The following is a 288358-nucleotide window of genomic DNA, read 5'->3' on the forward strand; positions in this document are numbered from 1 at the left end:
TCAAAAAGAAATTCATAGAAAATGAACACTTTATGTTTGAAACCATATAATTACAAACTTTTAAAAAATTCAACTAAATACCTTTGATATTAACCTTCTTCCTCTTAGCTACCAATGGATTCTCTTTCATATAACTTACATAACTATTCCTATTAGACACAGACACATCTATTCTATCAAAGATGTCATATGACAGTTCCCAGTAGTGGCCAAGCTTATTTGCCTGATATCCATGAAGCCGAAAGGCATCTAATCCCCTCTTGAAACCAGTAACCGACTCACTAGCTTTCACAAGTGGTGGTAGACTGTTCCAATAGTGTAAGACCCTTTGGGCAAAGAAATCAGTCTCATTTGTGGTGAATCTATGAGTCTTTGATCTAGCAGCAATGGTCCTACCAGAACGACCAAATAAATCGGAACCATAACCCACAAAGCCTTCCTGGATCTTGAACATCTCAATGAGATCTCCACGAACCCTTCGTTCAAGCAGGGTTGTGAGGTTCAGCTTATCCAGTCTCTCTCTGTAAGTCATGCTATTAGAGGGGATGTACGGATAAAGGGGATGTACGGATAAAGTACCAAACCTTATTGTGTATATTTGGTTGCAATTCCGGTAAATGATGAAACATGTCTCTTCTGAGAGTGATACCGTGAGTTGCTTCCTTTTTTTTCTCTGTAAGTCATGTGTCCCAATCCATCAATCATACAGGTGAACGATCTTTGAACACCTTCCAATTCAAGAATCAGTGACCAGTTTCCATGCCTAGCCCATGCCTGTGAACAATACTCTATATGAGGCTTTACTAAAGACTTATACAAGCACAGCATAACGCTTGTTTCCCTCAATATAATATTTCTTGTAAGCCAGGCAATGGTACCATTAGCTTTAGCAATGCACTTTCTCACTCTAGGTAAACTATAGGTAAAAATATAATATTAATCATAAGCTAAAATGTACTAATCTTTGTATTCTAAATGGGGAAAAAGAAGAAACATTGTCAGTCAGTCGAGAAAATTGTCAGTCAGGCTATATGGCAGCTTTGTAGATGAATTGTGACTATGCTAGTAGTGGTCCCAGGCTTGCGACTGGAATTGCGGTGTTAAATCGATTTAATGGTATACCAACGATCCACCTCCCACTTGTTGTTTGGTACTTAGCATTAATAGTGTTAGCTGTAGCCATTTATAGCAAGAATCTTAAAACTAAAGGGGATGACAAGGAAAAGAGGAAGGAAAAATAATAACGGAACAAACAATTAATTAAAGTATTTATAGGAGCATTTATAGGAGCAACACATGATCCTCAAAGTTGAAACTGGTGTTAAAGACCACTCCAAGGTCCTTCTCGCTTTCAACACATCTCAAAGGCACACCACCAAACAAGTACTGATTCTTAGGATTACAAGAACCAATTTGCATGACCATAGCATACAATTAAACAAATAATCAATTAAACAAAGCAACAAAAAAAAAGCAAAGCTGTTAGATTAATAAAAGGATTAACAATCATTTTAACATCATCAGCAAAAAGTTTGATGATAGCTTTGATCCCTTCTGCTTGAGGTTCTCACTTTGCAACTTCTGCAAAATTACTTCTTTTCCCACTAACTTAAAATCAATTAACCTGCAATTTGTGCAATAAATGTGAATTCTCACAGCTCATATCGCATTTAGTGTTGATTTTAATATATGCCATATGGCGTAACAAAAGTTTTGGAAAAACTTAACTATAGTACATGCAAAACTGTGCATTTTAGAGATTTTTCAAGCGTTTTTTTTTCTCTAAAATCATCTAATTTGTTCAATTTTAGGGAAAGGCACCAAAAGGGGAGCTGAGGGGGCGCCAACAGGGGGTGCTTTTTCAGCTTTTTTGCAGTAGCGTAACGTTGCCTGTTACGCCACTGCAATAAGTGCATACAAGGCTTTATGATTAACTGAACATTTTGATATTACTGGTTCATTACGCCACTGCAACTGGCTCAAAGACATGCTAGTGTCTATCCATAAATTTTAAAGCAAAAAAGGAGGCTACCAGAATACAAAAAGATATTTAAAGCTAGAGACACTGGTAATTCTTCAGTTCAAATCCTGTCTCAAGTTAAATTTTGCAGGGTTTGCAGGATTTACCAAATGTGAAGTCAGACTCATGTAGCTCTTAAAAAGAACACACTGTATGCTGTAGCATTCAGTCGCTTAACTTCAAACCATTGTTGTAAATCTGACGCAATGACCAAAAGCTACAAGTGAATCGTGAGATTTTCAAGGGCGTGCGCAGGAGTTCTGAAAGGGATAGGCAAGAAGAAAGTTGCGAAGGAAGCAAGTTGCAGCAAATATCTGGGACTTACTGGGCGGCGCTCATCCTGCCATCCCGCCGAATCTTTGTAGGTTTACAACCTACCAGGACGCGCGCCGAGAACTCAATATATGGAACAGATATTTTACGAGTATCACCTGTTAACCGAATCTCTATTCGGCGAATCTCTAAGATTATAAACATAAATATAATAGCCTGGGGTCGCCGGGTAAATTTGGGACCATAGCCTTTGAAGATTTTAAAATTGAATTACGCAATTAACCAATAAAATGTCATATATCAATACAATTTAAGATCAATTGACGATATTAATCATTTACATAACAGCTAAGCAGGATCCAGTGGTGCCTCCTTCATCCTTGTCACTTGTAAATTCAATTATGCATAATGGCAGGCAAAATGCAGCAATTTCATTGAACGAAAGTAACTGTTGGCGACGTTTGACTACAAATTGTAGCGTTTGATCGAAAACCTGGTTTTAGCTCCCCCTGTGCGTGAAGTAACTACATCCTGCTTATTTAGTGAAGTGGTTGCGAGGAACATTATTTGATGATTAATTTAGACGCGCGGCGTGGAGTAACGATGCATCGCGCCAATGCATAATGCATAAGTTTTAATTTTAAAAAGATTGAACAAATTTTAACGGGTGATACTCGTAAAATATTTGTTTCAAATATTAGGACCGTCTTGATACATGTTTCGTATCCGGCTTCGCGCGCGAAAATGGCATGCAACGTATGTCAAGGACCGTCGACGATTCCAACTCGGCGCGCGGCCTGGTAGGTTATAAACCTACAAAACAAATTAAGATAGCATGAATTTTAAATATTTCTTACTTAGTTTGTTTTTGTCATACGTTGTATGACCCGCCGCGCACTCGAGTGCGCGGCTCCCCTGTATCGTAGAAACTTTGTAGTGAAACGACCGAGAAGGTCACGACGTGATACAAGTTTATTTAACTATTTTTCTTGTAGCGCGATGCACTACTGGGTCGCGCGCGCATCAAATAATGCGCGCATCAAATAATGCGCGCATCAAATAATGCGCATCAAATAATGCGTCTCGGTAGATCGGCGAGATGCACCACTGTGCCTCACCGAGCTGCGAAGGATTGACATCGTGAATCAACTATTTTTCCTTTTTAAATTTTGAAGAAACTTTAAAAGCTGAAAAAAATCATGATTACGATGTTGACGGATGTTACTCGTCTAAATTTCTTCGAAGTAGCGCGTTCCGCTTTTTTCTTGATGGTAAGTGCTACGAAGTAGCGCGCGCCGGGCCTGATCATTAACAATGGTCAAATACGATGTTGTTACATTAAAACGTAAAACATTTTTTTGTCCATTGCCATGTCGCAGCAAACGGAATTATTACAAATTTTCCCCAAAAACATTGAACATGTTGATTGACGATGTCAACCCTTCCAGATTGTTGCTCTGCAACCATTTCGTCATCTTCGATGCGAAGCAAGAATGCCAGTTTGCGCGGCGCGTCGAAGTGGCGAAGTCCTCCAACCAGGAACACTATACAAATTTGATTCTAATTCTAATTCTAATTCTATACAATCGAATGAAAGTAAAAAATACGCCAGGAGCTCGAGTCAACACCACTGGCAAAGTTGATGTTCCAACTAGCTGCTGAGAAAGGGGCAAGTGCTTGGTTAACAGCACTACCTTTAAAAGAGTATGGATATCTGATGAACAAACAACAGTTCTCAGACGCATTAGCTCTCAGGTACAACCTGAACTTAAAGGACAGCCCTAAGACATGTACGTGTGGCCAAAAGTACTCAGCAAACCATGCGCTCATCTGCAAACTCGGTGGATATGTGTCACTGCGGCACAACTCGCTGAGAGACACCTTTGCTGAACTAATGAGAACTGTGAAATGCAAGGATGTGCAGACTGAGCCAGTTCTTCTTCCAGTTGATGGTCTGAAGTTGCCTAAGGGAACAGTACTTGGAGACCAAGCTAGGCTGGACATTTCTGCAAGATCGATTTGGAATGCTTCAGAGAGGGCATATTTTGATGTAAGGGTATTTCATGCCCCAGCCCCCTCCAATGCAAGCAAATCGATCCCAGCAATGTACCAGTCCCATGAAAATGAGAAAAAGCGATGTTACAACGCAAGGGTTCTTGAAGTGGAGAAAGGAAGCTTCACACCTTTAGTGTTCTCGACTTCTGGTGGAATGGGTAGTGAGGCTGAAAGACTGGTAAAAAAGCTGGCCAGTAAGATGGAGTACCACACTGGCCAGAGGTACTCGGATGCTGTAGGTTACATCAGAAAGCGCCTTCGCTTTGAAATCCTAAGAACAACAGTGATTTCTCTCCGTGGAGACAGAGGTGTGAGAAAAAACATTGTTAATATAAACAGTCTAGATCTTAACTTGGAGCCACAAGGCCAAGGGTAATTTTTGAGTGTTTAGGGAATTTTTTATATTCTTAAAGGTTTGTTTTTATATAGGGTAATTGCTATATTATGTGTATATTGTTTGAATAATTTTATTTTAAAAAAATATAGCACGCGGTTCGGTCCAGTAGATAGTGCATCACATTATAAATATTAATTTAAAATGAACTGTTTTATCTTTTCTTTAGTTTTCAGATAAATTATTTGCAATGAGATTATGGTCCATTAACCATTTCATTCAATATTGTTGAACATGGAACATTTACACCAATAGTTTTATCAACAACAAGTGGAATGGGAAGAAAAGCAAATACTTTCTTCAAAAAGTTAGCTGATAAAATGTATAGAAAATTAGGTCAAAGATACAGTTAGGCGATGACATTTATCAGGAAAAGAACTAGATTTGACTTATTGAAAACAACAATAATTGCTTTTAAAAGAGAAAGAGGGATGAAAAGTGGTAGTGCAGTTAAAATAGCAGATTAAGATATAAGTTTAGAGCCAGTACATTGAATTGGCTACTTTTACTACTTAGAGGGTTTTTATAAAAGATACTCAGATTTTTATTGAATTTTTATCGCGAGCGTGCTAAATCACTTTACAGTCGATCTTCGAGATTGTTCTAAAAGGGCCCCCGATAGTTCTAGTTGTAACCAACTTATCATTTATCACTGATTTGTTCAATACTTTTATTCAACTGCTTCAAATAACCTAATCATCCAAATAGAAAATGTCAAACAGTATATATTTACAATAAATTAAATCAAGTGATGCAATTGGCAGAGCACAATCGTAAATCCTGAGCAATAGATATCATCTATCCCTCGTAGCTCTTCTCCTCAGGTATCAGGTTGAAGGAGACATTTTGTCTTTCTTACTAGCACACTCCTCATTATATCCATGCTCAGGCGTTTCCTGATGTTACACATCACCTGGCTGTAGTCCTCCTTGGTGTTGGTGGCTATCAACACAGCAAGTCTCCTTATGAAACGCTTGGTCTCAGGTGCCACTCCTCCTGTAGTTGTAAATACAAGTGGGACGAATGACCCTTTCTCCAATTGTAGCACTCGGTTCATGTACTGGTTCTTTTTCTCATTCTCGTGCAGAGCGTAGAGCCTAGCCGTGACAACTCTTCTACATCCTTCACCCATTTCTCTACTTTCTTTTTTACATACGTCTCTCTAGCCTCCTCTCCACCTATCATTGCTCCCAGATGACGCTCCCCATCACATGTGATCTCTATACCAGTATCTCCAAATACTATCAGTAATGTACAATCATACAAATTTGCCATTTTAAGGATCAATGGCTGATGCTGCTGTAAATTTGCAATTCTTTGAGCATGGAACATTTTCCATCTTGTTTAGCCCATACCCTAAGGGGAAGCCAATAAATAAATTGGTTATCAATCCTTTAATATATTGCTAAAAATATAGAAATATTGATAGAAATATTAAAACCTTGTAAAATAATTTTTTATCAGACTGGAAATCCTTAATTTGACAACGCTGGCAGAGCGGCGAATACGTGGGGACCTTATTGAAGCTTTTAAGGTTATTAATGGTTTGACTGATTATGGTTCAGACTTGTTCAGACCAAGCAGATCAGGTCTTAATCTGTTTTCATCCAATAGATAGAGTGTGACAAAAGTCAAGAATCTTCAGTGTTCTTTTCTTCCAGAGCGGGTTGTTCCTTATTGGAACAAACTCCCTTCGGAGGTAAAGAACTGCTTGACAGTTTTGAGTTTTAAATTTTGATTGGAAAGTTTTAAAAAGGATATGATTAAATAAGTTAATGACTTTAATTTTTGGAATGTTTCGAAAGAAGTTTTAACAAGAATTGAAGGTACCAATTATGTCAGTAATAAGGAAAAACACAATGATTATCTTTGGTTTCATCCTTATGTAGCAAAGAAACGTTTTATAAATCTTTACTCCACTGGGAAGTATGAATAAATTACAAATTTTTTAATGATGTTGTTATTTATGATTAATATTTGATAAATTATTACTTTTAAATTTGATGGAGAAATAGTTACTGTATATTTTTCCATGTAGTGCGATGACACTTTGTAGACATTAGTGATGATATGATTATGATGTTATATCATAATTTTTACTTTACTATACTTAACTTTATCAGAGCATGGTATCAGCTATTGGAATAATAATAATCTTAAACAATAATCTCAGAATGTGTGTGTGTGTGTGTGTTTGTCTGTGCGTGTGTAATTTCCGGTCGGTTATATTTAAAAACAGTAAGAGTTACGGGACTGGTTTTTTCGGTATAGTGCCGACAAAAAAAAACAAACTCGGCCGCTGATAAGTGGTTTAATTGCTGGTTTTGTACCACAAATGTTACATAAAATGGCTTGAGCAGAATAATCAAGAAAACGGTAAGAGTTACGGGGCTCGCTCTCTCTCTCTCTCTCTCTCTCTCTCTCTCTCTCTCTCTCTCTCTCTCTCTCTCATTACTGCATAATATTATGTAGCGTTGGTATATATTACACTGTCATGTTATACTATAAACTTATTAGGGGAGGGAGAGCTCATAGCGGTCTGTTTGGACTGTAGAGAGAGTTCATACTTTCATACGACAATGTAATGCATGTTCACAAATATGATAGGCGGGTGTGGTGTTAAGGGTTAATTTCTATTGATAATTGTTTAAGATACTATTGTTTAAGATACCATTGGATACGTGAGGGCACTCCGAATAGAATTGCTCACCTAATGCAGGTTTTGACTCAACAGGTAAATACTCCTACCCTTTTTAACTGCGGCAGTGAAATCCCAGTTACATAATTGAAACAATTATGGCCCCTTATTGTGGGCAGAGTATGTGTCTTTGTTAAAGAGTCCTGATGTAAACTTATCTGAGTGACTGCATTAAAATAATTTAAGGAGAGTTCTCTTAAAACTTTAAGACAATAGGAATAAATACTAGGACCTAATAAAATCAAAACAAAATGCAGCCACCTAATTTGTTGTTAAGCTTTCTCTTCCCCTACGATTGGCAAGTATTAGGGACTTAGACCATTAAAAGTACCGTGCTGTAAACTACAACTTTTGCAAGGCATGTGGACTAAGTAGGTCAAGAGTACTCGACTTGAAAGTGGGTGTTGAGAATCCTCAACTAAACTAAAGATAATGACGTCCAGAAGATGAGGCAGTAAAGTGAGTAGTAGAGGCTGAAGGAGAAAAAATGTCACAAAGAGATGGTGGAGAGAGCACTGTAATAACCATCTTTATGATAGTTCACCAATGGCAATTTGTGCTTTTGGAATAAATTGCCATCTTTTGTTAGAAATTCAGTGTCTGTTATTGACTTAAAATTAATCTAGAGGAATTTAAAAAGACTAATAATATAGTAGACACAGGCAACTTTTGGGAAGTGTCAAATACAGTTTTAGAGAAGATCGAGGGTTTAAATTATATCGAGAAGAAGAAGCAACAAGTGCAATATTTACATAAAAATCTGTGTGTTGCTAAGAGAAAGGGAATAAATATCTCTTGAATTTTTAAAATGAACAGTTTTTTAACTTGTTTACTCATTAATTTCATTTCTACTATACTGTAAATAAGTTATGACAGTTATGTTAGATTTTGTTTGTTTTTTTGATGTCGAAGGCTGTGAAATGTTCACAGTTCTGATAATGAAGAAATCAGAAAGAATGTTTAAAACTAGTGATGATGTTTTTGTCATTATTCTTAATATAATCTAATCTTTAATCCTTTTGTAGTTGTGGCAGGTGGCCTATGATGTTAATATGTAAAATTTATGTTCTCATACACTACAATGCAAATGATATATGATGCTCAAAGCCCTTATTAAATCACCAGACCATCTATAATATGTACTCTAATATTTAAAGCTAGCATCAATCAAGAACAAGACGTTAATGGTGAAAAAGCTAAGTCTTGCCACATCAACTCAAGAGCTAGAAGAGAAGGCAGAAAATGTGCGGATTGACGAGAAGTCTGATGAGGCAACGTAAGTTCTAATTGTGTTGTTTGTTATTACTTTCAAGTGCTTTAGTTGTACTTTATCTCTTTATATTATATCATACTAGAAAACCCGTGGTCACAGGGAGGAAGCTAATAGTATTTTTTGTCAGTAAGTTTAAATCGCGTCAAAAAACATCCTACACAACCGAAGATACACCTGATATAGCCAATTAAAATGGTGCTCGCACTGCACTAAACACAACGTAATATCAACAAAAACGATAAAAAATGCCGTTTTAACAATCTTTGCACGTGCACGTGCGTGTAACAACCCTCGTTACCATGGTTACTACGCAAGTTCATATTTTTCGTTTGTTTTGCACGTGGGCGGTCGTACAGACAGACAGCAGAAAGAATTTTCTGAATTATAGTAGAGATATTATGTACTAGAAACCCGCTAGTCGAAAGTTTTGTTCGAAGAAATTAAGAAAATCATTTATGTTTAAATTTCTTTAATCTCTTCACCATCTAGAGATCTAGCTCTAAGCTCTGCACTGTAGAAAATATGGATTTTATTTGACGATGACAACAACGTTATAAAGTTATAAACATTTGGATTCCCTAATCGATACCTTTAAGCGCATCAAAAATATCAATCACAACCATTGAAGTTATGAATAGTTATAGCGTGAGCGTTAATGTGAGCTAGTCATGACGTAGCATAAAGCATAACTAAGTGCGTTGCTAATCTGTTCTTGCTTGCGCACGCGCAATCTCTTGCTGTTGCTACGCAACAATGCAGTTAACCTTAAAATAACGCCATTATTCTAACGTTTATTTTACCTCACTTCTCAATTATCTCGAAATTGATTTTATTGTTGTTTCTGATAGAGGGGAGTGATATCTATCAGCTGCTTTTAATCCTATGGAAAAATATTGTTCCTAGCCGAAATTATCGCTGGTTAAAGGTCAGCGCTTGTGTGTAATTGTATTGATAATTTTTATGAAGACCCCCGGCCCCTTTAAGTTTACACACAATTCTTTGTTCTTGTAAGTGTAACCTCGGTTTGATAATTATACTTAAAGACTCCTTCTAATTGCAGGTTACTTCGTTACATAAAATCAGCAAACGCGGTTTACACAAATGCTGAATCTGTCTACAAGAAGGGAGATGAGGAGCAAGCATACATCTACTTTGTCAAATTCTTCCATGTGTACTCACAACTTCGCAGCACTATTGCCTATATCAATAAAAACAAGGCAGTTTTGGTTAGTAATTTGTACGCAACCAGTTTCCCCAAAATTATCAACTCTGGATGTCACCATAATTATTGTTTTAATACCTAGCTGCCTGCATCATACTGCCTTACGTTTAAGGCAAATCTTAGGTTGAGTTTTGATTGCATGTAAAAGTATTGTAATTACATATGTACATTGTATATTGTATGTACATATCATTGTCATATTGAACAGTGTTAATGCATTGCAGAAAGAAGCAAGTAGGCTGCTCCCTATAACCAAGTGTAAGACTGCATTGGATAGAGCTGAAAAGCTGAAGAAATCTCTCACAAAGAGATATGATGAGCGAGATGCAATAAAGCTAAGAGGTTTGAACGATAAAGAATATTGTTAGATTCCAAATTTGGAGGCCCACGTATCTCAAACAATATAAATATGTATAGATACAAGACAGAATTGATTGAAGTTGGTAAACATTTTAGAATCTAATCTAAAATCAAATCAAATCAAGAAATTAAAAATGTATGTCACAATTCTCAGAGAAGTTGGATAAGGAAGAAATGAAGAAGTTAGAGGAGCAGAGAGACAGGGAGTTGGCAGAGTTGGAGAGGTTAAAGCTGGAGGCAGCACAGCCTGCTGTCGACGCAGCTACCCTTTTTAACAGCGTTAGTGTTATCATAACACTGTTATGATTTACACTTCATAGCATTGAAATTATCAATTTATTTTTTTACATTCATCTGAATCCAGAGAAAATAAGATGTTGCAGTGGAGCACGGCTCCATTTTAGTGCTGTACTAATTGCACTGAGTTCTTAGCTGCTACAATAGGAACATGTGGTCCAAAGTCGAAAAAATATTTTTTGCCAGTGGTTTTTCTCTGCACCACCCCTTGCCCACCAGAGCGCCTAGTGACTAGTCTATCGTAAAATTGAGGTTAACATATTTTATCAATAATCAGTCTTTTGAACTGAAACTACCTTCTCCTAGAGCTTTTATACGTTCCATCTCAAATTTGCAACATAATGTTTTGCTTCTAACTCTTTTTATGAGGTTAACTGTTGAAAATTCCGTGACGCGCACTCATATCTTTGCTTTGGAGCAAAAAAAATCAAAAGTCGCTACATATTGCTATTAGACATGACCTTGAAAAACACTGCCAAGTTACAAGGTCTCATGTCGTAAACTGTAAAAGAAGATAGATTTCGTTTTAAGTTTTTGATGCACAATATATCCAGATCAGAAATTTTCATTTTGGTGAGGACAAAAGCATTTAAAGCATTAAAAAATTAACCCCCCCCCCCCCCTTAATTGTGGCCTTAACAATGAGACTGATGAGTTTGGCACATGTAAGAGCATTCACATTTTACTCCATAATGTACATGATACGTATGAGTTGTTTTCTTTGTTTGCATACATAACATGTATGTATTATCACGGTTTATATAATATGACGTGTAATGTACTTATCACATATTATGTACTGTGATTAAACTGTTAGTGTAACATGTAGAAAACTCGATCTTACTTCTATTATCATAGAAGACACCTGTATACTGTTATATTCTTGTAATTTTGTATGAAAAGTTTTCAAAACAAATACAAACTCACTTTATAATTATAAACAATGCTAAAATTAACTTGTTCCATTGAGTGTCCATAATAAAATTAACACTAGGTATTATTTCAGACTGCCTTCTCAACGCCGTTAGTTCCCCTTGGTCAATCCGCTAAAGGTTAAGTTATTGTGTTTTTTAATCATGTTAAATGATCGTAAAGTTCAAAATTTGCTAAAATATTTGAAATATGAAGATTAGGACTAACATATTTTAGGAAACTTACTTTGATGTTTTACAGATATCATCCCTAAAGAACCATACATCAGTGCCATAGAATTAATGCACATCATTGAGGCGAAAATGAAGGTTAGTTAGTTGTGACTAAATGAGTTTTAACTTCTTCAATTTCTACCGTATTTTCCCCATGGTTTCAGGGAAGAAGATGTTTCTTAAACATTTGTAATCGAGACAATATGGAGATATCTATTTATCACTTGCTAAATTGCTCCTTGATCTACCGTAAACAAACATCTCCAACATTATCAAACTACTTTTACAGGTTTTACTGATAGACATACGTACACTGGAGGAGTTCAAGAACAGCCACATTATCCATGAAACTGTTATTTTCCTTTCCAAGGATTACCTCGACATCAACACAAAGTAAGTGTGTTGGAAACATTGAGCCCTCATCAGAGTAAACTCCAAGTTAGCAAAGATATTTATTTCACTAGATTAGTCAGATACATAAAATAGATTAAAATATGACGTGCTGTTTCAGACTGACCAGCAGTGAAATAAGGGAGCTGATTTTGATGAAGGAGCACAAGTTACTGTGGGACAAGAGAAGTTCACATGACGTCATAGTTATATTCGACTCAGACAGTCAATATAACTCAGTAGCTGAATTGTCCAATGCTCCTATAAACATTGTCCGAGAGTGTTGTACTGACTGTCTAGACCCTAACTTTATCAACTCTGATCTACCTAAGGTAATTAATTTAAGGTTAACGTGCTCAACTTAATGTGTAACAGTGTGTGACAGTGTGTAATAGTGTGTAACAGTGTGTGACGGTATGTAACAGTGAGGATACTTTTGAGTGTAAACTCATTAATATTGAATTTCAGGTTCTGGATGGAGGATACGCATCTTGGGTATATCATTTCCCAAAACACTGCACCAACCCAGATAGAGCTAGGAAAGTAAAGCCAGCTAAAGCGAAGGTGCGACATTCAGCACCAGCATCCTTGCTACCTCTTACTACTGTCAAAGCGGCTGCTATCTACCCTGAATTGAACAAAGACACAGAACCTAAACCTTTACCTCCTGTCCTCGCAGTGGAGGATCTAACACCTACTATTGATACAAATGCAACAGCGGCAGCCTTGGCAGCGGCAGCAGCAGCCTCAGCAGCTAGTCAACAGTCAGTGGTAACATGTGGCAATGTTCAGATCAGTATGCCTCAGTCGCCCCAAACTATCCAAATCAATCAGTGGAACCAGGAAAAACACGTGATGCCAACCAGTAGTATGGTACCTGGACACCAGGAGCTCAGACACAATATACCTCCTACCTCCCAGTCAGCACTATCTTCATATCAGACTCCCAGTCCCCCTCCGGTAGAGTTGAGAACCCATGTTAAACCTAGTAGAAGTGATGGCAGTCTCAAGATAACAGATATTTACGAAGGTACTCCACCTCCTCCTGTGCCCCAGTTTGTATCTCCTACTCCTCCTTTGTCTGCTGCTGTAGAGGTTCCCGGCGGTGTGTCACAGAGCACATCTCAGCCTAATATGGTTTGTTATATTTCTCATGATCACTTGATCAGCTAATTTTAGCCTTATCTTAAATCACATTTCAATATTATGATATTTAATAAAACCTAAGATTTGCAAGTTTGAGCTCCCGTCAAGATTGTAATTCAATACCTGCTGTAATTATATTAACCCCAAACTTGGCAGATTCGTGAGGAAACTGTTACGACGTTTCCAGCGAAAGTTCCTCAAACCAAACCTCCTGATCCGATATACGCTCAAGTTGAGGTCAGGAGAAAGGTCCCGAGCAACATTGTCGCTCCTACCAACACTAGTAAACCTTCTGTTGAATACGCTGATATCAGGTCAATTCAGCCTGCTGCAGATAAACCTGCTGTAGATAGATCCAACAAACCAAAAGAGTAAGTTGTTGTCAGTTACCTTTTCAGCTGATCTACAGTAGTACTGAAATGCTTTAATGGCCAACGTTGAATTTTAAGTGAATAAGTTAAATCTAGAATATTTTCTGCGTATTTGCCTAATAAATCAATTACATCTTTTTCAGAGCTCTTATCCAGTCAGTTCAGCCTGCAGCTAGACCTAACAGAGCACCAGTGGACCTTACAAAACCTCCAGCTTACATAACTCAACCTCAAACCAATACTAACCAACCCCAACCAGTACATCTCTCACAACCACAGAATCCATCTCAGCAACCACAACAACCACAACAACCACAACCACCGCTTTTTACACCCAAACATCAAGCTCAGCAACCAAGACCTTCACCACAACCTCAACCACCACAACCACGCCCTTCACAACCTCAACCACAACAACCAAGACCTTCACAACCCCAGCAACCACGCCCTTCACAACCACAACAACCACGCCCACAATCCACTCAATCCCCACGACCAGCACCACAATCACCACCAGCTCGCCCTCAAAACAGTCAGCCATCTGCTCCAGTAAAGAATCCCACTGTGAACAGAGTGGTAAAACCGCTATCAGCCAGAGCTCTTGAAGAGAAGAACATGAGAATGATGCCCGCCTTTGGCTCTGTTCAAATGGGAACATGTGGTTTAAAGAATATTGGTAACACGTGTTTTATGAACGCAGTCCTACAATGTTTATCTTCCATTGCTCCTCTTACGCAGTACTTTGTATCTGGAAGATACAAGCACGAAATCAATCCAGACAATCCGCTGGGAACAAAGGGGCTGGTAGCTGAGGAGTATGCGTTTCTGGTTAAAGCCATGTGGTCGGATAGGTTCAGACATCTTGCACCAAAGGACTGGAAGGAGGCTATTGGACGGTTCAGACCGCAGTTTCTAGATTATAGCCAGAAGGATAGTCAGGAGTTTACTAGTTTTATGTTGGATGCTTTACACGAGGATCTCAACAGGGTTAGTTATTTATGTAATTAGTTAATTAATTATTCAGCTGATTAACTAATCATTTTGAGATGCATCGCCTTAGCACGAGAAGGATTTCAACATTTATCTAAAATCAGCATTTATTCGATAATTATTATATGCACGGGAAAAAAAACAGTTCTTATCATATATCCTGAATCTTGATGTGTCTTCAGGTCTTGCCAGCGGAACGAAAGAGGCAGCCAGAGATAGACTTCTCAAAGATGACTTACAAAGAGGGTGGAAATGCAGCATGGGAATGCTACACAGCACGGAATAACAGCGTCATTGTGGACCTGTTTCAGGGACAATTCAGGAACATTACACGGTGTCTGCGGTGTGGCTACGAGTCTGTTACATTTGATACCTTCATGTACCTCACAGTGCCAGTAGGTAAATCTCGCACCAATCTGGCGAGCTGTATTGAGAACTTTTGTCAGACAGAGAAGATAGAATGGCGGTGTGACAAATGTCACGTGATGGGAGACGCAACTAAGGACATCACTATCTGGAGGCTACCTACCATTCTGGTGGTCATTCTTAAGAGATTCAGCTACACGGGCATGTGGCGGGACAAGATCACCACTTTTGTGGACTTCCCAATAACCAACTTTAGAGCAGTGGTAGGGGAAGTTAACTGGGTCTCTAACAAGGAGGAAGGTAGGATCTACAGACTGTTTGGAGTGACAAATCACACAGGAACTCTGGAAGGGTGGCCACTATATCGGGTGTGCTCGGAATCCACTGTCAGGTGATTGGTTTACATATGATGATCACGTCATAAGACCAATGAAAGCAGATCAGACGAGGAAGAAGGAAGCTTATCTTCTATTTTACACGAGTGTCAATGAAAGAGATGATATCAGGCAACTCAACTTTAAAGGATAATCAGCTAAAAGCTCAGCTCTTGTGAGAACAAACTATTTGATTTGCTTTGTTACCTCTAGCGGGAAAAATAATTTGATATGCCATGCCGGTTGCCGAATCTAGTGAACAGTGACCTGCGTGAAGATGATGGTATCACTTCGCCCAAATGTACACTCTGCTACTAGAGTAGCTAGTCTCGGAAATAATTGCGCTGCTGAAATTACCATCAGATATTCAGCTTTAAATGAACTTATGATTCTTGCGAATTCATGATAAACTTATACGGGTGGACTTGTTTCTATTTGATGTGGCTTCAATGAGAGTTTGATTCATATATTTCAATTTTCTTTCGTGACTGTTTACTTTTATACGGTTTTCCCCCCGATTTTTTGTGTAGGAGTAGGTTAGGTTATATAAACATTAAACATTTTATTGCTCGTTACTAACAGCACAGAGTTTATTTAAAAAAGAATTTAATAATTAATGTTCAATCTTGGTCGGGACACATTCTGATTGTGAACCCACTTTTGAGTATACTAAAGTGTACCTGACCAACTTTGTTATGTATCACAAGCAACGATTTATCATCATTTAGATTTTTGCACCAATAAAATAAATACAGTGTGTTTTTCAATGTGAATACTTTGTTTTTTGATTTCTGTAAATTGTATATTTGATCTGATTTGACTAAAAAAGTGTACTTTTAATTCTACCCGTACCTCTCAGATAACGTTTGTAATAATATTAAAGTTGTTTTATTACACTTTTGTTACCGTACAAAAAAACACGGTATTTTAATTTTCAGGTCTCCCTCTTTGAGTGGTACACCAAATAACTAATTAATGATATTTTCACCATTTTAAAAGTTTAACCACTCTCACTAAAACTTCAACATTGCTAGGATGTTTATAGTGTGGGTAACTTGTCTGTTAGTGCAGCTCCTGCCTGCATACTCTTACTTCATCAGTATTGAACCTAAGAAAGAGATATGTTTCTATGATACAGCCGTTAGTGGCACTAAAATGAGCCTCACTTTTGAAGTGGCTGAGGGTGGCTTCCTCGACATCGACGTAAGGGTATGTCGCTTACATTTTACGCTAATTTGCATGACAATTACGTATTTGCATGAGCATTAAATCTGCTTACACTGACACAGGTATTGGCAAGGGACCAATTGAATTACCAGTTGTACAACTGAAGAGTAACACGTGTTTGTCATTACCACTCCTCTTCACGGTTATTGCTCTGAATATTTATATAAATATTTGTATAAACTCTATTACAGATATCTGGTCCTGAAGGTAAAACTGTTTACAAAGGCTCACGGGAGAGCAGTGGCAAGTACGCTTTCAGCGCCTACATGGACGGAGATTATAAGTACTGTTTTGGTAATGCTATGAGTAAGATGACTAGTAAAGTTGTAAAGTTTAGTATGGATATTGGGGAAAAGCCGAAACACGATAATGGCGACACAGTCGATCAAGGTTTGATTATCTTAGAATATGCAATACTCAACTTCCGGTTAATTCCTTAGCCAAGATTAAAGATTTTTATCTCCACGCTGTGCAAATTTTACTTTTTACAGGAAATGGTTACTTTATTGTGGAACACAGTAAAATGTTCCAGTGAATATAACTGTAAACAGTGAAGTGTTATTCTAGTTTTGTACGTGTCATATTTCAGACCATGATAAATTAGCAGAACAACTTGAACAGCTGAGTGGACAACTAGTGGCTGTTAAACATGACCAAGAATACATGGAAGTCAGGGATAGAACCCATTCTATGAGTATGTATTTCACTATTTGTGTCAACAATCGACACGTGTTTGATTGATTTAATTATTTAGGTCACCTTATCAATTATGGCACGCAGTAACTGTCACAAATTGTTTGTTAGTTAGCGTACGCCGCGATGCAAAAAAGAAAGACTAAAGTGTTTTCTAAGCATAGCTGAACGTACTCCCGCCGCGCGCCTACAACAAATATAAACAGAAACTGGACACGTCTCTCACAGAAATGTACTAAAAATGCTCTAGCTGGTGAATTTTCTTCGTTTTACTTAAACCTTTGTCCGCTGATCTCACACACAATCTTTCAGTAAACGGATCTACTAATCAGAGGGTGGTATGGTGGGCTTTCTTCGAAGCTTTAGTACTACTGGCAATGTCTCTAGGACAAGTTTACTATTTGAAACGATTCTTCGAAGTGCGGCGAGTTGTCTAAGACAATTATGTCGTAGGTTGCACTTAATAATGATTAAATGCCATTTGTAACTAAGTTTATTTTCAGTAGCATGTATATTGGGCCGTTTTAATTATGTCAATGGGTTTATAGTTGTTTTCCTTTATTAGATTGTGTTTTGGTGAGGGGGAAGGTTTACTTTTTTTATATAGAATACAGCCGAATCTGGTTAGTGATTTCAAATCTTTAGCTTAGCATTTTATTAGAAAATGTTACCTTTTAGTAAATTACGGAATAAATTGTTATCATTCACTCGATTATGTTTATTCTGCATGCCTTTCTGAAGTGCATGGTTTATAGCAAGCATGGTTTCGGATTATTAATTTTTGATTAACGGCTCAATGGTACTGATTGCATTTATATTTATAGAGGTAATTCATAATCCCGATTTCAACTTTTAGAACTCTTAAGAGAGGAAGCACATTGAAATATATTTATTTAAACCATTTAATCTTAACCTTGTTTTTATACCGGAAATAAAACCATGTTTCAATTTGATGGAAATGTCAAGAATCTCTACAATTAACAATAGCATACCAAACCAGACCGCATTCTTTCTTTGAGCAACCTAATTGAACCAAATTTCGCAACCACATCGACTGTGCATCCTAATAATTTCACACTTAATCATATGACGAATAAAAATCGACGTTAAATTAGAGTACATACTAAAAGTAAAACAGCTGGATCAGTAGATAAGAGTTACAGGGTATTATGCGAAAGTCTGTAACTACAAACACGACTGAACTTACTTTAACTAACATCCTCCAAACTTACTTTCAAGTTATAGAAATTAATAACTGCCCAAACAAGTTATAAAACCCATTAAAACATTTTCACGTTCTGATCACAAAAAGAAAGAGTTGGGATGTACGATAGTATTAGAGAAAAATGTCCCAAGCAAACCACTACAACACCTTTCCGTCGCCGCGAGTCATAGAAAAATCCTACAAAAGTCTGGAGGCGTGACCTTGGTAAAACCCCGTGCAGATCTCGTGTTCGAAATAGCGGTTCTCATGGCTACAATCGCCGTGGAAACGTATTGGTAATATTCAAAATCAACGACATTCCCAAACTTTACAGAGTTGATCGACACTTCCGGTGATGACGTACGGAGCCGACTTGTGGAAATCTGAAACAGAGAGTCGTTAAAATAGTTCCCAGTTTACAATGTACAAATGCAATGTGTAGATAAACTATGATTAAATTAAGTGAAAATTAGCAAGGGGACAATGCTATCTAAGTTAACTATACCCAAGCATGTGACGAAGTGTTCGTGAGCGTGGATAGTCTTCGTGCTCCTCCTGTTCTTGAAGTCCCACACTCTGATGGTCTTGTCATCGGCACAGCTCACTATCATCTTGCCATTCGGGTGGAAGATCGCTTGTCTCACCCAATTATCGTGACCGATCTGAAGCAAGATGGGTTACAATGAAAAAAGAATTGGTAATTATATGTTGATAATAAGATACTGACGGGAAAATCAGAGCACTTCTGATTCTCTAGTCATCTGCTTTTAATAAACAATATAGAGGAGGGAATCAGTAGATTTCAGTAAGAGGAGCACTTACTAGAGATATAATGCAGCTGCCAGTGCTAACATCGTATACTTTTATCGTCTTGTCACGTGACCCAGAAACTAGGAACGGCCCGTCCGATTTGGCGGCTCGAGGATTCTGGGATGAAATTCTGTTAATTTAAAATTTCTGGTATAAGATTTATTTAGCAGCTCATCTGACTTTCACTTTGTATTCTCCGATTGAAATTTCAAACTTCAACCTAGACAACTCGTTTCAGTTCAGCGATTATCGACTTTATTGAGTTGACATGAGCTTACTTCGGATTGTATTGCTTCGTTGATGTGAGCTGTGCAGTTATCAGGGGCCCAATCTACACACTCGACTACGTGATCATGGTCTCGCAACTCGGCTTTACATTCTTTCGTTGCAATCTCCCAGATTCTTATAGTCTGCAAAGAATTGTGATGATGAGATCAAGTGCACTTCATTAGACGGTTAAAAGGCTTTAAACAAATGCTTACAACGACGGATTTGTGTCCAGCGTTATACGACATAATACTTGGTTCAGTCGTCTGATTCGGCTGTGAACTTTTTAAAGGCTCCTGAAATGACACTTCAGGTGAACAATTTCAACGATTTTACACGATTAACACGATCAATTTAAATGTCTGATCACTGATCAGACTCGAGTAAGGCCAATCTTGCACGATCCAGAGTGACGAGATACTTTTAGTATAAAAATGCTGAAAAGATGGAATACTTTCAACATTACTTATACTATATTAACATACGTTTAGAATGTGCAGTGCTAATAGGGATATGACGTTATATTTTGGAACAGAGAATTTCAGTTCAGGAAAGATCGTTCTTACTCCAATCTGACCAAGAAATCAAAGAACTAACGTGATCATTAGAACCAGATGCGATGAGTTTGCCATCAGGAGACACCACAGCAACCCGGGCCCACTCCCTGTGACCCAGGAGAGTTTTAGTACAGTACCCAGTGGATACCTCCCAAACCTTGATACTCTTGTCACGGCTAGCACTCACCAGGAAGTCTCCGGTGGGGACAAACCGCACGGAGGACACTGTGTGGTCATGTCCTGGAGGAAGGAGAGTTTAGTACACTTCTCTACTTTCATACCATATGGAGTATGGAAAATGGCAGAATTTAAAATGAAATGCTTTAAAAATGTCATCGGATATTTCCACTTACCGTGCATGGTTTTAATACACTCGAACCCCACAAAGTCCCAAAGTCGGATAGTGAGATCTGAGGAACACGATGCCAGTATCTTGCCAGAACTCTCAAATGAGATGTCGTTCACAGCATCAGTGTGGCCCTTGAGGGTACGCTCAAAATCACCGCTCTCGTAATCCCACACCTACAAACACGCGTGTTAATCAACGTGTCAGATCAATACGCCATGTACGTTACATTCTTGTATAGGATCCAGGTTTTTATAAATGGTATAATCACGGCATATCGTAGAATATGTCGAACTTAATGTCTATGGAAACACAGGACGGTGATGGAGTGTGCGGCTGCATACAGAGACCTTAACAGTCGGCACACACCAGTCTTTAAAATATGTGAGTTAATATGCGGTATGTAGGTCTGAAGAAGGCGTGACGTTGCTGCCAATCGCGCGTCGCGTCTAGCTAGCTTATCAACACCATTATGAGTAGCTGTAAGAAACAATTTACGGACAGTTCAATAACTAAAGTATACCTTAATTGATCCGTCCTCAGATGCGGAGACCATCACGTTGTAAACTGGATGGAAAATAACTCTTGATATTGGCATTCTGTGACCAGTAAGACAGTATCTCTCGGGAGGTCGAGGTATCCAGTTATCAGCCGATCTTTCTCTCTTTGTGGGCCCTCCTTCGTACTCCTTAACAGTTTCTGTCACTTTGGACTCGAGGTCCATGACCTTTTTCTGTAGCCGTAACACGGAAGTCCATTTCTTTTCGAGGAGACCATTAAATTTCTTGTCGTTAGCTTTATCTGACGGCTGGAAAGGAGATTTATGTTAGTATACTGAGTAGCCACTTAAAGTAGAGCAGTGCAGTAGTGTACGTGGTGTTAAAGGAATGTATTATGTCATGTGGGAGTTGCACACAGGATATAGTGCTATGAAACATGAACCAGAGTCCGCTCATGGAATTCGGATGTCGATGCAAAAATTTGATATTTGCGCGCGTATAATGCGCGTTTAATTTGCGCGGACGTGATACAAAATGAACGTCCAATTTTAAACGGGTATTCGCTTTTTGGAGATTTGTGACTGAGGGGCACTATGGAGCCAGAAATAGCCTTACTCGAATATCCGTAAATTATAATCAAAGCTGTCAAACAATTAATAATAACCCAAATAGTTATACTAACCAAGTCAGCTTCTTGGACAAAATGATTGTAAGCTTCAATGTAACCAGAGGATTTCAGATAATCTGCGATAGCACAATTCCTGAAAATAATTTGTTAGTACCGAATCTAATAAACACGGAGTTAAGATAATCAAAGGAAGGCATGAGTTCTGTATAAGGCTGGACCAGCTGGTGTACAATATCTTAGTATGGGCAATTCATTATAACAATACCCATTGTTTGGGAAGCATAGTACAATATGTGAATTGTATTACATATTATGCAGTCGAATACATTAGCATGTACATATGAATTATGTTTCGGCATATTTTAGCGTTTTATTTCATCACAAAATTGTAACGCCAGTTAAAAATTACAAATCACATGTGTGTGTGAATGAAAACAGCGATTTGGTGGCCTTCTTTTTGATGTATCACAAGCACACGTTGGCAATTAGTTTTAGGTCAATTAAAATTAACACGATGGGTCATGTCATGACGACTGACGAGCTTTGCGTGTTTCTGGTAATGTAGATCATATCTTTGATGTGACTGATGACACGTACTTGGTAATTACTAGCTGTAAATAATTATCTGATATCGTGTCCATTTCGGAAACTGTTTACAGTAAACCGAGGTGTGGTGGTATATAATTACACAAGGTATGAGAAAAGTGTGCTGCAATGTAATTTACACGGATAGTAATCAGTTACATTAGTTACACGGATAATATTTTGTTATATTAGTTACATGTATGATAATCAGTTACGTGATAATGATAAGTTACACTCACACAAATTCAGGAGGAGGAAAGTCTATACCATCATTGCTACCTCCCGCTATCATACTGTTTACTATATTCTCCAATTATAAAATAAGATTGCGATCTTATAAACTATAAAGGTACTGTTAAAAGATAGGCGAGAATTTATCAAACTTATCTGCTAACTGGAGTGTCGTATTTAAGAAATCTGGTGTACAAAATGTTTTCAGAACACCACTAATCTAGTCGGTTGCCATAAAGGGGCCAAGTCTAAATAACAAGCAAAGATAATTTTTGTTTATTGTGATGTTATCGCTCTTAAAGCTTCTGGAGAGGACTCAAAACATCATATTTTGTAACATCACGTGAACGTCAAATATCACGTGTAATACCACGTGGAATATCACGTGTAATATCACGTGTAATACCACGTGCAATATCAAGTGCAATACCACGTGCAATATCACGTGCATACTGCTGCCCTCTCTGGAACCGGTTAAAATCACCGGCTATAAAGATTTCCATTATGTATGTCTGAATACCGGTAGCAAGCTGACAGGTGAACCATATTAGTTTTGACACATAACAATTATTTTGAGTTTTGATTGGCCAATCACCTAAAAACTAGTTGCATTGGGGTATGTTCAGTTTCCCTTTAACGAAGACAAGAGTGGAACCATGAACGTGTGAAGGTTACACGAATGAGAACTTCCTAACAAGAAACAGTATCCCAATAGCACTTTACTGAGAAATGGCTTCTGAGAAAAGTACAGAATTCTATTTTCGAGTTTATCACTACACCAAGTTTACTTTGCAACTAGGCCAAACTAAGAGAAAGACTGGTCGTGTTTTATCAAACATATCACAAGCATCGCGATAAATCGAGTAGCAAGATAAACAGAACGACAGTAGTCATATGAAATGATTCTAAGTTACTCTGTTTTTATCGTCAATTTAAAACATCTAAATAGCATGAATTCCACGTTGTATCATCTGACAAGCATAATTACCACAATATGTTTCTAAGAAACAAAGATAACTTTGCGGAGGGTAAATACACACATACTCCAGCTCCCTCTTTCTGAACTTCTAAACAACTAGGTAAATCACCCAGTGTGTTTTGGTTTGCAGCTAGTATCCCATGTGGTTTGTACGAATATCCCGAGTAGGGAATACAATAAACCTACTGTGAAATAGTTTCTTACTCCTCACTTGGTCTTAGTAAATGTGTAGGGAATACCAAGGTTTTATATATTACATTTCAACTCCAATTCAATCATCCAATACTTCAACATTGGAGATCATAACATTGCTGTTTTTAACTCATCTCGAAGGCAGTTACTGTGAAACTGTGTCACACCAAGGTCACATCACAAGATATGTTCGATGTAGCATTATTATGTAACATAACAACATAAAAAGTATTGCAAGATACACAGAGATCTATAAAAAGATGGAGCACGAGTATAAAATCAGCTACACAATTCAACTACCTCTCTTAGAGTGACAGGGTATCTTACACACGGTCCCCCTACAAAGTACCACTCTCATGTTAACCAGTCTTTATATACACTAATACACTGTATCTTATCCATTATACATGATGGAGTTATATTGTACACATTGTACAGCACTCTCACATTCTTCTCAAGTGCATGTTCATTCCTTACTATTAATTATTATACACTTAAACACGAAACAGCATATAGGGGGGGGGGGGCACGTATTTTTAGAATAAGCCTTACATCTTGCCCCCCCCCTGGTTTTGCCGGGTGCGAGAGAGTGAAACAGTAGATCATCTGCTGTTTCCTGCCAAATATAGTCTAGCACTTGCCACTGTATCATATTACACAGAGAGTAGCATATTACACAGTGCAGTGCTCCTACAACACTAAACCACTATACAGGATTGTGTATACTACATATTGTAGTACATGGTGATAACACTTTGTCAAACTATGTTGAGTTTTAACCGGTTTCAATGTGATAAGTAACACAGCGTCTTTCTGTATATACATGCTGCACAGTTTGAAATATTATGGTGCATATTTTATCTTATGTTTAACGTAACAGAATTGAATGTCAAACAAATTAACTAAAGCTGTCAAAACATTCCTAGACTGCTGTTATACGTGTTTTGAAATGTTAATTGGTCGCGAAAATCTATTTTGGTATTTTGTCACCGGAAAGTTGTAGGCATTATGATTTAACGATGATAATAATATGAACATAAAATGAATGGATCAAAAGTTAACGAAATGACCTAACAGATTGAAACTAATTAAATTCGAAAAAAATTCGAAAATTGGAACAAAATTAAAAGCAAAACTGAAAACCACAGGAACAGGTCCAATGTGACATTTCAAAATTAGCAACAATGAAACACGGCGAGTTACGTGTTACTGAGTTACGTGTTACCAGGTGTATAGAGAATGCTGAGCGAAGCACAAACTTGGTTATCCAATAATGAAGAGTTTGTTAAGGCTCAACATGTTGGTGCACTAATTCGACCAATCAAGGTGGGTGATTTGGGGCACGTGGTAGGAGAAGCCAGTGAATTAAAGTACAGATGTAATTGATAATTAATATTAATTAGGAGGAGACTCCAATTTTCCTGGGTGTTTTGAATAAAAAGTGGCTTGTGGTTGCAAAACTGGGTGTCATGCTAACATGAATGGCACATTTAATTGAAACTCTGTACACACTGGACAGCCAATGTAACAGAATCTCATGTGAAACAGCTCCATATTGTGGGACTATGCCCTATAATTATATAACAATCCACATCTCCTTATATGGGCACCACGTGGTGATAGGAGATTATGTAATATAACGATTTGATAGCTAAAATATTTGACGTTACTTAATTGTTATAACAATTAAGTAATAATAACACGTTTACACGATTTGAAAACTGGCATAAAGGTACAACAACTCATGATTGAGATTTAGTCTTAATAATACTGAATCAGTTTTAAACATCGTCCGATGGAAACTTCACTAGTCCACTATTGCCAACAAAAATCTCAGTTTTCGTTATCATAATCTGGGACGATCTACTCATTAATCTAACTCCGGTGGTGAGGGGTAGCACTGATAAATCAAATAATATTTTCTACATTACGAAATTTTACTGCTCTTAAATATCCAACTTGGTACACTAAAATAATGAAGGAATAAACTCCGGGGCTGAAATTTACTAGGTGAATTAAGTATTTCACAGAAATATCGTAACATTATTACACTCTAAGTGTCCAGGGCCTTTGTGCACATTTATAAGAGTGATAAATAATTACAACTAGAAAATTAATAAAGAAAAATGTGTCGACTGCTCTAAGCAGGAAGTTTAACTGATACTTAACTTTATACTGAAAAGCTATTGCAGAACGAGAAGTGATAGCCTTCGAAACAAGTCTCACTAAATCTGAAGAGTAGCACAACGACAGGAGACACATTTACAGACACAGTACCACAGTACCACTGCTACATCAGCCTCACAGAGAATAAGCGAGAAATATAACAGCCATACTCAGAGAGAAGTATAAATTAAGCAGCTAACGAAATTAGTGCAGGTCTTAATGAAGGAGAAGAATCAAGAAGGGAGAAAACCGCAATAAGCCGCATAGACTAGCAAGTTATAACCAAATCACATAGAATAGCTGATGTTGTAAGTGTCTGAAGTAAAAAGTTCCACTTATAAAAGAACTCTTTTTAATTATTATTATTATTCGAACAGAGCTGTTGCTTAAATGCACGACAATTTTTAGTAAAATTCTGAGCATAACATTTGGTTAGCTAGTCGTTATACTTTTGCTCAGTACCAGACATCGAACACATTAAGAAATAAGACATGACTTTAAATAAACACCTCCAAGAAACCGTAACTCTACTATAAACTCAGTAAATGAAATATTGCCAAACAAAAATCGATCGTTGCGAAATGAGATCACGCTCCGTGAACTATAAATATACAATCGATATGATCAAAACTACCTTCATAAAGTTTTCAAAGAGACTTATATAGCATGGTATTAATATAGCATTTACACTATTATATAAGTATATGGGAATTTGGTAATCTAGCTAGGCACACTTGGGACACACTTGGGACAAAAAGTTACTTGGGGCACAGTTGAGGCCTAAAGAAGCAAATCGACAAAGGTAAACAATAAATATACTATAAGTATATAAATATACTTATATAGTGTAAGTGTTTTAAAGTACAACGCACCAAGTTGCCTGAATAAGGGACAACACAATGGGAACGAAACAAATAAAGCTGAAAACAGAAATTCCCTGCATAGTTACTATAGACCACATGCACAATATTCCGCTCAAATTCCGCCAGACAGTGTTTCTTGGCAGTTTACTACGGTATTCAAAGTTTGAAGTGGCAAGCTCATTAAGCTTGGTTTTTGTTAGCAAACAAAATCCTTGAATGCATTTCCTTATATCTTCGTTAAGAAGATCCAATCCAATCAATCATCTCTCTTCAGAGAGAGCAAACAACAAAACCACTTAGCGCAGAAAGCAATCAAGTAAGATGGCGAAAGGAGCAATACTACTAGGTCAGGCGGAATACTACTAGGTCAGTAGCAATAATACTAGGTCAGGAGCAATACTACTAGGTCAGTAGCAATACTACTAGTTCAGGAGCAATACTACTAGAGTACTAGGTCAGGAGCAATACTACTAGATCAGGAGCAATACCACTTGGTCAGGAGCAATATTACTACGTCAGTAGCAATACTACTAGGTCAGGAGCAATACTACTAGGTCAGGAGCAATACTACTAGGTCAGTAGCAATATTACTAAGTCAGGAGCAATACTACTACGTCAGTAGCAATACTACTAGGTCAGTAGCAATATTACTACGTCAGTAGCAATACTACTAGGTCAGGAGCAATACTACTAGGTCAGTAGCAATATTACTAGGTCAGGAGCGATACTACTAGATCAGTAGCAATACTACTAGGTCAGGAGCAATACTACTAGGTCAGTAGCAATATTACTAAGTCAGGAGCAATACTACTAAGTCAGGAGCAATACTACTAAGTCAGGAGCAATACTACTAGATCAGTAGCAATACTACTAGGTCAGGAGCAATACTACTAGGTCAGTAGCAATATTACTAAGTCAGGAGCAATACTACTACGTCAGTAGCAATACTACTAGGTCAGGAGCGATACTACTAGGTCAGTAGCAATAATACTACGTCAGTAGCAATACTACTAGGTCAGGAGCAATACTACTAGGTCAGGAGCAATACTACTAGGTCAGTAGCAATATTACTAAGTCAGGAGCAATACTACTAGGTCAGTAGCAATACTACTAGGTCAGTAGCAATATTACTACGTCAGTAGCAATACTACTAGGTCAGGAGCAATACTACTAGGTCAGTAGCAATATTACTAGGTCAGGAGCGATACTACTAAGTCAGGAGCGATACTACTACGTCAGTAGCAATACTACTACGTCAGTAGCAATACTTCTAGGTCCCCTCCGGCTTCATTCCGCCACTTATTTTATCAAAAAAACGGTGCTGAGTGCAACATTATCTGTATGAATGTTCTGAAACGATAAAAGAGGAATATTACCAAAACTCTGCAAATGGATCAATTCATTCACAATATATACTGTTATGCCTATGGCTAACTTAGGGCCAGGGGGTTTGGTTAAACTTACAAATACAATAGAATTATTTCCACACAATAGCTATGAGTTAAGTGGTTTAGAGGGTGTCTAAATCGACAAAAGCTGGCTTAAGTAATATATGAAGGATCCCAAAGATGATAGAACTGATTGACTATCCGCCTACCCAACATGAACATATCAAGTTCTCTATACTAACATAATATCACTCTTTATAAAAGTAATTAGGTATACTAACTACTGGGTACAGCCCGTACAAGAATTATAAGTATCCAATCTCACTATTTCCATTTCACCGGAGGAAACTCAGATTTTGAAACTTGAAGTTTAATCCCCTCACATATTGTTAACAAAATAAGATCTCTAGATAATGCTCAGAAGTTAGAACGAAAGTAACCGAAGTAACTGTGATGTGAAGATATAAGCATTGCGAGAATAACAATATTGTAAACAAAGATACAACCTCCACTTAGTCTCTGAAAGTCTTATTATTGTAAGTTTAGGACGTTCTCGTCAAGTTAAGGATCACAGCTACTGATATCGTAAGGCAAACATCAGCTATACAGTAGTAAGAAAACGTGGTAATACTGCGATAGTACAAAGAGAAACGACTGGTACATAACGTACGGAATCTCGGTTTGATGTGGCTCAAAGGTCTGTTAATTAATACAATACGATACACTATATATTATATAATACACAATATAATACACAATACAATACACTCTAATATAATAGTACACAATGTTATTGCTGTAACTTTTATTTCAAGTCTACGAGTAATGGTAATAGGGGAGGTTACACAAACTGTTAACCTATATTACAGGGTATATTATAAGGGTTGTAATGCATGAAACATGTTATGGATGAAACATGAAATATAAATGTAGCGGGATATCTACAGATAAGCAGGCTAGTAAGTCAGTAACAGTAGACAGATAAATGAAACGAAAGTCAACTAATTACAAAACATATAGTATCCAGCTAGTGTAACAAATTGTATGATAACAGTGTCGTTATTGTCTTGAGCACCTCAAGGATTCATCACCATCTTACACGTGTAAAACACTGTGATATTTAATATGTACGAGGTATTGTACGCAGTATATTGTACACAGATATATTGTTATCATGGTTCAAGTACATGGTTAACCTATACAGGGTATATTAAAGTCACTATTGTGACGGTACATTAGAACTAGATAAGGGTTGCTATGCTGTGTAACTATGCCAAAACGAATAACAATTCATCTGTTAAAGTCGTGAACCTAAGTCGTAAATGAAATATGAAAGTTGTGTTTGAAGATCACATTATCACATTTATAGCGATATATGTACTATGAAACTATAAATGCTATGAAACTATACACATTTTTTAACGATAAAAATTGCGATGCATTTATTTAATTTCCTATAATAGCATATTTTACTGAACACAATATGTGGTAATTTAACTAATGTTTTTGACTTGATTGTGTATTTAATATCAACCTTTAATCTACACGAATTTTTAATCAACACAGCAGTCCTCAATAACTCCTCATATGACAAATAATGTGAAGAAATAATGTTAAAAAATTGACACTTCACACTTAATCACTATACTGAACACATAGTACAGAGTACTCGTTAATACGAATTTACAGTGATCAAGTGATCAGAATGAGATAGAAATAGAAGTTAAACATAAAATAATTGAATGAATTAATGTACTTACAGTTCATCCTTATGTTTTGCGCTTAACACCATATTCAAGTTTTTTTGTATTTGAGGCTAATCTCGTCTTAATAGCCGCTGCTCTTTCACCATTCTGGGCTATAATATAAGATTAAATGTCAGTTAGAATAAAGTTTAGTTCGTCATTAAAGATTTAAATGAAGATTCGTGACATTAAAAAATGAGCTATAAACTAGTATTACAGTCATCAACATGATATCAAGAAAACAACAAATTTTTCAAGAAAACAACAAATTTTTATTTAAATCAATTATAGCAACAATTTGAAAAACTTTAAAGCTCTTCTCTCTCTCTCTCTGTTCTGGTCAACGGTTTCTGGCCTCTTACGTTAAGATGGAGGCCTTCTCACCGTGCCCACAGAATGCAACTCCTGCTAGCTGCACGCCAGGACTCCCAAAGTATATACGAAATCATAAAATAATAAATATCAATGCAACAGACCCCTGGAGTCTTGAAGCTGTCACTACCTGTCTCAGAGCAAACCCACTTCCGTTGTAGTACTTCTGCGGGTAGACAAGGGACTTCCGAGCAAGGTCAAAGCCTGGGAGATATGTCTCTATGCGGAGATGGGCCTAGGTTGAGTTCCTAGTATGGGATTTAGCGAAAGTTCCTGGTGAAGAATCCAAGGAGGTTACCCAAAAGGGTTTTCCCTATCCAGTCTTGTCGACTGTTCCACAAATTTGAAGATATGATGTAGTTTACTGTTGTTAAGGTAGAGTTTACCAATTATCCTCATTCTGAACGTCATGATCTGGATGCACTTGTAGAGGAGGTGCTGGGATGTTGCTGCTTCTCCTGAAAAGTGTTCGCAATCTTGCGTCTTGAAGTTGACGTTGTTTGCCACGTTCTGAAAATAAACTAGTGGGCTGTGACCTATTCTGAAAGCGACCATGTTAGCCATCTGATGTGAGTTCCAGAAAAATAAAAGTTTCTGTATTTAATTTGTGGAGGAACATCATAAGTGGAATGTTCCTTTGTCACTGAGTGTGGCCTATTTGGGAGTAAGGGTTCTGGTCCTATGGGGATGTTGTTGGATTGGTCGTCCCTTGCGAATTCTTCCGCTAGTTCTTTACCGTATACTCCTTAATGTCCTGGAACGAAGTCCTACTCGATGTGAATACCTAGTGAGTTGGTCTGAGATGTTCAGAACGAACCTGGAGTTAAAACTGGTGCTGTTAAGCGCTATAAATGCAGCCTGGGAATCTGAGAGGAATTTATGATTGATGGAGATCCTAAGTTATCATAAGTCCAGATACTTGCCATGTATAACGCAAATAGCGGGTATGATTTCCTCAATTAACCTGAAGGAGGAATGTCAGTCCTGAAATGTTACCATGTAACGTCGAGCTAAAAAAATGAATCAAAAGATTGAGTAATGCATTCGATAAACATTGTATGTTCTATTTGCATCCCCTAAGCATTGCATTGATGTTTATTCCTGATCCGGTTAGCTTTGCGTCTCAGAACTAAAGAGGTCCACTATGCTTTAGTGAGCTATGCTCGCCACCAGGGTACTGTAGATCTAAGGGTTCCCCGTGTAATGGGGCAGGCTGTGAAAAAGCAGCTCTGCAGGATGTCCGAGATGAACTGTTTTCGAGTGTTGAGATCTTCTGCTGTAGAAACTGAATAGAACCAGTAAGGGTGTCAGTCAAACTCTGCTGCTACTAGATGATTGTAGAGCGTCCAGTCACACTTCAATGAAGAGTGTGGCCAAGCTAACCCGGTCCCCTGAAAAGTGGTTACTGGAGGAAGAAGTGCCAGGAATTCTCGCTATCAGTGTGTCCTCGTAGTCAGAGTTTAAATCCCTAATTCTGTCTTATCACGAGCCTGTGTCTAGCGTGTGTCAGCCCTTACGCATTAGCTGTCTTAACTGAAAAGACCTGAAAAGTGGTTACTGGAGGGAGAAGTGCCAGGACTACTCATTATCAGTGTGTCCTTGTAGTCAGGATGAGCGAATTGGAATCCCTAGCTCTGTGGTGGGTGACTTCGATGGGACCTGAAAGCTGAAAGAGAATTTCCTGGTGATTTAGTAGCTCTTAGAGCTAGGTATCTGTGTCTAATGTATCGTCATTTGTGTGTGTACTATCTTGTAACCTGATATCTGAAAGAGAAATTTCCTGGTGCTTGGTAGCTGTTAGTGTTGACTTCCTGATTCCTATGGGAACTTTGAGTTGGCAAGGCCCAACCTTTGTGCTCAACAAGAGAGCACACCACCCGTTAGTGCCAACCAGGCCACACCACGTGGAGGTTCGGAGAGGATTTCGTGACCCTTAAAGCTCTTCTATTACCATGGAATATACTACGGGTATGGTGACTTGGGCTATTGAGTTGTTAAGTAGATTAAGATTAGTAAACCTGCACTTGCATTGTATATTTTATAAAAACTAGAAATTAGGCTTCACGGTAAAATGGAGAAGCAGGCTGATCTTGGAGAGAGCAGACCGTAAAGTTTACGCACCCACCAGGGCTACCTACCTACCCCAGTTGTTCTTTTTGGTTTATCAGCTTGTATTGTTATATTTATGGACCCCAAGTCACCACACTAAGAAGGAGTATGTAATAAAAAAATTTTAAAAAATAATAAATTAAGTTAATATCATCATATCTGTTTAAAACAGTAAAAGTCAAGTTGAGGATTGACTTTCCTAGTTAATTTAAAGGTTCAAACGTTTGGTAATATAATAATGTTGGTATTTGTATCTGCTGCAGCAATAATATCGAAATATCATTTGTCTAGAAAATTTTCGCCACTTCAATAGATATTGGGTCGGCAGTTTGGTGAGTGAGTGATGAAATGGTTTGGTCTGTGATTGAGTGAGGGGCGATGTGAAAGTTGTGGTAAGTCCAGGTGTTATTATTGTTGATGGATTGAGATCCCAGGATGATACTTTTACAGCGTAATTTAACCAAAGATACAGAAGTAGTGAGGATTTCCCCATTCTCATTTAGAATCCGTTTATGTATGCTATTCCACAGTTTGGAGGCTATATAAAGAAAAGTGTTGGTCTATCTGATCATGGATAGAAATTAGTTTGATGTAATTCAATATCAGTGAATATTGAATTTATATGAATTTTTCCCTTGAGCTTGGACAGTGTGTTGATAGAAATAGGATCTTCTTGCAATTTTTGTCGAGGAAACACAAACTATGAGCTTGGTTTCTCAATCACAAACTCTAACAGGATATGAGAAATTTTATAGAATATGAGAAATTTTCAAGTGAAAAGTCAGGTTAAAGTTTATTACACTTTGTTTCATATAAATGAGACTTGTTGCTTTGCAGATGACAAACTGTACCTACTCATTCAAGGATTCATCAATAGAGGCCACACCCAATCAACATTGAATTGTTTATAAACATGTTTGTGAACATGCTAGGAACTCCGTTTTAACATACTATTGGAATATATAACATACTAAATTTGCAATATTCATTAAATGAGGAATATGACCTGAAAAGATTATGCCAAACGGAATAAAAATTGACGAAGTTAAATAAATAAATAAATAAATTCTAACATTTATTACACGCTTCGACATTAAAATATACCCAACAAAGATGTACATTTAAGTCATTCAAGCGAGACTTAGTGTTGAAATACCAAGATTATGGACTTTTATCAGTTCAGATTTTATGAACAAATATTTGCATGAAGTTCCCAAAATTATGCACCTTCATATCAGTTCAGACTTTATGGACAAATATTAGAAATATTATCAAAAGCTAGGTGGAAATAAAACGTCTTTAGAGCATTTTTAAAACATTCTACAGATGATAATGATCTCACTGAGTAGGGTAGTTCATTCCAAATTTTTGGTCCGCAAAACATAAATGCAGCATCCGTTCGTCTGAAATGAGGAGCAGGAGGAACTTTTAACAAATAAAAGTCATCATCTAGTCTGGAACTTTGTCTTCGTACTTCCCTTAGATTGATGTGTCCTTGTAAGTACTGAGGGGCTATGTTATTAAGACACTTGAAGACCAGAAGTGATATTTTGAACTTGATTCTGAACCGAACAGGTAAAAAGTGGAGCTTTTTGAGGTAAGGCATGATAGGTTCACGTATATTTTTTCCGTAAAGACCAAAAATAAATCTAGCAGCATTGTTCTGTATCTTTTGTAGCTTATGGAGATTCTTTTCTGTTATACCATAATAGACTGAGTTGCAGTAGTCTATGAAACAGAGAATATTGGAGTGAACTAACTGAACTTTTAGTTCATGGGAAAGCTTTGAACCGATTCTTGATAAGTCCCTTTGATTCAAATAACATACTTTGGACACAGCATTTATTTGAGAGTCCAGATTCATTTGGTGATCGAAAAGGAATCCCAGGTTCTTGGCCTTGCTAACAGGACAGATTGAGAGGTCTCCTAAATCCATTGTCTGGATTGGGCTGACATATGGTCCTATATCAATGAACTCTGTTTTTTCATCATTCAGTTTTAGGAAGTTAACTGTCATCCATTGCTTTATCTCCAGAAAGCAATTTTTCACAGCTGTTAAATCAGGATTAGAACTGTGAACATCGAAAGCAAAGTACACCTGTGTGTTAAACGTAATGGTAAATTTTTCTCAAAATCCTTGAATAAATGGGTAACCCCTAGTAATGTCTTTTCTAGCACTTTTAGATGTTGCAATGGTAGAGGTTGTCTCACTTGCAACAGTTTTAATCCTGTTAATACATTTAGGAGCAGTACTTTTAATAATGATTTTATCTTTGGACATACAAATTTTATATTTAATTGTAAAACTAATAATGTTATTTATGTTATTACCTGTTCTACCTGTAAAAAACAATATGTTGGAGAAACAACTCAACCACTTCATAAAAGAGTCAATAGCCACAGAAATTGTGTCAAAGCCAAATCATCCACATTTTTATATGAACATTTTAATATTCCTGGTCACGTCTTCTCAGATGCTTCCATACAGATTGTAGATTATGTTGATTCTGACATGTCCACCGATGTCAAAAATGATTTACTTCTCCTGGAGGATTACTGGATAGAGAAGCTTGGGACAGCATTCCCTCTTGGTCTTAATGACAAGAAGAAAGGAACGGGCAACATCTCCCAAGATCGGGTTATGAATTATTTTAGTGGACAGATTGCTCGATACAAACGTGGCAGAGGGAATGGAAAGAAGAAAGTTCAGCCTAAGAAGTCTCTGGATACCATAGAGTCTGATATTAACAGGCTGAAAGATAACATCTTTTCAGAACATTCCATATACAAAACATTAAAATGTTATAGCTTATCAGATTTAGACACTCTCTACTCTTTGAGTCAAAATAATTCAGGATTGATTTACAACGTATGTTCCTCTTTCTGTTCAACATTTTCCCCCAAATACCATCAGAACAAATCTGAATCCAGTAATAGAGAATTTATAATTGTTCCATTTAATTGCAAATTCATTGATAATCTTAACCTAAAATCTATTTTCTCTGACACTTCAGTCATTGATTTGCTTCCCATTTTGATTCAGTCTTTTACACCATTACAGATTTATTATGAGTATAATGATCCTATAAGTCTTTCTATTTGTAACTATGCTTCATTCTTAAAGAAACTTTCTATTTCTGATATTAAATCTATTTTAGGTAGTCCATGCGATTGTCACTCCTCCCCTTTCAATTATCCTCCTCATGGACATGTAGTTACTGGTAATTTAGATATTGTTGATAATGTTGAACTTAGGGAAGTACTTTCCTACGGTTGTAAATACAGAATTCCCACATTTAAATCTCCAGATGAGATATATATGTCAGTTACCGAAGCTGTCGATAAATTTATAAAATCAAAAAGTAGAAAATACTGTCAAAAAGAAGTAAAGTTCAGCGATTGGAAGGAAAAAGTGTTATCAATAGTTTCCAATCGTATTGAATATTACAAGAAAAACTTTCCTGAAACATTTAAAATAAATGAAAACACACTGGAAAAAGATGATGTTAAAAGAAGTCTTAAATTGCTGAAAAGTAAATACATTATTTGTAGTATCGACAAAGCTTCTGGTAATTTTTCATTTATTTGTAAAAAGTTTTATGTAAAAACTCTTGTCAATGAAATGGGTTTTGATCCTAATACTCTAGAATGTATAGGTAATGATACATATAAACCCTGTAGCGAAGACGAGACTCATTATGTCAATAAAATATCTGAGAGTCTAAAGGAGAGATTTAATGTACAAGTTGAAGATAAAAACTTGCGACTAGCACGCATCTTCTGGAACCCTAAGCTTCATAAGAACCCTTACAAGGCGAGGTTCATTGCAGGTGCCCGTTTTTGCGTTACGAAACAACTTAACGTCCAAGTTAACTGTTGTCTGAAACTTTTGAGGAAATACTTCAAGAAATACTGCGAGGCAATCTACAACAACAGCGGTATAAACATGTTTTGGAGCATAGATTCCTCAAGTGAATTCCTTGAAGCTATCAAAAATAGCGATGTTTATAATATACAAGTATATGATTTTACTACTCTTTATACCAGATTAGACTTGATTGAAGTAGAGAATATGATTAATGAAGTTGTTGATTTAATATTTTCAGACCGTAATAGATATATTTGTATTTCTAAAAGAGACAGTAATACATGTTTCTTTTCCAATAAAACCTATGATTGTCATGCCTGCTTTAGTCAAGATGACCTAAAAGAGGCTGTTAAATTTATTATTTATAACACTTATGTCGTCTTCGGTGGGATTGTATTCATACAAACCAAGGGTATTCCTATGGGTGGAAATTCAAGTTCCCCTATAGCTGATCTCACTGTTGGCAAAAAGGAATTTAATTATATGAAACGTTTACTTCAGGAAAAGAAAATGGGATTAGCAAAGATATTATCCAATAACAAACGATATGTTGACGATTTATCTATTATTAACTACCTTTACTTTCATAAATTGATTAAAGATATTTATCCTAATTCATTGGAGATGGAGCGAGCTGGTTCCAATAATAAAATCATTAACTACCTTGATTTAAATATTAATATTTCCACAGAAGGACTAGAAATATCAGTGTATAACAAAACTGATGATTTTAATTTTCATGTTGTATCCCTTACATTTCCTCACAGTAACATCCCAACCGAGGTTGGCTACAACGTTTTTTCTTGTCAAGTTCTTAGATATGGTAATGTTTGCACTAGATTGGATATCTTTACCTCCCATCTTCACAAAATATTCAAAATTCTAATTGATAGAGGATATAGCCGTGATAGACTGATTAAAGGCATTAAACGTTGTCTGAGGAAATATGATAACGTTTTCAGGAAGTTCGGTATTCTAGATGACCGTAACATTATTAAAGAACTCCCCTGATACCTTTTGATTTATTGAAACACGGGTACTAACTCTGCTAAACTGAACAAATTCTGAAACTTAGGTGAATAAGTGTACAACGTGCTAAACCGAAGTTCAGACTGACCAGTGAAAATGGGCGAGCGTACCAAGTGTCATTTTAATTAGAAGTTTTAGTCAGTGATTTATTATTGAAGCTTGTAATTACAATATCTAATGCTCCTATGAATACTTTAATTAATTGTTTGTCCCGTTATTCTTTTTCCTTCCTCTTTTCCTTGTCATCCCCTTTAGTTTTAAGATTCTTGCTATAAATGGCTACAGCTAACACTACTAATGCTAAGTACCAAACAACAAGTGGGAGGTGGATCGTTGGTACCATTAAATCGATTTAACACCGCAATTCCAGTCGCAAGCCTGGGACCACTACTAGCATAGTCACAACATCTACAAAGCTGCCATATAGCCTGACTGACAATTTTCTCGGCTGACTGACAATGTTTCTTCTTTTTCCCCATTTAGAATACAAAGATTAGTACATTTTAGCTTATGATTAATATTATATTTTTACCTATAGTTTACCTAGACTGCATACAAATGTATCGAGAAACCATATTTTGTGACAATTTCCTCAAGATCTCTGGTATACAATATGAGTTATCAAGCAATTAAAGTTTATCTTGTTAGCAAAATTGATTAGGTAATTAAGTTATACCGTAATTGGGCTTAAGCTTACTCTGTACAAAATTTGTTATGGACACTGACTGTGCCGATGATATGGCAGTGATGGATAATACTGAAAACAGGTTGCAAGAATCCACTGACCTCGTCGCTCACTACAGCTCTTATGCTGGGTTGAAGATCAACATCAACAAAAGTAAAACTTCTTGTCTGAATGAACTATTAGAACCTCAAGAAGCTGATCCGCATGTCTCTGCTACTAAAATGTTTAATGAGCCCAATCACTCATCACTTATCGTAGTTTAATCTTCAAAGTGAGTTGTACAATCTAGGTTGTTTTAAGTAGCTGTTGATAGTGTAAAACAGGAGTGACCTGATCGTTTTCATAACTTCGCTTTACAATTTGTACCATAATAAAACTAGCACTGCCATGGGGTTCAAAAAGGGTCATTGTAAGCCTCCAGCATTTAAATGGTCCTAAGTCTCTGCCCCATGCGGTGCCTGTCAGCATCAGCTAACAGAATAGCCCTAACATATCGATCAAGTCACAAATTAGGTCCCTATAATGATTTATTATTGTTGAATAAATAGATTTGAATATAATATTTGTTTTATTCTGAATATTTGTTTTATTCTGAACACTGAAAAGACACAGTGTATGGTCACTTGCCAGTAAATGTGCGTCCAAGCAACCCTACACCGAAAGAGACACACCATCGAGCTGGCAGTGGAGGGGGAACCTGTTGAGCAGGTCAGTAACTTTGTTTTTCAGGTGCCAACATCTTACTATATATATAAAGCGAGACGATATATATCAGCAATAGCAGCAAATCTGGGGAAACTTGGTGGACATTGATCTTTTTCACACAATTTGAGTATGTTGACTTCAACATTATGTTGCAGCTCATTGTGGTTAATCTCAATGTTGGAGTGATGTTTTTCTGGTGCACAAAACACTACAGTACGGTTATGTTGAATAATTGTGGTTAATGGGTCATCTATGTGGCCACTATGGTGGTTAAAATACCAGTTTTAGGGTTAACCACCATTTTGAGATATGATATTATGAACTGAGTAGTCATTATATTGAGATCATATCATGGTGCAACTATCACAAAAGTTTTCAAACCTCATGGGGGGCATTTTGTGGTCCTAATGGTGGTTAAATTGAAGATGAACGGTGAGCTATAAATATTGCTCTGATTATAGATGTATAGTGGTGGTTGTTCATTTGTGCATGGATGATAATTTTTTATCACAAATGTGCAATTTAATAGTATGGTTGATTTGAGGTGGTTAATATTCGTAAAAAGTGCTAAAAAGATGGTTAAAATGTCAAAATTTGCTGTTAACCACCAATCAAAACATTATTAATGATTTTAGTCAACATTTTATGGTCAACAAAGGACATTTGAAGGGTCTTGATAAAAGTTATCAAGAAATGTTGTCATAAAAGTGGTTAAAAGGGCTATATTACTTGCTAGGCTGTTGAACAAGGCATCTATTAAAGTGAAAATTAACCACAATATGAACTTCAGATAATGGTTTGCTATCCAAATGAGTGTATAATTGTTTGCAAATCCATAATTGACCCCAAGTTCATGCATTATGATCAATGTGCAGCTATGGTGGTTAAAATGTCTCGAAAATACCCTATATTTGCACTAATTAACCATTTTTAGAGCACATATTAGCTTTGTAAAGCTATAGCTGGCCATGCTACATTATCTAGATATAACTACCTGCTCATTTATATGACCAGAAACATTGCTGAGTCCTATGTTGCGTCCATCATGGTTAATAAAGGTCTAAAATTGACCAAAATCAGTGTTTTTGGTCGTTTTAAAACCACCATACGGCCACACATTTTGTTGCATTATCTTTAAAATCACTTATTATCCTCCAGCTATCTCTCATAATCAAATATCAAAACAAAATAAGGCACAAAAAGTTCGGAGGTTGCTGAATAATGGTTAATTTGTGATGGCTTCTGTTGACCGAAAGTCCAAAATAAACATGTTTTAAACCACATTGAGGCCACATCTAAGGTTTTATGGTATTGGGACCATAGTCAAAAGTTTTGGGCACCTGAATGGTGACCTCTGCTTTTGAAATTATGGTGATATTTCAATGCTGTGCCATACCAGGTGGTTAAGTACGCGCTAGCGCGCGCGCACGCGTACAAACATGGTTTTTTTTTGATATACCACAGTTGGTGGTTAACTGTTCTACATCAAACCTTCACTAAAAGTATTGGGCACCATAGTGGTGACATAATATATAAAGAATTTAAGCCTAGACTAAATATGTTGGCCTACAGATGGTTAAGTACGCGCTAGCGCGCACACGCGTACACTATAACATAAACAAATAAACCACTCCACAGACCACATTTATTAATTTTTTTAATTTCCTTCTTCAACTATGTGTCAATGAACCATTTTTGTTCAATAATGACCATCAATATTAACTGTAGTACTTATATCTTCACTGTAGTAAGGGTTTGGGTGTTAGAGGTATAAAAAATGTCCACTAACAAATCAGTCATTTTTCGACTACTTAACCACCTAACTCAGCACCAAAATGTTCTGAGATTTTTTTCGTTGCACTATCATGAAGCTATGACATTTTTGGACCTATGTAAATAATCAGATTACTAAAATTCATAATCTTTGATTTTTAAGGGGGGGTTAAATGCTTCAAATTGGTGTATTCCAAAGTTTCCCCAGATTTGCTGCTATTGCTGATATATATATAGGTATATGGTTCCGTGCCATTTTACTGACAACATGGCATCAACTTTAACACGATTTTCCGCAAAAACCGTAAAAGATATACAACTGAAACTTTTTTGACTGGGTCAAATGCTTTAATGGCCTTCAAATCAGCATGAAAAAATAAAAAATTGGCCAAGAAATAGGAGTTTTAGAGCCCAAAATTTGGACCCCCAAGTGGTGTCAAAAACGCGAATTAAATAGGTAATATTTCTCTTGAGTCTTGACACCACTTTAGGGTTAGACGGGTTCCTGCTAGTTAAGGGAATGGTACCATCAACCGACATCAGGATCCAGCGTGCCAATTTAATGGCACGTTCCACCAGCTTTGGAAGAAATGGAATAGCAACAACAACAACAACACTTTATATCCCGAGTGAATATTTAAATGTAAACTTTTAGCTTTGTAATTTTAATTTTAGTTCCTACCTCAGTTGCCACTGATGATATCATGGTTTTGTATCATGATTGAAACATTTGTCTGACTCAACCGGTCGTTTAAATTTGTATATATATATATTGATTGAAATAAATTTTCGTGCACATACAGAATGAATGGTTAATAATTTAATATATATGTAGACCAAGCTCTGTGCACGGGATGCTTCCTGGAAGAATCCAGTTCTTTTAGCGGGGCACCCCTACCTAAAGCCAAATTGAGATATAATAATCATATTCCTAGGGAAATAATCAGAAATCGAATACCAATCAAGTAATATGATATATAGGAGTAGTAACCATATTTACTATGCAAAATGCCCCAACCACATAGTGTAAATTTGTATAAAATTCAAATTCCATATTCATCATTAAACCTCAATAGTCAATATAATAGCCCAAGCAAAATTAAATAACTTCTTATATACCTTACTGTCATACTACAAATTAATTAAACATTTGAAATCTGTTAACCAGAGAATAAATTTCTAAACCTAATGCAAGTGAAATAATTTAGATGCAATAATGAATGCCTAATGTGAGTATCATCTGTCAATGTCCTTGTAAAACAGTCTGTACAAGAGATATGAGTAACTAATATAGAAGAAAAAAACAGGAAGTTGTCGTCTGTTGAAAAATAAATAAAATATCTAGAATATAGATTAGAATATAAAATAAGATTCAGTCAATGTGTCGTCAATAAACTGTACAATTATCAAATGTTAAAACTGGGTGATACAGTCACCAAAAATAAATACTAAGTATAATAATTTAATAAATTAAATGTGGTCTATAAAACTACCACTAGGTATAATAGGTCAATAAATTAAAAGTGGTTTATAAAACTACCACTGTGCGAACCCCTTCTCCAGTTAAAACATGTCAGTCATGTGAAAAATCAATCAGAATGGTAAGGTGGTAAAAAAGGGAATATCCTTTCGATACATCAATTACATATGCCTCAGATTTAAATAGAATTAGAAGATACTTAGTTATCGTCGACTATGATTGCAGTGTAAAATTTGTCATATGAATTGTCGACGGTATAATTAGGGTCTGTTGTTATAGATGAGAGTAGCTGTTTCTTATACGAATCACTAAAGCTTTTAACATCGGGCAGATTTCGTATATCTGTTGGAACATTATTCCAACATTTTTCAAAAATCCTAAGTACAGACTGAGTAGTGAGTTACCGAGTTATCAAAATTGATATGGGACCTCAAGGAGAAGATCATTGAATATAGCATAGACTGGAAGATTATTACTAAATCAAACAAATATAAGGCAGGAGCGGGGCATCGGGCCTCTACCTAGACGAAAAGCTACACATCCTTAAGAACCCAGATTCAATAAATAAAAGATCTGAGATTATCTCTAAATGTAGACATTCTAGGAAATTCTTAGTTTAAAGACATATTTAGTTAAAACAATTTATTAACATAACATAACATTATAAATAATGCCTCTCTGGGCATCTTAACAAGACATTCACAGAAAATGAACAATCTCTGTTTAAAACCATATAATTAGTAAAACAAATTTTAGTAAAAAAAATTTAATTTTATACCCACATACCCACAATCAATTCATATTAGTTCAAATATTTAAAGTCAAAATAACCATTTCACATATAAGTGTTTTTATTATAATAAAATAATTTGTGATAAATTAATAAATTAATTTACACTCAAAAATGTACAAAATATACACAATGTTTACCTAGTGCAACACTGGTTCGGCGCGCGGCTGGTCGAGAAAGTTTGGTTTGCATTTACTAACTACAGTGTACAGCGTACATGAAAAGATAACTTACTGAATCTTTTAATACTAAATACATATTAATTCAGATGTTGTTCAATGAGTTAACCACAAAAATGTTCAAATTATGTAGGAGGGTAAAGGACACAATTGCTAGTAATGCTTCTTTGTGCCCGTTGACTACAATGAACATTTTGCAGAGTTTCTCCAGACGGCTTTTATCAGAGTGCCTGTTATTAACTAGGTTAAGCACAAGCCAGGCCAACATTTTGTTTTTGTGTCAGCCGCGCTACCAAGTTGCAGAGTATGATAAACACAAAAAAATTATACATTATACAAATTTGCTTATACATAATATCAGAGTCCAATCTAGCTGCCACAGTTCAGCCGCCAATAACAAACTATACAAAATTCAACTTAATACCTTTGATATTAACCTTCTTCCTCTTAGCTATCATTGGATTCTCTTTCATATAACTTATATATCTATTCCTATTTAAAGACACAGACTCATCTATACTATCAAAGATGTCATATGACAGTTCCCAGTAGTAGCCAAGCTTATTAGCCTGATATCCATCAAGCCGAAAGGCATCTAATCCACTTTTGAATCCAGTAACCTACTCACTAGCTTTCACAAGTGGTGGTAGACTGTTCCAGTAGCGCAAGACCCTTTATAAGCATTAAGAATTGTGGTTATTTATGGGTTTTAGGAGTATTGAGTAATTGTTAATTGTTAATTATAATAGTTTGATAAAGGAGCACTGTGCTGTATAATGTTCGCCATTTTAATTGTAATCATGTCACTGAAACTTTTAGTTTGACGATAACATCGTTTACTTTGTTACGCTTATATAATATATATATTTCATGGCTGAACTTCTACACAATGAAAATAAGCGGTTTTGATTAGATCCTCGTAATTCTTTGCATCATTTATTCACATCAAAATTATGTTAGAAATTCAGTTTTTTTAAATTTTTTGTGGCTGCCCCACGCCACGGGCACTGTTTGGCGGTTCAGGTCCGGGACCCCCTCAAAAGTTCGGTCACTGGTCCTAGTTTGTTGGTCAACTGCTAAAAGAACTGGATTCTTCCAGGAAGCATCCCGTGCACAGAGCTTGGTCCACATATATATTAAATTATTAACCATTCATTCTGTATGTGCACGAAAATTTATTTCAATCAAAAAGCTATCTCGAAATCAAGTTTCACAAAATAATACCCATTGGCCCCCCCCCCCCCCCCCCCCCCCCTTAATTTCATAAAGTTATTGTTTCATATAGTTATTGTTTCGCCCTTTTAATTATTTCATATAGTTTTCATGAGTTCACATGCCTTTCAAAGAGAAGAGCTACGAGGGATAGATGATATTTATTGCTCATGATTGCAATTGTTCTGTGCCAACTGCATCACTTGATCTGCAGAGCTGCAGCGTGAAGTATGCAGAGATGTAGTGACTGAGCCAGCATTAATACCCCTTGATAATGAAGAAATTGTTGGTACCAATGCTGATAGAGCTGCACCTGATGTATCCTCACGAGGTCTCTGGAGCACATTTGAACGAACATTCTTTGATGTCTGTGTTACCCACCCCAACTCACCCACATATGACAAAAAAGATATGGAACAGATCTATAAAGCTCATGAAATGAGGAAAATGAAAAAGTACAACAACAGAATCATCCAGCCTCCAGGTGGAAAAAGGCACCTTTACCCCACTTATATACTCAACAAATGGCGGATGGGGTCCACAAGCCACAAGATACCACAAGAGACTCGCTGAAAAACTATCCCAGAAGAGAGGAGAAGACTATGCGTAGGGCCTGTCGTGATATCATGGATCGCTTAGGTTCCACCAGGATCTGGTAGTCCTCATAATTCTGCGGCCTCTATGTTTCGTCATCTCGCACAACTCTTTAAGAATCTTGTGGATTTGGCATGTGAAAATTTGCAGCCTTCCAGACATTGATTGGGTTAACGAGGTGTCGTACGTCACCTCAAGATCGGGTGATAGGGGGCTGTCCAGGCCAGAACCCAATTGATTGGGTCTGAGGTCACGTGATTATGAGCCTGAGGTCACGTGACTATGACGTCACCAGACCTTCCTCTCCGTTTCCCGCTCATTGGACCAGGTGAGCTTGCATGCATGTGAATGTGGGTGTAAGTATAGCTGTACTGTAGTTGATACCTAATTAAACCCCTATAGAAACCGAAAATTTATTTTCTGGCAGAAAGCTAGAAATTGACCAAAATATCGTCATTGTTTTAAATTTATTTTGATGACCATTCCTGACCTAAAATCGCACGAGAAATCGATTAAACTTGGTTTCAGAACTCAACAATGCTTCCTTATGCCTCAAAATCCATGTTTTATAGATACAATCAACATCTCGATCCTGTAGTTAAACTTATTACTTAAAGGGTTCAAGTACAGTTACGCGGTAGACAAACTAAAACAAAATTGTATGTTTATAACCTACCAGGACGTGCGCCGAGTTAAACTCGTCGAAGGTAATATTTGGAACAAATATTTTACGAGTATCACCCGTTAAATAAACTTATATGTATAAAAACCTTGTGTTATGTGGCAGTTGTATTGCAATTTGTGCAATTTCAGTTGGGCAGCTTTTTTAAGTGTCTGTTATTTCAATTTTCGTAAACCTACTACCTGCCACCTGGGAATGTTATGAATTAAAAAGGTGCCCATCTTTGGTTATAACTAGGACTTTGCAAATCCAGCAGATCTACTTACGTAAAATATTTTGTTAACAATTTCTAATAAAATTCAAGTTGCGCTGGTGATGCTAAATGTTAAAAGTGAGTCGGCGATTGGTACAGTATAAATGGAAAAGACAACTACTTTTTATATTAATATAATGATTTATTTTATAAGGTTACTTATGAATTTATTCGAGAAATAATCTGGAAGTATTATCGGCATCTTTTCACACATATATGACTACGAGCACATACACAGTGGCCAATAAGCTGTACACAGCAGAGTTTTAGCGTAATAATCGATCTTTAAGAATGTTCTAGTATGAGTGTAGAATAGCCATAAGAGCTGAGTGTAAGATTAGGTAGGATTATTGTATAGCTTTTGGATGGTTTTGCGGAGTAAGACACGCGTTAGTAGGGTGCATTAGTTAACAATGTGTGGCCAATTGCAACAGCTTATTCTACTGATAGATTATATCGACCAATGGCAGCAGTTTTAATCAAGATTACGCTAAAAAATTTTAACCTGTCGACAATATTTCAGAAAAGCTTCCCGCAAGCAAGCAGGTTCCTTCGTTCTGCTCTGATCTCTACTATGATACTAACTGATGATGGACTTTGATACGATTCGTTGATATGATTATTTGACGTATTGTATACAGCTTACACTTAACCATATGGTTCAGACAAAAGGACAATTAAACTGGTGTTTTGTTTTTAACGGGTGATACTCTTAAAATATTTGTTCCAAATATTACCTTCGACGAGTTTAACTCGGCGCACGTCCTGGTAGGTTATAAACATACAATTTTGTTTTAGTTTGTCTACCGCGTAACTGTACTTGAACCCTTTAAGTAATAAGTTTAACTACAGGATCGAGATGTTGATTGTATCTATAAAACATGGATTTTGAGGCATAAGGAAGCATTGTTGAGTTCTGAAACCAAGTTTAATCGATTTCTCGTGCGATTTTAGGTCAGGAATGGTCATCAAAATAAATTTAAAACAATGACGATATTTTGGTCAATTTCTAGCTTTCTGCCAGAAAATAAATTTTCGGTTTCTATAGGGGTTTAATTAGGTATCAACTACAGTACAGCTATACTTACACCCACATTCACATGCATGCAAGCTCACCTGGTCCAATGAGCGGGAAACGGAGAGGAAGGTCTACGTCTGGTGACGTCATAGTCACGTGACCTCAGGCTCATAATCACGTGACCTCAGACCCAATCAATTGGGTTCTGGCCTGGTCAGCCCCCTATCACCCGATCTTGAGGTGACGTACGACACCTCGTTAACCCAATCAATGTCTGGAAGGCTGCAAATTTTCACATGCCAAATCCACAAGATTCTTAAAGAGTTGTGCGAGATGACGAAACATAGAGGCCGCAGAATTATGAGGACTACCAGATCCTGGTGGAACCTAAGCGATCCATGATATCACGACAGGCCCTAGACTATGCGGCTATTATGTGTTACATGCGCACCAGGATTAGATTCTCAATCATCAGGAGCACCCTGATAGCGGTCAGGGGTGAGAGAGGGAGACGGCAATCGTATACATTGCCAGTCAGTGTAACTTCGTTTAAGGCCACAGGGGGGGGTCCGAGGTCGATTTTGAGATTTTGAGATATGTTGTAGAGCTCGATCTAAATTTTCAAATGCTTTTGTCCTTACCGAAAACAAAGTTTCCTATTTGAAGATATCGCGCGTTGAATTTTGAGGTTTACCTGTAATTCTATTGTAAATGAAAATTTTAAATGAAATCGTGTTCAAAATCTATCTTCTTTTTCAGTTTATGACTTAGAACCTTGTAGTAAAACAAATTTTTTAGTAAAACAAATTTTATTTTATACCCACAATCAATTCATATTTAGTTCAAATATTTAAAGTCAAAATAACCATTTCACATAAGTGGTCATATTATAATAAAATAATTTGTGATAAATTAATAAATTAATTTACACTCAAAAATGAACAAAATATACACAATTTTTACCTATAGTGCAACACTGGTTCAGTACAGCGGCTGATCGAAAAAGTTTGATTTGATTTACTAACTACAGTGTACAGCGTACATGAAAAAATTACTTGCTGAATCTTTTAATACTAGACACATTTTAATTCAGATGTTGTTCAATGAGTTAGCCACAAAAATGTTCAAATTATGTAGGAGGGTAAAGGACACAATTGCTAGTAGTGCTTCTTTGTGCCCGTTGACTACAATGAACATTTTGCAGAGTTTCTCCAGACGGCTTTTATCGGAGTGCGTGTTATTTACTTGGTTATGCACAAGCCAGGCCAACATTTTGTTTTTGTGTCAGCCGTGCTACCAGGTTGCAGAGTATTATAAACACTAAACAATTATACACTATACAAATTTGCTAATACAATATCATGCAGAGTCCGATCTAGCTGCAAACGTCAGACACCACAGTTCAGCCGCCAAGTACCGTTTAAGTGAACACCGAAACACGAGGTTTAGGTGTCATTTTGTAAATCACTTTATGGATGGATAATTCAGTAATTGTTGAAGAAAATTACAGTCACTGCCACCTATAGCGTTATGTCATGGGTCTGATTAACGGCCAAGAATAAACGTACGTGCGCGCTTAAGAAACCCGCGCAAATGTTGAGGTAGGGAGTAGCTGCGGCGCGCTTTTAACATATATTACGTATAGCGCCGTACGGAAACGGCAATATTTAAGTAATTAAGTATTTGTTTACATAAATTCCACGTTTTTATCAATAATCTAGCATGGTCCAAAACTGTTAAAGTTGTCACTATGCCACTCATTATCGAACCTGCTTTGGGCATCTAGAAGAGATCGGTTTAGCCTTGATTTGATTGAGTTACAGGATGTGTTCACAAAGTCAGGTTTATTCTGTGGATTGGAGTCCTTGAATTGATTCCAAAGCCAAGAAGATTTATAAATAAAGTTATGGCTTGGCTTTGGTGGTATTAGACGGTCATCCCTCAGTTCAGACATGTTAAGTAAAGAGTAGAGAGATATGGGTACCCTATATTTCACTATTTTAAAAAGTTCAGTTATAGTACGAAGTTTGTAAAGATTATGAACAGTAAGGAGTTTATGACTGTTAAATAATGGTTTGGTTGATTCCTTGGAATAGAATTCAGCTCCTAGTTTTTGACAACATAAGGGTCTAACAAGTTTATTATGAACTACCGATTTAGAGCGGACACACTTTGCACAGAGTTATTAACATTAGACTCATATTTACCCAGTATTTTACATTGAATAGGTCTAGAACAAGCACATGTTTTGAATTTGTTTTGGTATGAGTTTGCATCTCCAAAAATTATTCTAATACATCTCTTCTGTGTTAAGAATACAGGGTTGATAACTTGGTTAGAGACACCACCCCATACTGAGATGGCGAACGTAAAGACATAGAAACCTTGACGAAATCACTATCAACAATTGATGTTGATAAAATGAAAGAGTCAATCCAGGTGATTCAAAACCTCGACCTTCACTTGCAACACCTGCTAACCAATGAACATGGTTTGAAAGACCATCAAAACAGGGTCAAAAGCATAGAAGACCACTGTAAAGGAGAACTAAGTGAAGATGTGAATGGTGTCAAAACGGCTATTGAGGACCTTCAGAAACAAATCACAGATCTTTCCACCAAAGGTCTTGTCTCATCTACTGCTCCCAAGCTTGACACTGAGAAACTGATACATGATATCATTGACCAGCTTGATGAACATGCTCGGCAGGAACCGCACATTTCTCTTGAACTGAAGGAAATCAAGCAGTCTCTAGACCAACTGTCTACCCAACAGACTACAATTCCTCGCGATAAGCCAACACCACCACCATCATCTGGCTCTGCATTAAATGATAAGCACCTTCTATCAAAGACCATATTTAAAAATGAAGAAAAACCTGTGGCAGACACAGTGGAAGAATTCATAGACACTGATGCTGAATCAGATCTTCTCCAGTACTGCGAATCTCTTCAGTTCAGCAAGGAGAATGGGCACTCAGTGTGTTCTTTTGGAGAGAAATACAAATACAGTGGATCCAGGGATGAGAACAAGAAAAATGCAGAAATACCGGAGAAACTGGCTGCGCTCGTCCTGAAAATTAATGAGAAGTTCTGTGCAGAAGAAAATCCTGTAATGAATAGCGTGTTGATCAACCGCTACGAAGAAGGCGAGGGTTACCTGCCAGAACATTCTGACAACGAACCAGTGATACATCCAGAATCTAGCATATTGACTCTTTCCATTGGAGGTGAATGCGAAGTCCTCTTCACTGAAATGAACAACTCAGTTCACACACACAAGTGTACCCCCAGGTCAGTTTACAGGATGACCAGAAGGAGTCAGGCTCACTACAAGCACTCTATCCAGAAGGGGTCAGTCACTGGTGCAGTACGATATAGTTTCACTTTCAGATCAATAGACGGAAAGAATCGTGCTAGTACTTGTATCTTCTCTGATTCAAACGGATCAGGTATGAAATTTGGAGAGGATCACAAGAGGAGCTTTGGTAAATGGCTGCCTGGTCGGAATGTTTGGACTCCGACAATAGATGACATTAACCCATATCTTGCATGTGGATACAAGAACGTTGTTATTATGTGTGGTATTAATGATGTTAGAAGACCATCTGTTAAATCTCAACGTGAAATTTTTGCTATATTTAGTCTTTTAGAATTCAAGATTGAGCAAATCCAAGAGGCCAATCCAACTGCTCAAGTATTTCTTTGTCCACTTTTACCAACTCGAAATACTGACTTAAATAGGAAAGTTCTATACTTTATAGAGCTTATTCGTCGTGAGCTACTTCCCAAAAACTTTGGTGTCCAGTTCGTTGATGGCTTTGATGACTTCCTGGATAATAACACTGGCTTACTTTGCCTAACCTTGTCCAGGGAGTTTGACAAATATGGCCGGACGGATTACCTGCACCTTAATTGGAAGGGAGTGGCCAAACTTGCTACTTTAATCCGTAATACTGTCCTCGTTAGGATGCATGGAGGGACTGATAGGAGGAAGAGGGGGAGGAGGGACGGTAAGGTTGGTTCAACACTTTATTCTCATGCCGCCGGAGGACAGCCTCATGTTGAAGGCTATCAGCCTCCAGTATGAATGTTCTTAAAAAAGAGGTCTGTGCCCACTGTTTAAAAAGTATCTATTTAGGTCAATCTATATTTGAATGCTACAACTGTAACTGTCCCATTCACTCTAGATGCTATAACACCAGTGACAAACAAAATCAAAAAGCTGACTTGTACTGCAATAATTGTCTCCACCTAGCAGTAATCCGTTATAACCCATTCAAGCTTCTGAATGATGACAATGATGATAACACTGATGCAGATGATGTTACACGTAAAATCTCTGAGGTACTTGAAAGCTGTGACTCATATTCTGTAAAAGGCATAAACCACACCTTTGCTCACGAATTACAAGTGCAAAATTCACTAATATTTCAAAATCTTGATGGCAACAAATCAAACTTTGACTCGCTGGCAATTGAAATAGCTAGATTTACTAACAAATTCTCTGTAATTGGTCTTGCTGAAACAAATGTAGGCCCTGAATTGAAAAACTTGTACGAACTCACAGGCTATGAGAGCTTCTATCAAGATACCTTTGACTCGAAAGTAAAAGGCTCAGGAGTAGCTCTACAGGGTGTTTCGAGACTCGTGTCCAAATTTAAAATTTTAATTTTTAATTTTATGAAGGAGCAAAATTAGATGCAATCGGTTTTAAAATGCTGGTTATACCTTACATTTCAGTTATCTCTCACAAATTCGTTTCAAAACTCATCTTTTCGCAAATTTGTATCCTTTCGAAATTTTCTTCGAAAAAATGTCAAAATCTGGCATATCAGACGAAATGAGAGTAGACATGGTCAAGCTTTTCTATGTCAACGGAAGTAGTTGGACTGCTGCTAGGAGGGCACTTTCAAAGAAATACGGTAATGCAGGCAGGAAAATTCATCTTAGGACTATTCAGCGACAAGTGACGAAATTTGAGAGAGAATTGACTCTCAGAAGGAAACCAACAGGTGGGGGTGCAAAAAAGGCAGTTAATGAGAAAAACATCAAAAAAGTCGACCAAATCCTTGACAAAAGCCCTCGACGTTATGTAAGGAACATCGCTAAGAGAACTAAGCTATATACCACAACCGTTTGGAGGATCTTGAGAAAGGAGTTAGGCAAATACCCATACAAAATTCAGATGTTGCAAGAACAGACGGCAGCCAACAAGCAGCAAAGAGTGGACTTTGCCAAGCAATTTGCTAGCAAAATTGAGTCTGATCAAATGCCCGAATGCCCGAATCTGGTCAGATAAGCAACCCTATGCCACCGTGGAAGGTCCAAAAACCAGAGAAAAGGTGACTGTTTGGATGGGCCTCAGTTACCATGGTGTCTTCGGACCCCACTTTTTCGAGAATGAAGAAGAGAAGGCAGAGACGATAAGGACAGCAAATTACATTGCTATGTTGCGTGGAAAAGTAATCCCAGTACTTAAAAGGAAAAAAATACTTGATTCCTGTATATTCCAACAAGACGGGGCCCCTCCACACTGTTCGCACGAAAGTTTGGCTTGGCTGAAGGAGCATTTTGGGGAAAGACTGATATCGAGGAAAGCTGAGTTCAGCTGGCCTCCCTACATCCCTGACCTGAATCCGGCTGATTTCTTTTTGTGGGACTATCTGAAAGAACGTGTCTATTCAGACCCAGTCCCACAAACAGTAGATGAGCTAAAAAACAATATCAGAAAGGAGGCTAAAAAGTTAAAAATTGACATGGTAAAACGTGCAATAGACAATATGCTTCCGAGGGTTCAAAACCTTCTATGCAGAAAGGGGGCGTGGTTCGAAAAATTGTTAAAATATTAGATTTATTTTTGTTATGTATTTTAAAATGTAATAATTTGTCTAGAATTTAAAACAAAAATTATACCGTTTGTCTCATTTTTTAGATTTTGAGAGCCATTCAAAATTTGGACACGAGTCTCGAAACACCCTGTATATGTCCTTAACTCCTTTAATGCTGTTAAAAATAACAACCTGTCACAAGTAACAGAAAATCTAGAAACCCTCTTTGTAACCATAGGAAGTATAGGAAATTCTACTTCTATAGGAGTAATATACCGCCCTCCAAGTGGCAATGCTGAGCAAGCTCTCCAAGAATTGTCGTCAATCCTTGATAAAGCACCAAAACATACACACATTGCAGGTGATTTTAACATTAATCTCCATGGTAAACACAGTAACATTATTGCACAGTATGAAGACGTCCTATTCAGTAGAGGCTTCTTCCCATTGATATCATTAGCAACTCATGAAAAGCCTGGATGTAATGCCTCGTGCATCGACAACATCATTACAAATGACCTAGACTCTGTTACTGCCTCTGGAGTCATAACTGACCACATATCTCACCACCTCCCTATATTTAATATATCTGACTGGAAAATTAGCAAGACCAAAAATATTCATAAGCACACTCAATATTATGACTATTGTAAGTCAAACACTGATAAATTTGCTGAAGTCTTGGGTAATAAACTAGATAATGAACCAATTATAGATTTTACCAACTTTCATGATATCTTTAAAAACAGCATTGACGAAACCTGCAAACTAGCTGTACCCAAAACCACTAAGCGCACTATGCAGAACAACCCCTGGATTACTGGCGGGATTATAGCCTCAGTAAACCACTGCCATGGACTGTATGATGCCTGGGCGAAAGTCAGGAAAGTTAAGTGTAAACATGGCGAAACTGACACAAAAGGGGGCACATGCCTGTGTTCTATCTGCTGTAATAAAAGAAACCGTTATGATGACTACAAAGAATATAGAAAGGCTCTAAAAAAGGTTCGTAAAAAGGCTGTATCTGAATATTATTCTGACAAGTTTCTTGAAACTCAGGGAAACTCCAAGAAAACCTGGGAACTTATAAATAAAATTCGTGGCAAACAGAAACGTGATATCAGACCTATATTTACCATAGACAATGAAAAGATAACTAATCGCAGAGTTATAGCGAATGAATTCAATAAGTATTTTGTATCCCTAGCATCTAACCTTAATGCAGCCTACACAGAACTAGGAGAAATACAAATTAATCAGCTTCCAAGTTTCTGTGACCTCTTACCTAAAACGAATACAGCTAATATATATCTACATGACTGCTCACCTGAAGAGGTGGCTAAGATCATATCGGAACTTAAGAATGGCAAGGCTAGTGATATACCAGTACATATAGTAAAGGCAGTATCAGGTATAATTAGTCCACTACTATCGGTATTGTATAACGAATGTATGCAACAGGGAGTTTTTCCAGACGACCTAAAAGTAGGTAAAATAAGTCCAATATATAAGAAAGAAAATGCTGAGCTTCTTGAAAATTACAGGCCTATCTCAACCTTAGCGATATTTGGTAAAATACTTGAGAAGATCATATTCTCCAGGCTTTACAGTTTCTTTCAGTCGCAAGGATTATTATATGAAAATCAATATGGCTTCAGAAAAAATCATTCCACAAGCCATGCACTTAACTTCTCTGTCGACTACATTGAAAAATCACTAAGAGATAAAAATCATGTACTGGGCATCTTCATTGATTTAAGTAAAGCTTTTGATACAATCTGTCATGATAAACTGCTTAAAAAACTGAATGATTATGGAATTCGAGGGACTGCAAATAAATTAATAGCCAGTTACCTCTCTAATAGACAGCAATATGTTTCAGTACTTGGAGAAGAATCCGAAAAACTGTCTGTAATATTTGGTGTGCCTCAGGGGTCAGTATTAGGTCCCTTGCTTTTCATTATCTACATCAATGAAATATATAGAGTATCAGATCTAGGTAAGTTTATACTTTTTGCCGATGACACCAACATATTTGTTGTAGATAAATGTATAAAAACACTTTACTGCAAAGCTAACAAAATTCTTAAACTTGTTCATCAGTATATGAAGAGTAACTTGCTGCATATCAACACAAAGAAATGTTGTTATATCCACTTTAAGCCGAACTGTAGAAATGAACCAGATTCAAACACCAATGAATTAGAACTGACACTGAATAATATAATAATTAAAAAGGTAGAGGAAACTAAGTTTCTTGGAGTCATTATTGACCAAAAACTGAACTGGGATGCTCACTTAAGAGCGTTAAATAGTAAATTGAAATGTGAGATTGGTAGACTATGTGGAATTAGACGCTGTGTACCTAAAAAACTATATAAGGACCTGTACCACACCCTTTTTGAATCACACCTATGTTATGGAATATCTGTTTGGGGAGGTGTATCAAATAATAAACTAGAGGCCATATTTAAAACACAAAAGAAATGCATAAGAATTCTCTTTGGTGATAATGATGCGTACTTCAATAAGTTCAAAACATGTGCCAGAGTAAGGCCTATCACTAGGGATAAGACCGGTAAAGTTATCAAGCAGATGTTAGGCAAAGATTTCTTTGAACTAGAACACAGTAAACCAATCTGTAACGAGTATAACTTCCTGACTGTCCACAATCTTCATAAGTTGCACTGTTTACTGGAAATGTTTAAAATTAATAAGTTCCAATCACCAGTCTCAATGTTCTCTTTATTCAACAGGTCACCAAGACGAGACAACTACTTCATCCCACCCACTCCGTCCTCACTATTCATCTACCAATCAACCAGTATTTGGAATCACTGCCGTAAGTCAACAAGTGAAATAGACTTCTCCACTCCTATCAGTATATTCAAGAATAATCTTAAGAAAGCTTTGTTAGAACTACAATCTAAATATGACAGACAACTATGGTGCAGTTACAACTTTGATGCAAATGAATTATCATTGAAATAGGTTAATTAACTAAACTTAATCATATGAGTAAACCACGGTGTTATTGCAAAGAACCATGACAAGGGTATCAGACCTATATTAATCTAAGAGACGAAACAAAACGAATCATCATACAACAAATTTTAAAATCCTGCGGCACAGGATCCTGTTGTTTTCCTACTCTGCCTCTCCCAAACCCCTCTCTCCTTCTCCTTCTTCAGGTTTATTCTACAATTTTTTAAATTAGATAGCAGATATATTTTCTTTCGAATGTAGTAATGGCATTATACATTATTTGGTATCGTATGTATGTTGTGTTTAGTGTTTGCTAACTAGGTATGTGCTATATATTTTGAAGAATTTTGAGGCTCACGACGTCTCGTCCCATGGGTTGAGTTGCAAGCTGAGTATATGTTCAAATCGCCTTACTTCGTATGGTGAAACATCGACAGGTTTGCCTTGACCTTTCGGACGAGTGTTTGCCCACCGGGGATCCAAAAATATGATCACCATGAACATTACTTTGACACGTGAACTTATCAAACGACTGTAATGATTCCATTAAATTTTCTTAGTACATTTAGCTAGTTTATAGTAGATACACACGGTCACAGAATAGAGGAGCACAATTGGGCTCTTTGTTCTGCGACCGTGTTTCCTCGGTGGGCCGACAGGTTTTTGTTGTGTAGTAGTGCTGGGGAAAAAACACGCTTTAAATATCAATGAATGTAAATATTGTTAATTGACATTAGTGCCACAGTTTATGTGGTAAAAACAAATTTATGGTCAAACATTATATATCGTAGAAGGGCATGATTTACCCACATCACTAAGCGATGACGAGAAATACTTGCTGACTCCGAAATAGCCACAATTTCAATAGGAGAAGTAAGAAAGATAAGCTTTGTACCTGTCCATGAAGGCCATTCACCTACAAAAATGACTGAAATGTCCCTGGAATCCAACTCGGCCTATATTATGACTCGTTCCTCACAAGCTTGGTTCAAGCATGGAATCAAGGCCACCCAAAAAACTGAAGTCAACCCGGCCATACACGGACGATTTTCCATTACCCTTAGAGCCATTAACAACAAATTCAAAAGAAGCACGCTCATTATGGGAGATTCGAACACCAAAACAATCAAGTTTGGGTGTGGTGCTGGTACTATGGGCCAGTCTTTCCCTGGTGAAAGAGTCAAGGCAGGTAAAGTCAGTTTGATTGACCCTTGTCGCTGCATTGGGTACAGCAACGTTGTTATCGTTTGTGGTACCAATGACCTCCGGGTAGAAAACCTTAGAGGAGAGAATGAAATCCATCAGCTGGTTGACGTTCTCCACTTGAAGATTCAACAGATAAGAAAGCTCTGCCCAAGTATCAAAATATTCGTCGCAGCAGTCCTCCCATCAAGATTGCCTCAAATGAACAAAAACATTATGACCTTCAATCGGCTTGTTGGAGAAATGTTAAGTGCCAACTTCAACCAGAGTGTGTGGCACCTTGGAGTTGGCCACTTCTTAGATAGTAGGGGACTCCTTGCCACCAACCTGACCAGAGGTGGTGATGATATTCATTTAGGAGTTTATGGTATTACCAAATTTGTGAGATGTGTGAAGCATTGGGTGTATGTGAGAGAGAGGCAAGAGCGGACAAGACGTGGAAAACACAACCAGTCAGTGGGGTCTAACAACCCCACTTAGTAAAAATGATTATGAAAATGATTAAAGATGTGTGTGAGCCATGTAGTAGATCTATTAACATCGGACAACCTTTACTAGAGTGTGAAAACTGTAATAATGCCATCCATACTAAGTGTTTCAAATCAGCTAAATACTCATGCAAAAATGGACTATGGATGTGCTGCGAGTGTGCCAGTTCTGCAGAGGAACGGTACTGCCCATTTCCATCTGATGAGGAATCTATAGATTCTGATAGATTTTATGATAATAGAAACCAGGAAGATGCCTTAATTGCATCATATGCCCTTGTACTTGAACGTTGCCGTCGCTACTCTAAACTCGAGTTCTTAAATGCAATCAAGCAGCTCAATTCCTCAAAAAAATCTATGTTATCAACTTTATTCTACAATATAGATGGAAACGCATCTAACTTTGATAGCTTCCTAATTGAACTCAAAAGTATAGGGCACTCGTTTGATATGATTGGTCTTGCTGAAACCAATACTGATCCTGCACAGCAGGGCCTGTACCAAATTCCATCATACACAGGATTCTATCAAGAAACATTGGCAGGTAAGAAAAAAGGCACAGGTGTTGCACTCTATGTATCTGACCATTTAAATACTGTGGTCTTAGAAAACGTATCACACTGTACTACAAATATTGAGAGCCTCTTTGTTGAAACCACAGATAGCGCAGGCAGCAAAATTGTTCATGGAGTCATTTACCGACCCCCTAATGGCTGCTTTGATAGCTTTTGTGAAACCCTGGAACTACTTGCAAAGCAGCTAAATGGGAAAACTGTCAATTTGTTGGGAGACTTTAACTCAAACATACTTAATATTTCTACCAGTTCCCAGCTCTTTGAGGATACTTTATACAGAAACGGCTTTTACCCGACTATCTCCATTGCAACACATTTTCGTCAAAACTGTAAAAGTTCCTGCATCGATAACATTTTAACAAATAAAATTGAGAATATAGTCTTATCAGGTGTTATTGAAGAACGGCTTGGTGAGCATGCCCCTATATTTACCTTCACTTCAGTAGAGACCCCTCGCAGTACAGAGCCTCAGAAACATGTCCGCTATTATGATTACTCAAGTTCCAAATTGAAAAGCTTTGTAACTGAACTTGAGGTAAAGGTAAACCAGCTCACTCCTTCAACAAAATTTGATGAGTTTACGGCATGTTTTGACCAGACACTTGACAAACACTGCAAACTGGAGGTACCGAAAGTGACAAAAAGAACTCCCAAACTTAACCCATGGATTACAGACAGTATCATCCAGTCTGTAGAAAGAAAGCATGAACTACGTAAGGAGTGGTCTGACACCGTTACCAATAAGAACCCTGGTGGTAATATCTTGCTATACCAAGTATTTAGTGATTATCGTAGGATGCTCAAAGCTATCATTAAAGCTGCCAAACGTTGGCATTACTGTAACGAAATTCTAAACAACTGTGAAAACAGCAAGAAAACCTGGCAAATTATTAACGAACTCAGAGGCAAAAAGAAGAGGCAAACCAAGCCCCCATTTATCATTGATAACCAAAGAATAGTTGATAGAAGAGCAATTGCTAATGGATTCAATGCTTGGTTTGTCTCTATTGCACCAAAGCTGAATGAGACACTGAATAATCTATCTAATGGCCTGCCTATATTACCCATGAAAACTTTCTATGACTTCCTGAACCCAAGAAATGAAAAAAATATTAGGTTAGAAGATTGCTCCTCGAACGAAATATTGAAAATCATAAGAGAGTTCGAAAATGGTAAAGCCAGTGACATTCCCATAAGTGTAATAAAAAAGTCATCTCATGTAATTGCACCTGTATTATCGAATTACTTCAATATCCTTATGACCCAAGGTATATTTCCTGATGTCCTGAAAACTGGTAAAATAACACCTGTATATAAGAAAGGTAACCCAGAAGAAATCGAGAACTACCGTCCTATCTCCACACTGTCCGTCTTCGGTAAGATCTTTGAAAAGCTCATATATTCTAGAATATACGGATTTGTTAGCTCCCAGGGAGTTATATCGAAGACACAGTTTGGATTTAGGAAATCTCACTCTACATCGCATGCAGTCAATTACTCTGTAGATTTAATTACGAAATCTCTTAAACTTAAGAATCATGTTTTAGGAATATTCATTGACCTTAGCAAAGCTTTTGACACCATCGATCATTCAACACTTCTTATAAAATTAGAGGGATGTGGAGTGAGAGGAGTTGCAAATAACCTCATAAAAAGCTACTTAACAAACAGGCAACAATACACTGAAGTTGTAGGAGAAAAATCAGATACCCTATCTATTCAATTTGGTGTCCCACAGGGTTCAATTCTTGGACCTCTCCTATTTCTTCTTTATATGAACGACATCACAAACAGTTCTAAACTAGGATCATTTGTTACCTTTGCTGATGATACTAATATATTTGTTGTCGGCAAAACAAAACGTGAGGCATATGAACGAGGAAATGAGCTTTTGTCATCATTACAGTCTTATATGAGAGCGAATAAGTTACAATATATAAACATGTCCAAGTGCTGCTACATACACTTCAAACCCAACATGGCAGGTTCTAAGTCAGAGATTTTATCACACCCTGAACCTGTACTAACTATAGACAACTATCCAATCAAAAAGGTTTCATCCGCAAAGTTTCTGGGTGTTATAATTGACGAGAACCTATCATGGGAAGATCACATTAAAGCTCTTAAGCGAACCCTAAATCATTCCACATCCACTTTATGTAGACTTCGCTGCTCCCTTCCAGAATTTCTACATCAACAATTATATTATACTCTGTTCGAATCACATCTTTCCTACTGTATATCTGTATGGGGTGGGGCAGCTAAGCAACGTATAAGCTCAATATTTACTGCTCAGAAGTACTGTCTCAGAGTACTATTTGGTGATAGGCTGGCGTACCTTGATAAGTTTAAGACTTGTGCACGTACTAGGCCTATAGGACACCAGAAACTTGACCAAAAATTTTTCATAAAAGAACACACCAAACCGATATTCAAGCATAATAATATTCTAGCTATACAAAATCTCTATACATACCACAGTTACCTCGAGCTCTACAAGATAATGAAATTCCGTGCTCCAATATCCCTATATGAGGGTTACACATGTTCGTCGAGGAAACCCTGCCTTCTTATCTGTCAGGTAGACCCACCTGACAACCACAACACTAGGTCAACCAAAATTTTTAACATTTTAACCCCAAAGTTCAGAATGACTGACTTTACTACTAGTGTAATGTGCTTGCGAGGAAAACTTAAAAGTGCGCTATTAGCCAATCAGCATAACCACGCCCTGCTTGATTGGACCGTAAAAGATTTTGACTGCACAAATATTATTTTCCAAACATTATAACTGGCTGTTCACACACATCTCAATTAAATTCCTCTAGGCTACTGTTTTCCAAGTCTTGTCCTGTGAGTAAAGAATGTGTGAGAAGGTATTAATAAAATAAATGTATATTTTTTGAATTTTCAAATCTAATCTGAGAATGAAGTATAAAGAAATTTTTAATTAGCACTGTATAGTTTAAGATATTTATAGCTTATTATAACCATTGATACAAAGGCCATAATCTTTCGCAAGCTCTTTAATATCCACCTTGAAGCCACATTTTATATCCTTGAACCACACAATATAAACTAAAGCATGTTTTAGTGTAGACTTTTTGTCACAACAAGACTGCAACCTATAGTAACAACTATAAACAGAACCCCTAATGTCTACTAACAAATTTCTTCTAGTCCTAAAATGAGCCCTGTCTCTAAAAACCTAACTGAACTAGCGTTTCGGTGTGTGCAAAAGCTTTCAGGCACGCGCATTCCTTGCCCCGTTAGTTACCTGTCCTTCCAAAACCAAACTAGCAGTCAAGGACAAAAAGTCATACACCAAATGGGCATTATATTTTATGAATTGTTTTACATCTTTTTATTCTGTAAAATGTGCTAAAATTAAATTTCTTGTTTCATTGAAATTTCTTGTTTCATTGACTAAGCATCTGGATGGATAATTAGCACACAAGGATAAACTGAGCTTTAAACATGACCACCATCAATAGCATATAACCATAGCTCCAAAATAAATAAATTGCTCTACATAGAAACATCTGGCCTGATCTTATCACATTGTGGTCCCCTGGGGTTCGGTAAAGCCCTTACAGGCAACTGGGTCCTTTTACCAGCCACAATAAAACTAGTCATGCCAGTACTGTCATAAACTGTAACCAACTATTTAAAAATAAGATATCTTTTGCTAGAATTTTAAATTTTAAGCCATAGAGCAATCTTCTCAATTTTTAAATTTAAAAATAACATTTTACCCTAACTATGATGTGGTGGCATTTCATACTTAACTAAAATTCAACTTTGAAAGTCAATAGATTATTAGTCACAACAAAATTATAGTTTAAGACATCCATTTTGCATTGTGTTTCCATTATTAGAATTTATGATATGTATTGATTGAATAATTGGTAATAAATTTAACTTTTGTTTTATTAACTTTTGTTTTATTGTGATTCAAATAGTGTGTGGTATATCTGCTTGTGCAGTTTTATAGGTAGACAGATTTTTATGCGGTAAATACGTCCACAAGCACTTCTTAGTTTCTTATTTAGTGATTCGATGTGAGGTTTCCAGTTCAGTTTATCATCAATCAGCACACCTAGAAACTTAGTTGTTTTAACACGTATTATTATGGAGCCGTCTATGGAGAGATTTAAATCATCGGGTGTACTGCATGTAGACGATTCATTTACACGTTTGTTTGGGGAGAAATACATATAACAGCTCTTCTTAGCGTTAATATGTAGTAGATTACATTTCATGTATCTAGAAATAGACGAAAGAATATCGTTAGCTACATTATAAACGTCTTTTTTCGAGTCTGCAGAAACGAATAGGTTAGTGTCGTCAGCAAATAAGATAAACTTGCCTTTATTAGATACGTTGCATAGGTCATTTATATACAGGAGGAATAGTAAGGGACCAAGAACAGAGCCTTGGGGAACTCCCCACTCAACAGGAAGTTTATCGGAGTTTTCATTTAAGACGTGAACATATTGGCTCCGGTTTGACAGGTAACTTTTTATCAAATTCAGTGCGTTGCCCCTAATTCCGTAATTATTTAATTTGAATAAAAGCTTCTCGTGAGATATCGTGTCGAAAGCCTTACTTAAATCAATGAAAATGCCAAGAACGTGTTTCCTGTCTTTTAAGTGTGATTCGATATGGCTAACAGATAAGTTCAGTGCGTGGCTTGTTGAGTGACCCTTTCTAAATCCAAATTGGTTCTCATAAATGATTCTTTTAGCAATTAGGAAGCTGTACATACGTTTATAAATAAGTTTCTCTAAAATTTTTCCAAATACTGGTAAGGTTGATATTGGCCTATAGTTTTCAAATAGTTCCTGATTATCTTTTTTATAGATGGGACTTATCTTTCCTAATTTAAGTTCATCTGGGAATATCCCCTGTTGCATGCAATGGTTAAAGTGCTTGGCTAAAAAGGGAGATATTATTCTAGCAGACTTTTTTATAACGTGAATTGGAATGTCACTAGATTTACCATTTGTGAACTCATTAATAATATCTATAATTTCATACTGTGTACAATCACTTAGATATATACTTGACTCACAGGTTTTGTAACTTGGCAACAATGTTCTTAAAGGTATTTTGAGTTTTTGTTATGTAACGATTTATGATATCTTGCTCCAAAGCTGAGATATGAGGTTAACCATGAGTGCGGGTTACAAAATTTAAAATGGTTAACCTCATAAAAAGAGTTAGGAGCAAAATTACAACAATCGTTGCATAACAAACTTTTAAATTTATGTCAGGAACATAAGTTCCAAATTTGAGGTGAAATGGATAAAAACTCTAGGAGAAGATAGATTTTGAAGTAAAAAATTCGAGGTTTTCAGGAGAGCTGCTGGCTGAAGGTGGCTGTGCTGATATATTATACTTTGATTTCTCTAAGGCCTTTGATAGCGTACCACACCACCGTTTATTAGTTAAATTAAGAAATGTTGGTGTTCCTGAGGAGATAATTGGTATTTTAGAAAACTTTTTAGTAGGGAGGTCTATGAAAGTTAAAGTAGGAGATGAATTTTCTGAGATTAAGTATATACTTTCAGGAGTGCCCCAAGGCAGTGTTTTGGGACCATTGCTCTTTCTTTTATTTGTAAATGATCTTCCAGAAGGAATCAAAGCTATCATCAAACTTTTTGCTGATGATGTTAAAATGATTGTTAATCCTTTTATTAATCTAACAGCTGATTTGAAGTTGCTAGAACTTTGGGAGTCTCGTTGGTGTTTAAATTTTAATGTAGATAAGTGTATGGTCATGCAAATTGGTTCTTGTAATCCTAAGAATCAGTACTTGTTTGGTGGTGTGCCTTTGAGATGTGTTGAAAGCGAGAAGGACCTTGGAGTTGTCTTTAACACCAGCTTCAACTTTGAGGGTCATGTGAGAAAGTGCATTGCTAAAGCTAATAGTACCATTGCCTGGCTTACAAGAAATATTATATCGAGGGAGAAAAGCGTTATGCTGGGCTTGTATAAGTCTTTAGTAAAGCCTCATATAGAGTATTGTTCACAGGCATGGGCTCCAATGGCTAGGCATGGAAACTGGTCACTGATTCTTGAATTGGAAGGTGTTCAAAGATCGTTCACCCGTATGATTGATGGATTGGGACTCATGACGTACAGAGAGAGACTGGATAAGCTGAACCTCACAACCCTGCTTGAACGCAGGGTTCGTGGAGATCTCATTGAGATGTTCAAGATCCAGGAAGGCTTTGTGGGTTATGGTTCCGATTTATTTGGTCGTTCTGGTAGGACCGTTGCTGCTAGATCAAAGACTCATAGATTCACCACAAATGAGACTGATTTCTTTGCCCAAAGGGTCTTGCGCTATTGGAACAGTCTACCACCACTTGTGAAAGCTAGTGAGTCAGTTACTGGTTTCAAGAGGGGATTAGATGCCTTTCGGCTTCATGGATATCGAGCTAATAAGCTTGGTCATCACTGGGAACTTTCATATGACATCTTTGATAGGATAGATGTGTCTGTGTCTAATAGGAATAGTTATGTAAGTTATATGAAAGAGAATCCATTGGTAGCTAAGAGGAAGAAGGTTAATATCAAAGGTATTTAATTAAATTTTTTAAAAAGTTTGTAATTATATGGTTTCAAATGTAAAGTGTTCATTTTCTATGAATTTCTTTTTGAGATGCCCAGAGAGGCATTATTTATAATGTTAATGTTAGGCAAAAAACTGTTTTTTATGTTATGTGATTTTTTGAGTATTTTGCCTTTATTTGTATATTTTTCAAAGTTTAACTGCTGATATAACACAAAAACAATAAAAACAAAGCTTATCGTAGTTTTCAGTTGTAATGGCATCAATATTTCTGCCCTCCATTATCGATTTATCAAAAAAATGAGGTTAAATGAGAATTGGTTAACCTCATTTATAAAAAAAAGTAAAATAGCTACAGACAAATGAGAGGTGGCAAAGTATCCACCACAAAAATATATATTGATTCAAGGCATAATGTTTTTTTGCATTTTTTGAAGCCTCGACCCCCCCCCCCCCTGTGGCCTTAACTTGATACCTGCCACCATGGACTATGAATGTTTCTAGACACTATCCTTTTGATATTGGTATCTCAGATCACGTGTGCATCGTTCCTTTTTTATGACACAGTAATTTATTGACACTCACAGCTATAATTTTAATCATTGAATCAGTATTTTTATCTGTGCTCTGCGTAATGCATCACATGAATCAGTTTTTAATCTATTAACTTATTACACATTTGTGCTCTGCTTTAGCATCACTTGACTATTTAAAAAAATTGTTTGTTCAGGCCATGACCTTATAGTCAGCCAATTTGCCATTGCTGAAATTGAATGTAATTTAAAGATAATTTTCAGATTTTTATATTATATTTGTATTCGTACAAAAAAAAAATTATTGTATATATAATACTGTTTGAAAAATTAAAAGTTGCAGTGTAAGGTTGTCAGCCAGTTTCACGAGAATTGTATTTTAATTTGGCTTAGAATCTTGCAAATTTACAGCACCACATTTGTAATGGTCTGATTTCCTAGTTCTCGCCAAAATAGAACCATTCAAGTCAATCATTTGATCTTTGTATCCACGTAATTATATATATACACATAATTTCACAATGACCCTATGTATATTTAAACCTTCAAAAACACAGTATATTCCCCATTTAAAATATTGGCATCTGCATTTGAAAATCACCCTTGGCCTTGTGGCCCCAAGTTCAAATCTAGACTCTCTATATTTAACAAGAATTTCGCCGCGGTAACATCACTTAATGCGAGAAGCTCAAAAAGTGCGCAGCGCATTGGAATTAGCGTGCCAGGAAATTGAGCGAATACAATTTTAAATTGGTTCAGCTATCGGCTAAACATGTATAATTATTTGTATACAAAATGAAACGACCGGTTGAGTCAGACAAATGTTTCAATCATGATACAAAACCATGATATCATCAGTGACAACTGAGGTATAGGAACTAAAATCAAAATTACAATTGTAATTTTGATTTTAGTTCCTATACCTCAGTTGTCACTGATGATATCATGGTTTTGTATCATGATTGAAACATTTGTCTGACTCAACCGGTCGTTTCATTTTGTATCTAGCTCTCGGCTTGCCGATTGAGCACTGTAAGCAGACGACGCCACCCACAATTAATTATTTGTATAGGAAGCTTAACGGGTGATACTCGTAAAATATCTGTTCCATATATTGGACTGTCGACGAGTCCAACTCGGCGCGCGTCCTGGTAGGTTGTAAACCTACAAATAGGAAGCGTATGTTATGCTTCGCGCGACGCTAGCCATGTGTTAATTAGTTACAGTGAAATTCCTCCTTCGCAAAGTTATTTTCCGCAATTTTCTGGATCCATTTATTGTTGATGCGCGGCGCTACATTGGTCAAACAAATCGTCAATTTTTACCATGCACGAATCCCACTCATTTATAAATAACATAGCATGTAAATATGTTCCACTTTTTTTCGGCCAGTCACACCTTTCACTCAAAATAATTAAAGGTATACATTATACAAATACATCGTAGGGAAAATTGATCGTGCGTGGTTTAACCACGGCGAAATTTTTGTTATTGTACGGCTTTAGCTTTGCTACATGTTCAATATCAAATATTGTAGGTTTATAACCTACCAGGACGCGCGCCGAGTTTATGAGTATTACCTTGCTCTAACCAGAGCCGCGACACATGGCTATGTGAAATTATTACCTGTTAAGTTCTTGACATACGTTGTATGACCCGCCGCGCACAAGTGCGCGGCTCCCCTGTATCGCCAGGACGATTAAGTGAAACGACCGTGGGGTTCGTAACGTGATACAATTAAGTTTAATATTGCTTCATTTTCCGATGAGATTATAAGTCGAGAAGTGCTTGCAGTTTGATAAAATTTTATTGCTTTTTCATTATTTATTTGCGCGCAGTACTTTTTGTTTTATTTCTGGTATGACTGGCCGGCACATGCAACATGGCTTAATAAATGTTACTCGTTTAAATTTCTTCGAAGTAGCGCGCGCCAAGTTAGTTTGTTAACATGGCCTAACATGGACAACACATGGCAGGCAAATAAATTTTTATAATGTGCCATAATTGTTGATTTGTGTGTAATGTTTCAGTATCAAACTCTAAAAGTTTGCTACTGAAACATTACACACAAATCAAGGACGGTGTGCTTCTACCTCTGCAAGGTCGGGTGAGACCAGGATGACGGCAACTGGGCAAAGCCTCAGGGACCCCAGTGGCCTGATGAGAAGAGTGGTTGCTCGTCATAACAACAGAGTAATTAGTCAACAGATCGCTCATGTTGACACTGACTTCAGCAAGTCCAATCCTATCAACTACAGCAAACACTCAATGTACTTTGGAACCTGGAATGTTTTATCTTTAGTCAGCTCATCTTCACAGCTTTATCAACTCAGTCAGAACATTGATCACTACAGTCTTGATATTTTGGGTATTACTGAAACTCATATGCCAGGATCTGGAAGTACACTTTTGGACAATGGTAGTCTACTTATTCATTCTGGTAGGGGAGATGGTATCAAAAGGCAAGGGGTTGGCCTATGTCTTTCCAAAAAGGTCAGGAACTCCCTGATCTCTTATGTACCTACATCAGAGCGGGTCTTAACAGCTAGGTTACACGGCAAACACCTCAACATATCTGTTGTTGTAGCCTACGCTCCGACTGACGGTGCTGATGACGGAGAGAAAGATCGTTTTTACAACGTTTTATCAGACACGTTTGGTGAACTGCCCCGACATGATCTGAAACTGCTACTGGGTGACTTCAATGGAAAAGTTACTTCAAACAGATATGGATTCGAGGGAGTTATTGGTGGAGAATCTCTCCATAGTTCATCAAGCGACAATGGGACCAGGCTCATGGATTTCTGTGCAGCCAATCAACTTGTTATTGGTGGAACTCTGTTCCAGCATAGAGACATCCACAAGGGTACATGGCGGTCTCCTAACGGGTTAACTGTGAATCAAATAGATCATATTTGTATTAGTGGACGATTCCAACACTCGCTACTCGATGTTAAGGTATGTCGTGGGGCTGACATTGGTTCAGATCACTATCTTGTTCGTGGACGGCTGCAAATCAAACTGCAGTCGGTAGCTAAGATCACTGCTAAAAGGCACGATGTGCCTGCTATCGAACATTTGCGAAACTCGTCTAAGGTTCAAGAGTACAATGTGGCTCTTCAGAACCGTTTTGATTGTCTGGCTAATGAGGTCAACCTTGAGGACATGTGGGATAATTTCAAGCAGACAGTCACTGATGTCTCGATGGAAGTGCTTGGAAAGCGTCCCCGGAAGGTTAAAGAACAACACCTTTCGCAAACCTCTAAGAACTTGATAGAGCAACGGGGAATGTTCAAACGGAGGGATCCCACTTCAAACGTCAATAGATCAGCCTACTATAAACTTAATAAATTAGTTAAGAAAAGTTGTAAAATTGACGACAACAACTGGGCTACTAAAATAGCGACTGATCTAGAGGAGGCTTCTAAGAAAGGCCAGCAAAGGGAAGTTTGGGATAAGATAAAGAAGATTTCTGGGAAAAAGAAGAAGAAAGTGGGTATGTCAGTTAGGGATAAGGATGGTCATTTTATTACAGACCCGGACAGTCAGAAGGAAAGGTGGAAGGAGCACTTTACTGAGCTCTTAAATCCTCCACTATCGGATGCCAATCTTGATGACCTCGATGGTGTGCCCTCACAACCGAGTTCTGACTACCTTTCTTGTTCTGATGGACCTCTTTCTAGAGATGAGATTAGTTATGCTCTAAAGAAACTGAAGAACTGCAAAAGTGCAGGGGTTGATGAGATAACTAATGAACAACTTAAGTATGGTGGAAGTGCTCTTGTTGACCAACTAGAGCTACTGTTTAAAAAGGTATGGGAGGAAGAGGTGATCCCTGAGGATTGGCTTAAAGGTGTTATAGTGGTTATCGGAAAGAAGGGAGACACCTCATACTGCTGCAATAATAGGGGTATAACTCTTAGGGCAACGTCTTCTAAGGTTCTTCAAATGGTTCTTCTTAAGAGGCTGGATGTTGGAATGGAGTGTCTTCTTAGGGAAAATCAGTGTGGGTTCAGACGGAACCGCTCATGTATTGATCAGATTTATTCCATCCGCACCATTATTCACAACTGCATTGAGTTTAACATTCCACTTTATGTTAATTTCATTGATTTTAAGGCAGAGTTTGATTCCATCAGAAGAGAGTTTATTTGGTCAAGCATGAGACACTATGGACTTCCTGAGAAATATGTTAGAATCTTTCAGGCATTCTTCAACGGAACCACGAGTGCTGTCAGGGTTAATGGTGAAATGTCTGATTGGTTCTCTGTTAATTCGGGCACTGGACAGGGTGATATCCAGGGCCCCCCTGTATTTAATTTTTGTCTGAACTTTGGAATCTTTTTGGCCGAGGTTCACAAGGCAATCAGTCATGGTGCTGTACTGCAAAAGGAACTAAAGGGTGCAGATGAAAAAGTTATCATGGACAGTGACTACGCTGATGATCTGGCAGTGATGGACAATACTGAAGAAGGGCTGCAAGAGTCCACTGATCTTATAGCTTATTACACCTCTTATGCTGGGTTGAAGATCAACGCTAAAAAGACACAATGCATGGCGATCAGCAAGTGTGCGTCCCAGCGACCTTACACCGAAAGAGACAGTATAAAGCTAACAGTGGAGGGAGAACCTGTTGAACAGGTCAGCAACTTTGTTTATCTTGGTGCCAACATCAGTGGGGATGGTACCATTGACCGAGATCTTGACATCAGGATCCAGCGTGCTAATGGTGCGTTCCATCAGCTTTGGAAGATATGGAACAGTCGAACTATAAGAACGCCCACCAAGATCCGTATCTACAAGGCTGCTGTTATTACTATTCTGTTATATGGAGCCGAAGTGTGGAACACAACAAAGAAGCAGATGAAACGGTTTGAGGTCTTCCATCTGACCTCCCTGAGAAGAATCTTGAAGATAAAGTGGTTCTTCCATGTCTCCAATGAAGAAGTTCTCAGGCGTGCTGGAATTAAGTCTATCGAAACTTTCATCGGTGCGGCTAGACTAAGGCGGTACGGACATGTTGTCAGAATGCCAGAGACGCGGTTTCCCAATTTCTTACTGGATTGGAAACCAAACTATGGAAAGAGACTGAGAGGACGACCCCGCAAAGGCTGGATGGCCTGTGTACTCGAGGATGCGGCTGAATTTACAGGTGTCGATAACATCAGCAGAGATGCAGTAAAACAGTTGGCTCTAAAGCGAGTGGAATGGAGGAACATGTTACGCCGTAGAAGAGATGTGTGTGATGCAGGCCACTCCAACGACTAGGAGGAGACCTCTTCATGTAGCATGTATGTATTGTTCGAACATTCACATAGCCATGTGTATATTGCTCTATCCAGAGCCCTTGCGCTTGCAGTGGCACGAAAGCACATGGTTACTGGTTAGGTGAAATGTGTATACTTGTACTGCGTGACGCGCATGTTTCAGTGGTCGTGCGCTGCTGCAAGCGAGAGGGCTCTGATCAACAAACACCATAGCTGCCGGTAAATTTCTCTCTCTAGCCCCCTCTAGAATCCTTCTGAGTGCCAAGATATGACTAGTAGTGGACCGTCCTTCCCGAAAACCATGTTGAGTGTCCCTAAGTACCCCCTCTATAGGCGGCTGGATCCTATTAAGCACCATTCTATTAAGAACGACGGTAATTTCTTTCCGGGGAGACAGAGGGGCGAGAAAGAACTTTGTCAATATAGACAGTTTAGATTTGAACTTGGAGCCGCAAGGCCAAGGGTGATTTTCAAAATATTGAATGTTTGAAGGGTTATTTTTATATAGGGTCATTGTGACATTATGTGTATACTGTTTGAAACAATTTATATTTAAAAAAAATTAAGAGTCTTAGCTACAAGTGAAGTCAAAGATATTCTCCTCCAGTTTCCAGGGTTTTTCAAGTCTTCCTTTTTGGGGACCGGGATGATGTTGCTTATCCTCCACTGATCTGGCGCAATACCATCTGTCCTTCCTCTCTTCGGCTCCGTTGCCCCTTATTTGAGTTGCCTTCTTGGCCTTCCTGCCAGTTATCTCATTTATGACATTCCAACTTTCTTTGTTTTTGCATCTGTCTGCAATGTATACATTCAATTAAATCAAGTGATGCAATTGGCAGAGCACAATCACATTTTTAGTGTTGCAATTGGCAGAGCACAATACATTGCTACCAAAATTTTTAAAAACAAAACACATAATCTACTCCATTATAGGGGCAGGGATGAGGTTGTATGAGACTTCTGATAGATGAATCTCACGTTTGGTGTCCACCTTCTTTCCTTGGTACCCTCGTAGAGCAATAAGATTTGTTCTCAACATTGCAAATCTTATCCTTGTTCTCACATGTTTTACTACATCGTAGTATCTCTCCTTCCTTGCTATGAGGTATGCTACTCTGTTGACGAAGAATCTTTTGCTTTTAATTTAATAAGCTCTCACATCTGAAGGAGCAATTTTGATTATCTTGATTCAAGCACGCTCCAGAATTCCCATTAGGGGGATGGAACCTTAAGCTTAAGTCTAATCAACTTCCTTTTTAAGAATTACTCAGCAATCAACTGCTCGCTGAATTACCCGTCTAACCCTAAAGTGGTTTCAAGACTCAAGAGACTCAAATAATTATTACCTATTTAATTCGCATTTTTGACACCACTTGGGGGTCCAAATTTTGGGCACCAAAATTGCTATTCCTTGGCCAATTTTTTATTGTTTTATGCTGATTTGAAAGACCCCGTTACAAACAGGCTGCCGAAATGCGTGACTCAATCATGAGTGAATATAGAAAACCTGTACTTCGCACATTTGCATGCACTGCAGCTGTTCAATGAAAGGATAAGTACAATTCAAGTCTAAATGAATGTAACCCTGCACTAATAAGGGTGATGATGTTTGTGTTCATTATTATTTGATTGGATTTGATTTGATTAAATAAGTTGCTTTCAAAAACATGTGAGTTTAAAGAAGAGTGTGATAGCCGGTTAAATGATAACATGATAGCCATTCATTTTGCCAATATTGTCTAAGGACTAAGTAATCCTCACAGAATGAGTTACAAGAACCCAGTCCTCATCAGTTATCACTTCATCATCAACAAATCGCAACTGGCAGTTTTCATGAACATGAGCCATGATTCCATTGAAGATGATGAGGATGTAGTGGTCCCAAGCTATTGTATTCCTCTTGTTATAATATAATTGATTGAACAGTAGTTGTCCATGGAGATAAGACAATTGTTTTTGAGAAAAGACATTCATTCCTGTTACAAATTTTGTATAACCCGAAATTTGTATTTTACAGGACTCATGAAGCTACTGTTTACTGGATTACTTTATGTTTATTTGTGTGTTGCAGTCAATGGAAATCTTGAGAATTATCTTCGTGACTTTAAGGCTTTAAAAAAGGAGCATATCTATCTTGAAAAAGTATCCAAGTCGACTGTCACATCCGCAGCTCAATTCTACTTTAAGATAGATATCGATGGAAAGGAATTTCATTGCTCGCTCCAACCTCATTTCGATCTATTTCATCCTGATCTGGTGGTTAAACAACGCAAAAATATGGAATTAAAAACAAGTGCTTTGGATATCTTTGAATTTATGGAAGGAACACTGATAAACGAACCTCAGAGTCGTGTTATAATTCACATTAGAAATGACATAGTCACTGGATCCATTCAAACATCAGGAGGTGAAAAATATTATATTGAACCATCTGTCCGCCACATTTCAAAACCTCATGATTTTCATATGATTGCATACAAGCAGTCTGACATTAAGTTCAATATAACAAGTATAGATGATGGACATTATTGTGGTCACGAGTCTCATCAGCACAAGAATGAACATTATGCCAACGAATTTCAGTCCATGTTTCCCAAAGACAGTGGGAGTCATGATAAAGGATTTGAGTACTCACGAAAACGCAGGTCAACATCATCTAAAAATCGCTGCTCACTTGCACTAGTAGCTGATTACCTATTCTACTCTAACATATGTGAAAAGGATGAGAGTAATGCAATGAGCTACATGGTTAGTCTTGTTCAACAGGTGGATGCCCTGTATCAAGCTCAGTCCCTTGATCCTGATGGTAGTGACGCTTATAAAGGTTATGGTTTTCAGATTAAATATGTCGAGGTTGTCACCTCACCACTGACAGCTTCTGCAGATTCAGACTCCTACAAGTATTATGCTGAAAATGACACTCCTGGAGTATCAGATCTCCTGACAAACTTTGCTTACGGGAATTGGGGAGACTATTGTCTTGCTCATCTGTTCTCTAACCATGATTTTGATTCTGGAGTTTTGGGCCTTGCCTTTATTGCATCCAGCTCCACATCAAGTGTAGGGGGGGTTTGTACAAAATCTTACACAGACGGAACTGGACAGAGGAAGTATACTAACGTTGGTCTTACTACTACGGTGAACTATGGTAGAACTCTTCTAACATCAGAAGTTGTATTTGTGACTGGTAAGTTACTTTTCATAATTTGCTGAGACTTTTGTATATGTTGGATAATGCATTTCTCAAATGTTCGTTTTACCACCTTTTCGATTGATACAGTCGATTGACAGGTCACGAATTTGGACACAACTGGGGTAGTTCCCATGATTCAGACAGCTCAGAAGAGTGCGCACCAAACAACAACAGGTACATGATGTATCCAGCTGCAGTGGACGGTGCTCAATCCAACAATTACCTCTTCTCTAACTGCAGCAAGAAAGCTATCAACGATGTGAGTGTTTTGCTGCATTTTGTATCATGATATTTTTTAAATTCAGGTTAATCGTGTCTAACCGTTCATGTATAATAAAGGGGAGGGGGGCCAAAAGTAACGTTACATACGTTGGGTCTTCTACCACCGCCGTATTTCATAGTTTTATATTGTGATGATTTTCCGTTTATCAAAGCTTTCTTTAGGAATAGAACTTTGAGTACCTCAATCGTGTCTTGTGCGGTGTGCCATCCTCAGTGACCTTGTAAGATGGTCATTCAAGAAAATTTTAGTCAAAACAGTGAAATTTGCTCAAGGGGACGGCAGAAAAACTCCTCTTCAAAAATCTCTTTCATCTTTTCTTATCTGAGACCTGTAACTTTGCAGATGACATGCTATAACTACTCATTCGAGGATTCCGTCGAAAAAATTCGAAAGTTCGATTATTTCAGACCACGCCCATATAATATTAAATCACCTATATTTTTCTTTCCGAACATACTAGACGCCCAATGTTTTCAGATTACTGTAGATAATTAATTGTTGCATCTGATCTAGAAAAAATGAGGCAAAACGGATTTGGAATGGCGAAGTTATTTAAAGCATGTTTGTGTATCTCGTTAGCAAAATTGATTGGGTGATTATGTGACACGACACATAAATTGTGCTGCCTTTGAAATTTAACGGGGTCAGCTAATCACGTCATCAAATAAGCCAATCACATAATCACACATAATGAATAAAATCGTTTAAATGCTTCGTATCTCTGTCATCTAAGAGGATAAAACTCTCATTTTTTCAGTATGAGCGTAATTTGAATAGCCAAACACAATTCAATAAAATTTGGCTGCCAAAAAGAATTACCTCAATCGGGCAATCAGTGACTGAGCTATAAAGGCCAACGTATGGGTACTGACTTTTGGACCACCCTGTATATTTTAAAATAGCTCTGAGCACCCAAGTAAACACCCCAATTACAGGTGCTGGCAGCGAAGTCAAGTCTGTGTTTCGAGGAAGTAACCACACAATTATGTGGTAACGGAGTGGTGGAAGAGGCGGAGGAGTGTGACTCTGGTGCTAACTCCTCGGCTTGCTGCTTCGGCTGCAAACTAACCACCGGTTCAACATGTGAGGTTTGTTTTGGAGTCGTTCTAGTTTCAGCTCATGATACGGGAATAAAAGATAAATATTGTTTCGAGTTAAAGTTCTAGATAAGTCACGTTAGTAACCATTGAGAAGGGGCCTGATTATTAGCGTTTAAGTAACATTTGATTGGACAGGACTCTAATAGCGAGTGCTGTGCTGGCTGCAAGTTGAAATCAGTTGGTTCAGTCTGTTTGTCAACTGATTGGAAGGAAGTTGATAGCAAGCATTGTGTGTCTGATTACTCTTGTAACAGTCAGGGGTAAGGATCCAGCCTCGAATAAAACTAAACACTATATCCAACGAACTATGGTATCTGCTTCAGTTATAGCAATTCGTTAGTACCTTATTAGCATTATAATCTCGAGAAGCTGCAGCCGGTGCAAAACACAAGAAAGCAGAAAGCTATAATAAACGAGATGCAACATTTAGTCGCTTATAGCTATGACAATATAGCTATGACAATATAAAATGTAGTCACGTGGTTTCTCATGTTTTACACACTCATTCGCTTTAAAGTATTCTTCACTAATAGATACTAATCTTGTCTCATAACAAACTCCTAATTTTCCAGCAGTAGAGCTTACCACTTTAGGAGACTGTATATTCGAAGTGGTCGATGATAAAATTACATTGTTCTGGAATGTAATTATTGATTTAGTTCTCGACTGTTCTTAAGTCCTGTTTAGTTCTCGACATTGACTGTTCTAATATCCTGTTTCCCAGGAAATGTGCGGCAGGTTCACATGTTCCGGATGGAACGGATTGTTTTGACAGTGGTTCATGCAAAAGTGGACAGTGTTTACAGTTCTGTGAGTACAGAGGGAAAGTGTCCTGTTCGTGTACTCAGGAGGATGATATGGTTAGTTTTATTTTACAGTTATAGTTTTATTTTAGGACATGGTAAAAGGTGTTGCAACAAGTTCTGTCGGGCACCAGATGCTATGCAAACACAGTGTTTACTGTTTGTGTGTACAGTTATAGTTTCGAGCCATTTATTTTAGGTTTTACTTAAATTGCACCGTGAAACTTTGTAAGATTGGTATTTGTCAAAGAATTTACCATGGTTACCATGAATACACCATAGGATTAGAATGTCCCTTAGCTGCACACTGTATGTACCATAATTAATAGTAAGTATTTACCAATGAAATCGTAACACGACCTGTCACAGATTGGTAGTTTTATCAAACAATAGAAAAGTAAGAAAACCGTCTATTTTACTTTAATTCACCTCTTACAGCGTAAGGGTTTAACACTTACACCCACTTGTAACGTATCAACGAAACTAACCAATGAGCCCACCTTGATTGCTTGTAAAAGAATAATCTGATCCAAGATTGTATTTCATTCTTGAATATATATTTAACTGAATATAATGCTTTAATGGGCGGGCTGGGCCTCAAAGCCGAAAATCGAAGTTTCAGGTGCGCGTGTAGACTGTAGGGGTTAAATGGTAGTAGGAGTTGAGAGTTTTAGGCGCGGTCAGAGGTGTCTTTAGCTTTTCTTTACTTTCGAGATAGAGGGGGGACAAAAACATAGGCAGAACTGAATTTTTAACGGCGATTCACACGATATTATTACTTTAAAGATTCTAAAATAAGCGCACGTGAAAGTCTGATTCAAATTCCTGCAGGCTAATTGGATCATTCTAATGCTTTGTTAATTATCACTTTATCATGAAAATTGGAGATGGGCCAAATGGCTCAATCAAAATGCCAGTCAAGACCATTCAAAACTAATCACTTGGAATGCTCGAAATATCAAGAACTTAAATCTAAACAGCTTAAAATAAGGGTACAGAATCCGTGGGGGGTTCCGTACTTCCGTAGTAATTGGGCTGTAAGTTTCACTGTTTTTACAATAATTTACGACCATATCAAAATGTTAGTTATTTGGACTTAAAGAAATGCTCGAATCAGGACGGATATAAAACCGCGTACACAGGTTTAAATTTTACTTCAGTATAATTCGAGCTTCAATTTGTAAGTCCTCACGCGTCATTGTTAGATAAAATATGTAATTATCATTCCATGTTATCATTTTATATTTTCATAAAAACTCGTATACTGCATATTTTCGTCAATCGTCATGTCAGTTGGAGCTTTGTTGGGTCTCTTTGTGTTATTTCACTACTCAGAAGCTGACAGTAACACCGATGTTAACCTTGGTAATTTGCCTCCGGATAGTGATCTTAGGAAACTCTTGAGTTTGTCCTATGATATGCAAATTGAAGCAAAAGCCCAAAGGTCAGAAGCAGCTATAGAAAGGTCGGAAGCACAGTCGATGAGATCTGAAGCACAGTCGATACGATTTGAAGCACAGTCGATTCGATCAGAAGCACTGGCGACAAAGATTGAAGCGAAGAATTTAAGAAACGAAGCTCAAGTAGTTAGGGACGAAGCAGAGGAGATGCAGAAGAAGGCACAGAATATGATAGAGGAGGGAAGTGATATAGTAAAGCAAGCTTTTGACGTGCTGGTACGAGTATTTGCATTTATTGACAGAGAGAGTTCTTCAGAGGATTGTTCTGATATAGAGAAAAAGGTCGATTCTATCAAGGAGGATACTGCTGCCAGTTCAACGGTACTGAACGTAATTGCTGAACGCTTGAATGAAGCTGGTACGGAAAATCCTAAGACTGGCGAAATGTTGAAAAACATTACTATTTTCCAGGGCATGATCCGTGATCGACTGGACCAAATTGAGTCTGTCATCGCAACTTTAGATAAGGAAGTAGTTGATTTGGATGAAAAGGTTCTACTTAAACTATCCGAAGTGCAAACTTCCTCTGAAAACTTGACCGTAATTCCAGCTCAGCTTGTTCAGGTCGAAACCGCGCTCGGGTTAATCGGTAAAAAAGTCACCGACTCTAACACAAAAGCAGTTTCGTTGGAGCAAAAGTTAGAAGATAAGACCGCTTTCTTGATAAGACAAATCGAAACCAGCACCAACTTGATGGAAACAATGAAGGTTCGCCAACAAGCTTGGATGTCCGAGATAAGACTCATCTCACTCTACAAAATGACGCATGAATCAAACCGACACGGCGAGTATGAGACTGGTGTTATAACGGACGGGTTAGTTGGTTTCAGTGAATATCTCAATTATGTGAGAGTGTATTCGGCTAAAGCAAGCGCTTCCACAAACGAGAAGATTTGGATAACTCTTGGAGGACTATTTAGAGTGGTAAAGATACAGGTATGGAATGCCCGCAACCCAAACGAGAAGGTTCGTTTTCAAGGAACACGTATCCTAGTCGACGACACCTATATCGGGACTGCTGTTGGTGTCTCGTTCTTTTACGATTTCGAAGTTTCTGGTGACGTGTACGGCTCAACTGTGACACTACATCAACCAAGATATACGGATATGAACGTTGTGGAGGTTCAAGTTTGGGGATGTGGCCCATTTAATGGAACGGACAAATTTGCGTAATTACGGATTCCAATCATGGCTATTATATTTACTGAAAACAGCTTTTATTGATCTTTTGGAGCATTTAAATAGATTTTGTAATTAAATTTGTAAAATAATTTCGGATAATGTGTGAAAATATAAGCAACAGTCCACTACGTCAATATTTTTTTACTGATTTTGTAAAAGATTGTGATAATAAAATTGTTGTCATTAAGTTGCATCTCATTTGTTATAATTTATTTAATCTTCTATGAAAACGAAACACAAAAAAAATCGTTTTTAAAAGACAGTCGATATTCAGGGATATAACCGAGGACATTTACTAAAAATAAGTACAATCGTAAAACTAGACTTAAATAATTAAGAACTACTGATTGTAAGATTGGAGGAATAAGAGGGAGGAATATCTCGTGGATCATTGACCAAGATTTGAAGATTTCACAACGGGCTACATTATCTCCAACCTGGAGGGAATTGTGCAGGTTTTATTACAATCGTTTCTAAAAACACGTTGCTACATGACACTGTATTCTCACCTGTATCCTCCCACGACAGTGCAAGTTATGCTGCAAAGATACGGACGACAGCAGCTGTGAAGTCTACTACAATTCCTCCAGCAAGTCTAGCCTGCTGTCTGATGGCAAGATTTGTGGCAACGGCATCTGTGTAAAGGGAGTTTGTGAGGTAAGACTGAGGTTTTGTATCCAGCCGATTGTGTTTGTGTTTGAAAACGTTCACTGAATGGTTGTTTTAAACACAACATTTCTTTGGACCCTGTTAGCCTTCTTTGCATGTTACGCAATGCGTCATAAATTTTGTTAGTTACCTATGTAGTTTTGATTAATAAAGTGAATCGAATTTATTTCTCCATACCCTCGATTGTTTTCGGTCAACGTCAAAAGTCTTGAAATTAAAGCTAGCCAGGAACAAATATCACAATTAGGTCATTTATTAACCCCATGTGTACACTCCACGTACCACTGTTATACATTATAAATTATACCTTTTTGCAGGTGAGTGCTCAAGATATTCAGGAGAAGTTTTGGGAGATAATAGATGAGATAAGCGTGAATATGGTGGTCAAGTGGTTTACAAATAACATCGTCTTTACCATCATACTGTTCACTAGGTGGGTCTTATTCAACATCATACTGTTCACTAGATAGGTCTTATTCACCATCATACTGTTCACTAGGTAGGTCTTATTCAACATCATACTGTTCACTAGGTGGGTCTTATTCACCATCATACTGTTCACTAGGTGGGTCTTATTCACCATCATACTGTTCACTAGGTGGGTCTTATTCACCATCATACTGTTCACTAGGTGGGTCTTATTCACCATCATACTGTTCACTAGGTGGGTCTTATTCACCATCATACTGTTCACTAGGTGGGTCTTATTCACCATCATACTGTTCACTAGGTGGGTCGTATTCACCATCATACTGTTCACTAGGTGGGTCTTATTCACATCATACTGTTCACTAGGTGGGTCTTATTCACCATCATACTGTTCACTAGGTGGGTCTTATTCACCATCATACTGTTCACTAGGTGGGTCTTATTCTCACCATCATACTGTTCACTAGGTGGGTCTTATTCACCATCATACTGTTCACTAGGTGGGTCATAATTCACCATCATACTGTTCACTAGGTGGGTCTTATTCACCATCATACTGTTCACTAGGTGGGTCGTATTCACCATCATACTGTTCACTAGGTGGGTCTTATTCAACTACATACTGTTCACTAGGTAGGTCTTCTTCAACATCATACTGTTCACTAGGTGGGTCTTATTTCACTGGAGGGAACAATTTCAAAACACCTCCCACTCATATCAGGAACGGGATTACCTTCCTTAGTCAGTTAGTTAAAAACTGTTAATTTTACTGACCAAATTCTAACGAAATTTACAGTACATTTTAGTGTTCTTCCATTTTTTAAAGCATACTCCAGGCATCTGACTTTCAATAGCTCGATTCTGTCATGTGACATCCACAATCCACATTCAAGTTACTGGACGGAAATTATATCAAACTGTAAAATTTTAGTCTAGGAATTATAAACTCTATATTAAGGAACTATTATAAATGTTATATTATTATATTATACATTGTTTTCTATGATAGGCTTTATGAAAACAAACGATACCTTGCAGTATATTCTGGATTCCTATATCGATCTTTGTGAATTGGTTGGATGATAAGTACGACTTAGGATACCTTGATGAGATTCTGGGAGGGGACGATTCTGAGGAACAAAATAAACCGGTTAGTTATTCAGTTACTCAGTGACCTTGTCGCTAAGTAACCGGTTAGTTACTCAGTTACTCAGTGACCTTGTCGCTAAGTAACCCGGTTACTCAGTAACCGATTAGTTACTCAGTTACTTGTCGCTTATTAACATGTATTGCTAGTTATCAGAAAAAGCTGATACGGTTGAAATTATTTAAATTAAATTGCTTAAACATTTCCCATATTTGTATTAATATGAACCAATGTTTTTAAACTGTACAGTAAGCTCAGTGAACCGCGTGTTCTACAAGCAGTGTAGCGTGTACCGGTTACACTTGAGCTACCCACGCAATACATACCTCATTACACTTTCTTACATGGTCACTTGTACATTTTATTATCATTTTGAATGGTATAAAATATAACAAAGCAATAATCGTTATATGAAACGTTCGTCGTCTCCAAAATATTAGGTCACGGAAGTAGGTTACCTGCTCATTATATTATGTACTTTAATTATTAGGTAAGTAATAACTTATTATTATTACTATTAAGTAATACACGAGAGTCAACAGCAAGTTTATTCATGCTATAATATTTTATATTAAGGTGATATTACAGATAAGAGTAACGAAATCACTGATTAAGTACCGAGATCACGTATCCGCAAGATATTAAAAGGGTCATAACTCGGTTAAATTGTGAACTACCAACTTGAAATTTTGGGAAAGCACTTCTTAGCTGAAAGCGTTCTCACTTTATGGTGACAATAGCGAAAAAGAGAGAGTGGCGTGCCACACCCACTGTAATTAATTAAATTTGACGAAATTTTAAGGAAATCTAAGTTTGACCCATATCTATATTCTCTGAAATTTTTGAGCAATTCTTATACGAATTACGTGAGTTATTAAAGGGTTGCGTGTGGGTAGTTACTTCTTGGCCACCCTGTAATCTGTATAGTGTATATCTGAACTACCATTTTACTGACATCACGTCATCAACTTTAACGCGACTTCCCGCGAAAACCGTGAGAGATATAATACCATTCAAACTTTTTTGACTGGGTAAAATGCTTTTATGGCCTTTTGATCAGTATGAAGAAATTAAAAATTTGCCAAGGAATAAGAATTTTAGGTCCCGAAATTTGGACCCCAGGCCCCAAGTGGTGTCAAAATCACTTAATAAATAAATATTGTTGTCTCTTGATACCACTTTAGGGTTAGACGGGTTCCTGTTAGTCACTAATGATGCGTTATCGTTGTGTTATGACGTAAAATAAATGGAATTAAATCTTTAATTTGGGCTGATTAATGAGATAAAATGAGTTTTTTCCTCATGTCGCCCCATGCATGACCACGCTAGGTCACGTTCTAACTAGGTCACGTAATAAATATATATTATATACTTTAGCCCGAAAATTTAACACATAATTATTGTCCCGAGCCGGGTAAGACCGTTCCATTAGGCTGCAAAGCCGTAAAGATCCAAGTCACGTGATAGTACGCTGGCGGGTGAATTAGTAAAATAAATGGATCCTAATCTCCAACAACCAACTCCCTACCAAATAGGGGTCACCCCAGCCTTAATTAATTAATTATTTTAAAAAGCGATAGAAGAATAGAAGATATTGTGGGGACAGGGGCCGTCCAGTGAGAAGAAAACCACTTAACCCAGGTCACATGGCATGTCACATGGCATGTCATATGGCATGATGGCATGTCACATGACAATTAATAAAACAATTATTATTTAATAAAACAATTGCTTAAGAGTAATTTGTATTATCACTAGATAACAATGTGGGCGAAGAGGAAGGTGAAGTTATTGTTAGAAAGTTTAAAAGATAAAAGTTCGACTGAGTGAAGTCATTATCATTGTTTTCATTAAAGCTCTATTTACGAAAAGGATTAAGTTATTGTTTAAAAGATTACAAGGTCGGTCACTGAGCTTTAAATTCATGTCTTCCCAGTTTACATTGTCAAGGAAAGCTATAAATGGGTGAAGCTGTCTGTCAGCCGTTAGATAGTTGCAGATCTCTCTGAATCCCCAACTTTTGTAACAGTTATTCCATTTTAGCTCCACTTTATGAACCTTAAGATGAAGTCCATTCTCTTCATGATGGTCCTATCTAGTGCACTGGCTCACGAAGTAGACACGTGCCCTGCTAGAGCCAACTCTGACGAACCCGTGGCTACTGGACCGGAAGCTATAGGATTGCTGGAGAGATGTCAAGACCGTTCTGGAACTTGTGACAAATGTCCCGATAAGTGCGGAGATAAGACTTTCTCTCGCTGGATCGAGAAGAATTGTGCTAAAACTTGCGGAATTTGCGTGGTTCAACCTGAAGTACCCCTACAAAGAAATATGCTGAAGAGTGATAATGTTCTTTGCTGGCAGCAGCACGGAGGATACGATTACAAGGACATCTACCATTCTGTCCCCTTCACCTCGATGAACGATTGCCGGGACCTGTGTTTTGCTGATGAGGAATGTGTGGGTGTACACACCACACACTTTGACAGAGTACCTAGAAACTGCCAACTTGCCAACGGTGGAGATTTTGCTGTTTCCAAGAGGAACGCTTACTATTTTGGAGCGACACGACAGTGTTTGGAGGAGAACCCCACCCCTGATTGCACTGACCACTGGAATCAGCAATCCTGCAGAGGCTACAGTGGAGTCTGTAATAGCGACTGTCCAACTTGGAAACGGCTCATGCCCAGTGTGTGCAGAAAAACATGCAAATTTTGCTCTGAAGACGACGAAGAGAATGAGGAAGATGAAGAGGAAAACGGAGAGGAAGACGATGAAGACGAGAATATCACGTGGCAGAAGTTTGAAGGGAAGAGAATAGTGACGAATAAAAACAACATCTTGAAGTCAGACTTGTCCCTGGAAGAAGCAAAGGCAGAATGTGTTACGTTTGGAGAAGAGTGTGCGGGTTTGTCATCCAAGAGAAAGAGGAGAAACGGGAAATGTGAAGTCTTGAGAAACATCGACAACCAAAGGGGGCATAAAAAATACGTTGTGTACATTAAGTTTTGATTCACATATTATATGACACTGCGACCTTGATAATCTGTAATGATTTAATTTTCGGTTAATATTTTTCCAGAGAAATTCATGAACTTTGGCACATATAATTTCAATCTAATATGTATTAATTTACTCATATTCTTTGTTCAAAATCACTCACAAATGCGTGAATTCTTTGTTGTATTTAAGTAAATTTAGTTATGAAAGTGTTTGCCAAAATTGTAGCGTCCAGGTGATTTCAGTTTGGGTTGAGATAATTCAAAATAGCAGGATGTAAGCATCGGGGCAATGAAAAATTTATCAATTGAAAGTACGTTATAAATTATAAATACCCGGACAGTATTATTAGAAAACCCCAAACAGTCCAAAAATTAAATCTTTAATTAGAAACGAACATCAAAATAAATTACAACGCAAAATATTAGAAATATCACTGTGTGTTTAACCCTTGTGTGTTTATCGAGCCTCGATCGTGTGGTAATATTATAGCCAATAAAAATATTATCTTTATATGTCCGCTCATGTGATGGGAGCTAATAAGAGTCCTGAGTTTAATCAATGCTAAACTTCCTTCACTTCACCAGGGTCCTGACGTTCTCATTTCCTTGTTAGTGCTCGATTCCTCTCTCACTTTCCTGCTTTATCTTCTTTATTCCTGGAATAAGTCCCTGTAGTACAGTCAAATCCGTCCTAATTTAAGCCTTTGTCGGACAAAATTCGCAACAAAGCGATTTTAACGGGATATGTTCGGGACAGGTCCCAGGAATCATTCCAGAGAGTTCCCAAAAAAAAAGACTTCAGGAAAATCCACAATTACCACTTTTCTACCACCTTTTTACCACTTTGGTTTTCCGCAAATAAGTCACGTTCTGAATATCCTAGAAGATTCTAGTTTAAAGCAGTGTGTTAAGAAAACAAAGAAGAACAACTTTTTCTTTAACAACTTTTTCAAAAATTAATTATTTAATTAATTAATTAAATAATTAAAAAATTTTCAAATATTTCAAAAATATATTTTGATAAAAATGTTCACAATTACATTCCACGTATAATGAACTAATTTTTATAAAACTTTTGAAAATTTTCACTTTCAATATTTTGGACTTGTAAAATTTTCGAAATTTGTAAAGAATAACCACTATTTACCACTTTTTACCACATTGAATCTCCGCTAATAAAACGACTTCTGAATGTCGTAGAAGGTTCTAGATTGAACCAATGTGTTCAAAACATAAAAGAGAACAACTTTTTATCTGACAACCTTTGGATTAGATAATTAATTGATTAATTAATAAAATAATAATTACATTTTTAAAAATTTCAAAATATAATTTTTTTCAAAAATATTTGCCGTGACGTGAAACGTAAAATGAATTTACTTGAATAACAGAACATACATCGTCACATAGATTAGATAACAGATAAAAAGAGATCCAGATTAATTAATAAATGGAATAAACAGATTAAATGGCTTAACTAGATTGTTAAACTGGTTATTTAAACAAGACTTAGCAATTTTTCAATCGCTAACTAGAGATCTTATCTCTGATTGTCAGTTTATCGTTTGGAAGTGTAAGCTTCAGCTTTTACTTTATGTTGACTTCTCTTCGTAAAAAATCGAGGACTGAAATCACTCCAAATAGTTGACATTTTGAAAACAGAAGAACACATCGTGTGCCTGATACTGTACGCGTGCAGATTCTATGTAAGTAGCTGTCAACTAATATACAATAACAGTAATATGTTTTTACCGTTTTACTTTTAAGTTCGATGTCAACCGAGACACGAGAGCGCAACTAGAGGCATTCTTAACCAATACTATGTTTTAATTTACCAGGCAAATGAGGAGTTAATTCCGGTGAATAGCTTTAATTAAGAGGGCGAATGATCGACAAAGTAAATTTGTATGGAATAAAGTCTGGAAAGGGTTGCTGTCCCCAGGTACTATTTTAACTATTTATCTTTTAAGTAAGTGCACTAACTTTTAAACTATGCCCAGCAAGTTTGAAACGGATGGTTACAGTCCTATTCATTATCCTGAGGCCTCTCATACTCTGTATAAATAAACAAACCATCGTAACACAGGTTGGATCAACAACCCCTGGTGACTGAACGAAATTAAACGGAAGTACAACGGCCTGACCGATTACGCTCAGAGTGACGTCTATTGTGTGTTATTGCAAACAGTGACCATAGACCAGTTCCAACGATTCATATCGGCCAATGAAGATGAGTCCGTTGTAACTGAGTCAGAACCATCTTTAGTCCACAAACACGGTTTAAACAAATGTCCATTCTGTAACGTAGAGATCGCACCAAATGATAAATCCTCAAATCGGATTACAGACAGGGTATGTTATTGTGTGGGGGAGGTGGTATAGTACACATACGTTAGGCTCTTACTAATTCGCTCGCCCAAAAATTTCAAGTGACTTTCTCCGTAGCTTAGTGCACTTGATTCCCACTATCGGAATCGTTCTGAATAGCCGAACCTTACCAACTCCGTGGATCCGACTGGTGGTGTCTGATCCAGTGAATGAGTGGCACAGAAATCGTGCAGAAGGCCCAATTACGGTATCCTAACACCCTGTCACGTGATTAGCGATTGGGTAATCATTGATAACCCAATCAGTTTCGCTAACGAGATAAACAAATTGCTTGATAACTTCGTCATTTTCAATCCGTTTCGCGCCATCTTTTCAGATCATATTCCGAATGTAATGGCCTATTGCAATATGTTATAGTGCAGTTTACAGCATGTTCGCAAACACCAGTACATGTTGATTACAAGACTCGTGTACATGTGTATTGACTCATGGCACCCCCACTCCCCCTAAACTTGGAGGATATTTTGATTTCTAAGTGTTATTTATCGACCACGTTGCTGCTATAATACCGATTTGAAACATTACTTATACAGGGGGCAGCTGAACATTCTTATCGTGTTTACCATCAGCTGCAGGCGTGAGATGAGAATGACCTTATAGATCCGATAAGCTGGGGATGGAAGATGAACAATGGGGCGCATGTACCAGTGACCACTCTTATGAGTACAGCTCCGAAAAAGCTCATTCAAAACATCAGTTGCAACTGTTTAAAGTCAGGTTGTGGCAATGCTTGTTCATGCAGAAAAGCAGGAATACATTGTGGATCAACCTGCCTCAAATGTCAGCACAATTGCACCAATGTGCCAGCTGAGGACTCATAAGTAAGACTCTTATCTAGTATATATATGGTTATATAAAGTGCTGCTTCGATTTTCCGATTAGTTTAATGGAAAGTTGTCAATTATTCGTGTTATGTAATTTTAAAATATTTTGATCGAAAATAATTATTACAATTTTTGAATATTTGTTTAATAATCGATTAACTAATTAATTAATTATTTAATCCAAAGGTTGTCAGATAAAAAGTTGTTCTCTTTTATGTTTTGAACACATTGGTTCAATCTAGAACCTTCTACGACATTCAGAAGTCGTTTTATGAGCGGAGATTCAATGTGATAAAAAGTGGTAAATAGTGGTTATTCTTTACAAATTTAGAAAATTTTGCAAGTCCAAAATATTGAAAGTGAAAATTTTCAAAAGTTTTATAAAAATTAGTTCATTATACGTGGAATGTAATTGTGAACATTTTTATCAAAATATATTTTTGAAATATTTGAAAATTTTTTAATTATTTAATTAATTAATTAAATAATTAATTTTTGAAAAAGTTGTTAAAGAAAAAGTTGTTCTTCTTTGTTTTCTTAACACACTGCTTTAAACTAGAATCTTCTAGGATATTCAGAACGTGACTTATTTGCGGAAAACCAAAGTGGTAAAGAGGTGGTAGAAAAGTGGTAATTGTGGATTTTCCTGAAGTCTTTTTTTTGGGAACTCTCTGGAATGATTCCTGGGACCTGTCCCGAACATATCCCGTTAAAATCGCTTTGTTGCGAATTTTGTCCGACAAAAAGACGTATTTGACTGTACTACTGTTATTTAAGTTAATCTGTTTAATGCTTATTACAACTGACTCTTTGAACTTGTAAATTAATCTCATTTGCTAAAGTTTAAAGTTTCGAAGAATAAAATAAGTTTTTAAGAACCATACACAGCTAATTTCTACACATCTTATTGAAATTTACTAAATACAAATATCTCTCAAAAGGAACAGAAAGTAGTTACCTTAAGATTCGATATCCATCTCAGAATACCCACAGTTCTTTTACATCTTCATGGGCTGATCACAAGTCGCTAACACAAATTTACAAATATGCGCTGAGAAAAGAGAGAAAAGCAAACCCTTAAACCCTACTTAAGTAGTTTGCTTTTTTCAATTAAATAGTCAGTTAGGGCTAGATTGAACTTATGTAGAATATGATAACAATAATTAGTACTTTTTGATGATGAATCGACAAATATTCTTATTGTTAAAAGATTTTTACCGCATTTTCTACACTGTGGTAGTTGGGACCAGGTACCATTATGCTGACACGTGATGCTTGTTTCGCCCATCAGAACATAGCGTTTAGGTCTCACACACGTTACTTTGACAACTGTGGTCTCCTCTGTTATATCATTCAGAGCAGGAGAAACTTCAAACTTCTCGTCTGCTTCTTCCTTATCACAGAGCCCCACACACTTGGTTTTCCCTTCTCTTGCTTCTTGTCTCTCACCGCACTGCTCACATTGACTAGCTGCCTCAAAGCTTATAGTGTGACCCTCGCACGGCTCACAAACTGTCTGGCCAGCTGACCTGTAGGTTCCCGCTGAGCACGGTGAGCAGTCAGTCTTATCTGCATTCGCTTCTTTTCCAGTTTCACAAGATGAGCAGGAACCAGCTGCCACTGAACTGATGGTATTTCCAGCACACTCTTCACAGGTGGTCATGTTATCTGATCGGTAGGTCCCTGCTGGGCAAGGCTCACACTGAGGCGCTGCAGACCAGGATTTATCTGACTGACAGGTGACCACTCCTGGACCGTCCAGACTGTAACCTTCTGAGCACGTGACAGTAGCCTCTGTGTTTACCTTCACATTCTCAATGGGAGCTGCATTCTGTACTGCGAGGACCTCACATTCTGAGCACATGGGTATGTTTGTCACATTCCCAGACGTCTCCTGTGAAAGTATTGTCTCCCATCTTAGTTTTCTGTCAGTGTTGAGCCTCACCTCCTCAGTTGAACATATGTCAGATGACATTTCCTGGATCTCAGAGATATTCAGTACTTTGTTGAACATGTTCAGCTTGTAGAGGACTCCTCCGAATATGTAATTTGAACCTTTAGAATGTGCACTGTTCCCCAGACACAGCCTCCCTCCAGTCCCCACTTCTCTGTGAAGAGTACCTGTACTCCCAATAACATTTCCATTAAGATACACTGTGGTAGTGTAGCTGCCCCAGCTCCAGCACACATGGAACCAGGCTCCATTAGGTACTGTAAACTTGTACTGCAGGTCGAGATTAGTACCTACCACGAAGTTAAAGTGCCCGTTATCTCCTAGTATTATTTTATGACCAGGTTTGAAATAATACAACACCATGGCCTCTCTTGCATGGTACCTACTTTTAACCCAGGCACAAATACTGAATCGTGTTGTGAAGGGGGTCATGTCCGGGGTCCACTCTATGAAGTCTGCTGCAGTCTGGCCGAAACTCAATGCTCTTTCCTCTCCCACTGTAGTGACTGTGTACACTGGAAAGTGAATCAGGAGCAAAACAAAGGAGATGAGATGCAACATACTTGCTAACAATTTTAAGGGTAAGAAACATTATTTAACAGATACTTCAGTCTACATTATTTTATAAAAAATGTATTTTTGAACTTTACGTGACTGTAATTCGTACTATGAATTCTGAATACTTTGAGTTTAGTAGTGCAACCCTCTCCCTCTCCCTCTCCCTCTCCCTCTCCCTCTCCCTCTCCCTCTCCCTCTCCCTCTCCCTCTCCCTCTCCCTCTCCCTCTCCCTCTCCCTCTCCCTCTCCCTCTCCCTCTCCCTCTCCCTCTCCCTCTCCCTCTCCCTCTCCCTCTCCCTCTCCCTCTCCCTCTCCCTCTCCCTCTCCCTCTCCCTCTCCCTCTCCCTCTCCCTCTCCCTCTCCCTCTCCCTCTCCCTCTCCCTCTCCCTCTCCCTCTCCCTCTCCCTCTCCCTCTCCCTCTCCCTCTCCCTCTCCCTCTCCCTCTCCCTCTCCCTCTCCCTCTCCCTCTCCCTCTCCCTCTCCCTCTCCCTCTCCCTCTCCCTCTCCCTCTCCCTCTCCCTCTCCCTCTCCCTCTCCCTCTCCCTCTCCCTCTCCCTCTCCCTCTCCCTCTCCCTCTCCTTCTCCCTCTCCCTCTCCCTCTCCCTCTCTCTCTCCCTCTCTCTCTCTCTCTCTCCCGCGCAGTAAATCGGGGTTTTACTGCATCTCCAATGAAGAGACAATCTCGTCTCTCTCCTCGAAACACTAGAACCAGGTTTTGTTCCTGGACATGCTGCACTTTACAACAATCGAAATATTGAGTGGCTCAACTGAACGGAGCTGCTGAGAAATGAGGTCAGGCACTGTGCTATCCGATCATCACAAGACCCTTACTGCGTGGTTTTATGGGTAGCCAATCACAACACCGTATTTCTGATTATGCCTCCAGGTAGCCAATAAGAATTCGAAGAATATCACGCTTAGACCCTCATCTGGCTTCCGTAACGGAAATTTGAATACTCAGCGACATATTTTAAAATAACAATAGCTCACACTTTAGAACAGCTCCAGTTTTCTTGCCTCATTAGCATTTAGATAATTATCATTAATTAGTCAGAGGGTGGATAAAAGAGCTTAGTTATCTTTTGTATCACTACTAAGACCCTAGCTAAAGACCTAATAATTATTCACAAGACCCAGGGAACCTTTTCTGATTTCACATATTCTCCCGAAGCTGTAACATTGAGTGGGGCTCCGTAGCTACGCTTAAATATTTGCATGATCTGCTATTACCTGGCCGAAAAAGTAACTTATAATGAGATGTCCCTGTGCTATTATAGGCTCCACTAGGCTACCTTTTTAATTAATATGGTAGTTTGAGCGCCATATCATGTAGGGTTCCTTGTAAATGTGGGGTATAAGTTGTAAGTATTGAGTGTAACCAGTATCCAGAGTATGGATACTTGTATTGTGTGTTTGTGCAATATCTCGTACCTCTATATCTAGAAAACAATAGCCATGATATCGTAAGTACCAAATCATCGTCCTTTCTTACGAAGTTCGTGAATATTGATATGCCGACGATTTCATGGTACTAAAACAGATCTAGGGTTTGGGCTGCTGGACAGGTAACGGCCATACAGCAAAAACGTTTTTCGAGAAGGAATGTCCGAACGTCCAGAAAAGTTAATATGTGGCCATTTTTGAACCTCTATAAGTATTCATTGTTGAACGAAAAGCTAATAATTTGTTTGATTTCACAAGAACATGGTACGAGCACCTGCTAATATACCGGTAATCTGCTAATAGACCTCGAGATCTTTAAGGGGGCCGGGGGGGGTCTTCATCAAAATTCTCTCGAAATTGACTTTGTAGTTGTTTCTGATGGAGGGGAGTGATATCTATCAGCTGTTTTTGGTCCCATGGAAAAATATTGTTCCTAGCCGAAAATATTGCCGGTCAAAGGTCAGCGCTTATGTGTAATTGTATTGCGCGAGCGATTTTCAATCGCGCGCCCTGAAAATCGAGTCTAAAAATCTATCTTCTCCTACATTTTTTGAGCAATCACCCTGAAACTTTCAAGATATGTTCTAAGGACCATTTAGAAGAGATTGTCGGGCCAGAATTTTGAGATAGGCCTTAGAAAATTTTTTATTCGATTTTGAAAATCTTGGACCTGAAAAAATCGTCAAAATACGAGGTCCAAGATTTTCAAAATCGAATAAAAATTTTTCTAAGGCCTATCTCAAAATTCTGGCCCGACAATCTCTTCTAAATGGTCCTTAGAACATATCCTGAAAGTTTCAGGGTGATTGCTCAAAAAATGTAGGAGAAGATAGATTTTTAGACTCGATTTTCAGGGCGCGCGATTGAAAATCGCTCGCGCAATACAATTACACATGAGCGCTGCCCTTTGACCGGCAATATTTTCGGCTAGGAACAATATTTTTCCATGGGACCAAAAACAGCTGGTAGATATCACTCCCCTCCATCAGAAACAACTACAAAGTCAATTTCGAGAGAATTTTGATGAAGACCCCCCCCGGCCCCCTTAAGGACCTCGCATGTTGCTTAAATCATATGACGAACAAATTATATTGTTATATTATGCATATGTTGATTGTTTTTTTATACATAACACATATTATTATATTATGTATTTATTTTCAAATTAGTGGAATACGAGTAATTGTTCACTTACACATCAAAGAGATTGAGTAATTTTTTGTGATAAAATTTAAGGCTCACAATGTATTTAATCATGATTATAATAAAAGTATAAAGTTGTTAAATAACCATAGTATGTGTAAAAATTCATTCGATGCATCGTATCAGTGATACTAAACTACTAAACAGGTCAAATACAAATCTATAATAGCTAATCTTTGAGTCCTCTTGTTAGACTGATATTCACCACAAATTGAACATAACCAGATAGCCACCAGATAACCACTCTGCAGCACCGAGTAGAAACTAGAAAGGTTGAGGAGGGAGTAGGGACCTAACGAAGGGCTGTGTGGGGGGGGGGGGGAAGGGAGGAGGGGAGGGGGCCATGGTTATCTATAACTACTTCCAATCATTTTACAGGGAATAGTGTTATTCAGTGAATTGGGAATGATTGCTGAATCAGGTGGTCAAATATAATATTATAATTGCTTATTTTTCTCAAAATTTGTCCCCACAAACTCCATTCCCCTGTCATTCTCAACACCATCTCCAGTGAGTACACGAGACTCTGGTTACTAGTAATTAGTCACTAATTACTGAGTTACTTGTTACCATGGTTACATGACAACACAGTCCCTCCGTTTCCTCCTACTGAACCTCAAATTAATCTCACTCAGTGCTGGACTTGACAACCTTACTGTCTGATCTATCAAATCGTCCACATTCCTGAGGTTAATCCCGGATGTTTCTATAAAATACCTCATCCGGAGTTTCTCGGAGAGTTTGTTGCCTTCCTCCACGGTTACCAGAGGTAACTGCTGAGGGTTCCTGATACGAAGGTCCAGTTTATTAGCGACCATAACGCACTTTACAGTGGGCAGGGCGTGTCTCACCTGCCTGTACCTGTCCTCTACTGAGCTGTAACTCTCAATATTACTGATATCGTACATTAGGATCACTGCTTCAGGGCGCTCACTTTGTAAGAGAAGAGATAACTCCTCCTGCTCGATGTCTGATTCAGGATCGTAGAACTGCAGGCTGTAGGGACACCCTTCTACCACTACATTAATGTGGTAGTTGGAGGTGTCGCACTGCATGAAGGAGCGTGGGCGCGCGCTGGCTGGTGCTGCGGTGCTCATTCCCATAACGTAGGACTCTATAAGTGTGGTGCGGCCTACTCCAGGGTCTCCTAATACCACGAACTTTAACTTCCTCATCAGAGAGGGGTGTTGGAGCCTGGTTACTGGAGTGGTGATATGTTGAGTACTAATAGAGACTGGTTGTTCAGGAACTGATGATATTGGAACTAGTCAACTGTAATCGTAGTGAGGATTGTTCAGGATCTAGTTGGAGTGTTGGTTGTTGTAGTGATCTGGGCATTCTTTCGTTTTTACATCTTCGAGCTCCATCATTGCCTTTGGATAATAATGTAGAATCAAAGTTTAAAACCAAAAGTGACAAATTGTCTTCTTCAAATTAATCAAAAAGCAAATGCGTAATGTTAACCTAGGTAAATTTAATAATACTATTGGACTATTAAACGATAAAATGTAATAAAAGTGATTGGAAACAATCAAGTACGAAATCTTCTAATAGACAATTCTGACTCAATTGTCTACATTCAATATCAACACACTAGACATGCTGCAAACAAGATCGACATTGTACCACACCCAATTTGAGATAACGAGATAATCGCCACAACAAAACCACATCAACCATCGCCACGAGTGAACACCACGCACATCAAATCCCTAGTGCAACAATCCTATGTCATATTTTCTAATGTTATCGAGTGGTTGTTTTGCCGGTCAATCTAATCATATAAGTCTTGCCAGAATTAAACAATATTTCGCATCTGTGCTGGTACCCGTGATCTGTAATGTGGTTATGGTAGAAGATCATGTCATAAAATTTAAAACCAATTGTTCGTGGTCACGATGCGTATCAATAATACACTGACATTCATAATGATCGACATGTATCCAATTTATGTGTAACACTATTAGCATCTAGTATCCTAACAAACAAACCACATCTTTAAAATATCGATAAACTCGATCTACTATCAACATCAGAACACATTTTAAGTTTATAGGAGCTAAAGCATACCACAATCTTGATCTTAGTTGCTTCTTGAATGTAAATGTAAAGTAACATCTTTTCTCAACTATATGTTTTCGCTTTTTACCATTAAGTGTCAATCAACTGTTAGATAATCAGCCACGAGTTTATCAGCTGATATCATACTTATTCCCTACGATCTTTTTGCCTTCGGCAAGAGCAGGGAAAAAAATACGATAAAAGCTACGATATACCTGATCAACTTCAGAAACAAAATATTTTAAAGTTATAGGAGCTAAAATATGCTTTTCGAAACACAATTATGTCGATCACAACTTAATCCAATGTAAATAACGTTGGGAACGGTTACTAAACGAATCGCAGGATTAAACGTGGTAAGTATAACACTTTGCAACACACTAGCTAATATACTCTAGCTAACTTGGTGCGTGTCTACATACAGAACGGAAGTAAACTCGCTGACTACTCTCTTTCTCACACGAGTAATAATAATAACATGGCTGTGTACATTCTATATATGTAATGTCTCACGTCTGACGAGAGAGTGCATCGAATATTGCTGACAAGTAAAATTATAACCGGAACAAAGGTGAGAGTAGAGACACAAGGACACGAGATTACTGAACAGCTGGCCAGCCCAGGAATGCGAGTGTGAGTGTTTGGGATGTTGTGAGTGCGGGAAATGAAACCTTAAATCCTCCTGAAACATGATGATATCGTGCAAAATAGAAGGCTATTTGATCCTATAATTGTATTGATCACTGGACGGTGTAATGTAATCAATGATTTACTGTCACGGTGTTTGTATCGGAATGCTGCCTAAAAAGGGCGGCAGGTTTACATTCCTGGGTGAAATTATGGACACAGCGGGGAGTGAGTGCACAGTGGGGAGTGAGTGCACAGCGGGGAGTGAGTGCACAGTGGGGAGTGAGTACACAGTTGGGAGTCAGTGCACAGTTGGGAGTCAGTGCACAGTTGGGAGTCAGTGCACAGTGGGGAGTCAGTGCACAGTGGGGAGTCAGTGCACAGTGGGGAGTGAGTGCACAGTTGGGAGTGAGTGCACAGTTGGGAGTGAGTGCACAGTTGGGAGTCAGTGCACAGTTGGGAGTCAGTGCACAGTGGGGAGTCAGTGCACAGTGGGGAGTGAGTGCACAGTTGGGAGTGAGTGCACAGTTGGGAGTGACTGCACAGTTGGGAGTGAGTGCACAGTGGGGAGTACCTAAGTGCACAGTGGGGAGTGAGTGCACATGATAATAGGCCGATTATAAGTCGGGTGCTGCTTTACAATATACATTATCCGTCAAAAAGAAGTAGCAAGTTGGCGTGTGCCACATAATGAAATGTTAATGAGGCACAGTGAATTCCAGAGAAGTTAATGAGTGTGTAGACAGTTAACTATTTAGTAAACTATGTAGTTAGTTCTTTCTAACACACGTCACCTGGTGGCATGAATACCTAACTTAGGACTCCTTCACCGACTGTTGCTATTACACAGAAATGCTAGTTACAATAGTAGCTGTATTAAAACCAGAGTGTAGAGGGATAACAGATCCACACGAAACTAAAGAGATATAAAGACAACTGAGTGCTGACGTAACAAAACAACTGGCTACTAGTTATTAAGTTACAAGAGATGTAGTTTCAAATAGCTCAAGTCTACCCCAGCTATACTAGCTTGTTGTAAACTGGAACGATTAGCTAGTTACACAGTACATTGGTTTCCAGCTAATCTGGGAAAGAGAATGCACTGGAAACATTCTTCGTATGTTTAATAACAGATTTCTATTGTCTAGCTAGAGCAATCAGCGGCATAATGTAATGTTGTGATATGCCTGACTTTCTCTTATTGGAACAAACAGATGGTAAAAACCACACAATGAAGCCATTGAACAATTGAATAATGCGGTACTCCTTTATAATACACAATGTCGCTTAAAATCTCAGATGGACGTTTTAAAACCGTGTACTTCGTAATAAAATTAGAAAAAATAATTGATTATCTCCGTACCTGCATCTCTGAAACATACGGAGTAATATATCGCTGTTCAATGTCCAAGATCCGGTCTTCAATATTCCACTAAACTTTCAACTGATTAGCAAACATTTAGATTGTGATTTCTCTTGGAGAATTTCTCTTTAGACTCTTAACTTGCGAACAAATTGAAGCAGCAAACTTTAGGCTAGAAACTTTATTGAATTGAAATAATCATTCCACGTAACAACGTCTTCTTCAGTTCTCAAATTATTTGTTATATAATAGTGTTGAAAGTATTTTAATACTTTCAACACTATTATATAACAAATAATTTGAGAACTGAAGAAGACGTTGTTACGTGGAATGATTATTTCAATTCAATAAAGTTTCTAGCCTAAAGTTTGCTGCTTCAATTTGTTCGCAAGTTAAGAGTCTAAAGAGAAATTCTCCAAGAGAAATTCTCCAAGAGAAATCAAGTTCAAATGCGACTCATAAATATAGCCCCCTTGAACTATTTAGATTGTGAGTACTTGATAAACTAATATTGTGTTAATATTAGTTGTTATTTCAGAACACGAGGGGAGTGCTGCTTGGATCCACTAAAATGGCGGACAGTGCAAACAATGTTTACCCAAAACTGAGTAGTGCGTTAGCGGGAACTTCGCTTTAGGTGGTCATGACTCGTGGGAGAGCAGCAATTTAGTGACTCCATTTATTTTGATTCCCAAGCCCTTGTTATTACAATTTATCGGCTTACAAATGATATTGACAGTTGACCTGTTTTGAATAATGTTTATTTTATGATGTTCATTGTAGCGACATGGTAGTTTCTAAAATACCTACCAATTTTTGTGAGTTTTTGACTGATACAAATATTTTGTTTTATTTTGTCTTTTCCCTTTAAAGTTCGCTGCTGAATAAAACAACAAGGTTAAATTCAAACTATTAGTAAAGTGAATAGTTAAATCATAGTTACCCCGATGAAAAATGTCAGAACTATGTTATTTTGAATATAGAAGCCAGACCCAGTCCGTGGACCACCAAGCAAGGTTTACATCACTATGCTGAGCCTTCATATTAAACTCAACATTAAACCGAACATCCCACAGTATGCTCAAATAATGCCAGTCGTGACTTATTCATACTATCACCTTATCACATATCATGTCATATTATGAATTAGTCACTTAAAGTGATCCGCGGACTGGTTCCCTTGTCAAACGCTGTCTGAACCATCAATATTATCTCATTGATGAAATAGCCTCGTAGCCGGGCCAGCGAAAGGGGGTGCATGGAAGCCGTACAATGCTTCACGGACTAGTCCACGGACCGGCTTTTTGGATTCCGCCCAGGGATGGACACACACGTGCGACTGCGAGTCTGTCCAACCGCATGCAGTACGTATGGCGCGGAAGCGTTTTTTGTATACTGTTCAGCGCGCACGCATGCTGTTTTAATTATTATATATATACTTAGCTTTCAAAACTACTATAAAACAAATAATTTGAGGAGAAAAGTGAGGGAAAGATGATAGTTTGGCCAGTAATACTTGTATAAGTCGCCAATGCACAATCTATCTAAAGTTTGTGGACCTCAGTTAAGCCTTTTACTTGTTAATATCTACATATATTATACGTACAGGGTGCAGTGCGGTGGCCGCGCCAAGATCAGGCGCTCCTACATTCTATATTATGTCCTACTATATAATATATAATATATACTATATATAATAGTATAGGACATAGTTAACAATATATAACAAATCGCGATCGCTCGCCCAAATTTTAAAAAAAATCTTGTGAAAAGACCCTTTGCACTTTGGTTGTTAAATTGATCAGGATCAGTGTATTTTTGGACGCTAATTCCAAATCACCCTCTACTCCATGACGTACGGTTAAAATGCTTCCCTGTGAGAGTTATGAGCGAAAAACCGTTTTGGTCACGTGACAGGCTAGTAAAACACGAATTCGATTGTTTAGGGCTCGGGTTAGGGTTAGGGTTGTAGTAAAGGTTATGGATAGCTTCGGGGTTATGGTTAGGGTTGGGATTTGGGTGTTGTAAAACCGTTTTGTACGGCTGCAAAACCATAAAAACCGAAACCACGTGAAATTTTTGGGCGAGCGAATTAGTAAAACTAAGAACCCAGATCTAATATATAATCAGAAGTTCAAGTAACTGCCCACGCGCAACCCTTTAATAACTCACGTAATTCTTTTTAAAATTGCACAGAAATTTCATGGAGATTATAGTCATAGGTGTGGGTCAAACTTAGATTTCCTAAAAGTTTCGTCAAATTCGGCGCGAAAAGTGGCATGCAACGCATGTCAACGATTAATTACGGTGGTTTTTACAAAACATTATGATCACAATAGGACTTGGTGCTGGGTGCATGTCATTATTCATGCTTTACGATGACAAGAATCTACCGATCGCTGTATCATAAACACTTAAGTTTGCAAAAATTGACACATCTACAATCTATCATCCTCTCAAATAGTCACCCGTTACTGTTACTATAGTCATAGATCCTCTTCCATTTATGGTGTTATCACTTATCACACACGCCGGCATTACTAGCGCAAGCTTCATATAAGGATTAACATTGACAAATTAATTGGTAATACTCATGATAATCAATGATGTTATCATGATTCACTCATACAGAGAACTGGATTTATCTGACAAACTGTCATAGTGACTATACTATACACATTATTGTATATCATTCATCATCTGAACGTTCCATTTAATTTGTTTCACGCCCAATTGGAAACCTGGCAGTTATTATATCAAAACGTAGAACCATTCCAACAGCAAACCTCGCCTTGTTTGACAATTCATTTGCAGTTCAGGGACTTAAATTGTGGAATGCAATCCACTACCAACTGAATGTCACTCAACATCTCGGGCTCACAAAGTTCATGTTGTCTCTCACTGATAAGCCGCCGACCAGGGGATATGATTAATGATTATGCTCCTCCAAATACGAACACTTTGGCCTCTTCAGTCTTCTGTACTAGCGCCTCTTCGTTCGTGGTTCGGTTGTGGGGTGGTCAGAAAATGTGATGGCCCCGTCAAGTCTTGATGAAACTCAACATATGTCACATAGTATTAGTATTATATAGGTCACATTCCATGATATGAATGAATGAATTAGTGGAGTCCCAGTTCAGGCTTTAACAAATGTGCAAAGGTCTATCTTAGTATTTATGATTTACATGTATACCTCGCTAAACAGCGCTGAAACGCATAGCTTATAAGTTTAAAGAAACATACTGCTGTAACTATAAGTTTTGCGCGATGCATTCTGGCTCTGCATAATTCGCATGGGCCTCATTTATTATCTATCGAAGTTAAATTTTGGTCACAGTGATCGTTAACAAGATATAAATATAAATAATTAACTCACGTTAATTACTTATATTAATCTATCGTCGAATATTATTTTCCGCACGAATATTGTTTTTTTCAGGGGATTACTAGTAGTAGTACATACTGCAGCTAATCGATTTTCAGTCAAATTGAACATCACATTAATAATATAACGACGTTCCATAAGAGGCTGTATAAGGCATAATTGTGATGAGATCGATGCAACCAGACTGCCAATCTTTTAGTGATGGTACAACAGGTACAGTTATGTGATATAATGAAGGCTCAACGAAAATTTGTAACATGTATAGCTTAAAATGAGACGGTCTGACAGCAGTGACGTAACCAATTGGTCACCCTTTTTGGCGCCCCCGCTTCAAACGTTTTCTTATGTCCTAATAAATAAATCATGTCTTTTGTTTGTCGCTACCTATAACAAGTGCAGTTTTTTTTGAGTTTTCAAAAACTTTTGGAAAAGTCAAAAATGAGTTATCCAAGGAAAATTATCTTGACAAAATTTCGATAGTCATCGTATCGCCATACCAGATCACGCATCGCCATCAGTGCACATCGGAAATAGAAATTGAGCTCGACAGGAGACAAAACACCTCGGACAGAAAGATTACTTTACTTGTGCTTGGTGCGAATCTTAAACAACCGTGGAAATGGAGCAAGAAAAGAGCTCTACCTCCTTAATAAATGTGATATCAGCGCAAACATGATTTCCACATGAAATTCAATAGCACATTTAACGATAATGTCCATGTTGACCCAACCAATGCTCCCATGTGGAACCCAGACACTTCGTTTCCGGACATTAAGTTCGACATTTGCTAATTTTGCAGTGGCTCTGTCCCAGTTGACTGTTGAGGCGAGGAAAATACCGCTCTGCAGGAATGCCATCGTCCGCTGTGATTGATCGACCATGTGCTCTCTGTTATGTCACAAATGTCCCTCAAGTCGTGAGTATGTGACTGGCTTATCTACGTGTGATGTGCGTGACTCAAGGTAATAATAGCAATTATAAGTTAGTGCTCAATAAAAAGTCTTACACCTACGTTCGTATGTACGTGACCAGGGTGCACTTTTTACGTCACCGGCCACAGATTTCGCTTCGCGCGTTACATAAATGAGGCTAGCTTTTTTAGTATTTTAGAACTGGGCACGTCGAGAATGTTATGTACAAGCAAACGGTGGAAGAAGTTTAAGGAAAACACCACGTATTTAGATTTTAGAGGTCGCGTATTTTTGAAGACGTGGCCAATAAGAAAGGAAATTCGTAAGTTTTTGCCCCCTTCCCCAGGTCTGCAATTGCCCGATATCGCTAACTGCCCCTCTTGTTCCGGCTTAAGTCAATCAAATCTCACAAAAAATCAGGACTGAACCTGGAATGCCGGAAGCTGAAGTTATGTTTTTTGTTGCTTTAAATATGCAAGGCAAACACTGTCCTGGTCAGGGTCACCAACGCAAACAGTGTAGTATTGCTACTACTAAAATAACAGAGAGCTCCCTAAGGCCTAATTAGGCCAGTATCTGTCTATCACGGTGAACAGCAATAAAAAGCAAGGAAACGTTACGTTTTAAGTCCACTTAACTCACAAACCCATCTAAGATAAATCCAAAAGTGGATCACTTTTGGATTCCTTCCTTACACATTATACATGTCCTTTATCGGGTGCCTCTAATTGAATATTCTCCACATTGAGGACTATTTCTTTAGCTATTTTTATATTACATCTCACTAGTAGTAGTTTACACCAATTTCAGTAATTCAGACTAAAAACTGTCCCACTGTTTATTTCATTTCTAATTTTAACCGTGTTCCTTACCAAGTTTACAGTGACCACTCACCACTCACCAAAAGTGACCACTCTCCACTCTCCACTCTCCACTCTCCACTCTCCACTCTCCACTCTCCACTCTCCACTCTCCACTCTCCACTCTCCACTCTCCACTCTCCACTCTCCACTCTCCACACTCCACTCTCCACTCTCCACTCTCCACTCTCCACTCACCACTCACCACTCACCACTCACCACTCATCACTCACCACTCTCCACTCACTAAGTGTACAGTGACCACTCTCCACTCACCAAGTGTACAGTGACCACTCTCCACTCACCAAGTTTACAATGACCACTATCCACTCACTCAGTGTACAGTGACCACTCTCCACTCACCAAGTGTACAATGACCACTCTCCACTCACCAAGTGTACAGTGACCACTCTCCACTCACCAAGTGTACAGTGACCACTCTCCACTCACCAAGTGTACAGTGACCACTCTCCACTCACCAAGTGTACAGTAACCACTATCCACTCACTCAGTGTACAGTGACCACTCTCCACTCACAAGTGTACAGTGACCACTCTCCACTCACCAAGTGTACAGTGACCACTCTCCACTCACCAAGTGTACAGTAACCACTATCCACTCACTCAGTGTACAGTGACCACTCTCCACTCACCAAGTGTACAGTGACCACTCTCCACTCACCAAGTGTACAGTGACCACTCTCCACTCACCAAGTGTACAGTGACCACTCTCCACTCACCAAGTGTACAGTGACCACTATCCACTCACTCAGTGTACAATGACCACTCTCCACTCACCAAGTGTACAGTGACCACTCTCCACTCACCAAGTGTACAGTGACCACTCTCCACTCACCAAGTGTACAGTGACCACTCTCCACTCACCAAGTGTACAGTGACCACTCTCCACTCACCAAGTGTACAGTGACCACTCTCCACTCACCAAGTGTACAGTGACCACTCTCCACTCACCAAGTGTACAGTGACCACTCTCCACTCACCAAGTGTACAGTAACCACTATCCACTCACTCAGTGTACAGTGACCACTCTCCACTCACCAAGTGTACAGTGACCACTCTCCACTCACCAAGTGTACAGTGACCACTCTCCACTCACCAAGTGTACAGTGACCACTCTCCACTCACTCAGTGTACAATGACCACTCTCCACTCACCAAGTGTACAGTGACCACTCTTCACTCACCAAGTGTACAGTGACCACTCTCCACTCACCAAGTGTACAGTGACCACTCTCCACTCACCAAGTGTACAGTGACCACTCTCCACTCACCAAGTGTACAGTGACCACTCTCCACTCACCAAGTGTACAGTGACCACTCACCACTCACCAAGTTTACATATGTTTCACTCGACAGGAGCTACATAATTAAATGTAAGAAATGTCTTCATGTACGTGATCATCAGTGGTATGGGGGGAGTGTGCAGCTAGAGGCCCAGAAAAGGAAGGCAAACTGTTATCCGGAACCTGGGAGGAACGCAGCTTACACAGATATATCCGATGTAATTAGATCAGATCAGGTTACACATTATACCTGCACAGGATTGACCAGAGAACAGGAGGGTGGGGAGGAGAACGAGTTGGAAAAACATATATTATGTACTCTTAATTTTACATTGTATAATCAAATACATCGTATAATTAAATACAATGAATATGAGGATTTCAAATTAGAAGTTTCGTATTACAATAATTTATTGTAAGATTGCTAGTAGCCATGTAGACATGAAAACGACGTATGTTGAGGAGTCTTGTGACTCCTGTCGAGTGATCACTGTACACTTGGTGAGTGGAAAGTGGTTACTGCACACTTGGTGAGTGGAAAGTGGTTACTGCACACTTGGTGAGTGGAAAGTGGTTATTGCACACTTGGTGAGTGGAAAGTGGTTACTGCACACTTGGTGAGTGGTGAGTGGTCACTGTACACTTGGTGAGTGGAAAGTGGTTACTGCACACTTGGTGAGTGGTGAGTGGTCACTGTACAAAATCCAAACCGAAGGACCCGGAATGTTAGTCGATTATCCGAGATAAACTGTTCATTAGATATAAATTTTTCGGAAACGTTTTGAAGTTTCCGACCTTTGATTAAATATCAGAGAACATAATATTTTTCCTACAAGTTTTGAAGTTTCCAATCTCAAGCGACAATCCTTCACGAACAGAAAGTCTATTCGTTCGCTTGTTTTTCATTTATCTCATGCTATGTTAATGTAATCTTAATGGGAGCTGATCGAGACAATTGATCGCTAAAAGTTGGTGTTTAGCTGACCTAAGAATTCATTTTTAGTTAGCACAATTAGGGACTGTGCGGAGAAACAAGAGGCCGCACCATGGCGCCCCGGTAACTCGTAGTCTGTTTTAGATTTACAGATAGTGTAGAGTATTGACCACATAAGTCGTGTCCAACTGCAGAGTGTGTCGAACTAGAGTCCAGGTGGATATCAATCTATTTTCCTGTTTGCCAGACCGGGACCGAGTGGCAAACAGGATCAGGAGAATTAAAATGTTACTGAAAAGTTTTAAAACTTCCGACCGCTGGTTGAGAAATCTTCCTTATTTGGATTTGATAAAATGTTTTTTAAGGTAGTTTCGAATGAAGAGTTTGGGTTACTTTTGTTTGGAATGTGCTGTTGTGTAGTGACATCATCAACATTCAACACACATGACCGGCTCCACACACCTGCAATAGTCGGGATTCCGCTCCTTCTGTTCTACGAATGCTAATCTCTATAAGGAGTTGTCATTTTTAAAGTCGACTGATATATTTCATGGTTAAGTTGAAACATTCATAAATAAGGGGATATCTCTCAGTGCCCCCCCATACTCCACAGTTGGTAGATTTACGATTAACCCCGAAAGCCCATTTAAGGAAGGTGCACCTTTTCACAGTTAAAAACGCTTAGTTTTTTAAAGAGTGATGTGAAAGGAATTGCTATGCAGGTGAAATTTGTTTAAGTGTTGACATGTTCGGAGTAACGATGGGGGCTCCGTATAGTATATTAGTAGTATAGTATAGTATATTAGTTCTTATTAGGATCAAAAAGAGTGATTAAGGATCTGAAAGATACTTTCAGTTTATTTTCCTTGATTTTGAGACTATATAGGGCACGCACTGCCTTTTTCCAGGGGCAATATGTCATGTAAGTGCGATTTCGCACCTGCCCAGTATTTCATGTGCGGCAAATTTGGAGACAAAAAACATCACAATCAAGCTAAAAAGTTCGCCAAACGTGCACTCTCAGGTTGGATTATTCAAAAGCGTAGTATATAACGTGGCCTTACCCGCTTGTTAAGTTTAACACAACATACCCTCATAGAAGTTTTGATACATGTAATCTAGTTCGACACGTTTTGTAGTTCGACCAACCCTTAAGTTCGACTCTGCCCCAGGTGTGCCCCAAGTGTGTCTAGCTAGATTACCAAATTGCCCAGTTTTTTATTAAAACATTTTGAGTCACGTATGAAATTTGATAACTTTTATATATATATCTCTACTATAATTCAGAAAATTCTTTTTGTTGTCTGTACGACCGCCCACGTGCAAATTAGATGAAAAACAAGAATTTAGGTAACAACCAAAAGGTTCCATAGCAACGGTGTTTTAATGCACACATGCACGTGCAAAGATTGTTTTAACGTCATTTTGATCGGTTTTGTGGTAATTACGTTGTGTTTAAAGTGTTTTATATTTAAATCGGCTGTATCTTCGGTTGAGATAGATATTTTTTGATGCGATTAAAACTTTCTTTCAAAGAATACTACTAGCTTCGTCCCTGTTACCACGGGCTTTCTAGTTGTATATAATAATTAATAAACACTAAATTCACCCAATTGATCCAATAGCGTGCTGCAACAGTTATATAAAAAACGCCTATACTACAGAGTTATATTTTACGGATCTTGGCCCTTCATGATGATAACAATCCAGAGTTGAAGAGATGTATTACGGCTGTTCTGATAATTTCTAGGGAAGAAAATAATGGCAAGATGAATGAACTTGATTAAATTCTAAGTCAATGATTTCAGATTACATAAAAAAAGATGGACGATTTAATATCGTTAATGTGAATAGGGCGTATTATAGTATAACAGTTGATAAGAACTCAAGTTGCCACTGCTCAATCCAGATATACAGATATACAGATATACAGGAAATTCCTATACACCTTATCGCATATACTGATGATATGATAAGGACTATTATGTGATGCTGTAATCAACACTAAGACGGATGCTTTATACATATGAATGAAAATATAACTCATGTAGTAAACTTACACGATAATTACCTCGTACCGAGCAATATGCGGGATACAATTGATTTGAAGGTGTGTACCGCACTGTTCTTTCAGTGGTTCAATGCTCTGAAAACAGTGCGATTAGTTTATAATTTCACTGTTTTGAGATCAAAGTTATAACAACATAGTCGGTGCCATTATAAACTAAACGCACTTATTATAAGCGAATCTAACTGCATGTATAATACGATTACACCATGTTGGCTGCAACTTGCAGCCAACACGGATCGGATCGAAGGATCTTGCAGTGCAAGACAACTAAGCAGTAAGCATGTAATATTACATAATATTACATAGTACTTAATTCCACACGCGACATAATACTTAATTCCACACGCGATTTAACACATCTTATTGAAGTTGCTTAAATTACATCTTTTGAAATCACAATTCGAAAACCGGGAGGTATAAAAATAATTGCTAGTACACCACCTTTTTAGATAATTGTCCAAGAAACCTTTGTATCAAACCTCAAAATCAGGAAGTGACTGGTTTTCTCAACAAAAATCAAAAGAGCTAGTTCCAGTTTTACTAGTAATTACAAGTAAACCTCAAACTTTGGCGCACACCATTTCAAAAAAGGCAAGATCAGATTTTGATCTGGTTTTTCTACTTGTTCGTCTTCAGCAGCTTTATTACATATTATGTTATTTAAATGTAATGTAGGCCTTAATGCAGGTTCCTAAAATGCGAAAATCTCAATTTCATTTAGAATCAAAACAAGTTCTACACCTAGTTAAAGCACTTCCATCCCATATTAGGGGCCATCTACTTAGGACGTCCGCCAAAATCGCAGATTTCAGACCACCCCCTCAGCCTGTCCGGTGTTTCCGAATTTTCAAAACCACCCCCTCCCCCGGACGTCCGGATTTCCAGCTACTTTTAAGAGTACAAATAAAACCAACTGAAATTCATTGTTAATAAAGTGTGTAGTTACTTAAAAGCTTAAAATAGACAATAAAAATTTACTATTTAGTGTCGAACAAGTTTAGCACAGTTACATTTAAGTACGTTTAAGTACTCGTTCAAAATTACAGGGATCTAAACTTACAGGGTAATTAGTGTCAAAGTCAAAGAATTGAAATAAATGGGACTTTTTCGTTAATTCTGCCAAAATTTCCGGACGTCCGGATTTTCAGAAACCACCCCACCGGATTTGTCCAAAATTCCAAAACTACCCCCTTCCTATTTGCCAGACGTCCTAAGTAGATGGCCCCTTACTCAATAAATGTTATGAATCTCATAGTGTTGCAGTTTAATAGTTAAATATTATTAAACACGTAAGCTATTACATAATATTATTTAATAGTTAATTCCACGTACGCGTACGTAATTAATACTCGTTATATTAGCACATAGGGGGGGGGCCAACCATATTAAAGTATATTAAAATGTAGGATTTTTTCCAATTTTGACCCGGGGATATACTTTAATATACTTTAATATACTTTAATATACTTTAATATACTTTAATATACTTTAATATACTTTAATGTACTTTAATATACTTTAATATACCTACATTTTCTCCATTAAAATTTTGAATCCATGTCACTTACCATATACTTGACCAATTTATGAGCCAAAATATATGAATTATGAGTTCAGAGGACTAGCAACTGGCTTATCTTCTAATCTACTAATTGTAGGTATATTAAAGTATATTAAAATGTAGGTTTTTTTTCCAATTTCGACCCGGGATATACTTTAATATACTTTAATATACTTTAATATACCTACATTATAAAAAATTATGTGAAAAATTTTGTTTTATTTAATGTATAGATTAGATTTACCTTTCATGTAAGGTTAGTCTTGTTCAAAGATATTGATACTTGACTAATTTATGAGCCAAAATATATGAAGTATGAGTTCAGGGGACCAGTAATTGGCTTATCTTCTAATCTACTAATTGTAGGTATATTAAAGTATATTAAAATGTAGGATTTTTTCCGATTTTGACCCGGGGATATACTTTAATATACTTTAATATGGTTGGCCCCCCCCCCCACATAGTATTCTCTAGATTTGGTGGTTAGTCTAGAGATTACAACTACATACCTAATCACATTCCAAACATCATGAAAATACTAAATATGACGTGTAGTTACATATTATGTAACCTACGATCATCGTTTGCATGATTCGTTCAATACAATTAAGCGCGCATTTAAATATATGATGATATTACGATTGAGCTCTTTTCGGGAGGACACTTTGGTATTTAGTGCTAACGTTTAATTAAGAATTTATTAAAATAATATGTATTGAATATGAGTTTATAAACATAATATATTGAGTTACAAATTGAATTGTAAAATTAATATCAAGAATTTATTAACCTAATAATATATTGAATATGATTTTATTTACGTTATATACTGAATATGAATGGATAAATATAAAGATCAAACCCCGTACGAAAAAGTAATGCAGTGTTTATCATTGAAAGGTAATCCACATTTATAATTGAAAACTTACTGGAAACTAAGCCCTAGGTAAAAGTAAGATTAAAAATGAATCGTGTTCCTGTATAGTGTACGTGCGTACCGTCTCATATATAATTGAGGATGTGCTGGTTCCTTGTTCCTGTGTCGCTCAACAATGTACGTGATACGCGGTGCGTGGTAAGTGGTAACTGGTTAGTGAGCATAATTATGAATTAGTCTACATCTACATATTTATGCGTATTGCGTAGCTCATCTAGTCACATTTAAACTGTTGGATATCTCTTATCACCACAAAGCACGTACCTTAAAGAACGTGACAACCGCGTGTGAGACAAGTGTACCTTGTCATTTTCCTTGTGACCAACGACATGATTTCTTTGTTGTTAAGCTTTATGTAAGTTCGTTATGTGAGCAGTGTAATTATGTGTTAAGTTACAGTCAAAACACCATTTTCACCAAGATAGTACATTCACTGAGCTTCATCTATTTAACGCAATATCATAAGTACCTTACACCTATTGTACATACTAGCAGGAACCCGTCTAACTCTAAAGTGGTGTCAAGAGACAACGCTATTTATATATTTTGTGATTTTTACACCACCTGGAGGTCCAATTTTCAAGGCTTAAATTGTTCATTCCTTAGCCTATTTTTTATTTCTTCGTGCTGGTCAAAAGTCCATAAAAGCATTCAACCAGCTAGAACCGTTTCAATAGTATGTATTAATGCTTATCATAATATAGCAAATAATTTGAGTATTATCATTTAATGGGATGGGAGTGCTTTAACCAAATGCAGCCGCACCCTGGCTCCATAATAATGGGCAGTATCGAGATAGCCCGACCACTGGTCCGCGGACCACTGTCTGCGGACCACTGTCTGCGGACCACTGTCTACCAGATCATATTACTGTATAATAACAGTATCCCCTGAATCAAGCAACAGGTGTTTGTGAATAGTTGATTGGTTACCAGATCACTGTCTGCGGACCACTGTCTGCGGACCACTGTCTACCAGATCATATTACTGTATAATAACAGCATCATGCAATATATAAAGAATAACTATTATCAGACTGCATCAATCATTTCTATCATCAACTCCTTCTTGAACAACTACAACTATAGTCTCAGAGAAAATATCTTCCAGTCAGACACCGCGTTTTCAGAAAGTCCAGTCATCTGTGATACCGCAATGCCAGCTAGTCCTTTTATACTCAAACAGAACAGCAGTTGTATGAAGGTCTTGAGAGCGAGCTTCTGTCCAGAGAGGATGCTGTCTGTTCTAATATTCTTGTACTTCTTGCAGGGGGAGCAGCGCCATATCAGTCCATCTGGAGACTTCGAGGACGAGCAGGGAACCAGGGACATAGATGCATTACACCCAGGACAGGACATGGAGCTCTCCAGTAATTTACTACGCTACAATTAATTATGCTAGTCGTAACTAATTGCATCCAAGATACCATACATATGATCTGGTAACCAATCAACTATTCACAAACACCTGTTGCTTGATTCAGGGGATACTGTTATTATACAGTAATATGATCTGGTAGACAGTGGTCCGCAGACAGTGGTCCGCGGACAGTGGTCCGCGGACCAGTGGTCGGGCTATCTCGATACTGCCTAATAATGAAATGAAGGACATGTCTTAATTCTAAACGTAAAGCTCGAATATCATTGCACCTACCTATATCTCTATATAATAATATATAGTATAAGGTGCCACATTTTTAAAACAGGCCATGGACAGAGAGAAAGGGTAGCTCGCATATTTGCGGTGACTAATGAGATTGCAGTCGTGTGGGTGTAGGGCAGCTGCTCACTGCTCAGAGAAAGAGAGAGAGAGAGACTTGTCACGCACACATATTATTATTAATATCACGTATATAACTATATAATATGTAATTAATACCGCGCACACACGTTATTAATATCACGTACATGATGTATGAATGATGCTACATAACATTAATGCATAAACAATAGCGTCTACTATAACATTATGATTGAATAATAGCATCATATTCTTAGACATATCTAGAACAAATGAGCCTCTTAGGAGCTGGAGCCTCCTAATGTGTTTATTGTCCAATAATTACTTATCTGGTCACCTAAAACACGTGCTTAACCTAAATGCACGTTGAACAATACTTTACGTGCTACACACACTGCACGTATATTATCACGTACTGTACTTACTCCACGTAATACATGTACTAGACATTAGACAACACAGTAGTTATTGTTGTGCAGGTATTTGCTGAGATACCTCCCATATCGAGAGCACCCGATTCCAAGCTCGTGTGGCAAAGGGGAGGCCGTGTGGCAAAGGGGAGGCCTGCCTTTCGAGATCGCATTACCAGGGGGAAGCCTCGGGTCCAAAATTGTGTATCGACGGGTAGGTGCGGACTGCGATAATCGAAGGATATGACTGGGACCGAAAATTTTCTAAGTCAACATTTTTTCAAAGTTTTTCTGAAAACCACTTTTCTCCACGTTTCATGCTACCCTGTTCATTATTAGCCAAAAACATTTTTTCGGTTTTTCGAAGTCCACACCTACCCCTCGATACACAATTTTGGACTCGAGGCTTCCCCCTGGCAATGCGATCTCGGAAGGCAGGCCTACCCTTTGCAACACGAGCTCGGAATCGGGAGCTCTCGATACGAAAGGTACGTATCGAGAATGGCTCGGACCGATAATTTTCTATAGAGTGAAATTGTGTGGAATTTGAATTAAAATATTGTCAAACTGTTGTTATGCTAGAGGGTAAGAAATACAAGTTTGATATGAAATCAACGTCCAACCCCCCCCCCCCCCCCCCCGGAATCAACTGTAAGCATTTCGAAACGCCTCCCCCCTCGGCTGATAATATGTGAAGGATCCCTTACAAAGGGGAATCCTCGAGTCCAAAATCGTATATCGAAGAGTAGGTGCGGACTTCGAAAACCGACAAAATATTGACTTACAAAATCTTCGGTCCGAGTTTTTTCCCCTAAATTTTTAGAAACCGAAATGAAAAAGTTGGCCCTTTGAAAGACTACCAGAAGCTCCTTACTGCTTCAAAAAAGGTTGATCCTAACCGGAGTTGTAGTCTATTACATGATTAATATCCTATGAACAAAGTCTAGACTCTAGAGGCACTTCCACAGCCCAATAAAAAACTTCAAAGGAACATAAAAGTTTCCTCATGTCCAATCTCTCTGCTTTCCATCATAATAATAATATGTCGTAGATACATAGTTCAAATGTTACACCTGACCATGTTTGTTTGTTGGCATTCTTCCAATTTATTTGGACTTTATTCCATACCTGATGTGAATGTTCATATCCTTCAACTTGATATATTTTGTATTATTCTTTTTACCCTACGAATTTTACAGTCAGTTGGGGGTCGTTCACATATTACGTAATCACTTTTTATAAAAATTTAACCCCCCCCTCCTCCGTAATCAGTTTTACACATAGCTATTGTGTCAGAATTACACTAGCGTAATCATTTGGAAACCCCCCGGCTGATTACGTAATATGTGAACGACCCCTTATAAATATTGATAATGATTCTTGGAAAAGTTTGTACAGTTGAGTATGTATAATAAAATAATATAATATAACGCTTATATTAGTGTCGAATTTATTAAAGTAGGAGACACACAGGTTATAACTTTATAATGGCTAAATCCTATTATAGTGATGACGAATGACAAGCCTCATAGAGCTGTTATAATAAATCCAGCTTGTCCTAGTAATAATATAACTTCGTGACGCTAACTAGTAATATGTTAGTAACAGATATCTAATAACATTAACAGCTATTATATAATAAATCATATATAAATATATCTTATATAACTGGAGGTTATATACCACTGAATATATCTGAGAAAGTAGTGTAGCTCTGTCGCAAGCAAATATATAAAAACCACTATTCTCAGAAATGTCATCATTTCCAAGAAATGGCGCATGCGTGAGAGCAATTATAAATAGGTATATAGTTCGCAATGCAGTGCGTAACCTAAGTTACTTTAGCTAAATAATATAAATAGTGCTGCCCTACCCTCTGGATAGATCAACCTGATGGTGAACACACATAATGTGATTAAACGTTCTTGTCAGATAGTAGAATTCTATGTTATAGTGGTAGGTAGTGTAGAGTTTAGTAAACATAGTGTTGAGTTCATAGCCGTTTAATTAAGTCACTTGTAAGTGACGGCTTGTCTACCAGGGAGCCGGAAACCATTAGTCACTACTTACAGTACATAAAGTACAATAGTACATACTACACAGTTCATAGTCCATAGACGGTAGACCATCTCATGGAAATTTTGTCTCCTTACTCAACTGTAATTCCTCAAAATCACCAGAGCCTCCATATTCACTGCCACCGCTCACTTAATATTCAACCAAACACCCCAAAGTATATTCAATTTCAAGAAACGCGCTCCTATGCTGTCAATTGTGTGTGCACCTACTTCCTTCGCTGCTCCGAAGAGCGAAATAGCTTCACCGAAGATATGCGTCAACGTAATTCAATCGCACGAAACTTTAATAATTTTACTATCAATTTGGTGAGAACCTAGCGAATTAGTCATAATTAAGATTTAAGGATTTAACCCTAGCCCTGACTTCAAACAAAGATGAATGTTTTCAATCATTTATTCTGTCATTTATTCTGTCATCTTCGTTCCAAAACTTTTTATGTCCTATGCATACACTCCTTGATAGTTATCTTGATCTAGTATCTTTGTTTCACACAATAGAGCATAAGTTTTGTGGTTTATCCACTGGGCTTAGAGTTTGTGTTTAAGCTACCAAATTTTATTATTATTATTTATTAAACAGTTATGACGGTCCACGATAGTGGACCTATAATTTAATTTTAATCCTGTGTAAATCCTGTGTAATCCTGTGTAATCCTGTGTAATCCTGTGTAGTCAGACTACAAAGTAAGTATATCATTAATCATTACAGTAGCTACATACACATTACACAGTAGTTCAAGACTTGCTTGTATTTTTGTATACTGGTAGGAGGGAAAAGTAACGGGGAGGATATTTACATATTTCTCTGAGTACTGAGTAGTATACTTCATTCCCTAATACAGGCCCGGAAAATTAAATACTGATTTACCAAAAAAATCCATTCATGATCATTTAAGGTTAATCACAGAACTCCTGACCCAACGAGTGCCGAAGGTTTTGTAAGGAGTTCTGTAAATAGCTTATGCAATTTATGATACAGCACAAGACAACATTATTGGGAACATTTTCTGACCTATAGTGGACTATATTACATTTTAACAGTGTGCCGCTGATACTCTTGTGGTTGCTACAAGACAGCTTACCTAACTGCTAATGGATACCACGCATTTGTCACGTGCCCATAAGCTTGAATCATAGGTTATTTTAGTCCTGTATTTCAGAAGACCTATCCATGACAAAGACATTTCCTAACCCTTGCAAGAGTTACAAGAGTTACTAGAGTTACTAGAGTTACAAGAGTTACAAGAGTTACTAGAGTTACTAGAGTTACAAGAGTTACAAGAGTTACTAGAGTTACTAGAGTTACTAGAGTTACAAGAGTTACTAGTGTTACTAGAGTTACTAGAGTTACAAGAGTTACTAGAGTTACTAGAGTTACAAGAGTTACTAGAGTAACTAGAGTTACTAGAGTTACTAGAGTTACTAACTTACTCTACACTCAATCTACATGCAAGTAAACCTAATTTTTGTCAAATCCAATCCTTCTGCTAACTAAAATTGGTCACGTTTACCTATAGACTAACTGTATCACGTGAACACGTGCCATACTACTACTACTACTACTACTACTATGTCGGAGCTAAGTCCGATCTACGCCAGATAGCCCCTCCATATATCCCTGTCCCGCATCAGGGTTCGCATCAGGTTGTAAGTTCCGTACGTGACGTCGACTAAGTGTAACTTTGGAATTTACAATAAAGACCCACCCACCCCCTTCGCGGTACTAATTGTTTTTTAGGATAATATTTCGGACACCCACCCCTTTTGCGGTACTAACTGTTGAGAAATCACGGTACTAACTGTGTCTTGGTATATAAAATAAGATACCCACCCATAAACTGCTTTAAAAAGCTCATTAGACATTGGGAAATGGGCAAATTATACCCAATATTTAGTAGGGGTTTTGTTTTCAATGTAGTCGAATTCGATAAAAAGTTACAAAAACAGGAAAACATTTCAAAAAAACCTCAAAACCCATTCCCAAAATTGAAATTTGAGGTAAAATGGATTTTGTTGGGGTTGGACACCCCCCTTAATACCATGTACTAACTGTTTTTCTGGGAAATGTACCATGTACTAACTGTGTTTTGGAAGAAAATAACGACCCAACCCCCAACGTCACGTACGATTCTGACCTCATGACCCCCCCCCCCCCCCGGTAGGCTACCATACAAAGTTATATTGCTGACCTTGTCCTTCCATGAGATACCAAGCTGCCATACGTGCTACACCAGAATATGAAATCACATACGTGGTCGCCATGTCATTGAATAGAGAGTGTGACTTATGTTATATATAACTTATGTTATATATTATAACACTAAGCTATAATATAGCTTAGTACACATATTTAATATTTATGCATCATAAAACTCGTACGAATTTTGCTCATTAGTATACATTTCACTTTCTTAAGGGTTCTTAACCTAAAGAAATAAGAAAAACAATAATATGGGGACGATTCTCGCGGGCATCTAAACTATGTCAGTATCACATTCTAAGTTCAATCTAACTGCTGTGGAGAAGTAGTTAGAGATTGGGCCATATGATGTGATACCTGTGGGAGCCCAGAATGAGAGGTTCTTAGTTGTCGGTCACCAAGTTAGAGTGGAGGAATTCTACAGTCGGTAATTTGCAAGCCTCCCATTAAAAAAGCACCGTCATGTCTGGTTCAATTCCGAGAATTATTGAGCTTAAAAGCTTCGGTTTCTGTGATTCTGAGTAAGACCAGTTCCAATACCATTTTTAGAGCAACAGTCGGGTAGTAGCCATTATTTCTAATTTCGCAGAAACGAACAGTCACGAAATTTGAGACTTTGAGAGGCCGGCATCTACTTTATAGATTGGCGACTCCTGTCCGACAGTGACTCCTGTCCGACTCCAAAGTTAGGTTTTTCGGACAATAGTTTGTGTCGGATCCTACCATACGATTTTCTTGAAACCTTCCATAAAGTATGATGGTTATAGAACGGATAATCTGTATAAGTATGGGCGAATTTCTATGTGCCAACTTTGAGATGTCACCTTAAACACAAAAAATATCTCCAAATCCGTAGTTTGCAGTGATACCCAGGAATATATCTGGTGATCCAACTATACGATTTTCTTGAAACTTTCCAGATAGTAAGATAGCTTTAAGGCGAATAATCTGTGCAAGTTTGGGTGAATTTTGAGATATCACTTCAAACACAAGAAAAAAGTGCTGTCGGAGAGGAGTCGTGTTACCACTTTGTAGTATCGACTATGTTACTATGGTAGTAACATATTATGTACTAAAAGATACGGTTGAAGCTGCTTGTGAAGCGAAATTCTAAAAATATACTCAGGGATGTTGTGTAACAATATTGTCATGATGTTCAGATCTGCTGATATTGGCCAGTTCCCGGCTCAAGTGATAAGTTTTTAAGTTGACGATTGATTACAATACAACTCTGTCGTAGCAGAATTTTCACCTCATGACATTAAAAACGCTGGGTGAACATTCTAACATTAGGTTGGAACATTATTAGAGCAGGAGATCAGATAGCCTGATATAGCTGGATTTAACTAGAATTTGCTGGTGGTACTGGAATATAGCAGGAGATAGTCTGATATAGCTGGATAGAGCTGGAATTGGTGGGTGCTGGTGGAAGTTGGAAAGGGAATGAGGTAGTATTCAGAGGTTGCTGGGATGAGCAGATTCCCTCTTTCCAAATAAGCTGGAAGATGTTGGATACAGCCGGAAAGAGCAATAGTGAAAGGATGCTGGTTGTTACTAGAAAGGGCAGAAGTTGGAAGACCCTGGTATATTGGTACGGTGGTAGCTAATTAGAAGTAGAGTTTACTACATGAGGTTCAAATATTGGAGTTGGTTGGTCACAATAGCCAAAGAGTACTTGAGAGAGTCCAGCTTGTGGTATAAGTAGATGCTTAGGTGTATAAAGTTTGAAAATGAAGTAGTCTGAGGTAACTAGAGGGAGCTGAAGGCAGCCTGAGAGACTGAGGTAACTAGAGGGAGCTGAAGGCAGCCTGAGAGACTGAGGTAACTAGAGGGAGCTGAAGGCAGCCTGAGAGACTGAGGTAACTAGAGGGAGCTGAAGGCAGCCTGAGAGACTGAGGTAACTAGAGGGAGCTGAAGGCAGCCTGAGAGACTGAGGTAACTAGAGGGAGCTGAAGGCAGCCTGAGAGACTGAGGTAACTAGAGGGAGCTGAAGGCAGCCTGAGAGACTGAGGTAACTAGAGGGAGCTGAAGGCAGCCTGAGAGACTGAGGTAACTAGAGGGAGCTGAAGGCAGCCTGAGAGACTGAGGTAACTAGAGGGAGCTGAAGGCAGCCTGAGAGACTGAGGTAACTAGAGGGAGCTGAAGGCAGCCTGAGAGACTGAGGTAACTAGAGGGAGCTGAAGGCAGCCTGAGAGACTGAGGTAACTAGAGGGAGCTGAAGGCAGCCTGAGAGACTGAGGTACATGGAAGGAGCTTCTGAAGCTGAGTGGTGCTTTTCGTTTTAAATGGTATGCGATGCTCCATAAATGTTATCTAAATGTGGTCATGCTGAACGTTTTGCTGTGCTGCAAATGTTTTTAAGACACGTTTAGCCCGAGATTAAGTACATGACATACTATTTCATGAAGTACGAAGGTTAAAACAGTTTTTAAAGAATAACTCCGAAACTAAGCACTATATGGCTAAGCTGCTTTATGGCTACAACGTTCGTAGCTAAGTGATTTGAGTTACCAATAACTCAATAACCTATTTAACTCGATTCAGTAGCAACAAAACTCTGTACAGCAACGTTTTCACATATATTTCATTGCTGAATGATCATGTTCTCTAATAATGTTATAAAATATAATAATTTATAAATGTAAAGTTTGGCGGGCATCATTCATCATTTATTCCGCATTACATAACCTGCATTATTCCCTTTTCTTGTCCGTTCAAAAGAATAATCATTAAACCACCTCATTTTTTGGAAGTGCGGCTTTTCGATAAATTGTTCATCAAAGACCTCTAATCACAAAACTGCTTCATTCGTAAATAACTTCTCCTCCCACTTAAGTCCTGTAAATAAAGGCTCTTACTAAGTTACTAATTCGCTCGCCCAAAAATTTCACGTGACTTTGGTTTTTATGGTTTTGCAGCCGAACAAAACGGTTCACATAAACCCTAATCCCAACCCTAACCCTAACCATAACCCCGAAGCTATCCATAACCCTTACCACGACCCTAACCCTAACCCGAGCCCTAAACAATCGAATTAAAGTTTTACTAGCCTGTCACGTGACCAAAACGGTTTTTTGCCCATAACTCTCCAGGAAAGCATTTTTATGGGGGTGATTCGGAATCAGCGTCCAAAAATACACCGATTTAGATCAATACAATTTCATACCCAAAGGGCCTTTTCACAAGAATTTTCTTAAAATTTGGGCGAGCGATTTAGTAGGAGTGGTAAATGAAATAGGCACAGGTCAGCCGGTACTTTAACTACCGCACCGGTACTTTAACTACCGCACCGGTCCACCGGTATTTTAACTACCGGTCCACAATCGTGACCTTCCCACGTGGCTCTCCCACGTGGCTCTCCCACGTGGGAGGGTCACGATCTTGACCATCCCACGTGACAGCGCTATTGTACTCATAGTGAATGATCTAGAACATTCTAGAGTCTAGGGTAAGCCGCCAATCAGGTGATAAATTCCTCTAAATACGACCTCTCTGCAGCAGTCTGCTGGTGAGGAGAGGGGGGGGGGGAGCCGGGAGGGGGGGGGGGGGGGTATCACTGCAGTAGAGTGCGGGGTGGTCAGATGATCTGTCAAGTCTTGATTGTATGTAAAATGTCGGAAGTTTTGATCGCTAAATCAAATCAACAGGTTTAACTTTGAATGTACATGTATTTGATATGTGATTATATTAAAGTTGCTGAGTGCTACTACACCCGGATACAGTAACATTTGTGCTGTCCACTGTCCACACACTAGTAGTGGTGAAGTTAAAGCCTCTGCAGTGTGTAATGATACGCGGTAGTGTGTATGTATTAATTTGTAACCACGGTAAAAAGTGTTGTTGTAAGCATGGTGAGCTAATTTAGTGATTTAATTAAACTATTACACACATGTACATACACACACACACACACACACACTCAGTGTAATAAATACACACATCCGAAAATAATATTTAAGCTAACCACATTAATATAATATATATATAAATATTAATGTGGTTAGCTTATATATTAATTCATATAATATATTAGTAACTAGTTGTTGCTTGGTTTCCCAAAGGGTTTGACCAAAATCTTGCTGACGTCATAAGTGAACGCAACCTTATGAAACATTTTCAAAATTTTCAAAACTCCCAAAAACTTCTATTTAAAAGTTTATTGTGTCGGTCCAAATTTTAGAATTAGAATTGTCTATCAAGTATAGTAAGATATCTTCGACTTTAAAGGTTGTAAACTGCGGTGACCATCGCGTAGTTGTAGAGGAAAATTCTTTATTGAGTTCCGTGAAGCTGGTAGAGTTAGGATCCATATTCGAGAGTGAATTGTTCAGTGGGGAACTTCTAACGAATATTATTATGTGGTATTGAGAATTAGTATTGTTTTCTACGTATCATGAAACGGATCGTTTGCCCGCCAATCTGCGTGTTTCTCTTTGTTTGAAATATTATTATACATATTATGTTAATTTACCACATTAATAATAACAGCAGGTTACACACTGTGCACGCGCTAACCACACCTTCACCACCAACGAGTAACTGACACGTAACACATACACGTGTCTACACCGTACAGCGTGAGTTATTGTAATTATTGAAACTATCAGCTCAGGTGGAATAGAGTCACATTGGAGACACAATATTTAATAGATTAGCCACCATGGTTACCCGTTACAGTTGCAGTCACCATGGTTACAGGGTAATAGTCACCATGGTCACAAATAGTCACCATGGTCACAGGGTAATAGTCACAATGTTTACCCTGGGGAAGTGACGTAAACTATCTTCCAAGAAATGGAGCTAGAAAGGAATGATATCATATCATGTTTATATTATATTAAATATAATAACTCTAATTAGAGTTAATAATAATAATAATAAATTGAATTTACTCCCAGATTTGTGTAAAGATTATTTTCGTCTGGACTTTGTGATATACAATTGTTACAGTTATTTCTCTTGTTTTTCTTCCCTTGCTCTGCAAGCCCTGTTTCTTGTATAAAAATTGTGTTTAGTATTTCGTATATTCTTGTAATTATTGTGATAATTTGTGATTCAGTTTTCAGTATTAGTAATAGGTGTTTGCTGAATTATTGTATTATACACTCTGTGGCCAGCTCTTATGTGTCCCATCTCTTGCCCTGCAAGCCGTGTTTCTTGTTTATACAACATATTATAATTATGTAATAAACATTTATTGTAGTGTAGGATTGTTTGAATTTCTAAGTCATTTAATATGCATTTTGTGTTTGTTTCTCCCGTTTTTCTTCCCTTGCGTTGCAAGCCCTGTCAAATTTAATAAGTTTACCACTTTTAAGATAAAACTTATACTCAGCAGTGTTTAAATTAGTCATCCCAGAAAATATCATGAATACTGAGTTAAGAAGGTAACTTATGCTTGAAAATATATCGTCAATACTGAAGCCAGAAAATAGTACTTAAATATATTATGCAAAGATCGAACACCAAATATGACAAAAATTGTTATCGATAAAGTTTTTCAAGTTCATCTAGGGACAGTTTAAAAAGGTACGTTTTTAGAAGAGCTTTAAACTATTCCAGGGATTGAGCTGAGGAGATGGTAATAGGCAGACGATTGTAGATCTTTGGAGCCACCAGAAGAAGCTACGCTCACCAAACGTTTAATTAAGGAACAATAAGCTTCAATGAGTTATCATGGTAAGAATACTTGAACATGTCTTGCAGATAAGTTGGTGCCAATCCTAACAGTGACTTGTGAGATAGCAGTAAGATTTTGAAGTCAATCCTTTGTATAATATATAATTATAATATAATATATATGACTATAATATAATATATATAACTACAATATATAGTGCAGTTAAATGTTCACAGCTGCAAAATATCTTATGTGCACGAATTTAGAGGCAACTCTAAAATGCTTGATTAAATAACTGCTTGGAAGTGATCCCTCAAACACAGTACCCATTATAATAATAGGTGAAACACCTAAATGCCTCAATATCGTTTTCTCTGTGTGTAGATGTGTAGGACGTGTATACCTAATGCAAATGATCTACTTATTTTTACTGGGGAGTGTTGCGAGGGAATCAATTACCTTGTTCGAAACAGCACAAAAAATAAGAGTCTCTCACGGCACATGGTGCTCTCTGCCCGAATATGTGTTGACGCCCTGCAACAGTACACTGTAGAGTTTTACGCAATGTGACACCTGATATCAGGTACGTAGGGAGAAGTAGAAGTAGGTGGTTGGTCATGGTCATGGTGGTTTTTCAGGGCAACTTTTAGCTCACTCTCTTATAACTTGCTCTTATAATATATAATTACCACAAACGTTTGCAGAAAGCGATGAAAGTGAGCTCACAGCGCATGCCTTTTAAGTTATAATGCTAGCCTCTCTTTACATTCCTCCGTGACGAAGTTATTCGACAAAATTCATATTTGCCCACACGAATCATAGTGGCCTACAGATTACATGCGTGCAATACAAGGTTACGTCTTTTAATTCGCATTTAAAACGCCTGCCAATAGTTAAATTAAACTCGATAGTTCCTCTTATATTATGTTTATCATAAGTTTTAAACTAATTACAACACTGAACATCTATTACATTTATTGAGGACGTTACAGAAGGAATAAATCTTATGTAGTTTGAGGAGTTCTCACTCTCCTCACGTCCAACGATGGGGTTTCTCTTGTCGATAATATAACCAACATATATATGAAAACAAGTAAATTAAATATGATCGATAATAGTCCAAGTTTATCACATCACTGACTGACCGTGAAAATGTAACATATTTTAGGTTGATTATACGATCAGGTTTGAAAGTTATCTATCTTGATAATGCTGTCAAGTGCAGTTACAATAATATCACTCGCTTGGTTGTTTCCATTTCCTACCCTCTTCATCCATTTCCATCTGCATCGTTTATGAGTTTCAATCAGTAATTAACCCTTATTATCATCGCTATCACTCCTTTAACGACCAGGTGTTTAGAACACGTGATCTTATCTCATGTTTTCATTGCACCTGTTTTTACGCTTATAGCACATAATATCATTTATTATAAAGTTATAAAGGCAACATAACACCAGTTCTAGCGCAAAACATCTGAATATAACTTCAAGAAAACTGGACGAGACTGAACAGAAAACCAACATCCTAAGCTCTGGAAATAAATAGTACAACCTTACAACCCTGGAATCAGCTACAAGTACGAGGCTACCATCGCTCAACAATTGGTTTAGTATCGACATTATACTTTTTCATTGCCGACCTTAAAGCTGAGTGCTGACTAGTATAGTATAGGGGTCGTTCACATTATTACTGATAACTTTTTGGACAATTTTAACCCACACTCGCACTCCCCCCTCCGTAATCAGTTTTACACATAGCTATGGTGTCAAAATTACACTAGCGTAATCATTTGGAAACCCCCTCCCACTCGGCTGATAACGTAATTTATGTGAACGACCCCTATAATAGCAACTGGGGAATAGACTTAAGTTTCGCAAGAAACATTAGTTAACATCGTACATTTAAATTTCATAAAATTATATCTAGGATATAATAGTGAATACATCAGCTCAGTCTGTTTGTAACATTCCAGTACACAACTTTAAAATTGGGAAGCATGTAGGACAGGCAGGGGTCGATATTAGAAGAGTGAAAACTACAATATACATTATACATTATATACAACTTTAGGCCAGACGTTTGACACACCAATCTCGCAGTATTGAGGGTTGTCGTGCTCAGTGTGTCCGCAAAACTTTAGTGCAAGTACCAATATTTTGATATCGATCAAAATTACTAAATATTCTGGCACAATCGTAACTGCACTTTTACAGAACTCTAAATGCTTAATGAATACTCTTGCAGATACAACCGGTATTTACACTAAGTCTTTGAGTTGGATAATTTCCCGGTACGAGATTGGGGACGGGTACCTATTATAAACAACAAACCAATAATTTCACCAAATCCGATGAGATTGAAGTATTTACTCCTGTGAAACTTATCATATAATATTGTTTGCTGATGTAAGTTGCGCTGCTCATATGCGATACAATTTACCATAACAATTACACTAAAAGATGGTGTTAGAGGGTAGTGGTATATCACTATCCATGATACTGGTTTGAACACATAACTTGGTAGCAACACGAACAAACAACGCATACGAAAATCTGCAAATATTTTAACAGATTTTGTCGGAGGTTATTAGCATAGCCTGAATACTGAACAGTACATTAACTCAGTTAACTGATACTTATTTACAAGCTGCCGACGACTTGCTTTGGTTTCCCAGAGAGTGAGAGAGAGGGAGAGGGAGAGGGAGAGATAGAGGGAGAGGGAGAGGGAGAGGGAGAGGGAGAGGGAGAGGGAGAGGGAGAGGGAGAGGGAGAGGGAGAGGGAGAGAGAGAGTGAGTGAGAGAGAGAGATAACTGTCCAGTTAAGTGTACTACTAGTATACTGTGTAGTATATATACTCAATACTGTGATATACTGTGATATAACAATATAACAGTAATAGTATGATATGACGTGTACTGTATAATTCAAAGGTGTCTCTCTGTATGTATGTAACCGCACACGTGCAAATTATGTTCAAATTAAACGCTTTTGTTAGTTCTTAAACGATACAGTTTTCTTAAGCTTAGATACAGTTTTCTGTATGGAGGAGGAGCTTGATTCCTAGTATAAATATAATATATTCTAAATTAATTCGCAACTAAAAATAACGTAATGAAATTGGACAAACCTGGTAATAGCCAGTTTAAACCACGGCCCACCTGTTGTAACATAAACGGCCCACATATCATGTTGTTTTATGATCACATCTCTAGACTTATTCATTTTGGTTCGAACAATTACTAAACATGGTTCAACAAGCTGAATAATTAATTTTCACCCATAATTACAATCGAATCTCGAAAAACATCTCGAAAAACATCTCGAAAAGCGAGCAAGCAACAACCGAAAGTAGTTGTACTGGTCAAAAGTCAAAACATTATAAGCAAAAACTTATACCTAAACTGAAAATAAAAATATAATACGTTACTAAACCATGAACCCAGCCATGAGAAAACTATCAAATAAAATGTGATGTTTATATAGAGTCCTCACAGTCCTCATCTAGACATAGATTCCAGACCACAGGAGGGTAAAGAGGGTGCCGAACCCGAGGAAGGAGGCTGCGGTGAGGGATAACATTAGTTCCATGGAAAGTGTCCTGCTGAACTTAGTAGAGGTCACCTGTGGGGAGATATTATGTTAGTCAATGTTACAGTATAACAGAAAGCACTTTAGGTTCATATTTCTTTGCAGAAGAATCGGTCCCTTACTCGTGCAAATTCGACGAAGAATAAACGTTGATTTTTGTGTCTTTTATAAACGTTTATGATAGCATGTGACACGTCAACAGATCAGGCTAGTAAGGCTAGTAAATAAAAGGTAATGCTTTTATGACACCGTGGTTATTGTGAAAAGATAATAATGAAGGTATAATGATTGACTTATGCTTTTGAACGAACATGATTGAAAGTTGGCACTATGCCGCCATAGTGCCACAAGAGTGCCACGACAGTGCCATCGGGATCCGGATGTATGACCCAATTTATAGCAATATTTTAAAAATATGTCAACGTGCGCTGAGAAAACGGGAAAAATCGCGCAGAGCAGAGCTTTCGATGTTGTGATCGTTACAGTAGTTAAGTTTCATAATTAATTAATAGACGTTGAGAATGAGATATTAATGACATCATACAGACCAGTGATCTTTTATCAGAAAACTTATTAAACGTCTCTTGATTTAAAAATCGTGCTGGCATAGCAACCAACAAGGCGACGCTACAAAAAATAATACCTAATTAAGCACTTAAGTAGAGCTTTGCTTTAAAGAGCATTGCTTTATACAGGGTGGCTATTTACACTCTCTTGTGAGATCTCTACTTCCCGTCCATATTCCAAGAAACGTGACCTCTAATTCCCACCTAATTTATACTGAATTACATCTTGATCTCGTACGGCCTGTGATAAAAATCTTAGTTGTAGTGAACGTACGGAACGTTCACTAAAAATAGTTTGTGAACGCGTTCGCTAAAACATTTTAACGTTCGGAACATAAGGAACGTTAATTGCTATTATGAAATTAAAACTATCGGAAAAATTATCAAAATATTGACTAACGTTCACTAAAGTTCACAAACGTTCACTACAAAATGATACGTTCAGTACGACTAAGTTCAGCGTTCACTACAATTAAGATAAAAATAGACAGAGCGACAAATCAGCACATTTTATAATACCCAATACAAGTCACACACACGGCCCGGTTACTCCATCACATACAAAGCTGGACACGTACAGCCATGACACGTACAGCAATGATCACGTACAGCCAGGACACGCACAGCCAGGACACGCACAGCCAGGACACATACAGTCATGGTCGCATACAGACAGGACACATACAGCCATGGACACGTACAGCCATGATCACGTACAGCCATGGTCGCATACAGCCAGGCACATACAGCCAGGACACATACAGCCATGACACGCACAGCCAGGACACGTACAGCCAGGACACGTACAGCCATGCCACGTACAGTCATGGTCGCGCTGCCCGTTGGTCAGCTCCTTGTTACCCGATCTTGAGGCGACGTACGACACCTCGTTGACCCAATCAATGTCTGGAAGGCTGCAAATTTTCACATGCCCAGCTCTTAAGATTCTTATGAAGTTGTATTGTATTGTGCGAAATGACGATACATAGAGGCTGCAAAATTATGAGGACTACCAGTTCCTGGTGGAACCTAAGCGATCCATGATATCACGACAGGCCCTAGTTACCATTGCTACTACGGCAATGAAAACGTTTATTCCACACAAACCTTTGGTTTTAACTTCGATTTGACAAAAGGACCCTCAAAATATAGTCAAAGATTATCAATGAATATTTTCCTGCAGAGGGACACGTACACCAGGCTTGACGAATGGAGTTTGGGGAAAAATCATATCAGCTCGGACATTGGAGCCGCCCTAAGTCGAGTGCCTCGTTATAGTCGTAAGAGATAAAGCAGACTATTTTCGTTTAAAGTTGCCGAAGTGTTGCAAGATGAAATTTGCCTGTAAGTGTTGCAACTTTGCAAGATGAAATGAAATCCAGCACACGTCTAATCAGAAATCAGCATCAATTATCCAGGGAATGAGAGAATGAGGCTGTCCTTATGTACCAAGATATCAAAGAATAGAGCGCAGGTACATAAACTAACAATTTCGTTTTACTTTTAGGTCTCAATTAAATTCAGCTGTGTAATATTTTCAATTCTTTCTGCAAGAAATAGTCAAATAACGGAGTAGTTCGCTGTTTATTAGTCTCATGTTTGAAATACTGATATCTGGATATTATCCGGTTGGAAGAGACAAGGACAAGTGAAACAAGGAAGTTAGGAGTAAGGGCAAATTTTCGGCGTCAACGCCATCTTCAGGCTAAAATTGTTATAAATGTTAGTATATAATAAATGCTTCTATACTAGTTAAAATGCTAAATTGAAATTACACACACTGAATACAGGTTACATCAAATGGTATTATACATTACATGTAATGTATTATACTAATTATATACTAACATTCATAACAATTTTAGCCTGAAGATGGCGTTGACGCCGAAAATTTGCCCTTACTTCTAACTTCCTTGTTTCACTTGTCCTTGTCTCTTCCAACCGGATAATATCCAGATATCAGTATTTCAAGAAATAGTCGTTTGAAGCAATTGTCAGAATTCTTTAATATTTCAAAACTGTTAGTACTTTCTGATAATGTAAATATATTAGAAACTATTTACAGGGATCAGGAGCCGAGTACTGTACGTGACGTTGGGGTGATGGGTCATATTTACAGCTAAAGAGTAGATATCTCAACTGTTAGTTTTATTGTTTACATTCAATATCGGATCTTTTTAAAACTAAAAAATTATGTTTAATGAGCTGTTTAAAGTAATTTCTGAGTGGGTATCTTATATTATACAGTTAGTACCGTGATTTCTCAACAGTTAGTACCGCAAAAGCCGGCAAAAGGGTGTGTGTGTCTTAATTATTATCCGAAAAAACAGTTAGTACCGCGAAGGGGTGGGTGGGTCTTTTGAAAATTTCAAAATTACTCTTATCTTAGTCGACGTCAAGTCCAAAACTTAGTACCTGATCCCCCCGTTTATAGACAAGTTATAAGAATTGTGGAATTCCTACAGAGTACGGGTGCTATTAAAATGTTATTATTTATCGACACCAGCTTTAAAATTAATATTCATCGGATTGCAGTACGAAGGCGATAAAGTTTAAAATTTAGCTAAGTTAGAAAACTTATTAGATATAAAGATGATCTCTTGCCCCTGGAATCTAAAAGTACTGAGTGATTTTGTTTCAAGTCAGTGATCTAATATCTGTTGTTTACATATGCATAGCACATACCTTAAATTATACACACCATGTCATTAGTCATTTCCAAGATATCGACGTAGAACTAGATTTAGAACCTCCTCATAGGTCACGTTTCTTTAATAATTTCTCATCAATTCTTCGCGATATGAATTTGATGATGACCACAGAGACAGCGAATTGGAGGACTGTAACCAATAATTTAGTTTCTTGTAACAAAAGTATTTGTTTACCAAATTAATGAATTCTTCTTATAACCCCTTCTAATAGAGAAACTCTATGTAAAATTACACTGTACTATTAATTACAATAAAATTAACATGGAAATGGAACAACGAGCTCGGTTACTAGAGTAATTAATAATTAGCAATGATTAGCATTTAATTAGCATTCAATTAGCATTTAATAGAATTAATGATGAATGATACTGCTAATTTTAGGGCTAAATTTGAGTTGTATATCATAACAAGATGAGCTCTTTTCATATTAATTTTAATGAATAAAAAAGACTTAATTTACTGTATACGAACATTACCCAACATGAACATAGTTCCTAATTGATTGCCAAAATAACGTTAGCAGTTATAAGTTTATACTCTTTTTAATTAAAACTGATTATGTAATGGAGCATTGAATTACTATCTCATATTACATAATATATACGTTAAGTTGTAAATATTCTTTATATTTGACGAGGTGATGTACTGTATTCTCATGTACCTTCAATAAATGAATAACATTGGTAGATAAGAGTATATGCAGTTTCACAGTAAAACTATAAATTTTAGTTCAAGGACTTCATACGATTACTTTTATTTGGTTGCTCCACTTTTCTATTAATATCTTCATAATCGGGTGGAGAAGTGTAGGGTGCAGGACCTGCAGGTGACGGTCTGTTGATTAACAATAGTGTGTCTCGACTCCAGGTATCAGGTGTTGTGTAGCGGTGTGTAGCTGAAGACGTCCACCAACCTGGTGTGGTCCAAACATCTACTGGTTCCAGCGGCCTGTTATTCTTGTGAAGCGCCAGTTTAGTATCAGCCATGTCCAGGATCAAATCTTCGTAGTCTACCAGCACGTTCAGGGCCTTCTGCTTTACTGTGCTGGCATGTTGCAAAGCTAATTCAGACATCCTTTTAAAAATCAAATGAAAGTCGTTGCAAAGATGCACCTGAGTCTCGACGATTTTTAACTGGTTGCTTGTTGTTAGATTTTGAACTATATCCTCCACAATTTCTAAAGCAGTGAGATCAACAAAAGCCATCTTCAGATCATTTTCATACCCCTTAAATTCCTTTCCTTTCTGGTACTTCTTCAGTATGCTCGCCTGCTCTCCCTCAAGTTTGTCAGTGTAGTAGATGATGTGATCCAGTGAGGAGATATACTCACACAGCAACTCCTCCCTCTCAACTAGAGACCCGATATCAGCTATCTTGTGTCCCTTCTCCAGACATTCCTTTACCTTCCCAGCGGAGTCGTGGCACTTTTTCCAGACCTTTGTTTTTTTCAGCTCCGGTTTTTCAATGGTATACATACTGCTGCATTGCAGGCCAAGTGGTTCAGCATAGTTTCCTATCGCCAACCAAGGCAGGACAACAAACGAAACTAGAAAAAGAAACATGGTATTTAAAATGGAAACGCTTACTTTGCATGCATTTGAGAAGTTGCGCTACGTAAATGTGTCCATTAGGGTGGGTAGGTACATGCCAAATTAGAGGGAGGGTAGATTTAACAAATCCCCTGGCACTAAGAGTTACGTGATATGATGAAACTCACTCTCCTTTCTGCGTTATATTATAGAATAAAGATCCAGGGCAAATTATACAGTTAATACGTGACCACCATTCAACAACTCCGAGACTACTTTAAAGTGATTATTCGAGTAATACGTAGAAAATGGAAAATATGTACTCCTATCTAATACAGGACTTATCTGGCCTGGGTAACAGGACTTATCTGGCCTGGGTAACAGGACTTATCTGGCCTGGGTAACAGGACTTATCCTTGTAACATATGGCTGTTGGAATGTCCGAATTAAAATGAGTGTTAGAATAAAAATACTGTTCTCTCTCTCTCTCTCTCTCTGTTCTGGTCAACGGTTTCTGGCGTCCTACTTTAAGAGCGAGGCCTTATCGCAGTGCCCACCGAATGCAACTCCTGCTAAAATACTCTTATATCACAGTGGGGGGGGGGGGGGGGGGGGGTCAACCTCATTTTACCTCATCCCAATTTTGCCTTTTTTGGCTGCCCGAATGAGGTAAAATGAGGTTGACCCCCCCCCCACAGTACTTATCTGGGTTGAAATATACTCTTATCCCACATGTTTTATCCCACATTTTATCTAGGTTGAAATGTGTACCAATGGGTGGCAGCCGTAGTGGCGCCTCATTTCCTTGTACTGTAACTGTTATTTAAGTCTTTACAAGATCTTTTGTGTGTAAACACAGACTTCATGATTTTACGTTGCTAGCCAACTGTCTACACCGCGGCCATTACTGGACGTTTCATAATATGTTATCAGTATTGACAGTAGTACTAAAACGCTCTATGACTATAAACGATCTATAAATAAATATAAATAACTATGAGTATAAACTATTATACTATGTATACTATGGTCTATGAGTATATACACTATAAATACACTATAAATACTTTATATAACACTATTAGCCCTTTACCGAGTTATCTGCAAACTGGTGTTAGTGTATTTTACTTACACTAAAGTTTAAAAACGTTCGTCGGCAGGTGGGGCTAGGTGAGTGTGTACATTGTACTTTAAATAGTAGTTACTAGGCTAATCTGTATGTACACAGGATAAAGACTTTGGTAAGATGCCAGAACCGTCTAGAGACCTTTTATAGTTATTCAACTAGTGTTCCCAGTGTGCAGTTGAATTAGTGCTTCCAACAATTAAAATTGTAATTAATATATTGCTGTGCATTACTAACAGAAAATGGTGCACATAAAGTGTGATGATACATTCGTCTCAGTGATGTACAGGGTGGGCTACGAATTACTGACCTTTTCTAAACTGCTCTAGTTTGGTCATTTCAAATCCAATCTTCACAAACTTGGTCTTATCTTGAATCGAAGCTTAGATAAATGTGATACTAAAGTGTCTCACTCTCTATCACACTCTCTCCCCATTTACAGCTCCCCTAATTACAGCCTTGGTATATAATTAGGTAATTTGGCAGTAGTACCAGGAGCCGCAAGATTGGCTATTAAGTATTACTACATATTACCTTCATGTAAATGAGTTTGGTGTCTGCAATTATCCTTCTACCACCTACAGCAAGAACATGTAACCAGCACCACGAACAAAGGATACTCAGAACCTCAACAACTTAGAAGATACTGTCTGCCATACTCCTAGAGGCGGGCAAACTCTATTCATAGGTTAGTCAGGCAGTGGTTCACACTCTTTTGATATCTCTTTAGGGAGATTTGAGGTCTCTCAACCTTTAAACTTAGTTGAGTGTGTCCCACAACCAAGCAACTTGCCTAGAAGTCCGGCGTTATGTAATATAATGATTCTGGACCTAAGTGGCAAGTAGCTCTATATTTAAAAAAGGAAAAAAAGTATTTCTATAGGATACGTATTGGTTGCTCAGAATTAAATTTACTTTAATGTGCGGCCGGTTTCAATTGAGCGAGTTCATGCTTTTTGAACCATTTATACTATTGTAATTCAACTGCGATAGTCAAGTCCCGGCCGTAGTCACGTGTTATTCTAGAAATTAATATTACTGTGCATTACTAACAGAAAATGGTGCACATAAAGCGCTAACCTGCCTTTCTACTAACGATATTCCAAAAATTGATTATCTAAGCTTCAAGATAAGACCACGTTTGTGAATATTGGACTTGAAATTACCAAACTAGAGCAGTTTAGAAAAGGTCAGAAATTCGTGGCCCACCCTGTAATTGTATTCTGTAAACTTCTGCGTTTTATTGTGAGCTACAGTAACACGTGCTACAGTAACACGTGAAACAGTAACACGTGCTACAGTAACACGTGCTACAGTGACACGTGCTACAGTAACACGTGCTACAGTAACACGTGCTACAGTAACACGTGCTACAGTAACACGTGCTACAGTAACACGTGCTACAGTAACACGTGCTACAGTAACACGTGCTACAGTAACACGTGCTACAGTAACACGTGCTACAGTAACACGTGCTACCAGCTACAGTAACACGTGCTACAGTAACACGTGCTACAGTAACACGTGCTACCAGCTACAGTAACACGTGCTACAGTAACACGTGCTACACATTAGTAATATTACGTGTCACGTGTAAATTGTAGTGTCACGTGTGCAGTGTCACGTGTTTAATAGTTGCACACAAACCAAGCACTGCTGCTGAGGCTATTTATAGTATTACATTATATTCCATATCCTGTGATTATAAAACTGCACAACAAAACATGTTGTACGTGATATTCTGTACGTGCTAGTACAAGAAATTAAAACTATCTATACGAACCTTCCAGAACCTTTTACAAGCATCTACGAGAAACACACTGAATGAATTATTTAAGAATATTGAATGCAATGTGAATTGTTCTACGTGATTATAATATTTTGTACGTGATATGCTGTACATGATATGTTGTACGTGATTGTACATGCCCGCTAACATAATACTTCAGCAAATAGTTTAAATGTCTGCAGGTGACAGCTAATAATCCTAGGTGGCCTAGTGGTCAGCCGTTAGAGCATACGCCTTCTGCGCAGAAGGTTCAGGGTTAAAATCCCAGTGTCACCTAGTCTAGGGACTAGGGAGTAGCTAAGGATCCATTGGATTCATGCGATCTCCTCGGTCGACTCAGCCGAATGATAGGAAACTTAATTGAGGGTTAATCGAGAAGGGGTACCTGATAAAAGTTCAAGAAACTTCCTAGGATACCCCTTCAGTGCATACTGTATACTATTAACTATTAATCCTGTTCAGGCTCAGAATAACGGAGACTACTCTAGCTTGCAATTCTAATAACACGTTTGTCAACGATACAATACGGCACACTCGAGTACGTGCATTATCTGTATCCGATATTTTAGAACGATGTACGATAGTAGGTGATAGTAAGTGATAGTACGTGCCCATCAGATATTGTATCAGATATTCTAGTTAGATAATGATATTGTAAGCATTACGCCGCTCGGGACATGGCAACATAAACAAGCGTCACGTGCGAGAAAAAAAGACCGGGACAGCTTCTTTTTGGCCGGGACCAAAACAGAGATTAAGCCGGGACCGGGATTAAGACTGGGACCGGGCCGGGATTTTGGCTTAAAAAAATCTTACTTGCAACAATTATTTGATATGCCAATGAAATATCACCCAGCCCTAGCCCCTTTCATTTGATGACTCATAGTATATTGATCTTTTAACGCATAATGTAATAATAATAATAATAATAAATTAATTTTATTTTTATACAGCACCAAAAGGTTAAATAATTTAAATTTAACCCTTATGCTCAGCAAATGTAATGGTGTTAGGTGTATTGAATGTCCTGGAGAAATGAGAATATTCTGTATTTTGATTTTAGAGTAAAACATACTCATTATGGTGTTTGATTACCCGTATCTATTATAGTATAATTAGCCATTGTGGTTTATCAGTGCAACTACTTTACCTATTACGCGGACATTACCTATGTACTGAGATTACAACTAAACCAATAAAATACTTTTCATACCGCGTGACCTTGGATTTTATATATTATCAGCTTTTATTCTGCAAACAGTAAGGATAACAGCATCTAAAAAGCTTTGTGTCGCAATATCACATTCATTAAAATTTATTAAAAATTGTATTGAGATGAGCCAGCTTGTCCGGATCTATCTGTGCTGACCTCCTGGCTCAGTTACAAGTAAGAGGGCTTTAAGGTGGCGAAACACTTTTTAGGGGAACAGACTGACCCTCAGCCCGAAAAACGTTGAAATGAACTTGTTTCTTGAGTATAACTAAAACTTAAGAGCAATACAAGTCTATCGACATAGATCAGCTCAAGTCCCCAAATAACCAAAAATTTTGACGGGGACCGGGATTAAGCCGAAATTCCGGTCAAGACTCGGTGCTACCCACGTGACTTGCCTACGTGCTGACCGCGTGTTAACCACGTGACCTGCTACCGTGAGAAAATACATTGCTAGCAACAATGAAGTGGGTAATAAACCGTACTAATTAATAATAGCTGCTAGGTGCTGGAAAATGATTTCATTCTTATATTATTCCGCCCTGTGCCACAATAAGGCATCGCTTTGAGTTACGTGTACAAACTTATAAAACAAGTGTAGAAATAACAAAATGATTGTAGAGAGCTGACAGCATGATTACACAACACTCTTACGAAGCAACATAGAAGCTTCTAGAAGAAGGTCATTTAGTTGTGTAGTCATGGTGTTCTGTGTTAGTCAGGCGGGGTAGACGAATCCGTACATCATTAATATAATATTTACACAGAACTTACAAAAACCTACTAAAACTTTTAAAAACAACAACCTCACTGACCGTACAAGAACTTAAAACTATAATCCTTACGAACCTTCCAGAACTTTTTGCAATCATCTACGAGAAGCCCACTGAATGACTTATTCAAGAATATTGAATGTAATGTTATAATATGTTGTACGTGATTATAATATTATGTACGTGATATGTTGTACGTGATAGTACATGCCCGCTAATAACGTAATACTTACAGACTCAAAATAACGGCTCTAACTTGCAATTCTAATAATACGTTTGTCAACAATACGGCACACTCGAGTGCGTGTTATCTGTATCAGATATTGAGAATTGAGACAACATGGAAACAAGCCTTTTTAGCCGTAATTAATAATTACGGCATAAAAACTAATTATGCCTGCAATGACTTGGAATCGATCTTACATGGCATGGTAGAGGGATTATATAAACTATAAGTAACTATCCAGTCACTCAGAAGTGCGAAATACTACACTGGTTCATGGAATGAACGAAATGAAATAAAATGAACATTATCCTAGAATCCCCTAAACTGAGCTAAAACCGATCGGAATCGATTGATTCTAGAATGTCCAGAAAGGGCTCTAGGGCAATGTTTCCATTTTGGTTTCAGAGTAGTTGAGATTGTGGAAACATTTTAGACAAATTTGGAAACATGCTTTTGTAAGCCTGGATTGACATGAAATCGATCTGGTATGGTAGAGGGACATGTGTACTAACATTTCTATCATCAAATGTTAGAACACATGCCACTGTATCATACCATAGCAAATCCAACCCATTTCACACTACACGGGACATTTACAGCCAAAATCAGAAGTTGTCAAGTTGTCCCAAATGTTTACAAAATCTCGGATTCATCTTCTGACGTGCTGCGTGCAGCCCATCAGATAATATTGTAGTTAGATTATATTGTTGTAAGCATTGCGCCGCGCGGGACATGGCAACATAAACAAGCGTCACGTGGCTAGGTCACCTGCTACCCACGTGACCTGCCCACGTGCTGACCGCGTCTTTAATACGTGACCTGTGTCCGTGAGAAGAGTAGGTAATACATGGCTAGTAGCAATAAAATGTGTAATAAACCGTGGCCGTGCTAATTAAAACTAGCTGCTAGGTACAGGTGCTGGAAAAATGTTATTGTTATATTATGCCGTACATAGCGTCGTGTACAGCCTTACAAAGTTACAAAGGCCAAGGGTAGACAGAACAAAACGATTACACAACAGTCAACACTAATAAGAAGCTAACGTGAAATTTAACTGTGTAGTTGTGCATGTTGTACTGTGATATTTACGCTGTGTAGTGTGTACTTCGAATATCATAAATAAACTTTCTTTAGAACTTTAAACAAGAACCTAAAACAACCCAACAAGAACTTAAAACAACCCTCTAGGATCTTCTACAAAAATATACGGGAATACGGGAATATTACTGAATATTACTGAATGAACATTTAAGAATGTTGAATGTAACGTTAATAGGAGTCATGCGATATAAGATTTTGCTAACCCACGTACCCTTCAAAAAGGCGGCCCAAAATATCAAGCTAAAATCGTAATTTACTCAATTTTCTAGTAAATCAAATTTTGTTTTATGAAGCATTTGAATACCTATAGTAGCTACAGTTATCAAGACTAAATTTCAGAGAAGTTTAGTTAATTTTTATATCGATCTCATTTCCAAATCAAGAGTATAACATTGTAAATTGTAAGTCTCTCATTCCTTACCTCATAGACGAAGAACCAAGCCATGAAGAAAGTTCCAATACTCATAAGCAACACAGTTAGTTGAGAGTAAAGTCCTGGGTTAATGGGGGATGTGTGGGGTATGTAGTCCAAATCCTGGGGAGGAAGAACTGGGTTAATGGGGGATGTGGGGGGTATGTAGTCCAAATCCTGGGGAGGAAGAACTGGGTTAATGGGGGAGGTGTGGGGTATGTAGTCCAAATCCTGGGGAGGAAGAACTGGGTTAATGGGGGATGTGTGGGGTATGTAGTCCAAATCCTGGGGAGGAAGAACTGGGTTAATGGGGGAGGTGTGGGGTATGTAGTCCAAATCCTGGGGAGGAAGAACTGGGTTAATGGGGGAGTAATGGGGTATGTAGTCCAAATCCTGGGGAGGAAGAACTAGGTTAAGGGGGCCGGGGGGGGGGGTCTTCATCAAAATTCTCTCGAAATTGATTTTATAGTTGTTTCTGATAGAGGGGAGTGATATCTACCAGCTGCTTTTGGTCCCATGGAAAAATATTGTTCCTAGCCGGAATTATCGCTGGTCAAAGGTCAGCGCTCATGTGTAATTGTATTGCGCGAGCGATTTTCAATCGCGCGTCCTGAAAATCGAGTCTAAAAATCTATCTTCTCCTACATTTTTTGAGCAATCACCCTGAAACGTTCAGGATATGTTCTAGGGATCATTTAGAAGAGAAGTATCGAGCCGAATTTTGAGATAGGCCTCAGAAAATTTTTAATTCGATTTTGAAAATCTTGGACCTCATTTTTTGACGATTTTTCCAGGTCCAAGATTTTCAAAATCGATTTAAAAATTTTCTGAGGCCTATCTCAAAATTCGGCTCGATACTTCTCTTCTAAATGATCCCTAGAACATATCCTGAAAGTTTCAGGGTGATTGCTCAAAAAATGTAGGAGAAGATAGATTTTTAGACTCGATTTTCAGGACGCGCGATTGAAAATCGCTCGCGCAATACAATTACACATGAGCGCTGACCTTTGACCAGCGATAATTTCGGCTAGGAACAATTTTTTTCCATGGGACTAAAAGCAGCTGATAGATATCACTCCCCTCTATCAGAAACAACTATAAAATCAATTTCGAGAGAATTTTGATGAAGACCCCCCCGGCCCCCTTAATGGGGGAGGTGTGGGGTATGTAGTACTACTATTTAATAACAATAACTAATTAAACATCTTATACTATAAACATCTTATACTAAAAGTTAACAGACGTCCGCTTGAATCGTGCAAAAATGTAATCATTCGAAAGTGTATAGGTTGACTTTTTAGTGAGTGAGAGTAATGTATTGACAAGTCTCTACAATGAGTGAGTTGTGCTCATCTGTTAGAGAATTCTTCTAGAATGTACTACGACCACTTCGGCTCCAAACTCCATTACTGTACAACTACATGGTCATTGGTCATATTAGATACAAATTGTACATTTTAACCATTTCGTTAAAATGTAGCATTGGTATAATTGTATCATAAATTCAAACCCAATAAAAAATGGCCCACCAAACTTAGCATAAAATAGATAATTGAAAAGGTTATTGTATGTGACTATGTGACATATTGATAATATTTACGTGATTCATAACTCGATATTCATAAAACAGCGTATGTGATAATTTATAAAATATTGACTCAACTTGTGAGCTAAACATAAGCTGTGTAAACAACGTCTCACCATTTCACTGTAGATGCGACTGTAGCTTTCTGATCAGATTTACAGTTAAACTTCCTTCCTTCTAAAGAAAAGAGTTATCGTTATCAGATCGTTGCTTTAGTTGTGAGGGTTACCTCATTTGTGGTCAAGTGTCGGAAAAAATAGCTAGTTAGGGCTGCGCAGTGGCTAATGTCCCTGAAAATTAGCACACGATATATTATATAGATGAGCATACCAATTGTAGTCTCATAATAATTAGAAGTGTGCTCGTTTATAGGTTACATAAGGACATAAGGGTTCGAGGCAGATCACGACAAGAGAAATCACTTACTGTTCAGTAGCCTTCTTAGCACCCAGAAATGCGTATATTTATTCAATACGAAATATAAACCACATTGCAATGCGGACCGAGCTCTTTAAAAGTGGTTTCTTAGGTTTACTCTAGGTTTTAGTCTATGCTTTGTCATGACTTATACCATCAATAATTTGAGGTAGAATGATCTCTAATAAATTAAATAAACGCCTGGTAGATTTATATTAATATGATTTTAAAAAAGTAAGATCATGTTCCATTGTGATAACCCAAATTAAAATATATAGAATTTACAATATAATTCAGATACAATCAACCCTAATGCAATGTAGAATTATATCATGTGGAATTTACAAGTGCTCTAAATCCAATTTTTATGGAAATTGGGATAAAAAACAAAGATGATACAGCAAAACCAGTTACATTACAATATACCGATTGGATCTTCAAGGTAACAACACAAACATAAATTATGTACTTGATCCACAAAAGATAAAAAAGCTGACAGTCTACAGAAAAGTGAAATCTCATTTCTCCGAAATGTTTAAACATTCTCATAACGTTAAAATGGGTATAATAAATAAGCTACGGTCTAGTAGCTATCTCAAGGTTTTCTGAAATAAATTTGTATTATAATTTAATCTAAACTACTTTCTAGCAAGTAACTCAACAAACCTAATCAGCTTATACAAACGTGAATGTGAGCATGGGAAGGTAAATATATAACATCAAGGTCTGATTTCTCAAGGGTAGGGAAAAAAGAAAAGCGAAAAAATAATTTAGATCAAATTAAAAAGAAATATGATTTATCAAATTGGGTCTAACTGCAGTATCATCATTCTTCAACAGGACATGTAGTACTATGTACTATGTAATATGTACACAAGTCAGATGACAACCTGACTTTCAAGAAAGTAACTTTGAAAGTAGCACCTGATATGTAAAAATGTAGTTTCACTGTATTTCTGAGGGCCCCGATGAGGTCACATATTTAAGGTATCCTAACATCACTGCAAGGAAGACTAGTAGGATGGGCATAGCGTGAGTCATCATTTTAGAATGTCCTTCTTTTATCATCGCACGTCGCTTCTTCTTGCTGCTGGCAGTATCTTTTTTTGTTTGTGAGGCTGCTTTGTATTTGGGCATGTTGGCTTAGAGGAGGGTAGTTAGTTAGTTCATTTTGTTAAAGCTTATTTTATAATTTTAGTTTATTTTATAATTTCGTCAGTTTATTTCATAATTTTGTTAGCTTATTTTATAATTTTGTTAGTTTATTTATTCAAATAATGCATATCTTAATTTTTAACGCATCTAATTAAATGTGAAAGTTTATTGTATTTGCTAGGCTATCCACTCCCATAATCGTAACTGATAATCAACACTCACATTTCGTTAAAAAGTTATTGGTTTAGGGAAAAATGTTATCAAAATTGCCAAAATTGCCACAATGCAATAAAATTCGGAAAAAAATCTCGAAGAGTATTAAAAGTGAAGTATACTGCTCTTAGGAAAAAGGGACTGGTTCTCTACATTCGGGGACCGGACACTACAGCAGAACCTTTCAAGAGGCTAGACATACTACTGCAAGGGCAGTAGACCAAGGAAAAAAGAAAATCGCGATTATTTAGGCCAAAAATCGCGGCGCTGCGACAAGCCAAACTAGGCAAAATCGTAGCGAAAATCGCAGCGAAATATAATGGATTTGCATTTTGCACGAATAGAATTATGATTTAGGGGTAGACTGGTTTGTAGGGTAATGACTTGCTAGTTGGTTTGTATGTACGACTTAGAGGTGGCTACTTAGAGTTTGTGGCATGTTGCCAGCATTATGGCATTCTTTGTATAAGTTTTTCACTATCAATATGTTCATAGAAATATTTCCTTTACCTTCATGAGTGTTTGTCCATATTGTGCAGTGTTCGCAAAGGTATGTTATAAAGTTATAATATAGATTAATTGTCTTAACAATTGATCAATGTTATCATTGTTCCAAATCTCACTTAACAAATTTGTCACGGGGAATAGGAAAAATCGCGATTCCGCACGTGCCGCGATTTCCTTTTGACCTTGCAGTAGACTAGTTTAAGACAGGACAACTCTTGGCACAGGGTTAGGGTTATGGTTATGGTTAACCCTAACCCTGACCCTAAAACACTGCCCAACTCTTATGTTTTGAATGTAAACATTGGCCTTACCAAAGCGTGTGATGTGTCTTCATGTTGATAAGGTGTACAGTAAACTACGTGTAAGGACACACTGTCCTTAGCTCACTCTTATTCTGGTCACATTAACATATCATGCCCAAAAATACGGAACGAACAGTAAGTCCAGTATAATGAAAAAGTTTCTTGTGTTTTGAGACAAAGTTTCTTGTGTTTTACGACAAAGTTTCTTGTGTTTCAAGACAAAGTTTCTTGTATTTCACGACAAAGTTTCTTTTGTTTCACGACAAAGTTTCTTGTATTTCACGACAAAGTTTCTTGTGTTTTACAACAAAGTTTCTTGTGTTTTACGACAAAGTTTCTTGTGTTTTGAGACAAAGTTTTTTTTAAAAATTCACACTACACGTGATGAAAGTCGACAGTTAGTTTTGTGAAATATGTATGATACACATTTTGACTTAAGTTGCCTTCCGCAAAACAATTTTCTGCTTTATCGGTTCTACATATATGTATATACCGAAATCATTTTTTCATTATTGAAAATAGCTCGAGACTCTAGGTTACTGAGTTATATTATTATATCGTGTATTGCCGGGAAGGCTGTTAATTTAGGATAGAGTTTTTGTGGCACTTATCTCAGTTTGTTCTTTTGTAGTTATTCTCACACAGCTGAGTAAAAGTTTTTCAACTTAAAAGCAGTGTTTATAATTCAATTTATTATTATTATATTAGTATTAACTAATGGATAACATAAATGAGAAAATTGTAAGTGGTAGTTTATTGAAGATTGATAATTATTATTTCCTTTCGAGAAAAAGTTGATAGACAATAAAACTCGAAAAGTTCATGCAGCTTTGAAGAACATGGGATAAAATTTGATCTCAGTTCAAAAACATTATTTCTGATACAAGTGTATATTTATTTAATAATCGAACAAGTAACGTCTGCAATATTCTGTAACTGGAACATTTGCGACAACAATATATTCTACACATTCAACTGCAGGGACCATATCTTTCTCTCTCTCTTTCCCTCTCTATATCTATAATTTTCTTATGAGAGGACTTTCAACTAGTTTCCCTGAAGCTTACCTTCCAATACTGTGTTTTCTCCGATTATCGGGATTTTGAGATTCCCTAATTTTACCGCACTGTAAGTGCATGACAGGTAGGAGCCTTAGAAGACATAGCCCTTACCTCAGTCATAATGAGAAATGGATTTTAAAGGATAAAAAAGCGTTCGAGCATGGTATTCTGAGTCAGTAGAATAAGCCTGTTGAACTATGATATGGTGTCTGGTGCGAATCCCATAGCAGGAATACCACAAAGCTAATTTATTGATGACTTTTTTACCATGAAATCCCAAAATCCCATGTGTTTTTGAAGATAAGCTCTCAGGGACTCTCCTCTGCAGTGAATCAATATTTCATTATTTGATTAGTTGTATGGAAAATTAGCGTAAAACAATATTACATTTTTAAAGAACAGAAACATCAATATCGTTGCCATTAAAAACAGCTTTGAAGTTGATAAGAGTACTTTTAACAGTCATCAAACTACATGTATATGTCGTAAATACATTTACCTCTTTGTTCGAGATATTAAATCCTTAAGGAACCGTAACAATTAATTCCAACCTTTGCCATTAAAAACAGCTTCCTGAAGTCGATAATAGTACAAGCAGTTATCAAACTACATTTCAAACACGAATTTACCTATTTTTTTACAGATCAGCATCGATGATATATTAAATCATTAAAGAACAACTAATTTCAACCATTGCATTGCCATTAAAAACAGCCTTAGAAGTTGATAAGAGTCCTAAAACAGTTATCGAACTACATCAATTTATATATGAATATACCGAAATGCTTCCGAAATACTTCCAAAGAAATATAACAAAAGTCATACAACGATTAAACATCTCTTTATAGAATAAGACGCCAAAAATAATCATTTCTGGGTGGGGGGAGGGGGTGACACGTCCGCTAATGTCCTTGTCCTTTTTGGCTCTATGAGATAATGGGACATGAGCAGACCTGTTTGTTGGGGCATGAGCGGAAATAAGCGGATTAAAAGAGACACAAGCGGACAACATTTCTTTGGAAATTAGCACACATATTTCGGCCTTTAGCAGTCTAGGATAAATTAAAAAGTTGACATAGAAATTATGAATGACTGATAAGTGATAAAGTATATCTTAGTCGGCTTGTATACAAATATTTTGTATAGGCTGGACGGAAGGGCCCATGAGAAGATGGCAAGAAAATGGTTTGCCTGCCTCTAGGGTGTGGCATCCCTATAAAAGATAGGGTATTTAGGAGGAGTTGAGGGGAGAGTAGTTGGGGTTAGTAATAGCATGGTGATTGGTGAACCATGCTACTACTTATATCATTTTTTGCTCTCCACGATAATTGGATGAGACATAAATGGCATATTAATAATTTCCATCACTCATCTTCCTAACCATTTCTTTGAGAATAGACCATGAATACTAAATAGCCGTTAAATGACAATGGAAATATCATTGTCATCTCTTTCAGAGTAGATCTGCTAGCTTATATATATGATAAGCTTCGTTTATTGTGAAGAAATAACACGATTTTGGAGAACTCAGGGTCTATTACGGAATGGATATCATGATTTTAACCATTCAACTGTAACTTTTAATTGTGCGTTAAATAAGAAATGTAGTTTGGGTTCAGTGTTCACTACGATCCGTTTTGTTGCTTACTGCTTTACTGTCGCTTAAATAAACATGTTTGAAATCTCGACTAATCACATCAGTAGCTCAAATAGTAAAAGTATCAAAAAAATTTTTGTTCCGAAAAATAAATGCAGGACCAAAATTATCCGCTGAAGGAAAAACATTATATCTGCTTATGTCTGTCAATATCCGTTTATGTCCGCTTAAATGTCCGTCAATATCTGTTTATGTCCGCTAATGCCCTAGTCCTTTTTGTGATAATGTGACATTAGCGAACATGTCACCACCCCCATTTCTGAACTAAAAGGCATATAACTTTATTAAGAGTACCTAAACAGTCTGTGCAACTACCGCACAGTGCACACTGCTTCATAATTTATAGCTATACCGAAATGCTCCCAAAAATACTTCAAAAGAAGTATAACAAAAGTCATACAACGATAACACATCTCTTAAGGGGGGGGGTCAATGGGTATTTTTTTGTGAAACTTGATTTCGAGATAGTAGTTGACCAACAAACTAGGACCAGTGACCGAACTTTTGAGGGGATCCCGGACCCCAACCGCCAAACGGTGCGCGCAGGGCAGCCACGCCCATATTTGGTCCAAATTAGGCCCAATTTAGCCAAATACCCTGAACATGCCCAAAACCCAGGTTTATGGTGCTCTACTTGTAGCTAGTGGTCTCCTGAACTCGTATATGAAATTTCATCAAGATTGGACAAAAAATGACTGAGTTATGAGCCAAAAACCATATGCCCATATTTGGGCATACGCACCAAATTTGGTAGATTTCGTCCCATAAATTGGTCAAATATCAATATTTTTGGATGAGACTTACTTTATATGAAAGGTAAGCCTAAACTACATATTCTCTGTAAGTTATAGCTTTATATCTGTTTAAATGTGGATACTAAGGCGAAAAAACCACAAAAAATGAACTAAATTGCCCATATCTCGGTTCGCGATATTCGCGGAATTGATCTCACCAAAATTGTAACAACTCAATCAGTTTTCAAAATTTTTGCATGAAATTTTTGAAATCGACTCGAAATCGCATTTCGACCTTATTTTAAGAACGGATTTTTGATTTAGGCCTCAAAAAAATTTGGCGGCCAAATTCTGAATTTCTGTAATATAATTTTGGAATTTGGCCGCCAAATTTTTTTTGAGGCCTAAATCAAAAATCCGTTCTTAAAATAAGGTCGAAATGCGATTTCGAGTCGATTCCAAAAATTTCATGCAAAAATTTTGAAAACTGATTGAGTTGTTACAATTTTGGTGAGATCAATTCCGCGAATATCGCGAACCGAGATATGGGCAATTTAGTTCATTTTTTGTGGTTTTTTTCGCCTTAGTATCCACATTTAAACAGATATAAAGCTATAAATTACAGAGAATATGTAGTTTAGGCTTACCTTTCATATAAAGTAAGTTTCATTCAAAAATATTGATATTTGACCAATTTATGGGACGAAATCTACCAAATTTGGTGCGTATGCCCAAATATGGGCATATGGTTTTTGGCTCATAACTCAGTCATTTTTTGTCCAATCTTGATGAAATTTCATATACGAGTTCAGGAGACCACTAGCTACAAGTAGAGCACCATAAACCTGGGTTTGGGGCATGTACAGGGTATTTGGCTAAATTGGGCCTAATTTGGACCAAATATGGGCGTGGCTGCCCTGCGCGCACCGTTTGGCGGTTGGGGTCCGGGACCCCCTCAAAAGTTCGGTCACTGGTCCTAGTTTGTTGGTCAACTGCTATCTCGAAATCAAGTTTCACAAAAAAATACCCATTGGCCCCCCCCCCCCCCCTTAATAGAATTATAACACCCATATATTATGCATAACAATCATTTCTGAACTGAAATGTATATATTTTCAATTGTTTTCCAAGCACTTTGATATCAGCAGGTAGTCAAACAGAAGCAGGGGTGTAGGAAGATGGGGGGCCTTATTTGGCCTATCCTGCTTAAATGCAGTCTAACTGCACGATAGTTGCCCCTTGTAGTCTACATTTACATTCCTCATTGCTAGAATTCATTCCTTAAAACAAATTTTCCAAAAATTGTTCCAGATTCTCCCTCCTTGCTCCCTCTTTGAGAGTGAGACCTATTACTATACTGTAAGCATATTTTTCAAAATTTGCAGGAATTTTCCTTTGACCCTTAAATTGGCACAACAAAATCTTGCTGGATTTATCATTTCACATTGCTAGAGTTCGATTCTGGATGCAAATTTCCTGAATTTTTTTTCGAGAAAATACAATATGCATCCCTTTTCGAACAAAACTTATTTCGCAAGATCAAGAGCTGCTTACAGGCCCTAACATACCTTTAAAATCGTATCATTTGAATCGTTCTTGAAACTGTGTTTGAAAATGATCTCTATTGCCAAATTGCTCAGTTATTTTGGCCCCCTCATGAAGAAAATCATTCCTACACCCCTGAACAGAAGAAAGTCCTCCGCAATAACGACTGCAAAGAGGATGAAATGATAAAACTCCCCTGCTGAATATCGAGGAAACGAAATAGCCTTGAAACCCATGTCAGATATCGAATATTTAGAAATTGCATCATTTGATGGCAATTTAGAATACATTTTCACTACATAATATTATAAGGGTATAAGGTTCAATACAAGACTCCCTCTCCTCGGCTGTGATTGGATAAACAAGTATAAACTTAACTATAAAGCTAGGTAAAAAGCTACAAGCGTGCGCTTGCATGTTACTAAAACACATACAAAGTGTGTTCATTCTAACAAACTTCAAAATCAATAACCAGAATTGAGTCATCAACATACAAAACGTTTTTATATTTTGGCAAAAAATCATTTGTTGACCATTTAAAATGAGTAGGTTTAATTACTCAACTTTTTCTTCAACATATTAAATTGTTACATTCAGCAACATTAAGCTCAATGTAATGAAACAGACGATGAGCACATTTATATGGCTATGCACTGAATATTATCAATAAATACTTTCCACTGAACCAATTCCTTGTTTATTAAACATGGTATTTATTATTTAACCGTGAACCCACCACTATATAATCTAGTCTGGATAATATCTAGTACACAAACAGGGCTTACAGTACAGGAGACAATAGCTGACCCGTGAAATCTAAGGCGATAGTATTGTACAATAAAAAACCAGCAATTAAGTCTTGTGACTTGTTTCCACACGAGTTAAGGAAGTGGTCACCTATTATTTCCTGTACTGTAGTTATGTGACAAAAAGATCCACAACAACATAATATGGTCACAGCAAAGTGTAAAGTTTTATGGAACTATGATGCTTACAATCAATATTTTGGATACAGGTATCTTTCTAAAAAATTAGAGATGAAGGTCTCTTTTAACTTTTGAGATCTCTTTTAACAGCACGTTATGAAAAAGTGACTCCACTGCAGTTACCTTGGCTGCACTGCAGACAAATCTTCCAATTTCAAACCTGTTCAACTTCCTCAGTCAAGTTTCTGTGAGGGGCTCGTACTATTGGTCATGAAGCTTGGCATCAAAGACAGCCAGGCATCATTACTTTGTATAAACTCAAGATGATCAACAATACTTTTGTCCTGTAGACAATCAGTGGATTTTGAGAAAGCAAATGGCCAGCTGTATGTAACTAGAATCATATCTCCTGACTGCGTTTGAAAAGGATACATTTTTGTCAGGGTAATGAGCCACCTGACATCGTCCGCAGACTCCGATTTACAGAGCAGTCTGAAAACATGCTCAGAGTAACCATGCTCCAGTAGTCGCTTGTCGAGATCTTGTAATTGAATTAGGTCCACTGGATGGACATGGGCAAAGATATCATCAGCATCAAACTTATCATAACCTAAGAGCTGATCGATGTAGAAGTGTCGTGTAAGGAGGGTGAAATCAGCACTTACCAAAACTTCTTTGTTCCAGAAAATTCCTCCGGGGTTATAGTAAATAGCATCTTTCATTTCCAGATATCCGAGGTACATTTTGTTTCCTGAAAAATTAATATCTAGAAACACAACAAGTGATACTTTTTACAGTTAAAGTTTCGTGCAAAAATATTGCAAACTGAGATATTGGGGAATTTGCTCATTTTTGGTGGTCTTTTCAATCAGGGTGACAAAAATGCTGTGCACTGTAGTCTGTACTAGATTTACATCCAACTAAAGGAAATAATATTTCTGCAGAAATAAAGTATTAAAGACACAATATATAAATTGTTACTGTGTAATTATGGCTTACCATTAGAATCAGTAAGTAATTTGCCATTCCATAGAATACTGACAGCTTCTTTCCCAGATGGTTTCTGTACATCAATGTAGCCAACCCATCGCAAGATTTTACACTTGAAAACTCTGTCTAGGATTCTTTTACTGTCATGACTTAGTATCACCTTGATGTCCTCACCAACAATCGGTTCTATCAACCCAAGCCGGTTTAAGAGATTCCGAGATGTGTATAAAATTCTTCCAGATTCTTCAAAACCGATTCCCGCTAAATTCCAGACATTCATCAAAAGATCAATAGGGAACTCTTCCATCAAAAATTTGGACTGTTTTGCAAAGCTGATAACTGCTGGAGACAACTCGTTATCAATAGTGTCAAAAGTCTCAACATCAACATACAGCTCTTCACTGTTCGAGTTAGTTATTTCATCAAGGATCTTCTTACATTTGGTTTTTTCGAGATATTTGATGAGCTGCAGAGTAGAGGTTGTCATTGACAAGCATCTATTTGTGTTGAGCCTCTCGTCATACACATATTTGTTTAGATGTTCGATCAAGTTCCTGAATTGCTGCCTGTTATTTTTTGCTCGGACTCGTTCATTAGATCGTTTTATTTCCACATTCATAGCTCAGTCAATTCTCTCCACGATAGTTAGTAAAGAGGACATTTATCATGAGTCTACCACTGAAAAGTAGGTATTAATTTATTACATTAAACATTATTATTCTTCTCAAATCCATTTAAAGAATTATCAGTAATGGGATGATTAAAGAACTGTTAAAGGGATATTCGCAGGCCACTCAACCTCACATGCACTCCACAAATCAGTTGATTCAATCACAACATCAACATCCAGTGGTAATCATGTTCTAGGAATCTTTATTGACCTAAGCAAAGCTTTTGACACTCTTGACCATGGCATTCTCCTGAGGAAACTGGAAAATTATGGGGTTAGAGGTCTAGCTCTAGGACTTCTAAAAAGCTATTTATCCGATAGATCACAGTATGTTTCATTTCTCAACACTACATCAGAGACTATGAATGTAAAATATGGAGTTCCCCAAGGTTCCATACTAGGCCCTCTACTTTTCTTATTATATATGAACGACATAATAAACTGTTACAAAGGCGATGAATGCAAATTTGTGCTCTATGCTGATGACACAAATATATTTATCACTGGACCGTCCAAAGAATCAACATACTTGAAGGCCAATAAAGTTCTTGATTTCGTATGCAAATTCATGAGAAGTAATCTCTTACATATAAATATGTCTAAATGCTGCTACATACATTTTCTACCTGCATATGAATCTGATGAAACCTGCGCCAGAGTTAGGCCGTATGCCAATGAATATGACAAATCACAAGGAATATTTATAAATGGACACAAAATTGTCAAGGTTAGCAACACCAAATTTCTTGGTGTAGTAATTGATGAAAAACTTAGCTGGGGCCCACATATAGAATATCTAAGAAAAAAAATTAGGTCCACTACAGGAGCACTTAACAGGATTAAACATTCAGTTCCAGGGGAACACTACCAAAAAATATACTCTGCATTATTGGAATCACATCTTGCTTACGGAATAAGTGTTTGGGGCTCAGCCCTCAAAGACCAACCAAACGATAAGCTGTTCATAACTCAGAAACGTTGTATAAGAATCCTTTTTGGAGACCTAAATGCATACCTTGACAAACATGCCACTTGTGCACGAGCCAGACCTTATACAAAACAGAGGTTAGGAGCTGCTTTTTTCGAAAAGGAGCACACCAAGCCCATTTTTAATCGACTAAAATTGCTTACTGTTCAAAACTTGTACAAATACCACTGTATATCTGAGATATTTCGAATTATGAAATTTCGCACTCCATACTCGTTGTATTGTACTATAGACTCATCAAAACGTGATACAAGTAATGTCATAATCCTCCCAAGAAAAACCAACACGTTTCTTTATATAGCCTCCAAATTGTGGAATAGCATACATAAACGGATTCTAAATGAGAATGGGGAAATCCTCACTACTTCTGTATCTTTGGTTAAATTACGCTGTAAAAGTATCATCCTGGGATCCCAATCCATCAACAATAATAACACCTGGACTTACCACAACTTTCACATCGCCCCTCACTCAGTCACAGACCAAACCAGTTCATCACTCACTCACCAAATTGCCGACCCAATATCTATTTAAGTGGCGAAAATTTTCTAGACAAATGACATATCGATATTGCTGCAGCAGATACAAATACCAACATTATTATATTCCCAAACGTTTGAACCATTAAATTAACTAGGAAATTCAATCCTCAACTTAACATTTACTGTTTTAAACTGATATGATGAGATTAACTTAACTTATTTATTTATTTTTTACATACTCCTTCTTAGTGTGGTGACTTGGGGTCCATAAATATAACAATACAAGCTGATAAACCAAAAAGAACAACTGGGGTAGGTAGGTAGCCCTGGTGGGTGCGTAAACTTTACGGTCTGCTCTCTCCAAGATCAGCCTGCTTCTCCATTTTACCGTGAAGCCTAATTTCTAGTTTCTATAAATACAATGCAAGTGCAGGTTTACTAATCTTAATCTACTTAACAACTCAATAGCCCAAGTCACCATACCCGTTGTATATTCCATGGTAATAGAAGAACTAAAGTTTTTCAAATTGTTGCTATAATTGATTTAAATAAAAAATTGTTGTTTTCTTGAAAAATTGTTGTTTTCTTGCAGAAGAAGCGAAAAATTATACTAACCAAAAGATCATTAAAAATGAGGTTAAGTACCTTGGTATAACCCTCGACTTGAAGCTTCTCAGGAGACACCACATAGATGCCACTTTCAACAAAGCTATCAGAAACCTGCACACTATAAGATCCGTATGAAGCAAAAAATGGGGACTCAAACCATAGATCAGCTCTACTCCTGATCACAGGAGCCATCTCCTCCTCACCGACCTGCTACCTAGAGGTCCTCACTGAACTCCCTCCTCTTGACCTTAGGATTCACTCCATTTCTCAGGCTTAACATCAATTTGTCAGCCACCAACGGACTTAGAGACGGAAAGCTTAAATTTCACTCTATCCTTCTCTCCTACCAGCTCAAGAAGATACTACCACCTCTTGACCTATTAGACATAGCACCAGCTTTGCTCAACCTCTCACAATCCTTCAAAACGGAAATACTCCAACGCTCTCTAGCCCTAGTCCAGATTCCGCTCCTCCATAAAGCGGACACATTGTTGGTTACACTGACGGCTCGGTGAAGAAAAAAAAAATGTGTAGTTACTTAAAATAGACAATAATACATTTTCTGTTGAAAATGTTTAGCACAGTTAAATTTAAGTATCTCTACTTTTTGTAATCTAGACACTTATTTTACTTCGGAGTATTCCAACAGCCATATTGTTACCCCACATCCAGAAAGTTTTATATTTCCTCCCAGATGCGTTTTTTCTAAATTCTGTGGCCCGCTTGCTTCGCTCGCAAGTTTGCCTTTTTTTTTCTGTGGCCCCTTTTTTTCTGTGGCCCGCGGGGGCTAGGGAGGCGCAGCCCCCCGGAATTTTTTTGCGAAATAGGGTGTTTTAGACGACATTTGGCATTAAAGAAATTTGTAGGACAGCAATAAACTGGGATTGAAAAGAATCAAGTACTCACGTAAATTTGGTAACTTCACAACAGCAATCTGCATTCTCCAATCAGAATATTTCACTGTGTTCCAAAACTGACAGGATGTTCCTCTTTGATTTTTATACAATCGAAAATTTCCTCAATTAATTTGTCTTTATTCCAAAAAAATATTTTGAAATTTAGGAGTAATATATAATAACTTCTCAAAAATTTCCTCTTTTTCTCAAAAATTTCCTCTATTTCCTCTTATTTCCTCCCAGGCTGCCTGGCAAGATGGCGTGTTTCTGGATGTGGGATTGTTACACAAGTGCAACCAGCCAATTACAGGAAGCCGAAGGATTTGTTTTTAGCCAGTGACGGTTAAGGTAGACTTGTGTACCATACTTTCTTCGCCCAAGACTTTGCTGCAATGTGCAGCTCCTCATTTAACCCTCACACCCGATTTCTCAAGTATTCGGCTGAGTAGACCGGGGGGCTGCATAGACCACTCACGATCTCGATCCTTAGCTGAATGTCAACGACACTCACCCCACGACCAGGCAGGCAGTGGGATTTGAACCCGCAACCTCACGATTGCAAAGCTGGCTAACCAACTGCGCTACCTGGCCGTTAAAACTATAATTCAAAGAATTATTTCTGTCTGTATGTACACTGTACGACCACCCACGTGCAAATCAAACGAAAAATATGAACTTGCGTAGTAACTGCATGGTAACGAGGGTTATTACACAGTTACACGCACGTGCAATGATTGTTCAAACGTCATTTTTATCGGTTTTGTTGATATTACGCTGTGTTTAGTACAAACAACATTTTAATTGGCTGTATCTTCGGTTGTGTAGGATATTTTTTGACGCGATTTAAACTTACTAACAAAAAATACTATCAGCTTCCTCCCTGTGACCACGGGTTTTCTAGTTTAAGTATAAAAGGTCATTCAAACAATATATACAACAACATAGTAATTAAATCAAGTGATGCAGTTGGCAGAGCACAATCAATTCAAGTGTTGCAATTAACAGAGTACAAGGATGCATATAGGAAAGCAAAGTAACATTTTAAAAATCTGCTTGTGATCAAGATAAACTGCTAAAGTTTTCTTAGGTTAAAAGGCTTTGTTTTTAAATGTGCTGTGCACAAGAAAGACTCATCTTACGTTTTGGGATTGACCTGCAGTCTCAAAATTCTACACTACCAAATTTAATACCACAGTAGTACTAGAGCAATCCATGCAATTCTCTCTGTGAATGAAGAAAATACAGCTTACTGTAGGAGCTCAGATTTCCACTAAAATACTGCACTGGTCAGTGCACAATGCCACAATTAATTAATTAAAATTGAAATTTAAAAACACCACTATTAAGCGTACACTTTTACTCAGCAGTGTCACTACAACTAGTTTACAAAAATACTTTTAAAACTATATATCAAAAGCAAAATAAAGTTCTATGTATAAATTCGTTCATAAAACTTCCAAAAAGCTAATATAATTTAGATAAGTCAAAGAGAGGGTTAAAATTATTAATAAAACATTTTTGCTACCTCAGTGTCAGATAAAGTAAACAAATAAGTCTTCAGTGCGGACTTAAACGCCTCAACAGAATAACATTGTTTAACTGAGTCTGGTAGTGCATTAAAAACTCGTGGACCAACCACACTAAAACTATGATCACCAAAACCCTTGGTTGAACGATAAGGGACTATGAGCCTAACAGTGTGTCCATGGTGAGCATACTTAAACATATCTTGAAGGTACAGTGGCGCTATTCCATTAATAGCCTTAAAAGATAGGAGACATATTTTAAAAATCACTCTTTTAGGTATATTAAGCCAGTGCAATTTATCAAGATCGTCGCCTAGGTGATCAAATTTATATTTTCCAGTTACTGCTTTTGCACAGGCATTTTGAATAAGCTGTAGTTGATGTATGAGGTACTTGGAGATGCCGTAAAACATGGTGTTACAGTAGTCCAAACAAGAAACAACGAGGCTATTAACAATTGTCTTAAGCTGTTTTGTAGTCAGCAGAAACCGTATCTTAGTGAGGTTGCGTAGTGTTAGGAAACATTTCTTCTTCAACTCAACAACATGGTTGCTCATAGTAAGCCCAGAGTCCATATGTATCCCAAGATTCTTAACTGTGCTCACAAATCGAATAGTTGTGTCACTCCCAAAATTCACTCCCTTTATATTGATCTCTCGTAGGACGGACATAGGACCAAAAACGATTATCTGTGTTTTACTGTCATTCATTGCTAGAAAGTATTTTTTCATCCAAGCTCTAATAGATGCAAAGCATCCCCTGAGCTTAGAGAGTAACGTTTCGCACTGGTTGATGGGTTTAAATCTCTTTAAGATCTGGTGGTCATCTGCATACCCATAAATTGTGAAGTCCATTCCTTGTACAAATCTATAGATGGATCTGATATAAAGGTTAAACAGAACAGGTCCCAGAACTGAGCCCTGAGGAACACCAAACTTAATAACTATTTCTTCAGAGAGAGTAGAACCAAGTCGAATTCTCTGAGCACGACCTTTTAGAAAGCTAGTAAACCATTTTAACACAGTGCCCCTTAGTCCTATCTCCTTCATGAGAATGTTCAGTAAGACATCATGGTCTACAGTATCAAACGCCGCCGATAGGTCAAGCATCATGACAACTGTAGCACTCTTTTCATCTGATGCAACTAGAAGATCATTCCATATTCTGATCAATAATGTTTCTGTGCTGAAGGTCTTCTTGTATGCAGACTGTTCTGGGCAGTGGAGATTATGCTTATCTAAGTGATCGTTTAGGCGCTTTAACACCACTCTCTCGATTAGCTTCCCAAGGAAAGTGAGGTTTGAGACAGGGCGAAAGTTTTTCAAGACATTAGGATCAAGAGAGTTACTTTTCAGGAGGGGAACAATATCAGCAAGTTTGACTCCGTCCATTGAACCTTGAGATAAGGATGCATTAACAATCTGTAGAAGTAATGGTAGCAGAATGCTGATGTTCTCTTTAAGCAGTGTAGTAGGTAAGATGTCAGAAGGTGAACATTTGATACCAAACTCGTCAATGATTTCCTTTAGCTCATCTAATGTGACAGGTTCAAAGGTAGACCAGTGGTAGGATTCGGGAGCTTCAGCAGAAGAGTCTGATGGAAGAGTAAACCGATCATGATCCATATCTTTCCTAATGTTATCAATCTTAGATGTAAAGTAGGCGTTAAAGTCTGCTGCTAGCTTTGGAAGATCATCTGTGTAATCTGGCAGAGGATTAGATTGTTTACGGTCTAAATTTCTATTGACCAGCTGCCACAAAGTTCTTGGGTTGCCTTTAGAGTTTTCTACCATATTCTTAAAGTACTCCTTCTTCTTCAGATCAGCCATTTTAGAACATTCTGAGCTGATGTCTCTAAACATGATTTTATCTTCAAGCGTTGCTGTTGGTTTACGAGTTTTTGCCTCGGCTTTTCTTCTCAGCTTTCTGTAGTCCCTGTATTCATTATCAAACCAAGGTGCAGAATCAATAACAGAAACCTTCTTGGAGACTATTGGAGCATGCTCATCTAGGAGTTCAGCACACAAGTCGTTCAAGTTGGCAACAGATGCACTCATATCAGTAGTTCCAATTTTCCCAAGATCAATCAAGTTTACTATATCGAAGAGATCACTGGTAAATTGGTCATCATCCACAGTCTTCAAATTTCTGTAAGTGATATCTTTAAAATATTTCTTTTCGAATTCCAAAGAGAAGTCACAATAGACTGGAAAATGATCTGATCCATGCCTATTCACACTATCAACCAAAACCTTGCATTGAAGCTGATTCTTGATAGAGAAGCAGAAGATTTGGTCTAGTGATCCACCAGCAACATGGGTTGGTTCATTAACATGATGATTAAATCCGTAAGACAGAAATAAGTAAAGCGTCTTCCTAACAAGCTTGTCATTCTTATTCTCAAAATGAATGTTCAAGTCCCCAGCAATGACGAGACAATCACACTTCATGGTGATGGCTGACAGAAGTAAATCAAGTTCCTGATGAAAGATAGAGGAGAGATAACCAGGTCGATACAAAGAGACAAACATGACCTTAGTGCCTGTTGCTGTTTTGATTGATGCAGCTGTGTACTCAAATGTAGAGAAAGTAGCAGAGCATTGGAACTGAGACATTGAGTATTCTCCCCTAAACAACAAAGCAGTTCCACCACCTTTTTTGTCTTTCCTGAAATTATGTATGATTCTGTAACCGTAAGACTTAATAATTGCAGTGGTGGGGCAGTTAACATCTGTTAGCCAAGTTTCACAGAATGCAGCAATATCAATGCTTTTGTCTGATAAGTTGCACATAATATCGTTTACTTTGTTAACAAGTGACCATGGATTGAAAAGGAAGAATTTCAGACAGCTCAGTGATTTCTGTCCGTGTTGTGGCTTTGGTAAAAAGGGGTGGTCTTTTTAACTTTCTCCTGCAAATCTTTGAATATGGGGCACAAAACAGGATCATAGGCTGCATGTAGAAGCTCATTGCCATGCTTACCAGCTTTCTTGCAGTTTGAACAACACAATGGAGCGGAGCGATCACATGTCCGTGTTTCATGTGCTCCTGCACAAAAGCCACAGACATGTTCACTTTTGCAATGACCTTGGTGACTTTTGCTATGGTGACCAAATGATTGACAGTTAAAACATCTGAGGACAAAGAAGCTATCATAGACTTTGCAAACTCTCTGAGTTCCAATAAAGAGCTTATCACCTTGTTTAGCAATTGCAGATCGTACAAGATTACTGACACGAACAATGGCTTTGAAGGAGTTCTGGTCATTCTTTAGGGGTACTATAGCTACTACATCAATTTTCTTGTCTTCTATACTGGTACCTGGATCATTGATGAGCAGATCTATTCCATGGTTTTGACTAACTATCATTTCCTTTATTTCCTCCTTCAAGTAATCACGCTCAAGACCAACAACTGTTATTCTTGGTAACTTTGTGGCTACGGTTGATGTACTATGTTGGGGGGAAGCTTTGCTAAGCTTCTCACGCAATGTTTCTGCCTCAGACCTAGAGTTAAGAATAACGGCAGTATCATTAGATTTGAGCTTCATTGTGTTAACAATACTAATCTTATTCTTGATGCAGCTTTCTTCCAACATACTTTTATCAATTGGTGACTGATCATTCTTAATTACAATCATGCTGCGAAGTTTCTCAGTCCTCTGAGAATCATCCCATGGGTTGCAGGGAGTCATTGGAGGTTTTGCTAGAGCATTGTTTTGCTTACTTGGCAAGATTTCCTTAAGCATCTCTTTTACACCGGACAGTTCTTCAGCAAAATTCTGCTTTAACTCCTCCCAAAATCAGATTGACCCTACAAATTCCATTTGATTGTATCATACTAGCACAACATTTCTAGATTATTTCTATAGCTCAGGATTTACGATTGTGCTCTGCCAATTGCATCACTTATTTTAATTTATCGTACAGGGGGGGGGGGGGGGGGGGGGGGGGGGGGGCCAAAAGTCAGTACCCATACGTTGGGTCTTATACCACCACCGTGTATTATATTTGAGAGTTGTTGCTTTGCAAATGGCATACTGTACCTACTTGTTCGAAGATTCCGTCACCAAAATTTGGAAATTCGGCAACCGAATTATTTCAATTGGGCACTCGGTGACTGAGCTATTAAGGCCAACGTATGGGTACTGACTTTTGCCCCCCCCCCCCCCCCCCCCCCCCCCCCCCCCCCCCCCCCCCCCCCCCCCCCCCCCCCCCCAATATATATACTATTTGACATTTACCAAATCACTTGATTAAATTGAAAGATCAGTATTACACTAATTGCATACGTTGCTCTTTTCTTACTCTCTTATCTTAGTGCTTATCTCTGTTGATTGTAATGTGCAGCTACAGTGGTTTGTGTATCACTGTGTTACACGACCATGACCATCCCGCCCAACGAGTATGGTGAAAAGGAGATCAACATGTTAAGGGGTGACTCAGTTGAACTTCTCAGCAAGGCTATGAACGAGATGGAGATCACAGCAATTGGGTAACTATCCCCTTCGCGCGTGAAGAAGATGAACAAGGACACTGCGTGTGACTTGTTGCACGAGGCATTAAAATATTTGGAGGAGTTCACTGGTGTCGTATCCACGGACTACAAGATGGCCTCAAACTCAGACAAACATCTTATGTTCGAGACACAGGAGACCATCATTAAGCTGCAGTCAGAACTACTAGCCTGCAAAAATGAACAGTTGGAATTGTTGCAGACGTCAGTTAAATCGTCAGTCGGAGAGTCTGTCAAGGCTGAATTCCAATCCTTCAGCTCGGTATTACAGGCGAATTGTCCAGAATCTCAGAAGCCTGTCAGTTCTGAAATGATCAAGAAAGCTGTGAAAACTGTGGTACAGGAGGAAGACCGAAACAAAAATCTGATGATTTATGGTTTATCGGAGCAAGACAATGAGGAGCTCAGCACAGTGGTCAGTGAAGTGTTCTCAGCAATCGGAGAGAAACCCAGAATCGAAGCTAGTAGAGTCGGAAAGCTCAAACCTGGCAAGGCTGTGAGACCAGTTAAAGTGACTGCGGCAAGTGCAACAATTGTTAATCAGATTCTCGCTAAATCGAGAAACGTGCGAGCAACGGAAAAGTTTAAAACTGTTTTTATCAGCCCAGATCGATCTCCAGAACAGAGAGCCAAGCAAAGAGAACTCGTCAGGGACATGAAAAGACTGGTAACTGAGCAGCCTGATAAGCTACACTTTATCAGAAACGGTGCTATGAAGAGTACTGATAAGACTAATAAGACTGCAGAATGAGCTTGTGTGTTTTTAATAATTGATTATTATTAGTGTATTCAAGTTTTTGTTGTGTGGAGGATGTTTTAACTCACTCTTGTGTGCCCAGTCTTGCACTGTCAGTATTTCTCGACACTTTGAGCACACAAAACTGTCAGTTTTCGCGACAATTGTCAGATTTCGTTTTTAGTTCTGTCAATTTCAAGCGCTACTAGCTCTACTACTAGTAGTCTACTTCAGCTCATATTAAAGGGAGTTTTCGTCGTGCGTGTAGCGCCCTTCAAGTTTAACTTGGACGGATAGGATTTATAAAACTTCTGATTATAATATTTATACTATATTGTATTTTGTATTTATGTATTTTAGTAAATGGTCATTATAATTAGAACCACCGGCACCGTCCGGGCCCAAACAAACAAGATTATTTCTAAATATTTCTATAGTTTTTCTTGCGCGTTGAATTTGAGCGCTCTGTTATCGGTACAGTTTATTCGTTGTTATCAGAACAGTATTTCATCAAGAATGGCGTAGTTTTGAGTTTGCAGTCAAGAGAAATCAATTGAGAGCAAAACAAAATTTTAGTGCCAGAGTAACCAGTGGCGTAACTTTGCCTGTTGGCGCCCCCCCGCTCAGTGACGAAAAGCGCCCCCCCCCCCCCTAAAATTTTTTGTGTCCCTAAAAAAAATTAAAAAAAAAAAAAAAAAAGTCGGGTACTTTTTTTTCTCGCCTCCCTACAGCTTTTTGCGCCCCCTGAAGCAAAAAAGGGTACCCCAAATATTTTTTTCGCGTCGACCGAACGCTAAATTGGACAGGGAAATACACAAACAAGGCGTTTTTTCAGTGAAAGGGCCTAAAATTCAGGAAAATTGCGCCCCCCTTATACGGCGCCCCCCGCACAGCGGGGTCTGCGGGGCCCTAACACCTAAGTTACGCCACTGAGAGTAACTAAGAAAAAGGAAAAGACACCCATACCACTTTTACGGCATCATATAGCGTGTAATCGACGACGACCACCAAAATATGAGTCACCAGTAACAACTGACACATCAAATTAATGTTAACGGGTGATACTCGTAAAAAATTTGTTCCATATATTCGACAGGACCGTCGACGAGTCCAACTCGTAATATAATGACGTTTTGAATATTATTACATTGTACATACCACATTTTAGGATTGAATTAATATTGTCATTAAAAATGATCATTGTAGCCATATATTTTAGATTTTCATCATCGCCCAGAAAACCTTACCACCGGCAGGGCTCGCTAGAGGTGATAGATTTTCAATAGCACGTTTGTCCTCGCGCGTCACATCAAGTCCACCTTTCGCACGCTGCATTTGGCCTAGTAGTCATGACAACGACATTATTTTGCAAAGTTTAAAAGCTGCGAGCTTTTATTTAGCCCAAAATCAAACTTTTCGGTTTAATTCAAAATCTACGTTGTCCCAAATTGTGCTCCTAGGGAGCTAATGTTGAACGTTAAATTCACGAGACGGAAATTTTGTTGAAAACCGGAAAGTTCTTTTTATTTTACTTTTGGAGATATACCCCATTTGGTAAATTTTGCTTGGCGTCATCTAAATATTTGTAAATATTTGTAAATAATTGGAATCGTTTTTAACGTCTGACAAAAATAGTGTTTTAACTGTTAAAAATATTAAGCTTCAAAAGTTGTTTCTTAATATCAGCACTGATAACTTGCAATTGACTTGACATACGTTGCATGCCACTTTTCGCGCGCGAAGCGCGCGCCGCCGAAGGGGATACGAAACATGTATCAACAATTGACCATTGTTAATGATCTGGCCCGGCGCGCGCTACTTCGTAGCACTTGTTAACGGGTGATACTCGTAAAATATCTGTTCCATATATTGGAACAGTCGACGAGTCCAACTCGGCGCGCGTCCTGGTAGGTTTTACCTAACCATGTGCTTTCGCGCCACTTCGGGCGCGCCGTGAGGCGGGCGCGCGCTACTGTAAGCGCAAGGGCTCTGGATAGAGCAACTGGTAGGTTATAAACCTACAAAGCACTTTACATCGGGAAGAAAGCGGCGTGCGCTACTCCGAAGAAATTTAGACGATTAACATCCCTCAAACTTGCAAACTTTTTCTAACCAGACCGCTCAAGGCGGCAATATATTTTACTTTTGAAAAAACGCGTCACGCAGTACGCGTATACACATGGCTATGTGAAACTGCTGTTACCTGCTGCTGTCGCGCGCGCGCCATTTGCAGCAGTTAGCAGCAGTTAGCAGCAGTTCTTTCCACTTTAGTCTCCCTGTGAGTTTTGCTGTCCAATATGATTTTATTATTATGGTACACATTTTTATTTAGTTTAACCCATCATTCAATTTCACTTATCTCTACTAATACTAACACGTTATATGATACAGATGTATCAACTTAACACATTCATCACACAACAGAAGTCGTTAAATGTATAGTTTACATGTTCACGTATTAACAATATTGTTGATATATATGGAAACGTAATTAGAGAGCACTTTCAGGGCGCGGTTACTCAATAACATATACATTGTACCGTCATTGTATAGTCCCAGTACACTTACATTATACTGTATAGTTACGGTAACAGCTGTGTTAGTACTTGACGGTTGCTGACTTAACTTAAAAACCAAATAAAACCACAGTTGAATCGATAAAATATAATTTTAAAGAAATACATAATTATTTATATGTCAAATATGTTACGAGAAATTCATTTAAATTACAAATAGCTATGTATCTGCTTAGCTTCCATCTCTGATCATGGTACTTGAGATTCCAGATGTGGCTTTAAACAATGTTTTAAGGGCCCAACACTCAGCTCACTCAGTTGATGGTAGAACAATGGGTCTTTGTGCGATGTTGTAGCAGGGACTCCACTTCTTGTTTTCTCTTGCTAACCAGATTGCATAGGAACATCTGAGAGCAACCAAAGCCGCCTCTTGGAACACTGCTTTCTTTACTCTCTTTGTAACACCAAAGTAGTTTAGTAGGGCTGGTAAGGTATGATGCCAGAAGCCTCTACACCCAACCTCTACCGTAAAAAGCTGAGCTTTCCACCCACTGCCATGCAGCCCAGGAATAAGCTCTCTGTTGTAACGTGCTTGTTTACGTTCTGCACATTAATGTAAAGAAGTGTTGTTATATGTACTTTTCTCCCTCTAAACGTGATAATAGCGAATTAAATGCAGATATAGATAGCCAAAACTTGTCCATAAATAACAAAATAATTAAACGTGTAAGTCAGACAAAATTTCTTGGAGTAATCATTGATGATAAACTGAGCTGGAAACCACACATATTATCTCTCAATAAGAAACTAAGTAGTGCTTGTGGACGTATCTACCGTATTAAGAAATGCTTGCCAGAATCACTATATAAGCAAATATATCATTCTCTCTTTGAATCACACCTAGGTTATGCTATTTCTGTCTGGGGAGGTATTCCCAATAATCAGTTGAAACCGCTATTTATTACTCAAAAGAAGTGTATCAGGATTCTCTTTGGAGACTTTGAAGCCTATGTAGACAAGTTCAAGACATGTGCTAGAGCAAGACCAATTAATTCTCAACGTCTAGGATCTGAATTCTATGTTAAAGAGTCCACCAAACCTCTATTCACAAAACACGAACTACTTGCTATACAGATACCGTTGTTAAATGGAATTGTTTAAGATCATTAAGTCACGAGTACCAATTTCGTTATACTACCTATTCGGCTTATCAAATAGGAAAGATAATTTGTTAATCACGCCCTCTCCAACTAATCAATTTATGTACAAATCTGCATGGCTGTGGAACGAATTTCGTAAAGTTGGGCCGATGAATTTCACCTCCCCTTGCAGCTCTGTCAAGAATTTGCTTAAACAGTCACTTCTAAGAGCTCAAAACAGGTATGGAACTGATTGGTGTGACAAAAATTTCACTGAATTCTGAGTGAGAAGTGATACTTGCCTGTTATTCCCACTTACTGACTGATAATCTTATCTATGGATACCATGCTTGAATTTAGGTAAACAACATAGCACTTCCTCACCAGTCACGTTGAACGCGATCGCCGAATGATAAAACAATATGGGAGCGCGCACAGCATTGCGCGCTGATACTCTAAATACTGTGCGCGTTTCGTCCGGAACCTGGGGGAGTTCCCGCTCTAATATATCTGACGACAGTGATCACTCATTATGAGAACTAATCCCGACCACTTTCCCGGTCGAACCGTACCCAAATCAAACTAATTTATGAACCACGTGTATAGCCAACGTCCTTGCGGTGCTGAGCCGATGTAAAACTCTTCTGTCTCTTGTTAATATTTTAGTTGTACTGTGCATAAAAGTGTGTAGTGACAAGTGTGTAGTGGTAATGTATATTATTTATTATGACGACGCGATATCTATAACGCAGAATTAAAAGCTGCTTTCGATATGACTGGTGGTGGGCTCTCTCCGGCGGGACATAGATCTATATAGGGGGTACCCGGGGTACGAGTTAACGAACAGTGTTCGTGTCCTTCCACAACCCCCTGTTACCTGTGTTTCTGTCGGGGTAGCCTAATTCATCCGTTAGAATCGCAGAGTTAGCGGAGCTCATGATATCTCGCGACGTATGCTGCATGAACGGTGCAAGACTTGCGCCGTTTGTTTCAGCATCCAGTTGCGAGTGCTTGCCCATCGAAAACATGATTAGTGATTGTGGATTTTATTGATATTACTGATTATCCATCATATTCAGTATTAATGTTATCCATTATTTATTTATTGACATCCTTCAGTCTCCAAAACGAGGTGTGAAGGTAAATTAACTTTGAGCCTTGTTTTGGCGACTGCTTAATCGATGGGCAAGTAGGTATTTGTTTTTTAGCAGTGTTGAACATTGAAACAATTATAAAATGTTTATTTTTATCTTATATAACGTACAATATGAATGACATATGCTATAGTGACGTAACATATATAGTGCAAAGAATTAGTAACTTGCGAGATCTGATTTAGTGATAATCGACGTTAACATTTTGCAGTTTACAGTTGCACAATGTTGACGTCGATTGTTACTAACATTTATCTGAATTTAATACAAGTACATGTCACATATAAATTGGGTAGCTGAATGAAACTCGTGCCTCAAAATTTTCCGGTATTAGCATTGCAGTGTCCACGCCCTGTACTGCGTTAACGACCGAAATTTTCCCAATATGCAATTATTATTTTGCTTTTAAAATTCTCTGATAATTAATAATATATCGTGACATGTAATTGTAAGATAACAAACCTTGCGCGCGCGGCGCTTACATCTGCACCTGAGAATCTCTCAACAATGTGTGGCTGTCTGCGCGGCGGGCTGTGTATTGTGTATATAGCTGAATCTAAATTTAGATTTATTTGTAATTGTATAATAATATTAAATATGTATTGATTGTTTTGTGGTAAATAAAAATTTTGTTTTACTAAAAAAAAAAATTTTGTTTTACTTGGTCACTAAAGTTACTCTCGTCACCAACTGTCAACTCTACTAATATGTCCACCTTTCCTTTATCAGACCAGACTACAATATCAGGACGTTCTGCAGTTCCGTAGATGTGCTGGGGGAACTGTGCTGGGAGGTCATCTTCGTCCCAGATAATCTGTCAATCTTGGTCTTTCTCAAAAGGGCTCTCTCTTTTCATCTTCGTCTTTGGTTTTTGGTAACAGCTGCTAGATGACTTGAAGCCTGTCCAGTCCTGAACTTCAAGTTTAAAATATTTGTTGCTGAACTTCTCTATTTGATCCATTAGGGATTTTGCAATGACCCGCAGCACGTTGTCATGCCTCCAATTGTATCGTTTGTTGTTCAGCGAGAAGTTGCTAGCTACCAAAATGTGCTTAATGTTGCAGTGTTTCCATCCGCAAAGTGGACAGTGTCCTGTGTCAGCATAGTTCCAGATGTTGGACAACAATTACCATCGAATCTTCTCTTGTCCACTGTACCGCTGTTCCTACAGAGAAACCATTCAAGAGCACTCCACTAGTGACCAACCATGCTGGTCTATCTTAAGAGATGGTAGTGATGGCAGCATCACTGCCTTCCGATCTTTAGCACAGATCGCCATCGATGAACTATCATAGAATTGATACTTATACTTATTAGTGCTCCTTCACCTCCATCCCCCTTCATGTCCTACATCTCCTTATGACATCACTCCCCCTTCAGCCTCTACTACTCCTTTACTACTCCATCTACTGCCTCATCTTCTGGACATCATTATCTTCTAGTTTAGTTGAGAATTCTCAACACCCACTTCCAAGTCGAGTACTCTCGACCCACTTAGTCCACATACCTTGCAAACTTACAGCAGGGTATTTGTAATGGTCGAAGTCCCTAATACACGCCAAAGATGGTTCCTCTATACTCAACCGTAGGAGAAGAGAATTAGGTGACTGTATTTTGTTCTAATGTTGATATTAATATAAGTATGTTCTAGTTGTTACTCCTTTTGTTTTAACGTTTTTATGGTACTCTCCTTAAATTATTTCAATGCAGTCACTCAGATGATTTTTAAATCAGGACACTTAAATAAAGACACATACTCTGCCCACAATAAGGGGCCATAATTTTTAAATTATGTAACAGTATAGAATTATTATTATTATTATTCATAGTTCCACAGGCTCATGTTTGCTGGAGTATTTTCAACGTCATGGGTTGCATTGAGGTGGAACTTAAGAAGAGCAAGGCTCATCTTGTAGTTGTAAATAAGGTTGTTCCAACTTAGGTCTAGCTGCATGGTGTTTTCCCATGTTAAGAAAACACCATGCATATGATATAATTATAAGAATATAATAGTATGTCACACCTATTTAACTGTTATGTTTGAGTAGTCGTGCCATGGCTAAATCTAACTAGGACCAGTGGTGTTGATTAACATTTAATAGGTGAGTCTAAGTGAGTCTAAGTGAGTCTAAGTGAGTCTAAGTGATCCAAATGGAAAATTTTATGAAAAGACGGATCAAAACACAGATCCAAGGACAAGGAGACCCCACTGCAGGACCATACAATATACATTCTAGTGGCTAGTGCATGGCCCAAATGTCCAGGATGTCCAGGAAACTGTACGTAGCTGGTAAACTAGTTTTGAATTCAGACTAGGCTTGATGAGTTCTGGGGTTTCTAGAGGTAAGATTTGATGGTGCCAGGTTTGTTCAGGCGGACATGGAAATTATGCGAGGAATATTATATATTATATAGGTATATAAAAATCATATCTATGTAAAAATAGATCCAAAAATAAATCCAAAGATTCACACGGCAGTCAGGGAACTTCCAGACAGGATGCTTTTGAAACAGGTATAATTAGCGCTTTTGTAATTAATTGTGTGCAAGGGATGGGATGCTGATTGACTAAGCTGGTTCAATGCCCCAGCTATTTAGGGGGAGCCACTCAATTTCACGCCCAGGTGTTGCCAATTGCTGGGTTTCAAGTAAAAGCTTTTTGATACGGCTCTTGATAATTGAGATGGGGGAGGAAAGGTCGGAAAATTTAATAGAGCCAGGGACCATGACATTGTTTTCATTAGGAGTTTAAGCTGATTAGAGCTTATACTTATAGTTATAGTGAATGGAAATCTAGTGTCCACCAAAACGAAACAACGGGCCTAATTCTTGATTAGTAACATAATAATTGGTTCCCTTTATTCTTCCTAAATTATTCATAGTTCATTATAAGAAACATTTCTAAAAATAACATTCATTAACAAAACTTTTAGAAATGATATCTCTCTTAAATCCATCTAATTCAACTTTAAAATTTAAAACTGTTTTAGAGCTCTTGACATCCGGCGCAGAGGGAGCTCTGGAGATTTTTAACACTAGTACCCCTCTTACTACATCAGATTTACACGGTCAGATATGCCTATTCCAAATAGAACTGCTGAATAATCTGACAAACCGCTTTAAATAACCATGAAAGCTTTTAAAAGATTACCACGTACAGGCCACTCTGCCAGGGTTTTGTTTCATCGAAAATTGTATTGTTTCATTGATTCTTGGTAGCACTGAGAAGTACCTGCGTGTCTTGGCCATTCCAAGCAAAAGTTGAAACTTGTTTTTGTACATTTAAAGTGTACATATTATTGACATTTTCTTTACTTGTTTATTGTTCTCTGCTGATTGCATCACTATTATTGACATTTTCGTTGCTTGGTTATAATTGTGGTCTGCCAATTGCATCACTTGATTTAATTAAATGTATATTATATGCATTTAATTAATTATATATTATATTATATTATATTATATAATTATTATATTTAATATTATATCGTTTGACAATTTTTATATTCATTGTTGAGCATATGAATTGTTCACTAATTTCCGCTGCCTGTGTCACTTGATTCGATTGAATGTATCATTTTCTTTCAATCTTAAGCTTATTTCTGGTACTTTCTACTTTAATGGTACTTTCTCGTTTCTCTTTCAATCTTTATCATGTATTTGTAACATTAATAATTTTTCATGGATGTATATTTATTACTAATCAATTCAGCAGATGAATGAAGAAGATCTTGAGTCCCAACAAGATGAAATATTGGCACTTCAGAGCATATATGATAGTAAAGAATTCAGAACAAACTATGAAAATCAGGGTATTTTCAATGCCAATGTTCAACCAGCTCTTGATTTAGTGGAACTGATAATTGAAGATGACTCTCACATACCCAATTGTCTTACGCATCTTTAAACTCACTTCTCAATTTAAACCATTTCTCAATTTAAACCACTTCTCAATTTAAACACACTTCTCAATTTAAACTCACTTCTCAATTTAAACACACTTCTCAATTTAAACCCACTTCTCAATTTAAACCCACTTCTCAATTTAAACACACTTCTCAATTTAAACCCACTTCTCAATTTAAACTTTTATTTCGTCACTTCTCAATTTAAACTTTTATTTCGCCACTCTTTCCTTAGCTCTCTTATCTTTTTAGATTACACAAACCTTTATTTCAACTTTTTATAACGGTTTTTTCAATCATGTACGATATGGCTTATCTAAGATAATTTTTATCCGTTAAAGTTGTGACGTTTTTACCCGTTTTTCTAGAACTTTCCTAACGTCTATGCTATTCAGAGCTTAACACGTACATATTATTTACCACGTGATAAGGTTTACCGGTAACACTTTAGCTGTGCCCATATTTAACGGTTATGTCGAGTATTTTAGGGTACTTTTCTGGTTCTCCTCCACAGAATTCGGATAATAAAAGGACCTTAGATGATGTAAGTGCCAGTAGTTCACCTTCTGACAAGGATACCAAACGTCCAAATTTAAATGTTTCAGGCTCTCCAATTAAGTCCGAAGAGCAGTCGATGGTAACGCTAATAGAAAATCTATTTGTTAATTTTTCTAACCAAACTGTTGCCAGACTGGATGCAATCTCCAATAAACTAGAAAGCTTCGATTCTAGATTAAATTCAATCTCGTTAAAACTTGATTCGTATGATACCCGAATGTCTTGTATCGAGGAGAGAGCGGGGTCCCATCAGCTCGAAACCACAGATTTGTCAGACCGTGTCGTTGCCTTGGAAAACTTAAATGTTGAGCTTGAGGCGAAAATAGAAACTCTCTCAGGGTCAAACTCAGCTAACTTAGAGTCAGGATGGGAGCCAGTAGGTTCTCCTGAGACCAAAATAGCCTTACTTGGTGATTCTAATTCGGGGGGGGAAAATCAAATTCGGACAGGGAAAAGGGACCTTAGGGGCCGCTTTACCTGGATCCGATACCTTTGTAGCCAAGGTCGAGGATTTACCAGAGCCGGAAACATATAATGGCATTTCTGATCTTATTTTAGCAGTAGGCACTAACAACTTAAAAGTAGATTCTTGTATCCCGGAAGATTTGGTCAAATCTACTTTCACCTACATAAGCAAAGTCAGAAAAGCACATCCTTCGTGCCACATCTTTTGTCCCGGGGTTCTCCCATCTACCTCCACTGTAATCAATACCAGAATCACAAAGTACAACTTTTATTTGAACGATATGTGCCAACATTTACCAAATGCATCATACGTAGATATGAAAACGTTCCAAAGCAACAACGGCAAGCTGCTACCGAAATTCTCAGTAGGAAATTCGGACTCTTTTCATCTTAACGAATCCGGCTTGAAGGTTTATTTTAGCCGACTTAAATTTTCCCTTAGGGCCAGACATGGCCTCCCTAATATCAAAAGGGGTCAACGTAGGCCAAACGATCCTCTAGCAAGCTCTGGTAACCATTCGTAACTGTTATAATATAGCCTATTTCTCTATTTATTTATTAGTTGATAAACTTTTAGTATATCACAGCACTCTAGCGTGTGTTCACTGTATTGTATTGTATTATCTCGTACGATTTTCGAGAGACCCCTTCAAGTTTTAACACTTAACTCACGCATAGAAATTATGCAGCGTGTGCCTTTTCTTCAAGTAGTGGTTCACGGGTTCCGTGGGGTGGGAGCTACGTGGTAGGGCTTAAGGGCTCTTCTTCAACTTCTTATCTGTTATTCAGAGTGCGTATCTCCTCATATTATTGTATCCGCTAGTTTTTATAATATTGTATCCGTCAGCCTGATTCTATTGAATTTATTATTGATTGACTTGCTCCGTGCAGTCGTTTTCCAGTTAAGGTAACTTAGTATTTATAAAATTATCCCCTCTCATCATAACACCTGTATAATACCGACGTCGAGAGACCAGTTTTTTGTCCACGTGAGTTACCTCTTTATCACCATCAATTTCACCTATTTATTATGTTTTATAGGTATTTTAAAAGGGTCTGTTTGACTCGTACTGATTTTTTGTACAGTGCATTATTCATTATTCAAAAGTTTAAAAAAATCTTTATAAAGGCTATGCCAACAAACATACAAAAAAAAACTCTTGCTCGGTGTATAACCGGTATCTATAAACATTATGATATAGTTGCTATCATTCTCATTTTGTTCTAGATTTTCTGATCTTCTATCTGCTACAGTTTCGGGTAAACTGTCACAACTTCTCCTTGCGACGCGTTCACTCATGTTTCCTAGATACAGTGTGTTTCTCACCTTGCTACCTCGTCACTTCGATTATTGGTTCTACTATTATTCCAATAATAACTGTTATAATAAGGGCGGGGCCAGTGTAGGTTGTAGTACAAACAGGCTGTATTATTGTAGAAATTATTTTTCTACGATCGTTTTCCGTGTTTCTATGTCGCGTGTGCATGTTTTTTGTGTTATTTCCATTGTATATACTCATTTTTTCACGACACCATCACCTTCATTTCTGGGGTTTAATTCAGGGGGGGTAAAAAGCTACACTAAGGAAGGGCGGGGCCATTTTCAGATTAACAATGACTCCGCAAAATAACAGCAATAGTGGGTTGGCATGCCCAAAAATCGGTTCTTTTAACTGCAATGGTATGGGTAACCCGATTAAACGTAATCTTGTTTTAAACTGGCTTAAAAATAAACCTGAGCAAATCATTTGTCTCCAAGAAACACACTCAACTCCTCAAGTTGAGAGAGACTGGAAACATTCTTGGGATGGGGATATAATCTTTAACCATGGCACTTCAAACTCCACCGGTATTGCCTTCCTTGTTAAAGCTGATGCTCCGAATCTCCATATTATTAACCAGCGTAGCATCAGCCAAGGTCGTGCGACCCTTGTCGAGTTAGAATACGACTCTCTCAAACTGTGTTTAGTGAATGTCTACTGCCCCAATAATGACGATGTTTCATTTCTCGAAAACGTATTTCTAGAATCACTCAGTCGTGCACGAGATGATCATATAATATTTGTGGGAGACTGGAACACGGTTCTGAACAACATGTTGGACAAACAGGGGGGGTCTACCACCCATGCAAATAGTCGCTGCCAGAATTTTCTCAATGATTCCATTAACGACTATGGGTTTAGTGATATTTTCCGTCTTAACAGAGGTGCTGAGGCACGGGTTTTTACTCATTTTAACAAAAAGTACAAAACTCAGTCTAGATTAGATTTTTTCTTGATCCAAGATAGTCTGGTCAATCTACCTGTATGTGATACAGAAATAAGCCATGGCTATAAATCTGATCACAGCTACATCTCGCTATCCCTCCAGGGCTCTACTATTGCACACGGAAAAGGATATTGGAAAATTAACAACTCTCACCTCCTAGATCAAAATTTTATTAACGAAATAAAGAAAATCATTCATAATACAAAAGAAGATAGCTTTGATTCTTACAGGGGTCTTTGGGACGTTATAAAAATCAAAATAAAACAGTTTGGAATGACCTTTGGTAAAAAGAAAAAAAAAGAAATCACATTGAAAAAAGAAAAGTTAAAAAAAGATATTGAAGACTGTAAAAACGATTCGAATCTAGTAAACTGTACGATACTACAGAAGAAATTATTTGAAGCAGAGTTGGATTTAAATCATATTATAGATCAGGAGGTGAGAGGTGCAATTACCAGATCACGTGTGAAATGGACAGAGGAGGGGGAGCGCTCGACTAAATACTTTTTTGGACTTGAAAAATCAAACGGCAAGAAAAAATGTATTAGTAAATTGATAGACAACGACGGAAATGAACTAACGGACCAGGATAACATCTCTAGTCACGTGGTTAACTTTTATCAGGATCTGTATAACTCAACTAACCCATCTCCCACTGAGATAAATAATTATGTAACCAGCATCGAGCTTGAGCAAATCCCACAGGAAATTACTGAAACTCTGGAGGGACCTATTTCGTTACACGAAATGGATGCTATTGTGAACAATTTAACAAACAATAAATCCCCAGGTTGGGACGGGTTATCTGCTGAATTTTATAAAACCTTTTGGTTGGATATCAGGCAGATCATTTACGACTGCTATCTAGAATCTATTGACAGTGGATGCCTGTCGCCTTCGCAGAGAATAGGTATTCTTACTCTTATTCCCAAGCCTAAAAGCCCAGTGGAACTTAACTACATAAAAAATTGGAGACCTATTACTCTGCTTAACATTGACTATAAAATCTTCACACATATAGCTAAGAATAGGATTATGAAAGCTATCCCCAGCATAATCAGCAAAACCCAGTCAGGCTTTCAAGCAGGCAGGAGTACAGCAGATAATCTTATTCTCATGTCAATGGTTCTGGAATCATTTAACAACGACTCGGAACAAGAGGGTCTCCTTTTACAGATTGACTTTGAAAAATGTTTTGACTCGGTAGAACATAACTTTGTCTTCAGTACGCTTGAAAAATTAGGTTTCAGTGATTATATTATTAAGTTGATTAAAGTGGCTTTTCAAGCGTGCTTTAGCTACGCAAATATTAATGGGTTTTTAAGCGCACCTATTTATCTCCTCAGAGGTCTTCATCAGGGTAGCCCACTCTCTCCTATTCTATTTCTACTTGTGGCTCAAACTTTCTCGAATAAACTTCAGATCAACCCTAATATCAGGGGTATTAACATATCTGGTGTGGAAATTCTACAGAGTCTCTTTGCAGACGACACTGATCTGTTTCTGAAAGCTTCAATAGAGAGTGTAGAGGCAGTTATGGTAGAACTCAGAACGTTTGCTCAGTGCTCGGGGTGTAAAGCTAACATCGACAAAACTAGATGTATTCCTTTAGGTCGTGCTCGCCTTAATACAACTCTTCTAGCGTCCCTTCAAATGGACTACGGCGATGATTTTATTACAAATAACTTTACGGCTTTGGGTATAGTTTATAGGAATGATGGCTCACTTATGGATATAGTCAACAGTAATTATAATGATAAATTGATTAAGGTTCGGTCTTGGATTAACAGGTGGAACAAGAGGGATCTGACGGTAATGGGTAAATGTACAGTTATCAAAACTCTCCTCTTTTCCCAATTAACATACCTGGTTCCTCCTCTCCCCAGACCAGATGCTTCCTTTATCAGAACTTTTGACACGATTATATTCCATTTTCTTTGGGGTTGCAAACGGGATAAAATAAAACGTGAAATCATAACCCGAAACAAGGAACATGGAGGCCTGGGACTATTTTATTTATCCGATTTTATTATAGGTCTTAAAACTAGTCTTATTTCAAAGCTACTAAATGATTCCTTTCACCACACTTGGAAAGATATTATGATAATGCAACTGAAATTTCCCGAGCATATCACCATCTCTGTAGAAAACGGTCTCGCAAATATCAACTGTAATTTTACACAGGACGTACTTGATTGCTACACTGAGTGGAAGATTAGTTCGGCTAATGCAGCCTTGGGTTCTATTGATCACTGTGTGTGGTCCAACCCAGCAATAACTGACATCGGGTCCAAACTTTGGAACAATCATCTTATTGATAAGGGAATATTTTACATCTCAGATTTCCTTTCTATAGATCAAAGTACAGTCCTTAACTACGATATGTTCATGAACAAGTGGGAGCTGTCTCCGAATACGATTTCCAAAATTGATTACTGTAACATTATCATGGGGATACGGAGATATAACTGTCCCACGATTAACTCAAGGAATATCGAATTTGTTGACCCAAATATAAAACTTCGATTTTTACATTCTGCAACTGGGCAGGTGAAGGGAAGCAAAATTCGGGATAAAATGTACGATTCTATTTGTCCAAACGAGCTGTCTCCTTTACGTCAATGGGTTGTTGACTTGAACAGCCATTCCATCGATTGGGCAGTCGTTCTAAGCAACCTGTTTTTCTTAGTATCTAAAAACTTTAAGTTGATTCAATTTCAATACAAACTCTTAATGAGGATCACAACGTGTAGATACATGAGACATAATATGAAAATTGTTACAGATACTCCCATGTGTAGCCTGTGTAACACATACTTAGAAACAATTCCTCACATTTACCTCCATTGTATTCACACAAATAGCTTCATCACATTACTTGAAGACTTTATTAAAAGGAAAATCGATAGTAATTACGAAGATCCCACTAAAATTAATTTTATAGTCTGTAATCACACTTCACAAATTATAAATTATTTTAATATCGTTGCCAAATGGTACATTAGCAAAAAATTTCAGGCAGGAAACTTGCCGATCTGGCAGGGGTATATCAAACTTCTTAAGCTATCACTTACAGGAGATAAAATAGGTCACAAAAGTTCTATTGTGTCGATCTTGGCCGATTAGGGCAATATGTCCACTCCATTTTTATTGCTGTCTATGTTATTTAATTTTTATCGGTTATTGTTACAATCTTGCAGTACTACTAGTAGCTGTGTTTTTGTAGTACATGCCCTGCTTCCTTCCTTTCCTAAATTCCTTACAGGCTCCTCCAGCCTCCTCTCTTAAACCCTTTTCTCTCACTTCATTTCACTCATTCACTTCATATTTTATTACCACAGTATCTGCCAAAACCAACATGGCCCAAGTGGAAGGGGGCCTTGACGTTGTTTCCCGCTTGGCCCTGCATCCCATGCTGACTGTCGGCCTCCACTCTAAAAAAACTTACCTTCAGTGAAGGCCGATGGTCGACAATTAGCGATGTAAGAGCTTGGCGGGAACAAATCCTGTCCTCCTTTTACACCTTCGGGACGACTTTCGCAAATGCGAGAGGAACGACCCGAGGAGGGCTCCATTGGTTTTAGTAGGTTGCATATTTAAATTAAAAAAAAAAAAAAAAAAAAAAAAAAAAAAAAGTGTACATATTATTGACATTTTCTTTACTTGTTTATTGTTCTCTGCTGATTGCATCACTATTATTGACATTTTCGTTGCTTGGTTATAATTGTGGTCTGCCAATTGCATCACTTGATTTAATTAAATGTATATTATATGCATTTAATTAATTATATATTATATTATATTACGGGTATCGGCCTTACAAAATGACACGAAAAAGGAGATGGCTCTGAAATGCACAAAAATGAGTTTTTTTCATGTTTTATTATCCAGATAGGTAGTTCAACAGGTATATTTTTCTTCCCGGGGGTTGATTTGATTGAAAAACCGTAAATTTTGCGATAAAAATTGTCATCTTTGAAATCTTCCAAAAAAACATGCCTTACAAAATGACAATTTCGTCACGGCTGTCATTTTTTAACAGCAGCCTATAGAAATTTGATTTCACCTAGGACAGTTAGATAAATATAATAGATTGAAGATTAGAATAGCTTTTACAGGAAAAAGGATGATTAAAAAAAGTTGGGCAATTTCGCGTGAGATAGTGCCTTACAAAATGACAACCCAAAACGGCATCACTTCAAATCCGATTTGGGAAAAAGTTTCATTATTCTTTCACGTGTCTTACTGTTAGATATATATGTTGTTTATATTATACCAGTTCTGTTTTTACCAGAATATATTAAAAAAGGAACATTTTTTATACTTTAAAAAAACTTTAAAAATGTCATTTTGTGAGGCGTAAAAACCATTTTTTGTTTTCATACTTGAACACAGTATTTGGTTATATTTGATATTTTCTTTGACTGGATAGATCACTTTTCAGTGTTAAGTTAACGTTTGACATGTTTTAGGAGTTGTTATTACTCTCTGCTTTCACAAAATAGAAGCTTTATTTCGTTGAATTTTGAAATCAGAGTTTGAAATCAAAGAGTTTGAAATCAATGTTTTGATATCAGAACTGCACTTTTTTAATGTTACTTGATTGTTAACTGTCAGATTATGATTATTTTTAACTCCTTCTTGTATTGACTGCTTCTGATCCATTTTAGATGATGAAAGTAATTCAATCTGAAACATTGTCATTTTGTAAGGCTTTTCGGTGTCATTTTGTGAGGCATTTTGATCAAAATTGATGATCAAACAAACACATTTAGGCTCATCATAAGCTTACTGGGTTTAAGAATACCAATAATTAGGCAAGGGGCATCCAATATAAATATGCCATCTTTGTATCATAAAATAAAACTGTCATTTTGTGAGGCATAACACTGTCATTTTGTGAGGCTAGGTCATTTTTTTGTCATTTCTTCTACCAAAGTCACTAAATCAGTTTTTTTATTTGACCAGAGTAGTCTTTGATTGACATAAGTCATGGTAGTACCTGGTTTTCTGGGGTTAAATTCTAAACTTTGGTCTCCATTCTGGGTAACAGTTAGGCGGGGCAATGACTGAACAGCAAAAACGTCCATATTTATGTAAGAAATATAGATTCTATGTCATTATCATTCCTTGGGAAGTGTTAATTAATGCTTTTTCTTTCATACAGTAAAAGGAATAGGGTTCAATGTATAGGGAACCTAAGCTACAGCATGGTCTATGTGGGCTGTCATTTTGTGAGGCCTGTCATTTTGTAAGGCCGATACCCGTATATTATATAATTATTATATTTAATATTCTATCGTTTGACAATTTTTATATTCATTGTTGAGCATATGAATTGTTCACTAATTTCCGCTGCCTGTGTCACTTGATTCGATTGAATGTATCATTTTCTTTCAATCTTAAGCTTATTTCTGGTACTTTCTACTTTAATGGTACTTTCTCGTTTCTCTTTCAATCTTTATCATGTATTTGTAACATTAATAATTTTTCATGGATGTATATTTATTACTAATCAATTCAGCAGATGAATGAAGAAGATCTTGAGTCCCAACAAGATGAAATATTGGCACTTCAGAGCATATATGATAGTAAAGAATTCAGAACAAACAATGAAAATCAGGGTATTTTCAATGCCAATGTTCAACCAGCTCTTGATTCAGTGGAACTGATAATTCAAGATGACTCTCACATACCCAATTGTCTTACGCATCTTTGTACGAAAGCAGACAATACAATTGTCTATAATGTCAAGCATCTTCCTCCTATTGTATTGAAATTTGAGTATCCTCCGGGTTATCCATCTTCAGCATTTCCAAAGCTATCTCTTTCTTGTATCTGGTTGCCCGATAATATGTTGCAACAAGTCAAAGAACACCTAATATCCGATTGGGAGGATACTAAAGATGTTATTTTGTTTTCTTGGACTTCATTTCTTGTGAATGACATTTGGGACTATCTTCAACTTCCCAACAAATTAGTTTGTCCTGAATTTATTTCAGAAGATATAATTGGGCAATTATGCGTATTTGACTATGAAAAGAGATTGTCAGTGTTCAGCCAGTCTCCTCATAAATGTAATGTATGTTTTGATGAATACAAAGGATCTCTTTGTATGCAATTTTTACCTTGTGATCACGTCTTCTGCAAAGTATGCATGAAAAGCTATTTTGAGGTATTGATCAACTCTGGAGATGTAAACCAGTTGCTTTGCCCTAATGACAAATGTGATTCTTTAGCGCTTCCTACTCAAGTTAAGGAACTTGTTGAAAGTGACTTGTACGAGAAATATGAACGATTTTTATTGCAGAGGACTCTTGACCAAATGTCAGATGTTGTAAGATGTCCCAGGAAGTTTTGTCAAAATTCTGTCTTGAAAGATGTTGACTCGAATATGGCTCAGTGTAACAGTTGTAATTTCATCTTTTGTGTGTTGTGTGATAAAACATGGCATGGAGAACATACCCCGTGTGAAATTCGTAGCTCAAAATACATTGAAATGTATGATAAATGGAAGGCAGCCAATGAGGCTGGGCAGGAAGCAATGTATAAAATGTACGGAAGAGCGAATGTTTTAAGGATTGTTGCAGACATAGATTCAGCCGATTGGCTGAAAACCAACACAAAACCATGTCCTTCTTGTAATACTCCATTACTCTTAGGGATGGGCTGTAATAAGATAAAGTGCTCTGTGTGCAGCAACTATATGTGCTGGCTCTGTGGACTGAGAATTCAACCTAATGATCCCTATTCTCATTTTCGACCTGGTGGACCTTGTGAAAACAGATTGTTTGAGAATACAGACACTGGAGTCGAGGATGACTGGATTTTCAACGATGATAATATTGATAATGGTGTGCAATTTCTTGAAAATGGAGATGATGACTGGATTGAAATTGTTTTTCAGGACTGATCTTATTTCTCACCTCAGACATCAGGGAAATTTAAATAAGTCTTGCAACCTTAGATTAAAGAATGCATTGCAATATTCAATAATTTCTCCAACCTATACTGGGAATACCTTTCTTTTGTTGTTGGGTTAATTAATTGAAATTAATTGAACAGCCTTTAATTATTATATACAGGACTTGTGGGCAGGTACAGTTTTACAAATTAGGTATTTATGAACTAATTATAAGAATTTTTTGTGAAGTTGGTATCTTCTCTAATCCCATCTAGTGTGTAATTAATGAATGGGGGAAGTTAAACTTTCCTGCTAGGGGGATATGGAACAATTTAAGTTAGGGTACCTTATAACTAATATGACTATTCATTTATATGAACTCGTTTAGATAAAATAATGTTTGTTAAGTGATAGAATGAGGTTACTGTAAATAACGGGAATGTAATCTGTTTAGAAAACGTATAATAATTAGTAGTGTTTTTATGATGTAGTTTTTGATGATTTTATGAAAGTTTTTTTACAATGAAGTGTTTTATTTGCATTCGTCATTCAAAATTCTTTTAAAAGTATGTTTTACTGACTCTTATTCACTGCAACTGTAAGGATTTATGAAAATTCAGTGTTGACTAATTATTCTTTTCCAAACTTTACGGCTTTCAATAGGTTATTATCCTCCCTTATATTATATTAGGGCCTGATATAATAGTATAGGCAATTCATAACAAATTTGAAATTTATCCCTTTTCAATTCAATCAATCTTAGGGTAGCCTATCACATTATGAGCCTATCACATAGTATCACAAGCATCTCAAAAGTATAAGATGTTATAAGAAATCATTAGTACTGAATGTTAATTAATTTAATGTTCTATAACTTATTCAGAGTGAAATTACAATTTTCATCCAATCTAATTCCCAGGATAAAGAATCGGTAAGATCTAAACAGACTTTTCAGCAGCATGGGTAAAGAGAGAATTTCGATGGAAAAAGCTAATACATCATCAAGCAGTCAGAGTCAATTTGGCCCAGCTCTTCCACCCTCAATGAATCAGTCAAATACTACTCAACCTTCTGCAAGAGAATCGTGGATGCAAGATTCTGATTCATTAGATTTTCTGGGATCTAATACTTATGATAAGAAGGAAGCTAAAAATAAAAAAGAGAAAACACCTGAATATGACTATTCGGCACCTGGCCTTCATGTGATAAAAAAGTCGACTCTAAAGAACAATAGACTGTTTTCAAGTCATAAGGAGAGCTCTTCGATTGATGACTCGAAAAGCCAGCTTCATAAAATGAAAGCAAGATTTAAGAACAACAATATCAATGATCACTCCAGTGATAAAAGACCCAAAGGAAATTCTTCTCATTTTAGAGCACCTACTGAAAGAAATTACTCACATCAAAATCGGAAAAGAGTCTCAAGATCAAGATCAAAAAGTCCTCGAAAATCTGCCTCTTCTCGAAATGAGGCTAGAGGACCTCGCCGGAGATCTGGATCTAGCAGTCCACGCAAAGAAAAAAAGCAGAGATCTCGATCAAAAAGTCCGGAAATAAAGTATAGAAAAAATTCAGTGTCCAAAAGTGATAACAAAAAAGACAGACAAAGATCTCGATCAAAAAGTCCGGAAATAAAGTATAGAAAAGATTCAGTGTCCAGAAGTGATAACAGAGAAGACAGACAAAGGTGTAGATCGAAAAGTCCCAAGTTAGACAGAAAAGAGGATTCCGGTATTGGTCATAAAGAAATAGATATGACTAAGGGCAGTGAAAAAGAGGCTTCAGCAAGTACAACTGATTCTTCGAATGTCAAATCATCAGAGGAAAAAATAATTACCAATGATGACTTGAACAAGCTTTCAGCTAGGATTCTAAAAGCGGAAATCTCGGGTAATGCTGAAAAGGTTACAAAGTTAAACACAAAGTTAGAAGGAATGAAAAAGCTTATGAAAACGCAGTCATCAAGTAAACCCTCTGTCAGAGAAGAAGTAGTTGTTCTAACGAAAACAGATTCTAAAGGCAATGCTCGTCCTGTTGAACTTGACAGTAATCAACTCACTGATAGGGGAAAGAAACGAAGGAAGGAGAAGATAGTAAAAACTCATGATGATTCCGGCGAGAGAGACAAATATTTCCCGGATGACAAAACGAAAGATTTACTGGATCTTCTGCAAGAAGAAAAATCCATTAACAAAATAGGACAAGATCAGCTTTTCATGAAATATGCCGGCAAACTTTCAAAGATGTCATCTGATAGACAAAACTGGACTATTGATGATATGTTTGAATCCAATATAGCCAAGGAAAAGTCAACTGCAACTAAAGATGCTGACCGAATGAAATCTCAGAGCCAAAAGGAGCATAAACGGCTGGAATCATGTCATATGTGCCTTGAGAAATGTTCTAAGGATTCAATTGTATTTATTGGAAAAACATTGTACATCAGAGTGCCGATATACAAATCACTTGCAACATATCAATGTCAAATTGTACCAGTCAATCATATTATTGCATCAGTAAACGGAGATGAAGATTTTTGGGAGGAGCTCAGAACTGTTAAATCATCAATTTCTAAGAAATTCGCCTCAAAGAATTTGGATGCCGTCTTCCTCGAAAGTGCCCAAAGATTAGGGCAGAGACGTCACATCTTTATTGACTGTGTTCCAGTTCCTATAGAGGATGGTACTTTGTTGCCAGCTTACTTTAAGAAAGCTATTCTAGACTGTGACGTGGAGTGGGCTCAGAACAAGAAGCTTGTAGACACACGACACAAATCATTGAGGAAATCTGTTCCTCAGGGTCTACCTTATTTCAGTGTTGAGTTTGGGACTGATGGTGGTTTTGCTCATGTTATCGAGGAAGAGAGTCTGTTTAAAAGATATTTTGGGCTAGAAGTTGTGGGTGGAGTTATAGATTGTGATGTTAATATTTGGAGGAATCCTGCCAAGGAGACCTCTGAGGGTTTAAAGTACAAGAAAAAGGTGTTTGAGAAGTTGTCTATTGAGTTTGAGTGATGTTTGATTTCAAGCATCTGGACTTCTGACGTGGTTTAACTAATTGATAATTTTATTGTTTTATAGCAGTACTATTTGACGAACACATTACAAAATTATTGAGGACATCTAATCAATGTTATATTATTGTCTAAAATTTTTGCATCAGCCCAAATATTGTTCCCAATACCTGCTGTGTTTTTTCTTTCCTAAATTCGAAATTTAAGCTCTAGAGATTTCTGCCAAAAATTCATTAGATTCCTGACCACGAGTCGATTTTATTTTCGTGAAATCGTATCAGGTAAAAGAATTTTTCAGTATATGACTTCACTATGCTTGTTATTGAATCACTTTGTTTACCTGTACGTCCTACCTACGTCCTACATGTTTTGTTTGTTAAATTAAAAACAATTACAGGTACAGCATGGAAGTTGAGCTTTTAAGCGAGGGGCTGTTCTTCGGAACAACAAAGTTCAAGAAGTACAGAGTCTGTTCAACTGGACTAAGTGTAACTATTCTTGAACATGGCGGTCCTATTATGAGCGCTAATATAGCTTTAAAGACTCTTACTTGTGATGACGATGGCTTGCCTCATACTTTAGAGCACTTGGTCTTCATGGGCTCATCTAGTTATCCTAAAGGATTTTTGGACTTTGCTGCAAACCGCTGTTTATCGAACGGGACAAATGCATGGACAGATCAGGACCACACTGCCTACACCGTGAGTTGTGCTGGAAAAGAGGGGTTCCTAACTTTTCTGCCGCTCTTTCTTGACCACATCCTCTTCCCGCTTTTAACAGACGAAGGGTTTGTCACGGAGGTGTATCATGTTAATGGTGACGGACAGGATGGTGGAGTCGTTTACTGTGAAATGCAGACTTATGAGAATACTATTTGTATTGCAGATAGAGCATTTTCTCACTCAGTTTTTGGGAAGGGGAGTCCATATGGTGTTGAAACAGGTGGTATGCTACATGAATTGAGAACAAGCTGTAATGTTGAGAAGTGTAGAGAGTTTCATGGTCAGGCTTACAGGCCTGAAAATATGAATATCATCATTTGCGGTAAGATATCCATTGAGGAAGTAACAGCAGCTATCACTGAAGTTAACAATAAAATACTGAAAGACAAATCTACTAAACGTGTAAAGCAGACTGATTGTCAAGATTTGAAGGATAGAATCATTGCTGCTGAAACTCACAGTTTCTCGTCCATCAGCTTGGAAACTGCAGCTTTTCCATCGCCAGAGGATGAAGACCCGGGGTGTATGCTTTTTGGTTTTAAGAGTTTGCCCTTGAACCAAATAAAAGAAATATTGGCCGAAGACATAATCATAGAATATTTGATTAACACATCGGCATCGCCTCTGACCAAAGATTTGGTTCACATTCCGGAACCCTTTTGCTCGTCCTTGTCCTACCACAGATACTACTATCCAACTACTGTAGTTCAACTTAAACTAGAGGAAACTAACTCTGAAAAGCATACCGAGTTAAAAGAGGCTGTTCACTGTATTCTATTAAAAGTTAGGACTGGTTCTATTGATCTTGATAGGATTTACTCGTTGTTACGAAACAGACTTCTTGAAAGCAAGTTGGAAATCGAAGAAAACGATCTCGAAAGCCTGGTATCTTATGCAATTGTGGACAATTTGTATGAGCGGGAGTGTCCCAATTTGCTAGAGAACTACTCTAAGATGGATACTTACTATCATGAGCTTCTTGAAGGAAGTCAGGATTTCTGGCAGAGTGTTTTGAGCAGATTTATGGAATCACTTGTTACGTGTGTTGCTGCTCAGCCAAGTTCAGAGCTTTTGACTTCAATGGAAGAAGAGGACAGTGAGCGAATAGAAAAGCGAATCGATGAACTTGGTGAAGAAAAACTAAGTAATTACGGAGAAATCCTTGCTCAAGCTGAGGATTTCAATAACAACAGTATTTCACCTGAGTTATTTGCTGCTATCAAGAAACCTGATCTAAGTCAGTTTGATGCCTACGACATCAGTACCTCTTCAAGCCAGGCAGATTCATGTCCCAATTTATTCCTCCATAACATAAACAGTTCTTTCTACCGCTTCTATTCTATCATAGACACTGATAAGTTTTCCGATCAAGAGAAGTCATTAGTTCCACTGCTTCTTGAGGCTTGTTGTAACCTTCCTATTGCTGATGAGGCTGGTTTATCGATGAGTGGCGATGAGGTGACATCCAAGTGTGAGAAACTGTTTCTCAACCATGGTGTATCACTCGGTCTGTTCAAAGAACAAATTTGTCTGGAATTCACACTTTCAGAAGATAGTTTAGAGGAAGGTATTGTTCTTCTCCAGCAGCTCCTTTTCTATCAAGTTGTCGATAGCAAGAAGATCAGCGAGTATATACAAAACCTCAAGTCCACTGTCAAAGCAAGCAAACGATGTGGCTATGAAAGTGTGCAGTCTCTGGTATACCAACACCTTTATCCCTTCAGTACTTCAGCTAAAAGTAGCCTCTTTTGTCAGGAGCATTCCCTGGAGTCTGTTAGTCTAGAAGATGCCTGTTCCTCCCTACAAATCATGTTCAAAGAGCTTTTCACCTCCGATTGCTGCTTGCATATAATGAGCAACCCAGAATTGTTACATAAACTCGATCTGTCCGGAATCAGTTCGCTCTTCAAGCTAGACGGTCGCTCCTCTGATAAGCTCAACTTCGTTCAGCTTAAATCGTTCTTATGCAAAGATTTGACAAACCTGATGGAAGAGGATATGGTTGTTAAGGTACCAGGCGAGGAAACAAGTTACATGGCATCCATCGTTCCAATATCTCATTCTCTGTACGACCCTCTTGACATTAAGATGAGAGTTTTCAAGAATTGGTTTGGGAACCTTGATGGGGTTATTGGGAGAGAAATTCGTGGAAAAGGTCTTGCTTATCACTATTATACTAGATCTTCTGCAACGGATGGAAATCTCATGATGCAGCTCCAACAGTCAACAGATGTTTCGGCAGCTTTCTGCGCTGTCAAGGAGCTTACTGACAGCATTGTTTCGTCTGAAAATCCTACTGCAATTGTGGATGAGAACCAAGTTGAGCTGTCAAAGAGTTCTACTTTCTTCTCTCTTGTGGAGAAGGTAAAATCCGGTTACAGTGCAGCTCTTTGGGATCTGAACTTTATTCATGGAAAAACGGAGAGGAAACCTTTTCAAGAAATTTCCAGAGTTCTGGATGACATTTCTTGTCAAGATATTGTTGATCTTTGTAAAGAGTATCATTACAAGCTGTTTGCTAAGGGTGAATCTGTAAAGATTTATACTATTCCCCAAAATAAGGAGGTTTAATTTATTGACTTGAAATGTTTGGCGATTTCCGATTTGACAGATATATCATATCATTAATTATTTATTGTGCGTGGGAAATATTATATAATTAATTATGCAGCGTTAACTTTGCTGTTATTCTGCTTTTTTTTGTTGTGTCAACTTTTTTAATATGATTTAGATACTTTATTATGTTTATTAAGTTATTAGTTTTGAGCAAGATTTGCTTTGGAGTTATTTCTAAGGTTAGGTTAATCTTGATTTAAATGAGCTTTTAATTTGAATGGTTTATAGTGCTTGAAATGGGACATGCGTTGTTGTATTTGAATACATTTATATATATATACATTTAAGCATAATTTATTTGTGATTTATTTGTTAAGAGCTCAATATAATAATGACTCATGAGTAATAATTTCCAACTTCCATGATCAAGGATGATTTCAGAATCATTATCAAGTTATAAGTATGCTGATTTCAAAAACTTCCATTCTTCAAAACTTTTCTTATAAACCTAAACTTCGGCCATATTTGTTATTTGTCTTGAAATCGTTTCAATGTAAAACGTACCACACAATAGCTGGTGTATACTAACGACATCATTCAGGTAGCAATGTTAAAACAGCTAATCAGACCAGGTCTAGCATGTAGGAAACTCCACAGCCTCTCCACAGACCCAGCTCCCCTCGAGTTCCCCTCCCAGAACTACCCTCTCCAGACTACTCCAGCTAGAAACGTGCACTTTGTCCCTGTAGTTGTAGAGAATACAGGTGGGGGAGAGCGTGCGTATGATCTCTTCTCCAGGCTCCTTGCAGAGAGGATTATCTGTATAATGACACCAATAGATGACCACCTCGCTGGACTAGTTATAGGACAGTTGCTGCACCTCCAAGGTAGCAACAGCACTGAACCTATCAGTATGTACATCAACAGTCCTGGTGGGTTGGTCAGCGCTGGTCTGGCTATATACGACACCATGCAGTACGTTACAGCACCCATCAGCACATGGTGTATAGGACGCGCAATGAGCGCTGCATCTCTACTGTTGTGCGCGGGCGCACCCGGTATGAGGTACTCACTGCCACACTCCCGTATCATGGTACATCAGCCTTCTGGTGGCGCACAGGGACAAGCCTCCGACATCGCCATCCAAGCAGCTGAAATAATGTACTTACGTAACCAGCTGAATACCATCTATGTGAATCACACTGGGAAAACGTTAGAGGAGATAGAGAAGGCGATGGAGAGAGACACTTATATGTCGAGTGAGCAAGCTAAGGAATTTGGACTCATTGATCATGTGACCGTTCAGCCACCTGCTCTCAATTTAGATCAGTAACTATGGTAACTGTGGTAACTACAGATCAGGCTGATTCGTGGAACGTTTTGCTGGGTTAAATTATTTTTGTCGGAATTTGAGAATGCTGACTGTTGTCCATTAATCAGGTTCAGTATGAACTGATACAGGTACGTACCGTGACCCATCTCGCTAAGTCAGTTGTCTTGTTTCTTTGCCCGACACTATATTGATAATTGTACCTCACGTGTTGAAAAGTTGACCACAAACAACGCTTAAAATATAAACTTTGGCGTATTTTTTTATGAATTTGGTACTTTGAGATTTCTACGTATCTATCAGTTTTTTATTTGGTTCACTGCTGTCAAATAAATGTCATCAAACCTAATCATGAAATATTTTCTGTGAGTTTATCCTAATTTCATAATAATTACAGTAATATTACATAATTAAAATTAAATTATCCCAAGATCAAGAACAATACTAACATGATCAGTTTGATCACTCCAGTGATAAATGAATACTGTCTGATTGACCTTGTCTCTATTACTTAAATAGGGTTATGGTATGATAATGGAACTAACAATTATCCATGGGTTCGTGGTTTTCTTCAAATCGAGTCACCGAAGTTGATCCTCTAGCTCTACAGTGGTATAATACGATTACTATCACTATTAAGTATAATTGTAGTGTTTGACAATTCTGATTTAATAAAAATTTAATCAGTTTGGTAATATTTACCTCAAGTATATTATATTATACAATATAAATTACTGCATTGCAGTAATTTATATTGTATAATATAATATACAATATAAATTACTGCAATCACGTATGGAATTTTATGTAAGGATGGAATGCATCCACGACTAAAAGCAGTTTTCCCAGTCCGTGCTCAGCTGCTCGCCTAGCTTGTACTCAACTTGTTAAGACTAAGAATTGGTAATAATTAGCGTTTTAACTTGTACAGCAACAAAATGTATTCGCATGATTTAATTTGAAAACTGCTCTTAAATAAGCTACATTGCAGCACTTTTTCTTTTACATTTCGCTTTGCTGATCTTGATGGGATTATCACTATGATAATTACGTTATAGACTATAGTAGTAGTCAATCAGTGGTCAGATCCAGATTCCAAACATCCACGCTTCAGCAATATTCCAAATTGAAGCCTTTAACAACCGCATCAACAATCTACATAGCTGAATAAAAGTTGTTAAATTTTTGTCATTCATTAGTTCTAAAATCTCAAAGATTTGTTGAATTGTTCGTTGGTTACACATCTGCTTCATTTAATGAGGACTCATTGTTAAATAAATTCCATTGAGTTTATTTTATTTTGTACACAATTAAAAAAAACAAAATGCCAACAATCAGGCGGTCCTATCAGGAGTGTACTAGAACAGCTGCAGTGTTGTTATGGTTACATTACCGTTATATAAGGTGGTGTTGTTATGGTTACATGACCATATAAGGTAGTGACTTACTGACTTAAGTCGGCTTCTTGGTCCGAGCAACTACAATTCCTCGCCACACGTCGCGGTCAAGCATAACAGATCTTATCTCTTCAACACAGGAAAGGCTGGTGTCCTTCTTTAGCATGTCCAGAAACGTAAGGTGGGGCCTCCCCGGTCTCCTGTATCCATGCTGAGGGTCCCAGAACAGAAGTTGGTTTGCCAGAAGGTCGTCATGCCTGGCTACATGTCCAGCCAGTCTCATTCTTCTGGAGGCTATCATCGCTGATGGCTTGGGGATGTTGCCGTATAAATCACTGTTATTGATGATTTGTGGCCAACGTATGTTCAAGGCCATCCGGAGCATTCTAGTGTAGCATCCATTGATCCGCTTAGTCATGGATTGGCTTATCGTCCAAGCTTCAGAGCCGTACAGGAGTACGGGCTCAACCGTTGCTCGAAAGACACGGATCTTTAAGTCCCTGCGCATTCCAGACTTCCAGGTTGTCTTTAACTGATGACAGGCCCCCCATGCCTTTGCTTTCCTAACATCAAAGTCCTTCTCCGCACTCATTATTCTGCTTCCAAGGTAGACAAAGTCATCTACTTGCTCTATCTCCTGCCCACTTGCTGCTTTAATGACGGTAGAGTCAGACTCAGAGAGATTGACTCTGATGTACTTCGTCTTACTCTCGTTGAGGTGCAGTCCAACGGAGTTAGCAGCCAGCTCCACACTGAGGAGAAGATCTTGCGCTTGCTCTGCGGTGTCTGTTGTCAGTGCAAGATCGTCAGCAAAGTCGACATCTGTCATCTTAACTGCTGGGTATCTCCTGCTTCTTCTGGGGTTGACAGTGAAGCCCAGATCTTTGCCTCTAAGTGCTGTTGTCATCACATAGTCAATGACAATCACGAAGAGGTAGGGCGCCAGTGTATCTCCCTGCATAACTCCAGCAAGTATAAGGAAAGCTTCAGTCAGACCATCCTCCGTGATGACTCGTGCCATGGTGTCCTTGTACATAGCATCTATCAGCCTAACAATGGGCTCTGGTATCCCATATGCCAGGAGTATCTTCATCAATATACCCCTATGAATGCTATCAAAGGCCTTCTTAAAATCGATGAACAAGAGAAGGGCGGTCAGGTTTTTGTCTCTAGCCCCCTCCAAGATCCTCCTTAGACACAGAATGTGGCTGGTGGTACTGCGTCCCTCCCGAAATCCGTTTTGGTTGATCCTCAGGATTTTCTCCATCGCTGGTTTGATTCTGTTAAGGATCATACGATTCAGGGTCTTACTAACAATGGACGTAAGAGCGATTCCTCTGTAGTTATCCACTTTAGTTAGATTTCCTTTCTTTGGCACAGGCACGATGTTGAGTTGCCGCCATTGATCAGGGATTTTTCCATCAACCAGAGCGCTGTGAAGTGGTCCTTCCAGCTCTTCAATCTCCCCTCTGCACTACCTCCATCAACCAGGCTGCATGGCTTGCTTTTCCTGCCATTTATGTCATTAATAAGGTCCCAACTTTCCTTATTCTTGCACCTGTCAGCAGCATCCTCAGCCCGCCTGATCCGAGAAACAAGAGTCTCCTCCTCAACCTCTTTGTAGCTCACTGCAAGTGCATCCTTACACTCCTTAACTACCTCTCTACTCTCCTCTGTAGGATTCTCATGATATGCGTCTTTGGCCTGAAACAGAGTTCTCCTCCTCTCCGTTACCCTAGGATCTTGGGAGGGGTTGTTACGTTGTCTTCTTGGGATGGGCTTAAGCAACTTATGATTGGTTGCTTTCACGGCATCCATAAGCTTTCCGTACTGAATCGTGGGATCGTTCTGCTCACTAGATTCTTCCTCCAGTAGCATAGAGAATCTGTTTTTCACCTCCACAGAATACAAGGCTTGCAACTCCTTATTCTCTTTGAGCAGTCTGTAGTCATATCTTACTACTCTAGGTGCATTCTGGCACTTTCGCAGGCTGAGTTTGACTGAACTAACTACTAGACGGTGGTCCGACCCAAGAGAGTTAAAAGAATTGGAGACAACAGTGTCCTTGACTGAGTTACGCCACTTCTTCCTTATCAGGATGTAATCAATCTGACTCTTGCTCAGTGTTCCGTCAGAGAGATACGTCCATAGTTTACTGGGACGTTTCTGGAATCGGTGGTTAGTTGCCTCAAGGTTTCCCTCCAACAAAGTATCCCTGAGAAGCGATCCGTTTCTGTTGGATACTCGATGCCAGTACCAACCTGAATCCTCCTCATTCAATCTGCTAAGATGGGCGTTAAGATCACCAACAACCATTAGCAGATGATGGGCTGGCACCTCTCCTAATGCAGATCTTAGTCCCTCGTGAAAGTCCTCTGCCTCTTCATTTGATGCTGCTTCAGTGGGACTGTACACCGTTATTACTGTAAGCCGTGGGTTTCCATCAAAGGATATGAGAAAAATTCGCTTCCCAAACGATTTCATGAGACTCACTGCTTTGTAGGCCTGCTTGGTCAGCATAAACCCAACTCCACCAGTAGCAGCTTGTCGGGTGTTTCTCCAAGCAGGTGTGGTCACCAGGTGCACACCCTTCTCACTATATAGGTAGTGTTGCTATGGTTACATTACCAGGTCTCACAACAACAGGCCCCTTATTACAGGGAGAAAGTGTCAGAAGATAAGCCTGTATCAATATACACACACGACAAGTCCTACCTAGTAACTGTAGAACAAAGTGAGAGACACTACCAGCTACACAAGAGTAATAAGTTACAGGACGCTAAACTCTCCGCTGAACAACTCAAAGGGAAACTAAAGGATCTGCTACATCTCGTCCGTAAGTAACTGTCTGCCATAATATTCTACATTATATAATTGTAATTATGTATACAAGACGTTTACTGTACTTTATCTCAGGATTAACTTATGCTAGACTGTTATGATGGTATTTAGTCATTACTCTTTACGTCCACTTTTGTGATCCTTCCTTCTGTTCATGTTTTAATTTCTATTTCGAGCCATTTGCCGGAATTGCCCTGTCACATATTTAGTCATTGTTTCTTCAGTGTAGAATGTAGGTTGTTGTAATTACTCCTCATGAAGGATATGTGTTGTATTGATGCACAGGTTAATTTAGCCTACCTTAATAAGTTCATCATGTATTGTAACTTTGTTTTAAAACTTGAACCTTTGTTTTCGCTTTGTGTCTGTTTCTCTTAGTTATACCACCTGCAATTCATCAACTGTTACTTTAAGTAAGATCTAAAGCATGTGATCATGATCTAAAGCTTCTACTAAAAGCGTGCATCTTCTAGTTTTAGTTGACCACAGAGAGTTTAAACATTTTTATCAGCGATGATTTTATCTCTTAAAATATCGATTAGAAACCCTAGTAGATTGCACAGGGTAGGTCATCACTTTATGTAACATCCATGTTAGTGATGGTACTTTCACTTCCTTTTTATTGTATTATGGAGTAGTTTCAACAGAAAGTTTTGAGTTTCGGCTTTCCTAACCTTAAGTAAAGATTTGTTTGAGTAGGCACTTTGTCAAGTCGATACGAAAATAACGTTACATACTTTGCGTTTAGTCGGGATATGTTTTATACCATTTGCGGCCGTGTAAGTTGATTGTGTGGGAGTGAAACATAATATACAATGGGTTTAATATCGTGTTGTTACATACAGGCTACATGGAGAGGTCTCCTCATAGTCGTTGGAGTGGCCTGTATCACATACATCTCTCTTTTGTGTTCACAATGTTATAAATTCAATACAATTTTAAAGGTATTATTTGAAATTTTATTGTTAGTAGTATAGTGTTAACTGTCATTGGTGGGTCTTGTGCCTTGTTGCATTATACTCTGCAGAGTTTTGAGTTTTATAATATTTTAATCAGATGACTACTGCACTGTGCAATGAGCAATCCTTCCTGTTAATTGACATATTGTTGGATTTATTACAAAGTTGTGACATTTGCTGTTGATTTTCCATTGATACTACGTCATAGACATCTCATTTATCAATTACCTTAATCCCAACCAATATTCCCAAAGTTCGTTCCCAGTTCTCTGTATCGTTAACATATCCTCATAACACGTGACGTTGTCTTCTTTGTAAAGGAAACTGACGCACACATTATACAAACAATAACGTATACAAGGACTCAGCAAAGTGAAGAATCATTATACAAATACAATACGTAATTATCATTGACATTTCCACCACACGCGAACCTCTATTGATATTTGCAGTAAATTAATATCATCTGCCAAATAACACTTTTGATACATTTGACTACCAGACTGTGACGTCATTTCAAATTCGGGTATTGTGACATCATGTCATGTTAAGTAACATTATAGCATGAGTAACAGTGCCTGATCTGTTATCTCACTATTCGTTAAATAACGTGACGTCGCGTGATTAACCTGACGTGACGTCATGTTTTCATACTTGTGACATCAGTTCAACGTTTGGAAGTAATGTCACGTTATAGGCAATATAACATAAGTAACAGTACAATGGTACATGATCACATTGCAACTCACTTCAATTTGACCTTTTTAGAACGTAGTTAGTTTACACTTTTAGTCAGATTGCTGCGTTGCGAGAATGTTTTATTTGCGGTCTTTGACAGATCATTTTGCAACATTTTCCTTAGTTGTTATGTTTCCCGATTTAACTTTTCTCATTAACATTTAACATACTCCGTGGTCAATCTTCCAGCTCGTTAATTTTCATAACGTATCACATAGTTTTCTGGGTAGTTTTGGAGAATATAATAATTGGCTCAATTGTAACACATTTACGTTGCAATTATTTACACTAATATGAACTTGGCCAAGACGTCTATTAATTTTGGCTTATTCCTATCCGTATCGTAAAATGGAAATATCCTCTCTTTAAAGTAGCCGAATGTTGATTAAATAGCAAACAGTAACCTGGACCCTGCTGGTATAGTTAAAATGATCTATAATTCCAGTTCACACACGTATCAAATTACTAATCCTCCAGCAATATCGTGCACATTTGAGAGCACTTGTTATATACAGTGTCATACAGTGCCATCTGTTTTAAATCTCTCCCGTTCAATCTAAACTCTGTAGCTTCAACAAGCTACAATATGGTGACTACTGACTATCAGCTGATTATTTGCACCGGTAGTAACACGTCTGATCTAACTTAGCCATTTTTAGCTTATGTTGAATTTTGATTTTGTGTGTTAAGCTGTCAATTTGTTATCTCTACGTTTAAGTTTTGGTATTAAATTCGACCAGTAAGCCAGTACATCCTAGTTTTCACTGCCTCCGTTCATTCTTGAAATATTGTTATTTCTGATAATGCAGAAGTAAAAACACTATTTCTCTGCTGGTGTACTCTCAGCTTGTCGTTATTATTTCTCAATTTAATACATTGTACATTATATATTACATCGAACTGCTGCTTTATACATTGTGTATTGAACTGCTGCGGTACCACTTATCTTTCTCAATTTTAATTAGAAATAGGAAATCTGTAACATTTAATGAATCATTGGTACATTAACAGCCGCGGTACTGGTGGTTTACTTGTATAACTCGATCCCTCATGTCTCTGAGTACGATTGAAATTTTATGAAAATTACTTTTTCTATCAGATTAATTTTTCTACCACTACATCTTCATCCTTTACTAGATATATCAGAAAGTAGTGAGTTAGAGACCCTACTAGAACACAGTAAGAAGAACCCTTCCCACTCAGTCCTACAGTCAGTTTGTCACCTCAACATGTTCAACAAGTTCTCTGATGGTCTATCTGGACTCAAGACCTACGTTAACTCTCCCGCTCTAGGTCGCAATCAGGTTAGAGACACCTTTAGAGGGTTAGATTGAGGCTGAGGTTCAATTTCATGGAGACTGCAACAAATCTCATTGATGGGCCTATGGGACGACTTATTGCAACAAATCACACTAATACTATAGTGTACTGCTAGTATATTTATAATCACTAATTGTTATACATTGTACATTATTTAATCTAATCCCTCTGATCAGGTGCCTCTACATATAGCTGTGAAGAGTAACACTGCATTTGCTGTTAATCAGCTTCTCAATGCTGGTTAGTTCTTTGATCATATCATTGGAGTTCTTTTGGGGCTGTTTTTTTATTGCTGTGCTGGTTTGATTAAACATCAAAACGAAGTTGTTTATAAATTGATGACGTCATGATAGTTAACAGTATAATTTGGTACGGTTGATAATCACATCACAACTAATGTACTCTACGAAAAAAGAATACAAGAGGAACATAGTATCTCATTAAACTATATAAAAAATAAGTATAAATAATAAGGAAAAGGAACGGGAATGAAGCCAATACCAGAAGTGAAACCCCACCAAAGAATAATTGATCCTTAGGTAGACCTGGTGAAATAAAGTAACTGAACTGTAAGTTTAAGAAAAGACGGAAGGAATAAAGGAGAGAGGAAATAATGTTATGTGAACATCATCAGCAGATGACTTGGCACACCGGTTTCGGGGGTTTAATACCTGTACCGGTTTAATGTGCCAAGACCCCCTAGCAATCACTCGTCAGTGATCACCTGTTCACGTTAAATGTGATGTCAAGGATGTCGCTGACATCAAGTATACTGTATTTGTACAGAATACTAGGTCGGTCTTTCAGAAGCTTTCTGAATTTACTCTTCAGGAGTCTGTCATTATAACATCTTGAAAGAAGTGTCCTATAAAGGGTGTTGGTAGAACACAGAAAAGAATCAAGGTCAGAGATAATGGAAGAGTAACGAAGGACCTGACCGTAAAAAACATTATAACCAACAGAAGAGGAAATATTACTGTTAGGAAAGGTGTACATGACCACAGGAAAGTTGAAGTCATCAAGTTTGTTGTAAAGCTTGGTGGCGACGTGTCCGGAGTTATTCATCGAAATGTTGATGTCGAGATAGTTTACGGACTTATTGTCGTCACCACTCCTCTCCATAAGCAGGTCAGGTGGATAAATGGACCTGATTAGGTTAGAGAAATGCAAATAGTTCATGGTGTTGAGGTCGTCGACATATCTGCAGTTTCTTGAGAGGAGCTTAGCGAGACCGAACTTCTTTTCTTTGATTAGGCGTGTCATGTAGTTGAATTCACACTTCCCTAGCGAAAGATCAGCGAACTGGCTACTAGAATTCCCTCCCATGGGAATGCCTTTCGTTTGTCTTAAAATCTGATCCCCAAAACAAACAAAAGTGTTAAACAGAATAAATGTAATAGCTGTTTTGAGTTTATCAGCAGAAAAACATAAGTATCCGTTATATTCCTTTTTAGAGAAAAAATTGTTGTTCTTATACAGAGAAACACAAATAAATTTATTCGTATTACTAAAGAGGAGATCTATTAGCTCGAAAAGCAGTGACTGTAGTTGCCATAGGTTGATAAAAATCGCTTATTATTAAGAAACTGTTTACACCATTAAAATATTCAAAACCCCTAAAAGAAATCAAGTCATCCTAAAATGGTGATCAGTACAGATCAAGACAGCTAGAGTTAAAATTTGTTTCTCCAAGCAACTCTATCATCGGCTAATATCTTAAGCTTATTAAGATCATTCAAAGAGTTAAGTTTTAAACCTCTACGGGTCAAATCATTCACAATAATCTTGAACAAATTCTTACGATGCGCACCGACGCGCCCTTTACAGTTTGTTGTGACAGCAAACTTTAACGCTAATGCAGCGGGGGAGTCATCAGCACTACGCAAGATATGACCTAGGAGCTTCCACCTTGCTTTAGGGACACGATCTGATAGCTTAACTGAGTTACATCTTAGGTATAAGTTTGCATTGGATATTGTTCCATGAGGCCAATAAATGTTCAGTAATGATCTAAGGTGTTTTCTATGGCAAATGTCTAGTTTTTCTAGTGACTTTGCAGTAGGACACCAACTACTGCAATTGTACATGATGATTGATACAATTTGGGCTTCGTATACTGCTATCTTTCTGATAACGGAGATATTCTGGTGAGACCAGATCTTGGTGAACTTATAGAAGGCATTGTTCCCAGCAATGCATCGAGCAGCTATATCACTTTCACTACACAACAATGACCCAAGAATCTTACTCTTCCGCCAATCTTCATTTCCACGTAACATGGTATCATCACGACCAGGGATTGTTTCTCCAACAGGAGCGAGGAAAACATGGGTAAATTCTGTTTTCTCTGTGTTAATGAACAGGTTAAACTCCTTGAAGACTTCCTTAGCTATTGGTAGGATAGCTTCTAAGGATTCTTTTTCCACGTTCATGAAGTTACAATCATCTGAATACGCTGACTCCAGTGGCATACCTTCTTTTGAAATAGGGGGATTGGGTATGTGTGGGGGAGACTCTGCTAGTCGATGGCGTAGTTCTATAAGAGCTCCTGCTAGGACAAGAGTGAAGAGCTTGCCGGAGAGACTGTCACCTTGAAAGGACCCAAGAAGACTCTCGAATACAGCAGATAGTTCTCCTTCCACTCTGACCTTGAGCATGGTGTTGGTTAAGAGGAGTCTTACTAGCCTGAGGTCATCGTCTGTGCATCCAGCTTTGACAAGAAGGTCAAGTATAGTCTGGCGTTTGATTGTGTCAAATGCTCGAGACATATCTATGCCCATCTTGTGATACTGGAAGTGTTTACGCGTGACAACCGATATCAACATCCGCTCAGCCCACACTAGATCACCACAACTTCTACCATGTTTGTACCCCGCCTGCGTGCTACCAGTGAAAGCATCAACTTTGTCTTCAATTCTCTTCAGTACAATCATGGATAATATCTTACGAGCACCATTTGATAGACATAGAGGTCGTAGACTAGTGACAGGACCAGCTGGTTTGCGAGGTTTCGGTAAGGGGGTGATGATGGCTTCACCTATAACATCAGGAAATGAATTGGTCTCCAATGCGCTATTGATGATCTCGGCATATTTTGACCAGAATTTTGTACCAGCATTTTTCAACCACTCGTTGTAGACTTTATCTGGACCAGTGGCTTTGTTGTTCTTGAGAGATTGGGCGGCTTTCTTTACTTCATCACATGTGATGGGTATGTCTAGGCAGCGTCCATCCCCTATAAATGCTTGAAGTGGTTCATCCTCACACGTGAACTGCTTTTCGTAGTAGTCTCTGATCACTTGAGCTTTACCAGCATCTGTGGCAACAAAGTTACCTTCTTCATTGTGGACACTGATAGTAGATTTGGGCTTAGTGTCAGCTAGAGTACGCACAGCTTCAAACATCTGCCTTGTGTCATCTGTTGACATGATGGTTCGAGCGATGTCATCGGCACGTGTGTCAGCAAGGTTCTTGAGATGCTTACGGATGTCTTTCTGTAACCTGTTGATCCTTGTACGGACTTGAGTTCTGTCAGCAACTTGGTTGTTACAGTTAAGTGCAGCTTGCAGGGTTTGTCTCTCTTGTGTGATTGTAGGAAAGATTTTGTAGTAGGGGGCTAGTTTGATTTTACAAGCAACGAGTCTGTGGTCTGAGTTAGTAGCAAGACCGCCATATGCTCTACAATCTTGGAACATGAATCTGCTGCGTGTTCTGCACAGAATATAATCTAATTGTACCCATTCCAAAATTGCCCATATACTCTGTTACACCATACTGATAGTCCAAAGGAGATAAGGTTCCCAACTTACTGTTGAGATCACCACAAACAAACAATTCATGAGATGCAGGAACTGAAATAGCATGGGTGAGTTCTCTGTAGAACTTTCTTAGAAGGGCAGGGTTTCCTTCTGCTTTAGGATTAGTCGGGCCATAACCGTTAACAATTCTGATATTTTTAGGATGGGATGAGAGATTAGAAGGAATGACGACATTAAGATAGGAAACCCGGTCTGAGGTATACTGATAGTCTGTGACATAAGGTAGTAATCTAGGACTTATGATGAAACCTAGTCCACCATGTCGTCCTTGATTTTGCTCCATCATGATCAATTTGTAATTGTTTCTGAGATATCTAGTGGAATGATTTTTGACTTTTGTCTCTTGAACGCACAAGATATCAACACTATATTCAAAACAATCCGTTCCGAGTTCTTCCTGTTTCTCCGTCTTAGAGAGCCCTTTTGCATTCAGTGATGCTAGGCTCAGTAAGGAAGTAGAAGAAAACTTTGAACTCATAACTGTCTCTTTCTGCTTATTATATAATATATACGACCAACTAGATTTTTATTCGAAACGCGTCGAAAAAACAAAACTTCAAGATGAAATATGAATTGATCGATTTAGATCATAAAATGTAAACTCTTATTAAACTATAAAATTTTCACCAGAATGATAATTATATGCAATATCTAGTATCTACACTAAGCGACAAGAAATTGAGCAATATGAAATGTCTATATTTTATTTATAAGAGTTATAAGAGTTATAGCCTGCTAAGTTGAACTGAATACAGACCCGCTCAGTAACCCAGTTATTAACATCCCGTTTGAGCCAGAACCCTTTGATGCCCCCTGGGGCTTCTAAACCTACTCTATCAGGCACTGTGACCTTGGTCCCATCAGCTGTGGTCCCTGACAGTATAAAGTAATAAAACATGTCACGTGCTAGGAATGTGTTGTGGAAATGTATACCAGTCCCTTCATAGTCCTCATCTGCCTGGCACAGTTCGTACTTCTTGAACATAGGCATGCGAGCGTTTTCGTGTGAGCTCCTAATTATAATCCCGCATCTTCCCGTCTTATCACACTCTGCACCGATTGGTTGATTGAAAAAGAAAAGATGTTTATGAGTAGAACCAGCTGTTTCCTCTATACATGTTTCTTCTGGTATAAGAAGGCTGTCACTACCTGAACAGAAATCTTCATCTTCCTTGATGCAGTTCAGGATGCTTATAAGATTCGGCTTTTTATTATCACGTGAATAATAACTATCACACTCATGTCAGTTGAATGGATCAAAGCGGTAGTTATCATGTCCACATACTGATGAGACACTTTCTGTATGCGGGTTTTCTTTAAGCAATCTCTCAGTGCAGCAAGGAAGCTTTCTTTTTTGGTTTCTTGGAAAGGAAAACTTTTAATGTAATGACCTAAGAATTCGACTACTTCAAACATGGATTTCACTCTACCATTTTTGATTCCATTTATTATTTCATTAAGGTCCATGCAGTCTAAAATAAGCTGAGCGTTTTTCCAATTATCAAAAACCACATTTGACCGAGCTGTTTCCTTACATTGTTTCAATATGAAGCTATGATCTTCTGGCTTTAGTTCTCTCAAGCTAAATAGACATTCAAACAGCTGATCGATGTGGAACTTATGTTGAGACCAACAAAGTTGCAGATCAAGGTTTTGTAGCAGAAACTTCATGTTTTCATCAAGTGATTCTTGGAAGACAATATTGTATAACATATTGTTCACGAAAACCAATTGGTTGCTTCCACTCATCTTCAACAACAAATCTAATTGAACAGTATCCAGCTTATTGACTCCCTTTACAAGATTTTCCAATTCTTCCTTAATATACCAAGATACAAACTCGCTTACATCCTTCACGGCTAATTTCGAAATCAATGTTTCTATCATACCCTTTTCTTGGTCTTCCCATTTTCGAAGGACATTTAAAGACACTCCTCAAATGCAAACAAAATTTCCTTGAAACTGTGTTCCGTTTCTTTACTGTCGAATCTGGAGAAAAGCCAGTTTTCGACAACCTTCTTTTAGATGCTCAACCTCAAAGACGACTGCCATCTTATGCAATTCCCTGAACTGTGATTCTTGTAGCTCGTTTACTTGGCTATCATCAAGATTGCGCTAAAAACAGTCCTACCACATCGGGGTCAAAGTCATCCATTTCAATCTCATAGAAATGGAGCTCATCTATGAGATGTCGGAGGAATTTACTGTTCTTTGTTAACCTTTCTTTTTCAACACATAGTGGGTCACCGTCTTTTATCTTTATCACAATTAGTCTCTCCTCCATGATGCTGCAATATATAGTCAGAAACTCAAACTTGGGTGGATTACGCAATAAGTAAAAAAGGTGTATGGAAGCGTTTAATAAATGCGATGAGACAATGTCGACTGCATACATTATCTAACAACATAATCAAACGGTGAGATGAACATTTTTCAGATAAAGAGTACGCTAGGAAGAAAACATGGCTTATCGTTATTATATCATCTACTTCTTGTTCTGAAGGGGATGTGAAATGTAATACGAGATTGTTACTCAATACTGCAAATTTATGATTTACTAGATGACATGTGGAATTATTGTGCTAGTTTTATTAAATTTTTATGTAACAGAAAGTTAAATATGAGTTACCTAATGACGCAATTGTACGGTATTACGTGTGATTAATCATGCAACAAGAACAACAGCGATAATAAAGTATCCGTATGCAGTTTAATTGATGTCAGCAGCAGCTTCATTCTTTAATAATGCTGTATCATTACCATCAGCCATGTTATAGAATATTGCACCTGTTATTACACCTGCATGCAAAACGTCCTTTATTGGTGGTTACGCTAGGTTCTAGGTTTTGTAAGCTAATGTGCTGATGTCTTACAATTTTAATCACTTCATCAGGTATTCGAGAAATTACTTTTGGTCCATTTGTATATCTCCGATAGGACGCTACATGCAATATTACAATAATAATGACATTAAATTTAAAATGTCTTTGTAAAAATGTCTTTGTAATAAAAGTTAAAACTAAAATCTAATTAATCACAATGCGTGCACCCTTGGAAGTCGAGCTTGCTCGTTGATTATTGATTCGAAAACATCGTAATATGTCAATGGTGCATTCACAGTACTACACAACGATAATACGTCTTCCCATCAGAAATATATATATTATAACCGGTACTGAACGAACATACGTTCTGTTATCCAGTTGTTAACATATGGAAACCATCTTCTGGATGAGTTGGCCGCCCTCTCAGGGACTTTGTCTCGAGCTCCCCTACCTTTACTACCAGACACTACGGTGTAGTAAAACATGTCATGTGCAGACACTGAATCATGAATGTGTACATCAGTCCCCTCATAGTCCTTACTTTCCGTACACAATTCATCTTGCCAGAAGTTGTTGGGTCCACTTGAACTCCCTCTCACTATAAAGCCACAATTACCCGGTATTGTACAGTCAGGAACAGCAGGGTGCTTGAAATAGAAGAGGTGTTTGTAAGCAGAACCAGCTGCCTCTACTACACATCTTTCTTCCGGTATCAGAATGTTGTCAGTTCCGCGTGAACACAGGTTAGAATCTCCCTTAATAAAGTTCAGGAGGTTTATAGCCAAATCCGCTTGCCATAAAGGTGAACGGTTCAAAGCAGCAGATATCATCCTCACATATTGAACTGAAACTTTCCTCGTGTTGGAATTCTTGCAACTGTTTTTGAGTGCTGCTTTCAACTCCAAAACGTCCTCTTCCTTCGGAAGCTTTTTTATTGAATAGCATGCGTGTAGTATCAGCTCAATAACTTCGTACATGGATGTCACATCCCTAATGTTAATAACATCTGCTATGCTCTGCAATGTTGCACAATTTGAAGACAGCAGATGATGTTTCCATCCATTGAAGAGGACAGTCTTCTGTAAAGACACTAAGTTGATTCTTGCAGTTCCTGAGGTTGTTGGAGTGTTCGAGGTTGTGGTACTCTCTGTTATTATTAGTGGCTTTATAAGCATAAGGCTGTCTGTGGCTGTTGGATTTGATACGCTTAACAATGACTCAACGCCTCCAACACTTTTAGAACGAGCCAATCTAGTCGCGTCCATAAACAGTTTTGATATCAAACGTAAATCCTCATTCATCACGGCTTTCAGGCCATGTAACTTATCAAACAACTGATCGTAGAGGTCCTGGTTCTGGCTACAACAAAGTGGTAAATCAATATTTTGTAGGAGAAACTTCATGTTCTGGTCAAGTGATTCCTTGTTTTCAAGATTGAACAACATGGCTTCTAAGAAAACCGTTGTGTTATTTCCATTAATTAATCTTAACATAAAATCCAACTGCACAGTATCCAGCTTATCCATGTCTTCAAGATACTTTGATACAAACTCGCTAACATCCTTCAGGGCTAATTTTGAGATTAATGTTCCTATCATCTCTTTTTCTTCGTCTTTCCATTTTCTATGGACATAGAGGCACTCCTCGATTGCGAACAAGCTTTTCCCGTTATTTAAACTTTGTTCTGTTTCTTCAGTGTCCAGTCTACTAAAAAGCCAGTTTCGACAACCTTCTTTTAGCCACTCAACCTCAAAGACGACTGCCATCTTATGCAATTCCCTGAACTGTGATTCTTGTAGCTCTTTTACTTGGTTATCATCAAGATTTGCTAAAAACAGTCCTACCACATCGGGGTCAAAGTCATCCATTTCAATCTCATAGAAATGAAGCTCATCTATGAGATGTCGGAGGAATTTACTGTTCTTTGTTAACCTTTCTTTTTCAACACATAGTGGGTCACCGTCTTTTATTTTGACCACAATTAGTTTCTCCTCCATAGTGCTGTAATAATAAATTCAGGATACAGCCAGAAAATCAAAGTTAGGTCAGGAAGGGAGTAAAGCAATTTATTTAATTTGTTGTTGTTGTGTTTCATTTTTTGTTGAAAGATAATCCGAGGAAAATAAAGCAACTAATGGAGAAATTAAGCAACTGGTGATATTAAAATTGTCAGTGAACAATAAGAAATAGCAGATGCAGTAATTCAGAAGAATAATGCTGTCAATGACTGAACTTAGACTTAATTTCTAGACCACCTGCACCATGCGTGAGTTGACTGAGTGGGTAAGGCCAAAGTAGAGCTTATTTTTAAACGAAAAAGAACTTAAGCTAAAATTCTACATGAAATTCTGCAAAATACAAATAAATACATTGCCTCTTACAGAAATGTATTAATATTCAAAGAAAGAGTGCGCGCAGGAAGGGAAATATTACAAAAATAAATAACGTTATTATGTTATCTTGTTTCACAGCAACGAATATATCTTATGTTCAGGAGAAGGGGGGGGGGGGGGACCGGCCGAGGGCAATTTAGCCAGGTAATTAGGGTTTCTCACTTTCTCATGATGGAAATAGGCTGGGGAAACCTTTCCCGCCATCATCGGGAAGTTGGGAAATATAACAAATTTTTATGGTGGAAAAATGTTGGAAAATTTTCCATTTTATAAATTACCAAAAGCGGTCACGGCTAACCTCCCCTATTCAAGGTGTACCCAGGTGCGTCTCCGAAACTGAAAACCTGGCTTCATCCCTGCCGCCATGATCCATATTATACTGAGTAACGTAATACTGGGACGTAATCTAAGAACTTAGAATTGTTATCCAAAGTAGTGGTTCCATTAAGTATTGACTATTGATTCTAAGTTAATCTCTGATTACAACTCCTGTTGTGACTGTATTGAGAGTGATGATCGTGTCACATGTCACATGTCACATGTCACATGTCATTATTGTAGCATAATTATCGAATTAGAATAATTTATTGTTACAGGAGTGACGTGCCCTTGAAATTTGCATCTTTCTGGATATATATAAGATAAGCCGTGGAGAACGCGAATCCTATCCCAATTGTATTATTCGATGGTTTTGTAATCAGGAATCGACCGGGATTCCCGGTACCGGGAATCCCGGTCCCGGTCAGGCCTGAAATCATGTCCCGGTCGATTCCTGTTTGTAATATTCAATGATATTTGAAATGAACACTGCTTTATGCCAGGTGGTGACCCGCTGGCAAAGGACGAGGCAGGCAATAACCCGGTACACGCTGCAGCCTTTAGCGGCTGCTACATTGCTCTTGAAGCTATCCTCGCTCAGTAAGTAGCTCTTCTCAGATATAACTTATAAAGACCTTTTGTTGGCACTGTAACTTATCCTGTAAAAATATGCACCCATGCAGTTACCAGAACAAATCGTCAAACAACAACGTAATTATTCAAAGTCTAATTTCAACTTTCATCTCAACTTTTAAAATTCTTGATAATTTGCAGCGAAACTGTTAATCGAAATGGAATAAAGGAGGACGTATTAGCCTCCACCAATAATGAGGGGGACACCCCTCTACACCTCGCCTGCAAGGTTCGTCTTTCTAAACTTGTTACTGATTATCTGATTTACAAATCATTGTAATTGACTTACGATTTCCCATCAACTACAATTTTTACGTAGCTTTGTTACGACCTAGGCATAGCTTGCTGATGAGTGATGACATTTTTCTCGAATAATTGTTCGTCGATATTGATCTCTTGAAAAAACATTGAAACACATAATGCTTGTTCGTCAGCTGTGAACTGCAACCTCAAACTGATTATCAATATTGCTGTTCAGTTAATTAGCTATTAAACAATTACCTTTCCAGTTAATTAGCTATAAACAATTACCTTTCCAGTTAATTAGCTATTAAACAATTAGCTGGTTAGTTATTAAACTGCGATATGTGAACTTCAGGGAACAAATGAATATTATTTGTTAATCAAAATACAGTCCCAAGTCGTCACCCAAAAGGTCAGATATATGTGTGAGATCAGTGTTTGCCAGGCTATGTATCCGCTGATGTTCCGGTTTGTCACGCTAGCCAATTAGCTCGCATGCTCAAGCTAGTGTTCATTAGTAGCTCGGCACCAATTAAGTGATTAATTACCTAATTGATTTTCTTTGTTTGCACCTCAGATAAAACCATCAGATGTTGCTATTGTTAAGGTAATCAAACGTGCGAGCCCACGCGAAAGCCCACGTGTGAGCCCAATGCCGCGCAGAAAAGTGTCCGAAGCAGCAAACAAACCGACAGACAAACAGACAAACGTACAAACTAACAGAATACTGTCCGAAGAACCTGACAAACAAACAAACAGTGGAACTAAGGAGGCTGTTACAGCTATACAAGCAACAGATCAGTCCGACAAACCAACCTCTACTACTACAGATAGGAACTATATTGTAACTAATTGATTAATTAATTAACTAATTGATTAATTATTAATAAACTAACTAACTAACTAACTAACTAACTAACTAACTAACTAACTAACTAACTAACTAACTAACTAACTAACTAACTAACTTACTAACTAACTAACTAACTAACTAACTAACTAACTAACTCACTAACTCACTAACTAACTAACTAACTAGCTTAAAACTAGCTAAAAACTAACTGAATAAATGAATAACTAGATAACCAATTAACTAACTAAAAACTAACTAATTAAATGAATAACTAAATAACCAATTAAAACTGAAAAACTAACTAACTAAACATTTAATTGACTAACTAATTTACTAACTTACTAACTTACATTATAATAATTGTGACTATGTATAAACTAAAGGCTTGCTTTGTAAAGCTTGTTTGTTCTTAATCGCTAAGCTATGCAATCTGCTATGATATTGTGGTGTGATTAATTTTGATTTGCCCTGTACAGTATGTTAGTGCCGCCTGATGATCTTCAATCACTAACTCACTATAACCCCTGGGGCCTGATCCCCATTTTCCAGGCACCTCAAGTCAGCTGTATAGATCTCCTACTCGACCATGGAAGTAGATTTGATACCCCCAACCTAGAGGGGTACCGTCCCATCCAGAGCGCAGTGATGTCACAGCACGCAGACGTGCACGCAATAGACAAGTTGCTGGAACATGATCCTTCCCAAGTGGAGGTGACAGATGGTGAGGGTAACGGGTTACTCCACCACGCCAAGGGGCAGAAGGTCAGTTAATTTACAGTAACTATATAATTATAGCGGAGCTCTGTTTCTACAGATGCAAAATCTTCAATAACTAATTAAACTAAGTTTATCTACTCGCTGACTCATCTATTAACTCACATTAAATCATGATATTATCCTAAAAAGCTAAAAAGCAAACTGTCTCCAGGTTATTCAGTGTTTAGTGCATCACGGAGTAGATACTACCAAGCTTAATAACAAAGGTTAGTGATAAGGGACTCTCCTTCAGGAAAACCTATAAATTCTCAATTTATATATAGTATAATAAAGGAGCCGTGAGACATATTATGTAAATATATAATATTCCTATGTCGAAAATATAAAATGTTTGCACAATTTCATTTATGAGTTGTTGTATTAATAATTCCCATGCATATGTCAAGTCATTATACATTTTTGTTCTATATAATACATTGGACTTTGACGGTCGACGTTGTGATGTAAACAGTGGTACCAACCAATTTCAGATTTGTATTTCTTGCACTAATTGATTGGCGTGGTTAAAATATATACTCAGAAATGATTACGAATCTTCAATACGATTCTAGATTGATTGTGCTGGTTCATTGAGCATATTATTTAGTGTTGCTGTTATAGTGTAATCGTCGCGGATCACCTCTTTTATTCAAGTAACATTATTGTAACGAGTAACCATGTCCAGTGGTAGCGTTGACCAGGTCAAGTTTGAAGGTATTTTATTTGGTCTTTTCAAGTTTCCGGTCAATTATTAATTGTAAAATAAAAATAATAATTCGTATTGATTTGATGTTTAAAATTTCATCAAAGCTCAATCTGTTTAACATTATACGATCTGACCTACTAATCTCACACATATTAGGCATCATGTAGCCGGTGGGCCCGACATGATACGACATATCTCGACACGTCGGGGTTTGTCGGGATATGTCGGGGTTTGTCGGGGTTTGTCGGGGTTTGTCAGGGTTTGTCGGGATTCGTTAATAATGGATGAAAAGTGATTAGAAGTTGCCTAAAGAAGATTGATCAATGGCAGTCACGGGCTGTTGATTTTTTAATTTTTTTAAATTTTTATTTATTTATTTATTTAACAAATTAAAAAAAAAAAAAAAATAATAAACAGAGGCCTCATGTAGCCGGTGGGCCCGACATGATACGACATATCTCGACACGTCGGGGTTTGTCAGGGTTTGTCGGGGTTTGTCGAGCCTGGAGGCTACATGATGCCTCATATTTTACTTCGGACATTCCAACAGCTACATTGTTACACAAGTGTAACCAGCCAATTACAGGAAGCCGAAGGATTCAATTATACATTAGGCCAGTGACGGTTAAGGTAGTGTGTACCATACTTTCTTCGCCCGAAACTTTGCTGCAATGGGCAGCTCCTCATTTAACCCTCACACCCGATTTTTCGAGTATTCGGCTGAGTAGAACGGGGGGCTGCATAGATCGCTCAGGATCCTTAGCTGAACGTCGACGACGCTCACTCTCTGATACTAGATTGAGAGTTCCCCAAAAAAACGCCTCCTAAGATGGTCCAACACCGTCCTTACAAAAAGCGATCTTCTAAAATAGCAGAAATTAAAGTGGAGAATCAATGTTAAAGGAATAAACATGAATATATAGATTAGTGTTATTCGTTTACATAACATGTTACCATTTGCTGCTAACCCTACTATCACACAGGTCAGACAGCTCTACACAAAGTAGTATCTGAGGAGGGTTCAACTAACCCTACTATCACACAGGTCAGACAGCTCTACACAAAGTAGTATCTGAGGAGGGTTCAACTAACCCACTACTATCACACAGGTCAGACAGCTCTACACAAAGTAGTATCTGAGGAGGGTTCAACTAACCCACTATTATCACACAGGTCAGACAGCTCTACACAAAGTAGTATCTGAGGAGGGTTCAACTAACCCTACTATCACACAGGTCAGACAGCTCTACACAAAGTAGTATCTGAGGAGGGTTCAACTAACCCACTACTATCACACAGGTCAGACAGCTCTACACAAAGTAGTATCTGAGGAGGGTTCAACTAACCCACTATTATCACACAGGTCAGACAGCTCTACACAAAGTAGTATCTGAGGAGGGTTCAACTAACCCACTATTATCACACAGGTCAGACAGCTCTACACAAAGTAGTATCTGAGGAGGGTTCAACTAACCCACTATTATCACACAGGTCAGACAGCTCTACACAAAGTAGTATCTGAGGAGGGTTCAACTAACCCACTATTATCACACAGGTCAGACAGCTCTACACAAAGTAGTATCTGAGGAGGGTTCAACTAACCCACTCGACCAGCTAACTGCTCTGCTTCTTAACGGGGTTCCTGTGGATCTCCTGGATAGTAACGGAGATACAGCTCTTCATTGTCTCGCTAGACTGCCTGCTAAGAAGGGGGTGAGAACTTTATGAACTCTATTATTAAGTCTCAGTTGAAAACAGGGTTATGACGTTCTTTGGGGATGGCTTTTCGTTATATCTTTACAGATCATTAATGACTAATTAAGTTAATTGTAAATATTTCTGATAATACCGCTTCACAGAGTAACAGAGAGTTCATGATAAAAGCTCTGGTGATTCTAGGAGCGGACCTAAACCAACGTAACAAGAGTGGCATGACAGTGTATGATGTGGCTAAGAAAGAGAGCTGCAGGAGCACTATGACAGTGCTAGCTGCGGTGGGGGCTGATGATAGGAAGTACCTGGACTGTAAACAGTACCCTCCTATCAGCCAGGAATGTTAGGAATGTTCTTTCTACTTTCATAATAATATTAATGTCTTCTCTGTCAGACGGACTGGGAAAATTTCAATTTTCAAAACAAGCTAACTTAATTTCTGTGGTCTTCTAACGTATGTTGGCCTGATTGGAATGCCTATCTGGGAATAAATATTTTACTATCTATATTGATATATCATACTATATTATTGTTGTAAACCTGTGTAAGTACTGCACTGTAGGACTGGTACCTTGTAAGAAGCAAGTTTGCTATCTTAAGAGTTTTGGATTACATGTTTTATTTTGCACACTGTACCCTGATACAATATTAATTACAGTGCTAGACGAAGCCAGCAGTGACAAAGTGCCACGTAAGCGCGTTAACTGGGATAAGAACAACGCGGCAGTGCTCGCACTGGACGGTGGAGGTATCAGGGGCCTAGTCCTGGTTCAGATGTTACTTGACTTGGAGCGCAGGTCTAATCTGCAGATAACACAGCTGTTTGACTGGATCGGTGGAACCAGTACTGGTTCTATGTTGACTTTGGGAATGATATACGCTGACATGGGACTGAGGGATGTGCAGCAACTTTACTTTAGTCTCAAGGACGAGATATTTCAAGGTAAGATCCAGTTCTGTATTCAGTACTATATAATAATATGTTGATCTATTTGTCCTATTCTACTCTTTATTCTACTCTCTTATTATATTCTTCACTGAAAGTGCCATAACATTAAGGTTGCCTGTTTTATTATATTGCCGGTTACTCAGCCCAACTACCCAGGATCCAGACCGTACAACACGGAGATACTGGAGAACTTTATGAAGACTAAGTTTAGTGAGAGTGGGGTCATGTCCTCACGTCAGTTTCCACGTTGCGTCGTCCCAGCAACCATCGCAGATTGCCGGCCCTGCAAACTGCACGTGTTTAAAAACTACGGTTTCCGTTCCGAGAACGATCTCCCTCCTCCTCATCTTCAGAAGATCTGGGAGGCGACGCGCGGCAGCAGCGCTGCACCTACCTACTTCACACCACACAAGCGCTTCGTAGACGGTGGTCTGATGGCTAACAACCCTACTATCGCTATTCTTACTGAGATGCATGAGTGTAACCAGGACCCTGGAAAACTGGGTTACTCTGAGGTTGGCAAGTTTCCAAGTTTATTTTCCGTCTTTTCTTCTTTGTAACCTATGTACTTCTCTAAGCGATTTTAACTGTGTGATTTATTGCTTACCCTTCTAGGAGCCTCACTTGAAGTTCAATGTAAGTTATTATAGCCGTGTGTGAGGTGGTTTGTGCTGCAGTTTCAGTGTTTTACCGGGTTTGATATATGTTAGCTGATTAGGATGACCATCTTAAGGGGTCTCATTTATATTAAGATATTCGGAGACTAGGTTCATAGAATTTTAAAAAATTGTACAACTAAGAAAATTTCCAATTTTCACAGTATCAAGCCAAATTACACAAATTGCGTACTATACTACTTAATTCTACATTAGAAAATATTGCAATAACATAAACACCGGTTATGATACTGGTAAATTAATAATTAGCTTCACTCATAAACATTTCAGCATACAGAGGCGGTGAGTTTAATGCTATGTTTAGTTTGTAGTCACAGTAGAAGAAAAGCATGTTTTAACAAAAGTGTATAGTTCATTTTAAGTGCCGTTATTTCTCTAAAACCATTCTTAAATATCTCTTTTAAGTCATTATACAGTCCGACTACAGGAAATAGTAGCTGGTAACCATGGTAACATTATACAGTTCGACTTAGAAATAGCATTCATATTAGTTCTAGCACACTTCATCGACCCAACAACAGTCTTAGTAAAAATGTGGGAATGAGATAGGAAGCTTAATCTTGTAAGCACTAACATTCTTTATACTTACTTGTAAAAAGTCACTCAGTGTATTTAAACTTATAAAATACTCTTGAGGAAGGAGTAGATTACTTCAGTAAAAGCTGTGCTAAACGTTCTTACTTTTGCTGCTAATATTGATAACTTATTGTTTTATCGTTATCTTCATAAACTACTTTTATCCTTTATTATTTACTTTTTAACAGCACTACAATACATAAACAAAGGTAAGTTAATTCTAGAATTCTGCCAATGACTTACGACTATGTTACAACACTTGGTTACAAATACTAGCCCTCGTATAAACACTAATTACGGTAAAACCCCAATATACCACGGCCATTTCATTTCCTTCAAATAGGGCTTTTAACATATATAATGATGTAAACATTCAAACCCCGAATTTACTGCAAACCCCGCTTTTTCCTTTCTCCCAAACTCCGCGGTAATTGGGGTATTAGTGTAACTCATATTATTCCTACACACTATAATATACAGTATACAGTATACATAGTACTTGAAGTAGTGTAGACTGTGTTACTAGCCTTGTGAGATGTAGCACTCATGGTAACCATGGTAACACTCATGGTAACCATTATAGTAACACTCATGGTAACCATAGTAACACTCATGATAACCATGGTAACACTCATGGTAACCATTATAGTAACACTCATGGTAACCATAGTAACACTCAGGCTGCTGCACCGGTAACGTTTACAGAAGGTTTAATGAGAGCAGTGGTGGGGGAAGATTTCAGTAAAAGAGAACAGGACAATAACGGGGTGGGCTACATTGAGAGTAGGCCTGTGCAACAAGGAAGTGAGTTTCTGTTATTTGTAACAATTTACTGGTTATTAGTTTATTATCTTTATTATCATTAATATTATGTGATTTATTTACTTATTCTGCTACAAGTTCTGCTTAATAGTCTACTCTTTATTGTGGTTTACACCAGTATTCTGCGATATACAACTGTGTAAATACTACAAGATACCAGATCTAAATGAACTTGCCCATAATTATGATCCTCTCAGGAGTCATTTCAGTGCTTTTAACAGATGGTTTTGTATTTTCTATTCTGTTTACAGTACTCAAGACTCAAGAGGATGTTGTAGAGCGAGCCCCCCGAGTTTGCGACCCCTTCACCTGTGAGGGGTCGTATCCTCCTGGCTTGCCAGGGGAGACATTTTAATTCAATGCTATGCTATGTATAGTATGTTGTATTCTCAGCGCGATATTGTAGAAGCACTGACTATAATCGTAAGTCATCTACTGAAGTTGGCAGCATCCGAGAAGCCCAATCTTCGATACTGCCCCAAAGTGTTTCTATTCTGGGTTTTGTTAAGATTAGTCAGCACTTTGTTCAGGGACTTTGTTTCTAGGCGGGGTACTAATTCAAGAAGGCGACTAAGGGGGGGGGGGGGGGGGGGGGGTATATTATACCTTACCTGATTGTAGGTAAAGTTCTTGTACATGTTTACTCATTATTTGTTATGTTGGTCTGTTTCAGTCTTTATAATGCTTACTCTCTCCCCACAGGTGAACTAGTAAAGAACGTAGAACAGGAACCTACTAAACCCTATGTAGTAGTCTCATTTGGTACAGGGCTAGCTCCTGAAGTGTTTGTGAAGGACTATAACGTCTCAAAGGTAGAGGGTCCGCTTGGTGCTGGTCGCTTCCTGCTCGGAGTTAAAGAGTTTGCTGAAACACTCGTGGAACAGGTGGGAGAGTCACTTGGCTCCCTGCCAAGTTACTTTATTACAAGTTATTTACACACGCACATACTCTGAAATAAACTTGCTATCTAGATCAATCTTGAACTATATAATTACTGTAACCAGTAATTGTTCCTCAATCCCTGTGTAACAACACGTAATTAGTGTATAATTTATGCATAACAAGTACATAATTAGTGTATTATTAGCGTATGATCAGTGTATAACTTAAATGTATAATATATGACGAGTATATATATTTTCAGTGCGCAGCAACTGATGGGGCAGTGGTAATGGGCGCTAAAGCGTGGTGTGAGAGCATTGGGTCCTACTACTTCAGACTGCAACCACAGATGTCGTACAACATGAAGATGGATGAAACTGATAACAAGAACCTTGTGGAATGTCTGTGGGATGTGCAGTGCTTTATCTACCAACATAAGGATCAGTTTGCTAAGGTAATTCAATTATTTTATATTTATCAATTTAAAGTCTACATTAGCGGAGAGTTTGTTGATTGACAAAAAAAGCAAGTTGACAAAATTAGTGAAGTGTGTTTATACTTCAATAATATTAATAGTTGGTTTTTATAAAACTTGACCCTTCTCTTTTTTCAGATGACAGATTTACTGATGTCCGCTTTCTGAGGCCCCAGAAAATTAGAAACTTAGAAAGAATTTTTGGAATGTGCATATTTCTCATTTTTGCTAAATTTTGTTGTTGACTCATCTTAGCCTATTATTTTGTTTAGAACTTAAGAAAATCCTATTAGAAGATTATTGCATAGGATTCTCTACGTTTTGACTCTGTTTACACACAGTATGATTATTTAAGTTAATTTATTCTCATAGTATGGTGTGGGATGGTCTTCAGCGTGGTTAGTTGCTGTATCAATATTCGTTAACTTTGTATTGTTAGAACTTAAAATTATTAATTATATTCTGTATGGAATTGGTTAGTGCGGTTTCGAATATTTACTTTCGATAAGTATAAAATAAGAAATATTTGTTTGTGTAATATAACCAGAATTTGTTGCTGGATCTCTTAATTGATGTAATTTGATCATTTCGACTGTTGAATGTCTAAGGCCTCGTGATTATTTTGAATCTTTGTCAACTTTATTTCGAATGTAGAATCGTTTTGTGTTTACTGTTATAATATATTGTTAATATTCGTGGTCAGAATTTGTTGATTGATCGATTTTTCAGTAACGTTCACAATGAAACAATTTCAATTCTATTAATGTTATGAAAGTATTAAAAGAAACACAATCACAACACTTGCAAGAGATACTAAAATGAACAAAACAGATGAGCCTAGTTAGTAGGATATTTACCTGCAACACTCAATGACCATATAATCGAACTAGCCCAAAATCTCATCTGAACACCTGATTATGTAACATAGGAGATATTTTATAAACTTATCAAGTACGCCATTAATTGGCTGATTTTATACCACCTAAATGTATATTCTCTTTGATATTTGTATCTTGTTCTAGGAGCAAGGAGGGTTAATTTTTGATAGCTGCAAAATTGGGATCCCACGAGCTACTGCATACAATATATTCCTCACATACTGCAGAACAATTTCACTATCAGGAGGGTGTCATATAACTGAAAAAGGGTTCGCTGGTTCGCAGCGTAACGTACTCCTCGGCCAGTGCACCAACTACCATACTATAGCTTTGTCATTACCCGTTTTACTTGTCTAATGAGACACATATGCCCAATTGCGCTGAACCAACTAGACCTCTGAATCGACATATTCTTGTTCCACGAAGCCTATCCTCCAGGACGTGCTTCGTTTATCGTGGCGAAACTGGCAATAGTTGTACTAGGATCTGAGAAAGGTCTTCCGTAAAAAGTGTTGGAACGCGCGCAATCTTAAATAATGCATTCTTTGCGCTATGTGGGTAGTAAAATTTAATTAAATTAATTATATTATTTTGCTTGAATAAATGATCATATCAGGTCTAACTACTACGGAGGACGTAGGTAGACCGTGCGTAAGGCCGGTCGTTCACATTACACATATTACGTAATCAAGTTTTGGACAATTTTTATTGTGAAAGACGTGAATGTAACCTAAACCTTACCTGGGGACCCCAGGCTATTATCATGTTCATAATAGAGATCCGGCGGAATGACAGGCTGACACGGCTGTTCAGAAGGGCGATTTCTGCGATTTTAATCAGATAGGATTACCCTAGGATTTATCCTAGCGCGTCCGAGATATCTCGGATTTTATTAATCCTTACGCCGATCCGGTTCCCCTAGGATACCCGATATCTCCGATGAATTCCTATCGCCGAGCGGCGATAGGATGTGTAAGTTACGAGAGGCGATAGGATTTGCTCTCGGACCCGATAGGAAATTAAAACCCTATCGGATCCGAGCGCTAATCCTAGCGCAGCGGAGATAGGATTTAACGATTCCGAGTGCCGATAGGATTTGCTCTCGGACCCGATAGGATACTCAATAATAATTGATCGAATTAAATGTTTTGAGGATAGACCGGTAAAATCTTTAAAAAAATTGTGTTTTTGCTACATATGTTCAGTGTATACCTCTATCGTGCACGCAAAGCGTGCACTCCCAACTCCGGCCAGCCGCCGCCGGCCACCGCGCATGATCAAAAGGGGTTGCAGCGTGTGTCAAGTGTGTTTCTAGAACAAAACGCACAGTTTTGCTAATACCATATAGTAGTTAAGTTTTTCCAAATTGTCCCACATTCAAACAACGATTTGGTGTCCCCTAAGATTGTGCCGAGTGCCCCCCGGCCCCCCGCACAGCGGGGTTGGCGGGGCCCTTCGTTACGCCACTGTTAACCTACAAAGACGCGTTGCCGACCTACTATCTGAATGAAATGCACCGGACGGCGGATAATGGGGGTATTTACAAATTCGGGCAGACCAATCACTTTTAATGTCAAATTTCTAGTAATCTTGTATCGAAAACTAAGGAATGCGACGGACAGTTTGATTGCATGGACCACTTCGCGTCGAAGAATGCAACGATCGATTTTCGAGACAGATCTTAGAGGGAAAGTGTCTCAAAACAATTTTGTTCTTAATAGGAGGCCTAGCCGTTCTTTTTAACCTGGTCATCAAGAACAGTGGAACTCTGAATCAGTGTAGAACATCTGTTGTTCAACAAATCCCTTGTTATCCTCATATCAACCGGAGACCTTTTGATAGGGTGCTATTTATTCGTTATAGCAATATATGACACAGTGATATTCGAACAAGACTACTGCATTTCTCAGATTAGTTGGGTAATTTAAGTTCCTTACAGTGCTCTATAATTATACTTATATGTGTTATCAGCACCATCGGATCCCAGCTGTCTCTATTTGCTATGACAAGTCTCAGCATCATCAGATTGAATGGAATAAGGTTCAGAGTCCCTGGAGAGATAAATCTGATCCATCCAAGTTGCTTTTGGAGTACTTTTAAATTAAATCGTTATAACTTCAACAGCTATCGTCGTCACGCCTGTAATTACTTGTATCACCCCCACGGTCGTTTCACTATATAGAGTTTCTACGATACAGGGGTTAGCCGCGCACTTGTGCGCGGCGGGTCATACAATGTACAACGTACAGTGATAACTAAATTTGAAGATTACTTTGCAAACGGAGCAAATTTTGCTGATGAGCTCAGATTATTCATAGGAACACAAAACAAGAAGGAAATCTTACCAGTTCTTGACGGATGTTACTCGTCTAAATTTCTTCGAAGTAGCGCGCGCCGCTTTCTTCTCGGGCCAGATCATTAACAATGGTCAAACCAGTTCTAGAAGCATACTACGGTCGGATGAAAGAAACAACTCTGAACTGGAAAAGTATCCTTGAGATGATCGGCAATATGTTCTCATGATCACACTGCGACAGTCACCAAACTAGGCTTCTACGGGAACGACGAAGTGTGCCTCTTCAAATACTTCGTTAACAAAGATGACCCACAGAGAAATTTTGTTTGGGGTACTCTTGCTCTGAATTTCACCTATTTCTTATTGATCGCTGTATCATACATTTTGATTGGCATAGTCTCCACGAACTCCTCCAAAGGTCTGGCCAATGGACGAGGCAATGATCAAATTGGTCAACGCAATCGCAAAATGAATAGAAAGATTGCAATCATTATCATAACTGATTTTCTTTGATGGATACCTTTCATTATCTTTTGTGTTCTGCACTTCTTGGGGGTTCTTGACGCAACTCCTTGGTACAGCATGTGATTCTACCTATTAATTTTGTGTTAAACCCACTGTTCTACGACGATGTTGTGACGGACTCACTTAGAGCACCAATACGCTACATTACCACCTTGATCAACAACTCGAACATCTTCCAGAATTTCGCTTCTATCCGATTCACTCAGCAAATAGGGGTCGAAGGAGGAATTAGAATCGTGTCGGCTGCTGTTGACGGTCAAGATACAGAAACACGTGAGGAAAAATCCGCTGATGAAGCAGAAAAAAGGGAAAATGCAGCGGAGAATACATCACGCCTGAAAAGAACAACTCCAGAATGAAAGAGGAGAGGCTTCATCGGAAGACAAACTAGCTGTGGAAGAATTTGAAGGAGGACGACCAAAAGCGACAGACCACGTTGTAGTTGAGAAACATCATCCGGGAAGAGAGTTTCAGGGGGAACAGTGATCTCATCAAAACAGTGAGACAGACGCTTGATTCTGAATCCGACAATATTTATATAAAGACTATGATGAAATATATAACGGCTATGATGAAATATTTTTCTTGAGACTGTTTGAGACATTACACATTTTCATTTGACGTATAAACGGTATTTCTTGATATTTCTTGATATTTCTTGGTATTTCTTGGTATTTCTTGGTATTTCTTGGTATTTCTTGGTATTTCTTGGTATTTCTTGGTATTTCTTGGCACTTCTTGGCATTTCTCGATATCTTTTGGTATTTCTTGGTATTTTTTGGTATTTTTTGGTATTTTTTGGTATTTCTAATTGATATTTTTTGGTAATTCTTGGTATTTCTTGGTATTTCTTGGTAATATCTATTGAAATGAATTTACTCGAACACTATTATATTTAAGATATTAAATTAAAACACAATTTTTATGGTAGCTTCTCAAATCCCCGATATAACAGTAGTCACTTACAGTTGCGAACCCCTTTCCGGGGTTTTACCGGGAAAATACTAATAGGCTAATTTCTTCAAAACATTAATCATCATTGTGGTAATCACATGGTTTTCTTTAAAACAACTTCAAAAATTATTAAAACTGGAAGGTAAGAACATAGAAAATAGCTATACATCACAATAAACAACAAAAACGGTAAATCGAAATAAAGTATGGAAGAACTTTAGCACTTCTTAATCTTTGCCGTCATTCTTTTCAAAAATAATAATTTAAAATGAATAAAACCATACACCGTCAATGAAGTAGTAGTTATAAAAACACAGCAGCTGGAACCCAAGCATGAAGTAAAATAGTATAAAGAATATTTGTCCCACGATAGCCATTTGGCATGCTGATATTCTTTCTTCTGCTTTTGCGATTTCTATTGCTGAGGATTGATAATAAATAAATAAGGTTTTTTTCTCATAAAATCTGGTTGTAGTTTTTTTAAACGATGCCATGTGGCATGGCAGATATACAAACGTTGTAAATTACAATTTGTAATTATAACTAAAATGTAACCTTATGTAATGAAGCGTATCTAAATTTCTTAATTAAAAGGATCAGAGCAGACCAATAAACTGAAAATAAAAACATAAATACTGTACTAATTTAGAATAAAATCTCAAAGACTTTGATCTACGTTTTATATTAACAAGGATCAGCAAACCTTCAAATTTAGCAAAGTATTTCTCCATGTATGGTGAAGGAAAGAACCTGTCTGCCGCCTCCGCTTCAAATATATCGTGGACACTGCTTTCCGACATGAGGACGCTTCAAAATAGAAGAGTAGATCTTGTGAAGACAGAAATACTAGACAGAGTCTTCAAAATAGAAGAGTAGATCTTGTGAAGACAGAAATACTAGACAAAGTCTTCAAAATAGAAAAGTAGATCTTGTGAAGACAGAAATACTAGACAAAGTCTTCAAAATAGCAGAGTATATTTTGTGAAGACAGAAATACTAGACAAATTATTTCAAAATATCAGAGTATATTTTGTGAAGACAGAAATACTGAAACTACGAAAACAATGATCTTGTGAGACAGAACTACTGGGCAAAGTCTCAATTTGGGAGTACTATTCGAGGGAAATAAAACGTCGGGGATATTTAGGAAAGAATTAGCAATGAGAGTGGTTCTTACTGTAGAAGAGCACTAATCTATGCGAGTAACTAAGTCGGATAAGGCTGGTTAATTCAGTAAGCGAGCGAGCGTACTGTTTATACAGTACAACAGGGCCGGGTACGCCGTTATGCTAGGGTATTAGAGAGAAAATTGTTCGTTTGGATTTATTTCAGGCTTATTTAGAGTTGTTCGGGGTTATCTATCGGCATTGTCCACATTTTAAAAGCCAAGATGAAATTGTCGAAGCATGAATTATATTTGTAGTGAAACGGGAGAAAATCACATAATTATCTGGTTTTTTACTCATTTGGTATAGTATTTGGTATAGTATTTTCTGACTCATATTCTAATTTCTTACTAATTTTCTGTTGAGAGTTCTAAAGGGTAAGGGGTTAACAAAAAGCTTTGTAAATGTTCAACCCGACCTTCAATATATTATGGCACGTTAATATATAGCGCATAACCGTCACCATACTTACTTATATGGTCCAATTTTAACATTTCTTCAACTATTGCGTGTAGCTGGGATTTACAATGAGTCACACTACTCGAGTTGTTTCTAATCAGTGATATTGTGCTGAATATGTCTGAACTTGTTGATGTTGTACTACAACTTGTAATAAGTCTTTTAGTATTAGAGATAAGTTTGTGGTTAAGGTTTAACTGTGTACAAAAGATTACAAAATTCTATTAGACTTAAAAATAAATTGTCGATCGTATAATTGATAATTTATTTATTTATTAATTGATCATTATTAAAAATCCTATAAATAAAGATCGTGCTGAGAATCATTAAAAGTCACGTTAACAATGATCATGTTACCATGGTTACTGCAGAATGTTACTTGTTAACAAATAAAATGTATATTCTACTATACAGATTACAGAGGAAAAGTAAAAGGTTAGGTAGGTACCATCTGTATTGCGTATGAATGTACGATAAACACAGCCACTATAATGAACAGGTCAATAGAGCCAATAAGACGATTATATCCTCCTTTTACCCGCTATATCTCCTAGAAATAAACGGCGTAACCGTAGCAACCTAGGCGTACCCGTAGCAACCTTCAGACTTCATCCAAGTTATAGAGGTTTACTTATTCAAACTTGCTTCGGCTTAAACGACACGGCACAATGAGTACAGAGCTTTAAACTGATAATTGAATGAAGAAGGCTATGCAGTGAGAAATTTTGAATTTAGATGTTTGTCCAAATAAATGTAATAGTAAGCGTGGCTCCGGGGCAAATTGTGAACATTCAAGCTATTTGGAAATTACGAACGATACTAGTTATTTTATAAGCAACTTGCCCGTTGCTGAACATAATTAAGCCGCTCATAATTTCACTATTTGGGATGCTCATTGCGTCCAACTTAAGTTTTGAATGAAATTTTAAACTCGTCAATGGCACCCAGGCCTTTACTTAAAAGTTAAATAACTGCATTTCATTTAAAGCCATGTTCGAATACATTTTGATCTTTATCGTTTCAGATTTTGCTATTGTTTAACCATTATAAACGGGGTTGTCATGACTACCAACCCGGACGAATTTATACTTAAAGACCGCGTACAGAGTTTGTTAAAATTATAGCTATGCCATTGCAATTAATTATGCAACCAACCAACTTTAACAAGCTTGTCCGCCGCCGAACACCGGCGATACACCCCGGCGTAAACCGGCGTGCATTTTCAAATTTGTTTCCAAACACAGCTTAATAAATAAAAAACTAAAGTAGTTTGCTATACCAGCATGAACTGTCAATGAATTTAACTGCGATAAACCGAAATTTACTTGGCGTTGATTTCACGCCGCCGGTGTTATTTTGGTCAACGCTGCCGCCAATCACTTGAAACACGGCGGACAAAGCTAAATTTTAGCACCTTTTATCAAGGACCAAGCATAATTTGGACTGTCTATTACTTTGAACTGATATCAATATCACGCTGATCGGTCTGCCCAAAAAAATGGCCGATAAGCTAGTTGTACTAGCCTCCTCTGTAGATCAAATCCAGGAGATATCTAAATACCTCCTAACTAATTTAGCAATTACAACTCTAACTCTTCTTAGGATGGTTTGCCGTGCTAGTTATACGCCATCTTAGTTAATTGCTAAAAATACTATATCAGAAATTTATTCATTTGTTCGGCAATCCCGACACAAGGTCTATGACAGTCTAATATCCATGGTAACCATGTAGTGACCACAGTAACCAGTCTATGCCAGTCTAATATCCATGTCTCTCCATTTAACTGCTCGTAAACAATTGACTATCACTCTGATGCTTTGCATTACGGAGTAGTCTAACTCCTAACCATTCTAATCTAGGCGGGCTTGTTTACCCGTACCTACCTACCTCTGGATCTGTCCTATTGTTAAACTAGGGGCCAAAGTATTTTGCTTTCTACAGCAAATCTGCGATTTACCGTAACCCTCGATTTACCGTACAGCTATTTTCCTTTCCATAACTGTACGGTAAAACTAAATCGTGGTTTTACTGTATTTTGTTGGGTGACAAATATTTGATTAATCGATATCTGAGTTAATGCTAGGGCGGGATCGTAGCACTATGTTTTACTTTTCCCATAGCATGCAGCAATGTAATGCACCAATATAATATCGTATATTGGTACATAACTTGCTCAGACGCCAGTTTTATAGCCAGTCCTTTCTCACGATCTTACTTACTTACCTAGGATAGTTGCTATAGTTGCTATAGTTGATATAGTTGCTATAGTTGCTAGTTGCTATAGTTGCTATAGTTGCTATAGTTGCTATAGTTGATAGTTGCTATAGTTACAATTAACAATCTTACTTACCTAATCCAGATATCTTGACCTCCGCGAGTGGTAATGGTCTGGGTGGTAAGGGTCTGGGTGGCTCTGAAATAAGATTGTTGTTTTATTTGATGACATTCGACTTTTTTTTATTAATAAAAAATTGCCGAGCTGTTTATTTGAAGATTCGACACTTGATTTCATGAACTGGCGTGGGTAACCATGAAAACTTGGAAATCTTGGAAATAAGCGATTTAGTCAGAAATAACAAATGGAAATATATTCATCTGCAGCAGACATCTATAGTCTATATAAGGAAAGATAAAATATGCGATAATATATGCATATAGCACAGCACCACCTGGTAAAAACTAAATAGAATAACCTGAATCCGGAGTAGAAGGTGGTATCAGCACGAGTAGACTGATAAGCAACATTCCGCTGGGTAATATCATGGCTCCTTTCACGTTTACTTGTATTTGCTAGATCTGTGATTGTGTGATGGAGTAAATTATAGTAAGGTCAAAAACATAAAATGTGAAATCAATATGGTGAGACACCAAGCAACGTACATCTGTTAGGAAGCAAATTGAATTTCATTCTCCTTTTTTTTGCAACTTTACTATAAGAGCGTAAGGAAGTGAGCCTGTCTTTCCGATTTTAACGCCTTAAGAATAACCATTTCAGACCAACTCTTGTGAGTTTAAACACGTGTCAGCCCCTCCCTCCCCCCACCACTGGAATGATGATGGGTCACCATCCTCGGAGCTTTTTCCTTCAACAAATTGCCCTTATTTTACCACAAATCCTGTATTTTATCATATGTTATAACGTTCAGACTGTTAAACATTTCAGGTAACTAGGGCTGATTTCAGTTGTAGGTTTAACTTGGAAAAGTAGTAAAATCTAAATTAGGCTTACTTAACGACAATACTTTTTATACATGACTTGGTCATATTATTAGTATTTTTGTGTAAAGGATCTCGAAGATACATCCAAAGACATTTTTTTATAACACAACGACTGCCAGAATAACCTGGGCAAAACTACAAATAGAAAGAATAGTTCTGTGGCTGTGCCTGTAATTGTATAGTGGCGGAATAGTGGGTGTATCGACTATTGTGGCCACAACAATGCCTAGGTCAACTAAATTTGTTGTCCATGAGTCAGTAAAAATCAGTAACTAGTTCGTGTGATTATGATTGTAGGACTCACGAAATACTACACTGTGGGTACTGCGGTATTCCAAGGTGAACTAACGAGGAGGAGGGGGTTCGTACGTGTGCTGATCCATCACACTAATAATAATGAATAACCATTTCCTGGATCTACCAGGGCTTAACGTTTGAAGCAGCTTGCATCTTTACCCTGATTACCATAGACATTGTCACATCATGCCCGTGCCATTGTGAAATGAGCAGGTTTTGGCGCACTCAGGGCAGTTAGGCAATTAGCGAGCGCCAGTCAGGGGATGCCAGTGAGGGGATTCAAGGGGAGTCACAATGAATGCTCATGAATCTGAATGAAGAACAAGAAGTTCCCCTACTTATATACTTCCCATGAGACTTGGTGACGACTGACGCGTACTTCATTCACAGCAGACTGTGTATTATATAGCTGGCTCCTGTTAGTAGAAAGTTGAATACTATTACTTAGCGACATATTTTAAAATAACAATAGCTCACACTTTAGAACAGCTCCGGTATTCGTGTTTTATTAGTTACTAGTGTAACCCGGCCTACGGCCGGGATTTCACTGCCGCAGTTAAAAAGGGTAGGAGTAATTACCCGCTGAGTCAAAACCCGCATTAGGTGACCCAATAGTTTCTTAAACAATAATCTCATAATTGCAGTTATTTCTTGTGGATAATTTAATCATTATTAGGCACCACATTCCATGATCATAAGGTCTGAACACCGAGTATTACACCTCATCACTCCCGTCCTGAACCGCTTTCTATTTTTATTTAAATCGTTATAGAAATTAACCCTTGTTAACTCCGCACCACACCCGCATATTATATTTGAAAACACGCATAACATTGTCGTATGAACTCTCTCTCTCTCTCTCTCTCTGCAGTCCAAACAGACCCCAAACACTAACAGTACTCCCTCCCCTAATAAGCTTAAGGTATAACATTACAGCAAATCTTCCGGGCTAATCCAATTATGACGCTACTTAAATGCAGCAGATAACATATTACACAGTAATGAGAGAGAGCGAGAGAAAGAGAGAGCAGGCCCCGTAACTCTTGCCGTTCTGCTCAAGCAACTTTATGTAACATTTGTGGTACAAAACCATCAATAAAACCACTTACCACCGGCCGATTTTTAAAAAAATTTCCTATGGGCTTCATCAGAGTTTTGTCGACACTATACCGAAAAAATCAGTCCCGTAACTCTTACCGTTTTTTTTGTATAACCGACCGGAAATTACACACGGACAGACAGACAGACAGACACACACACACACACACACATTCTGGTGTTATTAAGGTGATTACCATTAGCATTTAGATAATTATCATTATTTAGTCAGAGGATGGATAAAAGAGCTTAGTTATATTTTAATATCACTACTAAGACAAAGAGTTAAGACCCTAGCTTACGAGCCAATAATTATTCACAAGACCCAGGGCCGGTACCTTTTCCGAGTGGGGCTCCATAGCTAGCTATAGGCATAACCAACGCGAATTTTAAAGACGTTTGCTTTCATTTCTAAAAGCTTTCACTTTTACAAAACATAAATCGCCACCAACGTTACCTGAGGACCCCAGGCTATTATGTTCATTAACATAATAGCGAATAAAGATTTGGCGGAATGACAGGCTGAGCGCGGCCCAGTAACACCAACGAAGTCAGATTTCAATTTCAAAATATCAAAATAAAGTTTTTTTGTATTACTTCAGGTGATCCGGATCGCGTCTTCACAGCTAGCTTGTAGTTGTTGAAGCTCGCGCGCGCTCGTAACAAGTTTATTGCAATAAACTTGTTACGAGCGTGCATGCACGCTTCAAAAATTCCAAGAATGCGATTAAATTGCACCACGTAATACAATTTAGTCAATCAGAGAATAAGAATCCGCAAAGTTAAAGCTGATTTAGCTGCGCACTATTTTTAGGCCCAAAATAAGACTTTTTGGGATAACTCAAAATTTACAATGTCCCTAATTTTCCTCCTTGGGAGGTTCAGGTAACGTTATTTTTATAAGGCGAACATTTTGCAAAAAACTGAAAGTCTAGCTACCTCTTTTACTTTCAAAGTTAGGCCCCAGTCGGTAAGGTTTCCTCCGGCCTGGGACGCTTAAATATTTGCATGATCTGCTATTACAGCTGGCCGACAAAGTAACTAATAATGAAATGTCCTTTTAGTTTTGCCATAGTGCATAGGCTCCACTGGGCTACCTTTTAAATTAATATGGTACTGGTAGTTTGAGCATTGAGTGGCAACTCATGGTACTTTATATTGCATAGAGACCTGCACCCGTGATTGTACCTACTGATGGGGGTATTGGATTATAGTGTCACATCCAGGTTGCAGTGGCGCCGTGCCTGGAACAATGTCTAGCCATTAGACAAAATCCCCCCTCACTTTTATGATGACACACAATAACAGCACTAGGGTTCAAGCCCCTAACTACTCAGTGGCAGCTAGCTCCCTGTATGACGGGCCCTCCCTAAAACCCCCGGGAGGGGTGGGTCCTGACTCCTGATAGTCGCAGCAACCCTGTTACTACCCTTTTAGTTCGTAGGAAAACCCCTTTTCAGGTTAGCACCTTCAACTGTAGGACTCTCAACCCTGTATCACGTAAGCAGGAGTTAGCTCACTCAGCCTTCCTGCATCATAATGATGTTATCTCCTTGCAAGAGCATCGCCAACACCACAAAGAATCCCTAAGAATTGAAAACATCTTATCATATCAGCTCATCACTGCTTCTGCTACGAAGAATTCAGTTAATGCGTCGGTTGGTGGTGTTGGGTTTCTTTTATCTCCTAGAATTCAGAAATCTCTCCTATCTGTAGAAAAAGTTAATAGCAGAATCATCTTGCTCCATGTAAACGGGAATCCTCGCCTCACAGTCCTTTCATGTTAATTGTTATGCTCCTACTAACTGCAGTGATATTGAAGAAAAAACTGCATTCTACAACGCTCTAACCAGGATCATCTCTTAGGTACCTCCTCACAACATGCTAGCAGTGTGCGGTGATTTCAACGCGAAGCTCAGTAATAGCTACGGTTTCACATACCATCAGTCAACCAACGACAACGGTGAACGACTACTGGATCTGGTAGACCAGCACCAGCTGATAGTTGCTAACCGCTGTTTCCAGAAACCGGCTAATAAAATTTGGACCTATGAAGACCCCAAAAGAACAAAGCATCAAATTGACTTTGTACTCTGGCGTAAGAAGTGGGCAAATAGTGTGAAGAACTGTCAAGCGTACAACATCATGCAAACTGTCGGTTCAGATCACCGGATTGTAACATGTTTTGTTCAAGCCAGCTACAGAGTCAACAAAACTCCAGCACGGGACACTCTTAGGAGCATTGACTGGACTCCACTGATCCACGATTCCATCATGAAACACCAGTATGCAGTGGAAGTGAAAAACAGGTACAGTGCACTCCTAGAGGAAGCAGAGCTCGAGTCCGACTACGACCTGCTCGTTAAAAGCGTTACAAGCACAGCACTTAAGGTGTTGCCAAAAAAGAGGAAGAGGAAACGGGAAAATCCTTACAACGATCCTAATATTGCACACCATCGCAATATCCAAAAGGATGCGTCCCTGAGTCACAGGATTTCCCCCTCTTATTCGTCCAAGGAAAAGCTTGAAGACGCAAAGAAGCAACTGGACGAAGCCTATAATGCTGCTACTTCACAGCACATTCGACAACAGACTGACCGGCTGGAGAAAACTAACCCTGAGCACAGGCATCGCAGTTCCTGGCACATCATCAGGCAACTAACATCTTCCGACACTGTGCCATACTGCAAAGTGCCAGGAGGCACTACCGAAGAACGGCTCAACATCTGGTTCGAGCACTTCAAGTCCCTTCTAGGCACAGAACTGAGAACAGCCTCCGCCGGACCTCACCCTCCCCTTCTTCAACCAGCGAGTATCTGACACCCTGCCCATCAGCTGCTCATCCTTCAGCATGTCAGAACTCGACACGGTTCTGAAGTCCGTCAAGTCCTCCAAGTCACCCGGTCTAGATAGCATCCCTCCCTCAGTCTGGAAGCTTCCCCAGCTACGTGAAAACCTCCTCGGATTCTGTAACAAAGCACTCATGGATGGTGTGATCCCTCAAGCCTGGAAAACGGCCTCTATCATTCCTATCCCCAAAAAGGGTGATCTTACTAATCCAGGAAACTACCGTGGCATTTCACTGGCACCGGTTGCAGCGAAAGTTTTTAACAAGCTCATCCTCAACCGGATCTACCCATTCATTGATCCCCTCTTGCGGCCAAACCAAAATGGGTTCCGTAGAGGAAGATCCACACTCCCACAGGTCCTTGCCCTACGTCGTATACTCGAGGAATGCAAGATCGGAAATCGCTCAGCCGCAATTGTGTTTGTCGATTTTTCGAAAGTGTTCGACAGCATTAACCGGGATGCCCTTTTCCACACCCTCTCCCTCTACGGTATCCCTGCTCCACTTGTAGATGCTATCACTATCAGGCTTCTTTATGACTCATCGTTCTCTCGTGTCCAGACCATCGACGGCCTTACTGACTTTTTTAGGACACTTATTGGAGTTCTTCAAGGGGACACTCTAGCACCCTTTCTCTTCATCATCGTCCTTGACTATGTCCTCAGAAGCTGCATGGGTGAAGAATTCGGTCTTACCATCGTGCCTAGGAAAAGTCGAAGAGTGCCTGCGGTCAAAATCACAGACCTTGACTTTGCTGATGATTTGGCCTTAATTTCAGACACCATAGAGCAAGTCCAACTTCTGCTGACAGACCTTGAAAATGCAGCCGCACAAGTTGGTCTTGCTATGAATGCTTCTAAGACCGAGTTCATGACCATCAACATCCCTGACACTGTCGACTTACATTCCATCTCAGGCCGCCAGATTAAACAGGTTGATGATTTTAAATACCTCGGCTCTTTCATTGCGGACAGTAGAAAGGATTTCAACACAAGGAAAGGAATGGCCTGGTCAGCCTCTATTAAACTGCAAAAAGTCTGGTCCTCTGGCATTTCCGAACAACTGAAAGTCAAGTTCTTTAGAGCCTGTGTCGAACCAGTATTGCTCTATGGATCAGAGACATGGACCATAAACAAGCAGCTTGAGAAGCGCCTCAACTGATGCTACACCCGTCTTTTAATAAAGGCCAAGAACATCTCGTGGAAGAAGCATCCAACCCTCAAGCAGATCTATGGCAACCTTCCATCTATTGCATCAGTGGTTGCGTCGAGGCGTTCCAGATTTGCTGGGCATTGCATGAGAGCTTCTGACCAAGTTATCTCCTCTATCCTCCCCGGCCCTGGCGACTTGCCCAATCCGGCCGTGGAAGGAGACCACTCACCTTCCTGGACGTAGTAGCTCGTGACACTGGGCTCCAGTTAGACGACCTTCGAACTGTTATGTGCGATCGAGACGTGTGGAGTCAGACAGTGAATGGGATTTCGATTGAGGATCGCCCAAAGTAAAAGTAAGTATATTACATAGAGATTAGAGTTAGACTATGTTTAGGGCTAGGGTTAGGGTATGAGCCATGAAATTATATTAAGGTTATTATATATTAGGGTTATGGATAGCTTCGGGGTTATGGTTTGACGTTACTGTTAGCAACGGGTTTGTCACTATAAAGCAGGAAGTAGGAACTTTCTGCTTCCGATACTCATGAGCAAAGCATTGTTTTGTCATTCGTTTGGGTTACTGGGCGGCGCTCAGGCTGTCATTCTGCCGAAACTTTATTCGGTTTATGAATAAAGCCTGGGGTCCTCAGGTAATCGTTTGGGTAGTGGGTGCCTGCTTTGACTCCTTTCTTTGTGTTACAAAAAAAAAACTCGCATAAACGAGTCCATTATAGCATTAGCTGACAGATTACAAGCTACTATGAACTCAATGTTCACTGAGAGCTTGCTGAATGGATGCCTTTTAACAAGGCTTTGCCGAACCAGAACCGTGTGTTGAATTTTCAGCTATAAGGGAGAAGCCATATAAGGGAGAAGTCGACAAAAACCGCTCTTTCAGATACATAATAATAATATTACAAACAAATATATAAATTTTGTTTGTGACTCAAACAAATACACAAAAAAAAATAACATTTTCATTAACGGGTGATACCCGTGCAATATTTATTTTAAATATTGAAATAACATGAAATATTGAAATAACATCATCAATGAGTTGAGAAGTGGCGCACGTGTTAGTAGGTTATTATAAACCTACAACAGTTTCATGAGGATTTCAACTTCTCAGCTGTTTCACTGAGGGGGTTATAATGATAACTTAGTTTCAACCTAGGTGAAATTGTATCCAGATATAAAGTCCACACCTTGAACTCACTGCCAAGATAAAGTTGTCTGTGTTGTGTCCGCGAACATTTTTCAATTTCGTTAGCAAACAAAGCTAACCCAAATCTGAACTACAATCATTGGCTTTATCGTCAAACCATCAGATTAAATTCATATCTGACAACATTATTACATTACATGACATAGAGATCGTTATGAAGATTACATTTAACATTAACTTTTGATGTGAGCTGTTAATCAGCCCCTGAGTCCCAATATAGATAGCTCCACCGTTTGTTGTGGTAATAGTTGTATAAACACATCAGTTGGAAACAGAAGACGAAGTAGACGATTATAAAGAATATCTGGCCGAGGATAGCTTTTCTGCACGCGTAAACTCTCTCCTCTGCCTTGGCACACTCTTGAGCTGTAATAAACACGTGTTATAATCCAGTTTATAGTGTTATGTATCAGTATAATAAATAATTTCCTGATTTAAATTAAAAAACAATGAAACTTTTTATAAAGGAGAAAAGTGTTAGTGCACGAGTGGAACATGTTGTTGAGAGGAATTTTCCAAATGATGGTACAAAAGTAGCATCAAATATGATTCATCTATTCGTAGCAATGTAGCAACAACATGAAGTTGATTTTGGTAAATCAGAAGCACCGAATCAAAATATAAGTGCAGCCAGGATACCTTATCGGCTCTTTACTTGACGGCCTATTCGAGTAATTTGCTCTCAATGCTCACAATTTGGGCTGCTAATTATAATGTATACCGTTATGTTACTGGACCAATTTTTTGACAATATACTCAGACTCTCACACTGCCATGTATTGAAATATTGCACTAGTGTTGTTTAGATTTGTACCGGTACGGTAATTTTTTAATTTGTTTGTGTTAGACACGAAGAATAGAAATATTCGTAAAATTGTCAAAATTAAACTTCTGAGATGCCCTAAATTAGGCCGCTCACGGTCCGGAAAAGGGCCGATAAGGTAGCACAGATATGGATTCAAAAAATACTACAGAGAGTAATATAGAATAAATATAGATTTTCATAATTTTAATTTATCTGACTTCGGTATATTGCGAGGAAACTGCGAACCTTCAAACTTAGCAAAGGATTTCTCCATATAAGGTGAAGGTAGGTTCCTATCAGAGGCGTCTGCATCGAATAGATCGTGGATCGAATCAGCCATACTTTATTAATCTACGCAGCCGATGAAATTAATGGAATTCAAAGTAAATGAATTCCTGAGTGCACAAATAAACTAAACTGTGACGTTTGACATGACAAGTTTGAGTGGATACGAAAGTACAAAATTTAAAAAAAATTTAGACCAGTACAGTTCAAAGATACAGCAAATAATAAATATGCGACTTTAACCGAGAGTATGAACAACGAACATGCTAAACTATTTCCTGCAGACCATGAAGTCTGAGGTTTAGGTTATCTAAACAAAAATAGTCCCGGAACAAGACTAGAAAATGAATCGTAATATGGCACTTAAAATCTCTGTATCTTTACAAGTCTCTACAAGCCGCTGTCCGATAACGTACAACATATTGACATAATATTAAAGCAGACTATCATGATCATGTAACATATTATGCAGCTTTATCTCTTAATACCCCTGATATACCAAAGTGCAATTTCATTAATCAAAATATGGGCCCCTGTTCCATATTGAGACCCTGCACCAGCTGCAAACACTATTTCACCGACACTTAAACATTTCTTCTCGAGTGAAAAGTTAAAGTAAGTTAAAGTAAGTAAGTTATGTTGTCCACAAACGGACACTTCAGCATAACTTTTTACTTAATAGCTCTCTCAACTTAAGTGCTTAAGTACGTGCGCACCTAAATAGCTAAGTAAACACTTATTTATATGTTATTATAGCTTTATTATATATTAAAGTCACTATTGTGACGGTACATTAGAACTAGACAGAAACAAAGTGTGAAGAGCCTGAACGGAACCCCTCGGTTTCAGTTCCTTGTTTAACACTGCCGTACAGCAAGGACATCCACCGCGTTCTCCAAGGATGGGCACATAGCTCACTCCACACTATGCTCTGTCAAATGTTGTGTATATACCAAGGATCTACAGGAAATATTTCCTTGTAAGTTTAGAGGGCGATCTGTGAACAGACAACTACCTCATTCCCAACTATAGGAACCAGAATTCCTATACTATCCCAACGAGCTACACCAAGCATAGTTTCAGATGTGGCTCTCGTGAAGAAAGTCTTATCCGAAAACAAAAATCTGCTTAAAGTTGCACGTCTTATAAATTGAAAAAATTAACTAAGAGCAGCGTTAAAAGCGGTCCAAACAGGAGGTCGCTGCTGCACCCCTAAATTGTACTCTAAACTGTACTTAAGGCGGCTCAAGGGCTAAATTAGGAGCGCGGAATGGTTTGAGTATAAGCTGTTCAAGATTTTTGCGTCAAAATGAAATGTGGACCTGCTTGATAGACAGGAAATTAATTGAAGGGGTTCGAACATGTCACTCCAGAACTTAAGTTGACAGTGAAGTTTGTATATCCCTATATTGTGTGGGTAAGATGACGGCGGTCCACAAACGAGAACGCTAAAAAAGGCTCTTTACATAACCTCTCCTGGATACCGCCGGAGTGTGTTATAACCTATCGAACAGAGGTCTATTCCAGAATATTGACTGCATTATATATATACACAGATATATATATATATATATATATATCTTATGATGCGGATCTAAGACCCTGTCAAAGCGATTAAATGGGCTAAACTCCACATATATTTAACCGGAGACTACAGATTAATGGAGAATATATATATAATATATATCTCTCTCTATATATATATAGAGAGAGAGAGAGAGCATATGCATTTTAATATATAGAATATAGATTAATGATCATGTTCCATATAGCTGGTCGCATCACATGAAGATGTGTTAAACTACAGCATGAAGATAAAACTACAACACGAAGACAAAACTATAGTATAAAGCTTAGAAAAACGACGAACATTATTGAAGGTTCACAGCTGAAGGTCTAAAAACGCTGCTTTAGTTCATATAAACAGGAAGTGTTGAATTAGTCAGTCCAATTTAGAATCTTTGTTCATCTCAAGAAACAAAAGAGACAGGTGTGGCTATTGTGAACGTTTCTTTAATAAAGTTGAAGCAGTATACTAGTGTCGTGGAGAGCAGAGTGGATGCATACTTACTGGTCGGTCTGTAGTAATCTATTACTACAACTAGTACTAGTAGTACTGCTACTACTACTACAAGTAGTAGTATTAGCTTTAATCTATTGAAACGTGTGCACATTATGGAATTATGGGTCCATTAATTCGACTGGAAACCGAAAAGTGCTAATATGAGCTACTACCCCCATACTGCCCGAAACCAACCATGGTCGATTATATAAAGATTGGATTAATAAACCGCTGTATTTATTAATGAGTTTAGATTGTCTGATCTGGTCTGTACAATGATAACTGGTAGTTACTATAAAAGTATAAATCTGTGAAATGTACAGTCTGTCGGGTACAATGTACTTAAAACGTTATAAACTTGGTCTGTGTAACAACAGCTCATAGTGCTGCTAATAGCTTCTAAACGTATATAATAGGTGGTGGTTTACTGTAACTAGTAGTTTATAAACCTACAAATAAAGTGTCCTTTAGTATACTATAAACAACTGAGGAACGGTGTTGTACAAGGTTATAAACCTACTAATGTGACACATTGGCTAAAAGCTTAATAGATGACTGGTAAACTACAGTGTGTTTTGAATGTACTTTTTGAATAATTTGGGTCATATCTTTTCTTTTTGATCAAGAAATACTTTGTTTTGATGTATGATAAAAATTGTCTTAATATTTTATAACGCGCTCCATAATGATAAAGCCCCATTTCCTATGGATGATTCAGTATTTTAAAATTTACTTCGGTTGCTAGGGGACTGATTGTGGTTGCTATGGTGGCCATGGCAACGTACAAATTCAGAAGTCGCCATTGAATCTTAAAACTTCAGACAAATATAGTACATCCTAGCGAAACTTTTAAAGACATTAGAAGCACTGTAGCAGAATGAAGGGTACTAGCACTGACTACTGTAGTACTGTAAAGTGTGCACTATAACACCCACAACAACACGCATTCAAGCTAGCTGGAATTAATCAGAACTGAGTTAATCCCAGCAGAGCAATCCTTGCAACCCAATCAGTCGCTCAGTAACAGCTATAGTTACTTTAGCAACTATTGTAGCTATAGTAACTACAGTAACTTGAATAACTGTAGTAACTGTAGTAACTATAGTAACTATAGTAACTACAGTGACGACAGTAACTATAGTAACTACAGTAACTTGAATAACTGTAGTAACTGTAGTAACTATAGTAACTATAGTAACTACAGTGACGACAGTAACTATAGTAACTATAGTAACTACAGTAACTAAAGTAACTAAAGTAACTAAGGTAACTAAAGTAACTAAAGTAACTAAAGTAACTAAAGTAACTAAAGTAACTAAAGTAACTAAAGTAACTAAAGTAACTAAAGTAACTAAAGTAACTAAAGTAACTAAAGTAACTAAAGTAACTAAAGTAACTAAAGTAACTAAAGTAACTAAAGTAACTAAAGTAACTATAGTAACTATAGTAACTATAGTAACTATAGTAACTAAAGTAACTATAGTAACTATAGTAACTATAGTAACTATAGTAACTATAGTAACCCTATAGTAACTATAGTAACCCTATAGTAACTATAGTAACTATAGTAACTATAGTAACTATAGTAACTATAGTAACTATAGTAACTATAGTAACTATAGTAACTATAGTAACTATAGTAACTATAGTAACTATAGTAACTATAGTAACTATAGTAACTATAGTAACTATAGTAACTATAGTAACTATAGTAACTATAGTAACTATAGTAACTATAGTAACTATAGTAACTATAGTAACTATAGTAACTATAGTAACTATAGTAACTATAGTAACTATAGTAACTATAGTAACTATAGTAACTATAGTAACTATAGTAACTATAGTAACTATAGTAACTATAGTAACTATAGTAACTATAGTAATTAAAGCAACTAAAGCAACTAAAGTAAAAAAAGTAACTACAATTAAAGTAAAGTTAACTACAATTATAGTAACTACAGTAACACCGTGTTCACACTGCGTAACACTATACTAACACTTACCAAGTGCCTTGCTGTAAAAGTTTGTCCGTAGGACGGGTTTCTGGTCTGTGAGGCGCATAATGGAACAATGAACCGCAGATATTCCCAACGATTGAGAAGCCGGCGTACATACCTGATAAACGGCCCCCTGCCACGCTCATCAGAGCAAATTATGGGACCGAATAAGCAGACAAAGCTTTAAAAGGTCTTTGTAAATATTCTGAGTGCGGGTCAGGGTGTTGTGTGGTGATACTGATGGAATACTAGAATATTCTGAGTCAGGGTGTTGTGTGGTGATGGAATACTAGAGTATTCTGAGTCAGGGTGTTGTGTGGTGATGGTATACTAGAATATTCTGAGTCAGGGTGTTGTGTGGTGATGGAATACTAGAGTATTCTGAGTCAGGGTGTTGTGTGGTGATGGAATACTAGAATATTCTGAGTCAGGGTGTTGTGTGGTGATGGAATACTAGAGTATTCTGAGTCAGGATGTTGTGTGGTGATGGAATACTAGAGTATTCTGAGTCAGGGTGTTGTGTGGTGATGGAATACTAGAATATTCTGAGTCAGGGTGTTGTGTGGTGATGGAATACTAGAGTATTCTGAGTCAGGGTGTTGTGTGGTGATGGAATACTAGAGTATTCTGAGTCAGGGTGTTGTGTGGTGATGGTATACTAGAGTATTCTGAGTCAGGGTGTTGTGTGGTGATGGAATACTAGAGTATTCTGAGTCAGGGTGTTGTGTGGTGATGAAATACTAGAGTATTCTGAGTCAGGGTGTTGTGTGGTGATGGAATACTAGAGTATTCTGAGTCAGGGTGTTGTGTGTTGATGGAATACTAGAGTATTCTGAGTCAGGGTGTTGTGTGGTGATGGAATACTAGAGTATTCTGAGTCAGGGTGTTGTGTGGTGATGAAATACTAGAGTATTCTGAGTCAGGGTGTTGTGTGGTGATGGAATACTAGAGTATTCTGAGTCAGGGTGTTGTGTGGTGATGGAATACTAGAATATTCTGAGTCAGGGTGTTGTGTGGTGATGGAATACTAGAGTATTCTGAGTCAGGGTGTTGTGTGGTGATGGAATACTAGAGTATTCTGAGTCAGGGTGTTCTGTGGTGATGGAATACTAGAGTATTCTGAGTCAGGGTGTTGTGTGGTGATGAAATACTAGAGTATTCTGAGTCAGGGTGTTGTGTGGTGATGGAATACTAGAGTATTCTGAGTCAGGGTGTTGTGTGGTGATGGAATACTAGAATATTCTGAGTCAGGGTGTTGTGTGGTGATGGAATACTAGAGTATTCTGAGTCAGGGTGTTGTGTGGTGATGGTTTCGAGACAACATATATGTCATATTGTATATTTTATTATTGAAACTGTATCGTCAGAAACTGGTGCTGCATTCGACTGTCGATCAGGAGTACTAAATGATTTAACTGGTAAGTTTAAACACCTTTGGCCCAACTAGCCTCAAAGACCACTGTGGACTTAAAAACATCGTTAAGTGTTTAAAATGTTAAGTACGCCGAATTAAAACCGGTAGAAAATACGCCGTTTGTAAAAATTCTAAGAAATACGTGAAATACGGCCTATTTTGCAGTTTCAGAAGAAAAAAATGTTGATGTTAAATTTTGTCCGAATAACGCACGCATTTCTTGCGATAAACGTTTCCGCAAAGTACGCAAGTACTAATTTAAAGATCAGCAGCTGCCACGCTCCGCACATCTGACATCATAAGCTGCCTTATTATCATATCTGCCTTATATCAGTAATCGGCATCATAATCTGCTTGAATACAAATTGCTACCAAAATGGCCCGGTGACTAAAATATAAAATTAAAAGGTGACTAAGAATCTGATTAAGGCGGAAAAAGTCGCTATAAATTTGTTCGGCCGGATGACTATTTCATTATGTTTCTCCTTCAAGTTCAATTCCATACCATACTGTATCGTGCTTTGCTGATTTGATAACTGAGGTATTATTAGTTATTCATAATCGCCAAAAAGTGTGAATAAAATTTTCGTCGGCGGGCTCAGAACACAGGTGCTTCAGATTAAAAGTGACGCCCTAATCGACGAAGCCATGAAGTCATATTGTGTAGAAATGTATTATTTATATTTATATCTAAATGCTCATTTTAATGAATCAATGGTCGAAATGACAAATTAATTATAAGATACGCTACGTACTTAACATCCTTGCTTAAAAATAGTTCTTTTGTTCAAATTTCTGATTGTTTCTGAATAGACTCAGTGAAGACAGATTCTAATGGAAATAAATATCTGAATAACGTATCGACATTTCTACGTCATACTCATATTCTGAAATAGTATTAATTCAATTATAACGATCAATATGTACATTAAAAATTTGACGACGAAATTTAGTTCAAACAAAATATATAACTGTAAAATAGTTATAAATCTACTGTAAAATAGTTTTTAACGAAATCAGAGCAAATATGAACAAAAAACTGACAAAATTTATCAAATAGAGCTCATCTGAAAATTAACGAATAGCGTGACGTGTACAGGAGATAAAAGATTAAAAGAGATAAAAGAAATTAATGGACAGCAGAGGAGTGAAATTTAAACGAAAATATTACTATTTACACGTCACTCAACTAAAAACTGTGTTAGATTGTTCAACTCTGTTTTGTCGTTGAGTGTTGGTTTCTTTTCAACTAAAAATCGGGCTTCTTTAATCTTTCTGTTGATGAGTGATGTTCCTCTATCTACGATTTGAAGTCTTAGCTTTGGGGGGCCTGTGTGCTGAGGGTGACTTTCCCTGTAGTCCTTTGCTAGTGTTTATAACACTAAACGTTTATAACACTAAACGTATCGCGAGAATTTACGTATTATGATATTATAAGCTCAGTTAATCAAATCTACGATTCGCCTTAATTTGTACGTAATACCAGTAATTAAGAGAAATGAAGGTTACTAGAAATGAAACCCGGTAAATTGTCCCCCAGTTTGAGGGTTGAATATACCTGGGTATCAATAAATGTTTTTGCCATGAAACGGACCAAACTGATCCTAACTCATATTCCACTCATCATAGCATATCGCTTCAGCATGTACAAAGGGCATAACCTCAATCAGTTTAATGTAGTGAAATGACTGGTGTGAATGAAGTAGTGTACTAATAGTAATACAAGTTGGAGAGGATCAGGTAAGCTTAGTCAGCATCCATGATGTTACAAACCCTCTGGGACATTACTGCACCCAGTCTCCAAAGTTACAGTAAATTCAGAATACCTGGGTATCATAAGATATTAAATTAATAGCTTGGCAGTAACCTGGTATTTTCAGCTAAATTATAACACGCGACTGCAAAGATGCACGAGAATCCATTAATAATCATTCATGTCGCGACATTGGTCATGAGCTCTTTTACTTATGACGATTGAGTTAACGACCTCTACGAATTGGTAATCTTGTGCCGATAGGTGTCAGATGAAGTAACTATAGTTACTATAGTAACTATAGTTACTATAGTTACTATAGTTACTATAGTTACTATAGTTTCATGAGAGATCTCGCCTATTGAAGATTTTGTGACAAAGAAATGGGATAGTTAATCGTCGATTAAAATGAAAAATACTAAATTTAAGATTCTCATGAAGGAGAAAAGAAGAGAGACTAAGATAAAATAGCAGATACAACTAATATATTATATGAATAAAATATGGTGAGGATCAGTTTGTAAGATTGCAGCGCTATATAATATACATATAAGATAATATATATAAGCTATATAAGCTCTGTGTGTCTCAATGCACGATTTATGTACATACTGTATACGCAAATAGCCATTATGCTAGTGTTACGGTAGTAGTTGACAATACCAATATACTAGATGTAACGATGCGAAACCATCGGAATCAGCCCGCAATAACGACGAAGGAATTTTATCAATTTGAGAATTAATTTCAAGCGTCAAAAGAAAAGCAGCTCCATTATACTATCATAACTTTATAAGATTAATGCTGAGCGCGGTATGTGATATTTTTACAAAGAACTACAATTATATATATTGTACCAGGGATTTGACACACTTAAAATGTAAGCACATTGACATCTAGCATTATCAGTGATGCTATTAGTGATGGTACCATACCATTACGAGTACAGTATAATTATGCGGTTAATTGGTTTGATACCTGTAAAAGAGGAAGTTGAAACTACATTAAACAGCCAGCACTTAGTGCTGTAAACACACATACTCTATTTGGTGATGGAAATTAACATGATATCCACATTTTAAATGTGTGTCCTAATTACTGCAACGCTTTAGTCTAATTCCAAGCAATCTTTAATTTACGAGATCAATTTGACAGATTGAACAATTCTATTAGTCTCAAAGGGTTGCTTAAGGAGAGTGAAAATGTAGAAATCATAAAACTTTCTAAATTTGTCCAAAATTTCAATACTGAGGAAAAAATGAGACAACCGTATGCAAATAAAATTATCGAACGATGTGAGCATAGTTACAAATCGTAAAAAGTTGGTATAACACTCAAATCAGCAAAACGTTACGAAATCGTCACCATTTGACGATTAATGGAGAGAATTGGTGTACAGCATGACGTTAGTAAAATTACGATCTCACGATCTCAGACACTCACAAAGTATCGTAAAGTGAGAGAGCAATAATAACGTAGGTCCTGAAGCAGAGGTATCCAATAGCAATTGGGGCCAGCTCTCTGAAGCAGCTAAAGTATGGGGTATATAGTGGAGACTAGAGGCCCTGTGAATGACTGGTTCTGAAGCAGCTAAAGTATGGGGTATATAGTGGAGACTAGAGGCCCTGTGAATGACTGGTTCTGAAGCAGCTAAAGTATGGGGTATATAGTGGAGACTAGAAGCCCTGTGAATGACGGGTTCTGAAACAGCTTAAGTATGGGGTATATAGTGGAGACTAGATGCCCTGTGAATGACTGGTTCTGAAGCAGCTAAAGTATGGGGTATATAGTGGAGACTAGAGGCCCTGTGAATGACTGGCTCTGAAGCAGCTAAAGTATGGGGTATATAGTGGAGACTAGAGGCCCTGTGAATGACTGGCTCTGAAGCAGCTAAAGTATGGGGTATATAGTGGAGACTAGAGGCCCTGTGAATGACTGGCTCTGAAGCAGCTAAAGTATGGGGTATATAGTGGAGACTAGAGGCCCTGTGAATGACTGGCTCTGATGCAGCTAAAGTATGGGGTATATAGTGGAGACTAGAGGCCCTGTGAATGACTGGCTCTGAAGCAGCTAAAGTATGGGGTATATAGTGGAGACTAGAAGCCCTGTGAATGACTGGCTCTGAAGCAGCTAAAGTATGAGGTATATAGTGGAGACTAGAGGCCCTGTGAATGACTGGCTCTGAAGCAGCTAAAGTATGGGGTATATAGTGGAGACTAGAGGCCCTGTGAATGACTGGCTCTGAAGCAGCTAAAGTATGGGGTATATAGTGGAGACTAGAGGCCCTGTGAATGACTGGCTCTGAAGCAGCTAAAGTATGGGGTATATAGTGGAGACTAGAGGCCCTGTGAATGACTGGTTCTGAAGCAGCTAAAGTATGGGGTATATAGTGGAGACTAGAGGCCCTGTGAATGACTGGCTCTGAAGCAGCTAAAGTATGGGGTATATAGTGGAGACTAGAAGCCCTGTGAATGACTGGCTCTGAAGCAGCTAAAGTATGAGGTATATAGTGGAGACTAGAGGCCCTGTGAATGACTGGCTCTGAAGCAGCTAAAGTATGGGGTATATAGTGGAGACTATAAGAGGCCCTGTGAATGACTGGCTCTGAAGCAGCTAAAGTATGGGGTATATAGTGGAGACTAGAGGCCCTGTGAATGACTGGCTCTGAAGCAGCTAAAGTATGGGGTATATAGTGGAGACTAGAGGCCCTGTGAATGACTGGTTCTGAAGCAGCTAAAGTATGGGGTATATAGTGGAGACTAGAGGCCCTGTGAATGACTGGCTCTGAAGCAGCTAAAGTATGGGGTATATAGTGGAGACTAGAGGCCCTGTGAATGACTGGCTCTGAAGCAGCTAAAGTATGAGGTATATAGTGGAGACTAGAGGCCCTGTGAATGACTGGCTCTGGTGTGCTCCTTTACAGCACCTGCATCTAATCACACCCTGCTTACCTAATTAATGAACGTAAAGAAAAGGTTGCAGTCGTTTAATTAGTGGTATTAAATGATACACGGTGAGAAAGGTTATAGGCTCCTGTAACGAATGGAGCAACCTACCCGTCAGCAAGCTTCATCAGCGAGATTCAGCGGAGAAAATATACAAAACAACGGCATAATAACGATACTGGGTTGCAGAATGGCTTGACGTGTATATAAAGGGATATACAGGTGACCATGTTGCTACTTTTATGAGGAGCCGTGTACAGAGTTATGATGAAATTGCCTTAACGTCACCATCAAGAAGAATATTGATTAGCTTGGAAGCTATGTCTCGTAAATTTTTCTGCTGAAATTTGTGGAGTTCTAGTTCTGATATTCAGGTCATTAAATAGCATTTAGCAGCAGCTTTGCTGCATCATACCTTCCCGTTATATTGCAGATGACCTTGAAATTTAGCACTTTAGTTACCAAGGCAGCTGTGTCAAACGAAAACAATGACATGAGCTGAGAAATGTAGTGACTGTGTCAGTGAACAGGTGGTAACTATAGTAACTATAGTAACTATAGTAACTATAGTAACTATAGTTATAGTAACTGTATTACCATTAATGTTGGTGATGTCATAGCAAATTTAGTAAAGTAAATTGGGGTTTTAATTTTGATATTAAATTTGACCATAAAAAGATTTTAATGGGAACAGACATTTCAATTATCATCCCCGTCGCGGGGTTAAACTTTGATGAACATGAATTACCTTAAATATTATATTATATAAATTACCTTTAATTGCAGAACGACGTAATGATTGTCGGGAGTCAGAACTCAAAAGTAGTGAACGAATCATTGGATTGTTTAGTGATGTAGTAAGAGTTTAGATGTCTCAGCCAGGTTGGAATGCTCTTCCTCGATTTGAGCCAACAAATAAGTGAAAAGAGATTTGTGCAGACTGACAACTACCAACTTGGCCTTACCCGACATCAGTGTTTTCTTATCGGTTGAAAGTTTATTGAATCTCAACATGAGTCATTCAGTTTAGCGTGTTTGATGTTTAAGAGTTTAAGTGATTCCAAGGAAGAACATTTCGCATAACAGTTGAATATGCTAAGTCTAAAATATTGATAATTTCATCTAAAACCAGTCAACCAGTGGTGTTCCACTACAAACCATTTCAGAGAAAATACGTAAGATTTGGCGAATTGTTCAGCTTAATTGCAGTCTTTCGTTGTCTCAAAATTTGCCGCACATAAATAAGTATAAGGCAAAGTGCGGAATTGCACTATTTGCAAAATATTACCGCACCAACATGTTGCCATTGGAAAATGATGGTAGTCGAGTAGGAACTTGAACATTCGAGATGCATGTGCTTACTCATTAAAATCACTGCCCACTTGAAAAGTGTTTGAAAATAGAGTCAAAATAAGCTGTGCAGTGTGCTCCGTAAAGCAGCATGGATTACTAAAATTCAATTTTAAAACTGTTTGAAGATGCTAAAAAAGTGCTCAACTCACCTTCAAACTTAGCGAAGGCTCGTTCCATATCTGCAGTTTGAGATTCCCTTTAACTGCAGCTTTAAATACTTGTCCACCTTTAACCAGCTTGTCGTGTAGAGGATTTCTCAGAATAAATTGCGATACAAGTTGCCATTAGCACTGATACAGCAATGGGGGAGTGTAGTTTGGGTTGGCAGGGCCGGGGCCACTACACGAGCTACACGAGCTATAAACAAGAAATAAGCCCACTCTACAGTGGAGACTACTTACAAGCTTTATGAGGGTTTACATTGACGTAGATAACCGGTAATTAAATACAGTAAGCAAGCCCTTAAGCCTTCAGAGCCACTCCACTTTAGCCACTTAAACAATTAGAGGCCCTATTAGAGACCCAGATCGGGCCAATAGAGCGTCACATTTCCGCCCACGTGTCCTTACTTGTTGGGAATTATCCACTAATTGATTTTTGATCCATGGTCGCTAACAGGATGTCTATCTGGTGAGTCTATTATACTCTACATGAGTCTACATTCTATCGTGGGATTGAAGTATGTAGACTCGGATAGAGTGGATTACAAACCCACATACACGCAGCGTGGTCGGTTGCTATCTTGTAATTCAGTTCTATGGTCCACTGATATCTTATGATTCAGTTATTTAGTACGGCTGCTGATATTCCCACAGAAATAATTCAGCAGATCTTGGTAAGAATCTGAGTATGAGACTTTAGCTAAAGAACAAAGTAATAGTGGCGATATCATCGTGCATTAACACGAAATAATTATAAATTAAATTAGTTTCGAGGTCTGAATATAATCAGAATTCTGGTGGAGTGGTGTCGGGCTGGGCTCTCAAAAATTAATGGTTATGACACTCCGTACGGTCATCTTATTCTGTGTCTCGAAAAGAACACATAAGTGTTGATTCGAGTTTGGAACTATTGATGTTTCTTATTTTGGTCTGTCCTGTGATAGTTAGGCTTGTTTCTGGACGAGTCAATCTCACCTCCTCCGAAAATACAAAAGATGAGGCAGCTACACGTGAATGGCAGAAGGAATTGGAACGCGGTGTAGAAAAGACAACAGACAATCCTACACCTAGACCTAAAACAGATGACGCAGATACAAGTGAATGGCAGAAGGAATTGGAACGCGGTGTAGAAAAGACAACAGACAATCCTACACCTAGACATAAAACAGATGACGCAGATACAAGTGAATGGCAGACGGACGCCAAAGATGAAGAAAAACTCCCTAGTGGTTACAATCGGGACGATAGTCTCAAAGAACTCGATACATGGGACCATGTAACGACAGGTAACCACAGTAACCACAGTAACCACAGTAACCACAGTAACAGGGACCATGCAACGACAAACTCATTTGAAAATATTTGGCACAGCATCTATGCCCCCCAAGACTCCTGGATACCTGATATTACACCAAAACGAACGGATACGAACACAACAAATTATTTCACTAACTTCTCTTTTCTCCCCGGAAATTTCGGGCTTGGAGTTTGGATTCCTCCTGTATCAACAGATGACTCCGAGGCATGGTCGATGCGGACTTGGAGTCCAAGTAAAGTTTCAAGGCCACAGTCAGACAAGATGGTTCACAAATACAAGGATCCTATACCTATAATACACCCGCCATCGACTGGTAATTATGTTGATGCACCTATTGAAGCCTTGTCAGGGCTTCATAATGATGATGCTGCTCCTATTTTTGACAAGTCATGGCTTCGCAAAGAACGACGGCCAACTCCTGGAAAAGACACTCCATCTTCATCACAGACAACAAAGCCCTGGTCCACAGCTAAACTTGGAAGCGAAACTACGACGCTCGACATCTCTAGTATGATGAAGGGAACGGTAGTCTCAGATGAAACAGTTGAAGCTGACAACAAATCCGCAGCATTCAACAAAGACTTTGGAGAAGTTGAGGATATGGTTCTGATAGGAGGCAACATGTTTCTTGTCATCGCAGCAGCGGTATTTAATCTCCTAGTCATCAAGTTCTACAAACATCAGGCCAAGAAGCTAATCCCTTTTATCTACTTCTCAGTGGCACTGGCAGATCTAGTAACCGCTCTGTCCTGTCTCCTGCACCCTGTTATCCTGGCCCTGCTCATGTTCACTACCTCTCACAACACTCTCAGCTCCGTTCTTATACTTTTATGTTTCCTCTCCTCCAGTACCTCCATCAGGGTGGGTGTATTCTACAACCTCATCCTATCCGTTGTGAGGTCCATAAACATCGTCCAGCCCTTCTATCAGGTCAAGCTTGGGTATCTGAAAGTTGCTAGTGTCGTCTATCCTGCTATTTGGGCTGTGGTGGGAGCAGTTGATGTCTATTGGGTAGTCGACCTAGGGTACATGATGTACCCAAAAGCAATGTTCAAACATATGATATATAAGCCGATGTCTGGTAGTGGTCTGGCCGCGCTGGTGCTCGGTGAAGATGCAACATACCTACAAATCATTTTGTTCGGGATGACAGTTCCCTTCTTAATTCCTTCGCTCCTTGTCACGATCTGTCTCGTGTTCCAGATCCACTACCTTAACATATCAACAGCTCATCTGGGGAAAGGAGCCAAGATTGTCTCCAAAAGACCGGCCATCACAATCCTCCAGCTCACTCTCCTTTTCATCACCTGCAACCTCACAGCTACTGCTGTGTTCATCTACTTCTACGCTCCTAGTGGATCTGAACAACGCAGGACGGGGGCGCGTGATGCGCGGCTCATGTACGTGTCTTCATCTGTCCTGCATGTGTTCAATGCCACTTTCAGTCCTCTAATCATGATCCTGAGAGGAAGGTCCCTGAAAACTGCCATCCAGTCAGAGATAAAGAGCATCAAGACCAAATTTAGCACCAGAACTAGCAGCGTGGAACCTCGTTCAAATGGAGTCAAAGTTATCGTGTACAGATACTGAGCATATTTAACAAACTCAAAACCAAAATATTATATTATGGTTTTTAATCGTTGATGTTTAGTTTTTATGTCAAATATTATTTAATATAATATTATGCACCAAAATAAATAAGTTTAATTTAAAAATTAAAATGCATGGAAATTTATAGTCATTGACTGCTTAACAGATTAGTAAATATTGTTTGATTTTTTAAAAAACGTTATTATTGAAAAATGTATTATTTTGATATGTCAGACCACTGACCACTATTTGTACAAAATCTCTTCGGGCACAGCGGGAATGAAATTTAAAAGAAATTACAGCAGATCAAGCAGTATTGAAACAAATTTAATTTCAGGCTGTTTTTTCATCTTTAAACGTTAGTAATACCAACAACAATCATCGAATGATTGACTATTTGGAGGGCTATATCATATAATATATCGTAGCCGATGAACGTAACATCAGCTGAGAACAAACGCAAAACAATGGAGCAGATACCACCTAAACAGTAAACTCTATATTACTACACTGCAGTGTACTATACTTGCTATAATAGTATTACTATAAAGCTATAATACTAGGTATGCACTATGCTCCACATATCCAATGTAACCAAGGTAACCGATCGGAAAACGCTCGCTGAACGACGTGAGGAGCCGACAGAGTGATTAATCACTTTACTCTCGCGGTCACGTGACTAGCTTTACCTTGTTCTGTAAGTATAATCCCTGTTATGTAGTTAGAAGTGAATATTGAATCGTTGTAAAGGGAATATTTATTTTACTATCTTATACCTCAAATATATTTATAATGGTGAGTACTGTCAAATATCGACAAACTTTTGACATAATATCGTCAAAATATCGTCAAATATCTGATTATTAATAGATATAGAAATTTACGCACGTCTTCCAGATATATCCGAAGCGTGGAGAGAAGTATTTGTGGACTTTCATGGAACTCTGAAGTACACCTTATTGATCTCATCTTGCATTCTAAATTCTTAAATATGTACGCAACGTTATTACTATCACAATTCAATATTCCATTAATAATGAAATTATGGCTATTATGGAAACTATATCAATAAGCAAAAAGTTTTTAATTTTTCTGAATGCTTCCTTTGTGATTTCTATGCCCTCTTTTGTGTTAATTCATTTAAGAACTCTGTGACGTTTTCTGAGGATTTTAATGCAAATTTTATGCCCGGGATTTTATGTGCTATTAAGCCAGTTTAGGAAGAAATCAAAGTTTTCTTGGCCATGTGTCCATGGGACATAAACGTCACTTTTGGGTTCACTTTTGAACCTAACCCAATATTATGGTCTAACTTATCAATGGCAGTGTCAGGCTGTCAGCATAGGCACATGCATTTTTCGGTTCCATCGCGCTGTACCTTTGATTTGTCTGATGGTATCTCCTTCAAATTCGGTGATGACATTTTTAATTTCAAGAGCATCTACATTCTACAATACATTCCGTCAGTCGACGACAACATAACGGCAAAATTTGCATAAAGCTGTATTAAAACTAGCCGTACATGATGGCATTAAGAATTAAGATAAAACTATTAATTTAAGATTTCTTTGGTAACATTTTTTTAAAGTGGTAAAAACTTGCGCTTTTTGCTCAAATTCTGAATAACTTTTTTCTTGTGCACTTTTAATTTTATCAAATTGACCTGAAAACATTTGTATCGCCCGGTACCTACTTGATACTTTTAAGAGACGCATTAACACGCAAAAGCATTTAGTGTTATTACTATACAAAAAATAGAGGATGGTGTGATCTTACTGCTAGTGCCAACACTGCAATTATTTGATTACCTAAAGAGTTTCGGGCTTCCTGAGTTTAAAACGCGCATTTGTGTATCACGTGACCGATGTCTGATAAGGCCTCATTTTTATTTCGAAACGGATTCTTAATCCTTATACATCATAACTAACTATCTAACTATATAACTAACTACTAACTAACTATCTAACTATCGTACTGTCCAATTATTAGTTAGGTTGCCAAACTTGTAGCAGAAAACACGACATTTTAATAGCTTTTATCCTTTTATCTATTCTTGTCATCTTTAAAATTAAATTTGAAAATTTCAAACTAAATATTAACCTTCCAAACGACTTCTGCTGTGTCTAAATGAAAAATTAATATATTAATTTTAAACTACCTGTTATCGGACCTTGGCCTTATTTGAATGGACATTATGTGAACGGACATTAAAATGAACGCTCAAAGGAGTTCAAAACCATTAAAAATCCGAATTTATTCATTTTTTTTCCAAGTTTAACAGATAATTTTTAAATCGATTTTTCATACAGCAAATAAGAAAAGCAGTTGTTAGGCAATAAAAATGTTAAATTCTGTGCAGATGAGGTATGAAGGTACATCGGCCATATCCCTCGGAAGATATCCCGGTTTCGAATTCTATATTATCGAGATGATTGGTAATAGTATGTAATGGTAGGATGTATCATCGTTGACATGAACCACCGAAAGTAGGCTATGCCAAGTGGGGGGCTAGAGATATAGCTCAAGTTGTACTTCAGGCATTTGCATTCTAGTACCTCTGGTAGAGCAGTTGATATCGTTCATTACCCGGTACTACAACTACTAGTTGGATAAACAACCAGTTGTAAGAGATCTAGAACTAGAAGATGTAGAGGTAGATTACTAGTAACTCCGAAGAAATGAACGAGGGACCGTTATAGATCAAGAAAGTACAGAAGTTCCATAATATGATATTTATAATATCTAAATTTTATGATAACTTGTTTTTCATTGATCCAATGATATTCATATAGTTTAGTTCGATGATAGAAATTGAAATTAACTGAAATTAAAAGTTGTCATATCCTGGACAATAAGTTCGCAGTGGAAAAATTTTTGAACAAAATTCAACTGACTTTAATTTGGACGGACCTTAAACGGACGGAAATTATTTGAACGGACATTAAGATGAACGCTAGGGCCTCCAGCGTTCAATCAATGACTGTTCAAATAAGGTCCGATAAGGTAAAGGGTATCCATATAAAGACTGACAGTCGTGCTTGCCAGCGCTATAATTATGCAAGTAAACAAATTGACTACCACTTTTAGTTTTAGCATGTAAAGCCGTTGCTTCGTCAGAATGATACGCAATACGTACGAGAAATTAATGAGTACGCAATAAAAAGCTTTATTAATGCAGTAGTAAAAATTTAATTATGTCGAAGCTATTGTAAAAAGATATTTAAAATACAATCCGATGTGTAAATAAATTCGCTCCCACTAAATCGCTCGCCAAAATTTTTAAAAATTCTTGTAAAAATACCCTGAGGGTATGAAAGTAATTCGAATAGGTGTATTTTGATGATTTCGAATCACTCCCCATGACGTAGGGTAAAAATGCTTATGGGCAAAAAATATTTTGGTCACGTGACAGGCTGGTAAAACACGAATTCGATTGTTTAGAGCTCGGGTTAGGGTTGTGGTTAGGGTTATTGTTAAGCTGCACTAACAAAAAAGGTTACGTGATAATTTTTGGGCGAGCGAATTAGTAAAAGCTAAATAAATTATTACGGTAACGTTTGTTCGATGATTTTATTTAAAAAGGGAGGGCATGCATAAAAATTTTAAAATATACCAATAAAAACTTAATAAAATTATGGCCGGAGTGCTTCATAGTCTGACTAAAAAATAAACATCAGCTAATTGTCTATTCAGGGCACTCAGTTGTTACTGAGAAACATTCGGTAATCTTTGGTAAAGCGGAACTGTAGCTAGTCATTCCGGTGATTTGCATTTGTCCATCATCTCCATAGCGAAGGAGGAAAATGCTTCGATCATTCATCAACGGAGCAACACAATCTTTGTTGACAGATTCTCCAAATTTAGCGGTTGCTCTCAAACTTCTGATAAAGTCGTTTCCTTGACAAGCTTTGTAGGGTACAGCACTTTTAATTTCGATAGAGTCTTCCTCGATTTCACCTGGATATCCCAAGACGATGGCTTCTGTATTCTGGAATAGATCACAAGATAAAGCGAGAGAGCATCTGGTTTCATCAGACTCCTCAAAACCATCTCCAGACTCATCAATAGAGTAAAAGATGGTCTGCCTTTTAGAGGGATTGTAGTAATCTATCAAAGATACTTGCACTGGCATTCTGTTGGTCACGTCGAACTTTATGTCCATGGGGAGGTTGAATTCGATTTCTTTAAGCTTTGTGGCAGGATCCACGTAAAGATGAAGTCTTTGTCCTCCTTCCTTGATGTCGTATCTTGTAATAGCAGAGAATCCACCGTCGGTCAACTGAAGTTGTCCCTCAACAAGAGACTTTGTGAAGACAATACCAGTAGGTGAAGCTACCTCCAGCAGATACATTGTCGAATTGGACTCCTCAGGAAGTCTAAAAGAAATCCTGAGGGTTGGAAGTTTTTTCATCATAGCGGCTTCGGCTTTGAGTCCGAACAGGGGCTCGTAATCTTTACCTATAACGTGGTAAGATGAGATAAGCTGGACGAATGCAGTTCCAACGCCACTGTATCTGATATTGTAGACGCCAACTTCGGGTGAAAGAACGACTTCTTGGGTGACCATTTTGTTATCTTTTTTTATTAAGATCTTCTCGAAGTATGACTTGCCTTTTCCTATTGCTATAGTTAAATCAGTTTTTTTTGGCATGACAGAATTACTTACCTCCGCAAACTTAGCAAGAGCCTGCAGTCCAATGACAGTGTCTTGGCTGGATCGGAATCCTCCATTCTCATTTCTTTGACTGGCAAGCCACGTGATCATTGGAAGACTGTCTTCAATTCTGTCTTTCTGCAAGAAATACAATGCTGCATAGCCAGTAGCTTCAATAGACTTACTTGACCCCATGAAGGATTCAAATTCAAGATTATCTTCACAAGTGGCAAACTTATACCGCCCATCAGTAGATGAGCCCATACACTTTTCATGATCTCTGAAAGGCAGCTTTTTCCAGCTCTCGACATGATCAAGAAGTCCATGGTCTTTGCAGAGTTGGATGGAATAGGCAACCATATGATGATAGCAGCAATCGTCTGATCGAGAAGCTAATTCGAGGGTGGCATTGCAAACCTTTCCCAGTCTTCCGAAGGTATATGAGGAATCAGTCAAGGTGCTTCCACATCGGTTCACTCCATTACTCTCAAGCATGGAAATGAGGAAGTAAGAATTCCAGTAAAGGTCCTTGTTTTGATGATAGTTGTATTGGTAAGGAGCCCACCCGTCTCTGGCAACAGTTGCTGTGTATTGAGAACTGCTTGCATAACGTAACTGTCGGAGTAAGAATTCTCTATCACTATTAAGTGCCGTATCGCAGGGAACAAATACTTCATCTGGGAACAAAGCGACTACTTTGTTTACGAAGGCAGTCAACCAGACACTAGAATCTCCCCCTCTAAATACTGAGTACCCTCTGCTGTAGCTGGCTGATCCTTTTCTGTAGGCAAGCTGTTGCTGCAGTCCGATGTTCAGGTTGTGCTTGATGCTGTAATCAAGATTTTCAGGAAGTTCGTCGTAGAGGGATTTGATATAGTTTGCTGAGAAAACGTTGATCGCAATCTTGTGCATGTTCTGCTCACCACATCCCGACGGTAGTTGAATCAAGCTTGAAATTCCCGCCACAGCTTCTCCAAGGATATCTCCAACAGCTACAAGTTTTAGATCGTGTGAGCCTGGTATGAAACCATCCGGAAGTTCAACACGCATAGTTTTTACATTTTTTTCCCTTGACTTACCTTTCTGCATTATCAATAAACTGCTTGAATCAATAATTTTTTCACCACCTGGCTGAACGAATAGGCTCTTTTGGACAGCATCTGACTCACCAGTACTGGTCTCTGCTGTGACAGTGATGTCATGGTTCCCAGCCTCGGTGAGGCTTATTTCATATTGAACAGTAGTAGCTTCGTTAGAAGCTATGGTCACTGTTGCATCCTGGTCACCCCACATTTCGGAAGAGATTCGGACTGTTGCTGAAACTTCGTCATCTAAATAGTTAAATATTCTGACAGGAATAGTTATTCTCTCTCCGACAGTTCCAGAATATGGTAAGTCTAAACTTATAAAGAAAGGAAGGAATGTTTGGAACTCTATTTCATTAGAAAATCCCAATCCTTTTTCAGGGGACAGTCCGAAGGCACTTCCTTTCCATCCTGTGATTGTGTCAGGTGCTAATACTGAAATGACATTCTTTCCGTTTTCATCACTGACCATATCGGTCCAAAGCCAGGCCTCAGGGAAGTAGTTCCTCATTCTAGGAGAAGCATCTTCATCTGCATCTTGAGCTGGTTCATCAGGTGCGTCATCTGCCTCCACCGCATAGGAAGCTTCCATCATCTCTGCCTCAGCATACATCTCACCGTAGCCACCTCCACTATTATACACTCGGTAGGGATAGTACTCTTCCTCTCTGTTGTTGGAACTTGGAGCAACGTAATCAAATATGTTCATGTTTGTGGTAATTTTCAAGCCTTCACTTTTTAAAAGATCTTTGACGTCGATTATTTTTACTTCGGTGCTGGATTTGCATTGGTATGGGTCATCTCTTTGACAGCTGAGGTCTTTGGTGGTTCCACTGTCCAAACTTCTCAAGAACGACAACGTTGATTCCTTGGTCAATACTTTGCAGGGCTCCCTCAAAAGATTCAGACTCGCATCGTTGACACTGATTCCAACGAAAGACACAGGATCACTCGTCAAATACATGGTTACGTTTTCACCAGGCCTAGCAGTTTCTGTATCTAATTGAAGATCAATCTTATGTTTCAATTCTTCAACCATACAGAGATCCATGGCATCTGCCAAAATGTAACCAGAACGGTCATTAGCTGTTAGAACTAGCAGACGAGACCTTGTTATAATGTCATCGGGAATCATTATGGATCCCTCAGCAAATAATCTTCCCGATTCGTCATCTTGCCATTCTGGGACATCGTTCCAACTTTTAACAATGCTTCCCTTAGACAGAATAATGAAATGTAAGGTTTCGACCCTTTTGTTGGAAAGCACCTTATAAGAAGCCATATCACTGGCATTGTATGACCTTGGTTCGGTCTTGACGAAGCGAATGAATTCGTCAGCCTTTGCAACCATTCTTTCGGGTTGGTAGCAAGCAAAGACTTCATCACAAGCGGCATCAATATCCATTTCAGCTGTAATCTTCAAAGCACATGCATCTTCAGGAACATCGAATGACGCAAACACTTTTCCATCTTGGACACGAACCTCTTTTGAGACATATTTGAGATCAGTGAGGCCTGAGATCATCATGAGCTTGACTGGCATGTTTTCAATTTCAGTTGTAGTGAGTGCCTCAACATCCAGTTCAACATAGAAGGGGAATCCAGCGGCATAGTTTTTTTGAGTATTCTTGTTGAAAGATAGCTTCATAGACGTTTGAGTGAACTCCGTTGATGAGTCTACCTTCTCGACGTTGAAGCCCTGTAAAATTGCATATGGTGGTAACTATTTCTAGATAACTGCGTTGTTTTACATTTTGGAATAATTGCTAGCGATATGTCTATGTAGTCAAAGTTGATGATTGTTATTTTGCTACAGAAAAAGACTTACTCCTTCAGCATCGGAGACAGAAGCAGCGATAACAAGGATAGATGGACTACAGAAAGGATTGAACAAGTATTTAAGCTTTCTTGATGTTAAATCTGTGATGTCGATCTGAAAAGGTTATTTTTGTTACTCAATGAGACTATTTCTCTGGAAAAATCACGTGCATTAAATATTAAATCTCATTCCTAGAGAGGCGGAACAATTGAATATCCAAACATTGTTTTAGAAAAGATAATATTTTTTACCTCCCAGTCTGCTTTTCCATCAACAAGTTCAGTTGTAACTTCTTTGAAGTGATAAGCTCCTGAGTACATTTTCTGTTGTTTGTTGTCAACAGCGAACTTCAGGACTACTTTCCCGTTAACAGGTTTGCCGTATGTATAGGTGGCGGAGACTTTACCTCGAACCATCGTGTCTCCAGATGCGATGTGTTCCGGTCCTGATAAGAATTGTTGAATTCATTAATGTTGCTTCCTTTTTATTATTTAGCGCATCTAATGCAGCGATTGTAATTTTGGATTTGCAACTATGAGAAGATTGGAAACTGCTCAGCACCAGGCAATCAATTTATTGATCAGAAATATCCAAACAAACCTTCAATTTCTACACCGAACTTTGGAAGAACGTATTCCTCCACAGAGAAAGAGCAGGAAGCAGAGTTCTTGCCGGTCACTCTGATTGTGTAGATTCCTATCTTTGCTTCTTCGGCTAGCAGGAATGTTCCTTGGTGGATTACTCCTTCTTCTTCGTTAAAGATCACTTCATTGAAGAACTGGAGTTGTTAGATTTAAAATATGCATCTAATAGGAACATATTTAGTTTTTATCAAATCCGTTTCGAAACAGCCATTTAAGAATTATTTGAATGAATAAAGTATACAGATTTGTTCATATCTTGATGAAACAGTACTTGCTGATAATTGCATGATTAGAATAAAAATGTAAACTGACCTCTACACCATCAGGATTAGTTATTTTCACTTTGAGTCCGTCTGAGAGAGTCAGTCCCTTCAAATCAGAATCAATAGAAAATCCCCGAAACCTGCAATGATTCATTCAAATAATCAGCTTTAATTAAAATTTTTATTCTAAATCTAAGTAAAACCTAATTTATGCATAGTTTTTGAGTTAAATTGTTAAATATTGGGATTTGATTTGAGCAATTTTAACCTACCTGACAGCTTGGCCTGGTTTGTAAACAGGTTTGTCAGTCTGAACGTAGGACTTGTATCCGGTCTGTGTTACTGAGATAGATCCAGCATCAAACCTAAATCTTCCATATCCTTCAATAAATCCGGAGTATTTTACGACGTGTGTACCAACTATCTGCTCAGGGACCTAAGAGAAAACCGATCGTTTAAAAGTTAAAGAAAGTTAGAGAAAGTTAGTGAAAGTTAGAGAAAGTAAGTGAAAGTTAGAGAAACATAGTGAAAGTTAGTGAAAGTTAGTGAAAGTTAGAGAAAGTTAATGAAAATAAGCAAGGGGAATAATTTTGGCGTAGTTTTCTCACCATAACTGGAATGTCAATTATTTTGTCATCCTCAGAGATCTGATACATTTTCTCCATCAGCACGTTTCTGGAGGGGATATCATATTATGTTGTAACCTATTTTCAATTCGGCATTTTTAATATCTGTACAATTAAGTGAGTAGAATAATGAATCAATTAAGCTATTCAGTTTATAGAAGACAAAGATAAATGCTCAAATATTAATAGAGAAGATTAGATCTTTATGATTATTCTCTCAGTATGAAAGCGTTTTCCAAACTTACTCTTGGTAAAGATTTTCAGGGTAGTAGTATCGAGTGTAGTTGTAATACTTGATAGAGATATTACCAGAATTCTCCGTGAACATCATCAGCTTTAAGTTGGTCTGAAAAGTGACAAAATTACAGGACACAGCGTTTCTGTTGAACACATAATTTATAGCCAACTTTGTTATCATGCTCTCTGATAAATTAAAGTTCACTATAACTTCCAATAAGAAATAGTAAAGTTTCACAAAAACTCACCATGTGTCCAGCTTTGAAGCTTGGAGGAGAGAGAAACACGAAGGGAGGCATGCCAGTGCTCACATCTTCTGTAGTTTTTTGTGTGCTCACTGTTGCAAAGACAACCAAGAGCCCAACTACGGAGCCAAGCATTGCCATTGCTGTAATTTGATCATAAGTATTTAGCATGTAAGGTGTTGACGTATATTGAACTATTGAATAAAGAAACCCGACATTGATGACATGATATAGTGAAATTTTGTTGCTTATATATAAGCAACAAAACTTCATAAGCAAAAAAGTATATATATATATGTATGCACTTTTCTTTAATATAATAGGTAAACATATTTTACTAGAACATATTATTATAATAATAATATTGAAATCCTAATCTACTGACCTATAGATTGATTCTTTAGCCTTGTAATGATTTATGTTTCAATGATATGAATGAAGCGACGAGAGCATTTTAATCATTTCGGTCGTTTATTGAGGTGGCTATTTTCAGGGTAAAAATAAAACTGCAAATATTTTGAACTTTATTAATGCAATATACCAAAAACTTCAAATCATCAATTTAAAGACTAAAAAATAGCAACAGCAAAATTTCAGTGTCTAATGTCTATTCTGGGCACACGGTCACCACTGAGTAACATTCGGTTATCTTTGGCAGAGCAGAATTGTAGTCGGTCATTCCCGTGATTTCCATTTGTCCATCATCTTCATAGCGAAGGAAGAAAATGCTTCGAGTATTCATCAATGGAGCAACGCAATCCCTGCTGAATGACTTTGCAAATTTAGCAGTTGCTTTTCGACTTCTGACAAAGTTTCCGTTGCAAGTTTTGTAAGGGAAAGCTTCTTTGATTTCGATGGAGTCTTCCTCAATTTCACCGGGATATCCCAAAACGATGGCCTCTGTATCCTGGAATAGATCACAAGATAAAGCGAGAGAGCATCTGGTTTCATCAGACTCCTCAAAACCATCTCCAGACTCATCAATAGAGTAGAAGATGGTCTGCCTTTTAGAGGGATTGTAGTAATCTATCAGAGATACTTGTACTGGCATTCTGTTGGTCACCTCGAACTTAGTGTCCATGGGGATGTTAAATTCGATTTCTCTAAGCTTTGTGGCAGGATCCACGTAGAGATGAAGCCGTTGTCCTCCTTCCTTGATGTCGTATCTTGTAATAGCAGAGAATCCACCGTCGGTCAATTGAAGTTGTCCCTCAACAAGAGACTTTGTGAAGACAATACCAGTAGGTGAAGCTACCTCCAGCAGATACATTGTTGAGTTGGACTCTTCAGGTAACCTGAAAGAAATCCTGATGGTTGGAAGTTTTTTCATCATGGCAGCTTCGGCTTTGAGCCCGAACAGGGGCTCGTAATCTTTACCTATAACGTGGTAAGAAGAGATAAGTTGGACGAATGCAGTTCCGACTCCAGTCCATTTGATTTTGTAATCACCAACCTCGGGTGCAATAACAACTTCTTTGGTAACCATTTTGTTATCTTCTTTGATTCGGATCTTCTCGAAGTATGACCTGCCTTTTCCTATTACTATAGTTAAATCAGTTTTTTTAGGCATGACGGCATTGCTTATCGCCGCAAATTTAGCAAGAGCCTGCAGTCCAATGACAGTGTCTTGGCTGGATCGGAATCCTCCGTTCTCATTTCTTTGACTGGCAAGCCACATGATCATTGGAAGACTGTCTTCAATTCTGTCTTTCTGCAAGAAATACAATGCTGCATAGCCAGTAGCTTCAATAGACTTACTTGACCCCATGAAGGATTCAAATTCAAGATTATCTTCACAAGTGGCAAACTTATACTTCCCATCAGTTGACGAGCCCATACACTTTTCATCTTCTCTGAAAGGAAGGTTTCTCCAGTCCTCAACATGGTCAAGAAGTCCATGGTCTTTGCAGAGTTGGATGGAATAGGCAACCATATGATGATAGCAGCAATCATCTGATCGAGAAGCTAATTCGAGGGTGGCATTGCAAACCTTTCCCAGTCTTCCGAAGGTATATGAGGAATCAGTCAAGGTGCTTCCACATCGGTTCACTCCATTACTCTCAAGCATGGAAATGAGGAAGTAAGAATTCCAGTAAAGGTCCTTGTTTTGATGATAGTTGTATTGGTAAGGAGCCCACCCGTCTCTGGCAACAGTTGTTGTGTATTGAGAACTGCTTGCATAACGTATCTGTCGGAGTAAGAATTCTCTATCACTATTAAGTGCCGTATCGCAGGGAACAAATACTTCTTCTGGGAACAGAGCGACTACTTTGTGTACGAAGGCAGTCAACCAGTCACTAGAATCTCCCCCTCTAAATACTGAATACCCGCTGCTGTAGCCGGTTGATCCTCTTCTGTAAGCAAGTTGTTGCTGCAGTCCAATGTTCAGGTTGTGCTTGATGCTGTAATCAAGATTTTCAGGAAGTTCGTCGTAGAGGGATCTGATATAATTTGCTGAGAAAACGTTGATCGCAATCTTGTGCATGTTCTGCTCACCACACCCCGAAGGAAGTTGAATCAAGCTTGAAATTCCCGCCACAGCTTCTCCAAGGATATCACCAACAGCTACAACTTTCAGATCGTGTGAGCCTGGTATGAAACCATCAGGAAGTTCAACACTCATCACAGTTTTGTCCCCTGACTTACCTTTTTGCATTATCAACACACTGCTTGTATCGACTATTCTTTCACCTCCCGGTTGCACAAGAAGACTTTTTCGGACAGCATCTGAATCACCAGTACTGGTCTCTGCTGTGACAGTGATGTCGTGGTTCCCAGCCTCGGTGAGGCTTATTTCATATTCAACGGTAGCTGCTTCGTTAGAAGCTATGGTCACTGTTGCATCCTGGTCACCCCACATTTCGGAAGAGATACGGACTGTTGCTGAAACTTCATCATCTAAATAGTTGAATATTCTGACGGGAATAGTTATTCTCTCTCCAACAGTTCCAGAATATGGCAAGTCTAAACTTATGAAGAAAGGAAGGAATGTTTGGAACTCTATTTCATTAGAGAATCCCAATCCTTTTTCAGGGGACAGTCCGAAGGCACTTCCTTTCCATCCAGTGATTGTGTCAGGTGCTAATACTGAAATTACATTCTTTCCGTTTTCATCACTGACCATATCGGTCCAAAGCCAGGCCTCAGGGAAGTAGTTCCTCATCCTAGGAGAAGCATTCTCATCTTCTTCTGGAGCTGATTCATCAGCTTCTTCGGCACGATCGGCAGATGCTTCCATAATACGAGATTTCCCCTGAGGGGCATACATGTAATCTGGGCTCATGTCATCATAGTCATATCGATTGTATGGGTAAGGGTCTTCTCTGTTGTTAGAACTTGGAGCAACGTAATCAAATATGTTCATGTTTGTGGTAATTTTCAAGCCTTCACTTTTTAAAAGATCTTTAACGTCGATTATTTTTACTTCGGTGCTGGATTTGCATTGGTATGGGTCATCTCTTTGACAGCTGAGGTCTTTGGTGGTTCCGCTGTCAAGACCTCTCAAGAACGACAAAGTTGATTCCTTGGTCAATACTTTGCATGGCTCCCTCAAAAGATTCAGACTCGCATCGTTGACACTGATTCCAACGAAAGACACAGGATCACTTGTCAAATACATGGTTACGTTTTCACCAGGCCTAGCAGTTTCTGTATCTAATTGAAGATCAATTTTATGTTTCAAGTCTTCAACCATACAGAGATCCATGGCATCTGCCAAAATGTAACCAGAACGGTCATTAGCTGTTAGAACTAGCAGACGAGACCTTGTTATAATGTCATCGGGAATCATTATGGATCCCTCAGCAAATAATCTTCCCGATTCGTCATCTTGCCATTCTGGGACATCGTTCCAACTTTTAACAATGCTGCCCTTAGACAAAATAATGAAATGTAAGGTTTCGACCCTTTTGTTGGAAAGCACCTTATAAGAAGCCATATCACTGGCATTGTATGACCTTGGTTCGGTCTTGACAAAGCGAATGAATTCGTCAGCCTTTGCAACCATTCTTTCGGGTTGGTAGCAAGCAAAGACTTCATCACAAGCGGCATCAATATCCATTTCAGCTGTAATCTTCAAAGCACATGCAATTTCAGGAACATCGAATGACGCAAACACTTTTCCATCTTGGACACGAACCTCTTTCGAGACATATTTGAGATCAGAGAGGCCTGAGATCATCGTAAGCTTAACTGGCATGTTTTCAATTTCGGTTGCAGTGAGTGCCTCAACATCCAGTTCAACATAGAAGGGGAATCCAGCGGCATAGTTCTTTTGAGTATTCTTGTTGAAAGATAGCTTCATGGACGTTTGAGTGAACTCCGTTGATGAGTCTACCTTCTCGACGTTGAAGCCCTGTGAAATTGCTTATGTTGGTAATAAATTCTAGATAGTTGCGTCGACGCATCGTTTTGTATGTAAGAATGGTTTAAAATAGGAGCTTTTTAAATATTCAACTGTACTACTGCAAATTACCAAACAACGTCATGTATACATATATGAAGTTCCGATGCTTCATAATTGGTTTTCTTGAAAATATATAGTTTGATCATTAGAAGAGACAATTTTGCTACAGAAAAAGACTTACTCCTTCAGCATCAGAGACAGAAGCAGCGATAACAAGGACTGATGGACTGCAGAAAGGATTAAACAGGTATTTTAGCTTTCTTGTTGTCAAGTCAGTGATGTCGATCTGTGGAAAATGTTTTGTTTTTCTCAATAATCCCAGAATACTTACAAGAGAATAGTTTTAAAATATAAGTTCACACAAATTGGTTTTTAATAATTAATAAAACAATCGCACATTTTTGGAGGTTCAAACGTGAATAATTTTCATTATTTCTGAATGTTGAATGAGAGTCTCACCTCCCAGTCCGCTTTTCCATTAACAAGTTCAGTTGTAACTTCTTTGAAGTGATAAGCTCCTGCGTACATTTTCTGTTGTTTGTTGTCCACAGCGAACTTCAGGACTACTTTCCCGTTAACAGGTTTGCCGTATGTGTAGGTGGCGGAGACTTTACCTCGAACCATCGTGTTTCCAGACGCAATGTGTCCAGGTCCTAGAAGAAATTGTTAATTTACAAATATAAATGTTTCAATGCAGCTGATGACGTTTTATTTTGTATAAATGAAAATGAAAATTGGTTCTAAAAGGCTTAAAACAAACCTTCAATTTCTACCCCGAACTTGGGAAGAACGTATTCCTCCACAGAGAAAGAGCAGGAAGCAGAGTTCTTGCCGGTCACTCTGATTGTGTAGATTCCTATCTTTGCTTCTTCAGCTAGCAGGAATGTTCCTTGGTGGATAACTCCTTCTTCTTCGTTAGAGATCACTTCGTTGAAGACCTGGATTTGTTAGATTTATAATATAAGAATATGCATTTATTAGGAAGAGACTTTTTAATGCAGCATGAAACATTTTATACGGTATGATCGCACAAGATCCTAACCAGTGTAGCAATATAAAGTTTTGACGTGCTGTACGTTCCTAACGTAAGTTGAACTTACGTTCTGTAAGTCAGAATTTATTCTATCAAAAATACGTGCGATAAGCGATTTGCACAATTTATGTTACAGATCAGAAAGGCCAAGCAAAGGTTAGTTAACTTTTTATTGGATTTTATTGGAGTTAAAATTTAAAAAGTATAATAACACAAACCTCGACACCGCTTGGATTAGTTATTTTCACTTTGAGTCCGTCTGAGAGAGTCAGTCCCTTCAAATCAGAATCAATAGAAAATCCCCGAAACCTGCAAAGATTCGTTCAAATCAGTTTCAATCAATATTCTGTTTCAAAATCGAAGGAAAATCTATTCTTTGCATAATTTTAAAGTTAAATAATGAGATTTGATTGGATCAATTTTAACCTACCTAACAGGTTGGCCTGGTTTGTAAACAGGTTTGTCAGTCTGAACGTAGGACTTGTATCCGGTCTGCCTTACTGAGATAGATCCAGCATCAAACTCAAATCTTCCAAATCCTTCTATAAATCCGGAGTACTTGACAACGTGGGTACCAACTATCTGCTCAGGGACCTACCAAAGGAAACACTTGATTTGTTGATAAATACTATCGTTAATAGCAAGTTTTAAAACATAACTTAGATTCGTATTACGGACTATATACAGTTCGTTTAAGTTGAAGAAGGATTACTGGGCGGCGCTCAGCCTGTCATTCCGCCGAATCTCTATCAATTATCATATGTTTATGAACATTATACCCAGGGGTCCCCAGGTAAAAGAAGGACTGAATAATAATGATCTAACCTTGACTGGAATGTCAACTATTCTGTCTTCTTCGGAGATCGCGTACGTTTCCTCCATCAGCACGTTCCTGCATTGATTGTCATTCAGTTTCATTGGGATACTCCTCCATCGTCATATTTGGGGAATTTTTGAAATAAGCTTGCAACCTAAAGATGATCCTGATTTTTTACAAGAATGTTGTACGTCTTTTTAGATATATCTACTGAGTATATAGTGTATGTAATAATGGAAAAAGATATGATAAACAGGAACCTGGAACATAAACATATCCCAGGTTTAATTTAATGATTTTATTTGAAGCTAAGGGAAAATCCTAAAACTTACTCTTGGTAAAGATTTTCAGGGTAGTACTGTCGAGTGTAGTTGTAATACTTGATAGAAATATTACCAGCATTCTCTGTGAACATCATCAGCTTCAAGTTGGTCTGAAATGTGACAATATTGCATGAAGCAGCGAATACGATGTTACATAATTCATTACTAACTTTTTCATTATGCTCTCTGATTAAAGTTCGCTATAACTTCCAATAAAAATTGTGAAAATAGTCAAGTCTCACAAAAACTCACCATGTGACCAGCTTTGAAGCTTGGAGGAGAGAGGAACACGAAGGGAGGCATGCCAGTCCTCACATATTCTTCTGCTGTACCTTGTATGCTCACTGATCCAACAACGAGGCAGAGCCCAATCAGGGCTGAGAGCATTGCCATTGCTGTAGGTCGAAAATTATTACAACAACATATCATACATTATAGTAGAACGACTACATTATTCATTATGTCCATTTATTCAAATTACATCCTCTCAATAGATAAAATAAACATTTATCAAAAATACAGACAAAACAATATTCAGTATTATTATATTTATATATACATAATAATATTATATACGATATATATCAATAATATTTACAATTTATTATCGTGAAACTTCCAACCCTGGTCCAAATAAAAACCGCGTTAAAAAGGCAATTTTCCCGAAGTTTAATAGGCCCGGTATTTAAATTGGTCCGGAACATAATTGGCCGGACTAAGTAGGTCCGAAAAATAATAATGTCAGAAGAATAAAAGTGGTCCGAAATGAATAATATTAATCCCTAGGAAATTACAAACCAAATATTGCGCACAAAAATTCAATAAAATGCATTTAAATTATGTACGATCACTTGACTTTTTGGAATTTATTAATAATCTACAAGTACAAGTTTGACGTACAGAATTAAAATTCACGAATGTAAATGAAACTGGTAAATATTATTTTTCATCCACATTGCGTGATTTGCGCATGACTCAGACTGCTCAGAAAGGTTGATTTTTCAGCGATCAGTCATGTAATTATAGTTATAGCGCGATGCACTATAAGTGTATAACTACTATAATTTGTATTAAAACTGAGCTACTGGGCCGCACCACACATTAAATAGTTGTATGTTTACAACCTACCAGGACGCGCGCCGAGTTGGACTCGTCGACGGTCCTATATGGAACAGATAATGATATTTTACGAGTATCACCCGTTAAATTAAATAGTTAATAATACTTTTTAATTTTTACACCATGCAGCCATTATAATAAAGTTTAGTGTTGAGCGTTACACTACATTTAAAATTTTGTAACTTTTCTAGTTTGAGTTTTAATTTTATCAAATTCTTGGAGGTTACAAGTCCGGAATTTGACGTTTTGCTGTATTTCAAAAATATATAGAAATAAGAGTTTGCAGTAGATTGTTGAGAATAAGAGCTTGATAATTGATATTGTGTACATGACAGGCTTTCTGAGCTTAGCTGAGTCTCTGAGCTTAGCTGAGTTTGCGTGAGCGAGTAGTAGTGAATGTCAACTTCCTTGACTGCATTTTGCCTAAGTTGTAAGTGGCTTATAGTTATGAAGCGTGCTATCGGTTTCAATAATATTTTATTTAACAGTCAACGAGTCAAGCTTCACCAATGTTGACGGATGATACTCGTCTAAATTATTTACGAAGTAGCGCGCCGCTTTTTATATTGCCAGAGGCAAAGAGCTGCAATATAATAAAAGCGCGCGCTCGCGCTGCGCGCTGGGTCAGTCCATTAACAATAGACATATGTCTTATAATGTTTATATAAACATTATAAGTATAATGATTATAGGCGATTTAATAGCAAGGGTATTCTCAAGGAATTAAATTATAATAAACAGTTTGAGAAATAAACTAAAAAGGCTAAACTGGTGCTACATATATTTATAGTTATAGCAAACTTAAGCTTTTAACAAAAGCTGACAATTTTTTCGAAAAAAATTGTTATTCAATTTGATATAAAGATTAAAGGTTAAAGGAGACCTTAAACGATTTTAGGTACCACTACCAACCCACATGTATTATAGTAACCACAAGTAACCACAGGTAACCACAGGTAACCACAGGTAACCACCACAGGTAACCACAGGTAACCACAGGTAACCACCACAGGTAACCACAGGTAACCACAGGTAACCACAGGTAACCACAGGTAACCACAGGTAACCACAGGTAACCACAGGTAACCACAGGTAACCACAGGTAACCACAGGTAACCACAGGTAACCACAGGTAACCACAGGTAACCACAGGTAACCACAGGTAACCACAGGTAACCACAGGTAACCACAGGTAACCACAGGTAACCACAGGTAACCACAGGTAACCACAGGTAACCACAGGTAACCATGCAGGTAACCACAGCTGGTAACCACAGGTAACCACAGGTAACCACAGGTAACCACAGGTAACCATAGGTAACCACAGGTAACCACAGGTAACCACAGGTAACCACAGGTAACCACAGGTAACCACAGGTAACCACAGGTAACCACAGGTAACCACAGGTAACCACGGGTAACCACAGGTAACCACAGGTAACCACAAGTAACCACAGTAACCGCAGTAACCACAATTTAATAAAATCACAGTAACCTAGACCTGCAGTAATCACGGTAATCACTAATCACACAGTAGCCACAATTTATAAGCTTTCAACGCAACCCACTGTGTGCGCGATCAAAGCTGCACTGCGACCATGCCACAGTTAACTTGCTGGTCTATTAATTGCTCGCTCTCACCTGTACTGGGGACCTCAGGCTATTATATTTATATTCATAATCATAACCGAATGTTCATAATCATAACCGAATAGAGATTACTAAACGGAATGACAGGCTGAGCGCGGCCCAGTAACATTGGGATCAATTAATACTAGTACTACCCATTGTAGCGCGATGCACTACTGGGTCGCGCGCGCGCATCCAATAATGCTTCTCGGTAGATCGGCGAGATGCACCACTGTGCCTCACCGAGCTGCGAAGGATTGACATCGTGAATCAATACTACCCAGTACTTGTTGTATTTGATTTACGCCGCCTTCGGCGGCGCGCGCTTCGCGCGCGAAAAGTGGCATGCAACGTATGTCAAGATCTACGATGTCAATCTTTCGCAGCTGGGCAAGGCCCAGTGGTGCATTTTGCCGATCTAGCCGTGGTTGCAAAAAGAATTATTTAATGCGCGGCACGGCCTAGTGATGCATCGCGCTACAATTATTGTATTATATATATTAATATATCATAAAGAGGTCTAAAAATAACAAAATAGGTATAAATTCGTTGATAACTCAATTTCTGACCATCGAAATTGCTCAAACTATTTAACTTTAAGGTTCATTAAAACATAAATGTTTACGTAAGCTGACCAAATTTCAACAAAATTGTTGTATGAGGAGTACAGTATTATAACATTTTGATTGTTTCCGAAATAATGTGCTGGCCGAAATACGAGCTAAAAAGCATTCGATGGTCAGCGCGCGCGTCTTACGGTCGATGGTGCACGTCCTAATAGTAATATAAAGTTTACCGTTTAACGGTAACAGATGCACGGTTTTAATTGTTATGTAATGTTCATTGAACCGCACAAAAGAAAGTTGAGTGCTGAGAAATAGTTTCGGACGAATATTTTTAAAAACACTAAACTAATCGTTGACAGTGTCTTCGTTATAAGTATAACAACACATCGAATCTGCGAGTGTTTTATTTTTTCTCACTCTATTATAGAAACTATAAATTAGTAACATGTAACAAAATATTTTTAGTCGTTACTTTTTTGCATATTTTGCATATTTCTTAATAACAATAAAAAAGCTTTTGATAACTGCTAAATTTTCAGAAACTACTACCGTTGAAAAATTAATATCAATAGACAATAACTATAAGCAAACGGGTAGATAAATTATGACGATAATTTAAAATGAATTAAAAACTTAAAATATATAAAAAGTTTCAATGAGGCAGGTTATGAAGTAACTTGCTAAAACATTACAATTGAATGAAGGAGGTAATCCCTCCCGGCTTACGTTAATATTATTTATAACTAGTTCCATCAACGGAGTAGAAAATGGTCTGCCTTTTAGAGGGATTGTAGTAATCTATCAGAGATACTTGTACTGGCATTCTGTTGGTTACGTCGAACTTTATGTCCATGGGGATGTTGAATTCGATTTCTTTAAGCTTTGTGGCAGGATCCACGTAGAGATGAAGCCGTTGTCCACCTTCCTTGATGTCGTATCTTGTAATAGCAGAGAATCCACCGTCGGTCAACTGAAGTTGTCCCTCAACAAGAGACTTTGTGAAGACCATGCCAGTAGGCGAAGCTACCTCCAGCAAATACATTGTCGAGTTGGACTCCTCAGGCAATGTAAATCCTATGCTGACAGCTGGAAGCCCTTCGTATACAGCAGATGAAGCCTGCAACATGAATATAGGTTCATAGTTTCTACCTGTGACATGGTATTCAGATATCATTTGTACGAACGCAACACCTACTCCACTCCATTTGATCTTGTACTTGCCAACTTTTGGTCGTAGATCCAACTGTTTGACGGTCATTTTGCTATCCTCCTTTATCCGTATTTTTCCAATCTTTGACTTGCCTTTTGAGATCACTATGGTTAGATCAGTTCGTTTAGTCATTTTAGCATTGCTTAATTCAGCAAACCTAGCGAGAGCTTGCAGTCCAATGACAGTGTCTTGACTTGATCGGAATCCTCCATTCTCATTCCTTTGACTGGCAAGCCACATTATCATTGGGAGACTGTCTTCAATTCTGTCTCTCTGCATGAAATACAATGCTGCATAGCCAGTAGCTTCGATAGACTTACTTGATCCCATAAAGGATTCAAATTCAAGATTATCTTCACAAGTAGCAAACTTAAACTTTCCATCAGTAGAGGATCCCATACACTTTGCATCTTCTCTGAAAGGCAGTTTTTTCCAGCTTTCGACATGATCAAGAAGTCCATGCTCTTTGCAGAGTTGGATGGAATAAGCTACCATATGATGATAACAGCAATCATCTGATTGAGAAGCTAATTCGAAGGTAGAGTTGCAAACTTTTCCTAGTCTATCAGAGTTATAAGAAGAATCAGTCAGGGTGCTTCCACATCGGCTCACTCCGTTGCTCTCCAGCATAGAAATGAGGAAGTAAGATTGCCAGTAAAGGTCCCTATTTTGATGATAAATGTATTGATAAGGAGCCCATCCTTCTCTGTTTACTCCCATTGTTTTTTTGTTATCTTTTTTGACTTGTTGCAATTGTCGCATAAGATAGTCCCTATCACTATTAAGCCCTGAATCACATAAAACAGGTACGTCTTTCGGGAATAAAGCGACTATCTTATGAACAAAAGTAGTCAACCAGTCACTAGAATCACCCCCTTTAAACACTGAATACCCATAACTGTAGCCAGTGGAACCCTTTCTGTAAGCAAACTGCTGCTGCAACCCAATATTCAGGTTATGCTTGATGTTGTAATTTATGTTTTCAGGAAGTTCCTTGTACAGGGATCTGATATAGTTTGCCGAGAAGACGTTTATTGCAATCTTGTGCATGTTCTGCTCACCACACCCCGAAGGAAGTTGAATCAAGCTTGAAATTCCCGCCACAGCTTCTCCAAGGATGTCTCCAACAGCTACAACTTTCAGATCGTGCGAGCCAGGTATGAAACCATCAGGAAGTTCAACACTCATATCAGCTTTGTCCCCTGACTTACCTTTTTGCATTATTAGAACACTGCTTGTATCGATAACTTTTTCACCTCCTGGTTGAACGAGAAGGCTTTTTCGAACAGAGTCTGACTCACCAGATCTGGTATCCGCTGTGACAGTGATGTCGTGATTCCCAGCCTCGGTGAGGCTTATTTCATACTCAACGGTACTTGCTTTGTTAGAGGCTATGGTCACTGTTGCATCCTGGTCACCCCACATTTCAGAAGAGATTCGGACTGTTGCTGAAACTTCATCATCTAAATAGTTGAATATACTGACAGGAATAGTTATTCTCTCTCCAACAGTTCCAGAATATGGCAAGTCTAAACTTATAAAGAAAGGGAGGAATGTTTGAAACTCTATTTCATTAGAGAATCCCAATCCTTTTTCAGGGGACAGTCCGAAGGCACTTCCTTTCCATCCTGTGATTGTATCAGGAGCTATCGCTGAAATGATGTTCTTTCCGTTTTCATCACTGACCATATCAGTCCAAAGCCAGGTCTCAGGGAAATAGTTCCTTAATCCCGCAGATTCTTCTTCCTTTGGTTCCTCGACCACTTCTTCAGATTCCTCTGACGTCGGCATCATCATTTTCATGTCGTCCGCCATAGGATAAGAGGTTGACGGTACATACATATCCATAGAAGTTTGTGTACTAGTACGACTACGTCCTTTATCGTACCTGATTGGATATGGTTTTACGTTATTTTGGAAACCATAATCGAACAAATTCATGTTTGTGGAAACTTCAAGACCTTCACTTTCGAAGAGATCCCTTAAATCGATTATTTTCACCTCAGTACTAGATTTACATTGGAAAGGATCGTCCCTCTTACAGGTCAAGTCTTTGGTGGTTCCGCTGTCGAGGTCTCTTAAGAAGGACATTGTTGATTCCTTGGTCAGTACTTTGCATGGTGCCCGCAGAAGGTTTAAGCTCGCATCGATGACACTGACTCCAACAAATGAAGAAGGATCACTTGTCAAATACATGGTCACATTTTCACCAGGCTTAACAATTTTAGCGTCCAATTGAAGCCTCACCTTGTGTCCCAAGTCTTCAGCAATGTCGAGATCTATGGCATCGGCAAGGATGTATCCAGAATTGGCGTTTGCTGTCATAACAAACAGACGTGATCTGGTTATCACTTTTGATGGTATCATTATGGATCCATCTACAAACAATTTCCCTGACTCGTGACTCTCCCATTCTGGGACATCGTTCCAACTTTTAACAATGCTTCCCTTAGACAAAATAATGAAATGTAAGGTTTCGACCCTTTTGTTGGAAAGCACCTTGTAAGAAGCCATATCACCAGTTTTGTACGACCTTGGTTCGGTCTTGACTAAGCGTATGAATTCATCAGCCTTTGCAACCATTCTTTCGGGTTGGTAGCAAGCAAAGATTTCATCACAAGCGGCATCAATATCCATTTCAGCTGTTATCTTCAAAGCACATGCATCTTCAGGAACATCGAAGGATGCAAAGGCTTTTCCGTTTTGAACACGGACTTCTTGTGTTACATATTTCGGATCGGAAATACCTGAAATCATTGTTAATTTTACAGTCAAGTCCTCAGTGTTCGACGCTTTATTAAAATTTTTAACGTCTAGTTCGACATAGAAAGGGAAGCCAGCAGCGTAGTTCTTCTGTGTGTTCTCGTTATAGGTCACCTTTACAGAGGTCTGACTGAACTCCGTTGATGAGTCCACTTTCTCAATGTTGAAACCCTGTTGGATGGACGCCTTGGTCAGCTGTCTTTAACTCATGCAGCTACTTCATTTGTCTTTAACTCATGCAGCGAGACATGCAAGTCGTGCAAATGCAGCGTTACAGCAGGATGGTTCGTGACGCATTAGGGCTTTGTAAGTTTTGTTTTAATTAAATTGTTAAAGAGGTATTGTATCCATTCGGCATTCCTTGCACATGTGTTTTAAGGTGATATGATAGTGTGTATTACTGTATAAAAGGGGAAATATAATTTATATAGTGCTTGATTGTTATGTGAATAGCTTCGCTGATTGTACAAGTGGATGAGATTTAAAAAAGTAAACAGCAGTTCAAACCTCAGAAGGGACGAAGACCAATAATTGTCAGGAACAACAACTTGGAGAAACATGCTTTCATCAGATGTTAGCAGGTGTTTTTAGAAGATTTAGACAAGACTAAATTCAAAATTCAAAAATGCACTCATGCTCATAATGATCAGTTTCTAATATTAATTATTAGCTGATCGCATTAATCAACCAAGTTACTGACTTGAAAAACTTACCCCTTCAGCATCAGACACAGAAGCAGTGATAACAAGGACAGATGGACTGCAGAAAGGATTAAACAGGTATTTTAGCTTTCTTGTCGTCAAATCTGTAATGTCGATCTGCAAATAAATGTTATTGTATTGCAAGTGAATTTGATTGAATGAGAAAAATTAAATTCATTCACTTCCTCAATGATAAATAATACTAAAAATCAAGTTTTATACCTCCCAGTCTGCGATTCCATCAACAAGTTCAGTTGTAACTTCTTTGAAGTGATAAGCTCCTGCGTACATTTTCTGTTGTTTGTTGTCCACAGCGAACTTCAGGACTACTTTCCCGTTAACAGGTTTGCCGTATGTGTAGGTGGCGGAGACTTTACCTCGAACCATCGTGTCTCCAGACGCAATATGTTTTGGTCCTGAAACGAATTTTTCAATTCACTTCTTTTGCTTTATTTGAAAAATAAAAAATCTTGCAATCTATGTTGCAGCGATTGTATTTTTATACTCACATCTATAATAAAAGTTGTCGTGAAGAAACTTTTTGACTGCTGGAATTAAAATCTAATCCATTCAATGTAGCTGATGACGTTGTATTTTTGGACAGATTGCTTCGACAAATTCAAACAAACCTTCAATTTCTACCCCGAACTTGGGAAGAACGTATTCCTCCACAGAGAAAGAGCAGGAAGCAGAATTCTTGCCGGTCACTCTGATTGTGTAGATTCCTGTCTTTGCTTCTTCAGCTAGCAGGAATGTCCCCTTGGTGGATTACTCCTTCTTCTTCGTTTAAGATCACTTCATTGAAAACCTGAACACAAAAGTAATGAATGTTTAATGTTTACTTAAAATGTTTACTTATAAATAAGACAGCGATATCTTTTGTATATTCTTTACCAAACTTATGTTATTTAACAATAAGGAATCCGACTTCCTGAGAAGACTCATAATTTGACAACTGTTATTGACTCTCATCGAATGATATTAAGATTTGAGTCTGATTGTTTCTGAATTCTCAGCAACAAAACATTAGGAGTGTATCGTTCATTTTGCATAATAAATTTTCAAATTACCAACTCAATATGACGCGATATATTACCTCGATGCTATCAGGATTTGAGATCGTCACTTTCAATCCATCTTCAGAAAGTACTACACCTTTCAAATCAGAGTCGATGGAGAAGCCGCGGAATCTGACAAAGGTAAATAAACAGTGAAGCAGAAATACGGCTTGCTCCCAGTACATTTAGTAAGATAGTAAATTAGTAAATAAGTCAATTGAGAAAATGCAAATGATCGGATAGTTTTGATATTGAAAAACTTAACCTACCTGACAGGTTGGCCTGGTTTGTAAACAGGTTTGTCAGTCTGAACATAGGACTTATATCCGGTCTGGCTTACTGAGATAGATCCAGCATCAAACTCGAATCTTCCATATCCTTCAATAAATCCGGAGTATTTGATGTACTGTGTACCTTGACTGACTTCTGTGACCTAACAGAATTTTAACTATGTAAGAAACTCGTTTGTAACCTTATATACTATCAAAATCTCTTCATTTAAGATTTAAGAAGAGAGAAACGCCATCGCAAAGAGAATTAGGAAAATTAGGAGAATTAGGAGAATTAGGAGAATTAGGAGAATTAGGAGAATTAGGAAAATTAGGAGAATTAGGAAAATTAGGAACATTAGGAGAATTAGGAGAATTAGGAGAATTGGGAGAATTAGGAGAATTAGGAGAATTAGGAGAATTAGGAGAATTAGGACTCATCGGACTACACGACATGCCAGTAAACATCAAAGGTGCGACTTTAATAATAATAACCAATGCGATTTAGCGTTGAGAAAATAAACTCAACTTAGCATTACTCTTGTGTTTTTGTAAGCTTATCTTCTAACCTGAACTGGAATGTCGATTATCTTATCCTCCGCAGATATCTGGAATGTCTCCTCCATCAACACGTTTCTGGGGTTGTTATCAATCAAACATCAAGCACACCTTTTCAAATAGACGCCACTCCATCATATATTATAATCACCTCTTTGCCCCATCAATGCCCGTGCTACTGCAATATTTCGTGTCACTTCAGATCAGACTAAAACAAAATAAGATTTGCATTTTTTTCGCAGTCAAAATTAGTCAAAATTAGTCGTTGTACCCCCTCATTGATAAATTAGCTTAATCGGATATCTATCATTGTACTGTCGCATATTATCTATCAATAAGCTAACATTCTAACAAACTCAGTAAGTAAGTGACTTAACTCACTCCACATAGCGACCATCAGATTCATATGGTTCTGAATAGTTGGTGTACTTCAAATAGTATTTGATAGAGATGTTGCCTGAATTTTCAGTGAACATCATCAGTTTCAGGCTCGTCTGAAATAGGTTTTATGACAGTGCTACCACTATAGTACTATAACTACTACAGCAAAAAATCACGGTATCTGACAGAAATAACTTACGAGTAGGTCTTTATAACACTAACCGTGTTTCTGATTAAGATTTCTGATAATTCCAAGGAAATATGCTCTTTTCAGGTATATGATGTAGTTACATTAATTGTTGAACAGTTTCCTTTACCTGGAAAGACCATTTTCCCGTGGTCGCATAAACGGAATTATCAAAAATTGTTATCAGAAACATCACAACAATACGACTCATAAACAATGTTCCTATCCGGATACAACACTAACCGTGTGTCCAGCTCTAAACGCAGGAGGTGAAAGGAATACAAAGGGAGGCATCCCATTGGTTACCCCTTCTTCGTGGTCATCTGATCTTACTATGTTGCAAAATGCCAGTCCTATGAGCAGTAGGACCAACTTCATTGCTAAAATGGTATGTTATTATTATGTGCATACAATTTTATTATTATATGCATATTGCATAAAAACATATAGTTTTAGCTGTGGTCGATCAAGTATTAGTTAACTGACAATAACCATTGTATTAGCAATGTAACAAAATCTTCTTCTTGAAAGGTAAATAAAACCAGGACCCGTTTTAAAATTCAAGGAAGGGTTGGTTATAAGCTGAACAGAAGAAAAATGTGAGAAAATAATATTTTTTACAATTCAACATAGTTATACACAATACAGAGTAAGATTATAAAGTTAAAGAATGAAATAATCTATGCTAAAACAAACAAAAACCCTAAAATGTTATGATATAGAGGCAAACAACGAGAAAATATAGCAAGCATCTTTATCAGCCTGCAACCTTGTTCAGCTCATCGTGCCTGATCACATGAGTTAATAACCGAGAAGCACTCGGCTATCTTCGGTAAAGCGAGCTCATAAGAAGTCATCCCAGTGATTTCCATCCGCCCATCAGCACTGTAACGGAGAAGGAAGAAACTCTTGGTGTTTCTAAGCGACGGGACACACAACCCGTCAGGAGAACTCGCAAACCTCGCATCTACACTCATATTATGGACAGTGCTTCCCTTGCATTCTTTGTAAGGGAAGGCATTCTTGATCTGGAGAACGTCTCCAGAACTCTCACCAGGATAACCTAAGACAATGGCTTCTGCGCTCTCCAGGAGGTCACAGGATAAAGCCAGAGAGCATCCAATATTCGTCATAGCATCAACACCTGCATCGGACTCATCAAAAGAGTAAAAGATGGTCTGCCTTTTAGAGGGATTGTAGTAATCTATCAAAGATACTTGTACTGGCATTCTGTTGGTTACCTCGAACTTAGTGTCCATGGGGATTGAAAGATCGATTTCTCTAAGCTTTGTGGCAGGATCCACGTAGAGATGAAGCCGTTGTCCTCCTTCCTTAATGTCGTATCTTGTAATAGCAGAGAATCCACCGTCGGTCAACTGAAGTTGTCCCTCAACAAGAGACTTTGTGAAGACCATGCCAGTAGGTGAAGCTACCTCCAGTAGATACATTGTGGAACTTGATTCCTCAGGAAGTCTAAAAGCTACTTTGATGGTTGGGAGGCCGTCATAAGTTGCAGCTGCAGCTTCCAGCATATACAGAGGGCTGTAGTATTTGCTAGAGACGTGAATTTCGGATATCATCTGAACAAATGCAGTTCCAACTCCAGTCCACTTAACTTTGTATTCTCCAAACTCTGGAGCCACCATTATTTCTTTGGTTGACATCTTTTTTTCTTCTTTGATTCGAACCTTTTCGAAGTATGACCCACCTTTCCCGAGGAAAATTGTGAGATCAGTTCGTTTAGGCATATCTGCATTACTTACCTCCGCAAACTTAGCAAGAGCCTGCAGTCCAATGACAGTGTCTTGGCTGGATCGGAATCCTCCGTTCTCATTTCTTTGACTGGCAAGCCACATGATCATTGGAAGACTGTCTTCAATTCTATCTTTCTGCATGAAATACAATGCTGCATAACCAGTAGCTTCAATAGACTTACTTGACCCCATGAAGGATTCAAATTCAAGATTCTCTTCACATGTAGCAAACTTATACCTCCCATCAGTTGAAGAGCCCATACACTTCTCATCATCGCTGGAAGATAAACGGGACACTTGGTCAAGAAGGCCATGGTCTTTGCAGAGTTGAACGGAGTAAGCTACCATGTGATGATAGCAGCAATCATCTGATCGAGCAGATAGGTCAAGGATGGAGTTGCAAACTTTTCCTAGTCTATCAGAGTTATAAGAAGAATCAGTCAGGGTGCTTCCACATCGGCTCACTCCGTTGCTCTCCAGCATAGAAATGAGGAAGTAAGATTGCCAGTAAAGGTCCTTGTTTTGATGATAGTTGTATTGGTAAGGAGCCCAACCGTCTCTGGCAACAGCAGTGCTTGACTTGTACCCTTTTTCTAGTTCAATCAGTCGAGTGAGATAGTCTCTGTCACTGTCCAGGGCACTGTTACACGGAACAAACACTTGTTCGGGGAACAGTGAAACTATCTTGTAGACGAATGCTGTTAGCCAGTCACTGGAGGGGCCACCTTTAAATATGGAATACCCGTTACTGAAGCCAGTTGTTCCTCTTCTGTAGGCCAGTTGTTGCTGCAGTCCGATGTTCAGGTTGTGCTTGATGCTGTAATCAAGATTTTCAGGAAGTTCGTCGTACAGGGATTTGATATAGTTTGCTGAGAAAACGTTGATCGCAATCTTGTGCATGTTCTGCTCACCACACCCCGAAGGAAGTTGAATCAAGCTAGAAATTCCCGCGATAGCTTCGCCGAGGATGTCCCCAACTACTACAAATTTTAGACGGTGAGATCCTGGAATGAATCCGTCCGGTAACCTTACTGTCATCACTGTTTTTCCTACCGACTTATCTTTCTGCATTATCAATAAACTGCTTGTATCAATAATTTTTTCACCACCTGGCTGAACGAATAGGCTCTTTTGGACAGCGTCTGACTCACCAGTACTGGTCTCGGCTGTGACTGTGATGTCGTGACTCCCAGCCTCGGTGAGGCTTATTTCATATTCAACGGTACTAGCTTTTTTAGAAGCTATGGTCGCTGTTGCATCCTGGTCACCCCACATTTCGGAAGAGATTCGGACTGTTGCTGAAACTTCATCATCTAAATAGTTGAATATTCTGACGGGAATAGTTATTCTCTCTCCAACAGTTCCAGAATATGGCAAGTCTAAACTTATAAAGAAAGGAAGGAATGTTTGGAACTCTATTTCATTAGAGAATCCCAATCCTTTTTCAGGGGACAATCCGAAGGCACTTCCTTTCCATCCTGTGATTGTGTCAGGAGCTATCGCTGAAATGATGTTCTTTCCGTTTTCATCACTGACCATATCGGTCCAAAGCCAGGTCTCAGGGAAATTGTTTCGTATTTTTAAAGTGTCTTCTTCGGTTTCCTCATCCTCAGGAGCTGAATCAAACTCTTCTAATCGGTTACTGGCCTTGGCTTTCTTGTTTGCTCCCCCTCTACCAGACGATCCTGAAAATTCACGTTCAGAATACATCAGCATATCATCGTCTCTAACTTCTTCTGCAGCATCATAATCGTGAAACATCATGTTTGTAGTTAGTTGCAAGCCTTCGCTGTCGAGGAGCCCTTTAATGTCAATAGTTTTAACTTCAGTATTTGACTTGCACTGGTAGGGGTCGTTTCTCTCACAGCTGAAGTCTTTATGAGTTCCACCGTCCAGCTCTCTCACGAAAGAAAGGGTTGATTCCTTGGTCAGGACTTTGCATGGCTTCTTAATGAGCTCCAAGCTAACATCATTTACACTGACGCCAACAAAAGAATTTGGGTCACTAGTTAGGAACATAGTTACATTTTCACCCGGTTTAGCGGACCTAGTATCCATCCGCAGAGAAAGTTTGTGATTTAGGTCCTCCACAATAGACAGGTCTATAGCACTCGCTACAATGTAACCTGATACATTGTCAGCAGCCAGTACCAACAGACGAGATCTAGTAATCATATCTGATGGTATTGTCATTGAACCCTCATTGTAAAACTTCCCGGACTCGTCTTCTTCCCATTCCGGAACTGTGCCCCAACTTTTCACCATGTTTCCTTTAGATAGAATAACTAATAGAAGACTTTCTACTCTCTTGCTGGAGAGTAACTTGTAAGAAGCAGTTCCACCTGCTCTATAAGAATCGGGTTCAGTCTTTACCAGCCGAATAAACTCTTTAGTCTTTGAAACCAGCCTCTCAGGTTGGAAGCAAGCAAACACTGTATCACAAGCATCTCTCACCTCCATCTCAGCTGTTATCTTCAGAGCACACGCATTCTCAGGCACATCAAATGAAGCGTACACTTTCCTATTTTGAACAAGAACATTCTTATAAACATACTTGAGCTCAGTAAGTCCTGATATCATTGTGAGCTTGACCGGCATGTTTTCTATATTAGTCACAGTAAGAGCCTCAACATCCAGTTCAACATAGAAGGGGAAGCCAGCTATATAATTCTTTTGCGTGTTTTCGTTGAAAGACAGTCTAACTGAAGTTTGACTGAACTTGGTCGAAGAGTCCACTTTCTCAATGTTGAAACCCTGGGTTGCTATAGTTACAAACCAGTTACCATGGTTACTATAGTTACTATAGTTACTATAATAGTAAACCATGCATCGTTAGTCAATTTAAAAATCAATAAAAGGGAGCACGGAGGAATTATGATAACATCAACAACGAAACTATAGCTATTATATTTACGCAGTTGATAGAAAATATTGCCTTCCTTATTTTGTAAAATCTCTTATTTTGTAAAATCTCTGACAAGCTCATATTAGTAACCTAGATAAAAATAAAAATGAATAATACTCATTACTCACCCCTACAGCATCAGAAACAGAAGCAGCAATCACAAGAACAGAAGGGCTACAGAAAGGGTTGAACAGGTATTTAAGTCGCTTTGTCACCAGCTCAGTTACATCGATCTGTAAGAAATCTCTTTAGAGGTAATTAAAGGTTATCAAAGGTAGTTAGAAGAAATCGTGCGAATTAAAAACTGAACAAATTGGCCTGGTTTACAAATTTAAAAGTTTGGAGATTAGTATTATTTACTTGGGAGATTAATATAAGATTGAGATCATCATTATTCAATCAAGAGATTACGATAAGATTGAGAATAGCGTGGAAAGGCAAACCCTTCTTAAGTGACTGAATGTTTATTTGTTTGTTAAAAACGGGTGAAATTTTCCTCATCTCAGTTTGGTTACAATATCAGTTTAAAAGACAAAATTCGATAATGTGTATTTTTAGGACAAAATCATTATCTCCAACGGTTAATCATACTTTGGTCACCAAAGTTTGTTGTACCGAATTTTCACCTATAGATCATTTGATTTTATCTTAAACATAGATTCATTAAGTTGAGACGATTTGTTTAGAGATAAAGCGTCCCTACTCCCTATTTTATGCCAGACTAAAAATCAGATACGCCAAATTTAATAACTCTTTAGATGAATACAATTATGTAGGCCGAATCATATTCATAATCTCTTTACTTATAGAATGGTACTATACAGTACCTGATATAAGGGGACACACATTAAATTCCAGCTGCCTCTCTTCCCCCCCCCCCCCCCCCACCTCCGTAATTTCCACGAAAGTAAAATTTCTTACCTCCCACAGAGCACTGCCATCCACTAACTCCATAGTAATCTCCTTAAAGTGATAAGCTCCTGCGTACATTTTCTGTTGTTTGTTGTCAACAGCGAACTTCAGGACTACTTTCCCGTTAACAGGTTTGCCGTATGTATAGGTGGCGGAGACTTTACCTCGAACCATCGTGTCTCCAGACGCGATGTGTCCTGGTCCTGGACGAAGAAAATTGTTGGAAACTTGAAATGTGAATGTGTTCTATTAGTGACAAAAGAAACGCCATTGTCGGACGTGAGGAGAGTGAGGACTCCTCAAACTAAATTAAATTAATTCCTTCTGTAACATCCTGAATAAATATAGTTACGAAAACAAAATTTACTAAACATTTTAAAACATTACTGAACACAAAACAATATTACTTATGATATAACATTAACTTATATCCAGAATAGTGATTAATCGTATTTGAGAGATAAATTAATGATAGACTTGAATGATTTATATTTTATACTGATTGAATAACTTGTACAATTAGACTTTTAACGAATGCTACCACTATAAGTGACGAGACTAAGCATATACGGTATAATAAATCTGGATCTAGTTTGCTAGCCTACTGCTCGATTCTTTCACGGATATGCAAGAAGTGGAACTGTAAAGAGCGCCGCGCAGAGGGAATAACATGCCAGGTAACCTGTGAATTAGAAATATCCAAACAAACCTTCAATTTCTACCCCGAACTTGGGGAGAACGTATTCCTCCACATAGAAAGAGCAGGAAGCAGAGTTCTTGCCGGTCACTCTGATTGTGTAGATTCCTATCTTTGCTTCTTCAGCTAGCAAGAATGTTCCTTGGTGGATAACTCCTTCTTCGTTTGAAATCACCTCTTCAAAAAGCTGAAAAAGGTAATTTTTTGAAACTTAATATTTTGATGACTTACTATTTGAAGCTCGGTCAAAATAGCCAGAAATGTCTCCCTCTCATGACGCACAGCATTTACACTTCAAGCATGTTTCATTACATATACTATAAAGACATACTATGTAATGAAATACTAGAACTTACAACTACACCATCAGGGTTAGTGATCTCAACTTTCAATCCGTCAGATAGCTTTACACCTTGTAAATAGGAATCCACAGAAAATCCTCGAAACCTGTGAAATTATCAGTATTATTCTCTCTTTTCGGAAAATACCTGCTGACTATGACGAGGAAGCGATGTAACAGTCGATAGGTTTTAATGTTGCCATGATGTGGCAAGTCCCCATTCATCGCAGTCCGATATAATAGTTTTACTGTCTCTCAATATGGCAGGTCACTACAAATGCCAGTACCAACTAACCTGACAGGTTGGCCTGGTTTGTAGACAGGTTTGTCAGTCTGAACGTAGGACTTGTACCCGGTGTCTCTGACTGGTAGGGATGACCCTTTGTAAAAGAAGGAACCAAACTCCTCCACATGTCCGGAATATTCTATCACGTGATTACCCACCAGAGTCTCCGGTACCTGAATATCAACGTTATCTATAATATAAAGCTGTGAAGTGTCATTGTTAGGGTTAGAGTCAGAACTCAGAATTTCCTAAAATTATGAATTTAGGTTTTGAGTGCTGATAAGGCCTGCCACTAATTGTAGATAACATTAGCTAGAGATAATAGTAGTTAGAGACGATAATCATGGTTAGAGATAATAGTAATTAGAGATAATAATGATTACTGGTTAGAGATAATAGTAGTTAGAGTCTAGAGATAATAATGGTTATTGGTTAGAGATAACCTTGAGTAGGAGCCAGCCAGGGCTTTATCCATTCAGCCAGGTGTTTCTTTATTTCCGATAACAACAAGCCAAATAAAACGTACGGCTAATTAGTGTTTTCAAACGGAAAGGTCAAAGTTTATCTCAAACTGAATTACAACCTCCTAATATTACATATCTGGCCCCCTATCATAATTACTAAATACAGACCAGACCAACCAGTGTACGGTACTAAGGTCATGTGACAGGCGTGGATCAATATGAGTTGTAGGTCACCAGAACCGAGTTCTAGACTAATTAAACACTCAAGGTTCTACAAAAACAAGAAATAAGAGCGAGGAACTAGCCCTTCTTGACAACTTTGTGATTAAATGCAGAATATTGGGCACAGCTTTTTAGTGCAGCTTTGCCGTATAAAGGTAATATAATATACTAATGAAATGAGAGGATGAAAACCCCTGTTGAAAATTCTACCACATAAGCACATAACAAAAGTGAATTAGGATTTCTAGAAAGATACCATGATTAATGATTAACTAGGTTGCAAGTCATACCTCTATGGGGAGAGCAATGATTCTGTGATCTTCGTTTACCTCGTACGTCTCTTCCATCAGAACAGTCCTGATAAAGTCGCATATATTTATTATGTTGCATAATAAATAATATAAGTCCTTGGTGTAAAATTATATTTGTTTATCATGTAAAATGAATATTTCCTCTTGATAAATTATACAGAGTAAGCAAATATAAAATTTAGTATCTACTGAAGCTGAAAGTGAAAACTTACTCTCGGTAAATATTTTCAGGGTAGTACTGTCGAGTGTAGTTGTAATACTTGATAGAGATATTACCAGAATTCTCCGTGAACAACATCAACTTCATATTTGTCTGAAAAATAAACAGTATAACAAATTATTCTTCGCCACATTTGCCGTTTTCTGACAAATGAACATTGAACATTTTTGAGATTTTAATTTTGTATTCTTTTATCCAAATTTATTTATTATGTCAAAAACTACATCTGTAACTATCAGAAACCATCAGAATCTACCAGAGATCTTCTTTATGGACCCCGACAATGTCGAAATTGAACAAAAATGTGACAAAATGCTTTGAAAAATCTGATTTCGAAGTGGAATTAAGGACAGCAAACATTGTAACATTTCACAGGCAGAATTCCGTGTACGATATTAAATTACCTTATTCAAGGTGATTTAGTTTAGCAGCTATTTTAGCACTTAATTTATAAATTTAGTCCTTACAGACTTTATTTGAACGGACATTCATAGGACGTTGAAAGCCCTACCGTTCATTTTAATGTCCGTTCAAATAAAGCCCGTCCGTCTAAGTCAAAGTCCGTTCAAAGTTTTTCCCAAAAGTATTCCGCTACGAACTTATTGTCCAGAATATGACTACTTTTTATTTTCGGTCAATTTCAATTTCTATTAGTCTATCATTGGACTAAACTATATCAACATTTTCACTGCTTAACCGCTGCTTTTCTTGATTACTATATTAAAAATCAATGCTAAAATTGGGAAAAAAACGCCAAAAAAGATGAAAACATTCCGGATTTTAAATAGTTTTGAATGCTTTTGAGCGTTCATTTTAGTATTCGTCCAAAATTATATTCGTTCACGCAATATCCGGTCATAGAATCTCCGATAAGTTATTGCATTGACTATGCATAAATATCTTCCAAATTGGAGAGCAAAACAATTACAATTACACAATTTCAAAATATCCATGCCTGTATTAGTTCAAATTTGTTTACCAAATTTGTTCGTTTTTAACTACATAAGTTTATTTTTCCAAAATCTTAAAGATAAGTTGCTGCTGATAGGGACGCGAACCCAAAACTGTTAATAATAATACCCAAAACTACAAATAAGGTGTGTCGAACTGATTTCTTACGTGATTTCGTCAACCTTTTTCCCAGACGTATTAAAATACAGCATTATTTTTTAATGAGAAAAGCACAGGTGGTCCGGATAATTTATTGGCTTTTCGACAAATAAAATAAAAAACCGACCAGACTGTTCGGAAAAGGGTTTATTTCATACTCAAAAAGATAAATACAATTTTTTAATTTCTAATTTCTAATTTCTACTCACAGTGTGGCCGGCTCTAAAATACTGAGGAACGATCAACATAAAAGGAGGCATCCCGTTTGTCATTTCATCAGCACTTCTGCCCAGACCAGCCAAGCTGCAGAGGACAACAAGTACAACAATTTGCACCATACCTGAAGGTAAGATGAAAAATACAGTCATTTGGAATAAAGTTCATGCATCCACCCGTCACCCGTGTACAAAAGTAAAGGCAGATACTTAGAAAATGTTGGGAAAAACACATAAATAAGCTACGGTCGATAAGCTATGATAAATAAGCATTGATATTTATCTGTATGACCCTATGAGATAAGAAAACGTGGATACAAATTGTACATTTTTACTGACACAAATCAACTATTATTATAGCAACATGAATTAAACAATTCTTGTACGATAAACGTTAATAGTTTTAGAATTTACCGTGTTTGAAGAGTTTTTTCCCTGCATAGCGCCCCCCGGAGTCAGTGTCAGGCTATGTGAACTAGGGACGTTAGTTACCATAGTTACTAGGGACCAGCACTGATCTGTCGAAGAAGAGTTGGGAACAAACAGTCGGAATACATATATTTATATTAGTGCACTAACAACCAGCAGGACAAACAATCTGCCGGCGTGATGTAAGCTGTCATATCTGCTGTTCAGATTTCAACTGACTTGCGAGATAGGGGGGGATAGAAGTGACAGGGGCTCGGTCAGATAAAACAGGGGGTGGGGAGTGGAATTTGTTTTTAGTGAGCTCAAATTGGTAAACAGGTAAAGATAAGGAGAGGGGCAGGAGTCCGCCTCCTACGGAAACATTAGCTGGTAAATTAATTAATTCCTGCACAGGCGGAATTCTTCAAAAAACACGACCTGTTTTAAATGAAATTCGAATCCTGGTGTGGGAAAGGCAGGCTAATCAGAAAACAAACGCTCTGAAGTTATGCAGAAGGTTCACTGCACTAGGCAGTTCAGGGCTCTGGTATGACTCCACCACATTACTCCTTATTAAACCTCTGCTAAAACTTGATAAACATCTCTTCTCTCCGGCTGCTGAAGACGCTTATCACTTTATTGAACGGTAATCTTGTTAACTCCCTTCAGACCAGAGGAAATTAAAAATTGAATTTTGAGCCATGAGTTCACAACAACATTAACCTGACCTTGCGTTGGTGTGGCTCAGTTAGAAACTCTCAGAAAGTGAGCAAGGGAAAGCCAGCTGATAGCTCAAGGAATAATTTATAATGCCAAACTAAATTCCGAAATGTAATCAATAGGGACAGGAGGATTGTATTTTAAAATAGCCAACACAAATTCGCTCTGCAATCGCTCATTGCAAAATGAAAATGTGTTTGAAGTCTAAAAAGTCACCCAGCCTCCACGTGAGCTGCAATACTCTCAGTTTCTGTGAACACGCTAAACCTCTAAACAATTTAACGAATCAGCAGATAGGCAGAACACTTTGACTAATCCAAGTCTCTGTGGGGTGTCACATGACAAACCCAAAACATTAAAATATGCTAGCTCAAAACGATTACCCCCTACTTTAAGAGTATTCATAAGTTTTCCAGGTACTTTGTAGGTACAGATAAACTGATTACAGACAAGGCACCAGTCAGGTTGTGATGGTCTCTGCTAGGGAGGTTGCTAGGGAGGTTGCTAGGGAGGTTGCTAGGGAGGTTGCTAGGGAGGTTGCTAGGGAGGTTGCTAGGGAAGTTGCTAGGGAGGTTGCTAGGGAAGTTGCTAGGGAGGTTGCTAGGGAGGTTGCTAGGGAGGTTGCTAGGGAGGTTGCTGGGGAGGTTGCTGGGGAGGTTGCTGGGGATGTTGCTGGGGAGGTTGCTGGGGAGGTTGCTAGGGAGGTTGCTGGGGAGGTTGCTAGGGAAGTTGTTACGGAACAGCTGATGCAAGCTGTCTAGCCCGTGCAAATACCAGAGCAAGGGTATGGTAGTACTGTAAAGTCACATACGTTTTATGCAACTAGTATCGTTAGTGCCACACACAAGTGTTATTTGGGTTAATGTCATTGTCATCTAAATGATACGGGTATGCTTTTTATTTAAATATTCCTCTGCAATTTTCAAAAAGGGTACAATGTTCAAGAAAGTATAAACCTATGTTTGAGAACGACTATTCAGCGCCAAAGTAGTAAAGTCACGGGCAGACTGAACGACTAACCAATATTTGTAAACACTTGGTGCTGCGTAAACATGTACAGTTTTATACAAACAAGGAAGTAAAGCATTAGTAACGCTTTCATTCTTATAGGCAGCAAATAAACACAAGTCTGAGGATGTAATACCCAGGTTATACAGTATAATAGTGTACATAATAGAATACGTGGACATGTCGATACGTGATTTATCTATTTACCTTCATTAGAAGTAAAAAATGTTCATCACTGAGTTTATTGAGAAAACAAAGAATCATCAAATGAGACTCAATATGACACGAATTATTTAAACGTCAATACTCTTATATACCCCTTATTTCAATACTTTTATATACCCCTTATTTCTCCAATTTCAGTTTAAATCTCAATTAATCTCCCCAAAATCTTTATTTTCCTGTTCCCTTTCTAGACTCAGGATCTAAAATCTTCCGTGTTAGTATTTATTGGCCGTACTATTCGAACTCTATAGCTGAAATCTAAGTTTCAAAAGTATAATATTATTCATAAAATAAAGTACAAATACAAATTGATTTTAGAAAACTAATTTGTTCAAGAAATAGCAAATTATAAATAAAACATAAAATATTTACGAAGTGAATTCATCAGATAATATTGCAAGCTGCAATTTAAAGAAGAGTTCACAACTATCGTATATTAAAGTTCGCGTGCAAACTGGGCACTACAATGTGGAACATGTGTATTGTGTAACAGATATCATGAACTTACAACTTTACCCTCTTCAGGTCATGGTCGGTATAACAGCATGTTTCTAGAGTCAACTTCTCATGTCAATTAGCACTAATTAGTAGTAATAATTAGCACTAATTAGTAGTAATAATTAGCACTAATAAGTAGTAATAATTAGTACTTTGTGCTTACACTGAATATCGAATATTTAATTTCACGTTAATTCCTCCGGAACCAAAGGCAACGTGTAGGTGCAGCAATATTTTGTAAATAGTGCGATTCCGCACCTGCCCAAAACTTTTTTGTGCGGCAAAGACAACAGAACACTGCAATTCAGCTAAAATATTCGCCACATTTGCAGCCTTAAATTTTTTCAGGTTGGATTATTCAACAGCGTAGTGTAACGTTGCCTTAAACGACTGTTTTCTTTAAAACGACAATCAAACTTACAAGGTGTCTATTGTCTAACGTAATGTCTTATGTACTGAGTTTCTTGACAATTGAAGATGTATAAACCTAGAATTATCCTCATAGAAGGTTTTACCATTAAATGGGAAGAATGGCTATTTATAGCTGGGGCTAGTTGAGCTGGTCATGAGCACAATTAAAGTAGGATATTTAATATTATAACTTTATAATTATAACTTTACAATATAAGATTCCAACACTTTGTTTGTATGAGCAAATGACGTAGTAACCAAAGTGACCCAATTTCGATATGTTGAGGGATTGCGATCCAGCTTGACATGTTGCCAAGGTTCACCCTCGATAGTAATAAAAGTCGATACATTATCAATTTACCATCTGAATGATCTGATAATAGTAATAAAAAACTAATTATATACTTTGCGATGGTTTTAATGTTACGTCACGAAACTGGTGTTTAAGACCCTAACCAAAGTTATGGGCATGTCGATCTTATCTCATTGTACAGTGTACACACTACACAGCGATACCAAGTTGACGTTCACAAATCTGATTATTATTATTATATTATTAATCAACTATATACAGCAAACACAAGATAAAAGAAAATAAATCATAAAATCGAGTGGCCGAGTAGTCTCGACTTACCCATAGCTTCTCCATAAACGTCTATCATGAGCTTTGTACACTAAATCGTTGAAATTACTTAAATTAAATCTTTTATTTACAATCACAATAATGTTCTTCGTCATAATGTCTTTTAATAATAAATCAAATAAATTTGAACGAGGTCTGCCCCTCCTTTCTTTGTAGTCAAGACATCCTAAACATGCAAATCTGAAAGATAAGAAAGCGGGAGTGTCATCACCGCTTCTGAGAACGTGCCCAAGCATCTTCCATCCTGCTTTCTTGATCCTTTCAGTAAGGGGTCTGACATTACATCTCTTATATACGTTCTCGTTACTGATAACCGTAGGCCAATAGGTGTTACTGTTGATTATCTGTCTCAGATGCTTCCTTTGAAGAACGTCGACAGATGCCATTACGGTTTCAGGAGCAGCCCAGCTGCTACAATTATACAACAACACTGAAGCGACAAGAGCTTCGTACAGCTTCAGCTTTCTACTCTCACTGATCTGAACAGAATTATTCAACCAGACTTTCTTGTAGGTGTATGCAAATCAAACGAATAACGGCCGATGTAGCAAAAAGTGCGGCGATAGGTCAACAGTGCGATTCCGCACCCATCGCACTTATAATTATATGTTGCCTGTGCTCTAGAACTTGAACTTTTGAGTTTTGGGTAACACTCTCTCATGAATTCCTTCTACCAACATCGTGCAATAAAACGCTAGCTGCACCTCTCTCGTAACTCAAAATATCCGTTACGAATAATTACAAAAAAGGCCTTTTTAATCGCCTATTAAATGTTTTACAGGCGAAAAGTTCATTACTTACCCAGTCTACATATATATTCAAATATCCAAATTAGAATATTTCTCAACAGGGAATTTCAACATTATATAAATGCAGTGCATTGTGTCTTTACTCTTTATAACGTTATAAGATTAGCTGCACACCAGACATGGGCGCCGCAGTCATGCTGCATACGCCGCTGCCGCCATCAAAATTCAAATATTCCACGCCGCAGTGCCTTACATTTTTAACCAATTTTAAATTAAGATGATTACGATATTCGAAAAATGCTCGATCTTAACTTTAATCTACGCTTAAACACCTGTATGTGGTGTATCAATATAATCGATATCGTGCCTGTAATACTAATGATTTTTAGATGGAGCACGCAAGCAATAGTTGCGGCAAAATTATTTCACGCCGATGAGCAAAATATGGCTACACGCCGCCGCCAGATCATTTGACAGTGGCTCAAACATCTGACGCACATGAACATAGCTTTCATAATTTAATATTTTAGGGCTGGTGGTGTTAACGCGACGAGTTGTAGCTATGCTTGTTTCAATGATTAGCCTTATAATTGTGATATTTATTTTTCTCGGTACAACTATAATTCTCGAATTGGCTTTCTTTAAAGAGTTCTTTCCCAAAATCGCCAATATGTGATTTTTGCAAAAGTTATTAACGTTTCAAAATGATGACAGAATTATATATTGTACTTATTTTATTAGGCTCCTTACTAGACTCTCTTTTGATAGTTTACATACCAGAAGACAGGGGTTTCTTTGAAAAATCGTCTGTGATTTATAAGGAAGTACGAGCTTTTCAGTATCTGATGCAGCTTCGGTGGAAGTTTCTATAGTAATGTTTCTATAGCGATGTTACCTGTTACTTTAGTGATGGTACTGGTTACTATACAGAAATCAGGCTAGCACGTGTTAAATTTCCTTGTATTTTAGTAGTAACTACAAACCAGGAAAAGGAATCGCCCTCGGATGCCATTGTGCTGCAACAATACAAGACGACCAGTATTGGAGGGAGCGTCACGTGGTACTGGAGGGAGTATTGCTCAATAATACAATTAACAAACTGCAGCCTATCTCATGTGACTAGAATACTGCTCTTTGCTTAGCTGAGCTGATTGGAGCAGCTTTACAAAGGATTGGCAATAAATTTCCTGCATCAGCCGCTCTGGAATCTTAACATTTCTAGGACCTCTTAAAGCACTCTCTACTACTGCTGCTGCAACGCTGTCGGCTGTCACATTGTTATGACAACGCTGTCTTTGTCACGTTTGTGACTGGGGTGGTGGCCGCTCAGCAAATTCATCAGTTTGTTATCCATTTCCAGCCACTTTCCAGGCTTCCAGCTCCATATCAGACAGATCTAAGTGATAACGCAATACAATTACATGCCCTTATCATAGTGCCCCTATATATACCCATTTAATAATGCTTAAGAACATATAAATTTTAAAACGACGAGTGCCCACCGCAACCGATGTTTTAACGGATCGTCAAAGAGTCGTATGTACAGCCCCCCCCCCCCCCCCCCCCCCCCCCCCCCCCCAATGCTGTTAAATTCGCACCAAACGTATTATTCGAATTAATTTCGCATACGAATTTTTCTCTGAAAAAATTGCCGCATGTAAAAAAATATACCAAATACGGGAACAGGAAGTCACGTGCCCGCATCAAAATGTTCACGATAGTTGGCTTTGTATGGTGGAATATTGCCAAAACATGTACTTCCCGCGACAGGTGCGTCGTTACTGGTCAGTGCAGGGGTGACGGGTGTAGGAATGATTTTCTTCAATCTTCATGGGGGGGGGGGCCAAATTCTAAATATTTTTTAGCGCTTCGCGCCACAGCCTAAATTTTTTGGGGCTTCGCGCCAAAGCCTGAATTTCGAGGGTAAGGACAAAAGGAAATTGCAGCATGTGCGGTATCGCGATTTTTCACATTTGCCGCGACAAATCGCGATTTTTCAGATCCTATTCCTAGTGGGCCTTACGACAAATCGCGATTTTTTAGTTATCCGCGTCAAATTGCGCATTTTCCTTTGAATATGAGGAAAAATTCGAGTATTATATGTGGGCCAAATATCACGTTTTCTATAATTAGTATATGAAACCAATCAGTATCACATCCACAACCTTCCGAATGTAGGTATGGACTTCAAAAAACCGAAAAATATATTTTCGGCTCAGAATGATCAGGGTAGCATGAAACATGAACAAAAGTAATTTCCAGAAAAACTTTGAAAAATTTTGACTTAGAAAATTTTCGGTGGGAGTCATTCTCGATACATACCTCCGAAAGCAGAGCTCCCGCTTCCGAGCTCGTATTGCGAAGAGGAGGCCTGCTTCCCGAGATCGCATTACAAAGGGGATCAACCCTCGAGTCCAAAATCGTATTATGAAGGGTAGGTGCGGACTTCGAAAACCGAAAAAAATATTTTTGGCTCAGAATAATCAGGGTTGCATGAAACATGAACAAAACTAAAAGTAGTTTCAAGAAAACTTTGAACATTTTTGACTTATATTATTAGAAAATTTTCGGTCCGAGTCATTCTCGATACGTACCTCTGAAAGCAGAGCTCCCGCTTCCGAGCTCGTATTGCGAAGGGGAGGCCTGCCTTCCGAGATCGCATTACAAAGGGGAACCCTAGAGTCCAAAATCGTATATCGAACTTCGAAAACCGAACAAAATATTTTTGGCTCATATTCATAATGATCAGGGTAGCATGAAACATGAACAAAAGTAGTTTCCAAGAATCCTTTGAAAATTTTTGACTTCGAAAATGTTTGGTCCTAGTCATTCTCAGTACGTACCTCTGAAAGCAGAGATCCCGCTTCCGAGCTGGAAAATTTGAGAAAAAAAATGTTTTTCCCAAAAATTTTTGGAAACCTAAATTAAAAAGTTGGCCCTTTTTAGCCCCTTGCCCAGATTTCATGGGGGGGTGATGGCCCCCCTGCCCCTCGCTTCCAACACCCCTGGGTCAGTGACTAGCGTGGGTACTGACCAAGATCGCAAGGGGTTAAATTTAGCTCATACCCGAAGACGTTATGTAATGGAGTAAACTAATTTCTCTTAATAAACTTGAATCACTTAGTTTCCTCCACTACACAGTCTATTCTACTTGTCGCGATTTGTAAGTTTGAGATTTGGAGTATAGCTAGCGTCACAATTTACATGTTACATATCCAACTAGATCATAGACTCAAGAATGCTGCGCGTTCCCACAGCCACATTTTTACCGAATTTTTAGCGCATTTTTTGGCGAATTTAACAGCCCTAAAAATTAACACTTGAAGTTGTAAATTGGCAAATTATTCGCGTACTTTTTGAGAACTCTTAATACGCCGTACTTTTTGACGAAAATTTGGCGAATTTAACAGCCTGCCCCCCCCCCCCCCCCTGTATATACAGTCAAACCTCTCTATTCCGGCCTCTATTCCGGTATAGAGAGGTTCACACGATCCCAATTCCTGGTATCTAGCCTGCTAATGTTATCAAGCGTAAATACTATCTCTATAACAGTCTCCACCATTATACCCCGTTCCTAAGTGCGAGATTGAAAATGTTTACCATATTTGAAGTAGAACTGTGATTAATTTTAAGTAGCAAAGAGTGCACTGTACAACTACATGCAACTTTACAATTAATTTCACGAAATTTGTTTTTTAAAGATGCTGTGCTTTGTTGATACAAGTGTACGATCTTTCCTCTGACTTACTCGAAATGAAAATGGCGTTTATAGTACTATTTTACCTGATTAAAATCTCGACAGACACTAGGCGCTCTCTGCTAGGCAACAAGTTGCTAGCTGCTCTCTGCTAGGCAACAAGTTGCTAGCTGCTCTCTGCTAGGCAACAAGTTGCTAGCTGCTCTCTGCTAGGCAACAAGTTGCTAGCTGCTCTCTGCTAGGCAACAAGTTGCTAGCTGCTCTCTGCTAGGCAACAAGTTGCTAGCTGCTCTCTGCTAGGCAACAAGTTGCTAGCTGCTCTCTGCTAGGCAACAAATTGCTAGCTGCTCTCTGCTAGGCAACAAGTTGCTAGCTGCTCTCTGCTAGGCAACAAGTTGTTAGCTGCTCTCTGGTTGGCAGTGTCCTGGGCAGTTATAGAGGGATTTAATATTTCACTTAGGTTATTTTTTCTGTTAACCTCGAATTTGCTAGTCACTAGTTTCTCGACCGTTTTTTGCATCCAAATCATTTTTTCTGTTCCCAATAACCTTTAAAGTAATAGCGATAAGGCGTACAACTAGTGTATCATTAACTGAGAGAAAGACGCGTGTTTATGTTCAATGAGATTCAAGTTTAAACACAAAAACTTGTCCTTCTAATGAACAATAATGACACGTAATGAACATTGTTGTTGCGGAACGCAGGATTTTTGAACGTTTACATTAAATATTTCTACACCGTCTACTAATCACCCAATTAACTAATTAAGCTGACCGAGAAGGAGATAACCAAGATGATAATGAAACTGCTTCAGATTTGTATTGTCACCTCCAGTCTGTTCATCCTCTCGCAAGGTAGATATTCAACATACAGTAAAATCTAAGAGTTCCTCAACGAGACGTCAACAAACCAAAATCACATATTCAGTTATTCGCATATTCACATAATATGAGCACTGCTCCTCCAAGTCCTAAGGGGATCGCACAACATGCAAATCCCGCTTGAAATTACTCTGCGTATTAAAAAAATAACATTTTGATCTAGCGAGCTTTGCTTAAGGTAAACGGTTGGTAACATTTTCAGGGACTGATTGCGGTAAAGATGACATAAGAGAATGTATGAGATGGAAAGGCATGGGCATGTGCAACAAAGAACCCTACCTCACCAAGTGCCCTCATGCTTGCGGTCAATGTAAGTCGTTCTTATAATTTAAATACTTTTACAACAGTTCATTCAGAAGAATAGTTGCTTTTAAGTTAACGGTTATCTAGTGGTGAGTAGCTGTAGATCATTTTATCAATGATCAATAATACTGAGAGGGGCCCGACTACTTGTTGTCTAGATTAGTTGTATTCTATGTTCCTACATACTAAATGATAGTCATGTTATCATAGGGTGACGTCAATGTTATTGTTAACAACGTCGCATATTCATACTCTAAAACTGACTTATAGGTACTAGTTTACATGGGCTACATTGCAGACTTGCAGTACTGTTGAAAGCATCTGATAATCTATACTTTAATTCATGATATACAGGTGAAACGCAAGCTGAGAAGACAGCACTGAAGAGGAGTCTTCATGGTAAGAGACAAGCAAACTGTGTGGACGAGTCTAAGCCGGCCATTTGTTTGAAAGCAAAGAAGAACAACCTGTGCAGGCAGGGGTTTTTGGGAGGATTTGGATCCTCAATCAGGGCCGGATGTCAGAAGACATGTGGAATGTGCTAAACGTCAGACAATACCTACTGGGAGCGGTGTCGAATGTGATCTCTGGCATTATTTGGACTTTTTTTCTGACAAAACTTCGCCCATTTAATGTTTTATGTAGTGTTTCATGTGTAATATAAAGTGCTGCGCACGATTAAAATAGTTAAAATCGGGATTTGCTTTATAAACTGTATCTAATTTCAGCTGTTAATGAATAATACGTTTAATAAATATTAATAATATACAAGATTAGTTATTGTTCGCTGTATTTACGTAATATCAATTTGTTCGCAAACCAACTTCTACTAATTGTTCTCAATTCAAATAACAATAACCAACCATGATAGATGTATCATTAATAATTTAATAAAGTCTCGTATAAATGATAGTGCAGCTCTAAAGTTTAAAGTCCGGTCTAAATTTATGAAATAATGTGTTTCTAGAGCAAAACGTGGGATTAGTTGATAGTACGTTAGCTAAGTTTTTCAAAATTGTCCCACATTCAAACGATGATCTGTCTAGTATGAATGGTATACAACAAATGAGATGTTATCCATTCATGATAGCGATTTGAGGGCTTCAGTGTGTTCCTGTACCTCTGAGCCAGCAGGATCTATCACACCTCTACAACTGCCTGGTCATAGTCATACATAATAAGTACTAAGTATACACCAAATCTGTCCAGACCAAATGACCTCATAGGCAGTTCAGTGACCTTCTAGCGCACCGTTTCCACACCAAAAAAATATTTTGAGAATACCTATTTTGTAATCGAGCATTTCCTGGTTAAGAGTGCAATTTTCGGAAAAAGTAATTTTTTGGTTGAGACGCTATAAGTAAATAATTTTTTGCTGTATCGGGTTGAAATTTTGCTCGCCGTTTATTCACATCTATTTTAAGGTGTGTGTAAAATCTTGATATCGTATCTAAAAAGGCTGGTGTGTTATGAATTTGTAAAGTCAAAAAGCTAAAATTGTCCTTTTCAGGCTTATTTTAACAAAACGTCAGTCAGGGAAGATCGGATTGATTTTTTATCTGCAAAGCCAAAAAATCACATTTTCTCCCATAACTTCAAAGGGAAGCATTTTAGGGTGTTTTGTTGTTCATAACTTATATATAAATGTGCTAGTTGCGGTTATTTTGCACCCTTCAAAAAGTCACTAGCACATTCCTATCAAAATTTTAGAAAAATCAGTAAATATTAAAAACGAAAAATGTGCCTAAATTTGTTGTTTGGCTTTGAGATCCAATAGATCTGAAGATAAATGAGTAAAAACATTTTTGAGGGCATCAAAAACTGCGCTAGAATTCAGAGAACAATTTGATGTCAAGCATCAAATCAATCCAATCTTCCCTGACTGACTTTTTGTTAAAATAAGCCTGAAAAGGACAATTTTAGCTTTTTGACTTTAAAAATTTATAACACACCAGCCTTTTTAGATACGATATCAAGATTCTACACACACCTTAAAATAGATGTGAATAAACGGCGAGCAAAATTTTAACCCGATACCGCAAGAAATGATTAACTTATAGCGTCTCGACCAAAAAATTATTTTTTCCGAAAATTGCACTCTTAACCAGGAAATGCTCGATTACAAAATAGGTATTCTCAAAATATTTTTTTTGTGTGGAAATGGTGCGCTAGAAGGTCACTGAACTGCCTATGATATGAGGTCATTTGGTCTGGACGGCACAAACCACTGTTTTGGTGTATGCCCCTTAAGTTTTATACAGCGGTATAGTCGCATTTTCTTTCTCTTTCGGATGGTCCAAGTTTGGTTGAATTCTGAATAATCGTTTAGCTAACAGCTATCTCC

At 38.0% G+C, this 288358-nt stretch overlaps 15 protein-coding genes across 17 annotated transcripts; 9 read left to right on the top strand and 6 right to left on the bottom strand.

Moving 5' to 3' along the window:
* Positions 1-8592: 8592 nt before the first annotated feature.
* On the top strand, positions 8593-15616 carry LOC134826216 (ubiquitin carboxyl-terminal hydrolase 8-like). The gene is given in 13 exon segments (XM_063838511.1): positions 8593-8716; positions 9774-9939; positions 10160-10277; positions 10450-10574; positions 11599-11644; positions 11766-11833; positions 12027-12130; positions 12249-12459; positions 12596-13264; positions 13430-13644; positions 13788-14631; positions 14817-15347; positions 15349-15616. Coding segments are annotated over 13 exon segments (3369 nt in total). The 5' UTR covers positions 8593-8624; the 3' UTR covers positions 15529-15616.
* Positions 15617-16412: 796 nt separating this feature from the next.
* On the top strand, positions 16413-18429 carry LOC134826222 (transmembrane emp24 domain-containing protein-like). The gene is made up of 4 exons (XM_063838518.1): positions 16413-16583; positions 16793-16991; positions 17191-17295; positions 17607-18429. The coding sequence occupies exons 1-4, from the start codon at positions 16530-16532 to the stop codon at positions 17729-17731; spliced, it is 483 nt and encodes a 160-aa protein (XP_063694588.1). The 5' UTR covers positions 16413-16529; the 3' UTR covers positions 17732-18429.
* Positions 18237-95901, bottom strand: LOC134826218 (platelet-activating factor acetylhydrolase IB subunit beta-like). Its single transcript, XM_063838513.1, has 10 exons — positions 95882-95901; positions 29771-29868; positions 21661-21739; positions 21002-21286; positions 20486-20654; positions 20173-20372; positions 19587-19718; positions 19321-19425; positions 19004-19160; positions 18237-18881 (listed from the first exon to the last, which is right to left on the bottom strand). Exons 2-10 carry the CDS (start codon positions 29800-29802, stop codon positions 18808-18810), a joined length of 1233 nt encoding a protein of 410 aa, XP_063694583.1. The 5' UTR covers positions 29803-29868; positions 95882-95901; the 3' UTR covers positions 18237-18807.
* LOC134826808 (uncharacterized) lies at positions 63368-70316 on the top strand. The gene is made up of 4 exons (XM_063839307.1): positions 63368-63490; positions 63623-63857; positions 67229-69822; positions 70299-70316. Exons 1-4 carry the CDS (start codon positions 63368-63370, stop codon positions 70314-70316), a joined length of 2970 nt encoding a protein of 989 aa, XP_063695377.1.
* Positions 71987-96491, top strand: LOC134826217 (disintegrin and metalloproteinase domain-containing protein 17-like). Its single transcript, XM_063838512.1, has 9 exons — positions 71987-73152; positions 73257-73417; positions 74377-74529; positions 74677-74801; positions 75266-75401; positions 78515-78643; positions 78973-79088; positions 80123-80234; positions 96192-96491. Exons 1-9 carry the CDS (start codon positions 71988-71990, stop codon positions 96288-96290), a joined length of 2196 nt encoding a protein of 731 aa, XP_063694582.1. The 5' UTR covers position 71987; the 3' UTR covers positions 96291-96491.
* Positions 96492-97117: 626 nt separating this feature from the next.
* On the top strand, positions 97118-178299 carry LOC134811932 (CWF19-like protein 2). Its single transcript, XM_063819099.1, has 2 exons — positions 97118-97136; positions 176049-178299. The coding sequence occupies exon 2, from the start codon at positions 176082-176084 to the stop codon at positions 178134-178136; it is 2055 nt and encodes a 684-aa protein (XP_063675169.1). The 5' UTR covers positions 97118-97136; positions 176049-176081; the 3' UTR covers positions 178137-178299.
* Positions 119234-209626, top strand: LOC134811931 (85/88 kDa calcium-independent phospholipase A2-like). 2 transcript variants are annotated; one of them, XM_063819096.1, is made up of 18 exons: positions 119234-119244; positions 183263-183355; positions 186801-186976; positions 189816-189982; positions 190175-190238; positions 199856-199952; positions 200127-200214; positions 201631-201843; positions 202010-202064; positions 204099-204256; positions 204403-204598; positions 204915-205199; positions 205362-205720; positions 206153-206164; positions 207139-207262; positions 207983-208164; positions 208425-208616; positions 208776-209376. In XM_063819096.1, the coding sequence occupies exons 2-18, from the start codon at positions 183297-183299 to the stop codon at positions 208803-208805; spliced, it is 2457 nt and encodes an 818-aa protein (XP_063675166.1). In that variant the 5' UTR covers positions 119234-119244; positions 183263-183296; the 3' UTR covers positions 208806-209376. The 2 variants fall into 2 exon arrangements, with proteins under 2 accessions (XP_063675166.1, XP_063675168.1); XM_063819098.1 differs by lacking the exons at positions 119234-119244; positions 183263-183355; positions 206153-206164 and adding an exon at positions 183546-183646 and having other exon boundaries at positions 208776-209626.
* On the bottom strand, positions 143372-146475 carry LOC134811254 (uncharacterized). Of its 2 annotated transcripts, XM_063818027.1 has the most exons (3): positions 145801-146475; positions 145467-145552; positions 143372-145293 (listed from the first exon to the last, which is right to left on the bottom strand). In XM_063818027.1, exons 1-3 carry the CDS (start codon positions 146408-146410, stop codon positions 145282-145284), a joined length of 708 nt encoding a protein of 235 aa, XP_063674097.1. In that variant the 5' UTR covers positions 146411-146475; the 3' UTR covers positions 143372-145281. The 2 variants fall into 2 exon arrangements, with proteins under 2 accessions (XP_063674097.1, XP_063674096.1); XM_063818026.1 differs by having other exon boundaries at positions 143372-145552.
* On the bottom strand, positions 151771-154229 carry LOC134826809 (uncharacterized). Its single transcript, XM_063839308.1, has 4 exons — positions 153945-154229; positions 152311-153442; positions 151974-152175; positions 151771-151882 (listed from the first exon to the last, which is right to left on the bottom strand). The coding sequence occupies exons 1-4, from the start codon at positions 154227-154229 to the stop codon at positions 151771-151773; spliced, it is 1731 nt and encodes a 576-aa protein (XP_063695378.1).
* Positions 164656-175223, top strand: LOC134826810 (E3 ubiquitin-protein ligase RNF14-like). The gene is made up of 5 exons (XM_063839309.1): positions 164656-164912; positions 169009-169421; positions 169641-169771; positions 170009-170030; positions 173743-175223. The coding sequence occupies exons 1-5, from the start codon at positions 164738-164740 to the stop codon at positions 175129-175131; spliced, it is 2130 nt and encodes a 709-aa protein (XP_063695379.1). The 5' UTR covers positions 164656-164737; the 3' UTR covers positions 175132-175223.
* Positions 178521-181767, top strand: LOC134810995 (uncharacterized protein C05D11.1-like). Its single transcript, XM_063817694.1, has one exon. It carries the CDS (start codon positions 178540-178542, stop codon positions 181426-181428), a length of 2889 nt encoding a protein of 962 aa, XP_063673764.1. The 5' UTR covers positions 178521-178539; the 3' UTR covers positions 181429-181767.
* LOC134826811 (ATP-dependent Clp protease proteolytic subunit-like) lies at positions 182021-182746 on the top strand. Its single transcript, XM_063839310.1, has one exon. It carries the CDS (start codon positions 182021-182023, stop codon positions 182744-182746), a length of 726 nt encoding a protein of 241 aa, XP_063695380.1.
* A 33988-nt stretch (positions 209627-243614) lies between the features above and the next one.
* Positions 243615-267416, bottom strand: LOC134826812 (uncharacterized). Its single transcript, XM_063839312.1, has 18 exons — positions 267279-267416; positions 266849-266961; positions 266479-266545; positions 265910-266073; positions 255673-255763; positions 255182-255359; positions 254881-255074; positions 254603-254707; positions 250626-254370; positions 250020-250210; positions 249780-249880; positions 249517-249583; positions 249181-249344; positions 248958-249048; positions 248602-248779; positions 248253-248446; positions 248011-248115; positions 243615-247881 (listed from the first exon to the last, which is right to left on the bottom strand). The coding sequence occupies exons 1-18, from the start codon at positions 267411-267413 to the stop codon at positions 244129-244131; spliced, it is 9636 nt and encodes a 3211-aa protein (XP_063695382.1). The 5' UTR covers positions 267414-267416; the 3' UTR covers positions 243615-244128.
* On the bottom strand, positions 260428-265318 carry LOC134811363 (murinoglobulin-1-like). The gene is made up of 4 exons (XM_063818156.1): positions 265212-265318; positions 264805-264998; positions 264595-264699; positions 260428-264052 (listed from the first exon to the last, which is right to left on the bottom strand). Exons 2-4 carry the CDS (start codon positions 264967-264969, stop codon positions 260642-260644), a joined length of 3681 nt encoding a protein of 1226 aa, XP_063674226.1. The 5' UTR covers positions 264970-264998; positions 265212-265318; the 3' UTR covers positions 260428-260641.
* A 174-nt stretch (positions 267417-267590) lies between the features above and the next one.
* LOC134811362 (murinoglobulin-1-like) lies at positions 267591-277276 on the bottom strand. Its single transcript, XM_063818154.1, has 10 exons — positions 276886-277276; positions 276466-276596; positions 275139-275239; positions 274906-274972; positions 273939-274102; positions 273660-273750; positions 273316-273490; positions 272616-272809; positions 271823-271927; positions 267591-271543 (listed from the first exon to the last, which is right to left on the bottom strand). Exons 2-10 carry the CDS (start codon positions 276592-276594, stop codon positions 267815-267817), a joined length of 4755 nt encoding a protein of 1584 aa, XP_063674224.1. The 5' UTR covers positions 276595-276596; positions 276886-277276; the 3' UTR covers positions 267591-267814.
* Between the last annotated feature and the right edge of the window lie 11082 nt (positions 277277-288358).

The sequence above is a fragment of the Bolinopsis microptera genome, chromosome 2, assembly GCF_026151205.1.
Source record: "Bolinopsis microptera isolate Bmic1 chromosome 2, MBARI_Bmic_1.0, whole genome shotgun sequence".
NCBI lineage: Eukaryota > Metazoa > Ctenophora > Tentaculata > Lobata > Bolinopsidae > Bolinopsis > Bolinopsis microptera.

Coding starts and splice junctions, on each gene's coding strand:
- LOC134811254 (XM_063818026.1), bottom strand. CDS start 146,410: ATGAATGTGGAAATAAAACGATCTAATGAACGAGTCCGAGCAAAAAAT. Junction 145,553..145,800: donor ATTACTTACTGATTCTAATG/GTAAGCCATAAT, acceptor TTAATTTTTCAG/GAAACAAAATGTACCTCGGA.
- LOC134826810 (XM_063839309.1), top strand. CDS start 164,738: ATGAATGAAGAAGATCTTGAGTCCCAACAAGATGAAATATTGGCACTT. Junction 169,422..169,640: donor TTGAAAAATGTTTTGACTCG/GTAGAACATAAC, acceptor AATAAACTTCAG/ATCAACCCTAATATCAGGGG. Junction 170,031..173,742: donor GGAACAAGAGGGATCTGACG/GTAATGGGTAAA, acceptor TAATCAATTCAG/CAGATGAATGAAGAAGATCT.
- LOC134811932 (XM_063819099.1), top strand. CDS start 176,082: ATGGGTAAAGAGAGAATTTCGATGGAAAAAGCTAATACATCATCAAGC.
- LOC134826811 (XM_063839310.1), top strand. CDS start 182,021: ATGTTAAAACAGCTAATCAGACCAGGTCTAGCATGTAGGAAACTCCAC.
- LOC134826222 (XM_063838518.1), top strand. CDS start 16,530: ATGAGCCTCACTTTTGAAGTGGCTGAGGGTGGCTTCCTCGACATCGAC. Junction 16,992..17,190: donor TGGCGACACAGTCGATCAAG/GTTTGATTATCT, acceptor GTCATATTTCAG/ACCATGATAAATTAGCAGAA. Junction 17,296..17,606: donor GGATAGAACCCATTCTATGA/GTATGTATTTCA, acceptor ACAATCTTTCAG/TAAACGGATCTACTAATCAG.
- LOC134811363 (XM_063818156.1), bottom strand. CDS start 264,969: ATGGTTCGAGGTAAAGTCTCCGCCACCTACACATACGGCAAACCTGTT. Junction 264,700..264,804: donor ATGGAATCGCAGACTGGGAG/GTATAAAACTTG, acceptor ATTTATTTGCAG/ATCGACATTACAGATTTGAC. Junction 264,053..264,594: donor CTGTGTCTGATGCTGAAGGG/GTAAGTTTTTCA, acceptor TCCATCCAACAG/GGTTTCAACATTGAGAAAGT.
- LOC134811931 (XM_063819096.1), top strand. CDS start 183,297: ATGGGTTCGTGGTTTTCTTCAAATCGAGTCACCGAAGTTGATCCTCTA. Junction 190,239..199,855: donor TAATCAGCTTCTCAATGCTG/GTTAGTTCTTTG, acceptor GCTTTATGCCAG/GTGGTGACCCGCTGGCAAAG. Junction 205,200..205,361: donor CAAGGACGAGATATTTCAAG/GTAAGATCCAGT, acceptor CCAACTACCCAG/GATCCAGACCGTACAACACG.
- LOC134810995 (XM_063817694.1), top strand. CDS start 178,540: ATGGAAGTTGAGCTTTTAAGCGAGGGGCTGTTCTTCGGAACAACAAAG.
- LOC134826808 (XM_063839307.1), top strand. CDS start 63,368: ATGCAAATTGGTTCTTGTAATCCTAAGAATCAGTACTTGTTTGGTGGT. Junction 63,491..63,622: donor GCTTCAACTTTGAGGGTCAT/GTGAGAAAGTGC, acceptor TATTGTTCACAG/GCATGGGCTCCAATGGCTAG. Junction 63,858..67,228: donor CGATTTATTTGGTCGTTCTG/GTAGGACCGTTG, acceptor TACCTACATCAG/AGCGGGTCTTAACAGCTAGG.
- LOC134826812 (XM_063839312.1), bottom strand. CDS start 267,413: ATGAAGTTGGTCCTACTGCTCATAGGACTGGCATTTTGCAACATAGTA. Junction 266,962..267,278: donor CGTTTAGAGCTGGACACACG/GTTAGTGTTGTA, acceptor AACCTATTTCAG/ACGAGCCTGAAACTGATGAT. Junction 249,049..249,180: donor AAACCAGGCCAAGCTGTCAG/GTAGGTTAAAAT, acceptor GAATCATTGCAG/GTTTCGGGGATTTTCTATTG.
- LOC134826217 (XM_063838512.1), top strand. CDS start 71,988: ATGAAGCTACTGTTTACTGGATTACTTTATGTTTATTTGTGTGTTGCA. Junction 74,530..74,676: donor CCACCGGTTCAACATGTGAG/GTTTGTTTTGGA, acceptor TTGATTGGACAG/GACTCTAATAGCGAGTGCTG. Junction 78,644..78,972: donor GTGTAAAGGGAGTTTGTGAG/GTAAGACTGAGG, acceptor ACCTTTTTGCAG/GTGAGTGCTCAAGATATTCA.
- LOC134811362 (XM_063818154.1), bottom strand. CDS start 276,594: ATGGTGCAAATTGTTGTACTTGTTGTCCTCTGCAGCTTGGCTGGTCTG. Junction 274,973..275,138: donor CCTGAAAATATTTACCGAGA/GTAAGTTTTCAC, acceptor CGACTTTATCAG/GACTGTTCTGATGGAAGAGA. Junction 274,103..274,905: donor TCATTGCTCTCCCCATAGAG/GTATGACTTGCA, acceptor GTTGATATTCAG/GTACCGGAGACTCTGGTGGG.
- LOC134826218 (XM_063838513.1), bottom strand. CDS start 29,802: ATGGTGTTAAGCGCAAAACATAAGGATGAACT. Junction 20,655..21,001: donor CTGAGGACGGATCAATTAAG/GTATACTTTAGT, acceptor GCGTGTTTGTAG/GTGTGGGATTACGAGAGCGG. Junction 18,882..19,003: donor ACACTTCGTCACATGCTTGG/GTATAGTTAACT, acceptor TCTCTGTTTCAG/ATTTCCACAAGTCGGCTCCG.
- LOC134826809 (XM_063839308.1), bottom strand. CDS start 154,229: ATGACCAGAACTCCTTCAAAGCCATTGTTCGTGTCAGTAATCTTGTAC. Junction 153,443..153,944: donor TTCAAACTGCAAGAAAGCTG/GTAAGCATGGCA, acceptor ATCTTTCATCAG/GAACTTGATTTACTTCTGTC. Junction 152,176..152,310: donor TATTGTTCCCCTCCTGAAAA/GTAACTCTCTTG, acceptor TCCACTGCCCAG/AACAGTCTGCATACAAGAAG.